Below are 231,892 nucleotides of genomic sequence, written 5' to 3' on the forward strand. Positions count from 1 at the left end.
TATTGTAGAAAAAGAGACACCTGACTTCTTCAAGGCAAGCAAGAGGTCACAGACAAGGGGAAGAAATGGATGGAATATTGACTGTCCCTTGGAGGCAGTGAAGGTGGTGAACATGCGTCATTTGTAGAAATAACATCTGCAGGTAGAGTGTTGATGAGCTCCATGGAGAATGGCTGCTAATGCAGGATAAGCTTCCAAGCTGTCAGGGTGAGGGTTTGGGGGCTGGGGTGGAGAATCTGGCACCCTTCCTGGGAGAGGAGATGAGGGAGAGTCTGAAGGTGGTGACAGGTGGTGCAGGTCTGCAGTAGAGGTGCAAATCAGGCTTGGCAAAGCCACCATGGGGCAATTAAGATAGCATTGGTCTTGTCATGCTGTAACTTGACAACCACGCTATGGAGTAGGGGGAGGGGAGGGAAGCTGTAGAAGAGATGTCCCTTCCAGCAGAGAGTGAAAGCATCCCCTAGGGAGGTGCAGCCTACACCTCCCCTGAAGCAGAAGTTTGCACATTTTGCATTGGATTGAGTTGCAAAAAGGTCCACCTGGGGTTGTCCCCCATGGCTGATGATGCTGTGGAAAACAGAGAGCTCCAGCTCCCACTCGTGAGCCTGAGTACAACTGAGAGAGTCCACCGGTTGTCTGAGCCTGGTACATGGATAGCAATGAGGAAGATGTGGTGTTTGAGGCACCACTCCCAGAGGAGTACAGCAATGTATAGCAGACAGTGAGAATGTGTTCCACCCTGTTTGTTGATATAATACAAGGTGGTCATGTTGTCTGTTGCAACCAATACTGCAATCTGGGAAGAAAGGATATGAGGATGTAGAACACTGCTAGCAGTTTCAGCTTGTTTATGTGGTGGCCCACATCTGTGGCTGACCAGCAGCTGTAAACATGAAGGCCTGCACAGTGGGCACCCCATCCATGGAGACTGGCATTGCTGGTCAGTTGAAGTTGGGCCAAAGGGGTCAGAAGAGACAACATTGTGGGGGTGCCATCACCATTGGAGCTGGAGACTGAGCTTGGGGGTGATGACAAGTGGCTTGTCTTGCGGGTCAGCCAGTGGGCTGAATTGGTTCAGAAACCAAGCCTGAAGTGACCTCATGTGTAACCTGGCATGGAAAATGACTGAGGTGGTGGATGCCATTAGACCAAGTGAGCGCCGGGCTGAAAACACTGTGACAGTTGCTTTGGGGCAGAAGTTCTGTAACAAAGAAGCTAGTTTCTCTTGTCTTTCCAGGGGAGAAAACCCTGAATCGGAAGGCATGGAAGCCCAGGGTGAAGGAAAGGAAACATCTGCGGTCTGGGCAGATACTGACATGAAAGCAGGCATCCTTCAGATCAATGACAGAGTCTCCTCATTGCAGAAGGAGGAGGACTAGTTCTAGAGTGATCATACAGAACTCGGTGGTCAGGATGTAGCTGTTGATGTGATGGAAGTTGAGGATGGGGTGGAGACCCCCTTCCTTCTTCTGAACTGTAAAGTACCAGGAGAAGAAACTGTGGCTGATTTGGAATGGAGGAACTGGTCCTATGGCAGACTTTTGTAGGAGGTCGAGAATCTCTTGGTGGAGGTTATTGGAGCGGGGAGTGGATCCGAAGACTCCCTCAGGAAGGTGAGAATGAAACTCTACGGCATATCTGTGCTGGATGATAAACAGTCCCCACTTGTCTGATGATATTTCTTGCCACTGGGATAGAAATGAGGTGAGAGTAGGAGCAGACTTGGTGGAGACCTCGTTGGGGCAAAGTCAAAAAGGCTGCTCTGACTTTTGATCTGGTCGCTTCATGGTCATCAGCTGACAAAACTTAAGAGCAGTGAGTTTTGGAAGTGTAGGAGACAGCTGTAGATGGAGGTGTACAGGGCTGCCTGTCAATTTGAGGACGACGTGAAGCCTGGTAGGACACGTAGCACTGATAAGGGTAGCGAAATTGGTGCTGTGGTGGCTGGGGGTAGGCCCCAGGACAATTAGCTGCAAATCTATTCTTCTGGAGATAGTCCATGATGTTGGTGGTTTTCTTGTGGAAGAGACACTCCCTGTCAAAAGGAAAGTCTTCATTGTGCACTTGCGCATCCTCGGTCAAGCCAGCTGTGAGGATATAGGTTTTGTAGTACCTGTTTTTCATAGTTCCACAGGTGTTGAAGACCTCACTGTGACAACCAGCCCATTCTTATGGCTTCCAGTGGGAACAAGTCAAGGTTACCATCTCAACAGTGCTAAACACTGAATTCCATCCTATGTAATTGCTTAGCAGCCTGGGAACAGGAGACTGGGCTCTGGAAAGTTAAAAGTTGGACATGGACTTGCAAACAAAGGACTGTATGCTAATTGGATACCATCACAATGCAGAGACTTTGATTTAAGTTATAGAAAGAGGGGCTAGGGGTGTGTGTATGTGTGTGTTGGAGAAGGATGAGGAAGAGGGAGTGACAGGTTTTACAGTCTAATAAGAACATAAGAAGAGCCCTGATGGATCAGGCCAAGCGACCATCTAGTCCAACTTCCTGTATCTCACAGCAGCCCCACCAGATGCCTCTAGGAGCACAAGAGACAACTAGATACCTGTCTCCTGATACCCCTCCCCTGCATCTGGCATTTTGAGGTACTTTCCTTTTAGGCCTGGAGATTATACATACCCACTTTGCCTTGTAACCTGCTGTGATGGACTTTTCCTTCAGGAATCTGTCCAATTCCCTTTTAAAGGTACCTAGGCCAGATGCCATCACAACATCCTGTGGCAAGGAGTTCCACAGACTAACAACATGCTGGGTAAAGATAGGTTTTCTTTTGTCTGTTCTCACTCTCCCAACACTCCATTGCAGTGGACATCCCCTGGTTCTGGTATTGTGTGAGAGGGAAAAGAGCTTCCCTCTATCCACCTGATTCATCCCCTGCATCATTTCATACATCTCAATCATGTTCTCCCCTCAGGTGCCTTTTCTCTAGAGCCCCAAATGCTGTAGCTTTTCTTCATAAGGGAGGTGCCCAATCCCAGTCATCATTTTAGTTGCTCTCTTTTGCAAGAGTTCCACTATGTCTTTTTTTAGGTGCGGTGACCAGAACTATACTCAATACTCCGGGTGCAGGCTTACGAGCTCAGTTGATTGATTAGGAGACTTAGCAATGGTGACTTAGAATAACATGGTAATTAAATAGTAAAATCGTTCTACTCTAGTTAATTTTTTTTATTGTTTTATGGGAAAGATTTAAAGAAGCTTATTTAATCCTTAGAGGCTTGGCATTTAAGTGTAGATTTAGTAACTCTTTTGTACTTTTTATGTTTCATAACTTTTTACTCTTTTTTGAATAACCTTATTTTATATTTTACTCAAGTAAAATATAAAATAAGGAGGAAGAAGAGTTTGAGTGTCTAAAGAAAATGCTTTAGCCACAAGGGCTATATTTTTTGTTCTTTGGATATCCTACCTGGTAAGGCTGGTGTGCAAGGCTTAAAGTACACAGCTAGGAGTATTTTATCCCAAATAAGGGAGGACTTGGAAAGCTAGGGTTAGAAGCTTGCCCATAGTTGCCAAGTCAATCAGCTTCTAGGTCTCACCCAGCCTAGTGTTCAAAGGGTGATGGGATCTGGGAACTAGAGTTGGCACCTTCCCCTAGTGCAATAGCACCTTTAAGGAGGCACATTCCTTCCACCGGATAAGCGAAGCCAGGCATGGCGATGGAGAGCCACAGCTGTGTTGCTAGTTGGCAGGCCACACACTCAGTGGCACGGCGTACCGCTCGCACTGGTTGAGCTGCAACAGCCTGGGCCTCATGGTGGAGCTTGAGGGCTTGGAGATGGCAATCATCTGGTAGTTTATCCAAAAAGGACTGGATCTTGCTGCCTAGGTATCTGGTGTAGGCTCCCATGGTTCCCTAGGAGTTGGCAATCTGAAGGGCAAGCAAGGCTGTGGAGTAAACTCATCTGCCTACAGTACCGAGCTTGCAGCCTTCTTTGTTATTGGGAGTAGTGGGTCAGCATCCTCTGGACCTAGCTTGCACCGCGTCCACAATGATGGAGCTCAGGGGGTGGGTGTTTAGCTAGGAAGTTTACTCTGGCATAGAACATCTTGTAGAACTTATAAGTAGAACCTTATAGAAAGGGTAGCTCTTTCTCAATTGACTCCTTACTTAGCCTATCATAATGCCATTGATCCATTTCAATCTGGATTTCGGGCTGGACATTCAAGTGAGACCGTACTCTCTCAAGCCTTGAATTATACCTTGTTGGCCAAGACTCAACATCATTCATCGGTGTTGGTGCTACTTGATTTGTAAGGAGCATTTGACCATCAAATACTTTTGACAATGTTGGTTTCTTTGGGAAGCTCTGGAAATGCTAGCTCTAGGTTCTCTTCTTACTTGTCAAATTGTTCATTCTCAGTATCACTGGGTACTAAAACCTTTCAACCTTTTCCTCTCACCGATGGTGTCCCAAAAGGTTCCGTGTTGGGCCCAATTCTTTTTTTTCTTCATATACACTTTCCCTGGGTGCCATAATTTCTGAACAGGGCTTTCACTATCACATCTATGTGGATGATACCCAAGTATACCACTCTTACTTAGAGCTTAATAATAAGGCCTGGACTTTTTTGACAGGTTGTTTGTCAAATGTTTCATTGTGGATGTCTTCTCACCACTTGAAATCGATTATGGACAAGACTGAAGTTCTGGTCTTTTACCCAGATCGTCCCGCTTGCCCTTTGACTGTTTCCTCTATTTCTCTCCAGGGCTGCTTGGTGACACCTGTCTCAGAGACTAGGGATCTTGGAGTTTTAGTGGATGATCGGCTGTCGCTTCGTTCATTTGTGAATGTGACAGCCAAGACATGTAATTTCTATTTGGCTAATATTCGCCGTATTCGTCGCTTCCTGACTCCTGAGACTATGAAACTTCTTGTTCATGCCCTGCTGGTTTCATGTCTAGATTATTGTAATAGCCTGTTAGCTGGGCTCTCTTCTTCTGCACTTTGTCCTCTCATCTTGGTGCAGAATAGCTCGGTACAAGTAGTTTTAATCTTGCCATACTACTCCCACATTTCCCAGCACCGCAGGGCATTGCACTGGTTACCCATCGGATCAAGAACATATTATAAGGTACTTGTTCTGACACTTAAGCATTACATTTCTCTTGCCCTAGCTATTTAGCAGAACTTGTGGGGTGGCATATTCCTCGCAGGAGGACTCAATCTGCGGATTCTGATCTCTTACTAGTCCCTCAGACCAAGGTAGCTAATTCCAGACTTAGAACATATTTTCATCTGGCCCCAAAATTATGGAATTCCCTTCCACAATACCTTCACATGGAACTAGAGTTGTACAAATTCAAATGAGACCTAAAAACCTACTTGTTTAACCTGGAACCATAGGGGTTGACCATGGAAATAGGCAATTATTGGAATAGAATTACTGTACTTTAATTATTATATTGTTATAATTATTATAGTTATTTGATTGTTGATATTGTCTTATGGAATGATAATTGTTTATTGTATGTTTTTATCATTGTAATTATATTATAGTTGTATTTTAACTGTTTTTTACTATTGAATGCACTCTGGTACTGTATAGAGTGCAATAATAATAATAATAATAATAATAATAATAATAATAATAATAATAATAATAATAATAATAATAATAATAATAATAATAATAATAATAATAATAATAATAAAATAGTTGTTATTGTCATTGTTATTGTTATTATATTGAAACTCTCAATGCATCAAGAGGTAGAATCGCTGAAGGCTTTCCCCAAAGGTCCTTGGTGACACCAGCAAGGCAAGGCATCAGGGCAAGTTGAGCCGGAGCAAAGGAATCCTTGTCAATTAGCTCATAAATGATGGGGAGCTGGTTTTTGAGCCTGGAGCTCCAGAGACTTGGCAAGGCAGAGGATCAGGTTGGAGTAGAATTGGAGGTCTGGAAAGGGAGACCGGCAGGCAGTTATCTGCTGCATTGGAGCCTGGAGTTGGGAGAAGTGCCAATGACATGTCTCCAGAGGTATCTGAGCTGGAGTTGGGTGAGTTCTCAGTACCCAATGAAGGGGAGAGCAGGACTATGCGGGTTACTTTCATCCACCCCCCCCCAATAATCCACATTCCAGGGGAATGTCTGCAACACAGGTTTAAGGACACATTGCAGATTAGGAGAACTACACAGAAAAAAAGGACAGGATCCCTGTATCTTTAATACCCATGTGGGAAATAAAATTTCAGCAGGTGTAGCTTGTCTTCTAAGCCAGTGGTTCCCAACCCTGGGTGACCCAGGTGTTCTTGAACTGCAATTCCCAGAAGCCTTCACCACCAGCTGTGCAGTCTGAGGTTTCTGGGAGTTGCAGTCCAAGAACACCCGAGTTACCCAAGACTGGAAACCACAGTTCTAAGCTATAGGTGTTGAAAGCTCTCTTCCATACAACTGTTAAAAGTACAAGAGTCTTGTACTTATTTTCCTGGATCTATCTTTACTACAAATATTCCTAGTGCATGGCAGATAGTAGGCATTCAGTTATCACAGCCATGCTTTCCTTGTTCTAAGTTTGTTGACTGTGTGAATGCTGAAAGGAGCTGGTAATCTAGAGGTGCCATCTGCTTTGAAAGAGACAAAGCCAGAACAGCCACTCATAGAGAAACACAGTTTTGCATTTGAGATGGACAAATACTGTCTTCACACCTGAAGCAGCAGAATCACCTGCTGAAAAAGGGCCACTTTGAAGGAGACAAGGTCAGAGCAGATGAAAACTAAAGCCTATTCACAGGAAGAACAATTTATATTTGGTAACATAGTAACATGTATCTGTTAGCACAGTTTGGTTATTACTGCAGTAGAAAGTTTACTTAGAACATGTTTGGAAGTACGTAGTAGATGATTCACTGGTGGCTTGATATTATCAACATTGGCTGCTAAGTGTTCGGGGCTCGCCCAAAATATGTTGTTGTCTGGGAGATGGGACAAAATGACTCCCTTCTGTGTCAGAAGCTGAGCAGACTGACAGCTGAAATACTGTATATTTCAGGGCAGGCAATGGCAGGAGCACACAGCTGAAGGCAGCATACTAGCTGAGGGGACAGACGGCAGACTGTATGGCAGACCTGGGCAAAGTGTGGCCCTCCAGATGTTGCTGAACTGCAAATCCCAACACTTCTCATTACTGGCTATGTGGGCTAGGATTGCTGGGAGTTGAAGTTCAGCAACATCTGGAGGGCCACATTTTGCCCAGGTCTACTGTATGGCATACAACACTCTGCTCTCTAACTCATTACTGCTGCTCTCCATCACCCCACCCAACAGCTCTGCTGTCTGAGGTAACTGTCTCCTTCTGTGTAATGGTAGGGCCAGCCTTGTGTTATAGTTAAAATAAAGATTTTCTTTTTTAAAAAAATCACCCCCATAGAGTATGTTTCTCAGTTGTTGAATATTGATTTCTACCAAAGATTCTTGCCTCTTATGAGGCTGAATTTATTTTCTGCTTTCTCCAAAGAAACAGAGCTGTGTGAACAATCTGACTCAGGAACTGAACCCTAAAATAAAATTCTAGTCATATCATTGATTCAAGTCAATATATCTCTATAAACTTGGATACTGTTCTTGTCTCTCACATCCAAAGGACTACTTTTGTAGCAACCTGTTTTAATGCAGGAAAACCCCAGAACATATTCATTAATATGACGGCCACATGGAAAAGAGGCAGTGCTCTTTTACCTTTGATACTTGTGTGAAAGAGAAAATATGGCTATATGATAAATTAACATGTACAATGAGAGCAAGAAAAGGAATGTTAAAGAGTTTGAGGATATATGGGAAGCATGAATGTTGTATTAACAAAGGGGAAGGGGTGAATACCTTCACAAGAGTCAATGCATTTTTGCAAGGGGAATGGGGCCCCATAAAAGGTAGGAATAGATTATCTCCATTGGTCCTGATGAAGAGGAGCACTATAAGTGTATATGTACATTTTTTGCTGTAGTTGTTTTATTTTTTTGTGTTAGAAGACTCATATGGCTACCTCCCTGGAAACAGCTGCGATGAGAAGGGGAACCCATGCATTTGTGAACAGGCCCTTTAAAAAGTTTTATACGTGCAGGATCTATTAGCTCTGATGCAGAAACAGAAGAATGTACGATTGTTCAATGAAAGAACTACTTTTTAAAAAACTAGAAAGAAAATATTTAGTGTAACCTATGATTGCTGTTGAGTCATGTAGTCCTTTATGAATCACAGTGCATACCTGTACATATTGGGTTCAGCTTTTATGTCATATGATGAAATGTTGAATATAGTTGCAAAATAGCTCTGGGAGTGGTAGCTATTGACGTCACAGATACTAACAGACAGGGAACCTACACTAAACATGCAACAACTGTAGAAACATTTAGATTAGGCATTCTTCAGTCTCGACAGACTATGGTAACATGTTCTGTATGGAGGACTTGGAACAGTGTCTAGTGTAGGTGAAAAGGCCAATTCAAAAGTGACAATTCCTTCCACACTGAAGACAAATACAATCTGTCCCTAGTCCAGCTCCCTGATTTTGCTGGTTTTGGGACTGCCTCTTTGCCTCGGCCTGCTGGACAAGTGTCTCTTCAAAAGGGGAGAGACCATGATGCAATGCCTGCCTCCAGGCTGAACGCTCAGATGACAAGGTTTCCCATCTGTTGAGATCCATTCCTAAGGCCTTCAGATCCCGCTTGCAGATGTCCTTGTATCGCAGCTACGGTCTCCCTCTGGGGCAATTTCCCTGCACTAATTCTCCATACAGGAGATCTTTTGGAATCCGACCATCAGCCATTTTCACAACATGCCCAAGCCAATGTAGACATCGCTGTTTCAGTAATGTATGTACGCTAACAATTCCAGCTCATTCTAGGACCACTCTGTTTGGAACTTTGTCCTGCCAGGTGACACCAAAAATCTGGTGGAGACAACACATATGGAATGTGTTCAGCTTCTTTTCCTGCCATGCACAAAGGGTCCAGGACTCACTGCAGTACAGAAGTGTACTCAGGACACAGGCTCTATAAACCTAAATCTTGGTATAGTGGTGCCCCGCTTGATAATCCATTCCAGCAAAATCGCTGTAAAGCGATATCGTCAAGTGGAAAAAAAATCTGTTGGAATGCATTGAAAACCGGTCAATGCATTCCAACAGGGAAATACCTCATCGTCCAGTGAAGATTGCCCATAGAGAACTGCCAATCAGATGTTCAAAGTCACTGTAATGCGAAGCTTCCCTCCGGAAAGCAGCCATTTTGCGAACGGAAGCCATTTTATAGAGCCGGAAAAATCGTTGTTAAGCGAACAAATGGTTCACAAAGCAAGCTCCTAATCGACGTCAAGCGGATTTCCCCCATTAGAACCATCATTTTGCGATTGCAATAGCGATTGCAGTAATGTCATCGTGAAGCGATTTCGACATCATGCGGGGTAAGCATATAGCGGGACATCACTGTATATGCCGTCAACTTCTTATTAAGCCATACTCTCTTTGTGAGTCTTGAGAACTACAACACTGAGAAGAGTGATGCCACGGTAGTTATTGCACTCACCTCTGTCTCCTTTGTTCTCATGCAATGTGAGGATGTTTGCATCCTTCATGTCCTATGGTACTCCACCTTCCCTCCAGCAAAGACAAAAGATTTCATACCACTCAGTAGTGATGATCTCTTTACAGCACTTCAGCAGGGATGGTATCCTTCCCAGGTGCCCTGCTGGAGGTGAGGGAATCCAAGGCCCCTTTTATTTCTGCTAAAGTTGGTTTGCTGTCCAGCTCTTCCAAGACAGGCAGGCACTCAATGTTATTTAGTGCCTCTTCAGTTACTAAATTCTCTCTGGAATATAGCTCATAGTGCTGCACCCAGTATTCCATCTGCTGTGCTCAGCCCTGGATGATCACACCTGCAGCAGACTTCGAGGGAGCAGATTTCTTCTGTATTAGACCTAAAGCCTGCTTGATACTGTCATACATTCCCTTGATGTTACCTGTGTCCACTGCTATCTGTATCTGAGAGCAGAGCTGAAGTTGTAGCATCTCCTGGCAGCCTGTTGGACTTTGCTACAAGCAAGTTGAAGAGCCTGCAAGTTGTGCTCACTAGGACAGGCTTTGTATGCTGCTAAAGCTGTCCTCTTATCCTCGATGGCTGGCATCAACTCCTCTGAATGGGCTTCAAACCAGTCTGCCTTCTTTTTGGTCTTCTTGGCAAATGTGGACAGGGTAGTGTTATTAACAGTGTTCTTGAAATGTTCCCATCGTTCAGGTGCATTTGCATCAGCCAGGCCTGGAAGGGTTTCCTCAAGCACTTGGGCAAATTCCTCCACTTTTCTTTGATAGCGAGTCTTGCTGATGTCAATACATGTTCTTCCTTCCTTTTTCATGAGATATAATCTCTTTGTTTGCAATTTTGCTCTACTACACACCAGGGAGTAATCAGTATTGCAATCAGCACTCTGATATCTGCATGTGATCGTAATACTAGGAAGTCTAGAACCTCTAGTGAGGATCGAATCGAGCTGATGCCAATGCTTGGATCTTGGATGTCTCCAGGAAACTTTGTGTTGAAGCTTCGTATTAAAGAACGTGTTGCTGACACAGAGACCGTAATAACAGCAAATCTCCAGCAAGTATTGGCCATTTTCGTTCATCTTCCCAATGCCAAAATGGCCTAGATAAGTGGGCCAAGAATTGTGATCAACATCAACTCTAGCGTTAAAGTCTCCAAGAATGAACAGTGGCTCTCTCTCAGGGATTTTTTTGATAGTAGCTGCCAGATCGTCGTAGAATTTATCTTTGACTTTTGTTGTGGACAACAGTGTTGGTGCATATGCACTAATGAGGGTGACCAGTCCCGCTGATGAGTGGAGGTGTAGAGACAGGATTCTTTCACTCCCCACTGTAGATGGAACAATGGATCTCATTGTATTTCTGACGGCAAAGCCAACACCATGTTCCCTGGTCTCATTCAATGGTTTTCCCTGCCAGAAGAATGAAAAGTTTTTTTTTTCTTTGACAGATCCTGAGTCTGGCAATCTTGTCTCATGCAGGGCAACAATGTCCATCTGCAGTCTACTCAGTTCCATGTCAATGACAGCTGTCTTGCACACATCATCTATTTCTTGCAGGTTGTCAGAAAAGCCAGGGGTCATTGTCCGAATATTCCAGGTGCCCAACGTTAGGGCAGAAGGTTTCTTACGATTGTTGCATGGTGCAGGGTTATCAATCTGTTTGTTGGCTTTCACCCTAAACCACACGCACCCCGTGAGGTTAACAAACCATGGCGAGTTAGCACCTTACTGGCTGGGGTTTGCCCAGCTTTAGGCAGGCGGTAGCTACCTAGTGAGGTGCAATGACCTCTCCCACCACCGGAAGCAGCCCATGGCATCATGCTCTACGCCAGTGTTCCCCAACCTTGGGCCTCCAGATGTTCTTGGACTACAACTCCCAGAAGCCTTCACCACCTCCTCTGCTGGCCAGGATTTTTGGGAGTTGACGTTCCAAGAACATCTGGAGGCCCAAGGTTGGGGACCACTGCTCTACGCCAATCAAGCAAAGACTTATAACCAGTAACTGCTACTTCCCGTGTTGTTTCGATGCTGTATGCGAAGCTGGAGTGTCCTCTCCAGAGCACGAAGCCTGGGTAAAATAATATGGAGGATAGGCTGTTACCCAAGCAGCAGATCCTCCCTCTCCACATTGCTAAAATAGTCCAATGGAAAGGCAAGAGCCAATACAACTGGTTCCAGCAACATCGCAGGAATTGCCAGAACAACACGAACTGCCTCTAGGATTCTGGCTCCAGATTTTGCTTCAAGGTTAACTCCTGAAGCCTTTTCCATCAGTGGATATAGCCACAAGGTAGTGGAGGTTTGAAATTAGAGTTTTCCTTCTCCTAGATGGGCTGTCTTCCAAGGCTGATGAGCCCTACCTACCCAGCCTGCTCGCTGATAGTGCAGAGATTAGAACACAGGCCTCCAGCTGCTGGACCTTGTCTTCCAAGGGGACCACCATCTGACACTTAGAGCATTTCTACCCAGGCACCTCATTGGCAAGAAAGCAGTCATGCCACAGGTGTTACAAATGCAACAGATTCTGCACTCTCCACCTCAGCTGATTGGTCAGTGGATTAAAAAAGAGAGGAAGTCTGATCCTACCCCTAAAACCTTCGTGCACCCCAGGTGTATGCAATGCTGTTTGGATTTCCTATTTACCAGATTAGAGTCAAAAATAGAATCAGAGAATTTAAAGCCAAAATCCATGCGGTCAGGGAGGACAAAGATCAGCCTAGAAAAAACCTCACCAAATAAAATATCCTCCCAAACACAGCTCACCTCCTGCCTCAGCTCTTCTTCAGGAAAACATAGGAACATAGTAAATCACTATATAGTGAGACAGGCCATTGGTTTATTTGGCTGAATATTATCTACAGTTATCTTCCCTGAAACTGACCCCCATGGGTGTTCCAATAATACTTGCCTTCAGATTGCTCTCATTTAGAATGGATAAACATATGTTCCAGTTACAACAATGAAGGAATATTTATAGATATCTTAAAAGATTTTACTGGTGCAGCTAGCCATGAAAGTAAGCAGAGGGGAGCTGATCCTTAGTTTACTTTTAAATAATGTCCAGGATTTTCACTATAGCGATGTCAAGACGTAAAAGGATTCAGTTTGCACTGGTCGAAAACACTTTGACCAGTGGTGGCTTTCTGTTTGCATTGGAAATGGAGACTCCCAGATTTTCTCAACATTCTCAAACTATAATTCAGGAGCACTACCTCAGAAAAGTCGTTCTGCTTCCCCAACCCTTACCTGGCTCACTTTTGTGATGTCACAACGGCCCATCCCTTGGTCTCAGGTTTTGGCCTCCAAAATCTCTGGACGCCTGATGCACTATGTATAATTAGTTGACTGGTTGTTGTTTTTTAAAGTGCCCTAATAAAGGTGACCTTCTCCTGTATTTGTATATAAACCCTTTGAGTTTCTTTTGTTTAGTTAGCTAAGGCTATCTGGCTGAAATTTCTCAGTACTTTGAGAGTTAGCGTTTCCTTCTTCCATCCACGTGTTCATATGGCTTCATCCTGTGTATTACCTTTTAAACAGAAAACCAACTGCCTTGCCTGTGAAAAGCCAATTTCAAATAACCTGCTGTGAGCCTGATTTCTAGGTTCAGCTGAAGAGATGACCGAGCCTCGATGTACTAAGGGAGAAACAACAAATGTAAAGTTAGAACTGCCGGTTTTTGAGCTGGCCCCTGCAGCTATGCCTCTAGACAGCAAAGAACGGGTTAAATGTTTTGTGCTGTGCGGTACTGATCCCTTAGTTAACAAACCAGAACCATGAAACGAGAGAAATGTATTTCATATTAAGTATAAGAGCAACGTACTGTACTATTTAAATTTTCAGCCCCGTTGGGCAGGGCTCCGTCCCTCCCTCTCTTTCTCTTTCTCTCGTGTGCGGCGGTGACTCACCTCCCGCAGGATTCCGCCGCGACCGGAACCTAAGGCGATCGCTGCGCCCAGGGAGGCAGAGCAGAGGGAACCTTGGCAGTAACCCAGTCTTTTCCCTTGTATAACTCATCCTTCCTCCAAAGTTATGTAGAAAGTACCATATTTTCATCTTCAAAACAGCCTTGTGCTGTAAATGAGGCTGAGAAATAGGAACTAGCCTAAAGTAACCTATTTAGCTTCACAACTCAGACAGGACCCTCCACAGGTCTACCCTACCAGTTCAAGATTCAAATTCAATCAAACTAGCAAAGTACTACCCTATGTATGTACTCACATTTTATGTTAGTGTTGTTATTGTTTTTCTTTAACAACAACAACAACAAACAAACAATAATAAACAAAGTGCTACCCTACATGTCTTATTGGTCCTCATCCTCAGTCCAGATCTTGGACCGTTCGTGGTAACAGACATAGAAATTTGGAGAATGAAGGCCTTCCAACAGGTTTCCTTTGTGCAAAGGAATGAAGCCTTTTCCGCTCTCTCCCACCCCCACCCCCGCCAGAAGATGCTATCCTGAAGCGTTTCCCTTGCCCTGGCTTGCTTCTCCTTGGAGAGAGCCTTGCCCTCTGCATGAGCTCAGGAGGCCCTGTTCTTTCACGGGGTTATTATATATCCCAAGATAAAGACACGGACAGTCATAGCAAACACGAGGTGTGGTCCTTGATACAATGTAAGGTTCAGCAGCTGAAATATCCGTTTCGGGCGGCTTTGAAAAATTACAGTTCCCAGTAACGCCACTAACTAAAAAGAAAGAAAAGCCGGTGGTTAAAAAGAAGAAACGGGGGGGGGGGGGAGAGAAGAAGGAGTGTTGGAGGGCGTCAAAACAACGGAAGAAGAGGTCGCCCTTTCGCTCTCTTGCCTTTCCGTATGGCTGAATTTAAGACGGGCAATCTTCGCGGGGCAAGGAGCGCCCGTCCTGTTTTTGTAAACTATACCTTTTGTCAGGCGTTGCGAGCCACCATACAAAATAAGTTCGGGGAAAGATAGATTGCGCTTGCGGGGTGGGGGGAAGAACCTGCCGGCTTTTGGAGCGCCCCTCTGCTCCTGGGCGGACGAGCAGGAAGAACCAGCCGTCGCGGGGAAACGCCTCCACTTTATGCACTTTTTCAAAAAGTGGGGAGCGAAAGCTGGGAGCCCCCTCGCGGGGAGGTTGCAGGGAGAGGCAGGCCTGGGAAGAAAGGAGGAGCCGCCGCCCCTCCCTCCCTCCCTCCCGGGGAAAAGGCACGGCGGGTCCACGGCTGGAGGAGGAGGAGGAGGAGGAGGAGGCCGGGCCCGGCCCTCAGGTCTGGGGTGGGGCTTGGAGCCGGAACGGGTTAGCTGGCAGCGGGCGACGGCGCCCCGGCAGCGAGAGCCGAGCTAGGGAGTGGCACTTCGGCAGAAGTTCCCTTCGAGTGCGGGCTGCTTCAACTGGTCTCGTCCTCCCGCGCGCCCAGCTTCCGTCGATCCGCCGCGATGCCCGTCAAGGGAGGCACCAAGTGCATCAAGTACCTGCTCTTCGGCTTCAACTTCGTTTTCTGGGTAAGCCACGGCGGGGAGCGGCCCGCGCCACCCTGAGGCGCTCTGCCCGGCCCGAAAGGGAGCCCTCCTTTCGCCCCGCGAGAGGCGGACTCGCTCGGACCAAAGGGAAACGTTTCCCTCCTTGGCGGTTCTCGTGCACCTTTCACTCCGGGCTGCGTGGCGGCCGGCCTTGAGCCTGCCCAACTCCCCCCCCCCCAACCCTGTGGGCTTGTTTGTGTATTGAAAGCCCCGGCACCTGGACGGAACGAAAGGAAGGGAGGGGGGCCTTGCTCTCCTGCCCCCAGGACGGCCGCCGCCGAGGGCGTCCGCCAGCAAGCCTAGTGGGCTTTCCGGCCACCCCTCGGGGCCACCTTTTTACATTGCGCCGAGGGGGGAGGGGCGGGGGTTCAAGTCAGTCCGTTCTCTCTGCTCCTGCTCAATGACTCTCCCAAGATGTCGAGAGCCCCGAGGGCGAATTGAAGGGGACGCCCTTCCGTGACATCTAAGGCGCGCTCCCTCCCCCTGTTTGGGGTTCTGCTTGTAGGCCCCTTTTCTTCCAGGGCTGGCACCCTAGGCCTGCAAAGGCGCCTGGGTTCGGCGGAGGGATGTCCGAGCTTGGCATGTGTCACCTGGGCGGGCCCGCGGTGGGCAGTTCCCCCTCAGAAAACTGCTCCAGGGCGCGCGGGTGTACCTGACCGAGCCTGCTGGGCGGGCCTCTTTTCCCCTCCCAGGGAGGGAAGGGAAGGGAAGGGAAGGAGGGGCTTGTTTTTGAGAGCTCTTAGGTGCGGGCAGGCGGAACTCCAGCGCGTGGGAGGGCGAACCAGCAGCCAGAGTGTTGAACGTTCTTCCCTTCCCTGTCCTTATGCAACTTCTGAAGCTCAGCTGAATTGTTTCCTCCTTCGCAAAGCCACAGTTTTAACACAGTCCAGCAGATTTCCTCAAGGCTCATTTTTTTGTGCAAAGTAACTACAGTTGGTCCTTAAAGGGATTAGAATGGCCTGCTGATTAGATAGAGGTGGCATTCCCAAATAATCTTTGTCCTGGCCTCTTGCTTTTCGGAAATGAACCCCCAAAGGCACAGTTTTATACTCACCTGAGAAGAAGCCTTATGGAACTGGGGGAGGCTTACTTCTGAGTGTAGGTGAATAGAATTTCTACTAATGTAGCCCTCTGAGGCAGGGGGGTGTAGTGGCTAGAGGACTACCTTAGTACTGTAGACTGGAGTTGCAGCTTCAAATCTCACTTAAGGAAACTATGTGTTCTTGGGCCAGGTCCTTGGTCTTAGCCTAAACTACTAAACCACCTGTGGGATGGAAAGGGTGTCATCTATACATGGAATGGATCAATCAGTATTTACATGATCGCCAAACCAATTCTAATTTTATAGACAAAAGCTAAGTATCCAGGAGTGACCATGGCGCTGATTCAGAATGTATAGTACAGATCATTTCGTTGAAACTCTTCATTGTGAAAAATGTTTACAGTAAAGCGTAAAGCCCAACCCTGTGCCTGGTTTAAAATGCTAGCACTAGCATAATGGCTGAGACCGGGCTACAAGCCAGGAGGTGCTCACTTCGAATCTCCAGTCTTGAATCTTGTGGGGAAATTCCTAGACAAAAGAAAACTCTCTGATTCATTTTCCTCTCTGCAATAAAGGAGATGATAATAATGCCTGGCTGACAGGGTTGCAATGCAGTTTACAGGTAGGCAATATGCGAGAAGTGCTTTGAGCACTTGAAAGCACTTTTACAAAGATTAAACATAATCCAAGATAGCTCATTCCATTGGTGAAGACGCTGGTTTTCATGCTGCTGGTGGGGATTGAATAAGGAAGTCTCTACATGAATGTTAAGTCAGTGCTTTGTTACGGAAGAGCTGTGCAGTGTCCATTTGGGCACCCTGAATTCAGGAAGAGATTGAGGAGTGAAATGGGGAGGGGGGAGGGGGTGTGGTGCCACAGTTGGATCACTTTTAGAAAAGAAGCTCTTTTTCAAGCTATGGTGAAAGTGGGTGGTCACCATTCTCAGCACGTGTGAAGATGTGCTCATGTTGACAACTAGTAAAATTTCCCTGTAAATTACTTTACTTTTGGTAACAAGATGAATACTCAAGGCTTCCTCTCTTCCTGCCTGCCATCCTGTTATGCAGCTTCAAGAATAACCTGCTGGAGCAGGTGTGTATGTGGGAACCACACAAATGTAATTTTTTCTCCCACTTAAGGAATCTTCCTCCAGGTGGAGAAAGGAAAACATAAGAGAGCTGCATGAAATCCATACAAATGTTGAGTGGGACCACACCTATTGAAATATATCATGTCAGCTTAGTTTCCTTTTTTCCTACATATTTGCCTCAAAAGTGTGTGGGTGGTATTTTGATACCTTCTGGACCACCGGGCCTTAGTGCCCTCCATAACTGCTTTGTGCCTCCTTAAGTATTGGCAAACTCTAACAAAAGGAAAACAAATCCAAGAAAATTAACAAATACATGCAATACTATCAAATTTAAAAGGATTACAGAACTGGTCTTTTCACATTGTAAAATTTAGTAAAGAACATGTTTGCCCTGAATGAATGCAATTCTACATTCTTAACTCTGGGGTTTTTGTTTTTCCCTAGTTATTTGGAATAATACAGGGCGAGGCTGGTTGTTACTGCTTCTAAATTATCCAGTGCTGTTTCTCTCTGTGTGTGCACACATACATACACTTGAGAAAAAGGGAGAAATGAAAATGGAGGCTGCTTGTGTTTGGGTGTGTGAATTCTGATGGGAAAATAGAGATCATTTTCAGATAATAATGGCCTCTATGACTTGTTTATATGGATTACTGTCTCTCAGTTCTGATAGTTCTCCTTAGTTTGCTGAACGTGGGTATGAAATGAACACTGTTTAGTAGCTGGCTCAAAGGCAGGGAGGGGGAAAGACTGATGTCCAGCAATAGCAACAAGTGTTGAAGAGAAGAGTCACCTCAGAAGCCTAACTGGTGTGACCTTTATCTTTGTTGAGGGATAGGGCAGGTTTTGGCCTGTACCTGGTTGCTCGTTGCAGCTCTTCCAACTGCTATGGATTGCTATGTGTTGCGTACATTCTGTATCTTGAGTCCTATAGGTTCCTGTCAGTCCTCTGATAAGTCCGTCTTAGAGCAAATGAACATTGCAGGGTACTGCAGCGTGAAGATCCATTCATGAAAGAAGAAAGGCAGGGAAAAAAATCACTGAGTTTATGCTATTATCCACATTTTCTTAATTCGTGGGCAGAATTGGGCGTCCCCAAACATTTTGAGCTAGTGGCAAGGCCTGTCTTACCATGAGGTGAAGCAGTTGCCTCGCTAACAGTGGGGAAAGAGGAGTGGCAAGCTCTGCTCCCCTCCCTCAACACCCTGAGATTTCTACCTTAACTCCTCTTTTCCCGTGCCTTACTCTGTGGTTGTTTCTACTGCTTGGACATTTGCTCACCTCCAGCACTGTGTTACTGTCACCACATGCCTGCTTGCCTGTGTGTACCTCTAGTGCCCCTCTTCCAAAGAAGCACCAGTTTCCACAGAGCAGCTGTGAATGTTTACGGAAGAACTAGTACTTTGTATAAAAAGGTACCAGCAGTAGTCAGCGCTTTTTGGGGGGTGGAGGGGAGGATACTAGAGCGGGAGGCTAGGTAAGAAGCAGCGAGAGGAACAGGAGAGACTGTAGCAGAGAAACACACAGTACACAGCCACACATCCCCACAGCACCTCCTCAGCCACCACATACAAGCAAAACAAACAAAACATCTAAAATCAAAGCATGCACAGATAGATAAACAAACAAAAGCAAAAGAGTTGCACCTTTGCTTCTGGCATTACCCTTTAGCTAAGTGGCTTCCCAGCTTACAAGTTAGGTGTGATTCAAAATAAAACTCAGGGTTACAGAAACGGGCCACTTTTATATTTTCAGAATGTTTCTAGGGCCTTTTCAGAAATAGGCGTTGGAGGCTGCTGTGCTCTTTTTGCAAGCCTCTTACCTATTTAAAATTAATTCTTAAAAATGTGGATGGTTGGGGAGTCAGGATAGCTCCAAAGGAAGGCACATTGATGGCCATGCATGCAATAACAGGGGCTCTGGGCTAAATTCTGTTAAATTCTTAATTTTTTCTTTTAGTAAAAAAGGCTTGTTGGGGAAAAATATGTGAATCATGTATTCAAAACATAAATCTGAGTGTGTTCAGTATAAAGTCCTGCTGTGTATAGGGAATGATTACAGGCGAATCCATGTTCCTAATTCTTAGATAATCTACATAGATTGTCAGTATGTGCTGTTTTTGAAATAATAAAACTGATCACCTGCATCTCATAATAAGCAACTAGGAACGGACCAGTAAGGATTTACACAACCCAGAAGCTTTTGTGCCAGATTTTTGAGACCAGCCCTACCATTTAATTGCTGGTTTGAAACTAACCAGTGTGAATTGCATTCTACCTATTCAATATGTTACTTATTAATTTTATGAAGTCATGTATTTTTACAACAAGGCATTTCGGATGGAGAAAACAGCCGTGGTAAATTTTCCCTTGGCATCACCAGTTGCAAAACGTAAACTGTAGAGCATACTCTTACATATGTTTAACTGAAACTAAATACTCTGCAAGCTTGTCAGAACATCACACATACTCTTGTAAATTCTAAAGATTTAAGGTATTCATTTTAAACAGAATCAACTGCATGTGAAGGCTAGTCCCTTGTAGGGAGGATATACGCCTTCCTGCCTACTTTCTTGTGCCCTGAAGCTTGTCATCGGAAAGTCTTGTCTCTTTGTTCTCACCCACTGCATTGGTGAAGTTCAAATAAATAACAGTTACATTAGGCATAAGTACCTCTTAAGTCCCACTGATTTTGGTGAGTGTTCTAATGACTAAAGCCCTGTCTGGACCAGCATATGAATCGCTATTGGTACAGTTTGGTTTGAACCAAATGATGGCATCCACATGTATTTTTACTTAGATCAATCCATCCTTCTTTAAGAGCTGCTCCACTCTTTTCTGACACAGCACCAGGGCACATATTCTTTTTGGTATGATTCAGCATGAACTTAATTAGATCATTGTGCAGCTTATGTGGATGGTTAGTTCGCATGGTTAGTTCGATGGTTAGTTCCAAGGCAGACCATTCAACATCACAATAATCCAAGTTTATGCACCAACCAGCATTGCTGAGGAGACTGAAATTGAACAATTCTATGAAGATTTACAACACCTTCTAGAACTGACACCAAAGAAAGATGTTCTTCTCATTCTAGGGGACTGGAATGCTAAAGTAGGGAGCCAAGAGATAAAAGGAACAACAGGGAAGTTTGGCCTTGGAGTTCAGAACGAAGCAGGACAAAGGCTAATAGAGTTTTGTCAAGAGAATAAGCTGGTCATCACAAACACTCTTTTCCAACAACACAAGAGGCGACTCTATACATGGAAATCACCAGATGGGCAATATCGAAATCAGATTGATTATATTCTCTGCAGCCAAAGATGGAGAAGCTCTATACAGTCAGCAAAAACAAGACCTGGAGCTGACTGCGGTTCTGATCATCAGCTTCTCATAGCAAAATTCAAGCTTAGACTGAAGAGATTAGGAAAAACCACTGGGCCACTCAGGTATAATCTAAACCAAATCCCTTATGAATACACAGTGGAAGTAAAGAACAGATTTAAGGAACTAGATTTGGTGGACAGAGTGCCTGAAGAACTTTGGATAGAGGCTCGTAACATTGTCCAGGAGGCAGCAACGAAAACCATCCCAAAGAAAAGGAAATGCAAGAAAGCAAAGTGGCTGTCCAACGAAGCCTTAGAAATAGCAGAGAGGAGAAGGGAAGCAAAATGCAAGGGAGATAGGGAAAGTTACAGAAACTTGAATTCAGACTTCCAAAGAATAGCAAGGAGAGACAAGAGGGCCTTCTTAAATGAACAATGCAAAGAAATAGAGGAAGATAACAGAAAAGGAAAGACCAGAGATCTGTTCAGGAAAATTGGACATATTAGAGGAACATTTTGCGCAAAGATGAACATGATAAAAGACAAAAATGGGAGGGACCTAACAGAAGCAGAAGACATCAAGAAGAGGTGGCAAGAATACACAGAGGAATTATATCAGAAAGATTTGGATATCCCGGACAACCCAGACAATGTAGTTGCTGACCTTGAGCCAGACATCCTGGAGAGCGAAGTCAAGTGGGCCTTAGAAAGCCTGGCTAACAACAAGGCCAGTGGAGGTGATGGCATTCCAGTTGAACTATTTAAAATCTTGAAAGATGATGCTGTTAAGGTGCTACATTCAATATGCCAGCAAGTTTGGAAAACTCAACAGTGGCCAGAGGATTGGAAAAGATCAGTCTACATCCCAATCCCAAAGAAAGGCAGTGCCAAAGAATGCTCCAACTACCGTACAATTGCACTCATTTCGCACGCTAGCAAGGTTATGCTCAAAATCCTACAAGGTAGGCTTCAGCAGTATGTGGACCGAGAACTCCCAGAAGTACAAGCTGGATTCCGAAGAGGCAGAGGAACTCGAGACCAAATTGCTAACTTGCGCTGGATTATGGAGAAAGCCAGAGAGTTCCAGAAAAATATCTACTTCTGCTTCATTGACTATGCGAAAGCCTTTGACTGTGTGGACCACAGCAAACTATGGCAAGTTCTTAAAGAAATGGGAGTGCCTGACCACTTTATCTGTCTCCTGAGAAACCTATATGTGGGACAGGAAGCAACAGTTAGAACTGGTCATGGAACAACTGAGTGGTTCAAAATTGGGAAAGGAGTACGGCAAGGCTGTATATTGTCCCCCAGCTTATTTAACTTATATGCAGAATACATCATGCGGAAGGCTGGACTGGAAGAAACCCAAGCCGGAATTAAGATTGCCGGAAGAAATATCAACAACCTCCGATATGCAGATGATACCACTCTGATGGCAGAAAGTGAGGAGGAATTAAAGAACCTTGTAATGAGAGTGAAAGAGGAGAGTGCAAAAAACGGTCTGAAACTCAACATCAAAAAAACTAAGATCATGGCCACTGGTCCCATCACCTCCTGGGAAATAGAAGGGGAAGATATGGAGGCAGTGTCAAATTTTATCTTTCTGGGCTCCATGATCACTGCAGATGGAGACAGCAGCCCTGAAATTAAAAGGCACCTTCTTCTTGGGAGGAAAGCGATGACAAATCTGGACAGCATCTTGAAAAGCAGAGACATCACCTTGCCAACAAAAGTCCGAATAGTCAAAGCTATGGTTTTTCCTGTCGTGATGTATGGAAGTGAGAGCTGGACCATAAAGAAAGCAGACCGCCGAAGAATTGATGCCTTTGAATTGTGGTGCTGGAGGAGGCTCTTGAGAATCCCCTGGACTGCAAGGAGAACAAACCTATCAGTTCTAAAGGAAATCAACCCTGAGTGCTCACTGGAAGGACAGATCATGAAGCTGCGGCTCCAGTACTTTGGCCATCTAATGAGAAGAAAAGACTCCCTGGAAAAGACCCTGATGTTGGGAAAGTGTGATGGCAAGAGGAGAAGGGGACGACCGAGGATGAGATGGCTGGACAGTGTCTGCGAAGCAACCAACATGAACCTGACACAACTCCAGGAGGCAGTAGAAGACAGGAGGGCCTGGCGTGCTCTGGTCCATGGGGTCACGAAGAGTCGGACACGACTAAACGACTAAACACACACACACATAGTTCGCATCATAATAGAGCTGTGGGTGGTGTTAGAGGTGAAAACCCTGTAATGTAATAAATGGTTGTGACATTAAAAGAGAGAATGTAGAAACCCCCCTCCTCTATTTTTCCCTCTTTTATATATATATAAAGAGCAATGCATCCACCTAGCATAGTATTAGAATTACACTCCACTTACTTTATTGAACAAGAAGAAGGAAAGCCCTGCCAGTGTCTGAATGATGGCTGTGAGAAAAGGTAGTGAAGGAGGCAATGTTGACTCCATGGGCTCCACTCCTACAGGAGAGCACATCCCCAGCAGAGCCCCTGCTGAGGCGAAAGGCGGGCTACCTTCCTTCCCTCTCCTCAACCTTCAATGCAGTGTTTTTATTGGTGTCTCCTTACTCATGTGTAAACTGGCTATACCTTCCTCATGAGTAAATTGGTTATCAAAAGATTTGTGTAGACCCTTCTCACATGAGAATAAACATCTCCAGTGTGAATGGAAGGATCCTTCAAGCAAGAGATAAAAGAGATGGCACTGAAGAGAAGAAGCTTTTACATGCGAACCAGATCTCTTCAGATTTCACAAACTGGAGAGGCCCTTACACTCTTCTGGATCAAATCTTCTGGGAGTTGTTATGGAAATGCAGGGCACAGTGCATCCAGAATGAATAACTTCTAAGTCCTGGTTGATTTTACAGATAAAGGTTTAAGCATGTACTTGCCATTGAAATTGTTGTGACTTTTAAATCTGCTTCTGGGTTGTTCTCTTAAAGTGCCTTAGGTAAATACATAATTTAAAGAGTTTCAGGGAGCATCAGTCATTCCTGCAAAGCTGTGTACTATGGAGAGTAGACTGGGATGGATATTGCTTCTATACAGTCAACCCTTGACTTACAAACTTAATCTGTTCTGGAAGTCAGTTCATAAGTTGAAAAGTTTGTAAGTTGAAACCAAATTTCCCATAGGAATGCATTGAAATTTAATTAATGCATTCCTATGGGGAAAAAATTAAAACAAAGTCACTTGCCAGGTACTGGTAAGTGAGCCCAGCTCCTCACAGTGCCTTGGTAGCAGCCATTTTGTGCTCTTCTCTGCACCCGCCCCCCACCTCTCAGCTGATCTGCGCTGGGTCTCATCTCAGAGGCTTCGCTGGGCTTGCTCAGCAGGTAAAAAGGCAGTGCAAAAGCCTCTGAAAGTGACGCTTAGCCACGGGGGGGAGCAGGGGGTAGGGGGGCAGCCCCCCCATGGCAAAGGGCCACTTTCAGAAGCTTCCCCAGGTGCTTTTGCACTGCTGGGGTAGCCTCTGAGACCCAGCTGAGAGGCGGGGAGAGGGGGGAAGCTGAGAAGAGCACAAAATGGCTGCCAGGAAGGCAGGGGAAAAGCTAGAAATACTGTAAAAATGGTGCTTTTCCCCTGCCCCTGGGAGGCTTCTGAAAGTGGTGCTTGCTGTGGGGGCCGAAGGGAGATTCCCTGCCATCCCCCGCATTTTTTTTCTTTTTGTAACTCGAAAAAAGTTCACAAGTCAAGTCAATTTTCCCCTAGTAGAGCAGTTCTTAAGTCGAAATGTTCGTATCTAGAGCTAGGGTTGACTGTACTCATCGTCGTTTAGTCGTTTCCGACTCTTCGTGACCCCCTGGACCAGAGCACGCCAGGCCCTCCTATCTTCCACTGCCTCCTGGAGTTGTGTCAAGTTCATTTTGGTTGCTTCGATGACACTGTCCAGCCATCTCATCCTTGGTCGTCCCCTTCTCCTCTTGCCTTCACACTTTCCTAACATCAAGGTCTTTTCCAGGGAGTCTCCTCTTCTCATGAGATGGCCAAAGTATTAGAGCCTCAGCTTCAGGATCTGTCCTTCCAGTGAGCACTCAGGGTTGATTTCCTTTGGAATGGATAGGTTTGTTCTCCTTGCAGTCCAGGGGACTCTCAAGAGCTTCCTCCAGTACCACAATTCAAAAGCATCAATTCTTCGGCGGTCAGCTTTCTTCATGGTCCAGCTCTCACTTCCATACATCACTACAGGGAAAACCATAGCTTTGACTATGCGGACTTTTGTTTGACTGTACTATTTTCGCATAAATGGAAAGTCTCAACAGTATGAATCCTCCTGTTCTGGAAAAAGTGTTGCTGTAGAAAGAAAGTTCAGAGTGGGTTTTTTCTTCGCCAGGGGTTCAGACTTCTCAGTTAATGTCATCTAGCAAACATAAAGGTCAGCAGTGCCTATGTTGTGGAGCCACTTGGATGACCGGTTTCCTGTACTAAACATTATCCTCCTCCAAAGAAAGAGGAAACTCGTGTATCTCTTTCCTTAGATAGAAATAACTATGAGGCCATTCTCCCTGTCTGGCATCTGTGGTGTGGAAAAAAACTGTAACAAGACTTGCGTGAAAACTTACTAGGGTGATTGTAAAAAGTTTTATAGACTGTTAAAGGGTATCAACAGGCATTTCTATGCATGTTTACTTAGTTGCTCCTGTGTCCCAGCAGGGCTCATTACTTAACTAATTGTGATCAAAGGACTTTTAGGACTTCCAGTCCCGGACATTGCCTAGAATCCTTCAAGAAGACTTCAAGGACTGAGATGGGAGAAACCAGACAGCAAAAAAATATATCTTTCCACTGCCATTGTCTGAGTCATTCCAAGTGCGTCAGCAAGGGAGACAAAAAGAATGCCTCCTCCATCTCCCTGCTCCTTGGGGATTTCCCTAGTGCACCAGGTAGAGGGATTCCCAGTGTGATGCAATGACAAATTAGGACTCTGGAGAACAGGGTTCAAATCTCCACCATGGAAGCATACTGAGGAGTAGAACTGGTAAAACCACTCCTTAAACATCTCACTTACCTTGATAGCCCTGTTGGGGTTGTTATAAATTGGTTCCAACTTAACAGCAAAGAACAAGCACACACATACACCATGGGGAGGGTAGTTCAGTGAGAAGCTTCCCCTATAAATTTTAATGGTTAGCGAGACTACTTGTTCCACATTGCACTGGAGCAGTTCCCAGGAAGCAGTGAAACTGATGGCTCATTCCCTTCTTCCCAGCTGGTGTATGTGGAATAAAGTAAGGGTTAACCATGTGGTCCAAGCCATATAAAATATAAATTCAAAAATAGGCAAATGAAGTAGACAGTGACAATAGAAAGACAGGTGTTTTTTTTTTTGCTTTCTGGTTCTTCTTCTTCTCTGCCTGGAGGATTCTAGTTGACGTCTGGAACTGGAAGTCATGTAATTTCAAAAATTCTATTCCTATTAATCCATGAGAGGACTCCCTGGAAAAGACCTTAATGTTAGGAAGGTGTGACGGCAAGAGGAGAAGGGGATGACCGAGGATGAGATGGCTGGACAGTGTCTGCGAAGCGACCAACATGAACCTGACACAACTCCGGGAGGCAGTGGAAGACAGGAGGGCCTGGCGTGCTCTGGTCCATGGTGTCATGAAGAGTCCGACACGACTAAACGACTAAACGAACGATTAATCCATGTAAAATATTCTAATTTTAAACACATTAAAATGCTGTACCCAGAAGCCTAGAGGAAGAATCATTTTTTAATCTTAAACTTGAAACACAAACTTAAAGATGGATTAGTCTAAGTGTGTTTGATTTTATTAAACTGCCAAAGTGGATTCCTTCCCATAATCATGCTTGTGATCACCATTTTTTTTTCTAAATACTTGGATTTTTTTAAAAGTAAAAGCGGTTGCTGAATTGGCCATGATATCTTTTCAGATTTTTAAATGTGTTTTAATTACATGTTGGAAGCATAATTGAGTAAGACTTTGGACAAGTAACTGATTCCAGTGCTGTTTTCAAAGAGCTAGCTGAGTTAGTCTGTTTCAGCATATTAACAAAAACAATAAAGAAAAACAAAAGTATTATGGCACATTAAAGACTAACATTTATTTCAGAGTGCATTTTCTTGGAATACAATCCAGTTCCTTGTAGATTGTAATCTTGGAAGCCTCGTGTTGAGATAAATCTGCCTAATGAAGATGATGGTAACCTATGAATTCAATCCTGGTTTAAGGAATCCCTCATAGGACTTTCTCAGCATAAAATACTCAGAAGTGGTTTACAAGTCTCTATCTTGTGATGCTCTGGGAAGGTGGCAGGGTGGAGCGACATATGCTTAGGGTGATCTCAGCTGGTCCTCTTCAGAGGCACATGGGGATTCAGACTCCCAGCCACTGAACTATATGTGCACTCTGCTCATGAAATTATTAAAACTTGTCTTAGTGATATACACTGATTGCAAGATTTGGTTTGGAACTCCTGTGCCTTAGAAAACGACATAAAGTGCCACAATGGTTCCATTCTACTGTAGTAATAAAACTTGCTACTTACACTTCATTTGCCAGAAGTAAGGAAGGTAGAGGTGTATAAGACAGAATCTGAATGAAGGGAAGAGTTGTGTCAGACAGAAGGAAACCACTGAAAAGGTACTTACAGACCTCTAGTCTCATATTGTGTGTATATTTGCAGAACTAAATACAAAGTTTGGTATTCAGTGTGCCTATGAACAACCCCTGTTTTTGTCAAGTTCCTCTAACAGCCCAGTTCAGAATGTATTTACTGAAAAGTGAATCTCACTAAATGCAAGTAAAAATTTTGCAGACTTGTCTGTTATAACAGAACTGCAAGCCCTCTAACATCTCTCTGATGAAAAGAGGAACACTTCTGTTAGGAGTCCATCTTGCCATGAACGTTTGGACCTTAAGTTCTTCATACTGGTGCATGGCTGATGAAGTGAATGATCCTGATCCACGAGAACTAGCAGATTAGATGACGATGATGATGTTAGTGTTCTATAAAGTTATTGCCTACATGTGTACTTCCGTTAGAAAAGCACATTGGCTGCACAGTCTAGCTTACATCTTGGTTCAACACCATAGAAGACAGTTTGCTTTGTCCTGGGGTGATTTGGAACTCAGTCTCAAAAATTCTTCACACCTTGCTAGCTGTTGTTGCTCCTCAGTATCCTCTCCTTCATTATTTAATTTCAGTTGCATATATTCTCTTCACCAGATTAGCATTCCTGAAAGGGAAATAGGTGGTGGTAGATAGATCTTTACTAAATATAAAGAACTGAAAAATCTTGCTTTGAGCTACAAGTTCAGTAAAAGGTGCAAAGAGAAATACTACCTGCACTTGCTAGGAATACTTTCACTGACCTCCGTCACTCATCTCCAATTCATTTAGCAGTGTCCAGCTATTTAAAACAAAATTGTGGCAACATATGAGTCCACTTTGGATGAGGGTTCCCCTCCCCCACCCAGTACAGTGGAAAATTTTAGTAAGGCATTCTCTTTGCTTGACTGCAAAGAGCAAGGAAGCAAACAGGAAACCTCACATTCTGTAAGCAAGCAACTTTTGGTTGTTCTGTGTTGATGTTCATGTACAGCTAAAGAAACATTTACTGAATAAAAATCCCCATTATAAAACAGCATATTCCTTATGTGCAGGGCAATAAACTTGATAGCTGTTGAAGGTTTCTTCTCTTTTACCCTTTACTCATAGAATGCATTTTTGCTGCTATGCTCATATAACTTGAATAACTTTCAGATTTTACTGTAATTAACAATGTCCTAATTAATTATTACTGGAGATGGGGATGAAGTGTCAAGTTTGATGACCCATGAGCCAGAACTTGCCCCCCAGTGGCCCGATGAACCACAAATCAATTTATTGGTTTCTTTGAGTAATTTTTTTAGACAGCCCCTGGGGCTATCTAAAAATAAAAAAGCTATGGTCCCCACAGCCTTCCTATGCCATGCGGCATAGGAAGAGGAGGAAAGGGATCAGAGCGATCCCCACAAAGTCTGAGGGGCTGTGAGATGGTTTAGGCCCTGCTCTCCCTCCTCTTCTGTGCCCCCACTGCATAGGAAGAGGAGGGGGAAAGGGATCAAAGCAATTCCCCATCCCCGCTGTCTTTGCAAAGACAGTGGGGATGGGGGAATCACTTCTGTCAGGCTACGCTGGCAGATCCCCCTCCCTCACTCTCTTTGCAAAGGCAGCAGGTCTGGGGAATCCCTTTGATCCCTTTTCCCCTCCTGTTCCTATTCCACGAGGGCATAGGAAAAGGAGAACCAAGCCATCCCCCAGGGGTGGGATTCCCTTCGGGCAGGCTTTAGCAAGCTGCCCGAAGAGAAAATCCCTCTCTGTTTATGCCCCCAAGGAACAGCTTATCTGCAGGGGCATAAGCAGATAGGGGACAAAGGGACAAATACAAAAGGGTTATATTTGTTGCTTAGCATCCGTTGGGGTCTCTGGACCCCAAAAGTGTGAAGCAATGGATATCTGATGAATCAGGGATATTTGTTGAATATCCTGATTTGTTTTTATATTCATCCCCATGTCTAATTTTTACTTTTAGCTGGAAGCTTTCAGCAGTAGTCTTTTCTCATGTCCTTGCCTATAGTCAGAGGATGTGAAGACTGAGGGCTCTGAAGAAGAAAGTGTAGAATTGGAAAGTGCCCAGTGCAGGGCACAAGAACCACATAGGGCTGAAAAGTATATCTACGCAGTTCTTAGGTGCCAGAATCAAAACTAATAGATGTTCAGACACCATAGCATAAGCATAATTCATCTGTAATACATTAATTTATGTACTTTGTGACTGGGCTGGATAACTATATAAAGTTTGCTATCCTTGTGGGACAGAGGGATGATCCAGGTTTTTCTGCTGCTTGAGGCAGGAAGTAATGTGCTGCCATCCTTACAGTTAACTGTGCACTGCCCAGGGTGGAAGTCTTCCACAATCAGAAAAATAAGCAGGTACCTTATGCTAGCCGAATTGGTAAATCTTAGGAATATGGATTTGTCCACATAGTGTAGTATTTGCTAGACACATTAACAGAATGCAGTAAAGTGTGTTATGTATCCTCACTGCACAGTGCTCACACAAAGTTCAAACATCTACTTCTCCTATTCAGGCTGTGATGGAAAGAAACAAAAAACACAAAACACCAGTGCTGCTTATTCCTTGTGGATTTACTACGGTCCAATTAAATCTAGATTGTGATCATGTTAAAAATGTTAATGTATGCTTATTGAGAATCTTGTGTCTAACTTCTTCATAAGCTTGGGGGTAAGGAGGAAAGAAAATTGGCTACTTAGTATAAAGCTCTGAGACAACTCTTGGCAACTTCTTCACATGCAGACCTCTAGCTGCAGCTTTGTGGAGGGTTTAAATTATATCACAAGCGAGGATGTTAATTGAAAAACTGTGTAAGAGGGATGGATGAAAATTTTGCTGTCATGCATAAGTTTAGGGTGCACCTAACATGCCGTTATGTTTATTCCTTCATTCTTGGATGATTTGATTGCCTAAACAGGGCTGTGGCTTTGCACTGTTGTTGAAATTTGCCCCAGAGCAGGAAGTTTCCCAGCACAAACCTAGTCAGTCTCTTTAGGCAATCCTGCTGTCATTAGGAAACTTTTCAGATGTCAAATACAGAAACAGAATTTGGCCTGTGATCCAGGACACAGAAAAGTGTGTAGAGGCGACTTCCTCCATCTTACTGGCTGAAACCTCTCAATTAATATTGTGTCACAGCAAACTCAGACAAATGTCAGCTGCACATATGTCATGAGGGCACTGGCTTCTTAATTTGAGTACTGGCTTCCTCCAGAAATAAAGAAGCTCACTTATCTGTGTGGAAATAAACTCCCATGAGGTCATCCTTCCCTCTTTCGAACATGTGGTATACGTAAAAAAAGCCGTGACTTATGGAAGAGACGGTTGCTCAAGTCTGGGCTTGTATGAGATAATGGTGACAGTGCACAGTTTTCCAAAATCTGGTACTCGTCTGTAGACTGTAAACTCAAATGAAGGGGTCACTTTTCTTGTTTCCCCACATGTCGGCGATGTGGAAAGACGTGGTTGCCACAATGGCTGAAATCCAGTTGCTTAGCATCCTACGTTGACTAGAATGGAATCAGTGGAGTTTTGGTGAGCCAACTCTCTCTGAGTTCTGTTTGATTCAAATGGCCTTACTCTAGTTGTGATTCACTACACTAGGCAACAGTATTTCAGCCAATGGATATTCTTTGCAGTCTTTTGATCCCATCTTGTGGGTTTGCTATGTTTTGAATTGAACGTTATGTATGGATTTCAATAGTAGTAATAATAAATAATTTTTTGAAATGAAAAAAGTCACAGGCAGGGATTATAAAGTAAGATTCATTTTAAACCTATTTTTCACCATCCAAGTAACCTTGTTGGAGCATTAGAACTTGCATGGTGTAGACTGTGAGCAAGGATATGGGAAGAGAGCTACTCTTACCTTCTGCTGTTCTTACCTTGAAGCTGTCATGTCAGGGATTCTGATGGCTGGACATGTTCCTAAGAGACCTACAGAACATTATAGACCTCTCTAAGGAAAAAACAGAAGCTTTTGTTTGTCACAGCTGGCATTTATCCTAGAAAAAAAGGGTTACTTCCAAAATGAAATTAGACAATTGTTTCCAGTCATATCAAAATTCATTTTAGTATCACAGTATAAGTCTTTGCATTGTTGTGATGATTCCAGGCAACATCAGTTTGTCTAAATGTATCAGCTTTATTCATGTATAATGTGTACGTTCCATAAACATAAAAATACATTATTTAAAAAAAAAATAAGACAAATCTGAATGTATTGAAAACACAGACATAAGAAAAACTGTGGACATAAATGCTTGAAAATATATGAAAATGAAACTTAATTTGGAGGCAAATACTTACGTTAGAATCCAGTCCAAACTACATGAACTTAAAAAGTACAACCCTCCCCCCATATGTTTTAATTACATTCTAAAAATGCTAGAGCTTATAGCTTAAAGAGGCACACTGAAAAAACAGGGAATAGATCTCTATAATATCAAAGTTATTAAAAGTATAAATACACAAAAGTAACATACATATTACTTGGCCTTTTAGCATATCTGGATACTCATGAATTTTTTTTCTGAGTTCTCATCCAACCAAGGCAATTTTAATGTATAGTGGAAAATCCATGTTGTCTTCATCTGCTGTTGTTGTTGCTACACAATACTGTTATTTGATGTCACTGTTCTTGATCTTCAGCATGTGCGTGTGTGGTGTGGCATTGTTGCATTGCATTGTGTAGCTTTGTTGTGTGTCTTAGGTAAAGGTAAAAGTTCCCCTTGACATTTAGTCCAGTCGTGTCCACTTCTAGGGCATGGTGCTCATCCCCGTTTCCAAGCCGTAGAGCCAGTGTTCGTCCGAAGACCGTTTCCGTGGTCACGTGGCCAGCGCGACTAGACATGAAACGCCATTATCTTCCCATTTATCTACTCACATTTTTACATGCTTTCGAACTGCTAGGTTGGCAGGAGCTGAGGCAAGCGACAGGAGTTCACTCCGTTGTGTGGATTCGATCTTATGACTGCTGGTCTTCTGACCTTGCAGCACAGAGGCTTCTGTGGTTTAACCCGCATTACCACCACTTCTTGTTGTGTGTCTTATGCCCCAAGTAGACAGAGTCTAGAGGGGCGGAGTAGAAATCTAACAAACAAACAAACAAATAAATAAATAAATCAATAAATTCCTATACGTATATTTTTCTCAGATGTTTATCTTTCTTTTCAGACTGTAAACAACTGAATTTTGCAGGACATGTAAGTCAAAGGGACTAGATCCATAATAAAAAAAATTATAATGGAAATTTATATTGTTTTTGCAACTCCTGTTAATGCATTTCCAGTAAATTAGAATCTGGCAAGCTGCCACCATGACAATAAGTATTATTATTTGACTAATTATTAATTTACAGAGCTTGCAGCTGTTAATGGGTTGAAACTACAGGTGTCTAATAAATAAAGTAGAGCAAGTTACACAATCTGCAAAGACCATATTGTCAAAACATTGCAACATTCTACTTATTAAAATGAACTTTCAACTCTCTTGTATATGGTTATCATTTGTAAACATATTCAACTGTCAGGAACGTTACTGTATTTTGACCTTGCTTCCAGGCTTAGCTGGAGAGCTGGCTGATTGTTTTGCAGTGACTTCTAGTAAATTGGTATTCATACCTAATTTTTAAAGCACAATGTATATTTTCAAGGCTGCTTTTTAACACTATATTCCAAATTACACACCTTGACAAAGTTGTCCACAGTTTCTTCCTTTTTTTCCTTCTACAATTGTTTGGGCCCTGATTTGGGTAGTTTTGTTTTGAAAACAAAGAAGAAAAACCAATTCCAAACTGAAAATAAAAAGCAAACAGAAAAACCAAGCCACTGTGGCTACCTGTCCATCTGTTTGTTAAAGTTATAGAAAGGCTACAGGCTGGCTGGCAGTCAATCTGGGTAGAGTTGGAAAAGCCTGGAGGGTGACAGTAAGATTGGTAGAAGTGGTTACAAGAAGACCTCGGCTGTGCTCTCTGACAATTCTGGGTACCTGTGGGAAAGGCTGGAGATAGTTAGGTGGAGGCTGATGGAAAGAGAGATACAGCAGCCTCTTATGCCTTTTTCCAGGGCTGTAGAGCAACTGGGGACTCCTTGGGGAAATGTATATATGGTGGATAAATATGATATGTGGATGTGTGTGAACATATGGGTAGTTTGTATGTGTGTGTGTGTGTGTGAGAGAGAGAGAGAGAGAGAAGGTGTTTCTGGGTAATTCAGAAGGAGACCATTGGACGAGGGAAATTCTGAATGAAGGAATGTGTGTATGTCTGACTTGTGCACTTTCACTCTAACTTATGGAAGAGTTTGAAGGGATGGGCGATCCTGGGAGAGAAAAGTGTTAAGAAATTGGTTTGTGATTTCAGGTATCACATGCACATACACAATATGTATTCACATTCTAAGATAACCCACTTGCCTTTTTGCCCTTCTGTGAACTGGGTGATAGGCTGTGCCCCCAGTCATGTTTTGAAAGGCAGTTCTCCCCTGGCAGCAATCTTGTGATGGTACCTAGGACATTTTCTCACAACGCCAGTGTGCCCATCTGTTCCAAACATTTGGTGACCCCTGTTTTCCTCCTTCAATTGTAACATTTTCAATGATGTTTAAAAGCATATAAAAGCAGTACGCTTCCCCGCCTTTTTTACATGCCAGTACATATCTTGGATTGTTGTGTATCCAGCTGGAGACTAAGTTTCTTCCACATGCTGAAGGCAAATGATAGAATCTGAAGCAGTAGAGAAGCAAGACAATTCAAAGGCTGCCTTGCTCAAGCTTCACTACCACTGTGTTGTAGGAAGAATGGCCCTGGAGAATCCCATTACTGTATTCCTGAACCAAATATCTGAAAAGGCCAGGTAACCTGCAGCATTTGAAACTTGATTCCAACATTAGCTCCTAAATATGTTGGAACACCATTTTTAGAAAAGTAGGTAACGAGTAAATAAGTAATTGTGTGCTGTCAAGTTGATTCCAACTCATAGCAACCTTTTCCATGTTTTTTCTAAGTATCTTGAGTTAAATACTGCTGCCATTCTTCTTAAATAAAATATTTTGTAGTTCTTTTTTTTTCTTTATTTTTTTCTCAAATAAGAAAAATGTTGGGGAGAGAAAGACATTTCACCACTATATTTTTTGGGTTTCTTTACATGCCTTCATATCTGTAGTCTTTTAACTGTGCATTGTATGTATATGACATCTTGTGATTACCATACAATTACCATTACCTACTGAAGTTTTCAAGCTACTTGCCTTCAAGGATCCATATCCTTATTGATGGATCTGTGGAGGAATTCCAGCACTTGAAATCTCTGCTGAGGTTGAAAATTATGGTGTGCCATTAAACTCACAGAGGACTGAACAAAAGTGACTGGACGCACATAATTTATATACTCAAACACAAAATGCATAATTAACATGTCTGTTTTTTTTCTCTCTCTGTCTCCACAGCTTGCCGGAACAGCTGTTCTCGCAATTGGGCTATGGCTTCGGTTTGATTCACAAACAAAAGATATTTTTGAACAAGATACCAATTCCAAAACATTCTTTATTGGTATGTCATGAAACAGCTGCTCACTTTATATTCTCAGTATGTTTTAGCACTAAAAAAAAAATACAAAATAGAACATTGAACATCCCATGAAACAATGGGTGTACACATGATCCAGAAGGATAAAGTGTTTCATATGAGTTAGAAATCTGACTTTCAGAGCACATACTTAAGCCTAAGATACGCCTGCTTTCTTAGAGTTGGAAGTTAGATACTTTGATACCCAGATATTACAGTTAAGGTAAGGGAACTTTGATGAATGTACGGGCATCAATGTTTTAAAGAGTCTTTCTATTTTAAAACATGGGGTTCAGGGAGTGTGCACCTTATTTTAAAAATAGTCATGTATGCATGCTTTCATTTCAAGCAAGGTGTGTGTTCTCTATGGATCTTATTTTGTCATGAAAATGTTTGAGGGTTTACTTTCAGTACCAATTTGTAGTCAACCCCTGACTTTGAGACTAGCACAGAGTAAGTGAAATCACCCATAGAATAGAGTGTTTAATTGCAGGAATTTGAGGGCAAATGGGATGTATTGTCTAGAATGCTGTTGATGTTCACAAAAGTTTGTATAAGGTGCCACAGCTAAATGCAGCTAATTGACAAGGTCCTGAGGCATTTAGCACAGCAAGTTATGAGGATCTTACGCAAACACCAGAGGGATTTTGCCTGTTGCTATCACTCCTGTTTGTTTGAGGCAGGTAACATTATTCTAGGTCCTAATAACATCACCTACAGTGTCAGAGAATTTTGTTCACTGGCTCACCTCCTTAAGTGATACATGCTGTCCATCTACCAGTAATGTCCTTCTGCATTTTATGCAGACAGACAAACTGGCTAGTATCTAAATGGCAGGTAGAAGAACTGACCTTAATAACCCACAGTCTCTGTTCCACACTTACTTGTCCATACACATTCTTCCCTGCTGCACACTCACTACTCCTGGCAGCAGTCTCCTGCCTTTCTCCCTCCGTGTTGGATTCTGAGAAAGAGGCTTCCCTTTTACAGTGTCAACACAAAAATGTAGTGAACCTTCCCTACTCCTTTCTTGGCAGCTTGGGAGCATAGGGCTGGGAAGACAAGAAGGTTGTATCCAGCACACATGCAGGAGGGGTTTTCCTCTGCTGCTATATGCGTGTGTGCACTTAACGCACACAGACACAGGCACTCACACACACACAGTGTTCAGTTGCAGGAATAGATCATTTTGGCATCCAAGGATGCTTTGTTACTGTTAGTAATCATTCCTGAGCAAAGGAACTCCAAAGGGAGGCATAGTGTGAAACTTACCTTAATAAGTAATTAGTTCTGTCATCTGTAGCCTGAATCCAGATAATGGATTACTACCAATATTGATTGGCTTACTTATGTCACAAGTGTTTGTTATTATCAGTGACACTTCTTTGTGAATGGGCTCTATAATAATTTTACATATATTAAAGTGGTAATACAATTGGCTGTTATACACTCCATGTGTCTCTGACCTCACTTTTTATAATTCCTCCACCCCCTGGACAACTACACCTACAAACTTAGGGCAATGTTTTATGCATCTGATGAAGTGGACTCTAGTTCACTAAAGTTTAAGCTATCATTGTTTAATGCTGTTAAGCTCCTTAAACAGGCCACCTAGGATACCAGAATGAGTGAAAAAGTGCAACTGGCAGTGTGGTGGCTAGCCTGTATGTTGCTTCGTGTTGGTGAAACATGAAGCCTTATGAAATGAAAGTTGTTGTTTTTTTCCATTTTAATTTCAATCCAGGTGTTTACATTCTAATTGGAGCTGGTGCACTCATTATGATTGTTGGTTTCTTGGGGTGTTGTGGAGCGATACAAGAGTCCCAGTGCATGCTTAGTTTGGTAAGTATCAATTCAAATGCTGACTGAGATTTCTACAGTTGGCAGAATGAGGAGGCAAAGCTTTTGCTAGACTTCGTTTCTTAGTGCATGTTTCACTCCATTTTAGAAGATGATCCAGAAAGGGTATTTAGTGAAGTCTGTTTGCCGAATCAGAAAGAATGCCACAGGTGACAACACAATTTAAGTGTTCATGTGTGTGCCATAAATGTGGCTCCCATGTGCAGCAAAATTATTACTTATTTTAGATATTATATCAAATGCATATCTCATCTTTCCACCAAATCGTATTCAATGCTGCTAACCACAAGCAAGTACCAACAAGACAGTGTATAACTGGAAAGTTGTGCTGTCAGGATAAGGTTTAATTAAAAAAAAAGAATAACCCAGCTAAAACCAGACAGAAGCTAATATACAGGCAGGTTTTTTCCCCTGTTCCTTCCTCAAGGAAAGAAGCTGTCCTGAGATTCCGATTGAAGAAGTACAGGTGTTATTGATGAAATTATATGGAATATAATTTCAATACTCTTTACGACTTGGAAGACAGGCTGGTATGAAGAGTGCATTTTCTTAGACTTGTTCATATAAACCACCCATGTCTGTGGTGATCAGGGAGTGGCGTCCTAACTCCTGTCATCATCCCCACCAAGGTAGGAAGAGGAATATCTTTGACTTGCATTGTGATACCAATCTAATCCATACCTCCTGAACACAACCAAAAACACAGTTGTCCCCCAGTCTTCCTATTTCTCCAAATTTTGAAGTGGTTTTCTGCAGTCAAAATAGGTATACAAAAGTACATGGCCTCAAAGAATTGTATATAAAAGTGAAATACTTTTAAAAATTACCCTAGTGTATATATTTTTGTACGCATCACACACGTTTCATTTACAAGATACCTTTCTTCCACTGCCTATAATGGAGATGATAATGATCCATATTGGGAATATGGGATATTAATTTTCATGTGTTTTTTTTACCAAACTTCTCAAACTACGACAGAAATGGTATGTGCTGAACTGGTTTAAAGGCTTGAAGCCAAAACAGACAGATTCCTCCATCCCTGCTCCCAATGCTTGTGGTCTTTCTGCACTTTCCTGTAGATGTTCCATAGGCTCTGCTTTCTAATATCAAGGACAGATCTTGGCTAGGGATGGGGGCATAGCACCGCCACCAGTCCACATCTACAGAATTCAAGTGGGAACATTGCCCATACAGAATTCAGGCTGTATGAAAAGCCATACTTTGTCAGTGTTGTTTTTGTTTGGCAGCTAGTCAAACATAATTTGGTTCCTGGAGGTCAAAATGTTCTTCTAAGCACCTTGTGACCATATCTGAGAAGTTTGAATTCTAGACCTCCTAGTATTCCCACACTGATCACAATATGAGCAAGACACAAGCCCCACACTAGAGTAAGCCTTGTTGGGGGGGGGGAATCTCCCATTGGCACACACAGCCGGTGTTTTCTTCCCCTAAGGATAACCAGTTTTGGGGACAATTTGTTGGGGGTTTCAGAGAGAAGAGATAAATTCAGCAACCTCAGTGAAAATGGGAGCATCATATCTTGGAATCAAGTGCAGCCTCTAATTAAAGTACAATTTAGTTGACAGTAAATTTATCTGATATAATGGAGTGACATGCAACTCAGAATTTATAGACAGATTTAGCACTAATGTCAGTCATGGTATCTTAGTGGCTAGAGAAGAAATATACTGAGTACTTTGTTCGGATGTCAACTTTGTATGTAGTCCTTCCAGGGATTCTTACATGCTGTAAAGTAGGCCAGTATTAGTATTTTTCCAAACTGCAAGGTTGCCTATGCTTGTATTTGGCTATGGTAGGAATTGATCAAGATACACACAATGCATTTGCTAATTTCTAAACTCTGTACTACACCACACTTATTTTCATGACCTCATTGTAGAACAAGAAAATATTTATGTTTGCATCCTCCCCTTGTTTTCAGATGTGTAGAGCAACTGAAATGGAAATACTTTTGGTTTCCCATCAAGGCACTGATAAAGTCCACAATCACTTAGCTTTGACAATGCTGGAACATCAGGTGCTTCCAAACTGTGCAAATTCTCACACAACAACAGGAGAATTGGTTCTGACATGTCGTGTTTTTGATGGGAGATTTCCTTCTGTGTAATATGACATCTCATGTTTTTATAGGCCAGTATCCCGTTCAGTACTAACACACATTGAGCCCCAGCTGCTGAAACTGCTATGGTGATCTGATAAGGTGTCAGTTGCATGTGACCAGCACTTCATTGAATCACTATGGCAACTTCTCCGGCTGAGGCTCCTTGTGAGCATAAATACTGAGTAGGATTCTGGCTATAGTTTTAGAAAATTTTAATTTAAACCTATCCAAGACCTGGACTTGAGTACAGTTGCAAAGGTCTGTGTACATACTTGACGCTAGTGAACAAAATGGAACATTTGCCAGCTCTCTTCAGAAGTGACCATTTTTCTTTCTCTCTCTGCTCCTGTAGTTTTTTATTTTCCTTCTCTTGATTTTTGCCCTTGAAGTAGCTGCTGGCATCTGGGGATTTGCAAACAAGACAAAGGTGAGTTGACCTTTTCTAAATACTGAACATTTCAAAAGCTGCCTTTATCATATGTACCATGCAGAGCTGTGACTTTAGTTTGCCATTGGCCAATGTACTTGTGACAGCATATCCAGTAGGTTTCAGCAGAGCTCCAAGAGAAGCTGTCCACAAAGCAAAATGGATTTTAGGTGTACATCAGTCAGCCAGCCAGTCAGTCAGTTTATTGTTACGGTCCTTAGACCAATCACACAGAAAAAACAAACCTTTACAGGTTTCTGAAATTCCAAATCCTTCATAAATAGATTTAGCATTAAAAGACAGTTTAAAATCCATAGAATTTTCAAAATCTGAACATCACCATACAGAAACTGGCTAGTCAGTATGTGATCTTGGGGTCCATATCAGAAAGAAGAAGCTCAAGTCTATTTTTTTTCTGATCGGCCAGGAATTTGTTTGATCAGCGAGGTGATGTTCTCCTTACCTGCCACCTCATAATGCAGGCCAGTGAATAACATGTGCTCTGTAGTCCCACTCTCCTTAAGGGGCGGGTACAAGGCCTTTCGGTGAAAGGGATATTCATGTACTTCCTTTCAGGTACAGCAGAAGGGAGGGCCCAACCCCTTGCCAAGGTTAAGGCTCTTCTAAACCCTATTATTTCCAGATATATTAAATAATTTGCAAGTTCCACAGAGGTTTTTTTTGTGTGTGTAATCCTTCACCATAATATTTTGTATGCAGGAAAGGTCGGTTTGATGTTCTATATCCTCATTTCTTTGCTTAACTTTTTCTTTTTGCCTGAATTATTCTATAAGATAAGAGTGCCTGAGGGAAAAGGCCAATTTTCAGCAAATAGTTCTGGACAGACTTGACCCAGTGGATTGAAAATTGTCATAGGCTATCAAAGAAAATAGACCTTGCAGGTTTAGTTGTCCCTTTAGCTACATATATATATATATATATGTATTTAAAGGACTTTTACCCCACCTTTCTTATAGGATACCAACCCAGGCTTCAGCTTTTAGGCAACCTGTTTCTCATCTCACCCTGGCATTTGACACTCATCTAGGGACCTGTAAGATAGTTCTTGAAAGTTTAGATTGGACTCCTCCTTATGGTGCAAAATTGGAGGCAAGTGGTCCCAGGAATGAATTTCAGTTAACATCTTGGCCATATAAAGTTTGACAGCTGCCAGAAGAAAGAACCTTCCTTGAGAGCGATGGGATTTTGCTATGCTGTTTGTGGATCTTTCTCCTTGATCTGCCATCTATTCACTATCTTCGAGCCTAGACCCCCAAGCCCGGAGAACTATCTCAAAGTATTAGAAGTTGTAAACTTGCTTCATGCAATGGCCATTAATCGACCCAGCATGAGTCTTTGGTTTGCACCCAAAGGTGACCGTCTCAGTTTTCTGATAGTTGATTGTTCAGTATGAGGAGAGCTTCCAAAGGCCCCCCCTCAACCCATCTATTCCTGCACATCTCAGTCCATTCCTGTGTAGATGCCAGAATACCCATGTCATGTTCTAACCTACAGAGGTCTGTTTTCGGCCTGGCTGAAGTAGCTGACCAGAGGCTACTTGTGCTCTGCTATTAGCTCTTAAGTGTGGTCTTTCAGCTCGTACGTTACCACGTTTATATATATAAACGTGATAACGTACAAGCTGAAAGACCACACTTAAGAGCTAATAGCCATGGTTGCATCTTCTAAGTTAAAACCCTGTCCCCTAGAGAGTTTGGAGAGTGATATCAGCAAGTTGTGGTGGCCATCTTGCAAACTAAGAAGCTGAGCTAACAGGAAATGAGCTTTAACCACAGTTTGGTTCAGGACACATGTTAACTCTTAACATGGTTCATGCAATTCAAGCCATATTTCTACTTTTTTTTTTCTTTGGGGCCAGTCTGTAACCAAGGGGTTTAGGTATTAAGACACAATGATAAATGCAGTTGCATTAGATCTGTAGAGAGTAGACGAACATGTACAGGGCAAGGTAATAAAATTTTCTGAAAGTACTTTGTCAGCTGTGCTACATACAGCTTATGCCAGCTTTTATCTTCCTTTTTCAAAACAAGTGATTAAAAGTATTTCTTTCATCTCATTTCTTTCATAATTGGGGATAATTATTGTCTTGCATTTTATTTAGGTTGCTGAAGAAGTTAAGAATTTTTATGATTCAGTATATAATAAGAGAAATGAGGCTACTGCCAGAGAAACTCTGACAGTCCTTCAGAAAGCAGTAAGTTGGATCTTCTACTTTCATTTTGCGTCTTTATGCTTTGGTGTTTGTAAGAAAGAATGAGAGATTATGCATGCACCATCCTCTTCAGAGAAGTTGACAGACAAAACAGCTTCAGAGATGGTAGAACCAATGGACATAAAGTTGGGAAGTGTTATTTCAAATGTAGAAGATGCAGAAAGCCCAGGAAATAAGTGTCAGCTAGGGAGAGTTGTTTTGGTGGGAAAGGAGGAGGTTCTAAAGCATGGAAGGGGAGTTGAAGGGGCAGTCATGGAGGAATGCTAAATGGCAGAGGAAGTAAGACATGAAGAAACGTGGGTTGAAATCATGAAAGATTTGCAAAGGCAGCAGGGCTGGGGGTGGCTTTATTTATTTATTTTATTTATTTATTTTATTTATATCCCGCCTATTTGATCCCTTCCCTCTCTTCCTCAGCATAGGAAGGCTGTGGGGACTGGGGCTGTTTTTTAAAAAAGATACATACATTTTATTATTACGGCATCGAGCCATACAAAATTGAATACATAACTTCATAGACAAGCATGTACTACAAAGTCATACAAGAAGTAAAACTAAATGATAAAAAGAGGATAAAAAGCTAAAAGGATAAAAGGTAAAACTGCTAAAAGATAAAAGGTAAACCATTGAGGAGAGTGGCATTTTTAAAAAGATAGCCCCACGAACCAACAAAATGACCCGACGAGCCAACAAATTGAATCATGGTTCATTGGGCCACTGGGGGGCAATTTGTGGGTTGTACGAACCAAGGTGTCCCCATCTCTAGTTGAAATCATAAAATAATCCTTGGATGGGGGAAATGTGTCCCCTTGAAGGTATCTAAGGAAGTAGCAGAAAGAGAGTCAAGAAAGAAACGGGTATGAAAACCCCCATATTGCGGAGAGAGCAGAAAGGGAAGCTAGAAAGAAAGAACATGAAAGATTTAATAGAAAAGCCAATTACCAGGAAAATAAGAGATGTCAGATTTCCCTTGGGATCAATCTTGGGATGGCAGGATCTGGAAAGATTCAAGAGGGAAAGTATGGTTTCCCATAAACCCTTATAAGCAGATGGAGGCGACATTTACACCATACATTCCAGATATATTACCTGTTGCTTCTTTGGTTAAATCTCTTGTTAAAGATTTTGAATGTACAAACCAAGAACTCTGGAACTTTGGAGATGAAATCTTGGGTTTGAGTTATCTAAAGGAAAACAAAGAAACGTCTTTTTTTCCATTATATAAATCTGTTGGAGTATAGATGGAGTCTGTGCCTGCTAACATTGAAGTACTGATGGATGGGAAGGAGGGATTGGGTTTGCATTATCATTATCATGAAGTCGGCATGGTTAAACAATATGTTTATATGAAACTCTGCTTCTACGTGGCTTGGCAGGATGTGGATGAGAGAAGAAACTGTGCTGAGTTCTAGAGAATTTATCTGTCCAGAAGACGCCAGTGCTTTCTAAGATTTTGAGCAGGCATACATAACATAACCCATGAGACCACCAGGGTAAAGGCCTTCTGCCTAATACCTTATCCAGGTGTTATTGATTAGGAGCTTCATGGCACAGTGGTTAAATGGCATTGCTGCAGTGAAGCCTATGCTCGTGACTTCAGTTCAGTCCCAATGGGCTTAAGTAGCCAGCTCAGGGTTGACTCGTCCTTCCATCCTTCCAAGGTTGGTAAACTGAGTAGCCAGCTTGGCAGAGGGCAATCTGTAGCTTGCCTAATTAAATTGTAAACTGCCTGAAATAGTGCTTAAAAACTACGGGGTGGTATATAAGCACTTTGTTTTGATTTGGTTTTGATTTTTCAACATGTAATTTTCCTACCCAAGAATATTTTTCTTTTATATCTTAGTTAAACTGCTGTGGCAAAGGTGGAGCCCTAGAGGCGACATTTGAAAAGACCTGTCCTGAACAGGACAGTCTCCAGGATACTATTACATTACCGGTACGTAGAAGTAATCTAGTGTACTAAAAGGATGCATATTTTGGTTTGTAGACACAAGTATACACTGATTTAAAAAGCCTCCTCTTGCTGCCAGTGTTTAAGAAAGGCGTGTGGATTTCTTAAAAGAAAGTTGGTAGTTTTTGTGCATGCAACAGAGTATCTTGAATTTGGAGGAAGTATAAATTCAGGCTTTACATGGCTATATTGGTGAGTGGTATTTCATTAGTGAATGGTATTTCAAAGTATGACTTAACATGCCTTTATAGATCTTTTTGAACCATGACGCCTTGAAAGAACATGAGACACAGTCCATCCAACTCTGATATTTGCAGTAATGTGCTGCTGCTCTGGAGAACTAGTTTTGCCTGCTCTGAAACCTCAGGAAGGGAGGAAGCAAACCTGTTTTTGGCAGAATGTTTGTGACACTTTGACCAGGCAAATTCAAAATGCCCAAAAACTCAGCTGGAAAAGATGATATCAGTCCCATTGTGCAATTTTCCTCTCAATGTCCCCTTTTCCTCTTGTTCCTGAGATTTTTACAACTACAGAAGAATTGGCCATTGACTTGAAATAGACACAGCAAGAGAGAACTGACAGGTCTGCAAAACATACGAACATCCAGGTTGATCAGAAGCTCTTTAGCTCTATACTATTGTTTGCTCAGATCCATCCTTGTTTGTTTTTTATTTGTATGTGTTCTGGATTTTAGTTTCCTCCATGCAAGGAGTTGCAAACTGGAGTGTTTATCAAGCCCCTGGTGGGTTTCCAAACACGGCCAGTGGCCTGCGTTAGACTCAGTGAATCACAGTTTACACAGGCAACATAAAGTCCATTGCAACTGAATTTGCCCTCTTCCACCACCTCTACCTGCACCACCTCCTGCTTCTCCTCTGACAAGAAAAAAAAAGCCTAGACTTTTCCTCATCTCCCTCTTCCTCGCCTCTTGTTATCAAGAGAAATAAATCTACTCAGTGGTCAGTTTTTTCCCTTTGCAGGAGCTAGCACCTTTTGGCTGGCCTTGACAGGCAGACAGAATCAATATTCTCCAGTTCCCTTGCCTTCTCCTAATTTGAGGACTGATATGAGAGAGCACTGAAGTGGTATAAAGACCCTGAGAGAGTGATGAGCACGCATCTTTCTTTCTCCTTGAGCTTGAGTGGGTGCTCAATAGATGAAAAAGCAAGTAATACCCATGTCGTGAGCAGTGGCCATGGACTGCTCTAGGTCAACACGATCAGTGAAATGTATCCCTTGCAGTACTAAAGCTTTAAGCAGAGTCCTATGCAAAACTAGCGAAGATAACAACTTGCTTTTTTTTCCAGCCATGCCATTCAGCCATTGATGATTTCTTCGCCAAAAAGCTGAACGTGATTGGAGGAGTTGGCATTGCTATTGGTATAATTATGGTAGGTTGTTAAAAGTTTGATTTATTTGCTGAACGCTAAATTATTGGAACATGTAAAGCAGCTATCAAAGCCCAACTGTAACAGAGTTAAGTGAGAGACAGTAAGTGATAGCGAATATACTGTGAACCAAAATGAGTGATGTGAACTACCCTCCTAATATCACAAGGGATGGAGAGGTGAAAGTTTTAAAAACCTAAGAAACCTTTTACTGTACATAGTTTTTACATTTGTAGGACCAGTTAATGAAACACTGAAGCTTAATGTATTTTGTTGTTTGAAATGGAATGGAGTACAAGCTGAGTTTATAAAATGACATATGTTAATTCAGAGGTCCCAGCTTGCAGACTATACAGGCTGATGCCCAACTTAAGAATTCTTGAACCCTGTCTCTGGATGTAAACCAGTATAAAATTGTGGACAGTGTCCTTGTCAGGTTAATTGTTCAGCATAAGGGGTTGACTTAAAGTTATTTGCAGTGATACATTCACCAGAGCACTAAAATCTTTCATCTGAGGATGTCTAGTCTTTCTTTCATACTGCTTTCTGGCCCTTAAGGGAATTAAATCCTATTCCTCAAAGAGCTAAACATGTTAGAAGGCTTCAAAGTGAATGGTAATGATGGTGAAATTTTATTGTGTTAGATGCTCAGCTTGTTCCCTCAGCTCTGCAATGTAAATCACATTTCCTTTTTTCCCTTCCCATATAAGGTCAGAAGAAACCAGTTGTGAGAGTATGTGCTGAACCTTTATTGGCTTGAACCAATACAGTTTCAGTCACAGATAAATTCTAAATGAGATTGTCATTTGATCCTTCCATTCCAGAAGCACCATTGGAGAGCTTCTGACACCGACCGCAATAACATTCTGATTTATATTGCCCTTCATGAAGAACTCTCTTAATATTTTCTCGTTTCAGATATTTGGCATGATTTTCAGTATGATCCTTTGCTGTGCTATTCGCAGAAGCCGAGAAATGGTCTAAAGCCTCTGCACTGGACCTCATCCCTCCCATACAAGAATTCTGCGTTTATTAACCTTAGCATTCTGAAAGGCATTTCTGAAGTTATATATATATATTTTTAAATCCTTATTTGGTACTGATGTTCTTAGTTTTTGCTAATTATGTTTATAAAAGCTTAAAAGGAATCTACTATTGAAAAGTTGCTATATTTGTTAAGCTAAAGTCCAACAACTTGTATATAAGGGTTTTTGTCTCTAAATTGATGTCTAGCTTTATTCAGACTTACAAAGGAGATGTAATTTATGTTGGAGAAAATTTGATACTTAATAAAGATTTAAGACCATATAACTAGTTCTTTCTTTTATATTAAAAAAAGCTTTCTTATCAGTGTACTGAGTCTGACACACAAGATTAACAAAGCCAGATGTGTTTCTCTTAAGATAGCTTAAGACAGCTATTGGAGCTTTCCTTGCTTGTAGAAGTAGCCTTAATCCTTTTTCTGCATTAGCATATTGAAGATTGGCAAGGTTAAATCTCTACCCTGAGGTATGACTACAGAAGGTGGAGGCTGAGAAGAACCTCAGTCCTGGGCCCACTGCTCTTCGATATTTTTATTAATGACTTGGATGAGGGAGTGCAGGGAATGTTTGTCAAATTTGCAGATGATACAAAACTGGGCAGAATAACAATACCCTAGAAGACAGAAACAAAATTCAAAATGACCTCGATAGGATGGAGCACTGTTGAAGGCAACAGAATGAAATTCAACAGGGATAAGTGCAAAGTACTACACCTTGGAAAAAGAAACCAATTGCACAGTTACAAGATGGGGGATACCTGGCTCAGCAAAACCATGAGCGAGAAGGGTCTTGGAATTGTCATAGATCATACGCTAAATATGAGCCAACAGTGTGATGTGGCTACAAAAAAAGCAAATGCTATTTTAGGCTACATTAATAGAAGTATAGTTTCCAAATCCTGCGGGTTGCTAGTCCCCTTCTATTCAGCACTGCTTAGGCCTCACCTTGAGTATTGTGTCCATTTCTGGATGCTAACAAATTGGAACAAGTTCAGAGGAGGTCGAGAAGGATAATCAGGGGGCTGAAAACCAAGCCTTATAAGGAAAGGCTGAAAGAACTGGACATGTTGAGCTTTCAGAAAAGAAGGCTGAGAGATGATATGATGGCACTTTTCAAATATTTGAAAGGATGTCATAGAGAGGGACAAACTGCTCTGGATCATCCCGGAGTGCAGGGAATGCAACAATGGGCTCAAGTTAAAGGAAGCCAGATTCCAGTTGAATATCAGGAAAAACTTCCTTAACTTCCTTAGAGCAATACAACAGTGGAACCAGTTACCTCGGGAGTTGGTGAGTGCTCCAACACTGGAGGCATTCAAGAAAAACTTGGATAATCACCTGGTAGAAATGCTTTGATTGTATTCCTGCGTTGAGCAGGGAGTTGGACTTGATGGTCTTCTGGGCCCCTTTCAACTTCACTTTTCTGTGATGGAAGTTGGATACCTTTCCTGAAGATACAGGTCCAACTTTGCCTTTGGGTTAGTTGCTGCCACCAGCCCATTAGAATTCATGTATAAACTTGGAATTATCTTCTCACTGTAAGGCGAAGTGTGGGGGCAATTTTGCCTTTTTTCGAGGGCTGCCCAGAACTTCTGCCTCCCAATTAAAAATGGCTACTAATGGCCTTAAGAGGTTTTTCTGGTAACCCCCTTGTGTAACAAAATATTTCCAGGGTGGAGTTGAGACAGGAGGCATGGGCCTTCAAAATGCAGGGATCCATGGGCATACAACAGCCACTGGACTGGAATATGTTGTCTACCCCTTCTGGAAAGTGTCTCCCAAGCTTTACTCTGCTTCCTCAAGGGGAAACAGATTGGATTTTCCAGCTAGCAAACTCAGCTGTGATTCTAGAATTTGGAATCATGTAGTAGTTGATCTTTAGGGTTATGTACAAAACAACAAAATCCTCCAGGCCTTAAGGAAGTTAAAGAAAGAACATAACATTTGGTAAAATTTTGATGTATACTAGAAGCAATCATACAATGTGAAAACACAAGGAATGACTGACCAGGGCATAATCTAAGACTGTAACTGTTAGAGTTATAGAAAATGAACATGCATGTTTGGGTTGCTCTTTTCTCTTTGACTAAAAAGCTGCAATGAAAATTGAAACAACACTCATTCCACTGCTAATTCTCTTCAGGTCTCTTTCACAATAATTATTTCAGTGTGTTGAAGAAATCCTTTAAAAATAATTTTCTCTGCTGGATTTTTGTCTGTGTCATTGTTTAGTAGAATAGTGCTGGACTGAAAGCTTCAGACCAAGGAAAATCCTGTGGCTTGCTGATCTTTTTAATTATTATTCATTTTTTATTGGGCCAGGGAAGATCATATTTATTTATTTATTTATTTGTTTGTTTACTCACTCACTCACTCACTCACTCATTCCATTTATACCCCGCCTATCTGTTCATCGCGAGCACTCTTGGCGGGAAGGGAATTTGGAACAAGGCACTGGGGTAAATAAAAAACAGAATGTGATAGAGAACAATATATATCATTATTGCTTTCACCTATACGGTGTTCTTACTAAGCTTATTGCACACTAATCCTGCCAATTTTTTCTAAGCCTTTAAGATCTTCAATTACATCTTGTGTCTTCTTATAATATTGACTCATTCATGTTTTCATCTCTCATCCAATTATACAAAGGTTACCATTTTTTTCTAGCCTCAACAATTTCTTTGTCCTTTAATACTTCAGCTAAAATAGTCATCTCTGCTGCTTCAATTTTTTTAAAATTAACTCCTGGATTGTTGGTGTCTCCACATCCCCCCACCCCCAGTATTTGGCACATAAAAGTCTTGCTGCCATAGTTGCATGTATGATCAAGTATCTTTTTTCTTTTTCTATCGAATCTGATATTATATTCAACAAAAACCAGTTCAGGTTCATATGGAATTGTACAAGGTAACTTTTTTTTGTAAGATCTTATGGACTAGTTTCCAAAAACTTTTAACTTTTCTGCAGATACACCATATAGGATAAAACTACCTTCTTTTGATATGCATTTCCAACATTTGTTGGATATGTTCTGATATATTTTTTGACAATTTTTCAGGTGTCATATACCATCTGTAGAACATCTTACATATATTTTCTTTATGATTAACTGATTTTGTTAATATTGTTTTCCCATATTTGTGACCATGACTTCAAGTTAGTATTGTAGCCCACATTTTGGGCTCATTTTATCATACATTCTTCAACTATTTCATCTTGCATTTTTAATTCTTGTATATAATTATACAACTTTTTATCAGTTTTTCCTTTACATTCAGAAGTATCTAACGTCTGTTCCTTACAAACGCCTACTGTTTTATCTCTTGTGTACCTTGAATGTATTTGCGTTTTTGTCCACCAATCAAATATTATACCTCACTCTTCTAATTCTCTCCTTTCACACTTGTCCTCTTTTAACAAATCTTTATATCTCAAGAGTTTCTTCTTTTATTTGTTTGTTTGTTTGTTTGTTTGTTTGTTTGATTTATACCCCGCCTATCTGGGCGACTCGTCCACTCTAGGCGGCTTACAATATAGGATAAAACAATAAAATACAGAAAAGTACATAATCGTACGATAACAATTGTAATAAAATAGAGGGATAATACAAGGGAAAATAAGAAAAGAGATAAGGTATTGACTGGAGGGAAGGCCTGGATGTATAACCATGTTTTTAATTGGGTTTTAAAGATTCCCAGCATAGGGGGGGAGGTTGTTCCATAGGCGAGGAGCCACCACCAAGAAGGCCCAGTTTCATGTTTTCTCCTTCTAGGCCTCTCTCAGCGTCAGGCTCCTCAGCCTCACCTCCTGACTCGCATGGGTGATCCGGGTAGACCTTGGTGGGAGCAGGTGTTCTGCCAGATATCAAGGTCCTAAACCGTTTAGGGCCTTATAAGTAAGCATTAAAACTCTGAAGTCGACACGGAAACGAATGGGCAGCTAATGCAGTGCAACCAGAGTTGGAGAAATGTGTTGGTATTTTCTCACTCCAGTAAGGAGTCTGGCCGCCGCATTCTGCACCACCCGAAGTTTCCACATCAGCCTCAAAGGCAGCCCCACGTAGAGCGCGTTACTGTGGTCTAATCTTGAGATTACGAGTGCATGCACCAAGGTAGTGAGCGCCCCCGTGTCTAGATAGGGCCGCAGCCGGGCAATCCACCAAAGGTGGAAAAAGGCGGTGCGGACTACCGACGCCACCTGTGTTTCCATGGTGAGCGTCGGGTCCAGGTGTACCCCCAGGCTGCGGACCCCACTCTTCGCGGCCAGGGTCACCCCCCCAAATGTGAGTCACCCAAGCCACCAGCCATGGGGCCACCCACCCTCAGAACTTCCGTCTCCAGGTTCAGCCTCAGCCCATTCTCCTGCATCCATTCCAGTACGGCCCCCAGGCAGCACTGAAGGGACAGGACGGCATCACCTGCAGTTGGTGAAAAGGAGATGTACAGCTGGGTGTCATCAGCATATTGATGACACAATGCCCCACATCCCCTGATTACCCCTCCCAGCGGCCTCATATAGATGTTAAACAGCATTGGGGAGATAATCGACCCCTGTGGGACCCCACAATTAAGATTCCATGGGGCCGAGACACTCTCCCCAAGCTGAACTCTCTGGGGACGGTCCCCCAAGAAGGAATGGAGCCAGGCTAACGCCAGGCCACCGATTCCCAACTCAGAGAGCCTCCCCAGGAGGATACCGTGGTCAACGGTATCGAAGGCCACTGAGATGTCGAGGAGGACCAGCAGAGAGATTTTGCCCCTGTCAGCCTCCTCAACAGGTCATCGTACAGGGCGACCGATGCAGTCTCTGTACCGTGGCGTGGCCTGGCGCCCGACTGAAACGGATCCAGGGCATCTGTTTCATCCAAGTAGGCCTTCCTCTCGACCACTTTGCTCATGAAAAAAACATTGGCGATGGGCCTGTAATTGCCAATTTCGTCTGCTGCCAAACTAGGTTTCTTTCTTATGGGCCTAATGAGTGTCTCCCTGAGGGAGGAAAGACCCATTTATTATTATTGTGGCCCATTCTGTTGTTATCGGCCTGGCTGCTTTGATTAGCCAGTGGTGGAGTGCCACTGAGAGGTTACATTTTATTAGGTGATGATCTGACCATGACAAAGGGACCGACACAAGGTCAGTCACCATCAGATCATGCTCGCTCCAATTAGTGGAAAAGACCAGGTCCAACGTGTGGCCACCCACGTGGGTGGGGCTGATGACATGTTGGGACATGTTCAAGGAAGCCATGGTTTCCAGGAACTTTTCCATTAATGTTGGTTCTGAGAATGCTTCCATTGGTGAGACCCATTCACAAACTTTCTGGTAATTTTCTTCCCTGATCTTAGTCCATATCAAGTTCAAAGTTTTCCTTATCAGATGGCTTTTTGTTCCTGAAGTTTGCTTACACCTGGTGAAATGCCCGCAGGGACATCTGGAGCCAGTGTCCCTGTGTGCTCTGTGTCTGATGACATATTATCTTCATTCTCTGTAGCCAGAAACTGAGCAACTCAAGGCCAGCTGGATGAGTAGGGCTTCCACATAGTGTTGTACAATGTTCTCCCACTCTCCCAAAATGAATGGCCGTAAAGGGATACATTCAGCAACACCTCTGTGGTATGGTTCATTACACTGACAACCTTTGACTGACAGATTTGCTACTTCCCAGTGGAGTAAAGGTAAAGGTTCCCCTTGACAATTTTTGTCCAGTCGTGTTCGACTCTAGGGGGTGGTGCTCATCCCCGTTTCCAAGCCATAGAGCCAGCGTTTGTCCGAAGACAATCTTCCGTGGTCACATGGCCAGTGCGACTTAGACACGGAACGCTGTGTCTAGACAAGGGCGCTCACTCCGTCGCGTGGATTCAATCTTACGACTGCTTGGTCTTCTGACCCTGCAGCACAGGCTTCTGCGGTTTAGCCCGCAGCGCCACCACGTCCCTTTTCCCAGTGGAGTACCAGGTAACAATTCAGCATTGTTTACTTTTTTCCATGCAATAAGTGAAGCAGGGAGATGCCCTCCAAGCTGTGTTCTGTTTCTTGACATGATGCTGGAGTGTAAAACAATCTTGAATACTTAGTAGAACAAGTGAAGCAGAAAATAATCTATGAAAATGAAGAGCATCAGTGAAAAGAATTGAATTTGAGGGACTTGGGTTCAAACTACTGTTCATCTTCAGGTCTCACTATGTGATCATGGACTCTTCTGTCAATGTTTATCTAGTGTATGTCATAGGATTTTTCTGACAATGAGGAAAAAGAGCCGTGTATGTTGCTCTTGGCTTCCTTGGAGTAAAGATGGGATCAAAATGTAATATTAACCAGGGCTGTGACTAGGGTGAAGCACTGGGGCTTTGCTGAATTTAGAGAGTGCATTCCTTCCTCCAGTCTTTAAAGATTGGCCAGGCAGGCTGGTATACCACCATAGGAAAAGATATCAGTAGACCAGGCCTCCAGGAGAGACCAGAGGAAAAGTGGCCATTATGCAGAAGCAGCAAAAGCCAGTTCTATCCACCACTCGATAGCCTGGACTCTAGACAAAGAACAGTTTATTAATATATGTGGTGTCATACATTATATATTCTGATTTGTTGTAGTAGTTCTGAGCGTGCTGCAGTTTCCCAAGGTGTTCAATGGTGTAATTATATCCTTTATTATCTTGATATCGTTAATTACAAAGTTAATTCAGGGGTGCATTTTGTTCTGTTTCCCCCACATGTTAAAGTTTATGGTTATGGCTCTGATATTAACACAGGAAAAGGGAGCCATGAATTTCACATCACAGATATTATCCCTTACAAATATTATCCATCCCAATACATCCCTTTGTTAATGTGGAAAGAAGCACAGGTCAGAGATGTCTTCAGCTAACTATTGCTAAAATCTCATGAAACATGGAGTAACATCTGATTTTCAGGGAACATGACATCTCAAATGAAAAAGGTTTCCTTGGTTGCTACCACAGCCATATACGTAGTCCTGGCTTTTGAGGAGCCAACACAAGATTAATTTGCTCCGACTAGTATCTACAAGCATTCTCTCTCAAAAAAAAAATGAAAGCAAATCATGGCCTGCCAGCTTTGCACCCGCCCTCCTGGGCTTGTCTTGTAAAGGAGGCAGTACACAACAATTTAAAAGCCTTGCTCAAAAGCCCAGCCCTCCTTGAGCTGAAAGTGGCCTGTGGCATTCTCAGTGTGGGTGTGGCAGTAAGGGAACTCTCTTCCAACTCTCTTGGCCTTTTGCAGTACAAAATGGAGGGTGATATTTTAGGTAAGCTTCTTGCAAGCCACTATACTCACTAAAGAATAAGAGCCAACACAAAATGGATTGATTTAGCCACAGCCTTTGGTTTTGCAAGAAGTGGGCAGGGCTGTTAATGACAGGACTTTTTCATCAGAAAAAGTCCTGTCATTTTCTACCAGAACAGCTTGGCATGGGTGAATACTCATTGAATCTCGTCAGAGATGAAACACCGCTTTGCTAAATATCTATCTTTAGAATGTGGGTGGTCCTTGTGGGTTATTGTGTGTAATTGCAAGGAACATGCAATAACTTAATGCAGTTCTTTAAAAAAAACCTTTAAGTTCTACATCTAAGAAAGAAGTGAAATGAAGCGAAATGAAATCTCTCTCAAACAGCTCCCAACATAAAGGACCCTGAATAGCTTATTGGAAACTAGAGGCTGTTTGTGTGCTTTGTAACTAGATCTCAAAACAGACAAGAGATTTTTCCAATGTGGGACACAAGCTGACTGCATTCTAGTCTTACTGGAAACAAATCTACAAGGAAGCTATTCATTGGGGGTGAATGTTTCACTTGACTGAGAAGCCTGTTTGATGTTCCAAAGAGCTTTAGAATTGGGACTAAATGCTTGCCTTTTTATGTAGGCTTGTCAGTCATGACATTTATCCCAAACGCCCAGTCGATCAGGCTGCTGCAGAGCTGGGGCTGTGAGACATACTACAAACAACTAGTATCTTTTAAGGCAGGCATTCCGAGGCAAAAAAAAAAAAAAAAATAGCATTGCTGAAGTGTGAAAAGCAAGACAATAATTCTGCAGTTCTAAACATACTGTTTCTGTTTCCGATTGCTCAGGCTCTTTAAGTTAGAACTGCATTCAATCAAGGCTGGTCAGTTCTACATCATAAAAAAAGGAGGATAAATATTTGCACTAAATTTCAGTGTGTATCTGTATTGATGCAAATGGAGAAAGAATAACTATGATTTCAATAGAAACACAATGGATCACCACAGTGGGGAAAAGTGTAAGCAGCTCACGAGTGTATTTGCTCAGTTTGTACTCCAGGTGCAAACTGTTGGTGAGCTCAGTGGTTAAACCGCTGTACTGCAGCCAAAACTGTGCTCACGACCTGGGGTTCAATCCCAGGTAGCCTTCCATCCTTTCAAGGTCGGTAAAATGAGTACCCAGCTCACTGGGGGGGGGGGCGGAATCTGTAGCCTGCATAATTAACTTGGAAACCGCCCAGAGAGTGCTTGAAGCACTATGGGCCAGTATATAAGCAGCTTTGCTTTATTGGAGACTGAATTTGGGCTGTATAGCCTCTTAAACAGAGGACTGTTCTTACAGGCACGCAATAACAAGAGCTCTGCAGATGCTTCCCATGCCAGATATAGCCAGGTTAACACCAGTGTGGAATATGGTTGGGACTAGGAAGCAGAAGGAGTGTCTAACCCGTAGATGCCCCCATTTGGGAAGGGCTAGGCATCCCTTTCATTGCTGTTGTTGTTTTGGGTCTGGGTCCCCTAATTCCAGGTGCATAGATGCTGGCTCAGATTATTCAGTGCAAGGGAAGAGCATTCTGCTCATGCACAGGAACTGCATATTCTGCTTCATGCCTTCAAAGCTGAGCAGCAGATAATTCTGTGCAAATTGGAGCTGGAAAGGCATGATTTGCCATGGTGGTATTCTTGCTAAGGGGAGAGTGCCAGCCCCTGCCCTTTTCCCTGCCTGCCACTCCCCCTCTCTTTACTCTTCTCCCCTTCCAGCTGTTTCTCTTCGAGCAGATTCCACATCTCTGTTGCCAGTGGAACCTTGGCTAAAGGAAAAGCAACGATAGTTATGTGGAGCTGGAAAGGGAAAGTCATAAACAAAGGGAAAGATTAAGCATCCTTCACCTCCCTGGAAGGCACAACCCTCCTGACTCCTGGTGCGAAGAGTCAAAACTGCAGCTGGGCCTGAAAGACACACAGCTGAAGGGCTGTAGTGTTAGTTCCACCTACTCCCAGCCTGAACACGTGCATTCAAAACACACTCCAAACTGTCAGTTTGTTAAATGCTCATGCACAATCTATTTTTACCTAACTATAAAGATAGCATCCTGCATGACTATCAGTTTAATGCTGTTTTTCAAATCGCGTAGTAATTCTTTGATGGTAATGGTTCTGTAGCATGTTGCTGCAACTTTTATTGGGCACAGCCACTGATTCCATAACTTCCATAAAAATTCCTCTCATATCCTTATTAGCCATCTCTGAATATAGATAGTTCAATATTGCCTACTTCTTGTAGCTCCTCCTGTTGCTGAGACTCAAAGTGTATTATGGGGCTGCTATAAGCTGGACACAGTGATCCACTGTCAGGACCCCTCCTGACTTGTTAATAGTTTCTGTTGAGACCGGAAGAAAGCACTGATTCCATTATCAATGTGGTGTTCAGAGGTAATGTTTTCAAAGGTCTACCAAAATGATTACTAACATTCTGCCCATGTGTTTTCATGGAACTAGAAATGGCACCTGTTACAGTGATGCTATACTGAGAACTTTAAAACTCCCCAGTGAAATGAATGCAGCTTCTCCCAGAATCCTGTGCGTTCCTCCATTGGTTTCCCACACAATAAACATGTAGTCCCATTCATTACTGCATGCACAGGAGATTAGGGCAAGCAGAAGAAGTAGGGACACAAACTGTTTGGAAGTCAAAGATATGTGTACATTCTGAATCCGGAGCTGGGCAATGCTTTTTTAGGATGAACTATACAAAATATGCAAGCTCTCACATTTTCCAGAATTCTTCATCAGGTTTGATGTGAGGGGACTACGTGTTAAATGCATAATATGAAACTCATCTAATTACCCATTTAGTTGGCAAATGGCATTTGACTTATCACAACCTTAGCAGAGTTTCCAAAATATGTGAGATATTAAAGGAGTGGTTTCACCAGTGCCACCCCTACCCTTGGTTGGTTTCTGTGCCTGATCAGGGGATTTGGATGCAGATCTCCTGAGTCCTAGTCCACTACACCACACTGGCTCTCAGTCAGCCCTAGTGGAGTTTACTACAGTACTACATTTTTTTCCTCTGTTTTACTTCTTTGGCCTTGGATGTTGGTTATGAAACATTCTGGCACCTAGTGGTTAAATTTTATATAGAGCCCAAACCTGGCAACAGAATGAAGCTGGAGGGAAAATTACATGGGTTCTAGTGGGCCCAGAGACAGAACTAAGTGCAATATCCACAATACTCCATCTTAAAAATTACTGAGCGGAAGTGGGGGGGGGGTGAATGCCCTTGCCTCTTGTTTTTGTGGCAACTGGTCTGACAACTAAAAGAAGCAAAGCCTCAGCCAGACTTTTTTCCCTGCTGTTCTCTTGACAACTTTCTGTTAACAGGCCCGTGAACCTTGATTTGGCGTAGCAATTCACAAGGTCTAGGGCTTGCTGTCATCACGTCAATTCCACAGGAGTTCCTGATCATGGCGTCTGGAGCTGCCTTTTCCACTCTGTTGTGCGTGAGCATCCAAGCCCTTTTCCGTAGTTTCTTTCCTGTTGGCTGGCAATCACACAGATCAGCCCTTTTCTGTTATTAAATCTCCATGTAAATATCTCACTTGCAAGCTGATAAGGAGGGAGTGTTTCTTCTCCTCGTTAAAATAGGGAGTTCCTTTTTTCCCTGAAGGTAGCGCCAAAGTGAACTCTTTGCTCCACAAAATGCTGGTGATGACTGTAAAATAGCAAAAATAATTTTTGTCCACATTAATCTTTACAGCACATTCATGTACGTCGTATGCGTGTTACGTGCAGTCAAGCTGGAACCAAATTCTAGCAATCCTAATATGTTTTTCATGGCTGGTGAGATATTTAAGGAGTGGTTTTACCAGTTCTACCCCCACCCATGAGTTTCCAGGAAAAGAAGGCAAACGTGGGGAAAATAATGAAGGAAGGGAAAGACGCAAATGACCCGACTGGAAGAGACATGTCACGGGGACAGAGGCTGCCCGGATTGCAGGGAAGGCAGAGGACTGCATAAATGGAGGGAGGGAAGTTTGCACAGAAGGATGGGCAGGGAGGCAGCTGCAGGAGTGGGTTGAGGAGGGGGAGAGAAGGATGGCTGGAGGTAACCCTTGCAAAGCAAACTAGCCTCCCCCCCATCTCACTCTCCCTTGTTCTTAGGTAGTGGCGTGGCCAGGTTGGGGCTTCCTCCATTCTGCCTCAAGTCCAGCAGGCACATCAGCAGCAGCAGCAGCAATGAAGGGCTGGGCAGGGGCTGTGTGGGAGCAAGCAGCAGAAGCAGAAGCACAGGAAGCAGCAAGAACAGGCTGCTGGAGCCATGGACATACAGCGGAGCCATCTTGCTTGCTGCCACAGCCTTTCCAGCAGCCCTCAGAATTGTTTGGAAGGAGGGGAAAGGGAGATGGTGGAGAGAAAGAGAGAGAGAGAGAGTAAGGCAAAGCCAAGGGGAGAGGTGATGGGCACCAGCAAAGTCTCCCCCTCTCCCCAACTGACTCCACATCTCTGTGATGCACCTGCAGAGATTTGAAGATGCCCAGTTTGGGAGCCTCTGCTTATTTGGTAATGGTATCCCGTGCTAACCTATATGACTGTCTTTGACTTAACCGTCTTTGACTTAACATAACAATATGCATTTTTTTAAAAATAGCCAATTTTAAATTTATATTAGACCAGCTCTAGTTTCATTACTGTGACACAGTGTTCTAATATTGTGAAAGAGGCAGAAAAAGTTCTCCCTACTCCAGGGGTGGGCAATTAATTTCTGTAGGGGGGGCACATGAAAAATCTGAACTGTGTTCGGGGGCCGAACCAACTTTACTTTAAAATAAAATGAAACATTGTTGTTATGATTGTTTTTATTTTAAACTTGTTAATCTTCACAAATACTAAAAAGGATTTTTGTGGTATGTTAAAGATAAGCAACTGATCAACTTTAGACAAAAAGCTGTAAATGGTTTTGATGTCCAGTGGACTGGACAGGAGCAGCTCGCGGGCCGTATGTGGCCCTCGGGCCGCACTTTGCCCAGGTGTCTGCCCTACTCCCTCCTTTCACAGTACGCACATTTCTATAAACTTCTGCCATCTCCAAACCATAAAGCTAGAAATGCTTGACCCTTTTCTTATAGAGAATGTGTTCTGAATCTCTTGATCAAAGTGGTTGTTCTTTTCTGTGTACAGGTATTTTCCAGTTCTAACTGATGAGGCGAACCCATTAAAGGTGTTCTCTCTCTCAACTCTGAAGAATGTGGGCTTACAGAGAAATGCCTACTAGCAACCAGTGTAGTAGCAAATTCATGCTTTTTGTTAGCAGTGATTGAAGGCAGAGGTTGGGAAAGTTAATTTTCGGATAATGGGTCCTAGAGTCTTCTAACCGAAACGGCAGCCCCAAAAAAGAAATTGTTCCAAGCTCTCATGTAGCATATTAAATGAAGAGCTGTGCACACAAATTTCTGATGCCCCACTTTGTTTACTACTGCTCTTTGCTTACTGAAAAGGAGTGAAAACTGGTGAGGAGGAATCCATACCTCATGCCTCAGTTCATGCAGACTCCTGCCTTTGGGTGTGGCTTTAAACAACTCCTAGGTTGCTAACAAAATCGCCTTTCTCCCACAGTTAGCTCTTGGGGAAATAAATACATCTGCTTATACATACTGTTTATATAAAACCACCTACATTCCTTCTTGGGAGTGCCTGATAGTACTGCAATTTGAACACCAAAGAAACACTGTAAACAGACAAAAGCATTTGCTACCAGTCAAAGGCACTCAAGGGTGTGGTGCTGGACTGGAGGGAGAAGTGGGTAGATTTTTACTGGATGACTAAACTGGCAGGAGTTCAGCAGTCTCCACACAAAGCTTTTTTTTTCTTTGTATGCCATTAAGCAATGACTCATTCCAGCAGAGAGAGCACCTCCAGAGACATTGTGAAGCAATCTCTAGTATTCGCGGGCTAAGGGGTATCCCTCTCCCTGTGGCAAAGTTTCAGTAGAAACGGGAAGTGGAAGGTGCTTGTTACAGAAGGAGAGAAGCGTGTTTAGAAAGAAATTATAAGGAGATGGCAGTTTGGTTTTTGCCCGTTGATGTTCAATGCTTGCCTGTTTCAGATTTTGTCTGAGAGCAAAGAACTATTTTATTTCTACATTCTGCCTGGAGACACACACATACAACCAGAAGGTATGTGAAGGCAGGGTATGGCCTCGCCTCCATGGATCTTTTGATTGCATCAGAGTAAAAGAGCAATCCACCCTCAGAGAGGCCCTTCCTCTACGCTTCTTCATGAGGCAGATTTTTCCAGGTGTGTCCTGTGAATGAAAGAAGGCAAGCACAAAGCATATTTTTCAGCATCAGTAGTTGAACCATAGACTTGATTGGTGGTCATGTTGATAGGTTTTCTGCAGAGTCTGATTAATATCACTTGGTCAGACCTTGCATTATATCCCCCAAAGGCCTGTGCTACATTTTGCTTCAGTATCAGAGCCACTCACATGCTTGGTTGTTATCCAGCCTGTACATCCTAACTGAATGGTACTCTCCCTGGTCAATAATGTGTTGTGCACCTCACTGTCTCTTTCCTTCCCCAAAAATTGTACTCACCTCAAATAAAGGGATAGTTCCAGTATAAGGATCTATACTAGCTATCGAATATAGCTCACTGTGGCAAAGGTTTTACTGAGTGATTTTTTGTTTTTGTTTTGTTTTGGCCTGGTCTTTGTTTTTGTTTTTTTACATTTTTTTTTAAAAAAATCACTTTTTATCATTTTAATCTGAGGGAAATTTGGATCCAGAAAAAGGGAATTGTATGTTTGTCGAGAGACTCCACAGGAACTTTAATGGGAGAACTGAGTAGCTCTGTGCTTGGTCTGAAGTTATCTCAGAATTTTACAGGAGAATATTGCAAAAACAGGAAGGCATCTTTCAAAAGGAGAGGTCTTGTGAAAATAAACCTTTACTGACATCAGAGGAGAAACAGTATGAATTGTGGGAAATATATTCTCCAGTCACTGTCTTTGTTATTGTTAGAATCCCTCCGTTGTTTGTAGGCCACTAGCAACAACGTCCTTCAGTGTGTGGGTGTACTGTGTACACATGGAGATGGTATACGCAAAACTGGAACTTCCTGCTGGTTCAGTCTGGTGCTGGGAAACAGGCATGGTTTTTTCTGTAACTGCAAAGCAATAACAGTATTTACAGCCTAAAGCTTGAGGTGATACCATTTCCCTTTCTAATACCTTTCTCTACAGATTTTAACAGTCCCATGACTGGAAAATTTGTATAACATAATCTTATTTATTATCTATATGGGATAAACTTGCATTTTTTTCCCACAGGTTCCATTGCATTACATTTGTGTTCAAATTCACAAATGCAGACTGCAATGAAGGCCCTATAAAAACTACAGGCCTTGCAAATCTTGCAGGGACAGTCCTCAACAATGTTTTTGGCTAGTTGCTGAGGCAACAGAGGTAGGGCTTAAAGACAAGAAAGCATTACTTCTCTATTCTAATTGCTTGGAAAATGCCACCCTGCTGCAGCAGCATATGAAGAATCCACTTCTTCAGTATAAGCGGCCTAGAGTGGTCTTAACCGACCAGATAGGCGGGATATAAATAAACAAATAAATAAATAAATAAATAAATAAATAAATAAAACCGTAAGCACAATTTCTCTGACTTCCAACCAATTTCCCAGACTGCCCCTGACCAATTCCCATTCACCCGCTTTTCAAGAAAGTGGCAACACTGTGGGCAACTCATTTCATTGGTTTTTCTGTTTCTTTCTGAAAATAAAAAATGGTCAAAAAATAATCAATCCATGTATTTGCAGTGAAGGCATAAAAAGAACTGAATAAAAACTTGGGAAGAGAATAATGAAGTACTGTAGAAAACTCTGAGGGTAGCTTGGTAGCTGTACAAATGTTTCAGCTGATTTTGGTGTAACTGAGGCAAGCAGTTTAGCTGGGCCTACTAATGAAAGTCCTGAGGATGTTGATGAATATGACATAGGTTGATATGTAAATAAAGCACCTTCTGATTTCTTGGTGAATGAGAAAGCTGGATACTACCTGAAAATGGTAAGTATCCTGTGCCTAAGGGAAGAATGTTATCTTTTCAGCATCAGTGGATAAATATTTGTCTTTGGCTAATATATCCAAAATGGATGATCTCTCGGCCTTGGCTTTTGGTGACACCAAGTCTAGAAGATATTTATGCTGAAGGATCCTTTCTGCTTCCTTCACTGTTTCCTTTCAAAATCTGAATTTTGGTTTGGTTTCTTGACTGCTGTGTCTGTTTTGATTGCAGATTGAACTATGGTATATAAAAAATTTACAATTCTGATTTCTTCAGAGATCTAATTATATCTAATAAATTAATACTACTGTATATTAATTGCTGTGTTTACCTTTCATGTAATTCCACTTTCAGCTGATTATGGAAAAACAAAGTCTTAGAGTTACTAAAGGGCATAAAAGTATGGGGGGGGAACCCATCGTTACATTATAGTATTAACTGTTGGAAGAGCTATGAAAGTCACTAGCTGATCAAGAGATCATTCAGTTGCATGTTTCTAAGATAACAATATTTCCATGTTTAGAAATGATATTTTGCAACACTGTTGCTGGGGTGGAGGGACAGCAAAAGTAGGTGAAGGCTTACTGCTTCCACGTGTTTTCTTGATCTTCAGGAGCATATATTTGCCACTATAGGAAAGAGGATGCTGGAATACAGGGGCCCTTTGTCTGACCCCAAAATGTTTCTTGTACTTTCAAATGCAGTTCCCCAGCTAGGTACATCACCTGCCAAAATGTAAGTTAACATGCTCTGCTTTTGCTCCCACTGGGAGCTCTGAAAACTGGCATGTATATACTTCATACTTGGATTAGCACCTGTATCTATGCATTTAAATCAAAGGTTGACAAAGTTTAGTCTTCCAGATGTAATTGGACTGCAATTCCCAACCACCCCAGCTAGCATAAACCATTTTTCCTCCTTCAAGCGGCTGTGATCCTACTGAGATCCAGTATCCAGGGTGTGCCTTGTCTGTCAGCAGCACCCAGTGGTTGTACTTTGCTATAGTCGTCCACGGAGCAAGTGAAAATCTGGAGTGCTCTTCCAGGCAAGCTGGCCATTGAGGAAGATCCTATATGGCATTTCATGTACCATACTGGTAACCTTACACAGACTAACATAACTTTACTAAAATTCCTCATTAGACCTGTTTGAAAATGCAAGAAGCAACACCTATGCCTCACTCATGAGGGCACATATTATGCACTCTATTATTGTTATTTAACCTCTGAGAATTATCTCCCGTGGAGCCCACCTTTCAGGGTAATATAATCCAGTGGGACATCAGAAGGGCTATAATTGGATCATTTTTAAGTCAGACGGAGAACAAGAACTCCTGCATTAACATGTTCCTTTGGCTTCATGCCAAACAGCCATGACCCTGTGATTCATTTGCAACTTTTATTATTCATGCTTTGTTTAAGTCTTTAGTCCAGGAGACATTTATCAGCAGCAACAAGTTGTCTCTGGCTGATAACACTGACTGAGGAAATGCTGTCCTGCCAGTAGATAAGGAATCCTCTGTCATCTTAAGCAGGAAATTCACTCATTGCACTCAGCAAAATGGATTGTCGGTGCCTTTGATTGAAGTGTGTGAATTGAACAATTGGTGTTCAGGCCAAAAATATTGCCAGTGGTAGATTAGGTAACTGCTGGAGCCTGCGATTAGAGATAGGCATGAATTTTGAAATGAATCACCAAAAATTGCTAGTTTATTGATTTGTATTTGTACGAATCAAATGCTCCCAATGAATATGAATCAATTGATTTTTTGTGATTTCTGATTTGTTGATTCATTTGGCTATAAAACGGGGGGGGGGTGAGGCACCTAGAAACACTGACATTGCAGGGAAGCTTCCTCTAAATCCCCTCTACAATTCCTCTAAGTTTGGTGAAGACTGGGTTTCAGATTTCCTAGTTACACAGCCACAAAGAGGGGCCCCCCAGACACCTACAGGCAACAAAAGTATAGAGAACCTTCCCATGATTCTCCTCTACAATTTATCCTGGTTGGTGTAGATTGGGTTTCCCTGCTAAAGGGCACATTCCTGTGAGAACTCAGTTTGTGAGTTTATAACATGGATGTCTGAAACCCAATCTTGATCAAACTTGGAGGGATTATAGAGGAGATGGGGGGGGGCTTATTTGTGATTTTTGATGTCTCTAGGTGTCTGGAGGGGATTTCCTGGTGGTTCCTCCCCATGGGTGTATAACTTGGATGTCCAAAACCCAAATTTGCATGGCTTGTAGAGTAGAGACAGTGGAGGCTTTCCTATGAATGTGGTGTTTCTAGGTGCTGTGGGAGCATTAATACAGGGCTTTAAAGTGAAAACAAATTTAAAAAATTGATCCATCAATTCATCAGGAAAAAAAATCATAAATTAGCAATTCATGATTTGTTGACTTTGACAAATCACAAATTGAAACAAATCACAATTTTCTGATTCACGTCCATCTCTACCTGTGATCCATATTTACAGAGCTTGCTCAACTGACCCATGAATCCAGAAGTGTATGATACCTAAGCCACTCTCACTGATGCTTTTCTGGCACTCTGGATGCTAGCAGAAGGTAGATTACACGTTGCAAAGCTGATCAACTGGGGCACTTGTCCTGCCACAGGGGACAAAAGGCAGAAACTAAGAAACTGAGTGGATTTTCTTCAGAGGGGAATTGCCCTAGACTTCCTTCTGGCCAAGGAGGCTCTTCAGATATATTGAGTGAGGGCTCCAAAATTTGTGCCATGTATCTGAAGATAGGCAAAGGAGACACATGCAAGTTCAATTCAAATTCTTACAGCTATTTAAAATTAACACAGGAGTACTTTTTTCAGTTTTGCTTACCTACTATCATTGTAGGAAGAATGATAAATCTGAATGTGCTAGCTAGGACATTGGAAACTTTTCTGGAAAATATTCCAACTCATGAATGTCGAAACCTACGTCTAGGGGATGAGCAAGCAATTCTATCACATTGCTGCAAGGTAGGTGATAGGTGTGATAGCGCAAACCTGTCCTTTTCAATCTGGTGCCAGGCAGATATTACAGACTAAAACTCTGTTCAGTAGCAGAAAGTGTGACCAGCAGCCATGGACTATCAGTGTTGTAGTTTAAAACATGAGGGGAGCACCTGGGCGGCAAATGCTGGCATAACTCCACTGTACTTTGCACGCAAGGCAGAGGTTACCTGACTTTAAAGGAAGCTGGCCCTTGTATCAGTGCAGGAAGGAAGGTTTCTGGACTTCCCTGCCAACGCATGCTGAACAATAAACCATGCAAAACAGAATGGACTCCCTTTTCTGACAGAATGTAATGCTTTATCACACAGAACCAGAAAGAAGTTACACTCTCGTGTATACTTTGGTAGTAGAAAGATTTACATCATCATTCATGTGTCAGTCTTTGGTAGTATATCTTCATTATCTCCCAACAACCATGTGTTAAACGGCCATTGTTAAGATACCCATCAGTGGCTGTATCTTCAGCATTATTTATTTCCCTGCATTCTCCTTATACCCAAGCACACATAAATATTTGCCAACAGAAGTATCTCCACATGCGTCTGAGGAAGCAGTCTGCAGTCCACAAAAGGTACACCAAATAAAACTTGGGTCCCTTTAAGATGCCACAAGGCTCTTTTTGTTTCCACACAGAATGTAAACTCTTTGCAGTCTGAGAGTAAATATGTCCACCCAGAAATGCACCTCTGCTGTTAAAAGTTTGCAAACAATAGTACAAATTGCCTAGGAACGGTAACTGTGTTTCATTTAAACATTTTGAAGAATGTATCGGAATTTAATGAAAGAATCAAAGGTGACTATGTCCTGTAACACCTTTATAAAATAAATGTGTGACTCATATTTTCTAAATTTATATATTCATTTTCATGCCCATTTAGATCAACAGTCCATACAAAACAGATATGGCAGTTAAAGGCTCTGCCATAAAAAAAAAAAAAGCCTAGGACAAGAAGCAGCCTCACTGGAATATAACTGTTACAACAACTATCCCTCAGGTTTAGAAGTTCCATCACTCTACCCACAGTACAGATTCCCCCTCCTACATGTTGAAATAGTCTGTCCTAAAATGACTACCCAAACATACAAGAATGAAATGAAAAATAATTATTTAAATACGCTGAATGAAATGTTTAGAGTCCAAGCAAACTGTACCGTATAAGCTGTCTTTCAAAAATGATTAATTTTAATCACAAAACCATATAAGAAAAACAAATAAAATTTCAGGCTTTTAAATAGATGTTTATGCAAATAACTCAAAAGTTACACAAAATTAAAAATTACACTGAAAGACACAGTGCACACACCTGTAGAACTCTCACTGGATCCCTCATTTCTTTTTCTTTCCCCACAGTATTTGTGACTAGTTTCAGAGGTTTGGTTCTTGAGGTTTGTAAAAATAATAATCCTGAGCTGGCAACCAGCAGGTGAAAATTTTCACAACATGGAGATGAACATCATTATCCAATCTAAATACAAATGGTAGATCCACACGAAAGTAAACACAGTGGCCAAAATCCTGTTGCACTAGAGCAGACCCAATGAAACAGTGAGAATTTGTTGAGTCAACTCCTGCATAAGTTCCATTTATTCAAAGGGGTTTATTCTATTACTTCCCTCAGAATAGTAAGATACAGTTATAGAGTATGTCCATTTGAATCAATGGAACTTACTGAGGAGTTGACTCAGCAAAGTCCCATTGATTCAATGGGACTACTCTGTGATTTATTACATGAAGCAACAGGATTTGGGCCATTAAATCATTTGTGACATGGTAAATTAACACTTGTGTAAATTCCAGTGAATCAATGGGTCTGCTCTACTTAGAACAAAGGACTAGATAGGATCATTGGTGAAAGGTTCATTTTATGTACAGAAGGAGGACATCCTCAAGAGATGGGTTGTCTTTCCTATTTGCTTCCACAGGCAGAAGTGATCAGCCAACCAGTAGAACTCCCTTAAGAGGAAGGAACCAACCCTGAGTTGAACCACTCTTCATCTCCAGTCACTAGGAAAAGGGAATAATATAAACCATGCAGTACAGTTCAGAAAAAAAAAAAACCAGACATGGTAGGTGCCACTCTGAGAACCTGGTCATAATAACTCAAGGGAGGGATAGGAGTTCCTCCTTCTTCTATATAAAATGAACTTTTCACAATGAGCACCAATGTTCCTTTTTCCTGCAGCAGAGGAGGACATCCTCGAGAGATGGGATTTTCCAAAGCCTGATGTCCTAGGGTGGGACCAAGGAGAGGTTCACCTACCCTCTACAGGTATAAAAAAACATTTGAGTTGGACTTAGGAGAGGTCCTCCACCTACTGAAGGACTTTCCTTCCCAACACCACCTCAGCTGAAGTAAACAGTTCATGCGCCTGGCAAAGGAAGGGTGCACTTTCCAAGCGGACACCTTGTAAACTTCCTTCAGCAGGGAACTGTTATGAAATGTGGTTGATGTGGCCCCAATCCTAGCGGAGTGAGCAGTGATGCCTCAGGTCAGCCTTGAACCAGAAGTCTAATGGCACAAAAGCTATCAGCCACCAAAAGAGAAATGATTTAGAGAATCCTGTTTTCCCATGGTGGATGTTGGAAGGACACAAACAATGCATCGATATGCCTGAAGTGTCTAGATTGTCTCAGCATATGTGTGTGTGTGTGTGTGTGTGTGTGTGTGTGTGTGTGTGTGTGTGTGTGTGTGTGTGTGTGTGTGTGTGTGTGTGTGTGTGTGTGTGTGTGTGTGTGTGTGTGTGTGTGTGTGTGTGTGTGTGTGTGTGTGTGTGTGTGTGTGTGTGTGTGTGTGTGTGTGTGTGTGTGTGTGTGTGTGTGTGTGTGTGTGTGTGTGTGTGTGTGTGTGTCCTCCTCCTTAAATCCATTTATGCTAAATCTTCATGAGGCCTAAAGTGATGGTAGAAAGAAAGGTAGCATCACCTTTTGTTATCTGTGAAAGTTTATTTTTCAGACAAAGGAAGAATTGAGAGGCATGGGATAACTGCCTTTATGAATAGTACATAGTTCTGGCCACACCAATAATGCTCATAGCTCATATACCCTCATGGTTGGTCTTATGGGTGTTCTGCTACTGCCTGATTGGATGATCAGTTCTGCCTGTGATAGCAAGTTGGACAACCCATCTCTTGAGGATGTCCTCCTCTGCCACAGGAACAGATTTAAGTGTATGTCTCTACATTAAGCTGCTGTTAATGGTCAAAAGCGGACACCCCTAGTGACAAAAGGGAAACTGCCCTTTTGCACATCCACAGATTCCTGTCTTTCATTAATTTCAGTGTTGATCATTCACTTCCATATCTTAACATGTACACCAGCCACCTTTACTCAACATTTTGTTAACTTTATCCCATGATTTTGGTAACTATTATTCACTGTCACTCCATCATAAAAAGAATCTGAAAAATAAATCTATGACTGAATTTGGATATAATTGACTTGGACTCAAAATCGCAGCTCAGCAACAGACCCCACTGTGTGATATTGATACAATTACTTGTCTTTGTCATTAACTGTTTGTTTTTATGGGATATAAAACACTTGAGCAACAGACTGCTTAATGGTGAAACTCCACCAGTAAAGGCTTTCAAGAGGCCATAAAATCACCTTTGCAAAAGTATCTAATTTGCAAAAAAATATTCCTTTGAATCTAGATAGGTGGGGTAAAAGCCAAATAAATAAATAATATAAATAAATCTAAACAATGATGTTGAACTACATAATGACACTGAAGTGTATAATCTCTTTTCTCTCTTTGTGATTACATTACAGTGGTGCCTCGCTAGACAATAATCCGTTCCACTGAAATAGCTGTTTAGCGAAAAGCATCTCCCCATTAGAATGCACTGAAACCTGTTTAATGCATTCCAATGGGGAAAGCCGCTTTGCAAACTGCCGATCAGCTGTTTAAATTGCTGTCTTGCAAAGCTTAGGTCCCGAAAACACCTGTTTGGGAGCGCAGAGGGAGCTGTCAAAATCGTCGTCTAGTGAAAATCCGTTTGCGAAGCAGGGACCAAACATTGTCCAGCAAAATTCCCCCATAGGAATCACTGTTTTGCGAATCACTATAGCGATCGCAAAAAGCCAATGTCTAATAAAAAAAACTGTCATGTGGGGTAACTGTCTAGCGAGGCACCACTGTATTCTAGACTGACGCTTTTGCTCCTCAAGACAGAGATAGCTATTACTGCCATGGCCCTGAAATCTACCTGACAATCATGTCTGTGCAGATCTGAAGGAAAATATGCTAAGAGAAAGTCTGCTTTCAAAGCTGTAAAGTAGAGATGCTGCACACAGTCCCAATACAAGAAAGAGTGTTTTTTTTTTTATTTAGGCCCTAAATAAATCACATGTAAGTAACATGGTTACAACCACTATGAGAATCCCGGCTACCTGGTATCTGAGGGCAACAGGACGTATTAAGAACAATATTTTTCTACACAAAAAACAAAAGACTAGATTTTGTTTATTGACTGAAATTTCGCTGCTTCTTTCCTCAGCAGGCAACAATATTAATAAATAAGTAACAGGTAAAAATAATAGAACTAGTCATTGTAACAAGAACACAACGTTATTTTCTCTCTTCTTCAGTCCTTTAGGGCACTTAACTTCAAAGTATAAATCTTTCATCTGTCTATTTCCAGGAAGATATTTAAAAAAATTAAAATGCCATATCTTTTTGTCTTTCTAGAGCTTTTAAATGAGGAGACTGAGTCAGTTCTTGCTATCTTCAGGGAAATCTGAAATGATAAAGATAGGTGAGTGAGGAAAATTTTGCAACTGTATTGTCAGGTATGAGGAACACAGAATCACCAGCATGCAATAAAACTTTCATGGGCCATTAGGGAGCAACATTTTTTTTTCTAGAGCAAAAGTAGTTGTTCTCAATGCCCTCTTTGTGGCATGTACGGCATGTACCTAATGTTTATTGCCAGTGTCACCACCTACAGTTGTTTCCAACTGACCAAAATAATGAAAGGGTGATAATGAATGAGAATTAGTCCTCTAGAACAGTGATTCCAAACCAGGGCCCAGAAGTTGGGTCATAAAACACTGAGGGATGGTATGAGAAGCATACAGTGGTGCAAATGGCAGAGCAAAATGGATCTGGGACCTGGCTACCAAAGGAGGTTTTTGTATATCAGCAAATTTCAGAGCTTCCTCTCTACTATTTTTAATTCATCAGGAAAGTGCGACAGGAGGGAAGGAAAAAAAAATCACTTGCAGCTAGTGTGTGCATCTCTGGCTTGCAATCTCACCCATCTCTTTTAATCTGACAAGTCTGTTTGGCCAGGATGGAGTTAAAAAGCTAAGAATCAGCTAATTGGATCCTAATTAAGATACATGGCAAAATATCCTCCTTTCTGGAGTACAATTGCTCCATTACTTTCTTTAAAGCAAACCTATTTTTTAATCTTTAAAGAAAACCTGTCTTTTGATTCTTCCTGTGATCTTTAGTTGCCCTGCAGCTCTCCCCCCCACCCATGAATCTATACGAGATATCATATTGTGAAACCTTTGCTGGGAAGCCTGTACCACAAATGCTAAATGTTTTAATAAAGTGGCTATTTTTCTCTTTTGAAAGGCTTTTTCTTGAGGATCAATATTTCAGCCCCTGCAGCTTAAATACTTTCCAAATAAAATAATTGGATGGGGCCAACCATTCTCTTTCAAGATACGCGAGATCAGTCTTTTCAATTTATATGAGCTATTTTAAATCTGAAGACATTCAGGGTCACTTGTTTCTGCATGGGGGTGGTTTTAATCATAACTTGAAAACCCTTCATCAAAATTCCCCCAAATTTAGTACAGAGAAAGAACAGACTGCTTACTAAACTTGCCAAATTTGATGCTGATCTAAAGCCCAGTTTAAAAGTTATATATTTTTTTTTTGTTTCGGCTGCCCCCATGTTTAGAATTGCCTTGTAGAATGTTGATTTGCTCTTGTGCAACAATAATATCACTAGTTGGGTTCTTTTTAAGGAGAAAGACAGAACAAAAATATTTTAAATAAATAAATACATTCTTATGCAGTTATAATCCCTGAAAATTTCATCCAGCACAAAATCTAATAGCTGGAATGCTATTAGATGATGCTACTAAAGCCAGCAGCATCAGTAGGAGCATTTAAGTTGCTCCACAGAAAAACTGACTGCACATACATACAAGGGAGCACCTAGGTTTGGATTGAATAATGGCAGTAGCTAGATAATGTAAAATGATAGAGAGTTTTAGAGTCCACTGTTGTGGAGTCACAGAAAAGGATACTGAGTTACCCTCTTGGCCTTTCAGACCTCAAATCGGAATTCAGTGGAACTCTGTCTGCAAATCAAATCACCCCCACTCCCAGAACAACTTTACTGCCACAATGTAGTCTTGCCACTAAAGACAGATTACACATTCCTCTATTAATCTCAAAAAGATTTAGGCCTTTACAACCACACCCTTCAAACTCTTGCACAATCACGACGACTTTTCTGAGTTTTTTATTACAGTGCTAGCAAAACTACAGTTAACGTACACTTCAGAAACTAAAGAAAGTACATACGCTTCACCTTTTCTAATGAGTGGGGAGAAAAATGGCAGAAAGTTGTGTCACAAGATTCACCTATAAAAACTGCACTGAGGAGTAACATTCCACTCCTTCAGAGAAGCTAAGAGGCCACCCTATAGGGGGTAGGTTCTGCCCCCTCCTCCAGCAGCTTGGTACTAGCACTAAGTCTGCAAATTAGGAAGTGGGTAAGGCTGTGTAAGTAATGACCTGGGGGTTCAAATCCCAGGTAGCCGGCTCAAGGTTGACTCAGCTATCCATCCTTCCAAGGTCGGTAAAATGAGTACCCAGCTTGCTGGGGGGGGGGCAATGTGTAGCCTGTATAATTAAAAATTGCAAACCGCCCGGAGAGTGCTTGTAGCGCTATGGGGCGGTATATAAATCCAATAAATAAATAAATAAATAAAATAATGACTGTGATACTGGACAAAGTTCTTTCTAATCATTCCCTCCTGCATTTTTCCCCAGTATCAGTTGTCCCCACCTGTAGCATTTAATATAACTAGTCACTCACCAGCAATATTTTCATCATCTCTGGGGATATTATCAGCACCAGAGGCCCCTTCAAGTGTTGTCATGGGCTCTGGCTGAGACTGGTGATCTGGGCTTGAATCTTGAGCTGCTGTTGCCATTTGTTTTGCACTGAACAGCAGAGCAGATCCTGGCAATGCTGCTTTTGGCAGCTGAAGCAGACAAGAGCTGGGCTGCACACTCTGGCTATGGACATACTGTGGCTGTTCTGCAGAGTAACAGCCTGCTTCTGAGCTGGACAATGGCACCTGTGAGCAAAGCTGAGTGGCAACTGGAGCTCCTTGGACATAAAACTCATTCCAGGGCAGAGCTTGAAATGCAGGGATGTAGCCTAAGTAGAAAGGAGCAGCAAAGGAAAGAGAACAAGGAAAAGAATAAAGACAAGGATGGAAGGAAAAATAAATCACAGTGAAATAGCAAAAAGGGACAGTACAAACAACCATTTTAGTCTCTGAATACAATGTAGCACAAGGCTAAAGAGAATCATAACCTAAAGTCTAAAATAAGATGTTAGCTTTTATCTGTCTTTTCTGGTATCCATATTTGTGTATCATCTTCCTGTTAGATTCCCAAGTTGATTTACAACAGAAATAAAATAAAATAAATTAAAATAGAAATACAAAAAAACCCCAACAGGTAAATAAAAAGCTACAAAATCAAAGCAGCATAAAATAGTCAGCAAAATTAAAACCACGTTTTAAAAGCTTAGGAAGGTAAGGGCTGTACAAGAGGCTGAAACGGCAACAAAGCAGGAGCCATGCAAACTTCTCTGGGAAGAGCATTCCACAGCTTTGGCACTGCAGTAAGAAGACCTTCCTTTCGATAACCATACAGATCACATCAGCTGGCAGTAGCAACAAGTGCATTAACATGGAAAGTTGCATTGCTGTCATGTGTAGTCGGGCTGTTTCTGACTTATAGTGACTTTACTTAAGTTTTCAGAGTATGTGAGATCTTTAAGGAAATGTTTATCATTGCCACCTCCCAATGAGTTACCATATCTGACTAGGTATTTGAACGCAGGCAATTTATCAACTCCTGCTATTATTTATTCATTTAACTTAACTCAATGTATATACTGTCCCATTAGTGTCAAAGCATTATTCCAAGTGTTTATAAGCAATTAAACCCCAAACTCAACAACAGTAGACACTAAAAAAACAATGGAAATAATAGTAGCATAATATAAATATAAAAAAACCAATGGCACCAAACAAATTTTCACAGTAAAGCAGTAAAGGGGAAAGAGCACAGTAAAGAGGCAGGGGGTCGCATTGAAGTATCCCTGAAAGAGTAGTGTTTTCAGCTATCTCTTAATAAGTACAGGGAGGGGGCCAGGTATAGCTCCTCCAGGAACTGATTCCACAGCCTCAGTGCCACAGCAGAGAAGGCCCTACCTCTAGTAGATATTTTTTGGCTCTCTTGGAGTGGCTATCCAGAGGAGCCTGGCCTAAGAAGATCTGGTAGGTTGGGCAGATAACATTGGGGAAAGACGCTCCGACAGGTAATGTGATTCCAAGCCACGAAGGGCTTTATATGTGACTGTCAAGACCTTGAACCTGATTCGGAACACAATGGGCAACCAGTGGAGACTGGCCAAGACTGAAATGATACAATCAAATTTTCTCGCACCAACCACCAGTTTGGCTGCCTCACTCGCTCTTGATAAAGCATGAGAAGATACAAAGGAAAATATGTTGCACCCTGTTTCTTACCATCCTACACACTGTTATGTAGAAGGAAGGTACACAGTCCTTCTATTATACTACATCTAGAGATGTGAAGGGAAAAAGTGGAAAAAATTGGGGGGAAAATATTTTTCTGTGTTTTTTTTCAGAAAAACTGGAAAAAATATGGATTGTGGAATATGTTATTTTACAATGATAAATAATATATCTACAATTAACATGAAGACCTTAATGAAAGACTTCTGAGATTTTATGTATTTACATTCTCTCCAGAGATGTAAAATTTCCAAAAATTTCCTCTTTTTTTCCTAGAAAACAAATGAGAAAAAATGTGTTTTGTTTTGGGGACAGGAATTGGAAATTTTACATCTCTAACTACATCCAACCCTATTGTGATACTGTACTTTGAAATGGCCAGACAATTTGATTATCAGGCTCCTACACATTTCATAAATAAACTGAATTACACGTGCATGCCTTTTGGGAAGATGAACTCAATTCACAGATGTGCAAAGGCTTTCTTTCTCTCTTCCTTCCAGACCAGGGACGATTACCACCAGTACTGGGAGGAATTCAGCCAAAGGGCACTTACCTGAGCTGCTGGCTGCCGGCTGTATTAGGATCTGTCCTCCTATGGGGTTCTGTAGATACCTTTGAGGAGCCTCTCCTGTTCCATATGTCACAAGTCCCCCAGTGCCAGGTAGGGACAAAAAAGCTGTGGTGGATTTATTAGGTGCAGCTGGTGTGAAATGGACACTTGGCAACAGGTTGCCAGTAAGATGGACTGGGAAGTGCTGCAATTGAGACATCTGGTGCTGAGGGTACTGTTTAAATGGGTGTGCCCCAGGCTGAGTTACTGGGGGATAATATGGTGTCTCTAGGTTGGCTGTAGGTTCCAGCTGTTCAGAGTAACTGCACTGCACAGGAGAGTTGACACTGAGGTAAAGGAAGAAACAGTTATTTTGGTAGAAGTGCAATCCACTCACTCTAAGATTGGTACTTACCATGAATATTCCTTCCAATCTGCCTGGAAAAAAAGCATCTTTGTGAGTTTAGGTCCCTCCTACTACCCAGGGAGGTAAGGATCACATAGCCATGAATTTTGGTCTAGCAGCGGTAGACCTCAGCACCTTTTCGAGTTTCACTCCTGGCTAAGCTAATGATAGAAAAAAAACTCAAGAAGTCTAAAGAATCATAGGTAAAAATATGTTTGTAGAAAAAAGAAGGGCATTAGCGAGTGAGATCCTTCCCCCAGCTGGAGTTCAGGCACACTGGATTCACTGCCTCAGTTGCCTCTAGGATTCAGTCCTCTCCTTCACATTTGGCTTACAAAACTGATTTGGCCTTGTGAGACTTCAGGCAGATTCTCATATGACGGCTAACTGGCCTCACAAAACCTCAGCAGGCTGTAAAATGGCTTGCTAAAAGTGTCTGGCCTTTTCCTGTGGCTATTGCCAGCCGAACCCTCCCCTTTTATGGAGTTCCTTAGGCATTCCCAGCAAATAGCCCTTCCAGGGCCAGGAAGGAATTTTTCATATCATTGTGGCATGTTTTTCACTTTCTCTTTGGGTTCCCTGGGTGGCTGTGTTTGTTTGCTTTCATGTTTGGCTGTAGTGTTGCTCTCTTGTTGTTGACGTCTTTGGTCTCAACTAAATCTTCTCTTGTCACAACTGATGTGTATGAAAGAGAGGAGAAAGCAAGGTCTAAAAACTGGCAGGGGAAAAAAATCAGATCCAGATGTGGCAAGGGTGTGGTCCCCTCTGAGGAACACGTGCCCAATTTTTCAGATTGGTGACAGCAGGGAATTCGGTATGAGCCAGTCCCCAAGATGTTCCCAAGAAGCAAGCAGGGGGAATCATCTAGAATTCCACATATGGATCCCGCCCCCAGATTTCCCATCTATGTAGTATGTACTCCCTTATGCAAAGAATTGTGACTGTCCCTTTCATACATATGGGACATATGACTCATCCTTCTCAACATCCTTAGAGTGATCTAGGTTTTCAAAATATTGGGTCAGAGATGGTTTTGATTCCAACCTGTGTTGTTTGTTTAGTAAATTTTTCCTCTGGTGCTTGTGTGCTGCCATTGTACGTATGTATATAAATATACAGTATAGTAACTAGACAACACAGTCAACAAACTATATTACTACTTATTCTAATAAGTGTTTGTCTCCCCTTCAGTTAGATAAACAGATCCTTTCTTAGCAGGAGGGGGGGAGGCCTTGGAAGAGGGAGCTGAGAAGGTGACTGACATCAGCAAATCCAGCCAAGAATTCACCACTGCCAGGACAAAGGAGCAAGGAGGAAATATCAAATGTATATACCTGTAAGCAATAAACTCTTCTGTATTGTCTCTGTAGCTCAGACAGGAAGAATTCCTGGCACACTCCTTATGACATTGGCTAAGAGCACAGTTAAAGAGTTTCAGCCAATTTATGCTGTGACCTTTTTGATGGTAAATATAACAACCTTGTGGCATCTGTACTATGTTCCCCAGCACCTGCAGTGTCTTAGTGTATTCTCTGATGAGTGATTTATTTCTGGGAGTGGGGGGTGCAGGATGAGAGGAATCAAAGAAAGGTTGTCACTTGGGTCACTTGGCTGGCTTTTTGTCTTCTTTTCATTGGTGACTTTTTCAGAACTGGCTTCTTTAATTTATTTTTTCATTATTGCTAAGCAAGCCTGTTAAGCCTCAGAAAGCAAGTCAGTCATATTTTTCTGGCTGAGAATGCAGAAATTCTAAAATGGCTGAGGTCTCCCTCTTACAACCCCATAGCTGTGGAAAAGATGCAAGTTTGGGGTACAGAAAGAAAGAAAAATCCTGAATTTGTAGTGGACTAACAAAGAGCACCTGCCAGCCTTTTCTTCTTCAAAAGAAAGATAATGAATCTCAGGCTGCAGCCTCCACCCTGCAGCCTCCAATTAGGCCTGTCCTCATAGTACTTAGGAAAAGATGAGACCCAGGTAAGGTATTCCCCTCTCATGGATCTGTTGCTCTGGCAGAATTCTAATAAAGGCCAGCACTCTCTTGCCTGAGGAGAGGAGCCTAATGTGCTCCCTCACCTTATTAGGTTGAGAGGCCTCTTCCCTCTTTAGCACCAGGTAAAAAAGAACAAAGTGAGGAGGTAAGTAGGGTGGGGTGGGTGCTAGAGGCAGGCCCCAGGAAAGGAAGAAAATACTTTTTCCAAACAAGGCTTGAAGGAAAAGAACTAGAGAAGAACTTGCCTTTGTTTTAGGTAAAGGTTCCCCTTGACCATTTGTCTAATTGTGTCCGACTCTAGGGGGTGGTACTCATCTCCGTTTCCAACCCATAGAGCTAGTGTTTGTCTGAAGACAATCTTCTGTGGTCACATGGCCAGTGCGACTAGACACGAAATGCCGTTACCTTCCCACCGTGGTGGTATCTATTTATCTACTCGCATTTACATGCTTTCGAACCGCTAGGTTGGTGGGAGCTGGGACAAGCGATGGGAGCTCACTCCGTTGCGTGGATTCAATCTTACGACTACAGGTCTTCTGACCTTGCAGCATAGAGGCTTCTGCGGTTTAATCCGCAGCACCACCACATCCCTTTGTTTTAATTGGCCAAATAAAAAGACCATTCCAAAATAAGGGGCCTATTGAGACACGTATTCAGAATACGGACGTGGTGGCGCTGTGGGCTAAACCGCAGAAGCCTGTGCTGCAGGGTCAGAAGACCAAGCAGTCGTAAGATCGAATCCACATGACAGAGTGAGCACCCGTCGCTTGTCCCAGCTCCCGCCAACCTAGCAGTTCGAAAGCATGCAAATGCAAGTAGATAAATAGGGACCACCTCGGTGAGAAGGTAACAGCGTTCCGTGTCTAAGTCGCACTGGCCATGTGACCACGGAAGATTGTCTTCGGACAAAACGCTGGCTCTATGGCTTGGAAACGGGGATGAGCACCGCTCCCTAGAGTCGAACACGACTGGACAAAAATTGTCAAGGGGAACCTTTACCTTTACCTATTACAGAATACAGACATTATACACATCTGTGCATCTCTAGTCTGCTCTGCCCCAACCACCTGTTCTGGTTCAAGCCCAACAGATATGCATACTTGGGTGACATGTTTTCCTCAATACTAGAGGACAGACCCAAGCTACACATGGGCCAGGTTTTATTGCCATGATTACATGCAAATACTACACAACGGCTGGTGAGCAGGGCAGAAAAATCCTGTGAAGTCCATCTGAGTCACCCCATGACAGAGGCAGCCATTAAAGATGTTACATCTGGGGTACACATAAAGATACATGATTTCGTGGGGATGGGGAGAAAGCTAATACTTTTGGGAATGCAGTTCACCTTTCTTTTTATTTCACAACAAACATTGTTTTTCCTCAAGAAAACACAACTCTTAACAGACTTTGCTCTTCTTTCCAGAGCCTGGACTTTACACATTGACTGAAATCTACTACTAAGCCACAACTAGAATATACCATTGAATCAATGGAATTTACAAAAGAGTTGACTAAATCCCCACTGATTTAATGGGCCTATTCTAGTTGCACAGTAGTCAAGAGTCTCCTCTAGCAACACAATTCTAAAGCATCAATTTTGCGGCGGTCAGCCTTCTTTATGGTCCAGCACTCACTTCCTTACATAGCTACTGGAAAAACCATAGCTTTGACTATGCGGACCATTGTTGGCAAGGTAATGTCTCTGCTTTTTAAGATGCTGTTTAGGTTTGTCATTACTTTCCTCCCAAGAAGCAGGTGTCTTTTAATTTTGTGGCTGCTGTCGCCATCTGCAGTGATCATGGAGCCCAAGAAAGTGAAATCTGTCACTGCCTCCATATCTTCCCCTTCTACTTACCAGGGGTGATGGGGCCAGTGGCCATGATCTTAGTTTTTTTTTTATGTTGAGCTTCAGACCCTTTTTTGTGCTCTCCTCTTTCACCCTCATTAAGAGGTTCTTTAATTCCTCCTCACTTTCTGCCATCAGAGTGGTATCATGTGCATATCTGAGGTTGTTGATATTTCTTCTGGCAATCTTAATTCTTAATGTATTCTGATTAGGCATCCTTCAGTTTCGAGAGACTATGGTATGGAGGACTTTGAACAGCGTCTAGTGTGGCTGAGAAGGCCAATTCGAGAGTGACAATCCCTTTCATACTGAAGAAAATTACAATCTGTACCCGTCTAGCTCCCTGATTTTGCTGTTTTTGTGACTGCCTCTTTGCCTCGGCCTGTTGGACAAGGATCTCTTCAAATTGGGAGAGACCGTGATGCACCGCCTGCCTCCGGGCTGAACACTCAGATGTCAGATATCCTTGCATTGCAGCTGTGATCTCCCTCTGGGGCGATTTCCCTGCACTAATTCTCCATACAGGAGATCCTTTGGAATCCAACCATCAGCCATTCTCACAACATGCCCAAGCCAACGTAGATGTCACTGTTTCAGTAATGTATGCATCCTAAAAATTCCAGCTCGATCTAGGACTACTCTATTTGGAACTTTATCCTGCCAGGTGATATCAAAACTCTGTCGGAGACATTGGATATGGAATGTGTTCAGCTTCCTCTCCTGCTGTGCACAAAGAGACCAGGACTCACTGCAGTACAGGAGTGTGCTCAGGACACAGGCTTTATAGACCTGGATCTTGGTGTATGCCGTCAACTACTTATTGAGCCATACTCTCTTTGTGAGTCTAGAGAACATGGTAGCTGCTTTCCCAATGCGTTTATCCAGCTTGACATCTAGGGAGAGAGTGCCAGAGATCATTCAGCCAAGGTACACAAAGTCATGAACAACCTCCAATTCTTGTGTGGAGATGGTAATAGAGGGAGGTGAGTCCAGGCCCTGGCCCATGACTTGTGTTTTCTTCAGGCTGATTGTTAGTCCAAAGTCTTGGCAGGCCTTGCTAAAACAATTCATGAGTTGTTGGAGGTCTTCAGCAGAGTGGGCAACAATGGCTGCATCATCGGCGAAGAGGAAGTCCCGCATGCATTTCAGTTGGATTGTGGTCTTTGCTCTCAATCTAGAGAGATTAAAGAGCTTTCCATCTAATCTAGTCCAGAGATAGACACCTTCTGTTGTAGTTCCAAAGGTGTGCTTCAGCATGACACCAAAAAAGATTCCAAACAGGGTCGGTGCAAGGAAGGTGGAGTACAACAGGACATGAAGGATGCAAACATCGTCACATTTTACAAGAACAAAGGAGACAGACGTGACTGCAATAACTACCGTGGCATCTCTCTTCTCAGCATTGCAGGGAAGCTGCTTGCCCATGTTGTGCTGAAGAGACTTCAGCTGCTTGCAGAAAGAATCTATCCAGAATCACAGTGTGGATTTCGAGCTAATAGATCCACCACGGACATGGGATTCTCCCTCAGACAGTTGCAGGAGAAATGCAGGGAACAACAACAGCCACTCTTTGTGGCCTTCATAGATCTCACAAAGGCCTTTGACTTGGTTAGCAGGGATGACCTTTTTAAAATACTTCCCAAGATTGGATGTCCACGTCGGATCCTTAACATCATCAGGTCCTTTCATGAGGGAATGAAGGGCACTGTAGATTTTGATGGCTCAACATCAGATCCCTTTGACATACGAAGCGGAAATTGTATTCTGCATATAAGTTAAATAAGCAGAGAGACAATATACAGCCTTGTCGTACTCCTTTCCCAATTTTGAACCAATCAGTTGTTCTTACTGTTGCTTCCGGGCCCACATATAGATTTCTCAGGAGGTAGATAAGGTGGTCAGGCACTCCCATTTCTGTAAGAACTTGCCATACTTTGCTGTGGTCCACAAAGACAAAGACTTTTGCTTTGTCAATGAAGCAGAAGTTCTCGGTCCACATACTGCTGAAGCCTACCTTGGAGGATTTTGAGCATAACCTTGCTAGCGTGTGAAATGAGTGCAACTGTACGGTAACTGGAGCATTCTTTGGCACTGCCCTTCCTTGGGATTAGGATGTAGATTGATCTCTTCCAATCCTCTGGCCACTACTGAGTTTTCCAAACTTGCTGCCATATTGAGTGTAGCACCTTAACAGTATCACCTTTTTAAAGATTTTTTTAGAATAGTTCAACTGGAATGCCATCACCTCCACTGGCCTTGTTAGCCATGCTAACTTGACATCACTCTCCAGGATGCCTGGCTCAAGGTCAGCAACCACACTATCTGGGTTGTCCGGGACATCCAGATCTTTCTGGTATAATTCCTCTGTGTATTCTTGCCACCTCTTCTTGATGTCTTTTGCTTCTGTAAGGTCCCTACCATTTTTGTCCTTCATCATGTCCATCTTTGCATAAAACGTTCCTTTAATATCTCCAGTTTTCTTGAACAGATCTCTGGTTTTTCCCTTTCTATTCTTTTCCTCTATATCTTTGCACTCTTCATTTAAGAGGGCACTCTTGTCTCTCCTTGCTATTCCTTGGAAGTCTGCATTCAATTTTCTGTAACTTTCCTTATCTCCCTTGCATTTTGTTTCCCTTCTCTTCTCTGCTGTTTGTAAGGCCTTGTTGGACAGCCACTTTGCTTTCTTGCATTTCCTTTTCTTTGGGATAGTTTTTGTTGCTGCTTCCTGTACAATGCTACAAGCCTCCATCCATAATTCTTCAGGCACTCTGTCCACCAAATCTAGTTCCTTAAATCTGTTCTTCACTTCCACTGTGTATTCATAATGGATTTGGTTTAGATTATACCTGACTAGCCCAGTGGTTTTTCCTACTTTCTCCAATTTAAGCTTGGGTTTTGCTATAAGAATCTGATGATCAGAGCCACAATCAGCCCCAGGTCTTGTTTTTGCTGACTGTATAGAGCTTTTCCATCTTTGGCTGCAGAGAATATAATCAATCTGATTTGTGTACTGCCCATCTGGTGATTTCCATGTTTAGAGTCGCTTCTTGTGTTGTTGATAAAGAGTGTTTGTGATGACCAGCTTGTTCTCTTGACAAAACTCTATTAGCCTTTGTACTGCCCATCTGGTGATTTCCATGTTTAGAGTCGCTTCTTGTGTTGTTGATAAAGAGTGTTTGTGATGACCAGCTTGTTCTCTTGACAAAACTCTATTAGCCTTTGCCCTGCTTCGTTTTGAACTCCAAGGCCAAACTTCCCTGTTGTTCCTTTTATCTCTTGACTCCCTACTTTAGCATTCCAGTCCCCTAGAATGAGAAGAACATCTTTCTTTGGTGTCGGTTCTAGAAGGTGTTGTAAGCCTTCATAGAATAGGTCAATTTCAGCCTCTTCAGCATTGGTGGTTGGTGCATAAACTTCGATTACTGTGATGTTGAAAGGTCTGCCTTAGATTCATATGGAAATCATTCTATCGTTTTTGAGATTGTATGCCACTACAGCTTTTCCCACTCTTTTGTTGACTGAGGGCTACTCCATTTTTCTACGGGATTCTTGCCCACAATAGTAGATATGGTAATCGTCTGAATTGAATTCACCCATTCCTTTCCATTTTAGTTCACTGACACCCAGGATATCAATGTTTATTCTTGCCATCTCCTGTCTGACCACATCCAGCTTCCCAAGGTTCATAGATCTTACATTCCAGGTTCCTATGCAGTATTTTTCTTTGCAGCATCGGACTTTCCTTTCACTTCCAGGCACATCCGCAACTGAGTGTCCTTTTGGCTTTGGCCAAACCACTTCATTAGCTCTGGAGCTACTTGTAATTGTCCTCCACTCTTCTTCAGTAGCGTGTTGGACATCTTCCAACCTGAGGGGCTCCTCTTCCAGTGTCATATCTTTTAGCCTCTTGTTTCTGTCCATGGATACTGGATTGGCTTGCCAGTTCCTGCTCCAGGTGGCTCACATTTAATCAGAATTCTCCACTACGACCTGTCTGTCTTGGGTGTCCCTGCATGTCATAGCCCATAGCTTCTCTGAATTACTCATCCCCTTTGCCACGACAAGGCAGCAAGTTTTAGCTATATTTCTCATGTGTCCATTCCAAATCCTAGCACAGCTTTAATCTCTACTACCAATGCAATATTTAGCTCTCAGTGTAATACAGAAGACCACTTGCTATTTGTTTGTATACATTGCTTTTGTTATATTTATATTTGCTATATTTCCTTGATGCAAGCTACAACCATTTCTCAGATGGTCTATATCAAAATGGAAAAACTGATGAAATATTGCTCCCCTCCAACTTCCCTCTCATCCCACAAATTTCCAGGTAGAGTTGCTAATTACTACCAGTCTAGTTTTAATCTAATAGTTAGTCTTGTGGTTTCTTTTGAAAGTAATGGATTATACTAATGAATAATATATCAGATAATGATGATAATCTTAACAGTTCCCCTGCTGATGACACCAAATTCATAGGAGTGACTTAATAATCAATAGTGTATGACACTGATTTTGAACATCATGTTCCAAGCTCTCTCTACTAAGTTATCGTATGTGGCTACTTGCTTACCTTTGGCTCTGGATGCTGTAGGTGAAGGTATCACTGGAGCTGCTTTCCTGGCTGGCTGGGCTATATTCACTGCTGGGACTATCCAACATCAATGGAACAATCGGATTGTTTTGGTTTATCGCCACATTGAGAGGCAAACTAGCTCTACGGATGGGTGGAGGACTTGGAATGCCAGGAAATATTTCTTCCTTAAGAGAAGAGAAGGTGCCCTGGGGCACGGGCTTTGTCTGGACAGATTCATATGGGGTTGTCCTGCCAGTAACTGAGGCAACTGTAAAGGGAAAAGAAAGGATGTGTCATACATGAAAGTAAAATAGCAGAGTCAAGAGTAGAAAGTTGGTACAATGGGAATAAAAAAAAATTAGGGATGAAACACTGCAAAAACAAAAGCACACAAAAATCAAACGAAAGCTAACTCTCCCTGTTGTTCTGAAAAACTGGCATGTTAAAAGAAGAAGAGGTGCACTCTCGCCTGCTTTCTAGGACAGTGGCTCCCAAGTTTGTATTTTTCATGCATGCCCCTAAAGTGTACAACTGAAACCTTCGACAAACAGGTAGTCACAAATATCATATAGTAATAATGACATGTGAGCTGTAATGGATAGAGTGGATAGGAAACAAAGGAGACCTGGTTTCAAATCCCTGCTTGGCCATGGAAACTCACTGGGTGCAAGTTGACAGCACATAAGAGCAGAACAATTATACAAGTGTACCATCCATAATTTTCTGGTTTGCCTCTGCATGATTATGAACTGATTTGTTTTTTTCCCCACATTCCGGACATCTACTCAAGCTTATTATTCTTGAAACAAAGTAAGTGTAAGAACTTCCTTCCTGGTTTGTTTATGACAGGTATTATGGACATCTATGAGACAGTATGAGACAAGGAAGAGGTAACAAGCTTTTAGCAAAGAGAATAAGTGATGCTGGGAGGATTCAGAACTGTTTGCGTATTTCTGCAACTGGATCTGTCTGCACTACATCTATCAGCACTGACCTGTCAGATGCTACCTGTAAATTTTATCCCTGAAGGTAAACAGTAAGTATGGACAGTTCACGCATTGCCAGACATGGGAGAGAGGGATGCAGAGTAAATGCACAATTTCTCTTCATTTGCTGAGATCGAAACATCTTTTTCTGGAGTATTTCTACTGTATGGATAGTGTATTCTAGCATTCAAATGCACATCATCATTAGGAAGCTGCTGTTCTCCCTGCCCTCATCAGGGAGATGATAATGAAGACTGTTAAGTAACATGATGCAAAACTTATACATTATTTCATATTTATATCCTACTTTTTTCCTGAACCATACTTAATGCTTAAAGATACAAATATTAAAGCAGCTCAATGGAACTTTCCCTCTTCATTCTGTAATACAGGAGTTTGACCTTTATACTGAGTTTCAGTCTAAGAATTAGCAAGCTACAGTGACCATAAGGCTCATTACAGTTGAACAACTCCATGAGACCTTAAGCATGAGAATTGTCATTAGTCAAATCCATACAATATGCTGAATTGTTATAAACAAGGAGCTATGTGCTGTGAGCTTAAATATACTACTCAGACATTGCCACTAACCACACAACTTCTATCCATGGTTTGTTTATTGTGCTTTCTGGCAATTGGCAGCTTCCCTTTTCTAGTATGTTTCCTTCCCACAAACCAGAGAAAGAAATCAAGTTCCTTCTCTGGTTTGTTGATTAGGAACAAGCCAGAAAAGGGAAGATGTTGGCAGCCAAGAACACACCATGAAAGATGTTGGCTGCCAAACGGTGGAACAAAGCTTTCCTGTTGACAACAGAGTGATTAAACAGTGTGGATCAGCACACTGCTCAGCTATGCTGAGCCAGGGTTCCTGTAGATCCCTGGCTTACCACATCATTTGAACTGGGTCTCTGTGTATATATAGACAGTATATATTTAAAATCATAATACTATATAGTAGGAATACTTAGAACAATACTTAAGAACCTCGGTGTACAAGTAAAGGGGTTAATTTTTTCCTCTTGCTTCAAAGCCTAAACTTATTTATAATCCCAAAACTGCTAAGTGTTGTGGGACAGAACTTCTTATTTTCATGAACGGAATTTTCCTTTCTAGGACCATGAGTTTTCATTAGGATCTCAGGGTACTGGGTGGCTTAAACTAAAATGTTCTGAGACCACAGCAGCTATTTTATGTCTTTGAAACACACAATGCCACAAATGATTCAAATGAGCCTACTCTAACTACAACTCACTGTGCTAAAGTATGTTTTAGTTAGAGTAGACCAATTTGAATAAATGGAACTAATGGAGTAGATGATGTACAAAATTTTGCTGATTTAATAGGCCTACCCTAGTGGTATTTGTCACACTAAGCAACAGGATTTTGGCCAGTAACTTGCAAAATAATACAAAATTAAGTAAGAGATAATACAGACTGCTTAATACAGCAATTCAGATTATTAAGACAACAATACCCCTCTCATTTATATCTGCTTCTCTTCAAAACAAGTATGTGATTTCCAATTGCTGGGTAAGGTCCATGCCACAAAAGAAACTAATTAGGTATCTGAAATTAGTGAACCCTTAAGAAGAAAAGATGGTATGGTTCTTCCAGCACCACCTTGCCTCAATATATATGTAGCAGATGAATAGGTATTTGTTTTACAAATGTACAACTGGAAGACTGCACACCTTTATTTGCATTTCTTATGACTCTGGCACACAGCACTGAAAGACTGGAACGCCTGCTGGGAGAACATTGTAAAAGGATAAAATACACGTTTGCCTTTATCTATGACTTGACCCTTAATCCTGTGCCATTTACTAGTACAATCTACTGGCTTTTGCTGGCATTCCAACAAAAGTAAAATTGAGTTCAAAGATCCAGTCTCAAATTGTGGGTAGAATACTGCTAGTTGCAGCTGAATAACACTACAAAACGTCTCTATTCCAAATGTTGAACTCTGCTGAACTAAATCAATTTTTTCCAACTGACAAATGCCCTGTCAGACCACCAACATCCCCAGAAGCCAAATACTAGGATTCAAGATGAGTTTTGCTTCAACATCTCTTACACCACAGTCTGTAAAACTGTGTAAGTTTTATCTATGTAAGCCGCCCCAAGTAGACATGGTCTAGAGGGGCGGGGTAAAAATCCAATAAATAAATAAATAAATAAATAAATAAATAAATAAATAAATAAATAAATAAATAAATAAATAAATAAATAAATAAATAAACAAACAAACAAACAAACAAACAAACAAACAAACAAACACACAAACAAAAACCTTGCGAGGCTTCCAGTACCAATGAAACTGAAGAACAGGAGGTTCCAGTCGAAAGGAAATTGTTGCAATATGATTTGGGCAGTTTAAGTATGGAAACCAAGCACTTCTGAATTCTTATATAAATTGTGTTATATGAACTGCCTGCTACCTACTACCTCTTGTATATCTACCAGTTTCCAAATGCACATTTTCCCAACTGCACATTTTTCCCAATTACAAGTTAAAAAACAAATACAAAAACGTAAAAAGTAGATTTGAAAAGTACCAGATGAAGAAATGTATTGTTCAATTTTATTATCTGGGCTCAGATTCTATACTTTGCAACCAAGCTAAAGGTATGGCCCACTAATATGGCCAGCCCATGAGGTGTTCAAGAAACCTGTTTTTGCTGACTAGGATTGCCTAAACATGCATATAAAATCCATGGCCAGTGACTAGCTGAAGAACACCAAGTGACAGTGTTTGTCCTGGGCATAAGATACTGTGCAAATTTAGCCTAAAGCAATGGTTCCCAACCTTGGGTATCCAGATGTACTTGCACTACAGCTCCCAGAAATCCTGGTCAACATAGCCAGTGGTGAAGGCTTCTGGGAGTTTTAGTCCATCTGGGAACTCAAGGTTGGGAACCACTAGCCTACAACAACCAAGTTGATGCAAACAAGTGAGTGGGCATGAATGAGCTAATGGAAAGGAGGTAGCATTCATACTAAAATAATCTTTAGTATCTGCTCATCCTGCAAATGTGACAATATACACAGCACCATATGTGCATGTGCCAACATTCATTCACTAAAGCTTTGTGTAGGCTTGAGGAGTTGTGAAAGAGACTGGTATATACCATCCCATAGCACTTCAAGCACTCTTTCGGTGGTTTGCAAGTTAATTATGCAAGCTACACATTAAACCTTCCCCCTAAAGAGCTGGCTACTGATTTTACCTACCTTGGAAGGATAGAAGGCTGAGTCAACCTTGAGCCGGCTACCTGGAATTGAATCCTGGGTCATGAGCACAGTTTTGGCTGCAATGCAGCAGTTTAACCACTGTGCCATGAGGCTCACACAACACAAGAGGAAATGTGCTCCTCTTTGGCTCCAACCACCTGTGGCCAAGGTGGACATATTGGGTCCAATTGTAGAGCTTCTAATGTTGGGAGGCAGCTGAAGTGATTCTCCCATAGATAAAAGGACTGCTTTAAGAAAGACTGTTCCCATTAAACCAATCTTTAGCTTTGTGCTCAGACATGAACCTTTGAAGCTCTCTGATTGTACCCTAAGACAGGAATGTTAATTCTTTTCAGAGGATTCGAGGTTATTCTGAAGCAGAGTACTCTTTCCACTTATTCTAGAGCAGTGATTCTCAACCTTGGGATCCCAACTCCTAGAAATCCTGGGCAGAACAGCTAGTGGCGAAGCCTTCTGAGAATTTTAATCCAATAACATCTGGGGACTGAAGGTTGGAAACTACTGTTCTAAAGGTTTTATTATCCCACTCAGTGACAGCAGGACACCCTCACCTACCCCAACTTCAGGAACAACTGAAGCAGGAAACAGTGGGAAATTGCTGTTGAGTCGTTTAGTCATGTCCGACTCTTCAAGACCCCATGGACTAGAGGATGCCAGGCCCTCCTGTCTTCCACTGCCTCCCGGAGTTGGGTCAAATTCATGTTGGTAGCTTTGATGACACTGTCCAACCATCTCGTCCTCTGTCGTCCTCTTCTCCTCCTGCCTTCACACTTTCCCAACATCAGGGTCTTTTCCAGGGAGTCTTCTCTTCTCATGAGATGGCCAAAGTATTGGAGCCTCAGCTTCAGGATCTGTCCTTCCAGTGAGCACTCAGGGTTGATTTCCTTCAAAATGGATAAGTTTGTTCTCCTTGCAGTCCAGGGGACTCTCAAGAGCCTCCTCTAGCACCACAATTCAAAAGCATCAATTCTTCGGCGGTCAGCCTTCTTTATGGTCCAGCTCTCACTTCCATACATCACTACTGGAAAAACCATAGCTTTGACTATGCGGATCCTTGTCAGCAAGGTGAGGTCTCTGCTTTTTAAGATTCTGTCTAGCATCTTAAAAAGCAGTGGAAACTGCTTTTTAACAACATTAGCAAGACTGGAAAAACCTTCAGATGTAGTCTACTTTAAACATCTTATTCAAGGTAATATCTCAAAAATGCTGAGGAGAATGGAAGGCTAATACTTATCATATTTGCATATATAATTTTTAAGTTTTTTAAAATTTAATTCAGTAGTTGTATTTTGTACAATGAGTTTTTGTTAAATAAAAAGGGGATTTCACTTTTAAAATATTATAATGAAAAGGCCATTGTGCCCTCTAGTGGCCACTATATTTTTTAAACGCAAAAGCAACATTAAAATGAGTTGAGAGGGTCGGGGTATCAGGGTGCTGTGGACCTTCAGAAAGATGGCAAAATTGTCCCCCTTCCAGAGGTCATGTCAGGCTTGGGTTCTGCAAATATGGCCCTGCGGGTGCACCTGACCTGCAGGCCACATATTCCCCACTGCACTACTAAACAAAAGGAGGATTGTCCTGAGGTCCTATATGCTTGAAGAGAATATGCACTGCCCTGAGACTTTAAATCTTCCTTGTTTGAGGAGGCATTATTTCTTGCACTACTTAGTTTAAACCAAAATATTCCTAGGAGACACAATGTTGTAAAACTAGACTCCTGGAATGAGGAAGTAGACATATTGCCCCCTTTGCCACAACAATCTGATTCACAAATGACCCTAAAGATTGCAACAGCTCTGGCTAAGGAGAATGCTGTATCCTGGCTAACCTCTGCTAGGAAGGCTGAGGACCTGATTATTTGGGACAGACCTGTGCAGAGTATGGTGCCGAGAGACCTCTGAGCCAATGCCGCCATCAGGTGGAAGCATAAGGAATTATAGGCAGGAATGTGCTCAGACCCTGAGGAGGAGATTTCTAGGAGCTCATAAATAGATGGAGGGCTAGGAAACTATGACTGGCATCACCCAAAGCTAAAAAAAAAAAAAAGCAGATGATACCTGGTAACTGGAGTAAGCCAGAAGTGCCAGGTGACTGACTGAGGCATAGTCATGGAGTGTTAAGTGTCTTGTTGGTCACCTTGGAGGGCAGCACAGGCTACACGACACAAGATATTCAGCAGTTGACCAAAGTTAGCACTGTTGCTGTTGGGAAGCTCGAGTAGGGGTTCATCAACAGAAATGGGTGAAGACCTCAGAAAAAAAACTCTGTACTGGGTAAAAGAAGGGAAGGATTTGTGGAAGAACCTAGGATCCCAACTTCTAGGCCAAAAAGCAAGGCCAAATGATCTCTGCCTTCCTGGGCCATAGCTAGCTGTCAACCCTTCCTTCTGGATGCCTCCTTCCACCAGAAGAAAAGACAGACAGAAATATCATCCACTACTCCCATTTTTGAAGTACCCAGATTATTCTGAACTGAAAACAGAGATCCCTAATTTGCAGTCACTCCGCACCTTACTTCAACTGCAGTAACAAGAACAGTTGAAGTGTGTCAGAATAATCTTCACCAGCTGGACAATGAATTTTCACAATAAAGCCAAGCGCCCCTTCTTTTTCAGTGATGTTTATCCAGGAATGCTGAAAAACCTCAGGTCCTGTGGAACAGTGGGGCATTTTCCTTATCTATGATTTTTCTTTTTTCCTTAGGAAGCTGGGATCTTTCAAACTGAAAACAATTAGTCCAAAGGCTGGGTCAGGCTGCACTTCCTATTTCTAATATAAGGGCAGAATCTATTGTTGAAAAGTTAACAATCTTAACTTCATACTGCTCAACCCTCATCCCATAGTCATCCTACAGCATGGGAACTGGATCACTTTCTGGTAAACAAGTGGGAGGAGAATTCACACGTCAGCAAAAACTTCCACCTCTCATTGGGGTGGGGGTGGGGTTTAGCACCAAGCAATAAAAAGTAATGTTTGGTGCATATGACAACTGGACATGTGGTCCAGACTTGCATTCTACAGACTACATCCTAAGGCTAAAGGCAGTCTTAGTAGATATAAACGCATTGTGTGCATAGGATTTTGTGAATGTGTGCAAGAAAAACTAGTGCACTGCCCTGCACATGTCTGCTGCAAAATCCTAATAGGGTAAGAATTAGCTGTTCCTTGAAGGAACTGAGCTAAGATCCCATAGACTGCTCACTTATGTGTCTTCTATTCCCCATGAAAATCTAAGGGGCAGCCCTGCCAATGCTCTTACCCAATAGGTCAGGTGTCAGTCACACAACATGTGGGTCACAGGCACCCACACACACCTGCTTCTATGGTACCACCACTGCCTATCTTTTTTTTTTTTTTTTTTTTTTTTGCAACAACAAAAGGAGAAACACCATTCCTGGAAGCTTCTAGGAGCTGAAACTCTCCTTTAAAACAATATGCAGCCCCACACTTCATCAGCAGCTTCATTCTTTCCCACAACGGGATTGTACCGTATAAAGATATCATAGTCTTAATTCTGGTGCTGCATAATGTACAAAACGGCACTGTTCAGGAGAAACAAAGCAATGGGGCTGGGGATAAAGGGCCTTGTTAGCAGCAGGGAACAAGGGAAGGGCCAACCAAACTAAAATCCAATTGAGCCAGTTCTCACCTGATGTGGAGACCAGGGATGCAGGCTGCCCTGTCAATATGCTAGAATAGTTGACAGTTGCTGTGCCCACCATGAGTGTAGCAGGCTGATCATTCATAGGGTCAGACAACTGGGGCACAGTTTGCAGCATTGCCCTGGAAACAAAGTTAAACATGAACAGAGTCAGAAACAAATAGTGCTAAATTTAAATCTTTCTTCCTGCTGCTTCATTTTCAATTCCCTTTCCTGCTGAGGGAATGATACCTGCCATTTCATTACAAAGAGAATACCTGAATGACTCCGGCAAAAACAATACCAAGAAACACTTCCCTTTTTTTCTCATTTTCATATTCTCTAACATCTCAGGGCTGGACTGATGCAGCTGATGCACCCATTTTGTCACTTCCACTTGGAAATGCAAATTTGAGGCAACATTTTGGTAATTATTGAGGGCTACAATGATGGTTCCCTGAAACAGTCTGGTGACTACTGGTGATTTCCAGTGGCCGGAATGTACTCCACCCACTTCAGGAATACATTAAGCATCAGCAAACAGTGAAGATGCCAGTTCTACTCCAAGTCCCATCACTGCAGCATAAGAGCACTATCCATTTAGTTCTCCTAGTTCAAGTTTGGTTGTTCGGCCCTAATTTAAATTATAACATGATAGATGGAGAAAACAGAAATCAGGATATTTCAGGGAACTAGATAGGAAGGCAAGCAACAAAAGTGCAGAATCTCAAGGCCATGGAAAAAGATGAGGAAATGATATAGGAAATACAACCCCATTCATGTAATAGTGTTGGGTGCTAACCAATATACCCTTCCATCAGGGAAACCTGTTTCTGTTTAAGGATTATTTAAAAAAAAACCCAAAGTTATATTTTAAAAAACCACTTTTTAAGAATTTTTTTTTTAAAAAATGGATCTACACATGGATTAAAAAAAATGAAGGCCTTTTCCTGGGGTTGGGAGACATACGGCCTTCCAGATGTTGTTAGACTGCATCTGCTCTTAGCTCTAGCCAAGGCCATCTGTGGTGAGGCATCTCCAGAGTCATCATTCAAAAACATATGAAGGGACAGTGCCCACGTCTGACCTAGCAGAACTCATAATATTAGGCTTCTCAAATTCCGAGAGGATGCATAGCGATATCATTCTTCTTTTCTTTCTCATCCACTTCTTTCTCTATTAAGTGAACACTTTTGCACTTTACTGTGAATTTTTGCAAATTACTAAAATGTCTATTGTATTTTTAAAAAATGATTTGTTACAATCATTTATTACAATCTAGAGGAAATCACATATCCTCTGGAAATTAAATCTTGGAAAGATATTTAGAATATACATCAGACTTCATGCTTTCCAGCACCATTAAAGGGAAACGGTGAAGCGCTTCTGTCTCCTGTGAGTTCAGCAACAGGTAGGCTTTTTAAACTTGATTCTTTAGCTGGAATCTTTCCCCCTCAGACTGCTGAAAATGATAAAGGTAAGAGATAATAGATCATGACGCCTTTAAAAACCAGGCAGGTTTTGTACCATTCCATAACCAGGCAAAACCCGTGCAATAAAAGAAGGCACTGGGATGAAACAGTTAAAGGATAACAATGCCTCTGTTGTACCACCTGCATTTCTTTTTAAGAACTGACCTCCATTTTGTAATTTTAAGATGCAGAAGATTCTTACCCTTGAGAGCTTTGTTGAGGGACTACTGACAAAGTTGATGCTGCAGCTGAACATTTCTTGTTTTCCTTCACTGTCAGTTTTTCTATTTTTCTCCATTTGGCTCTGCGATTCTGGAACCAGACCTAATAAAGTGAATGAGGTGGGGAGTCCTAACATGAAAGGAACACACATACACACAATCTGGAGCCACATACACATAATCATTGTTCGAAAGAGAAGGTATATTAAGAAAAGTATTTTTACTGCCTATGCAAAGACCTCCTCTTGTGTTTGGGGAATCAAAAGGTCACAGATAAAAAAAACACTGCTTCTGTGAATCCTTCCTTTATACCCAAATCATCTGTGGGGCCTGTAGCCTTGAACAGAGGACCATCAGTAAGGTGGGTCATCTCTTTCAGTCACATGCTTCCCACTGCCATAGGGTCAAAAGCAGCTTCAGAAGGGCACTTTGAGTGGGAAATGGCCAAAGATGAAACAGTTAACCAGAGCTCCCACCCTCTCCACTGTAGATTACAGCATCCACAGCTGATTCCACTGTATTAAAAAAAGGGCTGAAGAATATGCATGACTTAGCATCATATATAATTTGAAGTACTGTGTATAATTTGAAACCTGGTAATTGCCTTCAAAAAAAAAAAAAACTACACAAGAGACTGAGAGTTCATGATTGGTGTTCTCTTCCAAATAGTGAAAAGGAGACTGACAGGGGTTGTCAGTTTTGTCACAGAAGCAGTGGTAGGAAAAAAGGTAAATCTTTCCCAAGGATCTGTTTTTGCAATGAAAATCCCCTCCAAATTCCTTTCCCAATCATAGAAGCTAGGTTGAATTTCTGGTAAGTCTCCTATGAAGGAATTTAGAAGTATACTTGCCAGAATTTTCCCAGCAGCATGCAGAAGTGTGATGCCTCGGTAGCTGTCACAGAGTTGACAGTTGCCGTTCTTTTTTTAAAAGAAGTTGGACAACTGTTCCAACTTCACAGTCCTGAGTGATTTTGCCTAGTGTTCATGTTTTTGAAATAGGTGCCTCAGTTGTTGGAGGAGCTTATTGTTTCCTCTTCTTTTAAAAACAGATCTCCTCTAGAACTGCATCTGACCCTAGGGCTTTTCTATTGGAGAGTTGGTGAATGGTCTCTTCCATTTCTCCTAGAGACTAGTATTTGTGTGTGTTTGATTGTCTGTTCAGCCCATTTTGAACATGGCCATGTGAGTTTATTTAAAGTGAGGAAAACTTATTTATTTATTTAATTAAGGTCTCTGGGCCGCTTACAGCATTTAAAATACATTTAAAACTTGAGCAGCATCAGCCTCTCTCTCTTTCTGGTACCTACCATAATCCCATGGCAAGACTGAATAGGGGTCTGCGTGCAATGGATTACCAGGATTTCCTAAGTGCTCATCCTGCTTTTACATGTAGCATAAATACAGAGCAAATATGCACAAATAAATTTAATTAAAACAGCACTGGAGCAACATCTACATATGATTGCAAAAGCTTTTAAAGTGTGCAAATACATCCTGCCAGCCATCTGTATTAAACTAAACTGCCTTCAGTGTGATTAGACCAATAGAAACTATTTTGAATTTGTCAGCAACATAATGTGTAATACTCTTCAGTATATTCCAAACATATGCAGATTTGTACAACGGCAAACAGACCACACCTCCTCACATGAGCAGTCTAATCACATGAACACCCTTAGGGTAAAACCAAAAATTTACATGACTGCATTAACTTCATTTTTATGGGGAAAATATGTCTTTTTTGCTCTTTATAGAAATGTAGCAGCAATCCCACATGTGTTTGAGGTGGCAACAGTACATTGCTCAGACAAGCAGACTGCTTGCCTGAACATATGCATGTGTGTGCACAGCCATATGGCAACACATTGATGAAAGCTGACCACAGCCCCAGTCATTCATACTTTCCACTCTCCTTCCTACTCTAATTTTGGCATACTAATTTTGATTGGCTTAAAACAGAAATCCTGGCCAGCACAGTCAGCAGTGAAGGCTTCTGGAAGTTTTAGTCAAATAACATCTGGGGACCTAACGTTTGGAACAATTCGCTTGAAGTATAGATTCTTGTTACATCTGGAATGCTGGAATACAATTTAATGCCATTTTGTAGTTCAAGGTTCTAAGTAATAAATGGATGCCAAACCATATTTCCTCACTTTGGATACAAACATGAACTGTAATGCAAGCTAAACAGGCTTGATGCTTAAAAGATAGTATGTAAAGAAAAGGGACAAATTGAAGGACCAGGCCATTTGCTTTTAAGCTGGATGATTACGCCCAGCTTGCTAAACTGTGTGTCAACAGGCAGGGCTGATCTATCTGAGCCAGGCCTATCCTTGGTCATCAGCAAGGACTCACCATAACCCGCTGTGGTGTAACACCTACAGTGGCAGCAATTTCCCGGCGTTTCTCATTGTCGGGATAATGGTCTTCCTGGAACATTCTCTCCAGCTCATCTAACTGTTCTAGAAAGGAAGGAACCATTGAATAGCAGGATGCAAAAATGAGAATTGCAAAAGAAAAAAAGAATTGGAAAGAGCAAGAGTGAGAGAACCAAGGCGAAAAAAACAGACTGTTGACTTTTAAAATATAGCAACATTCCTTCAATTTGAAAATACAAATATAGCAAAACCCTGGTATTCCCAACCCATCTATTGTATCCTACTTTGTATCTATGTAATCAGTGTATTTCTGATGTTTGTATAAATGTGTCACAACTCATCACAAGGCTGAAAACATGCCATCAGTACAAGATTATGACAGAACAATTTGTGTGCAAACTGTTCAAGAAGTTGAGACATTTGATCTTCTAATCTTTGCATGTTATAGGATAAGATGCCTTAACGGTATCCTTTGCCTTTTACTCTACTGAGATGAATGATTTGGGCCACTGCCCCATTCCTCTCCTAGCCTGCAGGTTATTTTCAGTTAACCGAACCCTATATTTTAAGAAGACTATCTTGTGGGGTTTTTTTTGTTTTTTGTTTGTTTGTTTGTTTGTTTGTTTGGTGGCATTTTCTCTCCCTCTCAGGTTCCCCAAAGGCTGGACTTGCCAGTGGAACCAGACCAGAATTTTTACAACAGAGTGATGCCTATCAAAGACATATCTAGAATGCAGGTAAAATTTGAAGAAATGTAATGAGATAACGATAGAGAGCTTCACATCCATATTGTTATATAGCTGGTGGGGGGATTTTTCATATCTTATGGAACCCAGTTCCTTCAAAATTAATTTCTAGATACATATATTCAGACATTTAGCAATGAAGTTAAAACAAACACATGAGGGAAACAACAATTTAGCCTTGCCCCCCACCTTTGTCATTGGTCTCTATATGAATCATCTTGTGAGAGTCATTTAAAGGGGAGAGTCTTATTTAAAGGGAATTAATCAGGACATCCAGTTACATATTAAAAAATGTAGAATGAAGTTGTACAATTTGTTTAGCTGCTCCTGCAGTGCCATATATACAGATCACCATGGAGTTATTTTCCTTCCAGTCTGCTGTGGGAAAGGGAGAAGAAGCATTTCTTAAAGAGGCTGGCTAGAAGACAGGCCAGATTCCCATAAGATGAGGCAGAAGAACCATGAATGCCTAGTGCCTATTTTAAAGTAACAGATATACAGTAAATTGTTACACCTCCTACAGGCATCACTAGCATGCAAGCACACATGACAACAACAGTGGTGCAAGCAACTCAACCGGGCAAATTTGAGACTTTTGTAGACTGCAGACACCAAGAGCCACTGTTGTTTTCTTCTTCCTGGCTCCAAGACACAGCAGTCTTTGCAACTCATTGTGTCTGTCAAAAATCCCACTCGCATTCCCACCTCCATAGGCCTTGGCTAGAAGTCTCCCAAACATAGTAGCAGCGTTATAAAAAGAAACTAAAGAAACAGAGCCTGGCAGCCTTTCTGCCCAGCTGAGGCAGAAAGTGGAAAGCTTCCCCATTGTCGAAGGTGCAGATGGAGACTGGGCTCTACAAGTCTCAGCTAGAGATGGGAAGAAACCAAACTAGAAACTGGGAAAAAAAACATACCACTAACCAGCACAATTTTAGTTCATGCAAGCCATTTTGCCGAAACAAAACAAGCGCCTGACTTGTCTCTGCTCAGCACTTCATTTTGCTTCAGGAAACTAGATGCCCTCTGCCCCCTTTCCCACTGCCCCGTCGCCTCCCTACCTGGTCTTGCTGCCGCCTCCTCTTCCTCCTCTGCTTTCACCATCTTCAGAGACAGTGGCCTGACTTCCCTTCCAGGAGCCAGGCCTGCAGTCTCTCTGCATGTGCACACCTATCAGCTGATAGGCAGGTGCCTGTGCAGAGACAGCAGCCCCAACTCCTGGAAGGGAAGCTGCATCACTGTCTCTGAAGATGGCAGAAGAGGAGGTGGCAGGACAATGTAGGGAAGCAACAGGGGCAGTGGAAAGGGACCAGACGGGCGGGTAGCAGAGAGGATGGAAGCATCAGGTCCCCTCCCTCCTAGGCATGCGCCAGAAAAATTAAATGTGAACCAGTTAGTTTTTCTAGGGTTTGCGAGTGGGTCATGATTTGTGTATAGCCACAAACCACCCCGATTCATCATTTTTCTGGTTCATGCCCATCTCTATTCCCAACCAAATGGAATCTCCCCTCTTCATTATGGAATAACACCACAGGGAATAAAAACAGATTTCTGAGAACAATTTCGCAAAAAGAGCACCTCTTTTTCATATAACATTAGGAAATTATAATTGTGCTGAACAAACAAAATATATGTATTTTGTTTCATTGTCTACTGCACAGTAAAATGTTTTTAAAGTACTTCAAAACTGAAATGAATTTGAAAACAATAACTCCACAGAATCTACATGCTATGTTTAAAGGTGCATGGGAAAATAGCATCTGGAAGTGCTCCCAGTTTTGCATTCCCTCCAAAAAAATAACAAGCACCAAAAGAAACATGGCTAACCCTAGGCAGAATGAGACCAGAATCAAGAAACAATAGTGGATTTCTGATTTATTATTGCTTGTTTACTGATTGGAATGGGAGAGTTGTTGGTGAGAATTTCTATCTCAAGTCTCAGGATAACTCAGTGACTTTAGGCACTATGCACCTTGATTTGGATGACTGAAATGCAGCATCTGCCTCTGTTCTGAAACAGCAAATAATTGTTGAAAAGAAGCCTTTTGAAGTCCATATTCAGGCAACAACTTATTAAACCATCCCAAAGGTCACATAAAAGCACACAGAACTCTAATTAATAATAATTACAGTGGTGCCTCACAAGACGAACACCTCATGGGACAAAAAACCTGCAAGACGAATGGTTTTTGTGATAACTGTGGTGCCTCGCAAGACATCTTCTTCTATGGCCGTGCTTCGCAAGACGATTTTTCCCCCCAAGACTGATGCCTCACAAGATGAAAATAATTCATTCGTCTTGCGAGGTTTCCTATAGGAATGCATTGCAATGCATTCCTATGGAAAACCGCTTTTCACAAGATGAAAATTTCACAAGACAGTGCTACTTGTGGAACGAATTACTTTCGTCTTGCGGGGCACCGCTGTATGTGCCAACAAGTCAATCAAGACTTATAGCAACCCTTTTTCAGTGTTTTCTAGGTAGAAAGTACTCAGAAATGGTTTACCATTACTGTACAGTGGTGCCTCGCATTACGAGCGCTCCGTTTTATGACAAAATCGCTTTACGTTGAAGGTTTTGCGATTGCAAAGACGATGTTTCCTATGGGGGAATTTTGCTTTGCGATGATCCGTTCCTGCTTCGGGAACCGATTCTTGCAAAACAATGATTTTAGAACAGCTGATCGGTGGTTTCAAAATCACCACCAGGTAAAAAACATGGCTCCCCGCTCTTTTCTGGGATGGATTCCTCGCTGCATGGGCAGCGAAAATGGCCGTGCTATGGAGGGTCTTCGCTGGACGGTGAGTTTCAAGCCCCTAGGAACGCATTAATCGGGTTTTAATGAGTTTCTATGGGCTTTTTAATTTCGTATTACGACGTTTTCATTCTACAGCGATTTCACTGGAACGAATTAACGTAATGCGAGGCACCACTGTACCTTCTTCTGGGAGCATCCTCGGACTGTGCAGTTTGCCCAAGACAACACAAGCTGGCTCTTCTGGGGTGCACAGTATGGAATTGAACTCCCAGTCTCTGGCTCTGCAACCAGATAACTAACACACTGAGCTACCCAGCCAGCTATGAAGAACTCTAATAAATAAATAAATAATAATAACAACAACTGTATGGCATCAACAGGTTGGCTCTTCTTGCAGGAGCTGAACTCCCAACCTCTGGTTCTACAGTCAGATAATTTAAGCCACTGAACTCTGCAGAACTCTTAATACAATGAGGCAACAAACAATCTTTCTGGTGATGAAACCAAAGAGCCTGCAGTTAATCACAGATATAATATGGGAGGAGATTGTAGACATTGGAATTATATTCTTGGGTTGATGAAACAAAGAAACATTCAAGTATTGATCCTCTATGTTTAAAATATATTCTCCACCTAATATTAAGACATGTCTATATACTTGGGAAAAACACACCGCATAGGTAAAAAACTGAAACAAAGTAGATAGTTTAATATCATTTTAAATTACTCTCATTTTACATTATATTAGACTATAAATCTGAGTTGCCTTTGCACCTCTTTAAAAAATGCTCCTGGCCCTCCTTAAATAACCTTGGGACTCATGTTCTGCTTAAGGGTTTGAAAATATGATGAGAGATCCCAACTCCTTATTTCAGAGAAACACAAATGTCTCTCCTTGTAAGATGGTTGTCCTCTAGCCAGTATGATCATATCCTGCTTTCTCATGACACCCAATAGGTAGGTTCTTTTCTTCTATGGGAAGACACATTCCCATTGGTTTGAAGCCAATGGTGAGTGGGACAAGCCAAAAGTGGGCAGGACAGCTCCCTTTCTTCTTCTCTTTCTCCCACACCTCTTGCTTCTCCCTCTCCTTCTCTCACACTCCTGCTTCCTCCCCACCCAGCTGGCTGTTGGGCAAAGGACATAATTGACTAGAGCCAATTTCTTACAGAGGGCATTTGAAATCACCTGCGGGCCCAAGGGAATGGCAAGCAAAAGTTGCAAACTGCCCACACCTGTTTTAAACATAACTGCAGAACCTTACTGAATATTTCCCAATAGCTAGAAGATATTTTGCATTGATTGTTAGTACAGTGGTGCCTTGCATTACGATGTTAATTCATTCCAGCGAAATCGCTGTAGAACGAAAACATCATAAAGCGATTTTTAAAAGCCCATAGAAACACATTAAAACCCGATTAATGCGTTCCTATGGGCTTGAAACTCACCGTCCAGTGAAGATCCACCATAGCACGGCCATTTTCGCTGCCTGTGCAGCGAGGAATCCATCCCAGAAAACAGCAGGCGGTCATTTTTTTTACTCGGCGGCCATTTTGAAACCGCTGATCAGCTGTTCTAAAATCATCGTTTTACGAGAATCAGTTAGCGAAGCAGGGAACCAATCATCGCAAAGCAAAAAAACCCCATAGAAAACATTGTTTTGCGGTCGCTTTTGCGATCGCAAAAACTTCGTCATTATGCGATTTCGTCGTAAAACGAAGCACTCGTCTTGCGAGGCACGACTGTAGTTCCTAAAAGACAATCATTTGGGGGTTGGGGGAGGGCACTATTTCCTTACTGACATATCTAGAAAAGAATGAGCAGCAGAGTGGAACAAAGATATACATCCTACAGTGACCACCCTAAGAATCTCTTACCATTCAGACACTATAGAGAGCAAATGCACCAGATAGTATGAATCTATTCTTAATAACCTAACCTGGTAGTACTGTTGGTAACATTTCTTAAAAATAGCTCACCAGCACTGTAGAATGTACGTGTCTTTTTCCGGGCAGGTGGAGCAGGTTCCTCTGGAGGTTCTGGAGAACTTTCCTTTTCTTTGGTGCTGTCTGGCTCACTCTTGGAAACCTGGAGTGAAGAAAGCCTGTAGGACTGCAGACCTGTGCAATTAACTGTTGCACACCTGGCTGATCTACGAGTCACATGGCCCAGGCTTAGATTCTGATTCATGCCCTGAATTTGCTCTGGTTGATGCAGGTCTCCAAGAGCAGAAGGAGATGCTTTTAGAGAACCTGTTGCAAGAATGCTCTGATTTTTCATGGCATCTTTATCTGCTTGCCCCTGTGACTTTGGCTGGCCAGTAACGTCTTGGTTCAGTTCAGGATCTGGAGCAGGGGGATCAGTGTTCATATCACTGAAATGGGTAGGTAGGTGCCTACCTATGTTTGTGAAACTGAGCTGATGAGAATCCAAAACTGATGGCTGTGGAGCAAGTAATTCAGGTTGCTTGCCTGTATAACAGTGCACATTCTGCTCTTCTTCCTTTGCAATGTCCTCTCCTTTCTCCAAAGCTTTCTGAGATTCATCTTCTATAATAACAGTATGGTGTATAGACACCATATTATTTCCGATTCCAACTTCACTCACAAGTTTCTCATTGTGAGCAAATTGTTCTGAGCACAACAATGGCCCCCTCAGTCTCTTCCCTTCTTGCTCCTCAAATTCTTCCTTGCTTGCTGCAAAAAGAAAAAAGGGGGCTATTTTTAAATATTTTTTTAAAAAAGGTTTTGCTCAAAAAACGTAGCACTGAAATTACCACTTGTCCTCCCACCTCCTGCCAGGAGTGACAAGCGGATCATGCGCTGTGGAGCCACTGGTAGAATTGCACCATCCGTGTCCACAGTGGATTGGTGAGTGGACTGTCTAGCCCATGTTAACGCCACCTGTGCAGGGACCCCCAGTATAATCTATATATTATAGAATAGTGTAATTTAATCTGTAGTGTAATGTGTGCTCTGCTAAAGACACGTATCAAACATTGCAGTGCGCCATTCAATCCCACTACTGTTCAGATAACTGAACCTTGTATCCTTCAATGATACAACAGCACCGTATACAGAACTCTTGCTGGCACACATGAAGTTTGTTTTTACAGGCTGGTTGTGCCTACGGCCAGTTCTCTACTGATGCATGTTTCATGGAAGCCAACTGGAGAATTTTCTCAAAAGTATTCACTCACCTCCATTTAGGGCCAAACCTGGAGTACTGGAGAACCATTCATGTATGCCTCTTTTCCCCAAACAAAGCAGGAACAGCAGGGGTGATATTAAAACATGTGCCCAGAGATGGGCTGTTCACCTTCCCTCACTCTGCTCTGCTCCCCCCACTCTGGGCAGGTTTCACTAAGCCCAGTTCCAATAGCAAAAAAGGGATACTGATGGAAGAAAAAAAAAACTGCTTAAATCAAAAGACTGCAGTCAAGAATGATAGGGAAAGAGGTGGCACTTGCTTCTTTTTGCACTCCTTTCTGAGTAAATAGAACATGCATTACACACTTACACATGCAATTTTAAAATTTTAGACTGGATTTAGAAAATATATATATATATACTACAGTGCCCTTAAAGAATAACTAAATTAATATTAAATACCTTGAAACTATAATTGGTGAAAGCAAGCTTCACTATGTGATTTAAGAATAAGTTTGACTGCTTCTCAATATGAACATTTACTCTCTGTCTACCAAACCTAATTGTACCATTCCCCCCCCCCCCGGAAGAATAAGCTGCTTTAATCTGCACAGCCATTTCAACCTAACAGCCATAGATTTTTAAATTTAGGGCAGATGGAGCAAGGCAGTGGGAAGAAATACAAAACAGAAAACAAACAAACAAACAAAAAACTCCAGGGCTCAAGTTCCTAAATTCCCACACTTCAATAACTGTCACATCTTGTAAAAGACTGTGACTAGGTAACAACCTTGTGACACTGAGATAAAGATGGGCTAGAAATCAAAGCAAATAAACAAGGTACAGTGTCCAATAGCTCTCTCAAATGCCCTGAGCTTTGTATTTTCTGCAGATCACTGGAAATCAATCTATTGATCAATCAATCTGTAAAATAAATAGAGGTCCCTGTAGTTTTGCTGAAATATCTAGCCAGGCAATAATGAGTTATTTCTGAGGAATGGTTTGAAACAGTGGCTTCAGAATGTACATATCTAATGTTCATGTCAGGCCACGTCCTTCCTGCTGTTCATCAGTAATTGTATCACCATATGTGGCTTATTTCTTTTCCTACAAAACAACCCCCTGGACAATTTTACTTTTAAAAATGAGATAGGACTGCTTAGATACATTCTTCAATCAAAGTTTCTCTGCTCAACCAGGGAAGTTCAGTAGTGGTCGGGTGGCCCCTTATATATCTTCAAAAAGGCTGATATATCTTCTTCATATGGAGAATGATTTTCCTGAAAAGACATATGGCCACCTTTAAAACAGACTCTATGGTTGAAATCCTGTTGCTTAGCAAAGTAATTTGCAATGAGTAGGCCCACTGAATCAGTGAGAACTTCTGTGTAAGTTCCATTGATTGCAATTTGCCTACTCTAACTGCACGTCACTACACTAAAGCAAGCCACAACTAGAATAGGCCTATTTGAAAGGGGCTGACTCACAAAATCCACACTGATTCAATGGGTCTACTCTAGTGTCATTTCCTATGGTATGTTGTTGTTGTTTAGTCGTGTCCAACTCTTCGGGACCCCATGGACCAGAGCATGCCAGGCCCTCCTGTCTTCCACTGCCTCCTGGAATTTGATCAAATTCATGTTGGTATTCAATGACACTATCCAACCATCTCATCCTCTGTCATCCCCTTCTCTTGATATGGTATGCAACAGGATTTTAGCTTATACAGTATTTTAAAGTATTAGTTCTCATAGTGTTTTTTTTTAAAGAAAGCCTGGAAATGCACACACTGTAACCAAGAGATGCAAGGACTGATTGTAAGAATAAATCACAGCGGAGACCAGCCTTTCCTAACCTGCTGCTATAACTACCACCACCTCCAAACATTGTTTCTGAGTGATCTACTTTGTAGTCAACTCCTCCTGGAGGACATGAAGTTGACAAAATGTACTGTAACAGTAGTGATTTTCTGTAGCAGTGTAGTATTATTGTCCAACAAAAATGTTGATTTTAACCCACTTTTTTCTGGCTTCTTTACATCAAGTCACTATGGGAACAGTGGAAGAATAGCTGTTCTGTTAGGTCTACATTGCCATATATCTTTGCTCAAAGGGACAAAAGTATCTTTAAACTCCATGTGTTAGCCTATGATGTTTTCACACATGAAACAGAAAGTGGAAGTACTTCATGCTTTTGGCCTAAACGTGCTTTTGCTCTGGAAAACTAGAAGCAGGAAAATGAAATTATCCTTGGTATCTGCTTTACTTCTCCGTAAAGCAAGGGGCCAGGCTTCTCCTACAGTATTTCATTCCCCTTCTTGCAAATGTGTAGGGGGTGGGAGGGGTGTCCAAGGTCACCTTGAATCATGAAACCCCCTCCCCCTGCTTTAGTGAAAAAACAGCTCTGCATATGACTCTTCCAAAACGGGCCCCAAACGTCTAGACTACAATGGCCATCAGGCTTGACTCCTTTTGTCATGTCAACATCACCTCGAGGCCCACTCAGGTCCCAGCATTTTCATTTCGGACACTTCACTTGGGGAAGCTGAGCAAGCCGGATCCTATGTATGCTTACTTGAAGGCAACTACCCTTGTGCCTGAGATTTTTTTCCTTTTACTCCCGGTGTGCATTGGTACACAACCTTTAATGAAACCAACAGAGATGCTGCAGAGCGGGTCCCACCCCTGGGACCCCTAAAGTGAATTGTTTCTGGAACCGCCCACAAAACCACGGTTTCACATCTTTGCAGGATCACAGGAGTGAATCCGTACTCAGAGATGCACTACCTAGAGCACGTTTAATGAAACGTCCTCAAACGTTAATGACCGCCCTACTAAAACCTAGTAACTTTTATTCCCCTTGTTGGGCTGCGAATGGGCCCAGCGTGCATAATTAAGGAGAGGTGAGGTAGGCTCTGATTTCTTGTGGGGCCATGATTGGGCCATGCCCTGGGGGGTGATATTGGCAATTAAACAAGGCAAATAAAAGTCTCATTAGCCAGCTTTCCGCCCAGGCCGGTTCTCCTACCCGTTCCTTTCGAAGTTTGTAAACACGAGAGAGGCGGCCAGGGAAGACACAACCTGAGGGCTACACCAGCTTTGTGTGTACCCCGGGGCTCCTGCCTCCACCCTGCCCACCCGCCAGCACGTTACCCGCGTCCTGCTGGGGGGCGCCCCGCTCGCGCCTCGAGCTCTGCTCCATCCTCGCCCTCCGCGCGCTGCTCCAGCCTGAGGGCGTGTGGCGGCCCTCGTCGCGTGCGCCGGGGCTGCTTGAGTTCCCGCGGCCAGGCCCGGCGGCGCCTCCTCCTCCTCCTCCTCCTCTTCGAGGTGCCGGCGCCCGCCGAGAGCCTCATCAAGGCCACCTGGCCAGGGAGGGAGAGGTCAGGGACGGGGGTGGGTCGGAGGGAGTGAAGCTACTCCCCCAGCCCTTGGAGATCTCTCCACACACACACACACAGGGAGGTGTGGAGGTACCCATTATGTATTTTGTTCGCCTTGTGTAGGGTACTTTGGGGGTTAGGTGCGGCAGTATTGCTGTCCAGCTGCAGGTACAAGATTGCAGACTAATAAACCTTGCATACTCAGAAAAGAGAAACTATGGTTGCAGCTCATCATTCCCCTCCCGGACGGCTCTCTAGCCTCCTGGAACTGATAGGGAACAAATTTGGTGCGTTAGAAATGAGAACGCCTGTTTGGGAAGGCTTACCTGACAGCGTCGTTTCTTCCTCCACATCGAAATTTACAGGAATAAAATTTTCCTCCAGCCCTCATACGTAAGGTTTTTGTGTGCATACTGTAGAAGGCAGATGCAAGCACTCTCTGTATGAACCTAACCCCAGATCTAAGCCAAAATGGACTGTAAAAAGAGAGGCCTTTCAACAATGAAGGCTACAGCCCCTCTCCTCACTTCCTTGGGCGTTAGTTAAACACGGCATGGCTTATTTCGGAATAGACCCGCACAGGATTGCGTTGTATCTGCATCTCCACCACACTGCATCCCGTCTCCCCAATCACCACTACTGTAATATACATTATACCAGTATGTGCATGTAGGACCATGTGAGAGTCATCCCATCCTCTCTTTGCTAGAGCAGCAAGTGTAAGGGAAATGTTGATGCATTACATTTGCTCAGAAAACCTCGTTCCATTAGACAAAACTGGAAGATGGGTTGGGGTGCTAGAGAGTTATTTATTTATTTAATATGCTGCCTTTCTCCCCATAGGGGGGACCTAAGGCAGCTCACAACAATTAAGATCATGCAATAATAAGTTAAAATTCCATCTAAAACTGTATATTGCAAAACAATTAAACAGTCAGGATTAAAAACGAATTTGAAACGTTTTAAAAATGTGGTAAAATATCTAAATTTCCAAAAATATAGTGTTAGCTAGATACTTATTGCTTAAAAGCTTGGCTGAAAAGAAAGGTCTCTATAAAGTCTCCCTTTATGGAACCCTTCCAACGTTTCATAGACTCTTGCAAAAATTAGCCTTTCTGTCTATCAGAAGCTCTTTCCACACTCTCTCTATACTGTTTATAGAATTGTCCTTTATCAATTCTCTCATGTCACAAATGGCAGCCCTATGAATGAGTGATCTCCAATATGTACTGTCATCAAATGCCCTGTTCAGTACCTGTAAACCCAAGCCTCTGGTTACTTTAGGGTGTCAATCCATCTAATATTTGGTCTTCCTCTTTTCCTGCTGCCTTCAGTCTTCCTCAGAATTATTGTCTTTCAGAGAATCTTGCCTTCTCTTGATGTGCCCAAATTAAGACAGTCTCAGTTCCAACGTTTTTGCCTCCAGAGATAGTTCAGGCTTCATCTACTCTACGACCCAGTTGCTTATCTTTTTCGTAGCCCAGAGTATCCACAAAGCTCTCCTCCAGCACCATATTTTAAAGCTTTCTTCACTGTCCAGGTTTTACACCCTTAGCTATTCATCAGGAATACAATACTGTGGATCAGTGGTTCCCAACTTTGGTTAATGCAGGTGTTCTTGAACAGCAACTCCCCAAAATGCTCACAACCAGCTGTGCTGGCTTGGTTTCTGTGAGTTGCAGTCCAAGAACACCTGGGTTACCCAAAGTTGGGAAGCACTGCTGTGGATGACCATGGCACTGGTCTCCAATGGCACTAATTCCTTCAGTTATTATCTCTGTTTTCCTGCAAGGCAGAAGCCCTTGTCTTGGGAACTGGTCAAAACTTGTTAATTTAATATGATACTTCTTAATTTCATAAGAGCTTCACAAAAATGATACCCACTTACCATCATTAAATCATATATTTCATCTGTTTCTTTAAACTGAACCATGGGCAGTCACGCATCTAGAACTTTTTCGCATTGCCAAGGAGTAAAAACATAGATAAAAAGGCTTACGTGGTATCTATCTGAAACAACAGGATTTTGGCCATTGATTATCATACTGTCTTAAGTCTGTGATGTTGCAATGCTGTCAAAATCAGTGTAAGGCAGTAAGCCTAGTTATTCTGAAGTAAGGTAAAGGTAAAGGTTCCCCTTGACAATTTTTTCCAGTCGTGTCCGACTCTAGGGGGCTGTGCTCATCTCCGTTTCCAACCCATGAACCTAGAGTTTGTCTGCAGACAATCCTCTGTGGTCACATGGCCAGTGTGACTAGACACGGAACACCGTTTACCTTCCCACCAAGGTGGTACCTATATATCTACTTGCATTTTTGCATTTTGCATGCTTTCAAACCGCTAGGTTGGCGGGAGCTGTGACAAGCGATGGGAGTTCACTCCATTGCATGGATTCGATCTTACGACTGCAGGTCTTCTGACCTTGCAGCACAGAGGCTTCAGCGGTTTAACCTGCAGCGCCACCATGTCCAATAAATTTAGTAGGTCTTACCTCTGAGATCGAAGACAGGAGGGTCTGGCGTGCTCTGGTCCATGGGATCACGAAGAGTCGGACACGACTTAATGACTAAACAACAACCACTCCCTCTGAGATCACATGTATATACTGTACACTAAGAAACTAGCAGGAATCCAGCTTGCCACAATGAAACAAAGTTGCACAGGTGTAACTTTGCTAGGTATCATGCATAGAAAATGCAAATTGTGCAGTTTGATTGCACAGTCATTCAGTTCCTATAACAATCAACTATGCAATGCATTTCTGCCTTCCACTATTGTAGCTACCATGGACACACTGTGGGCCCACGTAGTTGTGGAACAGGAGTTCAGCTTATATGCTGTGTGTCACTAATGCAATGGTTCTGATTTGAGGGATGCTGGTCAGTAGCCTCCATTTTTGAGATTTGAGACCAGGCAGCTGGTTGTTATGACACCATAAAGGTGGGCCACAAAGACTTGGCAGGCAAGTAATGTTGGGAGACCATGACTGTTTTCTGGGCCAGCTGATTGTAATATGTGTTAGAGGAATCTTTGTAAATGGCCCGAGAATTTGGCTAAAATCTAGTTAACTAGATAGTATTAGCAACACAGAACCAGGGGAAGATGTTGGACCGTCACCTAGGTGCCAGAATCTGCTCAGCAACTGCAGTTGCCACCATTCCCACCAGGGCTCTCTTCTCATATGCTTCATTTACAGTAGGTATATTGTGGGGAGGTTTCCCAGACAGTGGGGGTGTGCTGGAGCTGGTGGAAATTTCACCTCCAGCTCATGGATGATATTTTTTTTCTTCCCATGCCCTGGGTTACCGTTATCAAGGTGTGTGCAACAAGAAATTCCCTGCATGCAAATGCTGCCTCTCTAGTCTCTGTCTTGCTCCACATGGCATGATGGGCAAAAATGCATACAAGGGACCTATATTTATGCCAACAAAATATACATATGCATTTTTTATTTTTTTTTTATTTTATATTTATTTTTTGCTGTGCCAATGAGCCCTGGCATCAGATGCACATTGATGGAGCTGGCTGCCCAGGCTGGAAAGATGTTTCATTCACAAAAATCAACATTTCTTCTCTTCTGGCACCTCAAATGCTAGATTCCTCTCCAAGCTTGAGATGCTGAACTGCATCCAGCACCCCAAGACTAGCCACACAATGACCACTGTTGTATTACTTATGTGCAGTGATATAAATCAGAGCAAGGAATTGCCATCAGTAAAGGAGCTGCTGCTTGTATTCTTCTTGGTGTAAAAAGTCACATGACTGGCACTTGACAAGTACAAGAAGTGACTTTTTAAACTTGCAGCAATTCACTGCTATGGCTTATACTGTTAATGCATGTAAGGACTAAGGCTCTGGCTTATGTGTTTTTGCTGTGCTGGTGAATGTGATTTGGGATGTGAATGGGACTTCCTGATGGGTGCCCATGAGTGCCCGTTGCATAATGTGAGTTCTAATAATATTTCCACAGTGGTGCCTGTAAATGAATTTGAGTCTCGCTAGTACTCTCAACAGGGCATATGTGCTACATTTGTTCAGCCATTTGAAGCTAGTCTTCTATAATTTTCCTCTGCCCTCCACTTTAGAAGCCATATGCCGTTCCCCCTCTGTATTGCCTTTATTGTTATAGGGAAAATACTTTGTTTTGCTGGCAGGGATAATCCTTCCACCTTCCATTGCCTGGGAAAATTAGAATTTTACATGCCCACTGCTAAAGAAAGAGGAGTAAACAAAACAAAACAAAAACATGCACAACCTCCTAGGGTAGAACCCATACCAAACTCACCACTCTCCCCCCCCCCATGAAAAGACATCTGAATTGTCTAATTATTTCAGAGAAGCACCCTAGTATATCAGCATCCTATGCCCTGATTAAATCCAGGCCTCGTACAAATTTTATAATGAGATAAATTGGAATTTATTCCCCCCCCCCCAAATTGGCCACCTTGTGGCCATTTCAAAATATCACGTGGATTTAGAAATCAACTTTCAGAGACAGAAGGATCTATTTTGGACTACATTGTCTAGGATCTCCCAGCTACCATGCAACTAGGCAAGATTTACTATTGTGCACATGGAACTGAGGGGTGACTCTGATCTTAAATGTTCCTCCTCTAGTTCAAAACAATGTAGAGCTACAATTTATACTTTCAATGGTCCGAAATGTCAGATGTTAGTGTGTGACAGAGAAAGCTAGAGAGTTAATTCTAGAAAAGCCTAAATAGACAGGAGAGAACGAGCCATTCACTATTGGAAAATTGTACAAATGTCTCCTTTGAAGACTTGAAATGTAGATTATGTGGAGTCCCATCCTTCTTTTTCCAGCACAAGGCAAGCTGGAAGGAGGAAATATTGGTACAGAGAGATGCAATCCTTTCCCTATACTTTCTGGTCATTTTTCACATCAAAAATCACTCTCCTTAAGTTATATACTAGACCAGGAACTCTCAACTTTTTACACCCAAACATTCTTAGAAAGTAGCTGGCATAGCTGGTGGTCAAGGCTTCTGGGAGTTGTAGTCCAAGAACATTTAGATCACCAAGTTTAGGGCACTGTACTAGAACAAGGTTTGATACCTATCTGACCCTCTGGATTCATTGTTTTAGCATACAACTCCTATCAGCATTAGCCAGCAAAACCAGTGGTAAGAGATTAAAGGAATTACAGTCAGAAAAAACTTGGACGACCATAGTTCCCCCACTCATATACTAAGGTAAATCTACACAGATGCTGTCTTTTCTCCAGTGGATGAAAAAGCAGCTTGAAGGGAGAAAATCTGAGCTGAAATGCAACCAGAGGTGGAAAGTATGGCAATCTCCTGCATGTACTCTCTCTTTTTTTTCTGGTGGGACTCACAGTTTACATTGGCTTGGTTGAACAAAATTTTTTAAAAAAAAAAAATCATGGAGAAGAAAGAGTGACAGATCTCCAGGTAATGTGTAGTTTAAGGCTCAGTTCTACCAGTCTGAATAACAGAATATAATTAACAAAAGTTCTGAAGAGCCCAATCTATACGGCAAGGATGAAGAACATATTTCTGTTTTGCAAACTCCATCAGTTTTAGCCACCACAGCCCATGCATGGCAAAGGACCACGGGACCAGAAGCACAGTACTGTCTGAAAAGTTATACATTCCCCAACTCTCTTGTAAAGGCTAGAAAATATGTAAATTTCTTGGTATTATCATCTTATTTTACACCTCCAAACAAACCAAGTAGACATTTGACACTTTTATAATGCATGTGCTTAGGACTGGGTTGTAAGTCAATTTAAGTGGTCTGCAGGTCACACCCAAGTGTATCAAAATGTTGAAAATAATAATCATTTAATTAAACTTGGACTTTTTGAAGGCAGGAACCCTGGATTACAATCCTGTGTGGAAGTGGGCAGGCATAAACTCTCTGGATTTCAGAGGTATTCAGTGTGTTTGTGTAGGAGCAAGCCACTAGAGGTAAACCCGAACAAAAATATGCACACTGGGCCAGTCCTGGGCTTTAGGGTTCTGTTTCTCATTCAGTGGTGATTTGAACTGCTGCTGCTGAAGACAATATGGCCCCTGCATGAGATAGAGGGCTTTTCCATCATATTCTACCTTCTTATTTCAAATGGTGATGAGAGAATCTGGAACTTCCCCAATGCAAAGCCTCTTTTCTGAAGACAGGAGCAGGATCTCCAAGTACAGAATCAAATTCCTTCATCAAGTATTTGGTTACCATTTGTCTCGAAGGGCCCAGCTGCCTCACCACCTGCTTCTTCTCTGTTGAGGACACATGTGTTCTAAGGCACTTTGTCACACAAACATAAAAAGAGCTATACTGAAAGTCTCTCCAGTGTATCATTAAACGGTAGTTGGTTGGTCACTTATAAATGATGCCTCCCTAGCAAAAGCACAAAAACACCTCGTTTGTTGCAGTATCACTACCAAGACTTTTTAAGCCCCATTTGCAAACTTCAAAGAAGAAAACCCAGGGTCTACTGTAATCTAAACAGTGGCTCTGTTTAAATAGAGGTGCAATCAGTGTACCTTATTTTTCTTGATATTTTTAGTGGGGGAGATGTCACTTCCCCTTTTTTCCCCCTCTAGCCTTTCCTTGACATGAGGAAATTAACTGCAGGTGGAGCTTTCCTGGATGTAAGGTAAGTGGCAAGGAATTCTTCACTTGCTAAAGGGGGACACTGTTGAAAGTGCCAGGAACAAAATCTCCACTAGAGACTTGGGGTTAATCTTTCTGTTACTAGGTGCAAGGGAAGTTGACACTTCTGTTTTATATATAAAATAATTATGCAAAAATAAGTATTTCAGGTGGAACAGCCAATATCCATGATAAGTATATTTCTCTTTAAAGTCTTCTTTGGTATGCATTCAAAGCACTTTGGCATTCTAATGTTTTAGCCTCCAGTTGCAGAGCAGAAGCTGAAACACAGTCCCCAAGGGAGGAGGAGTCCATACACTTGAACAGAGGAAAAGTCAATAGTAGTTCCCCAGAGGCGCTAACATCCATTACCCAGCTCTCTTGCACTTCTTTCCATCCACCATGCCAGGACTGATGCTTTTTTTTTCTCCTACTACATTTTTTCACTAGTCCTAGTGATGTACAAGATTTTTCCATGAGTTTTTAATTTATTTGGTAAAAAATGTCTTTGACTATGTCCCTCGCCAAGCATTACTCGTTATCCTTGTGAGATAGCTCTCTTCCAGAAGACCAAACATCCAGTTTGGGGCAGGGAGCTGCAACAGAGGGTGCTGCAGTGTTTTTGCTGGGAGAGAGGGTCTTAATTCCTGTGAAAGACCTGTTGTTTGGCATCCTTAACACGCTGCTCCTCTTTCAAATTCATTTGCCGTACTTGCTTGCTGGAGATGAAATCCACGTGATCCGAAGGGAACCACCCTCTCTCTCCATCTGAGAGTCTCACTCCTTCAATCCAGCCTGCAGGGGAAAAAACAAGCATGATGACCCTTTATTAAATGGTGAGCTACCATTTCTTCACATAGCAATGTGTTAAGTCAGACATTTTAGTGATACAGATAGATGTTTTATCACACAGTTGGTTCTGATGTGCAGTGAACATCCTCCATACCACTGACTCAGGGAAGACAACTGAAATTATTATTCCTATTCCTGAAGTAGTTTAGCTATTGCTATGGGCTTTCTGAAGAGGTATTCATGCAGTACATTGGGAGTGTGCTGACAATCTATGAAAACTAGTTCATATGGCCATAGTAATCTTTTGGCATGTGGTCATAACTTCACGTACAGGAAGTATACAAGGACAGCTAGACCCAAGTAAACAGATGAACACATGCTCCCTATAGTTTTGTTCAGCTCTTTTAAAAGGGATAATCTGAATACATGAGGAGGTGGATTGTACTAGCCTTGTCGCTTTCATGTCTGACAGTCTGAAGAGGCTAATCTTCTCTACACTGGACTGCAAACCCTGATTTTTCAGGATCCTCAGTTTTGTGAAGAAAGTCCATGCATAGCTAAGGCTCACCTTTTCAGACTGTTGCTCTTGTGTGAAAAATGGCAATGGAGGTGGACATTTCCTCTCCTCCCAGGTTTACATTGACCCCATTTGGGGAAAAAAGTGAATAGGGAGACTATATAACCAATGATGTGATCTATACACTTCTACAGAATGCCTGGATGCTGTGGAACTGCCATGTGAGCAATGTTGGCTGTCAACTGTTGTGAATCCACTCTGAGTTCAAACCCAGCATGTTACCTGAGCTATCAAATGTTCCAAACCTTATCCCCAGGTTTAGCACCATGGATACTTTGGCAAAAAAGCAGATTAATTCTTGAACTAGAGTCACCAGCTTTTGCTGCATGAGAGATTTTGAGGTGGGGCAGGGAATGTTGTGAGCGAGTTGTGGTGAAAGATGGAAAATCTGACAGAAGAAATTGCGGGCACAACAGGGAGGGTGTGTAAATTAAAAGTGTCAACTAAAGAAGACTCTGAAAAACAGAAGGCAATATCCTCAACACAGCATTTATCTACCAGCACCCTTGAATAGAGTTGTCAGAGGGGTTATCTGTACAGGCTTTTTTGGAACCAGCTGGAGCATGACAAATAGGATTGCCTGGGGTCAGATAGAGGTGTAATATACCATTTGGTGGAATCCTCAGATCCAAATGGCATATCGGCCTTGACCAGCTCTTTAAGACAAGGCAAAGAAAATATTTAAAAAACATTTTTATAAGTGATGGAATGCATTTTCATGGCCCTAACAGAGTTCCTCTGGCCATTTGCCAAGGAGCAGGGGAAGTTTTTCATTTGCTAAGATCCTGAAGTGGCTTTCTTATTAAGCCACCTCATGATATTGCAAATTCCCACAGCAAGAAGCCTTGACAACAAGAAGGCTCACTTTTGATTTGTTTCCAGTGATTACACTGGAACCAAACCAGAGTAATTTTTCTCACACCAAAAAAAGTAGAAGCCCCTGACAGGGGTTCAAAAAGGCACTGAAGGTGGGCTCATTTGCTTCAGCACAAACATAATATGTTTGCCATCTTTAGGAGTGAACCAGCCTGTCCTTGCAGTGAACCCATATAGCAAGCTAAATTCCCTTGTATTTGTGGTCTAGTCCCCGAAATCCAGGTCTCCTTATCTGCATATAGTGCAAGTCAGTTGCATAATGCACAAATCATAGGAGGGGTTAGAGAAAGACTGAGCAACAACTCCCAGCTCATTTGTTTCCCACTCAAATCACTTCTCATCATAATGGTTTTACAGCTGGAACCAGAAGGTTGGAGGTTCTTAGTTTCTTTGCATGCTGTTTTGTACCAGTAGTCATTTTCTGGGGCAGTGAAACAATTTCTGGAAAACATTCAATCACCCTAAATAACATGGAATTTGGCTGAGCACATTTAATTAATTTGTATGTAATGAACAAATTGTTTGTCACAATAATCCATAAGTCTTTGAATGAGAATATTTGATATACTTATTAGTGTGAGAGCAGAATGAGAAGTGGGGAAAACGTGATTCAGTGCCCCCATCCCTAGCCAGGAAAAGGCTCACTGAAAGACCTTGAGCTAGTCCTTATCTCTCTATCCCTCAGTTCACTCACAGGGATGATTAGTGTGTCTTCAGTCTCCTTACTTGGAGATTGAAGACATGCTAAAACACATTGGTGGACAATGCAAAATCCTACACAGAGACACAGTGTGGTGATGGTGACTCACAGGGTGGTTGTGACAATAAAAATTTCCCAAGAGAATGAGACACTGCTCTGTGTTATTGTTGAAAGGGCAAAGCAGGCATTAATTATAGTTGCATGACGGTGCAGCTATGTTATTGTACAGCAAATCAAGTCTATATTCTACAAGGCAATTCTAAAAATGGGGACAGCTCAAACAAAAAAATATATAACTTTGAAACTTAACTTTGGATTAGCACCAAATTTGATGCAGGTGTTGCAGACAGACTGCTCTTGCTCTGTACCAAATTTTGGGAAGTTTGGGCAAAAGATTTTTGAGTTTTAAAGTAAAACTGCCCCCTATTCAGAAATAGGCATGCCTTGTTAAAAAAAAAAACCAAACCAACAACACTTGTTGAAAAACAGACATGATAATTGTTTTTGCATTTGGGTGAGAGGTGATGAAAAAAGGACTCAGCTTCTGGGATTTTCCTTTGCTTGCCCCATATATTCAAGTTTTTAACCACCTTTTGCCATCTTGAGAACAAAAAGATGTCAGGTTTCCTCCCAACATGAGCAAAGCAGTTTGAATGTGGTGACTTTGAAACAAGAGCACAAAGAGAGTGGACTAAACACCCTCAGCACTTCAATAAAAAATCTGTAGACACTCATAGCTGCATTTAAGGACCAATAAAAATCACGATAGAACAATCATGGTATCTCCTACATCATGTGTAATATGAACTAAGAAAAGCAACATATTCCATCCTGAATTTCCCCATGTAATGCAAAAGGATATCTCTTTGCTGGGAAGTCAGACATCATGGCCACCCTGTGGCATTTTCCACCCACAGAAGTCCACTCGTTTCCCACTGCAATGACAATGCTCAGTCTACTCACCGTCACTACTTTGCTTCAGGACCATAATTATATCTGCTTTCTCCACGGCCAGCTCATCATTCTCTCGGGGTTTGTAAGACTTCATGCCCTGAACCTGTGCTGCCTCTGTGGATTGGATGGGAACATATGGATTGTTACTTGCCAGGCACATTAATGTAATTCAGTGAGGTGTGGAGTTCCCTCTCCCCCCCCCCCCCCGCCCACAAAAAAAGCATTCTTCAACATTTTTTCTTTGAACCAAGAAATGTCAATTTCTGTAATTTACCTAGATTAGGTGAGTGTGTGTGCCTGTAATATGTTTATCCTTCTGTTCCATTCCTTGCTCTTGAATTGTGAGACTTCACCAAGCGCTGCCCGCAAAGCTTTTGTGTTGATGTCCACTGCTTTAAGAACTAAAATTTTGTTTCAATGAAAACTGACTATGAGGATGATTAATTTTATGCCCAATATAAACTCTGGCCCTGAAATAACTGAGTGTGCACAGTTCTGCTCCTGCTTTTAGTTCTCCCTTTGTTTTCTTAAAGTTCATCTGAAAATAGCAGCAACTGTGGCTTCCATGCACACAATGAGAAAGAGACATTTTGGGTCAGGTGGACAAGTGGTAAGAGCAAAAGAATCTACTTCGCCTGAGTGATTGACAAGCTGAACTAGTGGTTAGTGGTGAGGTCCTGCTATGGCGGGAGAGGCGTGTCTCTGTGCAAACTTCCATGAAAGGATGTTGAAGGCAGCAAAGTCATAGGCTCTTTTCTCCAAGTGGTAGAAAATCTAGTATCACAGCTGCCCAATCTGCTGTGCTAACCATTGAAGAAACAGAAAGCATGGGAACACACGGGTGCTACTTCTAGTCACAGCAGTTGTTCCCTGTTCTTGTCTTTTCTCACTGGCTGACTTTGAGAGGGAGTAGAGGATCCTTCTTGAAATGCCCTTTAATCAGCTGCAACACTATTTCTAATGCCTTGTGGGATAAAATAAAATAGATAGATAGATAGATAGATAGATAGATAGATAGATAGATAGATAGATAGATAGATAGATAGATAGATAGATAGATAGATAGATAGATAGATAGATAGATAGATAGATAGATAGATAGATAGATAGATAGATAGATAGGAGTAGTGTTCCAACTAAAGATGCATTTGTTTATCTGATGAATTATCTTCTTTTTTTGTAATTTTCTGTGCATTGCCTAAAAACCTATTGGACTGCAATAATTGCTCATTGTTGCCACTTTGGAGAACTACTTCTTATTCCTCTCCTACAAAAGGTTAGACCACTGGTTCTTAAACTTGGGTTACTCAGGAGTTTTGGACTGCAACTCCCAGAAGCCTTCACCACCAACTGTGCTGGCTGGGGTTTCTGGGAGTTGCAGTTCAAAAACATCCGAGTAACAAAGGTTAAGAACCACTGGGTTAGACAATATCAAAGCTGTTGCAACTTTGGACATGACTGCTTTAAACAGTGATGTTGTGTCGTATCCAAACCTGTATCTAAGACTTTTCTAGACTCTTCTTCCTGCACTACTCTTCCCACCTCTTTTACCTTGAGTGACCAGCTGTAACAATCTGTACTTTTTGTTTCTCACTATATGGTCAAGGTTCTCTAGCTTTCTAAATTTTATGTATTTTCTGGTATCATTGCCTTTATTCATTCATCATACCACCTCTTAGTTGGGTAGTAGCCCTACTAATCTAAACATTTCACCATCCCGAGAACTAGTTTCTCTTTTCATCATTTCTGGATTTCAAAACAATAATCAGACAACACAAAACCAACAATAAATCATAAAAATAATTTGGTGTGTAACTGCAGTAGACTTAACACAGTGAGTGTGGTTCTTCAGAAAGGTCAACAGGGATGGAAGTGCCCTGAAGGAGCTGTGATTTTTGTGTTTGATCTTATCATGAGCTGCCCTTGAGGCCCCCTCCTCAAAGAACAACAGGACATAAGTGAAATAAATAAACGGTGCAGTGTATATTTCTTATGGATGAATGTAATATCCTTTTTCATGTGGTTTAGTCTTCTCTTGGGTATCCTGAGTCATCTTACCAGGGTCATCCAAAAAGTCAAGTTCTATTTGCTGAGGGGTAAGAGCAGAAATCCATCGCAGCTTCTCACTCCTAAAAGTTTAAAAATAGATGGGAAAGAACTGAAAAGAGGAATACCCAAGGATGTACTTAACAGATCCTGGTGAAACACAAGATGCGGTGTGCCTTGCCCTGTTTGTTTGTGGCATGATCAGAGTTATGTCATTAGGCTTTACCTGTCCTTAATCATTAACTAAGGAGACAATATCTCTTTCAGACTCTGCTCTCTCACCCCAACCTTCAATATGAAGAAGATAGTACCAGCAAGCTGCAAGTTCTTTGTCCATGTGCTTTGGAGGTCACTGCAAATGTCTTTTTCATTTGATTCATAAACATATACCATCATGGAGCCTTGCATATGAGCTTGAGTGCTACCTGAGATGCAACCTTTCTGTGTCTCCTGCCCTGGACTCTTTAGGTGTTGGCTTCTGGGTATATTGAAGGCACTCGTTTTATTCTGGGGTGACCCTAGTTCATTTCCCAACTGATACACTTGCTACCTCATGGGAATGCTAGTCGGGAGTGTCTTCTGACTCTTATAACCTTGTGACTCTATTATCCCCTAGTTGAAATTTTAGAGCATACTGTATATGCTTGAAGGAAATCTACAGATGTATAGAAAAGTCTGGAATCTGCAGTCTACAGGAATGTAATGAGCAAAACATGACTATCCTCCCCCACAATTACACAAGAAGCACTATAAAACATATTTTGTACAGACAAAGATAGGCAGCAATAGAGAGATGAGAAAACAATAAATGAAGGGAGACTCAGTAAGGGTAAAAAAGGGGAATGTGTATGGGTTAAAGGCTGATGGCCACATTCACAAAGGCTTGTTGCTTTCAGATCAAAATAACTGCAGCAGTCCTGAGGGAAACAATACAGTGGTGCCCCACTTGATGATTATCCCGTTTAATGATGAAATCGCTTGGCGATGAGGTTTTTGCAATCGCTATAGTGATCGCAAAACAATGATTCAATGTGTTTTTTCCATTTTACGACGATCGGTTCCCTGCTTCGGGAACTGGTTTTTTGCATTACGATGATTAAAAACAGCTGGTCGTTGGGGTTTCAAAATGGCCGCTCACTGTTTTCCAGACCTATTTCCGGAAGACAGCAATGCAAAATGGCTTCCCCTATGGAGGATCTTCGCTGGACGAGCAGGTATTTCCCCCATTGGAACACATTGACCGGTTTTCAATGCATTTCAATGGGTTTTTTTTTCACTTGACAATGATTTCACTTAACAGCGATTTGCCTGGAACGCATTATCGTCGTCAAGCGGGGCACCACTGTAATGTCTTTCTTCGAACCGTCCTTCCTATATTTCAAATGTGACATTATAGGTTCTTGTTTCCCTTCATTCCACCACTCAAAAAACTTCAAACTACTTGGATTTCATTTAATTGCATAAAACTATATTTATTTTAATCAATTAAGAGGTTTAAGCATGTTTACTCAGAAGTTTACTCTGTTCAGCAGAGCTTACTCTAAGGAATGTACAAAGAACTGCACATTTCTAATGTAATGAACATGGCTCTCACTATCCTGAAACCACAGGTAATTTTAAATGCTCCATTGCCCTTAAATGAGCTCTCAAAATAAACAAAATGTAAAATGTAAAAGCATCTGTAACTTTCCAACATGCTGAGGAGAAAATCAACTGTGGTGTCTGATAATTGAATATAGGCTGTGATATCATCCCTCCTAGAGCTGGAAGATAAGTTCATATCTGTTTTTGTTTTTGTGAACACATTTCTTCCAAATGTGGTAGAAAATAGAAAATACATATTTATTGCATAAATTATATTTATAGAAAAATGCTGACATCACCAGCAGGATGGTTCTTAGTCATTCAAAGCTTCCTGCTTCTGTCTCATGGCTTTCCTGACTCCTATGTAACCCTTTCTATTGTGTGGAAGCTGTAGGAGCCATAGAGGAAGTCTTTAATTACCAAAAAGAAAAGAAAAATCTTCTTCTGCCAGTAACATTATCCAATGGCAACAGTTTTTGGTAATTAAACTTTCATCTTGAAGCTTTTACTGCTTCCATATGATGAAAGGAGTTATGGAAAAGACATAGGACAAAAGTAAAAAGTTTTTATTTACTGAAAAATTGCCAGTTGCCAGTAATATCATCACCCTTCCACAGGGGTGAGTAATATAGCAGGATTTAAATGCTTGTGAATGAGGGCAGACCATGGGTAAAAATATGACAGCAAATGTATCAAAGGACATATATGGCATTAGATAATAAATATTAAAAATTGGCCAGCCCATCTGAAAGTTCATCTAGAATTCAACTTGCAAACAGTATACCAACTGATCTGGAAGCAAGTTTTATTGAACTCAGGTCAAACCAGATGTTATGGATAATGTGTCTTCTGCTTTTCCTTTGTACAAAAGGATTTCCTCAGATATATGTACATAATCAGATTTGCAAATGAAGCTTGTGTTTGCCCAAGAAATGCCAAAGCATGCTAAATGCAGAATAATTAGGTGAGAATAATTATGTTCTATTACATGGTATCTTTCAGGACTTGGGAGAGCACCTTTTCTAAAAATGTGATGAGTATTTTTTGACTCTTGAGAGCTACTGCTGAGTAGTCATGCCTAGGATTGTATTATTTGTGGTCATCCTTTCCAGGAGACCTGGGAGTTGAAATTCTGTGAGGGAAGGTAAACTAAGGATGGATGAACTAAAAATTCATATTCTCCCACACTTCGATGTGAAATTTTGCATAGACTGTTAAAACTGGCATATATTTGTACCATGGAGCTGCCTAATGTAACAACCACCACCACGAGAAAACATTTTCTTGTTGCTCAAAGTAAATTGCTGTATAAGGTCATTATAAACATCCACGCCACTCTAAAAGTGAGTCTGGAGTACCAGAGGTTAGTCAGAGGCAGAAATATTTAGCTTTTCTTACTGAGTTTCAGTGCGGAAGAGGAACTCTACTTTTTTCCCTTGATGATTCCGCAGCAGGAAGAGGCGGAAAACATTTTTGTTTGTTCCATGCAGCTTCATTTCACACTTCTCTCCACGCACATCTGAAGAGGCAGCGTAATCAAATACAATAAAGCGGCCATTCCTGCAGTACAATGGGAAAAATGGAGTGAGGCAGGCTGAGGATCGCTTTTATTATCAATAAAGAGAGCTACTTGTCTCTGCTTGCTGTCTTGTAAGAGGGAACCCCCCCCCCAAAACAACAACAACAACAACAGCAATCCCCAACAGGTCTATGCTTCTTTCTTGTTGACTTTTGAACATTATACAGTACCCAATTTGTTTTTTCGTCAGTTGGCCAGAATCCTTTTGATGATTTATGCTCGTATAAGGGAAACTGTATAAACTGCTCCATATTAATGTGTTCTTGGGTACATGCTGAACTGTGTGATAGGATACACACCCAGGAGCACAACCCAGCACCATGTCAAGAAGCAACAATGTGCTGCCAAGATGCAATTTCTTTTACGCAAGCATAAATCATCAATAAGATTCCAGCAATTTTGTTGAAAAGCTCTTTGCTCTTGAAGGAGACCTGTCCCCTTCCAACAACACTTACTCTCTGGGCCGAGATAACAGTAAAGAGTCATTAAAGAGATGAAGGTAGATAGACCGGGTGGTAAGTTTCCATTTCAAACCAGGATTATACTCCAATGCTGTAAGTTCACCATGCTTCACCAGCCGACGAGACTGTGAGATGAGTGGGAAAATCTGCATGAGAAAGCATAATGGTTTTAAGTCAGTTGCATTGTTTCTTCATATCTCTACCTAGAATTAGATGAGTATACTGGTGCCTCGACTTACAGAATTAATCCATATTGGAAGTGTGGGCGTACCTTGAATTTTTCGTAAGTCGAAGCACCATTTCCCATAGGAATGCACTGAAAAGCTATTAATCCATCCCGGAAGAAGAAAAATCATCAAAAAAAATATAACTGCTGCTGCTGAGGAAGCCCGGGCTTCCATGCCGCCCCGACCACCACTCTGGGTGCCTGTGCTTTGGAAGCCTATGAAGCTGGCACCAGGCGCAGCGGTTGGGGTGGCTATGGAAGTCCGGGAAGCTGAGTACCAATAAAAATCATGATAGAAAAATAATGGCATCTCCTACATCAAGTGTAGCATGAACTAAGAAAAGCAACAGCTTCCTGGGCTTCCAAAACTGCCGTGACCGCTATGCCAGGTGCCGGTGTCCCGGGCTTCCAAAGCACTGGCACCCAGCGCAGCGGTCGAAGTGGCTTGGGAAGCCTGGGAAGCTGGGCTTCCAAAGCCATCCCCACTGCCCTCTGCCTCCCATCCCCGCTGCCTCTGCCACTGCAGGAGGCAGTGGGGATGGGAGGCAGAGTGCAGCTGGGACGGAAGGTAGAGGACAGTGGGGACACGGCTTTGGAAGCTCAGGAAGCCGGGCTTCCAAAGTCATCCCTGCTGTCCTCTGCCTCCCTTCCCTACGGGGACGGCTTTGGAAGCCAGGCTTCCCAGGCTTCCAAAGCCATCCCCACTGCCCTCTGCCTCCTGTCCCCACTGCCTTGTAGCGGGGACAGGAGGCAGAGGACAGCGGGGGCGGCTCTGAATTTCCCGCCCTTTCCCCCTGCCTTTCATAGGCTGAAGCTCTGGCCGCAAGTAGAAACAAAATTTTGCGGCCGGAGTTTTTCATACCTCAAAATTTTTGCTACTAGGGACATTCGTAAGTCGAGACACCACTGTATATTTTTTGAATTCCATCTTTGATACTGGGGGATGGGGGTGCTAGAAAAAAGGGTGAGAGATTAATGGGGAAAATGCAATGTATTATAATGTTAGATCAGCCCATTAAATATAAACTGGATAAATCCGGAAGACTAGTCCTAAGGATGCATTTAGTCTCATATATATACTGTATAAGCCAGACTTGGTTGTGTTTCATTTTCTAGTGCATTCGCCTTTACTATGGGATAGCTGTTTTCAATGTAATCATGGGGGTTGTGGTTAGAGGTTCACTATTGCTTTTCTAGACACCCTGTTTTCTCCAGGAGATCTCTTGAGTGCTTGTATCAGATATTAGACTTGAGAGACAGAGTGGGAATACTGAACACCCTGCTCCCATCAGTCTTCCTGTCTCAGCTGGCAGACCCGATCTCAGATGAAGTGTTGTAATCTCTTGGGATAAGTTGTTGTGGGAAATATCAATATTCAAACAAAGTCTTAGGTCTTCATGGTGTCAACAGATAATATTGGTTGCTAGTGGGTCTCCTTCATGGATTGCTGCCTTGTTGTGGCGAAGGGGCTTGAGTAACTCAGAGAAGCTATGGGCTATGCCGTGCAGGGACACCCAAGACGGACAGGACATAGTGGAGAGTTCCGACTAAACGCAATCCACCTGGAGTAGGAAATGGCAAGCCACTCCAGTATCTTTGCCAAGAACGCCCCATGATCAGAAACAAAAGGCTAAAAGATATGACGCTGGAAGATGGGCCCCTCAGGTCGGAAGGCATCCAACATGCTACTGAGGAAGAGTGGAGGACAAGTACAAGTAGCTCCAGAGCTAATGAAGTGGTTGGGCCAAAGCCGAAAGGACGCTCAGCTGTGGACGTGCCTGGAAGTGAAAGGAAAATCCAATGCTGCAAAGAAAAATACTGCATAGGAACCTGGAATGTAAGATCTATGAACGTTGGGAAGCTGGAGGTGGTCAAACAGGAGATGGCAAGAATAAACATTGACATCCTGGGCATCAGTGAACTAAAATGGACAGGAATGGGCGAATTCAGCTCAGATGATTATCATATCTACTATTGTGGGCAAGAATCCCGTAGAAGGAATGGAGTAGCCCTCATAGTCAACAAAAGAGTGGGAAAAGCTGTAATGGGATACAATCTCAAAAATGATAGAATGATGTCAATACGAATCCAAGGCAGACCATTCAACATCACAATAATCCAAGTTTATGCACCAACCAGCATTGCTGAGGAGACTGAAATTGAACAATTCTATGAAGATTTACAACACCTTCTAGAACTGACACCAAAGAAAGATGTTCTTCTCATTCTAGGGGACTGGAATGCTAAAGTAGGGAGCCAAGAGATAAAAGGAACAACAGGGAAGTTTGGCCTTGGAGTTCAGAACAAAGCAGGACAAAGGCTAATAGAGTTTTGTCAAGAGAATAAGCTGGTCATCACAAACACTCTTTTCCAACAACACAAGAGGCGACTCTATACATGGAAATCACCAGATGGGCAATATCGAAATCAGATTGATTATATTCTCTGCAGCCAAAGATGGAGAAGCTCTATACAGTCAGCAAAAACAAGACCTGGAGCTGACTGCGGTTCTGATCATCAGCTTCTCATAGCAAAATTCAAGCTTAGACTGAAGAGATTAGGAAAAACCACTGGGCCACTCAGGTATAATCTAAACCAAATCCCTTATGAATACACAGTGGAAGTAAAGAACAGATTTAAGGAACTCAATTTGGTGGACAGAGTGCCTGAAGAACTTTGGATAGAGGCTCGTAACATTGTCCAGGAGGCAGCAACGAAAACCATCCCAAAGAAAAGGAAATGCAAGAAAGCAAAGTGGCTGTCCAACGAGGCCTTAGAAATAGCAGAGAGGAGAAGGGAAGCAAAATGCAAGGGAGATAGGGAAAGTTACTGAAACTTGAATGCAGACTTCCAAAGAATAGCAAGGAGAGACAAGAGGGCCTTCTTAAATGAACAATGCAAAGAAATAGAGGAAGATAACAGAAAAGGAAAGACCAGAGATCTGTTCAGGAAAATTGGACATATTAGAGGAACATTTTGCGCAAAGATGAACATGATAAAAGACAAAAATGGGAGGGACCTAACAGAAGCAGAAGACGTCAAGAAGAGGTGGCAAGAATACACAGAGGAATTATATCAGAAAGATGTGGATATCCCGGACAACCCAGACAATGTAGTTGCTGACCTTGAGCCAGACATCCTGGAGAGCGAAGTCAAGTGGGCCGTAGAAAGCCTGGCTAACAACAAGGCCAGTGGAGGTGATGGCATTCCAGTTGAACTATTTAAAATCTTGAAAGATGATGCTGTTAAGGTGCTACATTCAATATGCCAGCAAGTTTGGAAAACTCAACAGTGGCCAGAGGATTGGAAAAGATCAGTCTACATCCCAATCCCAAAGAAAGGCAGTGCCAAAGAATGCTCCAACTACCGTACAATTGCACTCATTTCACACGCTAGCAAGGTTATGCTCAAAATCCTACAAGGTAGGCTTCAGCAGTATGTGGACCGAGAACTCCCAGAAGTACAAGCTGGATTCCGAAGAGGCAGAGGAACTCGAGACCAAATTGCTAACTTGCGCTGGATTATGGAGAAAGCCAGAGAGTTCCAGAAAAATATCTACTTCTGCTTCATTGACTATGCGAAAGCCTTTGACTGTGTGGACCACAGCAAACTATGGCAAGTTCTTAAAGAAATGGGAGTGCCTGACCACTTTATCTGTCTCCTGAGAAACCTATATGTGGGACAGGAAGCAACAGTTAGAACTGGTCATGGAACAACTGAGTGGTTCAAAATTGGGAAAGGAGTACGGCAAGGCTGTATATTGTCCCCCAGCTTATTTAACTTATATGAAGAATACATCATGCGGAAGGCTGGACTGGAAGAAACCCAAGCCGGAATTAAGATTGCCGGAAGAAATATCAACAACCTCCGATATGCAGATGATACCACTCTGATGGCAGAAAGTGAGGAGGAATTAAAGAACCTTGTAATGAGGGTGAAAGAGGAGAGTGCAAAAAACGGTCTGAAACTCAACATCAAAAAAACTAAGATCATGGCCACTGGTCCCATCACCTCCTGGGAAATAGAAGGGGAAGATATGGAGGCAGTGTCAAATTTTATCTTCCTGGGCTCCATGATCACTGCAGATGGAGACAGCAGCCCTGAAATTAAAAGGCGCCTTCTTCTTGGGAGGAAAGTGATGACAAATCTTGACAGCATCTTGAAAAGCAGAGACATCACCTTGCCAACAAAAGTCCGAATAGTCAAAGCTATGGTTTTTCCTGTCATGATGTATGGAAGTGAGAGCTGGAACATAAAGAAAGCAGACCGCCGAAGAATTGATGCCTTTGAATTGTGGTGCTGGAGGAGGCTCTTGAGAATCCCCTGGACTGCAAGGAGAACAAACCTATCAGTTCTAAAGGAAATCAACCCTGAATGCTCACTTGAAGGACAGATCATGAAGCTGAGGCTCCAGTACTTTGGCCATCTCATGAGAAGAAAAGAGTCCTTGGAAAAAACCTTGATGTTAGGAAGGTGTGATGGCAAGAGGAGAAGGGGACGACCGAGGATGAGATGGCTGGACAGGGTCACCGAAGCGACCAACATGAACCTGACACAACTCCGGGAGGCAGTAGAAGACAGGAGGGCCTGACGTGCTCTGGTCCATGGGGTCACGAAGAGTCGGACACGACTAAACGACTAAACACACACACAGTGGGTCCATGGTCCTCTCTTCACAGCTGGACCACTTCTTGTTATGGTTTAGACTTGTAATGGCCATTCGTCTCTGCAGAAGTAGTGGCCCTGTTAAGTTGGTCCATTCTCAGAGATGCACAGTAGTAGTTGATTTCTGACTAATCTCTGTTACAGCAATTTCTCCTGTGGAAAACCACAGAAATCAGCAGGAATCCCATTTCAAAAACAATGAATCAAAGTGGGTCTTCATTGCTGCATAGTCTCACACTGAGATAAGTTCATATACCACTGAGAGGATAAAATTGCTTATATTGATGTGATAAGACTGGTCTGATGAAGCAGACTTGTCCACAAAAGCTTGCATTGAAATATAGCAGTTAGACTTTAAGGTGGCAGAATGTTTTTGTCTTCTTCATTTATTTATTTATTTAATTTTTTGGCCTGATATTTCCTTATCTATATTTTCTGACCTTGACAGCATGGTTGGAACAGTTTTTATCTGATCTTGGAAAATTACATTTTTATACTTATTTTCTGTTAAGTGTTAAGAAGACAAAAATCATGTCTACCGAAGAACTACACACCTTTAGCATTAACAATGAAGAAACTGAAATAGAGATTTCGAGTACCTTGGTTCAATCATCAATCCAAGTAGAGACTACAGCCAAGAAATAAGAAGACAACTGAGACTAGGAAGGACAGCAATGAAGGAACTTGAAATGATCATCAAATGTAAGGATGTCTCACTGGAGACCAAGACCATCCACACTCTTTTCTTTCCGACCACCATGTATGAGTGTGAAAGCTGCATAGTTAAGAAATTTGACAGGGGGAAAAATGACTTGTTTGAAATGTGGTGCTGGTGGACTGCCAGAAAGACAAACAAGTGGGTCCTAGAACTATCTCTGCAGGCAAAAATATTGAAAGCTGTCTTACTTTAGGCACATAATGAGAAGGCAGGATTATCTGGAAAAGGCAATGCTGGGAAAGGTGGGAGGCGGGAGGAAAAGGTCAAATATGAAATGGACTGACTTTCTAAAGGATATCATAGAATCATATCACAGGATAATGAAGTTGAAAGGAGCCTATAAGGCCATCGAGTCCAACCCCCTGCTCAATGCAGAAATATAAATCAAAGCAGATCTGCCAGGTGGCTGTCTAAATTTCTCTTGAATGCCTCCAGTATTGCAGCAGTCACCAACTCCCCAGATAACTGATTCCACTGCTGTACTGCTCTAGCAGTTAGGATGTTTTTCCTCATATTTAACAAAAATCTGGCTTCCTGTAAATTGAGCCCAGTATTATGTGCCCTGCACTCTGGCTTAATTGAGCACAGACCCTTCCCCTCCTCTGAATGACAGCCTTTCAAGTATTTGAAAAGTGCTATCATATCACCCCTCAGTCTTCTTTTCTCAAGTCTAAACATGCCAAGTTCTTTCAATCTTTCCTCACAGGGCTTGGTTTCCAGCCCCCTGATCACTGTCACCTTCTTCTGAGCTTGTTCCAACTTGTCAGCATCCTTCTTGAAATGCAGGGTTCAGAACGCAACACAATACTCAAGATGAGACCTAACCAGTGCCGAATAGAGAGGAACTAGTACCTCACAGGATTTGGAGAATATACTTCTGTTAATGGAGCCTAAAATAGCACTTGTCTTTTTTTTTTTTTTTTTTTTTTTTTTTTTTGCAGCCACATCACTCTGTTGGTTCATATTCAGTTTGTGCTCTACAATGACTCCAAGATCCTTTTCACTTGTAGTATTGCTGAGCCAGGTATCCCCCCTCCCATCTTGTAACTGTGTGTTTGGTTTCTTTTTCCTAGATGCATTTTTTTGCACTTATTCCTGCTGAATTTCATTCTGTTGTTTTGAATGTTGTTTCTGTCTTCCAGGGTATTAGCTATTCCACCCAATTTTCTGTCATCCACAAATTTGATTAGCATTCCTTGTACCCCCTGATCTATGGCATTAATAAAAAAGTTGAAGAGCACAGGGCCTAGGACTGGTTCCTGGGGTACCCCACTTGTTACCTCCTCCAGGTTGAGAAGGAGCCATTAATCTTTCTGAGTATGATTCCCTCTGAGTATTACCCCATAGCCAACTGAGTATCCACTTGACAGTTGTTCTACCCAGCCCACACCTAGTTAGCTTGCTAATCAGAATATCAAAAGCTTACTATGTTTACAACATTTCCTCTGTATAGCAGGAAGATTAACCAATCAAAAGATGAGATCAGGTTAGTCTGGCAGGATGTGTTCTCGACAAATCTATGTTGGCTTCTAGTTATTATTGCGTGGCTGTTTTATAATCTGTTCCAGAATTTTCCCTAGGATTGATGTCAGGCTGATTGGTCTGTAGTTCCCAGGTTCCTTCTTTTTTGCCCTTTTTGAAGTTAGCGACAATATTAGCTCTCTTCCAACCATCTTCCACCTCACCCGTTTCCCATGATTTCAAGAAAAATAATAGACAGTGGTTCTGAGAGTTCTTCGGCCAGCTCCTTCAATACTGTTGGATGCAGTTCATCCTGCCCTGGAGATTTGAACTTGAGCAAGGTATTGATGTATTCCTTGACTATTTGTTTATCAATCTCCATTTGCAATCTTGTCCCCTCCACCTGTACTTCACAATTGTCTGGAGGATCATAGTTTGTCTTTTGGGGAAAGACTCAACTAAAATAGGAATTGAGCACTTCTGCCTTTTCTTTGTCTTCTGTTTTATTGTAGACTAAAGCCTGCTTTCTTGCAGCTGAGCTGAGGACAGGAAATTTTGGAGATTGCTCATTCATAGGGTTGCCATATGCTGGAGGCGACATGACTAGTTCTCTAACCTGAAAATTAGTCCCCAACTTTGCAGAAATCCCCCTATATCTCAGCTAAAGAGACAGAGCTAAAAAGGCATCCATTCATCCTAACAGAAGAGATTTACATGATACCCTGATGCCTGCATTATACACTTAAGCAGCAATAGCCTAGCCCCACACATACTGTCATCATGACTGGAACCTTACCTACACAATGAGAATGAGCTGAAGCAAAAGGGAAGGGGGCACATATTGACCATGGCAGTTCTTTACAGAATAAGTTGTGGATTTTTTAAAATTGTGTTTTGTGGGGGTGGAGGTTGTGCAAAGGGAAACAGATGCAGGAGACCTGGCTCCCTAAATGAGGTTTTTACCTTGCATTCAAACGCCATATTTTTACTTAAGGAGATCAGCTGCTCAGTGTTCTTCATGCGCTGGACATTTTCATTGCAATCTTTTATGAGCTGCAAAAAGAAAAAAAAAACATGTATTATAGGTGGTAGGAAGGGCTGGAGAATGGGGAAGCTGTCCCTTTCAGAGAGACATGGTATTAGTACCAAGTCCATATCCCATAGAAGCTGTCACAAACATTTGTTCTGAAGAGACTGATAGACTGGGTGTAAATAAACATATTACGTTATTTACTTAGTTTTAAAGATTTGTACACCACCCTTTTTCAAGAATTGCCCCAACAAACTGATCTCATGTGGGTTTTAAAAAGCCAGAGCAAGAGTATTTCTGCTTCTGTTCAAAGGTCATTTTTGAACCCATGTGACTGAGCTGTGGGCAGAATAGAAAAATAATTTTTATTTCCTTTACCTTTTCAAGAGCATCATAAGCCTGAGTGGCCTGAATTTCTTCTTCTGCACCAGGGCGAGTTCTCTTCAATATGTTCTGTAGAATGGAAGAAGAGAGTTTTTAAAATGAAGTGAAATGCCAGTTCAATTTAAAGCATCTATAATTCCAGATGGCACTTTTTTTTAGTAGAATAAAATTTTAGGAAGGAGTAATAGCCCAGTACCTCCATTTCCATCCCCTCAAGAGTATTGCTCTGTTGCTATGAGTACTCTTTTCTACACACTTCTTTTGCTTCTAGGTTGCTAACTGGAAGGCAGGTGGAGAGTAGCACTTTTCAGTGGGAGGTCTAGTTCATGGTCCCTATATGTGTGTTGAAAGATGTGTTACCTGGAAACTCCATTTCCTCTCCTACCTCCCACAATGCAGCAGTTTAGAGCAGAGAACATTAGGGTTAAAATTATTTATTGAAGTTAAATATTAGAAATTAGAAAATAACTGGTTAATGTTTGTGTATACTGCCAAAAACATTTGAATTTTAAAATCAGAATGATAACATGATGTTTTAAACACTAATTCTATGTTCTCTCTGCAGATGACACATGTCTCTCACATTTCATCTCACCAAATCGAAAAAGGCTTTTGCATCCCTTCACAAACTAGATTTATAGTAGATAGTCCAATCTTCCCCTGTAACACTCAGAAGGTAACATAGGCAAGAGTCTGAAGTATTTCTTACAGCTTCTATAAGTTGTAGTCAAGACCATTAAGAGTCCAAGGTTATCAACTATTGCTGTATAAAACATCAGTTATTTATTCCAACCTATACCTCTTCAACATAGCATTATAAAAAGCTTCAGCTGAAAGCATATGGCTGACAAAGCCTTAAGGCTACTGAGGTCATAAGGATCAGAATTCTATAGCATCCAGAGCAGGTCAATGCCACTGCCCCTCAAATGAAAAACAAAACATAAAAATGGACATGCTGGATATAAAAAAACCCCTATGAAACCATTATGAGTGCAAGGGGCACATTTTCATTTGAGCAACCTGTGACATGGTCAACAACACTGGATTAAATGTATAGCAGCTTAGCTGTCTGTGTTTGCCAGTTCAACAGTATGGCCTCAGCAAATCTAATTTCTGAAGCAGTATAGGCCCTTTACCTTTTGAGGAGGAGAAATGTGAACAGATCTCTCTCCTCTATAGAGGGGCATGCAAAACCAATTTTTTTAATTAGCATGTTATTTTGTAAAGCATTACTTTAACACATTAGCATTTAGGAGCCTTTCTTGGTCCAGAAAAGTAATTAATTTAATGTTAAGACATTAAATTTAATGTATTATTTCCAGCCTTTGGAAGCAGACATACAACATTCCTGAGTTTCAGTGGCAAGTACGTGTTTAGTACCATCACTTGTGAATGGCTCGCATACATGTAATACAGAGAGAGAGAGAGAGAGAGAGAGAGAGAGAGAGAGAGAGGGAGGGAGGGAGGGAGGGAGGGAGAGGGAGAGACAGAATCTCATATTAAATCTAGGAAGCCTACTAATATATGGAACCATGAGTCCAAACTTCCTTACCTGGAGAAGGAGTTTAAGTCGAGTAATACGCTGGAATGGGAGGATGAGAAAAGATTTAAGGGACAGGCGCTGGCATATAGGATCACTTTCCAGTTTCTCCAAGACCTGTTGAAAAGCAGGAACATCATTCCTGACAGAGAGAAGAAATGAAACATGTTTCATTACACTTATGTGGCTTTTGTGTTGCACCTGTTTTACAGCAGAAGTAAGGCAACCTGCAGCAATGGGACCCTTCTTGAGCAGGGCGGTGGGGAGAGGTGTAATAAATTCTGCTAAACAATCCCTCTCTGCTGCTTCTTCATGACATGGAATTGACTCTGAGTATTCAAAGACTATGCCAGGAAAGCATTTTAAAGTCTACACTTTGATACAAAAAGTATAAATAAAAGTGCCTTTACTTCTGCAAGTATAAATAAGTGCTTGCAATAAATAAACAAACCAAATGATGGCCAGAACCTTATTACCTTGTTACACTGACAATACGCTGTTGGTATAAATCTTTGCAACAAACAGCTTTAAGTGAAAAAGTCAGCAAAAGCACCAGCTATTGTGTGCTGAGTCACTTGTAGCAATTTGCTGTTGAAATGTACACCAGCTGAGTGTGATTACACATGTAAAAAACTCTGTATTTGAAATGGGTTTCACATGATTGGAACTGATTTACACAATGCACATGAAAGTACAGATTTTTATTTATTTATTTATTTATTTATTTATTTATTTATTTATTTATTTATTTATTTATTTATTTATTTATTTATTTTGCCTAGGAAGTGTGTTTTTCGGTTGGAGAGGTATTTTACTTGGTCGTGAGAGGGTAATTTATTCTGAATCACTTGTGAAATAGATTTATTGTCAGTTGCTTTGGTTTAAAGTGTAAATTATGTCTGCTGAGTTTGCCACACATTGGTGTACTTTCTCGGTTCCCCCTTCTTCTCCACCACCTATGTGGGGGTGTCCCTCCTTTGCAAGCCTAGTCAATGTCTCTGGTCAGTCTCGGCAGCAGCTGTATCTCTCCCTTTCCTTCTCCACCTCCACTGTCTGTCTGTCTGTCTGTCTGTCTGTCCACACACACATATGTGTGTGTGTGTGTGTATATATATAAATGTTTAGAAAAAGTCATGACCAGAAGACAGCCAACAGACCAATTGACCATAGCTGGTGTGTGTTTAATATTTGACAGTCTGCATTAGTGGAGAGTTTACCAAGATTAATGAAATCACAAATCTTCAAGGTATAGCGTAAACTCCTGTAATAAGAGCAGGCCACTGTCGTATTAAGGGTCATTTTAAAGCCACTCATTCTCCTTCATGAACTTCTCAAAGTATTGATGTTTTCTAGAGGCCTTTCACCAGCTGCCCAGAGTGGTCAATTGATCAGATGAGTGGGATATAAATACAATAAATAAATAAATAAATAAATAAATAAATAAATAAATAAATAAATAAATAAATAAATAAATAAATAAATAAATAAATAAATAAATAAATAAATAAATAAAATTGTCTCACTATCAGTGAGATAGTGAGGGAATAACCCAGATTATGATACCCTAACTCTAAAATATTCTCCATAGAGAAGCTTCCTAGAATTGAGTCTGTTTTCTTTTCAGTGCTAATAGGAGGCTTTTTATTTATTCAAGTTTATTAGAACTTGGCTTTATATTATTTTTATTGCCAGTGGCTTATTTGTTCTGTTTTTATATTTATAGAGAGAGTCTGTGCTCTTATTCATTCGATGAAAGCAGATCTCGCTCATGGCTGGCTGAAGAGCAAGTTAAATGTACAAAATAAACAACATACAATATACCTAGCTACTCCACTTGCAGCTCAGGTGAGCAAGCAGTATTTAATAATACTTCTCAGTAAAATTATAAGATCATTAATTTTAAATGGCTGGATAGAAATGCCATGTACAGCTCACAAGATAAAGCCTTTAAGAAGCAAATATTTTATTTCTGTTTGAGCTCTACTAGGCTTGGTAGAACTTGAGAGAAACATTCAGTACTAATAGCACAATCCTTTACGTGTCAAGAATAGAGATGGACATGAACCACAGTTTGGAGTTTTGTGCCGGTTTGTGAGACTGCCACCAAAGATGCCACACATTCTCTTCCTCCCCACCTCCAGACGGCTCCCCCATTCACCAGCCGGCACATGCTGCTCTTTTCAGGCATTCAAGCAGTCCCAGCAGGAGTGAATGTTTCCCTGCTCCATCTCTTTCAGCAGCTGCCCACTCATCGAGGTGCGTGTCCATCTCTAGTTTAGAATACTACTGTGTACATGTAGCATCAGAAATAAGTCCCACCAAAGCCAGTGGAGCTTACTGCTTTGTAAACATATACAGGCTTGCAACATTACTGCATAGTCCTATATGTATCTACTCAGAGGTTAGTGCCACTTATTTCAGTAAAACTTATTCCTTAGCAAGTGAGTATAGGTCTGAAACCTTTTTCTCTGCCTGGAATTTAAAATCCTGGATAGTTTGTATTCTGGTGATGTGATTCAGGGATACATAGTACAGATAATGCATCATTACAGCTGAAATCACATCATAGTTTAAAAGATTTGATTGTTTTTTCATGTCTGAAATATCAGATTTACAAAGGAAAAATATGGTTCTGTCTTGGAGACCAGTCTCAAAACAAAGCACATTGTGGGTGTTAGAAAAATCTTCATGGGAAGACTGCACACTATCAACACTTAAGGAGCAACTTTTTCTAGTGATGTGTAATCTTTAACACATAGTTGTACCTTACCCCTATGATAAAATCCTGGAATCCCTTTAGAAGGCTCAGTACATTTTTGCCCAGTACAATTTGTCTCTGTTTCCCTATTTCCCCTGGAGCGTCTTTATTATTCAGAGGTGCAGTTTTCTATATGGTACGGAAATGTGGGAGCACAATGTTTCATATAGACTGGATTCTGAGGTAAATCATGTGTTGGATACTCCATGTGTAAATGGACCATTCAGTATTGAACTGAAGCAGATATAATTTTGACCTAAGGAACTTATGAAAGAAGAGAGAAGACTGAAATGTCTTCAAGAGCAATCATCTTACATTATACTTCCCCAAAGTGGAGGTATAATGCAGTTCATTTGAGAATGGACTTTCTTCAGCCTACATTTCTCAGTCAGAAAGAAATAAAGAAAAATGGATATCTTCAGGTTTCTTACATTAACCTCCGAAAGATTTGTTCCTGGTAGGTCTGGTTTGTTACATATGGCAAGTAAACCCTGTGGAATTCTGGGGCATGCCTTAAGGCCACATCACACACGTTGAAGGTGAACATGTTCTCCTCAAGTTTTTCTTCCAGGTCAAAGAGGAAACTGCAGAATTCCCAGGTGATCATGAAAGAGAAGCACACAATGGTTACTAAAACTGTTGTTCATTTTTGTTTATGATTAGAACCATATCCCAGTTTTCTTCCAAACATGGCATTCAAGGTGGTTTATAATAAAACTGCATAAAATCTACACAATTAAACCATAAGCAAACATGATCAGTGAAGTTATTGCCACAAGGGAATTTCATGATCCTTTCTGCCTGGTACCCAGTCAGCAAAAGAATCACAGTATTGTAGACCAGAAGTTTCTAAACACTTTTTAGAGGCAACTTTAGGCAGATTATGTATTACCTGTCCAGGTCTTGAGATCTTCTGGGGAGATCTTCAATCCTGCCACTTTTTGAGACAATCTAGCATGGATCTGAGAGTGGACTGACACAGGGGGTGCCTCCTGGAACTCCCTATTAAGGAAGGTTAGGTTGACTCCCTTTTTGTTTTCTTCCCATTGCCTGGCAAGGATCCTTTCTTTCCAAGAAGGCTTTTGGCAAATGACCTCAAACATAGAAGTGGATTTTTAAGCTCAGTATGTGTTGTAGTTTTCTTTTGCTGGTGTGTTTTAAGCTTGTGTTTTAATTTTCCAAATGCTTTTATTCATTTTATGTAGTTGGCATATTCAATTGAAAGATGCCTAAGTCACATTCATGGAAAAAAGTAGAATGTACTTAAAATAACATAATACAAAATACTTTGTTATGGGTGAAAAAATAGAGAAGCTCTCATCTATGGTGAATGGGAATTCTAGATTAGAAGGAGTTACCTTTTAAAAAATCCTTAACAAAAGCAGATCCTAAGCAAATAGATCAGTTGCTCATTGTGGATGAACAATCACTTAAGGCCTGTGGGCCAGGATATTTTAAATGCTATTCTCTCCATGTGTTATCTTACTTGATTTAAGGGCTTACATGTGCCCCTCCTTGTGGGAAACATATGTAATCTCGTTTCCAAACTCACTCATTAAGAATCTGTGTGATTCCAATTGCAAACAGAGTCATTATATTTTACTACTATTAAAGCTAAATTAGATTACATTTAAGGAAGAGGGAGAGGCTTTGTCTGCATCAAAGAACTTAAATTGGGTGAATGCACTATCAGCTATTTGGGGAATTCAACTAACCAAAAAAAAATCCATCTGTGAAGGGCCAGACACCTCATTCTCACCAACTTTTTAATTGCCTTAATGCCCCTCCTCCCCACTGTTTCCCTGGTAATCTGCCATACTTGTTCTCCCTTTCTCCCCCAAAACTGATAGAGAGGCTGTGCTCAAATCTATCTTTCTGGTTAGACTGATGGAAAAGAATTAATCCAACTCACCCTTAAAATACAAATAAATCTGAGAAACAAACAGTGGAATCCTATGCCCAGAAGTCAGCCCAACTAAGCTCACTAGGGCATAAGGATTGCAGCTGAAGTTTAATATTAACTGGATCCTAAAAATAGCATCAATAAAATCACAAGGCTAAAAATACAAAACATCTGTCAATGCCAACTTTTTGAGACACTTCAGCTCTTAGCCTGTTGCTCAGGGACATGACATTCCAATTCCTTCTGCTTTCTGTCTTTTTGCAATAATTCTGCACTTGCCTTCACAGCTTCCCTGCTTGGGACACGGCTGCAAGGGGCTCTGCATCAGAAGACTGAGCACCCACCAAGCACCATAAGGCTGAATTTGGAGGTGACATGGTTATGGATGAGCAGGAAGCACAGAAACCTTACTCATTTTGTTTATGCAGGGTCAAATTTCAGGTAGCTCTGGCTGAGCATCAGTTTTCAACGTGACTTAACGTCAATCCAAGGCAGACTCTGCAATAATTTTTATCGTTTCTGGGCACAATTCAAAGTCCTGGTTTTAATTTATACAGCCCTAAATGTCTTGAGCCCAAGCTATCTCAAAAACCATACCCCCCCCCCTTTATGAGACTGTCTGGGTCTCATAATCATCATCAGGGGAGGCCTTTCTCTTGGTCCCAGCATCCTTACAGGTGCACTCAGTGGGGACACAGGAGAGGGACTTTTCTGTCACTGCTTCCAGACTCTGGAACTCCCTCCCACAGGAGGTCAGGCTGGCCCCATCATTGCTGTCCTTCTGAAAGCAGGCAAAGACCTTTCTCTTTAGGCAGGCCTTCCCTTAGTGACTGACTCTCTAGGATACAATAAACAGAACAGTTTATATTTTGTTGTTTCTAAATCAGTTTTTAGCAATGCTTTTACTTAATTTTTTAAAATATAATGTTATTTGCTTCTTCTTTAACATTTGAATAATGTACTGTTTTTAGTTTTTAATCTTGTGTTTTTAATTATATGTAAGCCACCTTGGACCCTTTTTTTGGAAGAAAGGCAGGTTAAAAGCTAAACAAACAAACAAACAAATAAATAAATAAATAAATAAATAAAATAACCTTACTTTGGAAGTCTCTGAGCCTGTGTATGTGTGTGACCGTTAGACACACAGAAACACAGAGACAATTAAATTCAGCTACTTACATTCCATCCACCTTCCAAAGGTCACTCTTGGAAAATACCAGATAAACATTAAGGAACAATTTTAAAAATGTACAACATTAAAGAATATCAACCTGTTGTATTGGCTTCAAATAATTTATTCTATGATGCCAAACCTTGATAGAAGACGTTGGCTTTTGAAAACAAGAGGGTCAGAACTCACTTAGCACTGACATCACGGACATCCTGAAGGCGTGAAAAAAGCCACTGTCTGTCTTGATTACTCAACACCGCCTGGAGTTCTTGGGAGTGCTGAAAGTGATCCACAGCAATATTTAAACTCCGTAGGTAGGAGGCTTCTGATGCAATCAGTTCAAACTTAGCCTGCCAAGAGCAAGAGAGATATCATGGGGTCAGTGATTTCTGGAGGTCTGGGAGAGGCATATACATATCCTTGGACTTTGGAGGGCTGCACCGGAACTTCATCCCATTTTGTTTTGTTGTTGCTATGCAAAAAAGGGAGGGTACTAAAAATGTATCCTTGCATCATCCAACACCTGCACCTTCTAGTGGCCACATTTTAATTAAACATCAGGGTGCATGGAAGCCCCAGGAAACCATTGTTTTTATCTGCTATGGTTGCAGTCCTATGTGCCCTTATCTTGAAGAAAGGCAAGACTTATTACTGTATAATGCTTGGCCTGAAAATCGTTGCAGAAGAGTTGGTGGTTAGCAGATACCTCTTTAAGATTAACACAATAAAACAGATCCTAGTCTTACAGCCAGTATTTGGCTGGTTATTTCCATTAACACCTTAATTTATGCCTTTCTTGATTCTACAACACCTGAACACATGGACCTTTACTCAGTGTTGAGCCAGGATACTCAAAAACACACACACCTGAACATCTCAGCTTTCCTTTTGGACCTCTGACCCTCTTTCCCTCATTTATCTGGATCATGCAACCTTCAAGTCCTTGTCTTATTGCCTGCTGCTTCTACATACCCTTCCCACAGTTCTTCTGACTTACTGTGTAGAACAGAGCATTACCTCCTGCAGCTTCTGTTCCTCACGGGTCATGCTTAGCAACATTGTGCTCCCTCGGACCATAGGGATGTCCTGCCAGAGAGATGCACTGGAAGAGACTGACAGGCGTTGGAGATAGGAGTCCTGAGAGGGCAACACTTTTCTACGTAATCTTGGGGAGCTTGGGGAAGACCCTGGCTCCACGTCTTCAGATAAGGAATCTCTCTTTTGGTTTTGAATGGCTTTGTTGAGTGCAACATCACTGTACTCCTGGTAGAGTAACCTTGCTGTAGACAAAAAATAATAATAATAATAATAAAAAAATAAAAATCAGGTTATATTTTCTGAATCAACACTCCAGGCCTATAATCCAAACTGTTGTGCTGTGGGTTGTGGAGTCATAAGGCTGTGGGGGAAGGGTAAGTTTTTATGAATTAGGGTCAGGGGGCAAAACCCCATACCACATAAGAAGCTGATATATTTAATTTCCCATTATTTCTAAATTCAGAAAATCACTAAAAATAATTACATTAGTGTGACGTTTACCCCTTGTGGCCTCTGTTTGTCTCCCCAAAACAGAGAACTCACAAAGGCAAACCATAAAAAAAAAAAACAACCCTTTCCACACGCTGCCACCAGTTGATTTCTTTATCTTTCTTTATCAACTTACTTTACTTAGGAAAGACAAAGGTCCATTCATCACTGTCTTTTGAATAAAAGAGGTTTATTGATTACAGAAGTTTTATAATAATACATAAGTATCTTCTTTAGGTTCATCAAGCATCCATAACAATCTTCTATATTATCTTACAGGTTACTATTCACTCCTCAGACTAATCACTCCTCAGATTCCCAAACTAACTCTCTCTCTCTCTCCCTTCAAACTCAGATCCAGACTGTAAACTAACTCCTCCTCTCTGGCTCCACCTTTTAACATCTCTAGTGGCCCCACTTCTCAACCATATCACCATAAAACATGAATAATGTATGAATTATTTAACATAATAAGGGTGAATGCCACAGTTAGATGTCCACACGTTTAAGAAAGGTAACAACAGGTTGGCCATTATGCAGCCACCATTTAATTGTCTACTAGTGGATTTCATGGTGGGGGCGACTTTGCTTATTTTCTGAGCAGCTAGAGGAAAATTCTTCCCTGCATAACTCTGTAAATTAGGGTTTCACACATAACTTTTGAACAATGATAACTGAACATTCTGAGATGAGGAATGAAATATTGAGGCCTAACAGACCCTCTATTTTTGTCAAATGAAATTACTACTTAGATGTAGGAGAGTGTCAAAGAGCGTTGTTTCACAGGTTGACATAGGGTCAAAGGAGATGTAAGGACAACTACATCTGTTGCTCACATGTCGTCTCTATTGACGAAGAAAGATGGGGCTGAGACATACATTTACCATCAAAGAAGACTGATGGGTAAGCAGAATTGAACCTTGTTCCCTGCAATCTTGTTGTTGTGAACACTTTCCTCTCAGCTGAACTCTGATAATGGAAGCCAAATTTGGGAGAAGACATGAATGAAATAATAGAGTATAGGGAAACATGGCAGGACAAAGCTCAGCTCTCCTTACCTGTTTAGCAATTTCAGTGTACAGATCAGGCCTCCACCCTACGCTTTAGGCAGAAAGGGGATGTTGATGCAAATAAACACATGTAATTGTTAATGATACTATATCTTGTTGGTCCACAGGGAAGCAAGCACTTAAATATATTTGGTGATGAGTTACTGTTTAGATAATTCACATTCTCTGCAAAGGGAGGATAAGGTATCATTTACAGAATGTTATTAAATATTCTTCTCAGCCATATTCTGAGTTTACTCCACATCTCTTTGTCCCTTTAGTGATGAAAGAGCAGCCATCGTGTTCTTGAGCAGGAAAATGGCATGGGGCCCCAATTCAAATTGAAAGTGGAGCTGGATCAGGGACTCATGGCTACTTATATTTCAAAATGCAAGTGGCCAGTTTAAGCACACTTGTCTGAAGCTGAAGAATCTGACATGTCATTTAGCCTTTACATAAGGAAAGAATACTACAAAATTAATAATAAACAGAAGATACTCACAGGAATTGATCAGTTTTGAGTGACGCCGCTTGAAGTTTTCCACTGCTGCTGCTGTTTTTATTTCTCTTTCAGGCAAAGAAAATAATGAGGACATTTTACCAAAAATAAGGAAAATCAATAAAACTTCCAAAAGAAATTGTATATCCTGAATGTTGGGCCTCACCAGTAACTGTCATGTTTACAATCCTATACTGACTACTTTTGCTGCAGAGAATGATAGGTTCACTCTAATCACTTATAGATAAATTACAAAAGAAAAAAATAAAATGGGGAAAAACCATGGGGATTAAAACGAGGTTCAATATTTGCCCCAGTGGGCAAGAGGTTAGGACCAGAAATGACCCAAGACGATTCAAGATGTAAGCAATTTGAATGTTTATTCAGATCACAGTGAAAAAGACAGGACTTGGTCCAAGGAATTAATATATGGGGAATCAATGCATTTTTGACACAATGCAAGACAAGAATTAAATATAAATATATAATATACATACATACATCTGCAAAATTAGTCACAGTTAGCCCTTTTAAACACACAGAGAGAGAGAGACAGATAGACACACTCTCTCACACACACATACACACACACACACACACACACACACATTCTCTCACTCTTCCACCAGCTCTTTAGATAGCTGTTCCCAGCTGTCTAGGAGTTCCTGCCTAAAGACTTTGGAAGACGACTTATAGCGACTTATTAAAAGGAGCAGTTTTTCCAAAGACTCCAGCCCTGTTCAACTGGTAGGATATCCCATTTCCTGAACTTAGAGGGGAGCACCTTGCCCCACTCTTTTCTGTCAGGGCTTTCCTCATACAGTGGTTAAAGTCCAGTTGCTTGGCAGAGTAAGTGTCAAGTAGAGTAAGCCCACTAAACCAGTGGAAATTTGGTGGGTCAACTCTTCCATAAGTTCCATTGATTCAATGGCCGTACTCTAGGTGTGGCTTATTAGCAACATTCTAGCGCTTGAAGGGTTTCAGGTGAAGATTAATGATCCAGGAGAGAGTGAAAAAAAATTAAGGAAAAGAAAGTAAAAGAAACCTAGGACCATTTTAGAGTTTATTCTGAGCCAAATATCTAGTCTAGGAAAAATGAGAGGAAAAAATGCTGACTAAGGATATAAAATCTCCCAGAAGTAGTAACCTAGCCCATCATAAAACCACAGCCTCCCTCAAAGTGAAGGCAGAAGAAAGCTCCCAAAGTTATTAAAGCAAAATTTGCAAGAAGTAGAATTATGTGAGCAAAAGATTGCTTCAGCTGTCTGATCATACTGTCTTGCCACTGGAATACTTAAGAACTTCATTATGCCGGGGGATAATTAACCATGACAGAATCCTTCATATGATCTTGATAAATATAGGATCAACTGTATATAAAAGAGGTCTCAGTGATTTGCTCTAACTCATTAAGCCAAAACAAAAATACAACAACAAAACCCTGGATAAAGCATTTAAACTTAGATTTGTTTCAGAAAGTGCAAGAGAGAAGCTGAAGTCCACTGCACTTACAGAACATTAAAGGAACTAGATAGAAAGACATTATAACAAGAGACTTACCCATATTTAACTCGGTCAAAATGTTCAGTTTTGTCTTTTTGTGCAGAAGCTTCCTCCTTTGAAGTAACAAGAGGTGCTATTCCTTCTGAAAACAAAGGAGATAAAAATGCATCCCTTTTTTGGCAAGCAAATTAAATGTCTGCATTCCTTTAATTCGGTTAGAACTTCTCACCCAAGAGGATGGCAAGATAGCTCATTAAAATCAGTAGACTTGCAGCGGAAGGCATACATGCTGCAGGAAGAAGCTGTGGTAGGAGAGCGCAGCTGGGGCAATGCATTTCTGTGCAGGACTCCCTTCTATATTTCATGAGTTCCCATTCATTGGAGACCAAATTTTTGCTCTTGCCACAGTGGTGTCCCCAAATGCAGAAATATGTTCTCCTCTGCCCCCAGAACTGAGCAACAGCCATTCACTCATCAGGAACCAAATAGAAACATCTCAGTTTACTTTGGCTTCTTGCCAAGTCTCACAGTTCATTACAGTCCCAATTTAAATGTTGTTTGAATGCATGGGAGCCTGTGGCTGTTCCCACATCAGTGAAGTAGTGTGCAGAATCTCGGGCTGGCAGGTTCGTATTTCCTGTTCAGACCCAGAATGGTTTCTAGATACACTGTCACAAATATGGCTCAGGACCACATATGCTTCCCTCAGACCACATGGGCAGGGACATTCTGCGTGACTCTCTGTGACCCTGGAACAACCATGGGAGATGCAGTTCCCATATGATTAAAATATTATTCAGATTAGACTTTAGCAGTACCAATGAGAGCCATTGAAAACTCAGCTCGTCCCAATTTGCACATAACACTTCCTGAGCATGCTGAAATGAGACATAACCCAGTAACTATGGTAGAGAGAGAAAAACAGAAAAATGCTGATCGCCATGGGTCTTAGGCTCTGTGCAGAATGGAGGTGAGTATACTACAAGGATATCACATGGATTGACTCCCTAAAAGAAAGCCAAAGGTCTGAGTTTACAATCGTTGAGCACAGCAGCTGAAGACAGGATGTTTTGGAGATTGCTCATTCATAGGGTTGACATACGTCAGAAGTGACTTGACAGCAAATAACAGCCAATTTCATTTATAAAGAAGAAATTATGCTGGAAATACTACTGAGACATAGGATTGGCCCTATTCCCTGTTCCAGTCTACTAAACAATAATGAAGATTGCTCCCATCTCAACAACCTGAGAGAGAGAGAGATTAAAATCAGTTCCCACCACTAAATAAATAAGTACGCAAGAAGACCTTGCTGGATCATATAATCCAGGATGCCCATGTAATCCTGCCCGCTCTTCTTAACAGTGATTTTGGAGGCATCCTGTAGTGTAAGTAGAGCACACAAGCAATAGCTTTCCTTGCTTGCCCTGACTATTTTATGCTTAGAAATATACTGTCTCACGTGGGGATGCAATTTAGCTATCGTGGTGACTTTCAGAGAATGCTGTCACCTGAAATTGATTAATTCTTCTTTACAGATATCTAAGGCAGGGATCATTAGCACATATGAAGCTCAGATAGCTTCAAAACAGATTAGGTGACTTAATGGAACAGAAGTCTTTCCATGGCTGCTGTCAGAATATAGAAATGGAACCCCCATGTTCAGATATGGTATACCCCTATAGCTGATTGCCTTGGACAGGCAGGGAAGGGTAATTACCATTATGCTCTATTTGTGGATGTCTCAAATAGAGCATAATGAGATAGATTCTGGGTCTGAACTGAGGGGGCTTCTCTTATGTTCTTGATATTTCATACTGGCATGTAGAAAGATTTAACTCCATATTTGTAAGTAATTTGTGCTCTCATAATTTCAAGATAATATCATTGGTTTTGCAAATGTAATGTGTTATTAACCTAAAATGTCTTAATGGAGAGTTGTCAGTACTTTTACTGGAGGATGAAAGGTAAAGAGTCATGTGAAAAATAAAGTATAATCTTTTTTAAATTCTATGTTTTGTGTATTAGGACATACCGTGTTTCCCCAAAAATAAGACAGGGTCTTATATTAATTTTTGCTCCAAAAATCGCATAAGGGCTTATTTTCAGGGGATTTTTTTTCATGTACAACAATCTACATTTATTCAAATACAGTCATGCCATCTTCTGGTTGCTGCACAATGGTGGAAGGCGGGGTTTCACTTAAATGGGGCTTATTTTTGGGGTAAGGCTTATATTATGAGCATCCTGAAAAATCATAATAGGGCTTACTTTCAGAATAGGGCTTATTTTCAGGGAAACAGGGTAATAAAAATCATCTGGTCCTTAGCAGGTCTCAAAATTAGATAAATACAACCTCAGATGAACAACACATGATATATTAGACAGTGTCATGACTTATTTTACAAAAATAAAGCCAAAATAGAGAAGCTATGTGTGAAAAAATAAGTACACAGTTACTGCTTCCATAGGAATTATGAAGCTATGTAGCAACCAGGTGCTGCTAACCAAATGCCCCATAGTAATTGATCATCAGCCAGTGTGACCACCTCTATAAAAGCTGATGTTTTAATAGTTTGGTGGTCTGGAGCATTCAGGTGTGTGTTAACACAAAGTCAAGAAGGAAACACATCATCAATTATCACAGAAAAGCCATTGTTGCTGCCCATCAATCTGGAAAGGGTTATAAGGCCTTTTCCATCATTATAACACTGGGGAAGATTATTCACAAGTGGAAAACATTCAAGAGAACAGCCAATCTTCCAAGGAGTGGACATCCAAGCAAATTCACCCCAGCCGCCTAGAGTGGTCCTCACCAACCAGATAGGCGGGGTATAAATAAAATAAAATAAATAAATAAAATAAATGTTCAGACTGTGTAATGCTAAGAGAAATTGCAAAAAAACCCCACAACAGTTATATCTTAGACTCTACAGGTCTCAGTTGGCATGTTAAATGACAGTACAATCAGAAAAAGACTGAAGAAGTATAGTTTGTTTGGAAGGGTTGCCAAGAGAATGATTCTTCTCTCTAAAAAGAACATGGCAGCAGGCTTAGGTTTGAAAGGTTGCATCAGGACAAACCACAAGACTTCTGGAACAATGTCCTTTAGACAGACAAGGCCAAAATGGAGATGTTTGGCTATAATGCATACCACCATATTTGGTGATAACCAAGCACAGCATATCAGCACAAGCACCTCATACCAACTCTCAAGCATGGTGGCAGAAGATCTGGACTTGTTTTGCAGCCACAGGACCTGGTCACCTCGCAGACACTGAGTTGACCATGAACTCCTCTGTATACCAAAGTATCCTAGAGTCAAATGTGAGGCCATCTCTCCAACTGCTAAAGCTTGGCCGAAATTGAGTCATGCAAAAGGACAATGATTCCAAGCACACCAGCAAATCTATAACAGAATGGCTGAAAAAGAAAAGAATCAAGGTGTTGCAATAGCCCAGTCAAAGTCCAGACCTCAACCTGATTGAAATGCTGTGGTGGGACCTTAAGAAAGCTGCGAATAAACAAATGCCTGCAAACCTCAATGAACTGAAGCAACGCCGTAAACAACAGTAGTCCAAAATTCCTCCACAATGATGTGAGAGACTGATAAAGTTGTACAGAAAATGATTACTTCAATTTATTGCTGCTAAAGGTGGTTCTACAAGCTATAGAATCACAAGGTATACTTGGTTTTTCATACATAGCTTCTCCATTTTTGTTTCACTTTTGTAAAATAAATCATGACACAGTGTAATATGTCATGTTCTATTGTTCATCTGAGGTTGTACTTACCTAATATTCAGACCTGCTAAGGAACAGATTATTTTATTACATCCGGATACGTAAACCACAGAATTCAAGGTGTACTTTCTTTTTCACATGGCTTTTCCCTCATCAATCCCATTGTTAAATTTGATTTTCTTGTATTTTTGAGTGGGAATTAGGATTAAAGGCACTCACCTAACAAATTGTCTGATGGTATTGAGGTCTTTCTCACACCCTGTCGATGCCAATCTTTGCTCTTTGTTCGGTGATTGATTCTTCCCTCTTCCTGTTTCTTTGAATTTGATGCCGATTCTTTTGCGTCTGACCCAGCAACATTTGTGTGTGGACAACTTGAGGATTTTTCTAAGGGTAAGTGTTTGGCTGTCCTGTCCTTTCTTGGAATTACAGCAGGAAGTGGCTCCCTGACTGATTTTCCTAAGTTCACCCTGAACCTTCCAGTGTTTCCTACACTCTGTTGTGATACCATAGGTGCTGTCATGTCCTCTGCATCTATTTCTGGGTCTGCTTGCCACCACTGAGGCTCCTGAGAATCAGCATGTTGCCTCTGTGGATGTCTGGTAGTTGGTGGTGATGGGGGACCAAGCTGAAGGAAGTGAATTGGGTTTGTAAAAGCTAGAAGCAAAGGAGTTTCCCTTGAATTTCTGGACTCTATAGTTTCACATCTTTTCTGACTGTCTACCAGGTGATGGGATATGAGATCAAATGAACCTTTCCCATCAGGTGTATCCATAAACTTAGCCATTGATTCAGGAATACCAGACAAACCATCTGCTGGAAATGTGTCATTTCCTAAAGGGATCGAATCTGAGTGTGCACCCAAAAGATCAACCCCATAGTCTCTGTGTGCTTCAGGTGTATTCCAGTCTTTCTGACCTTGGGAAGCACTTGTGCCAACAGAGACTTCTTCCACTCTACTCTCCATGTTGTGAAGCTGGGAAATACTTTTGGATTCATAAACAGGAGGTACTCTCTGAGAGACCAAGTTGGAAATAGGCACACTAGCATGTGCCCAGTTATCACCCTCTATGCAGTTAATAGGCAGATTAGGAGCTGGTGCTCCAACTGAATGTTGGGCAAACTGACTGGCATCAGGAATTAGTGAGCTGCTGGAGCTAGAAGTTAGAGATACAATGGGAACAGCTTCTTTGGCTGCGTACCCTAGGGACAGGGGCTGATCTGAATTGCGCACTGACTCCGGGGACTGGCTGCATTGGTTCAGATCACATACAGAGGCTGTGTGCTGTTCAAAGTGTCCAGCACTGGGACTGGGAGTTGAAGACAATGGGGACTTAATGGGAGCTAGGAACTGACTAGCTTTGCTGGCAGAGGCTAATGGGTCTTCATGCTGGGTAGGATGCCTGGGATGAAGACCAAGGGCTGTTTCTGTATGAGCAGGGGCATTTGCATTTTGTGTATGCACTAATGACTGAACAGGCTGTCTGCAGTCTGATGCAGGTAAGGAAAGCTGACAGAAGTGGGTGGAAGTAGGCTCAAGGGCCAAGGTCTGCTCCGAAATAGGCACTGAGGTCAAAGGCTTTGTGAGCTGAGTCACATCAGTGGCTGTTGCAAAAGAAATGTCAAGAGAAGCAGGACTGACAGTGTTGTGATCGCCTACTGTTCCATTCTGCCCAAAAACTGACAAAGCTGCTGACTCATTATTTGAGGTTTGTTGCTCCATGTGCAGTGTATCTGCTCCTGTGTCTTTTCTAGGAAACACAAAAATTTCCGTTGGCTTTTGGTGCTGATGTGATTCCTCAAAATAATGTACAGTCGTGTCTTTTTCCTGAAATGATACTGGATTCTGTGTAGTCCAAGAGGAAACATAGCTCTCAACAGTATGTTGAGTTGTATCATACAGCCCTTCTCCTAGAGATATATTCTGGAGATTCTCAGAGGCAGAATCCTGAATGTCTTCATGGAAGTCCTCAGTGAAGTTATTTGTTTTGCTGGAATCCTGTACAACCATATCACTATCCACTGCTGAGGCTTCATCATGAGCCATGAGGTCCAGGTGACAAGAGATAGATAAGTTCTCATTTGGTGTCTCTTGTAAGGAATCAGATTTTTTACAGAACACAGCATTGCCTACAATACCATCACTGGCTCCCTTGCTTGAAATTACCTGCTGTGCACTGACTGTTTTTGTGGTCCCCAGTGAGAAGGGAGGAATATTGATTTCAACATCAAAAGGATAATCTTCAGGTTGTGTATCATGCAGGTCCTCAGGACCAGGAGATAGTACCAAATCTCCACAAGAAACTCGCATTCCTTCACCATCAGTGTCCCTGACACTTATCTCACCCCCAGCACTTTCATTTTCAAAAGAACCTTTCCTGTCCTCCTCAGTGGGCTGGTCACCATTGTGGCCACTATGGGAAGTATGGTCTGCTTGATCATACCTGCCAGAGCCTTCCAACGGGCGGGAGTCAGGACAGGCAGGAGGCACTATGCGTAAACCTTCAGTGGGAGTTCTGGCAAATGGCATAGTTGTTGCATGGACACAGGACTCTGGTAATCCGCTTGTTGACTTTGGGCAATGGCTTGATGGGTAGCCCTGCTCCAAAGAGACTGCAAATCCTTCAGTGTTAGCCAAGGAACTGTTTTGGTTTAAATCAGGGGAAGCCACATTTTTTGCCATATTAGACAGCATATCTAGACCTGGTATAACTGGTATGGCAGCCCTCTTTCTCTGTACCTTTTCCCTGGATGCCTTCATTGCTTTCATGTCACACTTTTGACCTTCCTGAGCATCACACTCCAGTTCTGGCTTGTCATTTTCTCCCATTTTGTTTTCCATTCCTTTCCAGTCCAGAATCTTCTCCTTCCCACTCCGTCCATTGTCTCCCAACTCCAGAGTTTCTGTCTCTGCTGATTCTGGCTTCACTTTTTGCAATAGCTCTTTCTGATCTGCTTCTGATTCACTACAATCTATAGGGCTTTCGGCACCATTTGTTTTGATTATTTCCTTTAAGGAAGGAGCCCTATTTTCCCCTTCATCATCCTCTTCTTTGACCAGGAAATGGAGGACAGCACTACTCGAATTTTTCACTCGTTCTTTCATTTTTTCTTCCATGTCTAAATGATTCTCTACTATCTGAGAAGAAATCAGAGACAAAATTCCACCAGGCTTTGTTTGTGTCATATCTGCATGTATTCCTTTATCTTCAGAAGTGCCGGAACATGACTGGGAAGAAGCAGAAGATTCCTCATCCTCTCTTTCTCTCTTTAAGTCTCTTACTCTCTGTTCCTCATTCTTTGTGGAAAAACTGTATCCCGTCTGGCCAGCTCCTTCTGTATGAGGGTGCATCTCAGTGTCCTGCACTGCTTGCATACTTTCTAAAATCCCCTCATTCATTTCCTGCTGTGTGTCTATTTCCAATGAGTGATTTACACCTGATTTGTCTTCAAAAGACTCGGCATTCTGGTGACATTTTGAAATATCATGAGACACTGGTAGACATTCATAGTCTGATTCTTTCTGAGCAGCAACACTTTCCATTACAATGGTTTCCTCACCCTGTACTTCAGAAAATGTGTCATAAGAGTTCGGAGGTTGGGGAAATCCAGCAGTGAGGACTTGGATCTCCACTTGTCCCTCTGCAACCTCATTAGGAGAGCTTGGGACTTGTGCCTGAGTGACGAGAGAAGACTGATGACAGCTTAAGGAAGAAACAGCTGTATCTGCCTCCAGATGGCCATGAAGGGAGGTATCCCTGGCTTCTTGGATACAGAGATTTCTTTCTCCTTCTGAAGGTTCCATCCAGGTGTCTGGATCTCTCTGACTTCTTTCTCGTTCCACAGAAGCCTCTTTTTGCACAGCATTCGAAAGTCTGCCCCATATCTGTTCTTCCACAACAAAGAGAAGTGCCAGGTCTTGAGCAAAAGAGATATCCTCGTCCTTCTCCTGCTCCACCTCTTCTGAAATACTACTCATGGTGATAACCTTTGTACCATCCTGGTGTTTTCTGGCCGGTGTGAAGTCCACAACTTCATTGAATTCATGGGCTTCTGGGGTAAAAGGATCTCCCTCCTTGATTGTTTCAGACTCCATCAATGGTACATTCTGAAAATGAGAAAAACTATTATTATTATTAGGAAAATACTAAGGTGAAAATCATAGCTGAGAAAGCATCACATAAGAATCGTGGAATTCCACAGCATCATGAGCCTGAAAATTTTGGGTTTCATTATTTTAAAAATTGCTCAGCACATGTGAATATCTGCCGAAATCCCAGGAGCCAAACAGTAGGCAGGCAGGACTTGATATGCCCTCCATTATTCCTTGCTTCTTCTACAACTAGTAAATTCAGAACAAATCACATAAAATCATCTAGTGAGAGAAACTGTGCAAATTCAGCCAATTTGCATCACATTTACTTACCCTAAAGAGTCTTGGTTTGGATTACAATTGAAAAAAAAAAATGAAAATTCAGCACCTGAGCAATCAAAGATGGCCTTGAGGACAGGGACTAGTCACTATACTTCTAGGGGAGAGCTGGGCTTTTAAGATCAGGTTAGGGGAGAAATGGCCTGCTTCTACCTGGTAAGATTTCTAGCACTACCCATCCAACTATGGTCACCTGATGCTTTCTGCCCTATTCTATCTATTCCTTCTTTGCAGGAGAAAATATCATATGGACATCCCTGTAAAATTCCATTAATGAGCTAGTGTGATTGCACAATAAAAGTTTTGTCTGGAAGCACCTTGTACAAAATGTTATATTTATGAAGGTTATAGCAATTCGATGTCACTATAATTGTCATGGCTCCATCCTATGGAATCAAGGGATTGTTTTGTTTGGTGAGAGAAATCTGCATTAGAAAGCTCTACTGCCCTCTTCCTAGCTATAGCAGAGAGCGCTAATTCTGTCAGCAAGTGACACGTCATGGAATTTCATAGGAGGGAGCCACAGCAATTAAGGCAGTATCACATAGTGTAACCATGTGGCATAGACACCCCTTTAGTCTCCTGTTTCTCCTAGAAGAGTTCTTTGTATTGTTCAAGTGTCCTGCTTCATTCACTGCATTATATGGCAGCTCCAGCTTTCCATCTGTAACCCTCCCACATTTCCCCACTGCTTCTGCCAACCCTTTTCCTGCCACAGAAAAGGAAGGAAAGGAAGATTAGCTGCACACCGTCTTTTGGTTAGTAGCACAAGGAACCGTCCTGGACCACCCTTTGCCCCAAAGGGCATTTTTGTCTCCTCTTTTCAGACAGCTGAACATCCTCCTCACCTGTAAGTGCCATAGGGGTGTATTTCTCACTTTCAGCTGCTCCATTGACACTGAAATAATTTCAGTAAGATTGTCTCCCATGGACCATATCACCTAAATATACTAATACTATTCTTTGTCAAGTTCAGAGCTAATGTCTGAAACTAACCCACAGTGGGCATGTTCCAAACAGAGGGCACATACCGCTCACTTACAAACAATGGGAAGTATTCCTTTTTTTGCCATTGATGAAGAATGCTGGGAAATGCAGCCTAGTCGGCATGTTTGAAGGACTACATCTTGCTCACTCCTGACTACAGCAGCATTTTAAGCAGCCAGCCTAGGAATACCCTGCCTCATGAGCGGAAAACTTGCAAGAATGGGGAGAGCTAGCTGACACATCCAAAGCACCACCCAAGTAAATGGTCACTGAAGCAGTGGGACTTTGAATAATATGACGAACATGAGAAGCAAACAACAAGTTTGGGCACTGGCTTTGGTTACTGCACAGGGGAAGGGCGGGCACTGCTTAATGAGATTAGAGTTCTGTGGATAGGAAATGTGAGTCTGTTTGATTTAAGGCTACACAATTGTACATTGCTAACTAAATTTAGATCAAAGCCCCATAAACAGTTGTTATTACAACCTTCAAGTATTCTGGGCGTAAATTTACAATGCGCACATTGTAGCCACATGTAAAAACTCACTAGTAGTAATAGGGTGGTGGCTCTAAAACATGAAAGTTTTTCACACAAGGAATAATTTCTAACTCACATCTTTTTGTTAATGCTACAGCTGCCTTTCCCTTTCCTGTCTTCCTTCTTTCTGAACAAGTCACTGAGGTTAAGAGGGTGGAGGAAGAGGAAGAGGCCCATAACGTCCATGAAACCATTGCTCCTTAAGCCTCTTGCAACACAGGCAGCTGCAACAGAATGACTTCGCTGAAAAAGCAAGATAACAGGAATAGTACAGCTACTGAAAAAGCCTGTTTACTCAGTGAGCAACTGCACTAGAAGACTTCAAAAGCTACATCTACCTCCTCACAATTTAGGCAAACTCATCAGCTGTTTGTAGGAACTAGGAATTAGGGGGACGGGTGGCTAGCAGGTTGCTGACCTCATTCTAGCTGAGCAAAATCTCTGTGTGTAAATGCAAGAAGAATTAAATCTAGTCTTCAAAAAGCGTAGCCAGTCACTCTCTCAGAATAAGTAAGAAAAATAAAAACCAAAAAGTTGTGGCAACTTCAAGACATTATAGGTATTTATTTCAGTGGGAACTTCTGTAGATTACAATCTACTTCCCCAGTGGAGGAAATAGATTTTAATCTTCAGTACTCATGATGGAAAGAAATCTGTTTGTCCTTAAGATGCCAATATTCTTTTATTTTTGTTATGCGAGTACAATCTGAAGTTTTAGATTGTTCTAGCCCTTAAGAAGAATGAATAGGTCATTAAAGTGCTCCTGTTGAGTCTCTCCTCCCCCACCGCCCCTCCACTTCCTTTTCAGCTCAAGTCAACCCATTTTCCCAGTTTATTAATAGTTTCTCATTTTGCATTTATTAATTTACAATCCAGTGTTTCCTTCACAATGAAGGCCATCAGTCTCTCTCTCTCACACACACACACACAAAAACAAACACACACGTGCACACACACCCCACACAGAGCAGCAATTTCATTGTATTTAAAAAGGATAACCCCAAATCACAATGGGGATAGTTTAGCTCTCTTCTTGTATTCACCAATTATTCCTCAAGCTTTAAACTAATACAAATACAGTGGGATATGCTTATAATAAATTAAATGAAACTTACTGACACCTAATTAACCTATGCTCCTGTGAGAAACCCCTATGCGGCACTTAAAAAACCAACCTGGGTACACCCCAGCCATTGTCCATTCAACAAATATGCTGCTGGTTGTGATGGTAAACGATTTACCAGGGAATGAAACAGATGATAATGCCTATAATTTATATGGAAACATGTCTTTCCATATAACAGGAGCAAGAGGAATAAACATCTAGTCTTGTTCAAATACCAGGTCATCAGAGCCAACTTTGAGGGAGTGTGCAAAAGGAGAGACAAGAGCCAGTAGTGTCAATCAAGGTGTCAATCAGGATGAAAACAATGCAGCAGCTGTCCTCATGTTACACAAATTGAGCAATTTATGTACCTTTGCACTAAAACTGGGCAATAATCACTATTATTGTCATTTTCTAAAAGTTCCACTGTTTCCATTTGCTCATATATGAATATATTGCTACGTATAAATGTGCACGTATAAAAATTTTCTATAAATATTGTTGTTCATTATAGGCAGTAATTGGTTGTTCTGTGTTAGAAAGAAAATGATGATCTTGCAATAAATATGTTCCCCTCTAAACAATTATTCTTAGTGGATTAACATCTGAAGAGCTCAAGGTAGGCATCAAATGATAAACAGTCAAACAAATTGCTACGATTCTTAGATTAACAGAAAAAGAGATGTCAGGGCTCAGGTCTAGAAGCCTCACGATCAGACCTAAAAAAACTGCCTGCTGATTACATAGTTGGTATGCTTTGTTTCCCTAAGGTAGAAAAAATACAATGTGCTCAGAGGCTTGTGTTTATTCTTTTGTCTTTAATTTAGAAGTATTTTAATATCTGGCATGATTTAGGACACATACTACTGAATTTATGGCACGCATGCATGCATGGTGTATATTATAGTCCTGATTCACATCACCCATTACAGTCACTTTTGGAGAACTGAGAAGTTGGGTATTCCAGTCATGGAGATTCCACTGTGCCATGTCATTTGGCTCATGATCTCTTTGACATACCTGAAACTCTAGGTCAGATGTTATGTTTGAGGTGTATTTTCTACCATCATTTCTCTCCACTCATGCACATTTTTCAGTGTTACAGGCCCATGACATTAAACAGGCAGACAAAGTTATGCTATCTCTCAAATGACTGATAACAAAACTAAAGCGAACTAGGTTGCCAAATACATATTGAAGCAGACTAGTATTAGAATAAAGTCTTGTTGCACCTTTAAGACTAACAACATGAGCCTTCATGGATTTCAGTCTGTTTCTCATACTATAGCTATCCCAAAGTTTTATATTTACAGTGGTGCCTCGCTTAACGAGCGCACCGCATAACGATGAAATCGCATAGCGATCCGTTTTTTCGGATCGCTAATGCGATCGCTTAACGTTTTTTGAATAGGGCTAAATTCGCTTTGCGAAGACCGGTAAGCGTTTCGCTTACCGATCTTCACAAAACGAAGCCTGACGATCAGCTGTTCGGCGGCCAAAATGGCCGCCGGAAGCCCGGAAATGGCCCAAAATGGCCACGCACAGCGTTTTCGCGCCCTCGTTAAGCGAGGCGAGGGCGCAAAAATGGCTGCCGGCCAATATGAAGCTTCGCTGAATGGTGAGTATTTGGCCCATTTGGAACGCATTAAACCAGTGGTTCTTAACCTTTTTGAAAGAAACACCCCCTTGAGCCATTGAGGAAGTTATCATCGCCCCCCTCCCCGCGGTGATGATATCTTATTTATTTATTTATTTATTTATTTATTTATTTATTTATTTATTTATTTATTTATTTATTTATTTAAGACACTTAAATCCAATGACACCTGAAAACAAAATTCAATTCCAAGAAAATGAAATGCCCCCCAAAATTAACATTTAATGATTTAGTTGCAAGCGAACTTTAAGACAGAAAAAGAAATATAAAAAAGCATAAAAACAAACCTCAATGCAGGAACTAAAAATTTTAAGACAAAAACTCTGAAACTAAATTAAGATTGGAGGAAAATATATATTCATGCACATTGTAAAAAGGTTGCAGCCATCTTCACAGGTTTGGCTTGCTCCAGTGCCCCCCTACCGCCCCCCTTCTGCTCCAGCGCCCCCCTGCTGCCCCTTTTCGTTCTACCGCCCCCCTGAAAAATGAAATCGCCCCCTGGGGGGCATTATCGCCCATGTTAAGAACCACTGCATTAAACGATGTTTAATGTGTTCCAATGGGTTTTTTTGATCCGTTCAACGATGCTTCAGCATAGCGAAGGTTAATCCGAAACAGATTAACCTTGCTATGCGAGGCACCACTGTACAGTGTTCTATAATTATCCTCTACTAATAATTTCCCCCTGCTCCAAAGGAGCTATTTTGTGCTCTAAAGACATTGTAACATAGATTGTAACAGAGAATAATGGCTAAGGGACCAATCAGCACAGCCATTGTCCTCAGTCATCTGTATATGCTAAAGCAGTGGTCCCCAACCTTGGGCCCCCAAATGCTCTTGGACTACAACTCCCAGAAGCCTTCACCACCATATCTGCTGGCCAGGATTTCTGGAAGTTGAAGCCCAAGAGGAGGCCGAAAGTTGGGTATCACTGCGCTAAAGCATACCTCAGAATCTTCTGCAAAGAGAGAGTTAAAAGGGACTCTCAAGGAAGCTGGAAAGCTTTCCAAATATGCATACTACTATTCTATGATCATGTTATAAAGTTCTGCAAGAATTCCTATGCATTTCTAAGCTGGTTGCCTTCTCTGCAACTGCTTGCTGATGGGACAGATACCGTCTGTCAACTATGAGGCAGCAAAAAGACAATCCTGCATTTCTCAAAGATATTTAAAGTTTCTTTAGATTTAGGCATCTCTCTGTGGAGCCAGAGGTCATGGCTTCAATCCATCACTGTGCCTCCTAGAAAAAGAGCCAGACTTTGTTGCCCTGGGCAAGGTGCATGGAAGCAGAGCATCGGCGGCAGAAGAAGGGAATGGGAAACAACTTTTGAGTATACAGTACCTAGAAAACCCTGGAAAGGGTTGCCATGTCAGATTCAGCTTGATGGCAAGAAATGACTGACTGACTGAATCTTTATTATGTGCCTCAACTTGTATATTTGTTAATGATCACCCTTATTGCAAAACTTCTTAAGTCTCCAGTGACCTCGTAAAAAGGAATTGAATTGAATTACCCTTTTAGTCGTATCCGACCCTTGGCAATTTCATGAGCCAGCTCTCTCCGTGACTTCCAATCTTGAACAACTTCTTTCAGCTGCTTTACATTTTTGGCTAGTATCTGCTTTAGTTACATCCAACCAAAGTGTTCTTTGGCATCCTCATTGTGTTTACCACTGATGGTAAAAGGAAAGTGAACTGCGGAAGAAGTGGTGGAACCCCTGAAATGTCTCCACTCTGACAACTGAAGTATGTATAATGATACTGTAATGCACTGTCCTAAGCCCATATTTTAAATAAAATAATAAATAATTAAATAAAGAACAGAGACAGAGTTCTAACTCCTGTCCTCTGAAGATACTGTCTACAGAGACTGGCGGAACGTTAGGAAGAAAAACCTCCAGAAAATGGCCAAACAGCCCAAAAAAACCTACAACAGCCATCAGATCCTGGCTGTAATTAATAAATAAATAAATAAATAAATAAATAAATAAATAAATAAAGAAAGAAAGAAAGAAAGAAAGAAAGAAAGAAAGAAAGAAAGAAAGAAAGAAAGAAAGAAAGAAAGAAAGGAAGGAAGGAAGGAAGGAAGGAAGGAAGGAAGGAAGGAAGGAAGAAAGAGTAGCCAAAACTTGCAACTACTACTAATATGTAAATATTGACAGAATCAAGGGAAAGTCACACATGAAAGTAATTTCACATATTCAAAGCCATAAAAAAATGATGATATGGGTACAGGGCAGAGGGTCTAATTAGGTTCTTGTGTGTTCTGTGTCATCAAGTCAGAACTGACTTATAGCAGCCCTAATTGGGCTTCCAAAGTAAGTGAGATATTAAAGGAATGGTTATACCAGTTACACTCTCTCAGTGAGTTTCCATGGCCAAGTGGGGATTCAAACTCTGTTCTCCAGAGTCCTAGTCCAGCATTCTATGCACTACACCGCATTGGGAATCCAGTAAATGAAATAAGGAGACAAAACTGACATAGTTGAATGTTCTCTGGGATTTTTCTTTGTTGTTGATGGTGGCGGCAGCAGTTTTACCATGAACAAGTTAACAGTGGTCCTATGGATATAAGTTTCATCCCTAGTTGTCTTGTGATAATGAATAAATTCCAGTTTGTGTACTCTAAAGATATAGGATTGGCAGGAGCCACCATGTATTTTTTGGAACTTTTCCCTTCCAGGCTTGTAAAAGCAGTTACTTGGTAAGGGGTGGTTACTTAGTAGTTGGCTACCAGCCAACTACAGTCCAGTAGTCGGCTGAAGGGGTAAGGGGATTGGTGGATGCCTCCTTACAGCAAGACAGGGTTCCAGCCTGCCTAAATGAGGCAGTAGTAAGACCACTGCTGAAAGCCCTCATTGATTCTCACCATCCTGGATAGTGACTGGTCGGTCTCCAATGTTGGAGTGGAACATTTCTGGAATGAAATTGGAGCATGCAGTGGTTCCCAACTCCAAGACATTCTGGTATAGATTATCTACATCCACTTCAATCTGGCTTCAGACCTGATCATGGGATTGAGGCGGCTTTGGTAGCCTAGCCTACATCAAGAAATACACAAGGGGCATGCATCTCCCTGGTGGTTTCGCTGAATTCTTGACAGATTTCCATAATGCTAGTGATGGTATATTTCCAAGCCATCTCTCTAGCCTGGGTCTTAGAGACACTCTTTTATAGTGGTTTAATTCCTTCTTGGAAGGCCAGACTTAGAAAGTAGTACTAGAGGAATCCTGTTTGATGCCACAGTCACTGGCCTGTGAACTCTTTCAGGTTCTCTTCTACTCCCATGCTATTCAATGTATACATGGAATCAGTGGCAGGCTTTGTCCAGAATTTGGAGTATGGTGCTATTGACTCTATTTCTCCCTTCCATCCAAATCCAAGGAACAGTTTCAGTTCTATACCAGAGTCTAGGGTCAATAATGGAGTGGAAAGCAAAGCAAGTGAGTTCCATTGGCAGTCAGCAAAGTAATGAAAAAATCATGTATGCAACTCAACAATTCAGGAGTCCCATTGATAATCACTGGCAATATACTTACTATTTGAAAGGAGGCAGAAGAATTGGGGCAGCTGTTTATTCCAAGAATTCATGGTGAAGAGACATTGTATTTTTCAGTAATATCACCAGGGATGGAGAGAGCTATCAAATCCTACAGTGTCTACTACACAGATTTTGCCTTCATTGTGGGGCATGGACACAATTGTAGATGGTTCAGAACTTGTCGCTCCCCTATCTGGTGGACATAGTTCTGTCTGTGTGCTCCACAGACCAATTTTCAACCCTAGACTAGCCTCCTGCCTATAGGTATGGTCGATGATACTACTGTTTAGGGTTGCCAGCTTGGCCAACCCCCTTCCTTGAGATGGAAGAACCAACCCCAGACAGCTGATTGTGGAAAGCAGTTGAGGGGACTCTGTGTAACTCAACGACGAATCTGGTTAAAACCCAGAAAATCTGCAGTTAAGAGTTAGGGCAAAAAGCTTAATTTGTTGGTGGCTGACCAAGTTACAAAATACATTCAGCACCTGCAGTGGTTGCCACCATTCTTGCTAGAGCTTGCATCCTCCATGGCCTTATCCACAATGCATGACAATGGGGGCAGTAGTGGTTTCAGGCCCCAAAGTGCCACGGGGACTTGTTGAAGACCTCAAAGAAGAGTCCTTCCCACCCCCAAACCCTGTGAAACTGTCTCCATTGGCTTATGTGACACAGCAATTCCCTGAGACTCCAGCTGGCTCCTTGAGACCTGACATCCTTAAGTCCATTGTCACCGTTGATGTAAGATTCAAGTGGAAATTTAATTAGCTGTTATACATGATGGACAGGAGGAACTGCCATCTTGCCCTGCACCTGGGCTGTTGCCATCAATCTGTTTAGTCCAGCCTTTTCTAATGTGCCTGGAACTAGTCCTTTCCCAAGCCAACAGGATTCCCTAAGATTACTGAAATATATTATTACTTGCTAATGTGGGAGCTTTCTGAATGCAAAACATGTGGTTGGTGATGGATCCATCACCCCCTTCCTATTTTTCCCTATGATGGGGCTCAGTCCATCCTTGGACTTTTAGGAGTCTACTCTAAACATCAGTAAAGCCATAAATGACACCATATGTATACACAGCATCACTCTTTTTCTTCTGAGCACGTTGATCTTCCACTGCATTTTCTTTTTGCTCAAATTGCTTTATACACATCACCATAGCTACACTTGTGATATGCATGCATGACCAATCAATGATATCTTCCTGTAGACTAAAGAACAGAGAGCTGAAGGTTTGCCTGAGGCTATCTGGTAAAACATATGTGTGTGTGGGGGGGGGAAGAACTTGTATGGTGGATTTTCCGGTTCCTAGCTTAGCTAGTTGAGCCATGCTAGCTACTTGAATACAAGAACTGCTATCCAGAACAGCATTCAGTCTGTAATAACAGGAGGTGTTGGCCTTCCCTTGTGACTTGTTTTGATCATTAAGAAATAGTCAAAGATGTACTGCCCTTGAACATAGAAGCCGCACTATACATCTGTTGCACAGATAGATTTTTCACACGCAACCTGCCCATTATCTTTCACATGCATACTGTATAAAATCATTGAAAAGATCACTTAAAACCTGACATCCTTGTTGAATAACGTAAAAATGCACATTACCTTTCCTGGTAATTTCCTATAGCAATACATCCCGTTCCTTACTCCTTTGTATCCCATTTGCTCTAATCCAAGGATGTGCATAAGCCACACACACATGCACAAGAGAGGCTGAAGAAAGCTTCAGAAGACAGCCCCTTGCCCCCAGGCAAGGCTTTGGTGGCCAGGTCTGCATCGGCAAGACAGTCTTACATCAGGCTCTCTCATTCCCCTGTTGCTCTGCAGAAAAAGGAGGGGGAGAGAGTGCATGGAAGCACACAGAGTTCTCCAGACGGGGCATTGGTAGAAGTCGCCTGTGAGGATCCTGGAGAATAGACCAAGAAATAGCCTGGGAAAATGTTATTAGTCAGCCGGATGTGCAAAAGCCACTGTTGCTGAGCTGTTCTCCCCCAGCTTCCTGCATCACAACAGGAGGACCGGGAAATAAAGCAGCCCAGCGCTGTTTGCTCAAAGCTTTTTGTTGAGCCACTCCTCATTCTGCCACAGCGGAAGCCAGAATATTGGGCAATTCTGAATATCTACTCTAAACACCCCATCTATGACTAAGTTGAAGTAAAAGCATATGCTTTCTTTAAATTGAGTGGTCTTCTCTGTGCGGACAGAGAGACAGACAGACACACACGCACACCCTTGCCCCCTCTGACATCATTATCAAACTCAGGAAATTTCACCACCCTCTTAGCTGCAGTCCATAATCTAGCAGCTGTAGTCGGCCACGGGGGAGGAGTAACAGGAGAAAGAACAATTAGTTCGTAAATAGGAAATGTTCCCTGCCGAATCCAGAGGGGAGCAACCTGGCTTTGGCTTGGAAGTCTGCTCTGCCATCATTGCCTGTTTTCGCTGGAGCTGACGAGCATGCAATGGAACTGCAGGGGGCCAAGTACAAGCTATACAATACTGCGTGGGAGCTCAATGATCCTTCAAGGAGGAACATCTCTAAGCTGCAGTTGCTCACTGTTTGCACAACAACAGAGTTTTGGAAAAGTTCAGGGTCTGTTTGCTGCTTCTTTCTTTTAGGACTGTGATGCCCTTTCTTAGCAAGGCCACTAGTCCTGCTAGCTGAGGGATTCTGACAGTCACAGTCCAAAAAAAAAAAAAGATCTGTATACAAGCTCTGACAACCACCCAACAGCCTTCCAGCAAAATAATTGGCTATGGCATTTCACCAGCCCCAGTCTCAAGCAGCGTAGACACAAGTTCTGCACCTGCAGAAAGGAAGCCCTGTAGTCCAGCCCTTCCCAATTATCTTCCACAATCTCTCCTTCCCTCCACAGTCCTCAGTTAGTCTGGTGTACTTCATCCAGGGCCCATAGAGCGAAAGCCTTGGGACTTCCTGTATGCCAAGGCCTATGGCATCATTTGTCACTCCCCTCAGGTGTCCATCTTCCCTCTCAGTTTATCTGTAATCCTCACAACAGCTGAGGGGAATGTGGGTTTTCCAGGAATTATATATTGATTCAATCTACCTTTTTCGTAATGCAAAACATTTGAAGCTGGTTTGGTTTTGTATGGGAAATTAAGAGCCACTAACATTACAAAAGACCCATTCTTCCTTTGTTAACATGGACCAATCCAGATGCCTATCTTTTTGGACTCTCCTTGCTGTCATGGGGAAACTATGGGGGATGTCATGATAAGAACCTGTACTTCCACCTTTATCACTACATCCCCGGTGTCATAGTTACTGTACTGACACTTATCATGGCAGCTGTTACTGACAGGAGAAAGACCCTCCTACCTCTCACATACAGGTAATAATCTCACATACAAGAAATAATCTTCTCCAGGATACTCCTTGGCATACAACATCCTTTCACTGAGAATTCTGTGCTAGAGACTGGGGAGACAGATGTTGCTGAATGAATACAGCATACATAAGGCACACATTAGGTGATGATGGTATCCCAAAGGAAGCTGCCCAGTGGGGTGGAGTTATTTGAATGTTGCTTGGCTTCCCTTTCCACCTGCACAGTTATTGTAGGAGCATAGACTGAGACAAATGATGTCTGCTGTGGGTTGTTCAGTGGTGTAGTGAAACTAATCCTTGCAGAAGTCCACCATTCCTGGATACCTGATGTTATGTACACTCTAGCTGAGAAAATAGCTGTGCACCTCAGTAGATGCTGATTTATCATTTTCTTATTATAATTTTTTTAATTGGCCCAACAAATACATCAACCCTTTTCATTTCAACAGGAGACAGTTAAGTGTGGTCATTCTTCCACAACAATCAGTGAGGACGCATGCTTAATATTGGCTGAGTCATGTTACTTATTTTAAGAAGTAAAGTTGATTGGCCCAAGGTTCATCATGAGTGCCTGAAACAGGGGACAGTCACTTCTAGACATACGCACATCTGTAGAAGCAGCTCTGGTAGTTTTGCTTGACTTTGCCAGCTGTTGGAAGCAGCAGAGAAAGCCTGTAAAAACTGGTGGACTGAAAAATATGGGAGTTTTTGGTGGTAGTGGAAGATGAGAACCGTGGCAGATTACTTTTTATCATCTGTGCACAACTGGAGTGAGCTATACAAGCCACAATCCAAGCAAAAGGTGTGTCATTAAGCCCATTGATTTTAAATGATATTAACTTGTCATTAGCCTCTGGCTGAGTATTGTAGTTACAACAATATGTTGAAATAGCTTAAGATAGCGGGCATTGTTCCCAACAAATTTAAAAAGAGATGTTACTATGCATAGATCCACAGGATAACACAGACCGTAGATTCACAAGGTCCCAGATTCAATCTGGAGCATTTTCAATGAAATAGATTTCAGGTTACAAGAAGGCTTGAAGAGACCATGACCCACCCACTCTATCAAAGGATAATGATGGGCTAGATGACCCAGTTTTGTAGAAGGGATCTTCATCAGCAAACCAAGTTATAATAATTATCCTTAAGACCAAATGCATGCACCAGCTGAACATCAACGAGGGCCTGCTTAACTCATTGCCTTCTAGCCATTTCCTCAAAAATGGTTTTCCTCCAGTGCTCTGCTAGCAAGTAGGAGCAACAGAAAATACATTACATTATTCTTCCCAACATGAAGAGGAAAGCAGTTTGAAGGAGGGTGGTCTGAAGCAGAAAAATAACAGTGGGGCAAGGGCCTCATCTCCTTTGCTCAATCAAGACTGCATCTTCACGCTGCTTTTTCCTTTTTTACAGAAGGTGAGAAAACACAGCAGGAAGTTTGACCCTAGGTCAAAATGGTATTGCAGTCATTTCACTATTGCAGGTGTATGTGAGATTAGGATTTAAGGTGTAATGGATTCCCTAAAGACCATATATGTGGGACAGGAAGCAACAGTTAGAACTGGATATGGAACAACAGATTGGTTCAAAATTGGGAAAGGAGTACGACAAGGCTGTATATTGTCCCCCGGCTTATTTAACTTATATGCAGAATACATCATGTGAAAGGCAGGACTGGAGGAATCCCAAACCGGAATTAAGATTGCTGGAAGAAATATCAACAACCTCCGATATGCAGATGATACCACTCTGATAGCAGAAAGTGATGAGGAATTAAAGAACCTCTTAATGAGGGTGAAAGAGGAGAGTGCAAAAAATCATCTGAAGCACAACATCAAAAAAAAAAAAAACTAAGATCATGGCCACTGGTCCCATCACCTCCTGGCAAATAGAAGGGGAAGATATGGAGGCAGTGACAGATTTTACCTTCTTGGTCTCCATGATCACTGCAGATGGTGACAGCAGCCAGCTTCTTGGGAGGAAAGCAATGACAAACCTAGATAGCATCTTAAAAAGCAGAGACATCACCTTGTCGATAAAGGTCCGCATAATCAAAGCTATGGTTTTTCCAGTAGTGATGTATGGAAGTGAGAGCTGGACCATAAAGAAGGCTGACCACCGAAGAATTGATGCTTTTGAATTGTGGTGCTGGAGGAGACCCTTGAGAGTCCTCTGGACCGAAAGGAGAACAAACCTATCCATTCTAAAGGAAATCAAGCCTGAGTGCTCACTGGAAGGACAGATCCTGAAGCTGATGCTCCAATACTTTGGCCATCTCATGAGAAGAGAAGACTCCCTGGAAAAGACCCTGATGGTGGGAAAGTGTCAAGGCAAGAGGAGAAGGGGACGAGAGAGGATGAGATGGTTGGACAGTGTCATCCAAGCGACCAACATGAATTTGACCCAACTCTGGGAGGCAGTGGAAGACAGGAGAGCCTGGCGTGCTCTGGTCCATGGGGTCACGAAGAGTTGGATTTGACTTAAAGACTAAACAACAACAAAAGACCAACCAGTATGTTCATAATAAATGTGACGTTTGAATGAGGGACTTCTCTGTCCATAGTTCAGTCTCCATATGTTCTGTGGTACAGCACAAGAGCTTGTTCCGTGTCTGTGCTATTTAATTTTCTCTTTGCATATGGGCTTCTAGTCATGGGAACCAGGGAACTGCCTGTCTGGTTGGAAAAAAAAGATTGTATATTTTGGTTACCACCAGTGCTTGTTTATAGATAAAAACGAAGGTGCTTGCCTGCACCTGCACAGCAGCTGAATCTCATCAGAGACTGTAGAGAAGCAAAGAACATTGTTACTCATAAAATTCATTCATTCATTCTTGCTTAGCTTGCACAACAACTGTGGAAGATATGAAATCCCTATTCCATGATCACTTGTGTATGTTTAAAATATCAGGACAGATCAGTGGCAGTATAGATGGACTACATACAAAGCTATGGCTTAATCTTTCTCCACATGCTATAACAGATGACGACTCAGAATCCAGCATGTCCTGGCTTATGTAACAGATTCAGCTGCAAGGAACCCATCATGCAGGGAAGTGATGGCAATAGCTGCATGTTCCTAAAGGATCTCCCATTCAGTAGCTTAAAATGCTCTGCAGTGATGCTGGCTATGGGGGGCAGGAAGGAATAGGAACTGGTGTATTTTAAATAAAAGTGGTAAGTGATAAAAGTGTGGTGATTAAAAGACAGACATCTGGATTAACACTCAGATATGAGAACCAGACTGCAAACACAAGCAGTCTGGCTGCAATCTGTGCTAAATGGGAATGGAATCAGGCAGTGTTGTGCTCCAAGTGAAGGACTGCTTTCTTTCTCTGAAAGTCTTGTCAGTGCACACTGTGGCTGCATTTTTAGTATAAATCAATGTCACATTTTCAGATCTAGGGTTCCTACAACACACCAGTTGATTAAGTCGATACCTCATTGATATCCCGCCCCCCCCCAGTAAATGTCTTTGTAAACAAGATAGATAGCTCTTTAAACAAATGCAGTGGTAATGTATGATCTTTTGAAAGGACAAAAGATGGAACTGTATGAAACCAAATCTTTATTTAGACACTTAAGTGGTGCTCAATTATATTCAGTTAGAGACCACTCCTATACAGTATATGAATGCTGACCTACAGAGACAGGAATGTGATTGTGGGAGCATGTGCTTTCTAGAAAGGACTGTTGGCTTTTGTTAAATTAAACAAAGGTTGCCAGTTTGAGATGAGTTATTCTTTCAATGCACACATGTGGCCTAAAATGACACAGCTTCTAATCAGGACAGGCATGTGCCCCACCTCCAAATCTGATGTACTTTTCTTATCTCGGTCTACAATCCCTCCGTACTATAAATAGTGCTTATAAAATATGTGTATCATTACCTGTTTTGAAATTCACATCTCCAGTTGCCTCCACAATGCTAGCGTGTGTGCATGTGCGCGCACACACACATTTTAAGATGATCCAAACTTTATACCAAGAATAGAGACATTTTGCAGGCTTTATGGATTATAGAGTTTTAAGCATAGTTGCATACTTTCCCTTTATTTTCTATAGGGTATCTTGCATTTGCTTGATTCCCCAGCACAGCATTGTTTTTGCATTGAATACATATGCACACCTCTTGCATTTATTAAACATACGCAATAGTGAAGAATTATTCTGGCCACCAATGTTCTATCTCATGAGAACCAGTCTCTTATTGATGCCATCTATATCAGCTGGGTGGTTTAGGGTGGCCCTTTTAAGCAAAATCCAGTCAGATTCTTACCCTGTCAAATTCTAACATTATGCATGTTCTTGTCTATAGATCACATTCTCTTACTCTTTTGCTAGTTGGCTTGATAGAATTCCCTCCCACATGCGGCTAGGTTGACCTCTTCCTTACAGTCCTTCTGTAAGGACTGTAAGGAGGTGAAAACTTTCCTTTATAAACTGGCTTTTGATCTGTGAATGCCTTGGCAGGACTGGAGTTTTTAGTAGGAGATGTATCAAAGTTTTTAAATCCGGATTTGAAACTTGTTTTAATTTGTTTCAACTTGTGATGTTCTTAACTTTCTTTAGTTAATCATATTTCAATTTTGATATCTTAATTTATTGTGATTTTAAACATATGTATTTCTTCATCATTGTATGCTGCCTTGAGTCCCTTTACTGGGAGAAAAATAAGATATAAATAAACAAACAAACAAGTTTGCATGAGATTACTATTTCTCTCTCTCTCTCTCTCTCAAAATTAAAGGATATGCTTCAAAACACCTATTCAAAATTAGCCAGGTACTGAGTGATTCTATGAATATAAATCAAAGTAGTCTAGACTATTCAATATAATTGTCACTCAAATCACTGTTCCAACAACAGATGCTGAAGAAGAAAAACCTGAAAGCCTGCATGCAAGAATCCAAGAGAAAAATGATCACACATCAAAAGGGGATGTGCTGATAATTGTAAGTGATTGGAATGCAGAAGTAAGAAAAACCGATGAACCAGATCTCATTGGATCATTTGGCCTAGAGAAGTAGGGGAGCAACTCACAGCCAAAAATCTGTTCATTGCAACTACTGTACATGCTTCAAGCAATCAAAAAAAAAAATGATTGTACATATGAAGCTCACTAGATGGTCAATACAGAACTGAAATAGATTACATGGTTAGACGTGGAAGATGGAGGAGTTCTATTCTAACAGTAAAAAGACTAGGAGCAGGCTGTTGTCTAGAACATGAATTGTTAGTATCAAAAATCAGAGTAAAGGTGAATAACAACAATGTAAGAAAACTGATGGAAAGAACAGATTTGCATTACTGATCTGAATTGACAGTGAACCAGAAAAATTATGGATTAAAATCAGAGGTTAGAGAAATGGTGTCAGAATCTTAAATATATCTTTTCAGCAACTCTTTGTAAAGATAAAGAGAACAACTATCATAATCAATGCAAAGAAACAAAAGAGGATAATAGAAAAGGAAAAACAAGAGATCTCTTCCATAAGATCCCAGAGGTCAAAAGGAAATGCAAAACAAGATTGGGGATACTGAGAGATCAATAGGGGAATGTTTTATCTGATCAGGACAAGATAAACACAAAATGGAAATGATATTGAAGAACTACACCAAAAAATGCAAGAATGACAGATTCCTTCAAAAAATAATATTTCCACGAAGAATCAGCAGTTTTGGAATATGAAGTGAAAGCTGTTCTCAAAGCATTTGGAATAAATAAATGGCAAAGAATAGATGAGATACCAATAGAGCTATGTTAAACTTCACATATTTAATTAATTGAAAACAAGAATATGGCAAGAGGTGGAAAACAAAGAAACAGCACACAAATTATAAGCATTCAATAAATTTTTCAGTCCCTATGAAAGAAGATACCAACGGATGCAGCAACTATAGGATGATTGCAATAATTTCCTATGTAAACAAGCCAATCCTAAAATTTTACAAGGAACACTTTTAACATAAATGGAGCCAGAAATGCTCTATATTCAAGCTGGTCTCACAGAAAGACGAGCACTAGAGATGACATCCCAAAAATACTCTGGCTATTGTACCAAAGTACCAAGAATTTCAGAAAAAGAAATCAGGAGATGAAAACATGTTGGTGTAGCTACGTCTATGGAAGGATGATGATGTCATCAGTAGGAGATAATTTTTGGTAATTTGAAACTTCCTACTTCAGGCCCACAGATTTTCTGTGTAATGCCTTTCATCATATAGAAGCTGTGGGAGCTGCGGGGTGGGAAAAGCAAGTCTTTAATAACCAGAATCACCATCTCTTGATAACATTAGTGGCAGAGGAAACCCCCTTAGCTTCCATTTGATGAAAGAGATTACACAGGAGCAGGAAAAGCTGTGCAACAAAAGTAGGAAAATTTAATTGCCAAAAATCTTCCCCTGTTGATGAAATATTTTTGTCACAGGCACAAATTATGCAACAGGATTTAATCCATTTTGTGCTGTATAGATTAGTTTTTGACCATAGAGTTTTTGACTGTATGGTTTATGAAAATTAATGTTTCATTTAAAATAACACACTTCCATAGGGTTTAGGAAGTGGATAAAGCAGCTATGAAAGAGCTTCAGGATCAAAGGGCTCCGATTATGCAGCCTTTACCCAAAGGGAGCCTTCCCTTCCTTTTTGCTAAGCCCCGCAGCTTCGCAAAAGGCAAGGAAAAGTGGCGGTCAAAGGGAGCCCTTGATCCCTGCTTTTCCCTTCCTTTTGCTAAGCTCCATGGCTTAGCAAAGGGAAGGGAAAAGCAGGGATCAAATTTTCTAATTTGGGGTTAGAAAAAAGGGGGGTGTTGTCTTATACATCGGGTTGTCTTATAACCAGAAAAATACAGTAATAAATATGCAGAACATGTATGGAAAGCTGGATGAGATTCAAATGATGGAGTAGTGAAAACTGATGGAAGAAATTATCAGCAATTTAAAGTGTGCCGATGACACCACATACTAGCAGCAAACAACTACATAAAACACTTGTTGAAAAAGATTAAAGAAGGCAGTGCAAAATCAGGATTACTGCTCAATATTAAGACAAGAATCATGACTACAAAATAATTACATTACTTTAATGCAGGCAACAAACAAGTCAGAACTGTTAAAACCTATCTCCAGTCATCCATCAAACATAGACTACAGTGAAGAAATCAGAAGATGACTATGACTTGGAAGGGCAGCCATGAAGGAGTTGGAAAAGCATCTTTAAGAGCAAGGATGCATTACTGGAGACCAAAGCCAAGATGATCCAGCATTATTGTACACCTGATTAGAACAATGAAGAAAGTCAACATGAAAAAAAAGCTGCCAACATTGGAGGAGACTTGCATTTGGTCATATTACAAGAAGACAAGACTCACTGGAAGAGGCAATAGTGTTAGAAAAAGTCGAAGGCAGAAAGAGAAGACAGAACAGGAGATGGATTGATTCAATGAAAGTAACCATGATCTTTTATCTGCAAAACCAGAGCAGGGCTGTTAATGACAGGGCTTTTTGGAGGTCATTAATTCATAGGGTCATCATAACTATAAAATAACCTGATGGCCCATACAAACATAATTCTAGATGAGCCAGAGGCTCCTGGTTTAGGTTACAGTTGATATATGTTATTGTTAGTTTGCTGTTATTTGAAACAAAATGCTCTAAAACATAAAATGTTCCAGTAGCTGAACATTCCCCCCACTTCTGTTATTTATTGGCGAAATGCAAATTACAAGTAGAAAATTATGTAATCATTGCCAAACTTTACTCTGCCATCTTGTGGTTACTGTGAACAATCACATGCTTGAAAGGAAATTTTAAAGTACCGGTACATGCAAAGCATGGGAGAAATAGTTTTATTTTTAAACTTGTCTGCCAATCTAAAACCTATTGGATATCACACTAAAATATACAAATTGTTGTTGCAGATGGGTAGCAGTGTTAGTCTGTGCAAGCATTACAGGTGAAAACAAAATAAAAGTAAAAGTAAAAAAAGACCAAAAAATGGTGGGACCTTAAAGACTTTTATAATTTTGATTGTGAGTTTTCATGAACAAGTCCACCACAGTTTTGTCTTCTTCTTTTTTTTTACTTTCCCCCCCAATCCAAAATATACAAATTTCACTTTAGACCAAATTCTGATTTCAACTATCCTAACTATATTGTCAGAATTGCTGATCAATCAATCACTCCTTTGTTTGGCTGCCATAACATAGTCAAATACAGGAGGATTTTACTCTGCTTATAAAATGGGTGAATTCAAACTAGTTCTTTACTGGCCATGCAATGCAAAAGCTGATTCAAATCAGTCCAAAAGTGGCTTCCCCCCTCTGCTGCCGCTGTTTCAGGACAGAACAATTTGAATGAACTGTTTCCCATCTTATCAAGTAATCCATTCACATCAAGGAGTGGTATGTGTCTGTGGGTGGCGTTTCAATGACACAGGCAATTGTGGTGTGATGTTCAGGTCTATCCTCCCATTTCTCCCCTTACCCATTTTCGACTTTTTTAAAAAATAAAATAAAATATGAGATTAGCACCTCATCACTAGCCCTGATACACCAGTTTATGGTTACACATCTGGACAAGAAGTATTTTGGAAAAGAAAGAAAAAATTAAATTAAAAAAAGAAACAATTAAGATGAAATAAAGGATGTTCCTGTGGTATGTGGCATTTCTGTATACATTAAAAAATGTATGAAGAAGCTGTAATTTGTTTGTGTAGTCACAGACTCAGTCTGAAAAAGCAACCAGGAAAGTAGAGTATGGAGGGAAACAGTGCAGACAACTAAAAGGTTATCTTAGTTTTAATTTCATTTCAAGTAATCACAAGCTATAATATTATTTTTATAAAGATTCATAGTATCATCATTGTTACATACAGCACTGATGGTACCTGTCTGTCATGGGTTTGGAGGGAAAGTTCCATCGTATGGGGAGTGGAAGGCGGGACATCAGGGGGGAGGTGCTGTACTGTATATATATTTGGAGCTGGTGTGGAGAGTGAAGAGTTGGAGTCTGTGTGTCAGACTGAGTACAACTGTGTGTCAGTTAGTACCTATCTGATAGGTTCAGGTTTCTATCTGGGTAGCCAGAACTGATAGGTTCAGGGTCTGTGCTTTACTTTAAAGTGTTCTGTGTGAACCAATTTGTTGTATGTATAAGATTGGGACTATGCCACGTTACATTATCCTATTTACCTGATCTTTTTATTTACCCTGTTTGTTATTTAAATAAACCTTGTTCTTTTGTTTGTTAAAATCCATTCCTGGTCTGTGTGACTTCTTATAGGGAATGGTTGGTGGCAGCTTAATTAAAGTGTGGCACACTCCAGTAGGTCTGGGGTTGTCACATTGATTGGTGTCCAGCGTGTGGGATACGACTGGTCCAGTAGTCCAGTGGTCCAGCAAAGCCTTGGCAAGTGTGCCCAGAGCAAGGGGGGCCTAGTCAGGGACAATCTGAGGGCGCGTAGGTAATCTTCTAGGCTTACCTCACGGGGAGGTACGCTAGTGGAAGAACGTGCCAACTCAGATTGGGGACTAGATTAGGGAGCTCTGAGGCAACCCGTTTTGGCGGGAAAGAGCTGAGGCAAAGCTGCATGAAGTAACAGTGATCTAGCCTGTCTGCTGAGAGGCCTAGCAGAGGGGGTGGATTCTGCCTGGCAACAGTTGCAAGTTAGTGCTGAAGGAACAGCAGGAATCTATAGAAGGCTGTTCCTGAGGCAAAAGGAAAAAAGTCGTCGCTTTATTTTGAGGCTTGGCTTTTGAAGGCAGCCTGTTCTGGGGGGGGATTATGCCCTTGACTCGAAGCCAAATGGCAGAAATGGGGGAAGTAAGAGACCCACAGGTAGACCAAGGTTCTGAGGAGGAATTTGGCTCAGTGCAGGATGAGAGCACGGGAGAACAGAACCCAGAACTCAGAAAAATGCTCCTAGCCCAACAGCATGAACTGAGGGTGAGGGAGATGGAGCAAAGGGAAAGGGAGAAACAAAGACAATTTGAAATGGAGAGAGAGAAAATTGCTCTGGAAAAAGAAAGGATGGCGTTTGAGTTAAGAAAATTGGAAATGATGAACCGGAACAATAATAACAATAGGGATTCTGAGGTGGGCCAATTGTCTAAAACTGACCTGAAGAAATTCCCTGTGTACAACAAGGGAGATTGCCCTGAGGTGTTCTTTTCCCTCGTGGAAAGTGCGTTTGTGGACTTCTCAGTGAGGGAAACTGAGAAGATGACCATTATGCGATCTTTGATCAGTGGCAGCCTGGCAGAAGTCTATGCAGAGATGCCAGTGGAACTGTTGAAAGACTTCGCTGAGTTTAAAAAACTGGTGTTTGCCAGACATGGGATAAATGCTGAACAGCTGAGGCAAAGATTCAGGTCACTCACAAAGAAACCAGAGCAGACTTTTACCCAAGTGGGGGCCCAACTGGTGAGGTTGCTAGAGAAATGGCTGTCTCAGGAGGGGACAGAGACCTTCCAGCAGCTCAAAGACCTGATAGCGCTGGAACAGTTTTATTCAGTCCTGCATGGGGAACTGAAGTTCCAGGTGAGGGAGAGGAGACCGAAATCGGTGACAGAGGCGGCAGAGATCGCAGATTTTATTTACCAAATAAGAAAGCCCTTAGGTGCTGAGGGGAAATCTGTAGGTAAACCCAAAGAAACCTACAGCAAGTACTCTCAGGGACCAGGGAAAAACCAGCAAGGGGGAGGGGCCCATGTTGAAGGGAAGCCCTCAGACATGAAACCACAAAGACCTCAGATTTTGGAGGGAAAACCAAAACCAGATGAGAAAGACTCAAAATACAGCAGAAAATGTTATTTCTGTCAAGGAAAGGGCCATCTAATCTCAGAGTGTGAGAAATTAAAGCAGCTAAAGGGAAATTTGCCTCATGATTTGAGTGGAACCAAGCCAAAAGCTGTGTTCTGTGTCCAGACAGAGCAAAGCTCCTTGCCACTGAGGGAGCCTGTTGCCATGGCGACTCAATCTGGAACAGTTACATCTGCTGATCAGGCTGGGGGAAATGGTCCTCTTGTGGAGGTCAAGCGCTGCTTACTAGTGAGGACAGATTCGCAGTTGTTTGAGACCGCAGGGGTGGACGTAGGAATACTTGACCATCAGTATAGGGGGCTAAGGGATACTTGTTCCCAGGTGACCCTGTGCCATCCAGATATTATTCCTAGGGAGTATATAATCCCAAATGAGAGCCTGAAGGTGGCAGGGATTGAGGGGCAGGTGATCTCACTGCCGGTAGCTGAGGTACCTGTGAGCTTTCAAGGCTGGAGGGGAGTTTGGCGGCTAGCGATTTCATCGACTCTGCCAGCAGCCGTGCTCGTGGGAAATGACCTGGCTGAACATGTGAAACGGGTGCTAGTGATTACACGCTCACAAGCTACCACGGGGACAGTTCAGGGGGGTACTGAAGGGCCCGAGGCGGAAGCAGATGAGGGTAGTTCCAAAGCTGTGGTAGAAACCTTAACCACAGACAGCAAATTTGGCCAAGAGCAAAAGGCAGACGCCACTCTCCGAAAGTGTTTTGAAAAGGTGACAGACACCCAGTTAACACCTGAAACCCCAGCGAGATTTCACGAGAAAAAGGGAATTTTATATAGAGAGACCCTGATGAATATCTCAAAAGGGGGAGATGGGATCAGAAGTCAGCTAGTGGTACCTGAAAAGTATCGCCCCATGATCTTACAAAGGGGGCACTCTGACATGTTTGCTGCGCACTTAGGGGTGAACAAAACACAGCAGAGAATCACACAAAATTTTTACTGGCCTGAAATAGGGAAGCAGATCAAGGAGTTCTGTAAACAATGTGATGTGTGTCAGAGGCAGGGGAATAACCGTGACAGGACCAAAGCGAAGTTGTGCCCTTTGCCTGTGATTGACATACCGTTCAAATGTATAGGAGTGGATATTGTGGGACCTTTGCCCAAGGCCACAAAGAGGGGGAACCGGTTCATTCTCACCATTGTGGACCATGCCACGAGGTACCCCGAAGCCATTCCCTTGACTAACATTGAAACTAACACAGTGGCAGATGCCTTGGTGGGGTATATGTCCAGGATGGGATTTGCCTCAGAAATAATCACAGATTTGGGCACATCATTTACATCAAAGCTCATGAAACGGTTATGGCAAATCTGTGGAATTAGACACAAGGAAACCACTGCCTATCACCCCGAAAGTAATGGGTTAACGGAGAAGTTCAATGGGACTCTGATGCGCATGATTAGGGCTTACTTGGCAGAGAATCCAAACAATTGGGACCAGAAGCTGCAATCCCTTTTGTTTGCTTATCGATCAGTGCCACAAGCCAGTACCGGGTTCAGTCCGTTTGAACTTTTGTTTGGGAGAAGGGTGAAAGGTCCACTTGATTTAATCAAACAAAATTGGGAGCAGATCACCCAGGATGACCCACAAGATGTTGTGACATATATAGACTCTTTCATAAATTACTTGAGGAGAAACCTAGAGCTAGCAGCAGAAAACCTGCAAGCTCAGAAGGTCAGACAGAAAACCTGGTATGACCAGAAAGGCAGGGAGAGGCACTTTAACCCAGGGGAGGAAGTGCTTTGGCCTAGGCCCTGCAAAGAGAACAAACTGCAGCTGGGTAGCCCAGAAATAAAATACTTGGGTCACATAGTAGGGGGAGGAGTGATCAAACCCCTAGAGGCCAAGATAGAAGCCGTTCGAGATTGGCCCAGACCCAACACCAAGAAAAAAGTCAAATCATTTCTTGGGTTGGTGGGCTACTACAGAAAGTTCATCCCGAGGTTTAGCGAGATAGCGACTCCGCTGACCGATCTGACACGGAAGAAGACTGATGACCGCATCCCGTGGACCAGCGACTGTGAGGAGGCGTTCCAGAGGTTGAAGGAGGCGCTCATCCATTATCCAGTGCTGCGTGCTCCCGACTTCGACCGGGAGTTCATCATCTACACCGATGCGTCTAACAGCGGGGTAGGAGCAGTTCTTTGCCAGGAGGATGAAAATGGTGACCAGCATCCAGTGTCCTACCTGAGTAGGAAACTCCAGAAAGGTGAGAGACATTTGGCAACCGTGGAAAAGGAGTGCCTGGCCATAGTATACGCGATCCAGAAGGCCAAACCTTACATCTGGGGAAGACATTTTGTTCTGTGCACTGACCACTCACCACTGCAGTGGTTAAAGACAATGAAAACCCACAATAGTAAACTTATGAGGTGGGCTTTAAACCTGCAAGATTTTGACTTTGAAGTGAAGGTGGTCAGAGGGTCAATGAACTGTGTTGCTGACGCCTTGTCAAGAAGACCCGAAGAGTGAAGACGGCGAAGAAACATGGACTATGTATATTTTGGTGACCAAAAGTTAAATGTACTTGTTTATTAAACATGCTTGGTTTGTATTAATAAAGGTAACTTAATGTATGGTAAATGTTAATGTTTAAATGCATAAGTGTTATGTTTAACCTAGAGTGTAAGTATGGGATTTTATGATAATGTTTAACTGTTTATATGTTTTGATCCTGGTTGTTTTTTTGGAGAAAAGCACTTTAGCTTTTCCCCTGCAAAACAACTTATAAAGAGGGGAGGTGTTACATACAGCACTGATGGTACCTGTCTGTCATGGGTTTGGAGGGAAAGTTCCATCCTATGGGGAGTGGAAGGCGGGACATCAGGGGGGAGGTGCTGTACTGTATATATATTTGGAGCTGGTGTGGAGAGTGAAGAGTTGGAGTCTGTGTGTCAGACTGAGTACAACTGTGTGTCAGTTAGTACCTACCTGATAGGTTCAGGTTTCTATCTGGGTAGCCAGAACTGATAGGGTCAGGGTCTGTGCTTTACTTTAAAGTGTTCTGTGTGAACCAATTTGTTGTATGTATAAGATTGGGACTATGCCACGTTACATTATCCTATTTACCTGATCTTTTTATTTACCCTGTTTGTTATTTAAATAAACCTTGTTCTTTTGTTTGTTAAAATCCATTCCTGGTCTGTGTGACTTCTTATAGGGAATGGTTGGTGGCAGCTTAATTAAAGTGTGGCACACTCCAGTAGGTCTGGGGTTGTCACAATCATCAATAGAAATACTTACTTTTCCTGTTCAGTAAGTTATAGAAAATACAAAATATGGGCAAATTTATAAGAGTTAGGAAACACTACACTTTATTTATTTAATTTTCTATGATTTACATACTGCTTTTCTCCCAAAACTAGTAGTCCGCAAGCGATGGTGGTCACCTGGTCACTGTTACTCGTATTATGATGAGTTGTATTATGTTTTACTTAGTTATGTGTATTTGCATATATTAGTTTAAATATATCCAAATTAATATAAATTGTACACACTTAATACAAAAAGGAAATCTTATCAGCAATCCTTGTCTGCTAGGTCCCTTTTTTTAGTAATGCAGCAACAGCCACCGTATTCATGGACCATGACTGGGAGGACCATACTGTACTGTAAAAGGAAACTAAAGAGCCGATAGTGCTTCTGTCTCTGGAGCTTTCCTTGCTTGGAGAAATGGAAAGTGTACTGATAGTGCAATTTGTTTGTGACTGTTATTATATATTATTCAGTCAGGACTTATTCTTTTAAACAATGTAAAGTTAGCCTCGCACTTTTGTGAAGAGCCAGGTGGGCTTCACCTTGTGAGATGTAGTGCAAAGTGGCAGTGGCTTCCCTTCAATTGTCTCTGGAGGTCACAGAACTACTGGTTGAGGGACACAAGGAGTTGCTGAGTGCAGGAACTGTTTGGTATCTACAATGCTATTCCTGCTCTTAGATTTAAGCAGAGTTAGATCTTCTCAATGGTGCTGTGCCAATTACAATAGTGCAATCTTACTTTGGATAGTAAAACTGAAGAATGAATTTAAGTTGTGCATATCTGCCATGTAGTAACTTCCTAGTTGTTGTTGTTGTTTAGTCATTTAGTCGTGTCTGACTCTTTGTGACCCCATGGACCAGAGCACGCCAGGCCTTCCTGTCTTTCACTGCCTCCCGGAGTTGGGTCAAATTCATGTATGTAGCTTTGGTGACACAGTCCAGTCATCTTGTCCTCTGTCGTCCCCTTCTCCTCTTGCCTTCACACTTTCCTAACATCAAGGTCTTTTCCAGGAAGTCTTCTCATGAGATGGCCAAAGTATTGGAGCCTCAGCTTCAGGATCTGTCCTTCCAGTGAGCACTCAGGGTCGATTTCCTTCAGAATTGATAGGTTTGTTCTCCTTGCAGTCCAGGGGACTCTCAAGAGCCTCCTCCAGCACCACAATTCAAAAGCATCAATTCTTCAGCGGTCGGCCTTCTTTATGGTCCAGCTCTCACTTCCATACACCGCTACTGGAAAAACCATAGATTTGACTATGTGGACCTTTGTTGGCAAGGTGATGTCTCTGCTTTTTAAGATGCTGTCAAGGTTTATCATCGCTTTCCTCCCAAGAAGCAGGCGTCTTTTAATTCTGTGGGTGCTGTCACCATCTGCAGTGATCCTGGAGTCCAGGAAGGTAAACTCTGTCACTGCCTCCATATCTTCCCCTTCTATTTGCCAGGAGCTGATGGGACCAGTGGACATGATCTTTTTTTTTTTTATGTTGAGCTTCAGACCATTTTTTCCGCTCTCCCCTTTCACTCTCATTAAGAGGTTCTTTAATTCCTCCTCACTTTCTGCCATCAGAGTGGTATCATCTGCATATCTGAGGTTCTTGATATAACTACCTAGAAAGTACATTTAAAAGCATAAAAGACTGAGGAACAACAGGAGAAACTGCACTCTACCCACAGATTACTTCTGATTCTGTAAACAGCGGGGTTGGAACCTGCTGTAAGAGCTGTCCATTGCAAGACAGGTTGCCACAAGACAGTTCCCCACACGCTTCAGTTGGTGAAAGAAAATAAAAGCCCTTCATTCTGAAGAAAATATGTTCTTCACCTTGAAATATCTGGATCTCAGTGAACTTTTCTCTTGGTGCTCAGATAATTTAGCAACAATTGGAACCACTGGTTTAGCAGTTTCCAACAAAGAGAACTCAGAATATTACCTTTTATAAAGTCCACTCTTCCACTTGAAAAAGTCATTTGGGCCTTAAGGTTGTTAAAGGTACTTCAAAATTCTGCAGCAGATGCAATTACTATCATATAACCCATCTTGTGGCTTGGTCTACCAACCTAAAGTAATTGGTATAGTAGGGAAAGGCAGACACTGTGGACTTCCACTCATCACTCTCTCTCAGCATGGCCAGTGATGATATATTATAGAAAATAAAGTTCAAAATATGTGGAGATCTATCTTCTGCTTTACCTCTGCTCTGTAGAACACAGGTTACACCACAGCAACACAGGTGACTTTAGTTCACTTATCCCTTCCAAGATTCACCCCCATCTCAATTCCTATGCTCAGTTGTATGTTGCTGCCATATAGTCCATAGCCCATCAATAAAGTTATCCTAGTGGCAAAAATTTTCAGTACAGACTCCCACTCCCTCCCAAAAATTCACACAACTCCCAATGGTTTCCCCAAAATGATGAGGATTCCACAGGAGCATTGGGACCTTTGGAAGGGATTGGAAATATTTTGATTCTGAAAAATTGTTGTGGCTAATAACTTCATCAGCGTTACACAGCATAACTTAAAGAACAGGATTTCAGCCCTTATTTTCATTTACATGTTGTCCTTTTATCGAAATACCTAAAGATTTAGAGATCCTTAGGGGAGGCTCACTTGTCAGTCGTCTGGCTTGGTGGGGATGTTTGAGGGAGTGTTCTTAGTTGCCATCTCCAGGTTGTGGATAATCTTCAAAAAGGAAATTAGGTGCAGTGTGCATGACAAATTCTTGGTTCCATGCTACGTATAACTGAATCTTAGGAGCCTTCTTTACATCTGTACCTCCTACCTGAGGATTACTTTGGAACAGGAATGTTTGTGCAACTCTTTCCCAACCCCCAAATACACAATTTGTACAATTTGATAGTATTATGCATAACTTGCAAGTTATATTACCTTGATTTAAGAAGTAAATTTAAGTACTGTTTTAAGTACCCTGGAATAAGTGGATCCTGCCAGTGTTCATGGTCAGTGAGTGTAGTGTTACATTCCAGAAGAATTTTCCTCTGTGCCTGCTGCATCTATAATTTAATATGCATAGGTTTCCATGTTCATATAGGCCTCTATGAGTCTTGCTTAGCATGAGCAGAAGCTGTGCTGGCCAAGGTCAGTGATATCAGACACTTATGTCTGAGAATTCAACAAGTTATCAATTTGCCATTTATTGAAGAATCTTAATAGTACTTGAACAGACAGAATGCGCCCAACCTCTGCATAGAGAGCTCCCAGTGGCAGAAGAGGTCTTTGCTTTCCTCTATCCTTGATATATTAAATTTATTAGAAAGGAAGCTGATAAACTTAATATTTTCCAAATCAGGAGTGAATTTAAGACAGGTTAAAGCTGAAAATCATTCACATTTTAAATGAAATTCTGGACCACAGGTTTCAAATGTCCTTGCTTTATGCTGATTTTTTGGGTGCAAAAATTAGCCTGATCCTAGCAAAGAAAATGGACTATAGTAAGAATTGGAGGGTGATATTTTTTTCTACTATGTTTACAGACTTCATCAGATGTGTAAGTAAATAACCTGCCAAAGTTGATTAACATGATCTCTTTCAGTTTAATGTGCTGTGTTAAGGGCAGGGCTATCCATGTTCTCTGGAGCTCTGAAAAGATAAGAAATTGCAGCTGTTATGAGACACACCCTTAAAAGATGCATTATTTAGGTAATATTTATATGGTGTAATATCCTATGCTCTCAACAGAGTCAGAAGAGATCTTGAAAATGTCACTACCTACATAAAGGCCTCTGAGCAACTACAGCTTTTATTTTTGTTTAGTCAGTAGCAGTTACATAATTCAAGCCGTACCTTAGAATTTGGTTGAATGAGCATTGAGATCGTAACCATGCAATAAAATTCGGATGGCCTGGAGCAGCTTTCTTAAGATGAGGAATGTAATATGCAACAACAACAAAAACTTGGCTTCAAGACCATGCACTGCATTGTCCTATGCATTTTCTGTTCAACTGTATGGTATATATATGGATTAAAGTATCTAAGTGTATAACAACACACCCAGAATTTCTCAGTTCAAACGGGTTGTCGATAACAAAGTGCTAAAGTAAATAAAGACCAAGAAATTATAACACGCATAAAATATACAAAGCTAAAATACTTTGTCCATGTGTTGAGAAATGAGAAGTACAAATCATTACTCTTGATCATTTAAGGTACAATACATGGAAAAGAAATAGAGGGGGTGGGGACTTACTGGCTTAAGAATGGGGAAGACGGCTTTGGATATACTGTACCACATTACTGTTTGAAATACTTGCATCCCAAGTTAGAAGAGGCATGATGACATCCAGTCTCCAGTAGGAGAGGAGCAAGAAGCTGTAAATATTTCTCTTCCTAAATCCTCATGGTAATTTGTTGTTCCCCTAGTGCCCCCTGTTTGTTTTCCCTCAAACACAGGTCCACCTTCAGACACGATGTACTCTTTACTCACTGCCACCAGTGGATCTCTATTCACTCTGTACCAAATATGTTTCTTAGACCCAGGCTGCCAAATATAACAGGTTTATTTATTATTTGATTGGTAAATCACAGAAGTAAAGTCATAGATGTTCTTTTATTGTTCAGTCATTAAACTTGGATAGGATTACACGTTTGCTTGTTTGTATTCATTCACATTAACCACTGTAACAATATCTTATGTCTATCTATTTTCTCTTACTTTTATCTCTTATTTATTCTCTAACACACACCAACTTTCCAATCTCTGTCTTAACTCTTCAAAACCTCTTCTCTAACTCCCCTCAGTCTCCAACTGTTCTTTTGACTCCACCCCACTGCCATAAGCTCCTGCCCTAGAGCTCCATATGACGGACAAGAGTGACTTGGACATTCCACCACATACCTCTCCCCTTATAAAGTTTGTTTCATGGGGTAAAACTTACAGTAGTTTACCCTCATGAACAATGTATGAGTCAACATACCAATATTTCAACATCTTTTCCAATGCAGTTCTCTTTGTTCAAAATATGGGGACTTGTCTCCCCTCCCTTCAAAGCTTTTATACCTCTCTTGATTCTGCTCTGAGGACTTACCTGTAAAATGGCCTCCATTAGCCTGATTGTGTCTGCAGTAATCTCTGGGCTCTTTCTTTCGTCCCAGCTTTTACTGCCAAATTTTACCTCAGAGAATTTTGGGCTCTTTATTTCTGATATATAATCAGCAGCTTCACTTGTCTGCTATACAATTTTGGGCTTTTTATCCCTGACCAAATACCTCAGTTCTCCAGGTAGAACTGAATAGAATTGTTCTAGCCCAATAATATTTTTCATATCTTCTAATGATTCTACATTTGCCTGTTCTAGCCACTTCTCCAAGTATCTGATCAGATTTGCTCCCAATTGAGAATATGATTCCTCAGGCTTTTTAGTCAATGCTCTAAATTTCCGTCTGAGGTGCTCAGCATTGATCCCAAACCTCGAGAAAACCAATTTTCTGAATGCCTCATCATCTCTTGTTTGATCCATTGGCATTTAAGAATAAATCTCAGCTAACTCTCCACTTATCTGGGACCTCAGCATAACCATAGGTTCTTCTGCTTTTACATTAAAAACCCAGCATGCATGATCGAAAGCAATAAGAACTGCTTCTGGGCAATCACCCTTTCTAAACTGAGGGAATTTCTTTAAGTCCACTTTTGATAAATTCCCCTCATTATCTGAATTATTATTGTTATTGTTCTGGGCTGTTAATTCTAATTGTTTCATTTGTACTTGATACTCCATCTCTTTTGCTCTCATTTCCAGCTGTCTAGCTTCCGCCCTAGCTTTAATTTCTAATTCCTTCAAGTGAAATTCCTTTTCCAATTTCCACTTTTCCAATTCTAGGGAGGTTAACCCAGTTTCTCTCTTCTTGAGGCATCCTCCTTCTGAGCCTCATCTTGCTCATCTATTTCAAGAGGGCTCTCCTCTTTGTGAGGTAAACTTTGAACATCTACTACCTCCATTGCTAACTTTTTCCCTCGCTTAGAAGGCATGTTTATTTGTCTTTCTTTAGACAAGCTGGCTGATTTTACTGAGGCAGACAGTCAAGCCTCAGTTTAAAAATACGTTTTTTCTTCTCTGCGTTAGAGAGAGAGTTACTTTGTAGCTCTCCACTGGCAGCTACAGAGTGCTACTATATTTCTTCAGCTACCCAGCCTCAGTGTTCCTGGGTCTGATACACAGTTTCTTTCTGCTTCCAGACACCCAGCTTTTTCTCATATATTTTTATTTTATTCAATCCTCAGTTAATTTTAGTCACCTCAGCTATATCTTTGACCTTGGCTTCCACCTTTGTCCCCTCAGCGCTCCTTTCTCAGAGCTTGGGATCTAAAATTAGCCCCTTGGTCTTTCACTCTAAGTGTGAAGTAAACTTTAAACACAGAATAATTCTTCTCAGAGTCTTTTTCCTGTCTTAGTCTTTCCCCAAGGTCTGCGATCAGGAGTCCCTTCCAAGCTATTTACTAAGAGCTCTAGAGTTTCCCACTCCTTCTCCTCAGCCCTCGACTAACAGGTCCCTCAGACTCAGAAATTTTTTTTCTTTGGCTCACTGGAGTTTATTCACTTCGCATCCCATTGCTTTGCCACCACTTTGTCGCATTCCCCCAGTGTCCCCTGTTTGTTTTCCCTCAAACACAGGTCCATCTTTGGACACAATATACTCTTTACTCCCTTTACATGCTTCCACCAGTGGATTTTTATCCACACCATACCAAATATGTTTCTTAGACTTGGGCTGCCAATTATAACAGGTTTATTTATTGTTTGATTGGTAAATCACAGAAGTAAAGTCATAGACGTTCTTTTATTGTTCAATATTAAATTTGAATAGGATTACATGTTTGCTTTTTTGTATTCATTCACATTAAATAAATAAAAAATAAAATAAATAAATAAACAAACAAACAAACAAACAAACAAATAAACCATTGTAATAATATCTTATGTCTATCTATTTCCTACTGCTTTTATCTCTTATCTATTCTCTAACACACACCAACTTTCCAATCTCTGTCTTAACACTTCAAAACTCTTCTCTAACTCTCCTCAGTCTCCAACTGTCCTCCTGACTCCCCCCCTCCTGTCCTGCCATAGGCTCCTGCCCTAGAGCTCCATATGATGGACAGGCATGACTTGGGCATTCTGCCACATAGGAGCAAGAAGCTGTATTTATTTCTCTTCCTAAATCTTCATAGTAATCTTTTTTTTAAGTAGGAGAGGAGCAAGAAGCTGTAGCTATTTCTTTTCCTAAATCCTCATGGTAATCTTTTTTTCACTCTGTTATCATTCCATGTGCTAAGAAAAACACTTAAAAGAAGGGGCTGTATCTCCCAGAAATAAACAAATGATGTGACAAGGTATGAGAAAGGAAACAGAATAGTCTTCTGTTTTTACCTGTGTATGTGGTCTTTTACAAAAGAACTATTTATGCAGCTTGAAAGGCATGCATATTCCTCAATTAGGCCTTGGCACAAAAAAGTTTGTGTTACAATGTTGCTCTGAATCTGTACACAATATTCCATTACTTCCACACACAATAATGCCAGTCTCATGTCCATTTTCTTACTTAATTGATTAAAAAGAAAGATGATGTAACTTTGTCAGGGGGTTGGACTAGATTACCTTCAAGATCCCTTCTAACCAAGATGCCCTTTTGGTATTCACAGTGTTAGATGGGAACTTTAGCTACATAGACTTCAGGGAACTTAGGTTCATTACTCTGAGAGCACCTGTAGATCATTATCTGTGACTCACATCCACCATTCAGTCACAGTACTGAAAGCCACCCAGTTCCAAAACAGCAGTGAAAGTTTAACTGACATTAATGCAGAATACTGCATCGTATACATGGTGTCTAAATAAAGCAAAGCAATGTGTTCTGCTTATACTATACTGCTTCATAGCACTTAAAGCACTCTTTGGATGGTTTACAATTTAATTGTGCAGGCTACCCATTCCCCCTCTCTGACACACACAAGCAAGCTGTGCACTCAATTTCTGACCTCAGAAGGATGCAAGTCCGAGTCAACCTTGAGCTGGCTGCCTAAGCCTATTGGGATCAAATTCAGATCATGAGCAGAGTCTTGGCTTCAGTTTAATCACTGCACCAAGAGGCATGCAGTCTCTTTGCTCTTGCTAGCCTGAAGGGCTAAGCAAATAACACACTTGTTAAGGATGTGATGCTTAGCAGCTGCACATGATGCCACCTGCCTGGAGAGGCTCCAAGTGAAAGCAGACTGTCTCCTTTTTTAGACTGTTTTCAATATGAAGACAGCAACATGAAAAGGCCAGGGCTAAACTCCCCCTGTTTGTGTTTTCAAATTAATCCTTTACTGAATGCCTGAACTGGATTGTGATTAAGAGACAACAAGAAATGATGAACTCCTTGCCTGGGAGTATGAGAAGCAACTGAAATCAGCTCCTAGAGATTGTGAACAATGTTTTCATCTTCCTCAAAAACAGTTCACAAATTACTGAGAAATGCTGATTATCGACCTTTTCAAATTTCAAATTCAAAACATTAGTTTTTAAAGTTGAAGGAATCTCACCAGTCATTTATCACTGATATGTCATTGATTTATGAATTATCTGTACGTGATGTATCCCAGGCATGGGAGACCAAAACTTCAGAGACTCCTGGCATATTGTGAATAATCTGCATTCTAGTGCATGCAGCCTCTTTGCTCTTGCTAGCCTGGGGGACAATGTGCCCTCTATTTTTCAGCCCCTCTAGGCAGGGTTCTGCCTCTTTGTATGGTTTTACCCCTGCATGTGTGTGTGACTCAGCTCTCCCTGTGTGCTGGGTTCTGTCGTGACCAGAACTTCACAAGATCATTGTGCAGAGAAGGAAGAGAGCTGCCCAGAAGGAAAAAAGTTTGCTTAATGTGATGGCGAGACCTGAGATCCTACTTAGTATCTTCCAAATAAGCCAGGATTCATAAACCAAGAGCAAACCTTAGCTGGTGATCCAATCTTATAAAGGAAACAACAAGCCATGATCTCCAGAAGAAGTGATTTATTTAAGTATCTCATGTTTGTGGGAGCAAAAATGTGAACATACCACCTGCTTACAGCTCATTCACAGGCTTACCGTTAGTATCTATCTTGAAGTGATATAATCCAATGGAGAAATCCTGTGAATATTCTACAATAGAATTTACAAATGAAAATGGTAAAATCATAGTCTTTCCATTACTGGTAAGCAGAAATGTCTATAAGGTGGTGTAGCATTCTCTGTTTATTTGATCTATGGTCTATGTTATGTAATATAATGGTTTATGAATATTAATGTTGCAGAGAGGCGGAGCTGAGACAGATGCTATAAGAGGCGGAGCCTGAGTCAATATTTCAGTCACAGTGTGAGCATTAAGGGAGTTTAAATCAGATTGAGTCAGTAGAGTCAGGGTGTGTAATAGAGTGTGTAGTTTGGGAAATTTAGTTGTGATTAACTACTGAAGATATGTATGAATCTCTGTAATCAATAAACCAAAGTTTTATTTAAAACGACCTGAGGTGTGGATCTGAATCTTTCTGAAGTAAATGGTGAGTTAGAGATCACCTGGTGGCAGCAAGTGAAAAGAGTGAGGTTTGTTCACCTTCGTGTGCTCTGGGGCTTGAAGGTCAAGCAAAGGGGCACAAGGGTGTATGTCACAGGTGGGTCTACATTTTTTATTTAATTATGTTCTTTAGGGCATCACAAAATGGTTCAACACATAGATTGTTACTTCCCAAGTGGAAAAGAAAAGTGCTAATGATTATCTCCATTTTCATGCTATTTTGTCTTTCTGTATATATAGTTATGTGAATGCTAACACAGGGATGAATTCTCCAACTGCTCCACCAGAACTGTCCCAAGAGGTATATAGTATGCCATTTTATATAATGAAATTGGCATCATTGAACTGGAAAAGACTGTTCCTCCTCTCTACAGAAAATGCAGGTTCTTGCACTCCTTGCACCTCCCGTTGCTGCCAGACTAGTTTTAAACGGGCTTTGCTGGTTGTAGTCATCCCTTTACTAGTTATTTTTATCATCATAACATAACTAAGCAATGGCCTACATACAGCAGCACATAAATATTTACATGAATAAATTTGTGAAATTTGGCTCTGGGTAAGTTTTCTCAGGCAGATGGCAATCCTATTGCCTCACAATGGGAATGGCAAAATGAAAGAAAAACTAAGGTTGCAGCCATGTGGACACTTAGACAGGAAAAACATGGTGTTGGGTTGATTTCCGGTACCAATGGGGTATAGTTTGCAGTGTTTATCTGGATACTCCTCAGGTTTTATCTTAATTTATTTTACTTACTTTAATTACTTCACATTACCTACTTTATTCCATCGGCTGCCTTGATGTATCCAGGAGCTGGGAGGATTTGTTGTCATTTGTTGTCATTCCTCATAATGTAACTGAGAAACTGCTGGCCATGTCATATCTTGAAGACTAGCAGAAGCTCTGTAACTCCCCAGGCCTGGGCGATAAAGACATTCCTTAAACTTAAAGCTTACAAAAGAGGCTGATACTCTCCCCTGACTTTCCTGCTAGTCATTCAACGGCCTTGAGGACTAGAAGAGTTTGGTTGATATGGAAGTGGAAGAATCTTCAGAGCTGAACTTGACACTTTCTCCTCTGGTGTTGTGTCAGATTAAGGAAACCACTCCAATTACCATCACACCTATTTCTGATATACACAGAAGTAGAGAGATCCAAGTGTTGTACAAGAAGCAGCTTTGGAATAGAGATGTTATTACCTCCATCTCCCCTCTGGAACTTGCCTGAAGATATATCACTAACCAAATGGACAGGAGTGAACTCAGTAACAGGGAAGGCGCAACAATCCAAAATTACAGACTTTCTGATATCCAAAGAGCCCTCCAAATCCAGGGTAATTCCCACATCAGCTCCTGTATCAGAGAATGAGGGTGATCAACACCCAGCAGATGGGGAACATCCCAAACACCATAAATAGATTTACCAGAATGTCTTCTCAAAGACGAGCAAACTCTGGGAGGTGAACCTTTAAACAGCAGCCAGCTCAATAGCACGGTGTAGATGGATTATGGCAATTTAAGGAAATCCGATTTTATTTATTTATTTATTTTATTTATTTATTTATTTATTTATTTGATTTATACCCCGCCCATCTGGTCTAAAAGACCACTCTAGGCGGCTAGAGTGTCTTCCCCCATCATATTATCAGAGAGCCCAGTGAAGGGCCCAGCTGTTGTTAACCTCAAAGTGAGCCCAAGAACACCCTGGTCAGAGCCCTTCATTATAGAAATTAGAAATACTCTCTAAGAAATTAAACAACTTATGTTATGTTGGGCCGTCTGACAAAAACTGAATACCCATCAATGACCCTGGAAGGTCCTGCACAACAGACAAAGGAGGACAACTCCACTTATGACCCGGGGCACACGGATTATTACAATCTATCTCCAGAAACTATAAGTAGAATCACCAGCCTGTCCCTGGAGGAGCTGCTCCTCTGTGTAGGCCCCTCGGCAGAAGCTTGTAAAAGCCCCTTTGCCCCTAAAGCTGCCTCTAAAGCTGGAAGTACTAAAACTGACTCCTTAAAACATGTTTCATCAGTCGACACAGGACCCCTAATAGTTGGAGTTGATGCTTACACAGCAAAGGGACCTTCAGAAGGTGACTAACCTCTCCAAGGCGATTTTACCCATCAAAATAACAGAGGAAAGGAAAACTACGTAAGTGCAAGATGGTAAAGTTCAAATCTGATCATAAACACACAGGCAAGAAAGCCAAGGGCTTGAAGTTCAATCCCCTATTCAAATTATTAGACATTATTATGACCAGCCCAAAGAAGAAGCATGACGTCAATAATCTATGTCTAAATGATAAGCAATCCAAAAGGGATCAGAAACTCAACAGCACAGCACCAGATGGAAAGAACGATACAAGACAACAAGATGGAAACATCAGGCAGCCAAAGTATACAACCCAGGATGACATACACCTAATGTCTGCTGACCCTGTCCCTTCTGGCTAGCTCACCAATGCTCTATTGGTGATGGGTCATGCACACAAACAGAGAACCTGGGACACAGAACTTCAAGAGCATATGAGCCAGTGAGGCAAATACAGTGTGGTTACTAATAATGCCTTTACAGTATCCTCATATCTGACTAGCACAATGACAAAGAAGACCAGAAGAGCCTTCACATTAGCGAGACTTAATGTTTTACTATCTAAGCTCATGGAGGGAAGATTTCAACATATATCTATCTCGGATTGCCTGTGTCCATGTAACAATGGTCATGTGGAAACTGTAAGCCATGTTTTACTGTACTGTCTTTTTTTACAGAGATCTACACACTAACCTATTGAGTCCAATTATTCTCAGATACCCAGGGAGACCTGATGAATTTTACATCAAGCTACTTCCGATCAAGACTCCCTTATTACACGCTCTGCAGCAAAAAGTTTGTGCAGCAGCAATGGCACAGCACTCCCTTATAGTCCCCTGAGGCCACAGGTTGATTGGTTTTAGCATGAGGGTGGTTTATTGTCCAGTGTAGAGAAATTTTGTGGTCCCAACCAAAGGGACTAAATGCTTACAAATGCTTACAAATATGTATGAAGGATTCCCTATACCCCAAAGAGCCTGTCCAAACAAGTTTGCCCTGGATGATCCAATGGTTCAAAGGATGGGTATAAAATTGCTGTAACTCATTCTCCCCATATGCTATAATTTGTACATAACTAATTATCTATTGTACACTCCTTTATTTGTATTTTGTATGAGCCAGTCATACAAGCTGGTCACTTGACCATAATACAAGCTAGTTACTTGACCGTAATGTTTTACGAGCTGGTCACTTGACCGTAATAAATAAATACAAATACATGGAGCTGGGTTATATATATTTTTAACTCTATATAGCCTTACATTTGCCAAAAAAAAAAAAAAAAACCCTATTGTGCAGCTATGCATGTTGCATTTGAAATTGTGCTCATGGTCATTGCTCTTGCACCGAGGCAGGAGTGCTGCCCATGAAGCACATCTGCTGGTGCATTGCACCATGAGTCATGCTAGGGACATGCAACCAATTGCATGTATTTCCTGCCCTTGGCATGTGCAACACATTTCCCTTCTGCTCACCAGCACACAATGCTTGAAAGGAATTGGCCACATCAGAATGTTGTTCCTCAAATGCATTTTGGAGTTGAGGGTGGCTTTGATTTGAAGGAAGACAACTGATGCCTTTTTCATGGCAACTCTGAGGAACAATTAGAGTGTAACTCTCTCACCCCCAAAAAGCATGCTGGAAAGCATTAAATATTTTTTCAGCCTTGTTGGGTTTTTTGCCCGCTCCCTTTTCCTTTCCCCCCAACGTGGCAACAATATTTTTCTGGAGAATTTTAGGTGCACGTATTGCTTTTCTGTGAAATAGTAAGTAAGGGGTTTTGTGCACAGAAGAGCACTCAGTCATGCAGGGTCCCAATGGCCTCTCAGTGACACAACCCAGAAATGGATTTATGCAGGACTACTAAACCATAAGCAGATGCCCTATAGCTTGAATTACAGCCCACTCCTCAAAATCCTCTGCATCGTTCAGGGATTATTTAGAGGAAGATTCATCAGGGAAATGGAGTTCTAAAGTAGAAGAAATGTTTGAAAGCTACACTAGCCCATTGATTTTCCTCCCTGTCAATATCTCCACATCTCTGGTGAATATTACTCCTCTGACACAATCCCCTTTCCCCCTACCTAATACCTTACGTGTTGGACTCCTCTGAAGTTTTGGGTGAGTAATACATGCTCTGCAATGGCACAGATGACCTCCCCACACACACACAATTTCTGGCTCTAAAGTAGAACTATGGTCTTGAGAAAATGGATGGGCCAATTTTCCTCAGCTTGTCTGGGGACTGGTAGGGAGGTCTCATTGGAAGGCCTCTTTGTACATGCACTATCCTTCCCTCCCTATAACTCTGAACATTGCAATGGCAGCACCACGAGTGCCAGGGATCTGGAGATATGTCCAAATAGGAGAAGCTCCATGCTCTTGGCTTTGTACATCCAAGGTCCAGGGCCTGCGGACCTTAAATGTTTGACAATGAGCTGATGAGAGCCAAGCCAGCCCTGTATAACTTGTGACCCACTAAACCCAAGCTAGTGATCTATGCCAATATAACCCAGTTTTGCTGCCTGCCTGCCATGAATGTCAACTTCCTGGCAAGTCAAAGTACAGGTACAAGACTGATGGAATGCATCCAGTTTAGGTGGTAATAGGTTCTACAGATCTGTATGATCTGCTCAACCAGTGATCTGTATCAGCTGCAGTGGCTAATAGAGGAGAAGTGGGGAGAACACAAAAATATATATATTCAAATTATGACCTGTCTTTCAGCCAGAAATGCAGTCAAGGTGACTAAAAATAAAATTTCAAAAAACAATCACAATTAAAACACAGCCATAGCACACAAAGAAGGAGAAATGATAGCAGCCAGCTAGTTAAAACATGTGCAACAGCAATCTCGCTTAAATATTGAAGACTCATCTAGTTAAAAATATCTTTGACTCTCACTGTAAATGGACTCTCTGTACCCTTGATGTTTTCAAATGTCTCATTCATGGCTGCATATGTAGTTGGGAAAGAGATGTATGAGGAACACCAACGCTGCCTTCTACAGTGGTGCCTCGCTTAGCGATTGCCTCGTTTAACGATGTATTCGCTTAGCGATGAGGTTTTAGGAGCGATCTTGTGCTCCGTTTAGCGATGTTTCCAATGGGGAAATTTCGCATAGCGATGTTCGGGACCATGCCTCGCATAGTGATGACAGTTTGGGTCCCCCTGTTTCGCTTAGCGATGTCCGTTTTCGCTATTTTTAAAGTGTCTTAAAATGTTCAAAAACTGTTTAAAATGCTTGGAATCGTTAGTGCACCTTGTAAAACCTTTGCAAACTTAATTTGGCTTTGTTCTGAGTCTTTGTTAAATTTTGGTGAATTTTTTCTCCCCCCCCCCCCGATTGAAATGCATTGAACTGTAGGTGCACTAACGATTCCAAGCATTTAAAACAGTTTTTGAATATTTTAAGACACTTTAAAAATAGCGAAAATGGACCTGTCAAAACCATTGAAATGCACTGAAACCTATTCAATGCATTCCAATGGGGGAACCGTGTTTCACTTAGCGATGTTTCCTATGGCAATTTTTACTTAAGGACGGTAATCCGTTCCCATTGGAACCGATTATCCGGTTTTCAATGCATTCCTATGGGAAATGGTGTTTCGCTTAGCGATGTTTTCCCATAGCAATGTTTTTTGGAACCAATTAACATCGCTAAACGAGGCACCACTGTATATCCAAACCGTGCAGCTCCAACAGATTCAAGGAAGTTTTTACCCCCAGCTTCCATTCCCAGCAAATGTCTCCTGTGCAAAGCACCATGATACCTGGTGGGAACTCTTTTTCAAGTATATACACATCTGACATGGGTGGAAAGGAGATTCAGGAGGGCACTATTTTAGAAGCATATGACACTGAAAACACCCCTGCCCACCCAGGTGCACTTGAGGCAGCCAATGCCAAAATAAGTTCCAGGCTACCAGGGAGGAGCTTGGAGCAGTGAAGGGAAAGGCCTTCTGCAAATGTAAAAATGCCAAAATTATTTGTTGCCTAGGGAAGATGATAAACCTGGAAGACCAGCCATTCTCTCTGGGTGCAACACATGCATCTCTCTCCCTGACATGATACTGGTGGGAAGTGGAAGCCTCAGGCATAGGGCAATAGACAAGGGAAGGACACAAGTGGGCCCTGTTGAATGTGGTCATGGTGGAGGGCAGCCATACAGCTCAGGAGGCTCTGAGGGACTTGCTGCAGCAGTGGTGTCTAGCTACAGAAAGGCAAGGTATGTTTGTCACAGACCATGGGGCAAACATGGTGGCAGGATTCCAGGCTGAGAAGATGAAAGGGGCTGCAGCATATGGCCCACATTCTCAATCTAGTTGTTCAGGGTGCTTTGCAAGGTATAGAAAACACAAGCATACCTGATACACTTGAGTGGGACAGATGATAGCAAGGCATTTTCACCAATGTCTGGGGCAGTGAGCTGTTGCAGGAGAGGCAAGAAAAATTGAGATTGCCACTGTGCCACCTAATCCTGGATGTGGCAACTCAATGGAACCCCACTTTCTACCTGCTTGAAAGAGTGCTGGAATGATTTGGCACTGGAAACTTCTATTGGTTTGGCTGCTTCTTTGGGCAGAGAAGAATGGGACATTATGGGCCAAGTAGTCTACATCCTCCAAAGCATGATGATAACATAGACTCTAAGTGGGAAGACAGATCACCAGGTAATCTCAATGTTCTAGAGGTTGGTTGGCATGATGGAGGGCAAAATGAGGAGACAACAGATAAAGTTAATGGGAATTCCATAGAGGGAGTACAGCATTTTTTATCTAGCTTGAAGTGGTAGCCCTGTACTGCGCGGTGGTTCTCAAACCTGGGTCCTCAGATGTTCTTGGACTGCAATTCCCAGAAGGATTCACCATTTGCTGTGCTGGCCAGGATTTCTGAGAGCTACAGTCCAAGAACATCTGGAGACCAGGTTTGAGAACCACTGAGCTAAAGGACCTGCTCCACCACAAGCTTGCCTCCTTGTGGAAGAAAAAAGGAATACATTCTAACAACCCTCTTGGACCCCTGAATTAGTGGGCAATGGATATTAAGCAGCAGCGGAGGGTGGGGGGTGGGAAGCCAGCCAACTTTTCATCACATCCAGCAGCAGCTAGTGAAGAAGGTCCAGCTAGCACTGAGGGGTCACATAGAGCAGGAAGAAACTAGCCATATCCATAGCACTCAAAAGAGTTGTACTAGCAGTTGTATTTTAGATTCCAAATCTCTCACCCCTGCAACAACTGGGCAAGAGTTTTGGGACACTGTCTTCACAAGCATGCCGGGGGCCTGTCCTCCAGAAACACGATCCCAGAGAAAGAACATGCCGGAGGCAGTAGTAGAGGCAGGAGCCCTGCAAGCCAAAAGAGACTGATCACTTGTCTTATTGGGTTGAGAATGTTGATGCTAGTGCATATACCTGCCATACAGTGATGTTGACAAATGAATACTGATGAGAAGTATGCAAGGATATACTTTTAGATGTTTGGAAGTCTTTTATAGAAGCTTATGTGTAAACATTCTCCATCCCACCTTTTTTTCCCTTTCTAAAATAATTTTAATTATGTTTCTACAGTAGTCCTCTTCTATTTCCTTTGCTGAATTTTACCATATTTTCACTACAGCAGCCGAAGGAGGAGGAAGCCAAAAGGTTTTGCTTAAATACTTGTTTTTGTTAGGCACCTTTTAGGTTACTGCCATGACTTGTAGCCAATATAAACAAACATACCTAGGGTGGAGTTACACATTTTAGAGGCAGTCTATGTTTCCTGTACAGAGCATGCATGTGCCAAGTTATTGCGCTGTCCCCTACAGTGCTTATGTGCCCAACATTATAAGTCACAACATAAGGCAGTATCCTGCTTGGAATAGCTGACAATGGGATGGTGAAGTGAAGAAACTGATGTCTGGAAAGGGGATAGATGCTGCTAAATGTAACAAGGGAAGACCTTGTTTCACAGATGCTGTTTTCAGTAACAGCCCATCTCAGAGTTAACTACAATGCTACCCACACTTATTTGAGAATAAGACCCTTTGAACTCAACAGGGTTTACTTCAGAATAAATGTGCTTGGGATCTGGTTGGTTTGTTCTGGCTTCAAGCCACAGCAATTAAAAAGAACACTTCATGTTATTGCATTATAAATCTCAGTCTTGACAATCAGTTGAATAAAAAGAGCATTAGTATAGAGTGGAATTTGTCACATGAAGTAACAAAGGTATATCCACAAAGAATTTGTGGGATATATCAACCAAAACATTAATTCAGCAAAATGTAATTAGATCAGCCTACATTATCGACAGTTCTTAATCTGGTTTGAGCAACAAAGTGTTTTGTGTTGTCGTAGTGTTTTTAGTCCACCATCCTGCTACTTATGGATGAAACATGGTTACAGTGGGGTCTCTACTTAAGAACTTAATCCGTATTGGAAGGTGGTTCTCAAGTGGAAAAGCTCTTATGTAGAATCTGCATTTCCCATAGGAATGCATTGAAAACCATTTAATCCGTATCTGCTCTTTTCCGTCCATAGAAACTAATGGGAAGCTGCTATTCCGCCTTCTGCCACTAGAGGGGGATATTTTTTCTTTTTTTTTCTTAGGTCAGGGAACAGTGTTAAAAGCACTTCTGACGAAGTTAATTTTGAAGCAATGGACTGAAAACCAATTAATCCGTTCTGGCTGTTTTTTTGTTATGTAGAGGTGCGTTCGTACATTGAAGCATTAGTTCCCATAGGAACTAATGCAAAGCTGGTTAATACGTACTCTACCACTAGGGGGAGAATTTTTTTTAACCTAAGATGACCTAAGGTTAAAAAAAGAGCAGGAAAGGTTTTTTTTCCTGTTCTTATCTAGGATTTCTGTTCTCAAGTAGAAGCAAAATTTAGCAAAAGGAGCTGTTCTTAAGTAGAATTGTTCTTAAGTAGGGACGTTCTTAAGTAGAGACCCCACTGTATCTAGAATTGGATCATCCATTTAGCTTTAGCATGCACGGATGGAGGCCACTGGGCCACAAAACAAGTACAGGAGAGTTGTGTTTCTGTCTGTTTCTGCCACTCTGCTTTGCACACAACTTGAGGCAATTTATCTTTGGACTACTGATTTGGGGAGCAGACAGCATGGGAAAGGTGGAAGGATGACAGCTCTGACTCTATGGGCACCAGGGCCCATGACTCCATCCCTTGACTGCTGTTGTCTATGCTGTCAACTGCTAACACCCATGATACTTAGGTCAGCCATTCTACAATTAGCCAATAATGTTCTGCCCTAACTTCTTTGTAACAACCTTGCAAAACCTTTCTGAAAACTTCTAAAGCAATATATTGCTGTATATCTTTCAATGTACTATATTGATATGATAATGCAATTGTTAAGCCAATATCTTGCTCAATATTTCTGTGCATCAAGCACCAACTGCATGCAGAGCTATCACAGTGATTTGACATGACAGCAGTCACATGAATGGCTGGCGTGATCAGGCCAATACCACTACTATATCATCAGATTGCTGCCACAGCTTCTATTTGGAGTTCCAAATGCATAAATATTAGTCTGTAAGAGACCAGAAGATACTTAGTTAATGGTCTTGCAGCAACAAACATATACGGCTTCCCCTCTAGCTGTTTTTCACTAACTTTAATGCTAAGACACCTATTTCATAGTGGACAAAGAGCATGGTATATCCTGATGCTGTATCTCAGTGCTTGTCTATGAAAGACTTCAGCATGTGACCTTTTTACAGACATTTTACATGATTATTATTATTATTATTATTTTTGAGGGAGAAAATCTGTGTCTTTCTTAAAACAATTAAAACAAAGCAGGGTCATAATGCAGCCTAGCTATTCACTCTGAAGTCCCAACTGATCTGTAGGAGTGTGAAATTTCTCTCTCAGTGAAATTGGTGAGGATGGTAAAGTAACTAACTATGACTTAATAATATCGTAGGTGGTTCCCCCTGAACACACACTTTTGACTTGATGCTTGGGGGTAAACTAAAAAGTTGCATGAAGTTTGTTTGTTTACTGTTTTTCAGGGACCTTGTGTTTAACCCAAAGAAGTCCAAACAGAAGGAGGAGAGACAGGGACTAAATGATCTTTTTTACCTGTGTAAAAGAGCAAACCTAGGGATACTTTCCAGAGTGTACCATCCAACTCCCATATCAACAGAGCAGAAGAGACAGAAATCATTGAAAGAGGGTTAAAGCAACTGGAAATAAGTAAAGAGGCACTAGGGGGTGCGAATTTGGTGGGAAAGGAGGAGGATAGAAAGAAGGAGCAGAGCAGTCTGAAAGAGGAAAAGCGAGAGGGGTGTTGGGCTGAGGAGGAGATTACAGAGCAAAGAGAAGACTTAGTAGATTTGATACAAGAAGATCCCTGGACAGGGGAATGGGTAGAGTTTCGAGTAACCAGAGAATAAGCAGAGAAAGAATGGAAAAGACAAATCTATAGAAAACCACCAAATTGGGGTGAGACAGAGGAAAGGAAAAGGAAGAAAGAATATAAAGCTTGGAGGGAAGAACAAATAAAGAACAGAGGAGTATATGGCGCCAACTGGGAGATCCCATCTGAATGAAGTACCACCTGGAGGAAAAGGGTTAAACAAGCCACTTGCACAAAATATTTATTTATTTATATTAAAATATGTGGCTTGACTCATGCTAACCCTGGTTCACTACTGGAAGTATTATTCCTCATGTCCACATAATGGGATGGACAGTGTGTGCTGCAGTGAATAATTATACCTCTATACCCTTTTAGACAGGGGAGATAGCCACTAAATGTGGCTATAGGTTTTCATGTGCTGTGGTTCAGATAAAACAGAGTCTTTTTATGGTCAAGAATTATGCTGACAGCTACTTTCATATATACTCTGCAGACTGTGCCTAATAAAATCAGATAATAAAAATTTCTTTTTGAAAAATCACAAAATGACAGAGGCAAGATGAGGACTTGTGTTGCTCATCATCACCAATGATGTCATGGATACTGTCTACTAGGTATGCAGCCATAACACTTGCAATGTTACATGCCACACATCATTAACTGTTGCAACTGACATGCTAGCTGGCCTGGGGGGAAAAGTGGATTCTGAATGACAAAGCATTAGTGTGAGTGTTGGGAAAGAATTGTTTCAACAGATGTGCTGTCTTCAAGAAAGCTACTCAATCCTGGAGAAACAGAGAAAAACAACTGTATAATTATTGTTGAGAAAAATACACTTTGGCTCCAGTCCATAATTTGTGGAGCATGTGGGTTGTTACAACTGCTGAGCTTGGGAGATACACATGTCCATATGCATCAACAGATAAAACCCATTAAGTTCATTCTAGTCTGGATGTTCTTTTTAACACAGACACACCCATCAGCTATATGAACAGGTCTCACCAGCTGGATCAGAGTGGCTGCTTTGAAAGACCCTCCAAAATTCTTATCTTGGGAGCAACGCATGTTCGGGCTTGTTCACAACTATCCCTCCCCTTGGCACTGGTCCCTTCAAATGTAACTGGTTAAAGAGTTAGTTACCTCTCAATTCTTCAACAACCAATACTTGGCAGGTATTTGGATCTCTCTTCCTTCCAAGCTGTCAAGCCTTTGGTGCACTCTCTCTCTCTCTCTCTCACGTGATGTCATAGCAACAGTATGAAAACTGACCTGTTTTCTAACTTGGGTTAGAATCCCCTACATACCCTAAAGACCCATTCTGGAAAGACTAGAAATCTTCTCAAGCAAGCTTCTAGGAGCATGGATTAGGGATGTTTCAAATACTAACAAATGTTCTTTTCCCTGACCAAACAAACTGTGTCTTAACATTTTGAGATGCCCTGTTAAGAAATCTGTCAACTGCTATGAGATTTTTCACTCTTGCATGACAGCAAAACCCCAGGTATTGTTCATTAGCATTAGTACCCCTATTAACATCATCATTATCAAATAAAAAAGTTTATCCCAAAAACATAGGGTATTTTTTGCATTTAAACACCGATTTTACATTTTAAAAATCATCTGTGTTCTTTAAAGATCCTTATATTTATTTATTTATTTATTTATTTATTTATTTATTTATTTATTTATTTATTTATTTATTTATTTATTTATTTATCATGAAAAATATACTTTGTGCAAATCACCACATTTTTGTAGAAAAACAAACAGTTCTGCATTTTTTTCCTCCGAGGTAAATTCTAAAATATGAAAAACACAGAAACCTCACATTTTCTTCAGGTAAGGAGAAAAGTTTTATTTTTCTCTTTTTCAACTGTGATCGTGAAATATCAAGGGCTTACATCCCCATTATGGATGAGTGCAAGCAGAAGTCCAAGGAAATCTTTGTTTTCCTGGCATTGCATAAGTACATGACCGTCTTCCAATACCAATGTCTTCGCAACACAAATCTCACTGCCCCCCCCCCCGCATTTTTTCCACCAGGATCACTTGCACTCTCTGCTTCTTGTAAGCCCCCAAAAAATTGCTCTGGAAGGCTGGGGAACCCTCTCTAGTGGGATTGTTGGCATCCATGTACCAGAAGTATGAGGGGAAAGCAGTTGCCATTCAGCAAAAACTAGCTACCAAAACAGACTGTTGGATCTTGGCCAGAAAAGTGGACCAATAAAAAGTTTTTGTTTAAGTTATTTTCCATAATGATATTTTTATAGTGATACTATAAAACAGGGGTGGGGTGGGGTTCTTTTCAGAAGTAGCCTTAAGTTAACTGTATTTGGAAAGGTAAAACAGACAGATACAGGAGAAACACATTTGTCTTAAAGCCTTTCCCATAAGGAAGAGGCAATGCGGTCACCGATGGAGGCAGAGAAGTCAGAAATTCCTACAGGTTTGAGCAAATCCCTCACCTCTTTGTCATCACAGCCATCTCCTCTGCATGCCATAAAAGTCACAGGACATAAGCAAACAAAAAACAGAAGGGAAAAAAGAAAGCTGACCAGAGTTCAAATGCAGTCTATTCCACTTGACCACTGTCCTCAGTTGGCCCTCCAATTAGGGAGGCGATGCTGCAATTACTCATCTCCCAGGGCGATAAGAAGCTGAAGGAGATGCTGTCCAGTGGGTTCAAATCTACCCTTATGGGGAACAAGATAAGTTTCATGCCCCAGGTATCACCAAGAGGCTCACATGAGACTCACTTAGCAGCTATGGAACTCGCTCTTTGAAGAACTATATTGATCTAGATGGAGTTAATAGTTACATTTTCACATCTGGCTACTTCCCTGTACAAATCTTGACTAATTAGAATTTGGGCCCAGGCAATCTAGCTTTGATACAGAAAGATATGTTCCGTGTTTTTTCCACAAAGGAGGTGTGGCTCAGGCCCACCTGTTGCCCGAGGCAGATAGAAAAGCTAAGACATAAACCCGGCACCCCTACAAGGCAGTACTTACAGAGAGACTGTATCCAACAGCAATCTAGGCAGGCCCTGAAATACTATTCCCTGAGTGGGGGGTGGGAAACAAAAGACAAGTCGTGGATTTCACTCTACATTTTAAAATGGTGGAGTCCTTTCTCTTCTTTCTTCCCTTGCTATTGCCTGCCCGACCCATTTACATTCTTGATTAAATCTGACACAGCACAGCTGGAATTTCTGTGCAAGGCCCCACGCGTCTCTTTCAACTCAACCAGGAATGTGACAACGGAGCTCAGTTTTTCTCCTTTTATCACAACTCAGAGGCAAAAATCCCAAAAATCTTACCTGATTGGTGTCACATCCTGGATTGTTGGGTCAGTATTTCCCTGTCAACCTGGCTCTGCTGGTGGCTTTCACTTGTGGCTGTTGTATCCGACTGAAGTTTCTCTGCCTTCCCTGAGGCTGAAGGTGTTTCATCTGTGTCTAACTTTTTCAGGTGAGTATGGGTGAACACACCTACAAGTTGGGAGAGACAGGAAGGGACAGGCTGATTGGTCTCCTTCACATAACACAGAGTCTAGTAAGGAAATAGATTGCTACACCAGGTGGGGAGAGGAGGGAAAAAAGCTGCACACAAAGGAAAACAGAAAGATAAGCACATAGACTAGGGAGAGGACAAGGCAAGTTAGAGAGATTGTTGATTTATGCCTCTCAGTTGGCTGGAAACTGAAACCAACAAATAACTTTCTTTCCTCTGAGTAGTCCACAAATATCTTTTAGTAAATAATTTCTGGATAGTTGTTATTGTTCTTATTAACTGATTCAGTGCTATCCATGTGCCTTCACTTTGGTGACTCTGGGAAGGAAATTATGCTTCTAATATAAATACAGACAGCGAAGGAGGGAAGCCCGCAGATTGTTTATCTGGTATCACAGGATCCATGTCCTGATCCCCTCCTTGTCAGTGGGTGGTTCAGCAGGACTTGTTAGAGAAACCAGGCACTGAGTGTTTCAATGCAGTTCAGCGTGGAATCATTACATCCTTTTGATTCATATTTTACCCAGAGCAGCAGTGGCCTCCGCCCTTTATAACCCCTGCATGTTTTCCAGTGCTAGGTTGCAGGCAGGGAGATCAAGAGAAAATGAACTTCTGGATTTTCTCAGCTAGAGGGATACAGTTTTGTTTATGAATTACAAGATCAAAATGTGTGGGATGAACAAGAAATATATATAGAACATCCAAGAGAATAACGGTATAAGTAAAGCTTATCTGGTAAAGTAAATTTAACACTGGAACCCCTATGTTCCCCACAAATCTCTCATTACTTCCCATTCCTATCTTGACAAAGAAGGCTTCAAGCTCATAGGAGACCTCAAATTTGGACACCTGTTAATTTTCTGGTATTTAATTAATTTCACAGTTAAGACTGCAAATTTAAGCAAATAGAGAAAGACTAGAAAAAATTCATTGAATAAAAATATGTTTAAATTATGTCTTTTTTGGTGCCTTATTTTGTTTGCAAGTGTCCTTTCTTTTAACAATAATTATGGCAGGTGTGAACAGAGGGGAAAGGGGGCAATCCCCTCTGAATCATAATTCCAGAACCTCCAGCTTTTTCAGCTCTTATTAGATATGATGATAAATGACAGCCATAGTTCTTATCATTTGTTTTGTAAACAATTAGCTTGTGCCTATAGTTTTCAGTGGCCAAAATCATGTTGCTTAATATAGTAAATTGCACTAGAGTAGGCCCAGTGAATCAATGAATATTTGTGAGTCAATTCTTCCATACATTCCATTGATACAAATAAGAATACTCTAACTGAAAAGGATAATACATCAGAATTTACTTGATGGCATGTGATTATTACCTGGCTTTATCATAGTAAGTCACAGTGAAATGAGACCAGTTTGAATTAATGGAGCCTATGAGGAGCTGATTCACTAAATTCCCACTGATTTAATGGGCATGTTGTTGTTTAGTTGTTAAGTTGTGTTCGACTCTCCATGACCCCATGAACCAGAGCACGCTAGGCCCTCCTGGAGAAGGAATATTTGTGTTCATTTAAAAATCATTGTTTTGGTCATCTCTTATAGGAATTGATAACTGCCCCATTAAAAAAAAGTCAGAAATCTGGAAGGTTCGTATAACTGCAATTGGGCAAGTTGGTATCACTGTGACCTATCCACTCACAACAAAAGATAGCAGCCTGAACTTTCTAATTGAGTTTTTCTTCCCTTGAAAGTCTAAGAAATGTTAGATTATGTTGTCCATTTATGCAGATTAAATCAATCAATCAATCAATCAAGGATTAAAAAACATTGTTATACCCACAGGAGTTTTTGTTATACCCACAGAGTATTGTTATATCACAGGAGGCAAGGCTGTGAAATACAGTAAGGAACGTATGGAGTGTGTGTATGTATTCCTTGAAGAGAAACCACCTTTAATTTGAGACTGTGACTATGCTGAATTTGTGGTTGTATCTGCTTCCTCTTCCAATTCCTGCATTTGTGGCATTTTCCCTGATAAAGTGATCTGGTGATAATAGAAATACAGAAAGATTTAAGAACTCTCAGTTGGTCTAATACAGGTGTTGCCACAATGTAGATCCTGGGATTTTCTGAGTTGCCCAGACAGCAAAATTTAGGGGTGTGGATAGCAAACTCTGTGGGTAATCTCACCTTCCTATTAATTTACAAACATTCCCAAGGTATATTATGTGGGAAAATAGGAGGGAGAGAGTTGAGTATTTGCAACTGCAAGTGGAAAAACAGTACCCAAGCAGCAGGTCTTCCCACTGGCAAGCAACAGAAGAGTAAGCTTAGTACAGATATGCCTGTTTTGGTGGTTTTGATTCCAGGCTTCCAAATTGACACAAATGGAATGAAGATCAGCTAACATCTGCTAAATTTTGTGTGCAAGTCAATTTTGCCATGTTTTGAGAGGCCTCCAGCACTCTGCACCCCCTTTCTTTTCTTTTCTTTACTTTTTTAAAAGTCTGGCTACCAGAGGGCAAGACAGGTCCCCCCATCCAAGGTTTCTAGAAGATATTTTTTGGAAGAAAAAAGATTGGTGAGCAGGAGTTGTGGGAGCAGATTCAGCCTTCCAAGGCATAGGAATTGAGTGTTTGTAGTTGCTGAACCTCTGGGGATTGCACACTATCGGCCCAGACAGCATTTCCCAGTGACACCAAGTTGAGTGATTTTATTTTACAGGGACTTTTTTCCTAATATATAATCTGAAATTGTCAATGTTATACTAAGGATGCTAATACCAGAAAATGGTCAATCTGTTCTTAAGTGCTATATTCATCTATTTCCTGCTCCTTCTTCTTAGGTTCTTGGTTTTATTTTATGTCTTTTGCAAATATCACAATACCTCTTCTGCTCTTCATTAGTGCTGTCAGATTTTTTAGCTAGGCAGCTTCTGCCACTTCTGGAAAAAATTCCTGCAGGTGTCCATGCATGCACAGGGGCCTCAAAAGCTACAAGTGGCTTCAAATCTCTCTCTCTGGACAACTGCAAGGCCCTGCAGATAATCAGCCACACTCACTCTGGCCCTACTCCCTACCTCCCTGGCTATACCAGATGTGCTTACTAAGCCTACTCCAGGAGAGACCTTATAAGCTCAGTGGCCTTAAATAAGCAAAGCAGTAATAACAATGATGAAAACCAAAATGTTAAAAGCTGCAAACCTGCTACATTGTTGTGAGGCAAAATCACATACTAGTCTCTCCTCTGAGCTGAGGCCACAAACCATTTCCCAAAGGACACAGTGCACTGTCAGCTATTTGGGTATAACCCCACAGTGTCTGTGAAAGAAAGAAAAAAAAAAAACCAAAATATTTGGCAAGCTGCTGGAGCCCACTCATCAGAATTATAACTCTTATATAAGCCACTTCTTTTCATTCTGTATCAAAATCAATTCAGACCATCCTTTCCCCTACCATTCCTCCTGCACTGCCAAGTTTCAAATAATTTGGTTGCACCACTTCTACCTGTGAGTCAGAGAAGCTACTCCTCCCCGATTCCAATTTATTTTCATTGTTACATTTCTATTCTGCTTTTTCTCTAAGGAGCGTGCATGGCTCTTCTCTCCACCTTATCCTCCAAACAGCCTGTGAAGTAGGTTATGTTAAAAGGGCCTGGCCCAAGGCCTTCCAATGAAATGCAGCGTGGGGAGGGGGAAAGGAGGGAGGGAGCCAGTCTGGGCCGAAGGGCTGAGGGCAGAGCTCCAGTAGCTCACGCTGCATGGAAAGTCCGTCCTGATGTCAGCTGGCAAAGAACTTGTGTAACCCTGCTTGGCTGGCTATGGCAGAGAGAGAGAGAGAGAGAACAGGAAGCAAATGTTGCCAGTATGTCATGAGCTCTGTTGTGACTCATAATGATTCAGGCAGGAGAAGTCAGCTAGCCTGGTCTGAACCTTCCTTAAGCCAAAGTATTTAAACTTAAGCTGATTGCATGTGTGCTTCCCATTCTGAAGTCTCTGCACGGGACGTTTGGACTCACAATGCCCTCCGCAGGAGAGTTGCCTTGTACTGCTGTGTTACCAAAAAAAAATAGATGTTGCACACTAGGTGGGCTGTTGCCACTTCGAATCTCAGGACTCTGATTAGAAGGGAAGGCAAAGGCTTGGCTTCTACCAAAGTCCAATAGAACCTGAAGCTCCTAGAGAAAGCTTTTATTGCATAATTATCCTGCCTCAATCATGTTTTTTTTAAACAGGCATGCCACTTTTGTAAACCTCCTGAGTTTTCTCACTGCTTCATACATGTTCCTACTAAAAAAAAAAATCAGTGAAGGAGGAAAACATAAAATAGTTGTACATTGCCTTCTCATAACTGGTTTTGGGAACTCTCTGTATGGAAGCACTGCAACAGTGCATTTGGGGAGACAATCAAATATGGCTAGTCCAAAATGCCAGAGGTGCACTTTATCTTACCTGCCGTGAGCCTGTTTTATTTTGCTTTGTTTTGCACTGCTCAGCAAAAATGTTCAGTGCTCAACTTCCACTGAAATAAAGGAGGTCTCAGAAATATGCAGCTGGATCCTATATGCTTGCATACGATTGTAGCCTTTTGTTTGTTCAGTTGTTTAGTCGTGTCCGACTCTTCGTGACCCCATGGACCAGAGCACGCCAGGCCCTCCTATCTTCCACCACCTCCCGGAGTTGGGTCAAATTCATGTTGGTTGCTTCGATGACACTGTCCAACCATCTCATCCTCAGTCGTCCCCTTCTCCTCTTGCCTTCACACTTTCCCAAGTGTGTAGCCTTAAGCAGATTCTAAACATCCTTGCGGTGAAAAATCCAATGGGCTACCAGTGCAACCCTCTGATTGTCTAGAATGGGGGGGCCCTCCAAACTTTTCACACAGAGGGCCACATAATATATTTGCAATATTTTCGAGGGCCAAAGGAATGCGAGCGTACATCTATGTACTTGCCTGCACACGCACACGCACTCCCACCCACCCACTTGTACGCACACACACACACCTGCCCGCCCACACTCACACCTGCCCACGCACACCCACACACACAGATGGGCAAGATAAAAAAAGGCCAGGCTCCACCGGATGTGGCCTGTCGGCCATACTTTGGAGACCCCTGGTTGAGAGAGATAATATTCCAACTTAGTTCAATAAGACTCAGGACACATCTATACTAGAATAGCTCACAATGTGGATAACCTTTAGTGCTATTTGGTTTGCAGTGTCCATATGTATTTTGACTTAAGAGTGACCCCTTTTTTAGAGCTGTCCTGCTCCTTTTGGGCACAATGATAGGGCTACAGGTTTTTTGGGGCACAATTCAGAACACTCCGAATTAACCCATTCTGTAACCTGTGCAGATAGTCTGCACAAAAACACAGCTGTGAGTAGAGTTTTGTTTGGTGATAATTCTGTGATGTATTTGGTGGGTTGTGACACTGAAAAAGATGACAGAAAACCCCTCCCCCCTATTTTGACCTACTCTATCATTTTAATTTTTAAAATATCTTTTCCTATTGATTCAGTGCTATTCCAGTTAAATGTGACAAGCTCTTGTGCTCATACATGGATGCTGAAGATCTTCTGTTCTAGTTCCACTTTCATCTCCACCATTTCCTTCATGTTGTTATTTAGTCGTTTACTCACTATATATCACTTTTACTGTTCACTTCATACATTTGAGGGACCTATACATATACTGTAAATATTTCCTACATAAGTACCATTTCAGAGTTATAAAAATTAATGCAGCAGTAAACATGATTAACTTTTAAGAGGAGTCATACGGTTCTGTCATTTTTAAAACGCATGTGTGCATCCTGGTTATATCACTCCTAGGGAAGGGTGAAAAACACCTGGATGTAGAGGAAATGTTAATACTGTTGGAGTGAGCAATTCCTCACATGTACCAGTTCTATAAATACACACTACCTGTCCCCTGCCATTATCCAAAGTAAGGGAGATGAAATGACCTCACACTCTTTCATGGTTATAGCCTTAAGAAGCAAGTTTCTCTGATACAGGCTTTGCAGAAATACAACTAGGGGGCAGTTAGCGATGCCACTCCCCACTCCTCTGCCATTCATACATTTTAGAAAACCGTGGGGCTGGATGGAATCGGGTGTTTTTCCAGCCCAAGATAGGCAGAAGACAGATAGGGATCTACTAGCAGTTCTCTAGCAGACTGGATAACGCTATGAGGAGTACCTGCTTATGGAGTTAGGGGTCAGGAGGGTGATTCTCCACCATGCCCCCCCCAGAAGAAAAGCCAGCCTGTGTGACCTATGGCAGTCTACACTAGCATAGAACACCCCCAGAAAAATGCAGTGATACACCACCTCTGAATAATCTATACTGAGGAGACCCTGCAAAAAGGGTGAGCGTAAGTCAGAATCAACTTGACAGCACATAATTATTATTAACCATTCTTTACACCTGTGGTTCCCAACCTTGGGTCCTCAAATGTTCTTGGACTACAACTCCCAGCAATTCTGGCCAGCACAGCTTGTGGTGAAGGCTTCTGGAAGTTTTAGTCCAAGAACATCTGGGGACCCAAGGTTGGAAACTACCGTTGTATTCTGGTTGGTAGATTCTTGAAATCTAGTAAGGAAAGCTGGCATAGATCTTACAAGCTTGATGTTTGCCCATCCTGACCTCAGCTCATGGCAGCCAAATTCTGCAGAAGAGCATATTCATGGGCAAGGTCAAGCACACATACCTTTCAAACACATTCTCACACATCACTTCTCTACAAACAGAGCCCAGCCCTCACAGCTCAGCTGGGGGCGGGAGAATGTGGGGCAGGAAGGAGACACAGGTCAGAATCACTCAACAAAAGGGCTGAATAAGCCCCTCAATGCCATTGTTGATTCTCCCTGGAAGTCTACCTTGCCTTAAAGCTATTCAGCAAATGTGTGTTCAGCAGGTCCATGTTTATCCCCCATGCCCCTAAATAATTCTAACCTTACATGAACCTCTGGACAACAGTCCAGTCCTTTCATTTCTACTAAGTAACTCATTCCAGTCATTTATTGCTGGGAAAAAAACAATTTGAACATGTTGCTGAAATGGAACAATGACTTATCTCAAAATTGTTCATGCCTGTCTTTTTTTGAAATCTAGTTTAAAAACCTCCCTCTGTAAAAGCCTTTCCAATCACAAAGATCTGCTGAGGAGGCCCTCTTCTGTGTCCCACCACTGAGAACAATTCATTATGTGAAGACACAAGGAAGTCTTTTTCTGCCACAGCATGCCAACTGCGGAATGACTTCCCTTTGGAGGCTTCCTTGGCACCAACAATGACATCATATAGGTGCCTCAGCAAGGCGTACTTATTTATTAGCACCTTGGGGATTAAGGATTGCAACCCACACACATTTTAGTGCTATGTTTTTAATGTTTGAATGCTTTAATTTGGTTTTGAATTGTTTGATTTTAAATTGTTCAAAATATCTTGTTTCAAAATTGTTTTATACAAGAAGGTTGTAACCGCCCTGAGATCCTATGATACAAGGCAGACTAGAAATATTTTAAGTAAATAAATAGAACTACCGATTAGGTTATGGTCTTCCGCTTGTCTGTGAGAAGACAGTGACTGTTACTGTGATGGACATGATTCATTTGTGCTACTTTGCACCTTCTCAGCTACAGATGCATATACACCATCTTTTGCCTCCTCAAGCGGCCTGGCCCCCATTGTTCATCATCTAATCTATATCTGCACACCAGTAAGCCAAGGCCTGGATATACCTCCTATATATGTGTATCATCAGCCTTTCCTAATCAGATCCCCATCCCTGAGGTGATGGTGTAGTCACATGCCTGTATGGGAAGCATGCATGGAATTCTTATAGCAAATAAAGGTCAAGATCCAGAAGGGAAGCTCCCTTGACTTCTATCCCAATCCCCTCCCATAAAGGTAGCTGCACAAGTTACACTGAGTTTAGTGCATGCCCATTTTTTAACACTCTAGCTGACATTATGAATAGGTTGAAACTAATTACTAATATATATAACTCCTATAAGAAAACACTAAATTGAATTCCTGAGTAGAGATGGGGGTATTTGTATACGAAGATCTCTGCATAGGTGGAAATAATGAGGGTCCAGCCCCATGGGGGGCCGGACTGTCCACTCATGATTTTGCCACTGCTGCCGACTCCATAAAGGCTTCCTATCGTGCTGTTCTCCACAATGGATTAGCCATTCTCAGACCTAGCAGAGAGGCTTGTCATCCCGCCTCCTGCCAGGACTAGGTAATCAATTGCGGACAACGGTGTGATAGGAAGGTCCAACAAGCTTGCATCAGTGACTATTCCACCTGTGTGGGGATATTCATATACAAATACCCCCATCTCTATTCTTGAGTTTAGCCACATCTGCAGCAATGCTGGGTCCATTTCCAAAATTTTCACACCATAATCCATGGAAAAAATATCTTTTTTTCTTCTCCCCTTTCTCTGTTGGTCAGCTTTCAATTTTTTTGTCCTGGAAATTTAAAAAACAAAACAATAGCATTAAAAAGTTTTACTCCACAGACAATTCATTATTGGTGATAAACATTTAATAACTTGGAATATTAACAACATAATTATTTCACAACATAATTGTTTCACATCCTCTCATTAAAAGTGTGGGCCTTCTGCACAGTGAGACCATAGCACACAATCCATGGTGGTGGTGGTGGGGAAGTTATGGGAGGATAAAGGAGAAAAACATACTCAGCAAGATGAGCGAAGGAAAGAAGCAGCAACTTGGGTATGAAGGGGCAAGTGGTTTTGTCTTTCCAGGAGCTGACCCAAGAGGAAAAAAGCACAGAAGTATGTGGCTTTGAGGCCTACATTGAAGAACCGTTAGAGTGCTGATTTGTGAAGAAAGGCCTGCTCACAAAAGAGGTGGACACATGCAGCAAGAAATGTTTGTAGCTTGAACAAATGTCAATAACAGAAGAGAGGTGGAAAAAGATGGCAGATTTGGAGACAAAGAAAAGGGGTGCAAATGCTTGCCATCTGAAGCCAATGGCAGAAGGTGGGCCAGAGGGAAGTCATCCAGTATATGCATGATCACTGTCTTCCAAACTCACACAGACTTCAAGTACTGGACATGAATATGTACACCTGTCTGTGAAAAATTCACCAAGTTAAACTGAGTAGATAATAAACAGACATCTTAAGTTGTGATAAACTGACAGAATCCAAATTTACACCAAAGGAGAAATATCTTGGCCTGGACTTGGGGAAGCACAGTCAGGGCATTGAATCCAAGCTTTCCCTCCATATTTTCCTTTAGTACAGCAGAGAAGCAAAGCAGCATTTCATTGAGGGAAATTCTAAAGCTATACACCTCCATTTCACATCTCAGACTGTCAGTTGCTTGAAGAGGCGTTGCAGAATATTTCTTTTCTCTCTCTCTCTCTCTCTCTTAAATGTTGTTTAGTAAAGACAGACCTTTTATTCCCAGAACTAATGTTTACATATTTTGACATTTTAAAAAGCAGGAAAATTCCAAAAGAGGGAAAAATGGTTTAAAACAAAAAGTTACAGTTGAAGCCCTGTCCCTAAAGGGAAGAAACCTTAGGTCACACAGATCGACCCTTGTCACCCAAATATGGGCACACAAATCCATTCTCTTTGAACCTCAGCTCTTGTATGCCCCAAATACATACAAGGTAAAGGTTCCCCTTGACATTTAGTCCAGTTGTGTCCGACTCTAGGGCGCAGTGTTCATTCCCTTTTCCAAGCCGCAGAGCCAGCGTTTGTCTGAAGACAGTTTCTGTAGTCACGTGGCCAGCGCGGCTAGACACGGAACGCTGTTACCTTCCCACTGAGGTGGTACCTATTTATCTACTTGCATTTACATGCTTTCGTACTGCTAGGTTGGCAGGTGTGGTGAGCTCAAGTCTGATTCCATGAAAAAAGAAACCTGCTTATTTTGGATTAAGCCCTCTCCCATCAGCTGGACTGATGTGAATGAGACTCCAGCAGATCTGTTGTTTGTTGGCTACTAACACCTGTGCTTTACCTCACCCAGTCCATATCTCTATACAAGGACTGGGGTGACGTGGCGTAGTGCTATATTGATCACTTAGGGTGGAAGGTAAGCTACAAAAGGGCACATCAAAGTTTTAACCCTAAGTATTCGCGAAGGCTTTCAACCCTAACTTTTGTTTTCAACTGACTTTTCCCCCTCCCTGTGTTCAAAGCATGCCCCTTGTTTTCCGCGTGCAGTCACCTTATGACTACAGCCTCCTAGTCATCTCCCAATTCATCTTTTCTGAAACTGCTGGATGAAAATTATTTTTGTCTTGACAAATAATATAGAATTATGGTTACTTTTCTATAGTGATCTGTATTGCTGAATGTGTTATCTTTCTGGAAATAATGGATTGATGGGGAGTCAAGCAAGCAATATAAACACCTTCAACATTGGTTTACCAACTGCACTTCCAAAATACTGCACTTCCAAAAAGAAAGTACTACTGACTGACACTAGTCAACCAAATTAAAGTATCCATAAATCTGGATCATACCAAGTTAAATCTTTTCAGTACTAAGTCATGATCACACATGGCAAATGAGCCTCACAAAGCTCATACTACTTGATATATGTCATATACAGTAATATGTATCGTATGATGTATCTGTTTGAAAGCACTACCTTTTCACGACACTCTTGTGCCTGCTCTATCAATTCAAACGGATTTCAAGCAGCTTGATCTATAGCAATCCACAGGAAATGACCATTTTTCTCTACACTACAAAAATGCACTGGCTAATGCTAATATCTATACATCAGGCTGTCTTAAAAGCTTAAGTACAGAGGCTATAGAAAATCTGATAATCTGTACAGTACTCTCAGCTTTCACTTGCCTATCTGAATAGTGCAGAGGGCTTCATCTCAGGTCCGGGTCCAATGTGTGTTTTTCTCACACACACACAAAAATCCACTACATAAAGGTACATTACAAGAAGGTTGCTATCTGACTCCAACTGCAATCCCACTTACCGAAATAGGAGACAGAGAGCCTGCCTCTCTCCAGGTTTGCAGTGGCTGGAGCATTAGAAAAGTGAGGAAGGGAAAGCTAACCCATGGGCAAAAATTATATTTATGGATGCACCCTTGAGGGACAAGTAATAGGAAGCAAGAGGATAGGCAGTGAAATCAGACTGTAAGCACTCTTCCATACTAATATAATGAAAGGATCAGCCAGACGAGCATTTAACCAAAACCAGATCTAAGCAGCGCAATGCACTTAACGGAATTCTCTGCAACCTCCGTTCCCCTCTATCCTCGACACCGGCGTCTCCCCGAATCCTGCATCCTACGCCCACTTGATTGCCAGGGATTTCCAAGGGGCCGCCCTTCTACACCCCTTTTAAATCCGATTTCTGCTACTGAGTTCACATGCAGAGAAACAGGCTGCAAGGAACGCTTTGGGACCTTCAGTTGTGCGCTGGGCATCAATATCCCAGATTATTTTTGAATGCCTTCCCGGGTAAAGCTACAGCCGGCAGGCTGGGCGTTCCAGAGGCAGAGCCGCCTTGCACTCTCTGTTGCGTCTCTCTGTTGTTCCCGGTTGTCGCTTCCCGTTTGTCCGAGTTTCCACCCTCGTTGATTCACCTCTCCCGTGGCAGCCCAGGAAGTTGCCTGAAGCGCAGGCGCCAGTTCGTAAAAGTCCAGGGGCGAGGAGGGTGAGATCCACGAGGGATACAAGAGCTTCGGATGCGGACAGAGTGACCTGGGCAGCGAAACCAACGGGAGAAAGCGGGGCTCAAGAAATGAGGACAGGGGATGCTGGATAGAAAGCCAGCCCCCTTCTTCCGGTCCGCCAACCGCTTATCTCTCTCCCACACACACAAAAATGCCTCCGACTCTATGGTTGTAACTCTTTACAGCCCGGCTACCTTTGGGAGGGGTTGGATTCAGGGCGAAGAAAGGAAGACGGACGAGCCAGGATTTTTTTTTTAAAGGGATCAAACGTAGAGCAAAGACAACGGATGGACAGGCACATTTCTCGAGAAGGACGTTTTATGCTGAAATGAATGAGACATGCTTACTTATTCTCATGTAGATTTGCACCGCCTTGAAATATTAAGGACTGAAGTGTAGATGTGAGGCTGAAACATGACTAACTGGGCTGAAATATTCCAAAAGGGTTCTAATTCAATTCAATTCAATTCAATTCAATTCAATTCTATTCTATTCTATTCTATTCTATTCTATTCTTTCTTTCTTTCTTTCTTTCTTTCTTTCTTTCTTTCTTTCTTTCTTTCTTTCTTTCTTTCTTTCTTTCTTTCTTTCTTTCTTTCTTTCTTTCTTTCTTTCTTTCAAATCAATTTAAAACGAAGTGATGGACAAGTGTTTAGATTCAAGACAGGTATCTGTAATAAAAATATGATCTTTAAACATTTCACTGCGAATATGCCCCTTTGGCTATAGTAGGATGCAACTGTGTAGACTCGCCTAAAATTGGATTGCCAGTCTGTTGTAGTAAAGACAAGACTAAGGGGCATCTGTAAAAGTAGGACTAGGTAAAAGCTGCAATGGAAAGGGGACTTCTTTACAAAAATGCATGCCAAAAGCTGTGGGATGCGCTGGACAAACATCCAAACAGTATTTTAGAGCTCAAACCTAATGAATGTTGCTCTTTCATTAACTCTTTACAGTATTACCCAATAATCTGCAGTCATGAAGCACAGTGGTCCAGAACTGCGGCAACTTCCAGGTTCACAACACGTGGGTGTGGCTAAGTGAGACAGATGCAGCAAGTCACAAATCATTTGCAGAAACAAAATTCCAGTGCCCATTCCGGGTTTGGGGGAAAAAAACAGCCTGGAACAGCAACGTTCAAGTAGGCTGGCCCATCCATGTTCACCAAACCCATCCAGCTAGAGGGGGACTGACAGAGCAAGCCACAAAATGTCCTTGGGATCCACATTGCTGTATTGCAAAAAGAAGAAGAAAAGTCAAGTCCAGGATGGTGCCTTCTGAGTAGACCAGTCCAACCAAATTCATCAGACGTGTACTTGTTTGGACAAAATGTTTTTGAGTTATGATTTCTTTTAAAAAGTAAAACTCTGCTCGCCTTGTGCAGACACCAGCAACCTTCTGTGTCTGCAAATTTAAAACAGATCAAATCCATTGAAAAGACATCATCATCATTGTCATCATGCTTACCAACTGATTTATATATTTGTTTTACTGGCTGCAGTCCTGTTGCTCAACCTGTGCAACTCAAACTTGCTTATCTTGGCACAGAATAATCCCAGCCACTTTTTTATTTGGAAGGAATCCTGGCATCCTAATACTAACTTTGAAAATAGCCATTTCAAAGGGAGGCTACTTCTTATAAATGCCAGCATTCTAAATATAAATATAAACAAGCTCGAGAGGCAAGGGAAATCTGAACTTTTGATCCTGCCAGTCAGGACCAAATTAAATGATTATCATGGGGGAAACTTTGTGACTCCTTCCTAGCCTAACAGACACTAAAAAGAGTTTATATTTCTGGTGTAAAATATTTAAAAATATATTTTTTAAAACGGAGAATTCAGAAGCTTACTCGTCTGAACTGTGAAATTACTAATTTTTGGTTTGTGGCTGATGGTAGTCTGCCTTGACATTAGCAGAGCTTGGATTCCTAATCTTCCCATCTTGTCCCTATACCATTGTTGGGTAATTAAGGAAAAACTTCTAAAGATGGTTTGTGTCATGAAGTCACTTCTCATGTGTGACTATATATGTTACTGACTGCCAATTTCCATTGTTACTCTGCTCAGACCTTGCAAACCAAGAGCATCTCGTATGTATTAGGCTGTTCTCACTTCCTGCTGCCCCTCCCCTTCCTAGCAATATTATCTCTTCCAGTAACATTACACAGATCTGAATAAGAAAAAAGGAGGTTAAATGAAGGAATCATTTCCTATTCAGAAAAAAGCAGAAAAGTCAAAGAGAAGGTAGGTGCCCATGAGTGTAAAGTACAGGGATTCCAACTGAAACTAAACACCAGGGGGAATGTAAAATAAGAAGATTTCAGTGGGAACAGCAAGATGATCCTCTATTCCTCCAACCTCATCATGCTGGCTCTAATATCTCAACTGGAAAATGCCCAAATGAACCTTGTTCTCTTCTTACCTTGACAGCTGACCTTGCTAAACAGTGGGAAATGCAGGACAGGTACAGTATAAGAAGAAATAGTAGTTGAATGGGTGTTCTTTATCCTGCCGTTCATTCTCCTCTATCCCAGGAAATTTAATTCCATGAACTCTACAGTATTTAGCAGCTCTTTTGACAGTCTGCACAAAAAAGAAAGGTATACCAGTGGAGTTGATTATCAAATTACCGCACTTTGAAAAATAATTATAATCTGATTGGTTGGTTAGCTGATTGACTGAGAAAAGCAAAATAATCACTTGCACAGTTGTAATCCATCTCAGCTACTAATCATACGTTTCTCTTTTGAATAACCAAAGAAATAAAATGACCTATATGTTTTACTTCTGTTTCTTAAAGATCTGACAGGACTGATGTGGCTAGCAATAAAGCAATTAAAATGTTGGGAGAAAATCTGGTTCCAGAGCTGCACACATTTTTTTTTACTCATAGTTCCTGGCTAACTAAGTCACATTTGCAACCATCAGCATGCAAAGCCAATGCCTATCACTCAGATTATCTTCCCCTTTAATTATGTCTCCTGGAAACAGAAACCAGCCAATGAGACATGGCAGGGAGTTCAAGAGAAAGGAGTCAAAATGCCAAAGTTCCATGTGCCAAAGTTCAGAGGATTCAAAAGATACTCCAGGAGTCATTTGGGTTCAAAATCAGAGAGGATTCTCAAGCCACAGCAACTTAGGTGAAAGTAAGAAGTTAGGAGTTATTGTGAAGAGAAAGGAAGCTATATCTTAAAAGTATGAGGAACTTAATGATATGGAAGGGTCTAATTAGTTATTCTGTGAAAAGAAGACCCCATTACAACCTTACATACTAGCAGATTCTAGTTTAGGGAGAGATAATTTTTCACTAATCAAGTAAAATCATATGAATACATAATAATATATTTTTCTGCCCTCCCTCCTTTCCCACACCCCACCCAGCATTTTATCTAGAACTAGGACAGTAAAGCAGAACTATGGGGGAGAGGACTCAAAATGCTGATTTTTTTAATGCTAATAAAAAGTGTTTAGTCCCTATATCTAATCAAGGAAGGGGGAGCTCCCGCCCTCTCTCTTACTCACATACAAATGAGCTGATATCTAAGCAGAGATCCTTTATATGCTCGCTTCAAGCGAAAGTACCGTAGGTGAAGGAATGGGGCTAGCAGTAAGTCAAATAAGTGGACAGGCTTGCAGATGTTAAGGATCTTTAGATCAAATTGATGTGGTTATGGGACTGATTGGATGACTTCCAAAGATATACTGTTTGGATGCTCCAAAACTCAGAAGCTTCTCTAAGCTATGCCTGGAATGGAATCAAAAAGGTTGGTATTTCAGAATGTACACCAGAATGCCCCCACTTCAAATTAGAATAATAGAATCATGAAGTTGGAAGGGACCTATAAGGCCATCAAGTCCAGCCCTTTGCTCAGTGCAGGAATGGCAGAAAGGGTGAGGCTAGCATTTTTCCCTTCTCATGTGCTTACTTGTACCTTATATTTAATTGAATTAGGCTCTGTCAAGTCATTTCTGATTTATAGGAAGCATTTCCCGGATTTTCTAGGTACATTGTGCTCAGAGAGGTTTACCAGTCCTTCCTTCTGGTGACACTCTGCCCAAGGCTCCATAGGTTGCCTGCTATCCCAGGAGGCATATTGGGGAATTGTATTCCCAGCCCCCAATTCTGCAAACCACTGAGATTTGTAAGCCCTGAATAATTCTTCATTTGTCGATGAGCTCATTTCAAAGTGTTGGGTCCCTTCTGTGCCATTGTCTCCATATGCTTAGTGCAGCTGTGATTCAAAGAAGCACCTACTTTCCTGAAATAAAGAGCTAAAAATTGATTATGGAGGGTCTGTATCAGCATGGACCATCCTTTGGCAGACAACCGGTTCCAACCCTCCAGCATAGTCTAAGACTTGCACTGACATCTCCCCTCCAAGCAGTAGTGTGTTGGTTCCCTTCTTCCAAGCAACATGGAATCATGATTTGTCTTCCCAGAAAACCCTCCATCACAAGAGGGCATTATGGAATGTTGTCACTGTCTTTATTCATTCATTCATTCATTCATTCCATTCATTCTCTTTTTAGGCCACCTTTCTCCCCATGAAAGGACTCAAGATGGCTCACCATGTTAAAACAGGTAGAATTAAAAACACAATAAATTATACATTAAATAGGAATGTTCCACAAGTGGGATGTGGTAAGCCTATTAGGACCTGCCATTATAGAACAAGGAAAAATATATGAACCACTTTGCTCAAATTGTCCTCTAACCTGGATCTATGTGTTGCTTCTGGCCCTGGAGGGAGAGTTAAAACTTCATGGCTAAAGGTTCAGTACTTCTTCTTCCTTTTTCAAGCATCTTATTGCTAAATACAATGACATCTAAAGACCTTTAACAATAGGATATTTTGGAAGTCTCAAATTCATAGGATCACCATGAATCAGAAATGACTTGACTGTACATAACAATGATGTCAACTCAATGTCAGGAATCAGAAGATCCCACAAATTATTCAAAGATTATCAGAGAAGCTATAATGGGTACAATGATGTGCTGGGTCAAAATCTATCCTCCACGGATCTTCTTCTCCTGTGAAGGAATGTTGTGTTTTTCTGCTGCATTCTCAGAATGTTATAGCGTGTCTTTCAGAATTTATGTTGGTGGCACGGGACAGGATTGGACAGGACTGTTACTACATTCAATGAAAATTCTACCAACCTTTGGTCCTCCTTTGAGGAAAATGCAAACCAAAAATGTCAAAAAATATCTATCATTATATATCAAAACAAAATTAGACGACTATAGTGGGGAAAGTGCAAAATAAATTTTCAGCTCAGCACAAATATGAAGTTGATCACAGGGTGTTTCTAGGGCCTGTATGTCATGAATTTGAGGCATGTGACATACTTCCTCATGCCATCTTCTCTTATTTAACATCTGCACAAGTTAAAAGGATTTGAGTACCATTCATGACATGCAAAGGTATCATCAAGGATAAGCAAAGGAAAGAATTGTCTGACCAACAAAATGTCAAGAACAGATGGCAAAAATATGCAGCAAAACTGTATGCCACCAAGAAAGAGGGGCAACATCAAATAAGGAGAAGGAACTAGAACCAGAACTAGCTATTCTTGATAAAGAGGTAATGTGAGCAGTGAACTAACTGCCAAATAACAAAACTCCAGGGATCTATAACATCCGTTAGAATTGCTGAAGCCTGTACAACAGCAATTATTAGAATCTTGTGCCAGAAAAATTGGGAAACCAATGCATGGCCACAAAACTGAGAAGTATCAGTGTTTATTCCATTACCAAAAAATGCGGGGATTCAAAGGATTGATCTAATAACCTCATGTTTGTTCTAATCTCTTACACTAGTAAGATCTTAATGAAAATTATACAACACCTGGAACCAATCATTGAAAGGGAACTGCCAGATGTCCAAGCTGGTTTCTTTCGGGGTCATGGCACCCATGATCACATTGCAAATGTTAGATGAATAATGGAAAAATGTTAGGAACATTTTTTTTTAAAAAAAAACCCTACATATGCTTCATCAATTATAGAAAAGCTTTCGACTGTGCTGACCATGACAAACTATGGCAAGCCTTAGAAGACATTGGGGCACCACTACATTTGGTGAAGTTGGTGAAAACGCTTCTATGAAAATCAGGAAGCCATGGACACACTTGACTGGTTTAAGATTGAGAAAGGTGTGTGGCAAAGTTACATGGTTTCACCTTTCATATTCAACTTGTGTGCTGAAGTGATCCTCAGAAAGCAGGAGTTAGAAGAAGAAAAAATTGGGGTAAAGTTGGTGGAAGAAACCTTTGGTATGCAGATGACAGAGCCCTCTTCTCAGAAACCTAGAAAGCTCTGACATACCTGATTATGAAACTGAAGAAAGTGAGAAGTTTGGCCTCTTTTTAAATATTAAAAAGACCAAATTCATGACAACTGAAAAGAATCGAAACATCAGAATAATAATTGGTGGGGAGGAGGTTGAATGTGTGGAAGAATTCATCTTTCTAGGTTCACTGGTCAATTAAAATGACAATTGCAGCCAAGAAATAAAACGTTGAACCATGCTAGGTCGCAGAGCAATAATGGATATGAACCAAACATAGAAAAATAAGGCTTGTGCATTTCATGGACTGTAAAGATAATAAAGAAGTGCTGATGTTCATAAAACCGGACATGTCGCTAGTAAGCAAAATAACAAAACTTAGTTGTTTCAGCCATGTCATGCGATCAGCATCATTGGAGAAAGACGTTATGCTCAGAATAGTCAGTGGTAAAAGACGAGGACACCAGAGAAGGCATTGGTTGGATGTAATCAAAGTGGACACAGGCCAAAATATACAGCAGCTGAAAGAAGCTGTACAAGATCGGAAATCATGGAGGGAGCTGGCTCATAAAATCACCAAAAATCAGATATAACTGAATTGATAATTTGATTAGATAATATAGGGGTGCAGTTATGTAATTTTGCTTCCATTTTGCCTTATACTGTATCACAAAATGCTAGTTGAAATATATTAAATATGAATCATTTTTAATTAATAAATTATATTGTAGTATTATATTTAAAATGTTAAAGTCTCATATTTAAAGTACATTCAGTTATATTCAGTAATATTTCAATCATATATTTACTGTATATTAGTGTTCTGTCATTAAAGCTATTATTAAATCAGTCAAGCTAATGTTAAATTAATACACTGTATCAGTCTCATCTGTGTGCATTTTCTAGCACTGACATCTTGTGGTTCATCTTGGTACTCCACCTCAAACTGACACAGGCCCTGTGCCTCAGGAACCTTAGCTGATCACCATTTCCTTATACTGTAATACAGCGCTACATGAAGACTGCTAAAGTTCTGAGATTTTTCAGTTCTTCTACCTAACCAACCCATGCTAGAAGACTACCATTTTTAAAAATATCCTCACCTTCAACTGATTTGAGTATAACAAAGGACCGCCTTCCCCATACAAACTTTGGTTGGACTACAATTAAACCATTTTAAAAATTAAACTCTAGGTGTACAAAAAGGCTTTGTTATCAAGATCACAGCTCATAAAGAAAGGGGATTTGGCTATAAACCCTTCAGTTTTATTTGTTTATTTTTAGTCATGCATCTATTTCGTTTCTGCATTCCGCCCCGCCCCCTGCCCCCCAGGTTTCTGAGGGAAGAAATTGAACTGGTACTATTTGTGACTAGGGATAGATGGTGGTAAAGGTTCCCCTTGACATTTAGTCCAGTCGTGTCCGACTCTAGAGTGCGGTGCTCATCCCCGTCTCCAAGCCATAGAGCCAGCGTTTGTCCGTAGACAGTTTCCGTGGTCATGTGGCCAGTGCGACTAGACACAGCATACCATTATCAACTGCTAGGTTGGCAGGAGCTGGGACAAGCGACGGGATAGATGGTAGTTTCACCTTATTTTTTCACCAAACTTTTCAACGGGCACAAAATGTGAATTCAAGAGAAAGTGAAATTGGTGGATTTGCCTGTCCCTGTTTGTGACAGGGACAAAATGATACATTTTGCTGCCTGAGATGAAAGAAAGGATGTCCCTCCCTACTCTGAGATGGGAGGAAGAAGAAATGTGAGGTTGAAAGAAGAGATATGTTCTCTTGGTGAGGGAATTGGAAGCATAAAAATAAATCCACTGTGAGTGAGGTAATACAAATTAATCTACTGTTAAATAGTTACAACCACATACCAAAATGTATGTCTTATAATACAGCCACAGAACCTTTTATAGCTTTCTTTCAGATTTTATATATAAAATCTGAAGGAAAGCTATAAAAGTTTCTGTGACTGTATTATAAGACATACGTTTTGGTATGTGGTTGTACTTATTTAACTGTGTGTGTGAGTGAGTGAGTGAGTGAGTGAGTGTGTGTATGTGTGTGTGTAACACATACAATCCATTCAAAATAACATAATAGAAATTATAATACAATCATAATAAACTTCTTATTAATAGATTCTTATACATTCATCTGTGTATGTACAGTATTAGCATCCTCCCTTTATTTACCTCGGACTGTTGCATGGCACATTATCCAGCTTTTATATCTGGCTTACACCACTTCAGCTGACCAGCACAGTCCAGCCAATTGCTCACGTTACTCTATTTTTTGATTCAGTATCAGAGAGCAACAAGGGGAGCCATAGCTACATAACATTATCTTGTTTTATTTCTCCCCTGTATAGTCTAACCTAGAAGTTCTTAAACTTTTCTTTACCATGGAGCCCCTTTAAATGTATGTTGTTGTCACGTGTGATAGAACCCACACCTATTTTGTTCAGCAGCAACAGAGGAAATGTGATTGGCTGGAAGGACAACCAATCCGGAGGTGCCAACAGGTGGTATATAAACCAAGGGAGGTTTTGAGAGTTGACCGGAGAGAGTTTACAAGGAGGAGTTAAATTGTATCAAAAAAAGGAGGCTAGTTTCAAATTGCACAATGTAACATAATTTATTTTGTACCAGAGGGAGCTGGTTCTGGCCTAGAAAAGTTGAAACATATTATAAATCTAACTTCAAACTAAAGAATGTGCGTTTTAAATGTTGTTCTAATTAAATAAAGAACTTCTATCTTTTAATTTAAAACCGCTTCGCTTACTGATTTGGACTTAAGGCAAGCCTAAGTAAAATAAAGGTCAGTTTAAAATGATTAGCCAGGTTGGGCTGGTGACATATTTGGTGGCAGCATTGTGTGATCTGACAAATCCTGCTCTCTCTTCTACAAAGTAAATTATGTTACATCCCAAACCACCGAGACTAAACTCAAGATTTAAAACTCTAAAGTGCATCAAATATTTATTTAAAGTATCTCGTGAAGAAGGGAGAAATAAATTAATCTGTTAACACACACACTTCTATTAAAATATTTTATTGGAATGATTCCAGACAAATTTAAAATTATAATAATTTTATCACATTGACACTGACTCTCTCTTCCCACTACTTCTGCGCAGTAACAAGAAATGTCACATGCTTCCTCTCAGCCACTCACCATCATTCACTTGCATGTTCGCACTGTGTGCAGAAATATCGAACAGTTATTTGCTATCGAACAGTTATTTTCATAACCAATTTTTCCTTTTGTTTGTTTTTAATAGAGGAGCTAGGTTAGAAAAGCCAAGTTTGCCCAAACAAGCAAAGGAAAATAGGATTTTGTTCTATGTTTCCTTTTTGCTTTCATTCATTATTTAACTGCAAAATATCATAACAATTCTTCAAGCCTTTGTGGGCCCCCTGTGAGGATATTATGGCTCCCTGAGGGGTCTGCAGACCATAGGTTAAGAAGCGAGGGTCTAAACCAATTGGTCCACTTTTTCACTCAGCGTGACCATCCATATTCTATTCAGGTATCTTTGCAAAGAGAAATCTTGAGCGTATTTCCAGCACCAAGCAATCTCATTTTGTGTGCTCCTATTAAGAATCATCACCAATTCTTTATTTGAAAAATTTCCATTTCCTCCAGTAAATAATGAGAACAATAATAAAGTTTCATTTGGGATTATTTTATGATTTGTTATTATTTTAAACAATCAGTTACTTCATCCTAGAATGCAGACAAACTATCTAAATGTGCTCTAATGCTCCTTTCTATCCACACTTCTTCCAGCACAATTCCGGTGTCTCTCTATTGATTCTGTGTATTTCTGTACGACATAAGTACCACCTATGAACTACTTTTAACATATTTTCTTTAGATGTTGCTGATACCAATTTGTACGGTTAAGTGGTCCAAATTTTTGTCCAAATGTTTTTTGGTATGTTGATATTTAAATTTGTTTCCCAAACCTTCTTAAGTCCCGTAGTGGTACCATATTCATTGTCAACAATCTTTTGAAAATTAATAAAATTAATCCTTTTTTCTTTTTGTTATTGCTTTCTATATAGTGATTTTCCAACTCTGTTTGTGGTCTCTTAGGGCCTGACCTCTTACACAGTTGAGTTGAAAAATTTCTTATCTGAATTAATTGTAACCAGTTAGCTACTACTGTGTAGTTTTTTCTTGTAACTGTCTGGTTTTAATTGGTTTTCCTTATACAAATAAATCTCTAATTCTATGCATTCTTATTTCCCCCCAGTGCTTAAACTGTAAATATTTATCCTGAGATTTAAAATGGGGGTGTTTTAGACAAGGGCATACAGGGGATATTGGGTTGGTAAGCAGTTTTCATATACCTATGGCATTGATTCTATGTTAAAAGGGTTTTGTAATTGAATCATTTTTCTCGTCAGTCTGGTTGTATATAAGTATAAATTTGATTTGATTTCCCTTCTGCTTCCATTTTAACCTACTTAGAGGTTTTCTTTTCTTTTATAAACTTAACAACTTGAGCTATTTGAAAGTCTTCATAGTATTTTAATAAATGCAATGTGGTTAATTCTTCTTTTGCACATAGTCAATATATTATAGTATTTATAACTCCTAGCATTTCCTGCAAAGTTTTTTCTTTTTAACCATGATTTTATCTGACATGGCTAGGCCCTTGGATTTAGTTAGTCAAGTTAAAAACAAAATGTATTTTTCCTTTAACAATGTTATCCCCCATGGCCTGGAAATCTTTCAGTGCTATGTACATTTTGAAAGCTGCGCTATCTCCAAAATGATAAGTTATAAAAACAAAGCAGGTAATACACCAAAAGCTAACTGAGGCAGACCCATGTTAGAATAAATGGGTCAGTCTGTCTCTCTTACGACAGCTCTGCTTCTATCCACCTCTTAAGTATGTTGCTTAATTTAAACTTGAAATAATTTGTTTGAGGATATCTCATTTTGAGATAGATAGATAGAGAGAGAGAGAGAGAGAACACACCAGTTTCTACCGGATTCCTCACCCCTTTCTCTACCAAACAATCAGTTTCTAAAGGATTCTCCTCCCTTACTTATGCCTATGTTTTGATGTTGGTGGAGGATTTCTTTGAATTCGTAAATAAAATAAGTGAGCAGCTTTCTAAATATATATGTCCACAAGGTTTAAACCATTAGGAGGATATTTGAAGGTGACTATTAAGATCAAGCTTTGTGCCCATCAGCTGCATCTCAACGATGGTGTACGACTGATCTATTTATCAGTCTCACCTATGTTGTAGGATCTAGACATGATTTATGTGACTTGTTAGCATTTAGAACTAAGAAAAGCTAAGTATCAGCCAGTGCCCCCCCCTTTTTTTTTTTGAAAGTCTGCTACAGACAGGGTGTGATTTTAAGCTTGACTGTTCTGGTGAGTCTATTCTGAGAACAGAAACAAACATTACAGATAGGAGTTGTCCGTCCACAAAGCATGTTAATAGAGAACTGTGACTGAGGCAATCTTTTGCACTTTTAAAAAATCTGATCACACATTAAGACAAAAGTAAATCTCTTTCTCTTTACAACATTATCCCTTCGGGCAACACAAATCTTTCAGTGCTACAGTGCAACAGACATCACACATACTGTACAAACAAAGCCATGCTACTTGAGCCTTTATGATTATATTAGGAAGCTTTCTTCTTCAATTAATGATTACAATTTTGGCCTGAGATAAAGGTAGAAAGTTCTTATCCTACTATCATTGTCTATGTAGACAAGTATTTAACATGTTAACGGCAATAGACCAGAACCAACAGTAGCAAAAGAAAATATATCTTCTTAAAATTAAGGAGAAATTTGGAAGAATAATTTAAATATAACTATTTATAAATCAATTATATAAAACCCCAAATATAAAATTAGGCATATGGCAACACTAAAAATATTGAATAACAAAGGTCTCTTACAACACCATGATCCATGGTGAAAATGCTGTAGTACACAGCTGTTTGAAACATTGCAGAGAAACCTGTTACTGCAGGTGGAGCTCATTTGAGCAGCCCAGTTATATGAACAACTGTAGAAAGAATTGTGATCTTCTTGAACCCACAAGTGAAGACTGACACCCTGCCTTTGCAATAAATAGGTAAGGATTTATTTAGATCTGCAGCATGTTCACATCTTATGGATCTCTGTGCTCCATATTCATATGTTTGGACTCTTTCTTCTCTTCCTAACCCAGAGTTGCTTTTCCTATTTTGGGGCTTTGCTCTGTTACTTCCCTACACCCATAGAATCAGCCTATAGAATCATAGAATAGTCGTAGGGTTGGAAGGGACTTTGGAGGTCTTCTAGTCCAACCCTCTGCCCAGGGAAGGAGACCTCATACCATCCCGGACAGGTGGCCGTCCAATCTTTTCTTGAAAACCTCCAGTGATGTGGCACCTACAACATTGGGAGGCAAGCTGTTCCACTGCTTAATGGCTCTCACCATCAGGAAATTCCTCCTTATTTCCAGATAGGATATCCCTCTGATGAGTTTCCCCTCCAAACTAAGCAGTGCATCTTAAAGAGATATCAGCAGGGCTGCATCAAAGAACAGGTGGAGTGAAGCATAAATTTTATATGGAACATGATTCCCTTGATTGGCTTCTGCTGGAAAGGAAGAGAGGAACAGCCATGTATATAAAAACCTATAAGAGTGGTAAAGGCCATGTCCATGTGAGGAGTTTGGAGAAACTGGGTTGGTAAGCAGCTCTTTTCCCCTAAGACTGGGAAAATGTAGGGTTCTGAGGACCAACACTGGAGTTTCTGTGCCTTAAAATTTCCTCTTTCTTTCTCCTCCCCCCACCCCCAGTTAAGAGCAATTCCTATGCTTTCACTGTGTGTTTGAGTAATTGTTACATCCTGCTCAGTCCTATTTTTAAAAAAGCAGTTGCAGTGTAGCCTAATTCAGGGTTCTATGGGTACAGTATGTGAATCTTTCCCAAGAAACCGGTATTATTTGCAGAATTGTGGTTTGATTTATTTCCTTGCTGTTTTGCAGGAGACCTTCCTCTTTTCAAGTGAAACTTTGGAATACCCCATGTGCACACAAAACAAGGAAACTGGCTTGACTTGACCTGTTACTGGCACTGTTACTAGGACCTGTCTTTGAAATGTCTTATCAGTTACCTTGTTCTGTGAAAAAGTACAAAATTACAGTTTCAGACCTTGCGATAGGTGACCGTGGTGATAATTCTAGCTTTTCTAAGTTGTGAGTTATGATTGTATTTAATATTTTGTCCTCTACTTATAAACTATATGACTTTCACTATATAACGTAAAATAGACACATACATCTCCTTCACAGATTGCTGCCTTGTCATGGCAAAGGGATTGAGTAATTCAGAGAAGCTATGGGCTATGCCGTGCAGGGACACCCAAGACGGACAGGTCATAGTGGAGAGTTCTGACTAAACGCGATCCACCTAGAGCAGGAACTGGCAAGCCACTTCAGTATCTTTGCCAAGAAAACCCCATGAACAGAAACAAAAGGCTAAAAGATATGACACTGAAAGATGAGCCCCTCAGGTCGGAAGACGTCCAACATGTTACTAAGGAAGAGCGGAGGACAAATATAAGTAGCTCCAGAACTAATAAAGTGGTTGGGCCAAAGCTGAAAGGACACTCAGCTGGGGACGTGCCAGGAAGTGAAAAGAAAGTCTGATGCTGCAAATAAAAATACTGCATAGGAACCAGGAATGTAAGATCTATGAACTTTGGGAAGCTGGATGTGGTCAAACAGGAGATGGCAAGAATAAACCTTGATATCCTGGGCGTCAATGAACTAAAATGGACAGGAATGGGTGAATTCATTTCAGTTGATTATCATATTTACTATTGTGGGCAAGAATCCCATAGAAGAATTGGAGTAGCCCTGACAGTCAACAAAAGAGTGGGAAAAGCTGTACTGGGATACAATCTCAAAAATGATAGAATGATTTCATTATGAATCCAAGGCAGACCTTTCAACATCACAGTAATCCACGTTTATGCACCAACCACCCATACTGAAGAGGCTGAAATTGACCATTTCTCTGAAGACTTACAACACCTTCTAGAACTGACACCAAAGAAAGATATTCTTCTCATTATAGGGGATTGGAATGCTAAAGTAGGGAGTCAAGAAATAAAGGGAACAACAGGTAAGTTTGCCCTTGGAGTTCAAAATGAAACAGAGTAAAGGCTAATAGAATTTTGTCAAGAGAACAAGCTGGTCATCACAGACACTCTTTTCCAACAACACAACCCTACACATGGACATCACCAGATGGGCAATACTGAAATCAGATTGATTATGTTCTCTGCAGCCAAAGATGGAGAAGCTCTATACAGTCAACAGGAACAAGACCTGGAGCTGATTGTGGCTCTGATCATCAGCTTCTCATAGCAAAATTCAAGCTTAAACTGAAGCAGGAAAAACCACTGGGCTAATCAGGTATAATCTAAACACAATCTCTTATGAATACACAGTGGAAGTGAAGAACAGATTTAAGGAACTAGATTTGGTAGAAAGAGAGCCTGAAGAACTATGGGTGGAGGCTCGTAACATTGTACAGGAGGCAACAACAAAAACCATCCCAAAGAAAAGGAAATGCAGGAAAACGAAGTGGCTGTCCAATGAGGCCTTACAAATAGCAGAGAAGAGAAGGGAAACAAAAATGCAAGGGAGACAGGGAAAGTTACAGAAAATTGAATGCAGACTTCCAAAGAATAGCAAGGAGAGACAAGAGGGCCTTCTTAAATGAACAGTGCAAAGATATAGCGGAAAATAATAGAAAAGGAAAAACAGAGATCTATTGAAGAAAATTGGAGATATTAAAGGAACATTTTGTGCAAAGATGGATAAAGGACAAAAATGGGAGGGACCTCATAGAAGGAGAAGACATAAGGAAGAGGTGGCAAGAATACACAGAGGAATTATACCAGAAAGATCTGGATGTCCTGGACAACCCAGATAGTGTGGTTGCTGACCTTGAGCCAGACATCCTGGAGATGAAGTCAAGTGGGCCTTAGAAAGCATGGCTAACAACACGGCCAGTGGAGGTGATGGCATTCCAGTGGAACTATTTAAAATCTTAAAAGATGATGCTGTTAAGGTGCTACACTCAATATGCCAGCAAGTTTGGAAAACTCAACAGTGGCCAGAGGGTTGAAAAAAATTGGTCTACATCCCAATCCCAAAGAAGGGCAGTGCCAAAGAATGCTCCAACTACCGTACAATTGCACTTATTTCACACACTAGCAAGGTTATGCTCAAAATCCTCCAAGGTAGGCTTCAGCAGTGTATGGACCAAGAATTCCAAGAAGCACAAGTTGGATTTTGAAGGGGCAGAGAAACTAGAGACCAAATTACTAACATGTGCTGGATTATGAAGAAAGCCAGAGAGTTCCAGAAAAACATCTGCTTCTGCTTCTTTGACAGCGCAAAGCCTTTGACTGTGTGGACCACAGCAAACTATGGCAAGTTCTTAAAGAAATGGCAGTGCCTGACCACCTTATATATCTCCTGAGAAACCGGTACGTGGGACAGGAAGCAACAGTTAGAACTGTATATGGAACAACTGATTGGTTCAAATTTGGGAAAGGAGTACAACAAGGCTGTATATTATCTCCCTGCTTATTTAACTTATATGCAGAATACATCATGTGAAAGGCAGGACTGGATGAATCCCAAACTGGAATTAAGATTGCGGGAAGAAACATCAACAACCTTAGATATGCAGATGATACTACTCTGATGCCAGAAAGTGAAGAGGAATTAAAGGACCTCTTAATAAGGGTGAAAGAGGAGAGCGCAAAAAATGGTCTGAAGCTCAACATCAAAAAAATAAGATCATGGCCAGTGGTCCCATCACCTCCTGGCAAATAGAAGGGGAAGATAAGGAGGCAGTGATAGATTTTACCTTCTTGGGTTCCATGATCGCTTCAGATGGTGACAGCAGCCATGAAATTAAAAGACACCTGCTTCTTGGGAGGAGAATGATGACAAATCTTGACAGCATCTTAAAAAGCAGAGACATCACATTGCCGACAAAAGTCTGAATAGTCAAAGCTATGAATTTTCTAGTAGTTTTATATAAAAGTGAGAGCTGGACCATAAAGAAAGCTGACCACTGAAGAACTGATGCTTTTGAATTGTGGTGCTCGAGGAGACTCTTGAGAGTTCCCTGGACTGCAAAGAGAACAAACCTATCCATTCTGAAGGAAATCAACCCTGAGTGCTCACTGGAAGGACAGATCCTGAAGCTGAGCTCCAATACTTTGGCCATCTCATAAGAAGAGAAGACTCCCTGGAAAATTCCCTGATGTTGGGAAAGACTGAAGGCAAGAGGAGAAGGGGACGACACAGGATGAGATGGCTGGACAGTGTCATCGAAGCTACCAACATGAATTTGACCCAAATCCAGGAGGCAGTGGAAGATAGGAGGGCCTGGCATGCTCTAATCCATGGGGTCATGGTGAGTTGGACACAACTTAAGGACTAAACAACAACAAAAAGACACATACACATCCCTCTAAACTGGTGAGAAAGCAGTTGAAATGCCTGAAAGAGCTTGCTGTATTGGATTCTTGACTTCCTGGTAGGGCTGTGGTGCATCCAGCAATAGTGGTGTGAGCATTTACATCAGGGATCAGGAAATATGGTATTCAATATGTTTTTGGACTTCAGTTCCCATGATGCTTCTCCACATTTTGTTATACTGGTTAGAGTTGTGAGTTTTAGTCCAAGAACATCTGTAACGACAGATTCCTACCCCTGATTTATATTATGCCTGATATATAGGTGCTAAAAATCTAAAATGGCCATGTAATATAAGATGATTTGCCCATGAGGCAGTTGAGTTAATAACAGCTAATTCTTTTCTTCTCCAAGGAATAGGGTTAAATAGAACACAGGATCCAAGTGTTCAGGCGAGAGAATATGTATGCTTTAGAAATTGTCAAGAAAAGTTTTATAGAGGATGCAGAAGGTGAAGGAATCCTCAGAAGATCCTAAAAAATTGAATTTGTAGGTTTGCAGCACTATATGAAGCATTGGGGTTCAGCTGTAGAGATTTAGGCAACTCAGAAAAAGCATTTATTTGGTTGGGCTGCAAAGTAGCTTGAAGACTTTTAACAATTTGGTACTGCTTACATTCATCTCAACAGATGATACCAACACTTGTATATCATGGTCTTAAACACAATCACTCAGCAGAAATACAGTACTGTTCCTTTATTTTAAAAAATCCTTGCATATAACTGCAGGAAATGCTGCTTGTTCCTTACTCTGCATCTAAGAATAATAAATATCTGTATAGTGATATAATATACACATGTTGTTATGTTTGAGGATTGCAGAGTTTCCTTGTGTGTGATGATGCTTTGCTGGAGGGTATAGGAAAACAAGCATTTGGTTTTGACTCTTGACACAAAATTAGATGATTTTCCAGAACCTACTCCATGTGGCTGACTTGGTCTCTACCTTCCCTGCCCTGTAAAGATTGTGACTGATAATTAAATGTCCTTGACAGATTTGACAAAGCAGTACAGTGTAAAAGAACAGTTTGGGCAATACCTTTATTACCTGTATTAAATATTGAAGGCAGGATCTCTCGTTTAAAAGAAATTACAAAATGCAACCCTGTAAAATCAGCTTAAAATAGTAGGTTAGCATACGAAGTAAGACACAGCCAGATTAAGGGTATTACTCAGTGGCTGGTGGAAGATGCTGTTCTCAATTTGGGGCTGTCCTTCTTGGGGGGGGTGGCAAATCTCTCTGTTTTGGTTGGCTATTCAGAACACGTTCCGCAAAACAGAATTGTTTGGTCCTTACACATAGTCTGAAAACAGATTTACTAGACCACTCAAATCTCTCAGACTGGCAAATGTTCAAATCCCGCAGAACTCACTATCAGGCTGGGCATTATAGAGCTGAGTTTGTGGTGCAGAAGAAACAAAATTGTCTATTGAAATTGAGAAGGCCATGAAATCTACTTATTTCAAGCTGATTTTAACAAGATGACAGATTCCATTTTGGAACTTATTTTTTAAAAAAGGCTGCCCTTGATATCTGGCCATGATGATTTGGGGAATGTTTCTGTTTCTTATGTACCCCGCCACACCCAGGTTCTGTAATGGCCAGCCTGATCCGAAGTCCAACACCTGTTTGTGAGATTCCAGTGGTCATCTACCCTTGTTTTTGGACTGAGTGCAACGGCTGCATAGCATTTTGTGTTTGTGTGTGAATAAGCCATTTCACTTTTCTGTTTGCTCAGGCATGTCTACCTGCAACAGCTCTTCTTTATATTTATTTCTGTTTCTTTCTGTTAGTGAGCTCTGCTTGCTCTACCTGTTTGAAAGCTGCCTCTGTGGATGGGCCCAACCAAGTACTGGTTAGGACAGGAATGTATTCTCTCCCCCAACCTCCCCTAAGCATATGGAACTCACAATAGGAATCTTTCTTTTTCTTTTACTCCAGTGACTTCAAGCATTGCCAGGGGGGAATCAAGAACAGTGTTGAAGAAAAATGTAATGTGGACGTTCCTGAACACAGGATACATTTTGAAAACAATCCATTAATGTTTATAGGAATTGGAAGCAGAAGCAGAAGCACAACAGTAAAATTGCCAGCCAAGCAAACAGGTCCAAAATATTAAAAGTTTTCATTAATCACCCAAAGGTCCAAGCAAGAATGAAGTCCTGTAAGTGTGCTGAATGTGGGAAAAGCTTTAAAGAAAAAAATGCCTTTGTGAAACACCTGAAGATCCATTCGGGAGAGAGACCGTACATATGCTTGATCTGTGGGAAAAACTTCACTAAGAAGTCAAGCCTTGTAATTCATCAGCGAATCCATAGCAGATCAAAACCTTTTGCCTGTAATGACTGTGGGAAAACATTTGGTCAAAAATCAAACCTCCTGATCCACAATAAAACCCACATATTGAAGAAAGTTAATAACAGCAAAAGCCTAACTTGTGTCTCTAAGCACCCAGGCCGTAGTGAAAGGCAAAGAGCAGAGAAATCATACAGGTGTCCAGAGTGCAAGAAGACGTTTGTCCTACACAAAAATTTAATTAAGCACCAGAAAATCCATGCCAGAGTGATGCCACAAAGTCCTGAAATGGGTATAAATAGATCTTTGACTTTAAAGAAGGAACGCTGTTCACGTGTGTTGGTGTTGTATAGGCAGGGAAGAGATGGTAATGGGTTAAAATGGTGCCTCTCCCCAGATTTCTAACTTTTGTTTGTTTGCTTTTTTAATGGTCATATACTAAATATATAAAACCTCTATGTGGTTTTGGTTGCTTTCAGTGACATGTCAGATTAAAAATCTCAGTCAGATGTTTATGGAATAGCCGAGTCTTTAATGAGGACTTCACCAAAAGGAATTCGTAAATGGAGAGAGAGGTTGTGGGGATTGTGAACAGAAATCCCCACAAGGCCTCCTTCCTCTCCACAAGAGGTTTTCTGGCCTTTTGTTTGTCTTTATAGACAAAATATGGTTGTACGCTGCCTATGTTGAGTGTTACAGGGAAAGTGATTTCAGATACTGCTGTTTAACATTGCGTTTGAAGAAGTGTACAAATAATAGAACTCCTTTCATTTCAATGATGCAGAAAGTGGATTGTGTTAAGGTGCTGCCACACATTTTCTCAGGAGCTGATGTGAACTAGTTGCCGTCATGTGTTCATTCTGAGGATTTTTGAAGCTTGACTTTGTACTCTTTCCCTTCCATGCCTCCAGTAGGTCTGCCTGTTCAACAGAAAACAGAGGATTGTTCTGGGCTAATCCTCCAGGAATGTAAGTGTGGGGGAAATCTTACAGGCTTGGAGGGCAGTGAGGTTATTCATAGGAAATAATAATTTTCTCTTTCAAAACAGTGAGAAAGATGAGAGAGAATGTGGACATGCTTCTCCTCAACCAGCAGAGTCAGCTCCATGTTCTGCAAGAGATTCAGAAGCAGCTTGGCATCCTTATTCCTGGCAATGACCTCATAAACTCAAATGTATATAGCCTGGGCCGTTTGCTAGCTCAGCAAGCTGCAGCAATGGGATCCACATCTTTTCCTCTCCTCCTCCACCCAAGTAACCTCCTTCCAGAAAGTGCACGGCCTTTCTCCTCTCGTGCTTCATCTTAATCTGAAATTCCTTTGACATAGTATTTAGCTGCCTTGTACCTATATAGGGACCTTCTACACACTTTCTGAAACATGCACCATATGTACTGATTTCTTCTTATGTGATGGGCTAGAATCCTGTTTGGCAAAGTGGAAGGACTCTGTAAGCGGAGAGCTCCTCATTCTGCTCCTTGCAACCTCCATCTTGCATTTTGACAAGCTAGATATTGCCCCAGTGAAGGGAGTGGGACTTTCCCAATGCACAGGAGGATAGTGCAAGACCCTCTCGCACAACCTCGTAGACAATAAACTGTGCAAGCCAAGAGAGATTGCTGGCTCAGAACAACAAAAAGATTTTGGCTATGAATTTGGGCATGTAATGCTACAGCCCAACCCAATTACTTTTTAAAAAATAACAAGAAGTGAGATTAATTCCATTGATTTTAAATTACGGTTTTGAAATACATTTACACTATCATGTGGGTCAGTTTGAATGTCACAGGATTATTCAGTTTGATTTAGACTTGGCTTCCTGGAGCCACTTCTTATACCTCTCTGTTTATGATTAAATCACTTAGATTATGGATCTTTCTAAATTTGGAATCAATCTGTACAGTGTATTAATACAGGACCAGATTTTATTTCTTTTAATGCATGTTTAGGTTGGTGATTGTTAAATCAACAAATTTCCTTCCTGAGTAGCACAGAAAATAGAAACGATGAGCAAGATGTAAGGCAATGTAATTAAAAGGGATGTTTACAACTAGAGATGAGGGTATTTGTATTCATATATGAAGATGAATACCCCCATCTCTATAACACCATGGAAGAAGTCTGTATGTGTTATCCACTGGTTCAGATAAATGTGTATCTGTAACCCTGATTTAATTTTAACTTTACTTGTATCAGTCACAGAGCACTAAATAAATGTGGTATTGAATCTTTAATAATTTTGTTCACTGAAGTACTTTGTTGAATTCTCTTGAGAACTGTCACACCAAAGCAAAGCACATCCAAAAACATCACACACTGACATATTGGTCTTATTCTCTTGACAGTAGAAACCATATTGGGGCATAATAGTATGTAATAGATACCCAGTGCAATACAGTGGATAGAGTGACTGGCTAGGACTCAGGAGCCCTGGGTTCAAGTCCCCACTCAGCCAAAGAGGGTGTGGAACTGGTAAAACTACTCTTTAAATACCTCACTTTCCTTGAAAGCCTTGTTAGCGTTGCTATAACTCAGTTCCAACTTGACGGCACAAAAAACCCAACCACAAATATATGCTTGTTAGAAACTAATATCCTGTTTGTGAACCAAGTATTGTTTAGGTCCCCTGCACTTTCAGTTAGGTTAGTGACTGACTTCAGATGAGAGAGAGGATAAGACAAAGACATTACTAAAATGAGATGTTTATAATGGTGAAGGAGACTACAACTCTACCAACATAAAGCTATATGCACAAAGATAGCAAATGGGACAAATGATGCAGCAGTCTAAGAAACATAACTGTAGCTGCTGACACAGAAGGAGATATTTATACCTGTTCTACAGTGACAATGTGCCTTTTAAACTCTTCCTAAAGTACTATCTGTGCTTCTGTGCCATCCTAGCTATACCTTATTGGATTTGCTTCCTTGCCTTCTTCCAGTCCTTTTCTGTAACATTTTCCACTATTTTGGTCCCACCTTTTTGCCCTCGTCTTCATAGAATGATGCAGTTGGAAGGGACCTATAAGGCCATTAAGTCTTAACTTCCTTCTCAGTGAAGGAATCTGAATAAAAGTATATCTAATAGATGTTTGCCCAATTTCCTCTTGAACACCTCCAGCATTGCAATACTTCCTGCCTCCTGCACTGGTTTCACAGTTTGGAATTTTTTCCCCTTTATATGTCCTGCACTCTGGAATGATTGAGAACAGATCCCATCCCTCCTCTGGATGACAGCCATTCAAATATTTGAAGAGTGCTCTCCTGTCTCGGATCCTCTGAGCTTCTGTTAGCAGATATAAGGTGATATCATGCCAAGAAATCTGGG

The 231,892-nt window shown here is 41.5% G+C and overlaps 4 protein-coding genes and 1 long non-coding RNA gene across 17 annotated transcripts; 2 read left to right on the forward strand and 3 right to left on the reverse strand.

Moving 5' to 3' along the window:
• Nucleotides 1-14,801: 14,801 nt before the first annotated feature.
• Nucleotides 14,802-45,944, forward strand: CD9 (CD9 molecule). The gene is made up of 8 exons (XM_020785787.3): nucleotides 14,802-15,016; nucleotides 34,532-34,634; nucleotides 36,394-36,491; nucleotides 38,987-39,061; nucleotides 41,184-41,276; nucleotides 43,138-43,230; nucleotides 44,553-44,636; nucleotides 45,552-45,944. The coding sequence occupies exons 1-8, from the start codon at nucleotides 14,951-14,953 to the stop codon at nucleotides 45,615-45,617; spliced, it is 678 nt and encodes a 225-aa protein (XP_020641446.2). The 5' UTR covers nucleotides 14,802-14,950; the 3' UTR covers nucleotides 45,618-45,944.
• Nucleotides 45,945-68,306: 22,362 nt separating this feature from the next.
• Nucleotides 68,307-104,644, reverse strand: NOBOX (NOBOX oogenesis homeobox). Of its 5 annotated transcripts, none has more exons than XM_078394140.1 (9): nucleotides 104,492-104,644; nucleotides 99,617-100,333; nucleotides 94,113-94,219; nucleotides 91,738-91,859; nucleotides 90,073-90,206; nucleotides 82,181-82,451; nucleotides 73,366-73,709; nucleotides 71,069-71,416; nucleotides 68,307-68,743 (listed from the first exon to the last, which is right to left on the reverse strand). In XM_078394140.1, the coding sequence occupies exons 2-9, from the start codon at nucleotides 100,215-100,217 to the stop codon at nucleotides 68,718-68,720; spliced, it is 1,953 nt and encodes a 650-aa protein (XP_078250266.1). In that variant the 5' UTR covers nucleotides 100,218-100,333; nucleotides 104,492-104,644; the 3' UTR covers nucleotides 68,307-68,717. The 5 variants fall into 5 exon arrangements, with proteins under 5 accessions (XP_078250266.1, XP_078250264.1, XP_078250263.1 ...); XM_078394138.1 differs by lacking the exon at nucleotides 104,492-104,644 and adding an exon at nucleotides 103,939-104,153 and having other exon boundaries at nucleotides 91,738-91,847; nucleotides 99,617-100,329; XM_078394137.1 differs by lacking the exon at nucleotides 104,492-104,644 and adding an exon at nucleotides 103,939-104,153 and having other exon boundaries at nucleotides 99,617-100,329.
• A 6,337-nt stretch (nucleotides 104,645-110,981) lies between these two features.
• ARHGEF5 (Rho guanine nucleotide exchange factor 5) lies at nucleotides 110,982-201,331 on the reverse strand. 7 transcript variants are annotated; one of them, XM_078394136.1, is made up of 16 exons: nucleotides 200,934-201,331; nucleotides 197,580-197,750; nucleotides 144,765-148,653; nucleotides 140,859-140,943; nucleotides 139,302-139,366; nucleotides 137,241-137,503; nucleotides 136,413-136,573; nucleotides 133,581-133,733; nucleotides 130,404-130,533; nucleotides 128,846-128,920; nucleotides 128,401-128,490; nucleotides 120,362-120,513; nucleotides 119,726-119,887; nucleotides 116,756-116,826; nucleotides 114,707-114,811; nucleotides 110,982-111,593 (listed from the first exon to the last, which is right to left on the reverse strand). In XM_078394136.1, the coding sequence occupies exons 3-16, from the start codon at nucleotides 148,639-148,641 to the stop codon at nucleotides 111,439-111,441; spliced, it is 5,544 nt and encodes a 1,847-aa protein (XP_078250262.1). In that variant the 5' UTR covers nucleotides 148,642-148,653; nucleotides 197,580-197,750; nucleotides 200,934-201,331; the 3' UTR covers nucleotides 110,982-111,438. The 7 variants fall into 7 exon arrangements, with proteins under 7 accessions (XP_078250262.1, XP_072857029.2, XP_072857031.2 ...); XM_073000928.2 differs by lacking the exon at nucleotides 200,934-201,331 and having other exon boundaries at nucleotides 197,580-200,800; XM_073000930.2 differs by lacking the exons at nucleotides 197,580-197,750; nucleotides 200,934-201,331 and adding an exon at nucleotides 197,272-197,517.
• Nucleotides 201,332-203,338: 2,007 nt separating this feature from the next.
• LOC140707453 (uncharacterized) lies at nucleotides 203,339-209,588 on the reverse strand. The gene is made up of 2 exons (XR_012087538.2): nucleotides 208,734-209,588; nucleotides 203,339-206,216 (listed from the first exon to the last, which is right to left on the reverse strand). It is a non-coding gene; the product is annotated as an uncharacterized LOC140707453 (long non-coding RNA).
• Nucleotides 209,589-210,438: 850 nt separating this feature from the next.
• LOC110074966 (uncharacterized) lies at nucleotides 210,439-230,802 on the forward strand. Of its 3 annotated transcripts, none has more exons than XM_020785757.3 (4): nucleotides 210,439-221,854; nucleotides 228,215-228,860; nucleotides 229,480-229,536; nucleotides 229,617-230,802. In XM_020785757.3, the coding sequence occupies exons 2-4, from the start codon at nucleotides 228,428-228,430 to the stop codon at nucleotides 229,871-229,873; spliced, it is 747 nt and encodes a 248-aa protein (XP_020641416.3). In that variant the 5' UTR covers nucleotides 210,439-221,854; nucleotides 228,215-228,427; the 3' UTR covers nucleotides 229,874-230,802. The 3 variants fall into 3 exon arrangements, with proteins under 3 accessions (XP_020641416.3, XP_020641415.3, XP_020641418.3); XM_020785756.3 differs by lacking the exon at nucleotides 210,439-221,854 and adding an exon at nucleotides 222,347-222,455; XM_020785759.3 differs by lacking the exon at nucleotides 210,439-221,854 and adding an exon at nucleotides 222,347-222,451.
• The last annotated feature ends 1,090 nt before the right edge of the window (nucleotides 230,803-231,892 follow it).

The sequence above is a fragment of the Pogona vitticeps genome, chromosome 5 (assembly GCF_051106095.1).
Source record: "Pogona vitticeps strain Pit_001003342236 chromosome 5, PviZW2.1, whole genome shotgun sequence".
NCBI classification, from domain to species: Eukaryota; Metazoa; Chordata; class Lepidosauria; order Squamata; family Agamidae; genus Pogona; species Pogona vitticeps.

Bases quoted from the DNA above. Each gene is read 5' to 3' on its own strand.
- LOC110074966 (XM_020785757.3), top strand. From the start codon at position 228,428: ATGAAGTCCTGTAAGTGTGCTGAATGTGGGAAAAGCTTTAAAGAAAAA. The intron at 228,861-229,479 runs GTATAAATAGAT...CCATGCCTCCAG, and splicing joins GCCACAAAGTCCTGAAATGG to TAGGTCTGCCTGTTCAACAG. The intron at 229,537-229,616 runs GTAAGTGTGGGG...CTTTCAAAACAG, and splicing joins TGGGCTAATCCTCCAGGAAT to TGAGAAAGATGAGAGAGAAT.
- CD9 (XM_020785787.3), top strand. From the start codon at position 14,951: ATGCCCGTCAAGGGAGGCACCAAGTGCATCAAGTACCTGCTCTTCGGC. The intron at 41,277-43,137 runs GTAAGTTGGATC...TTTATATCTTAG, and splicing joins TGACAGTCCTTCAGAAAGCA to TTAAACTGCTGTGGCAAAGG. The intron at 44,637-45,551 runs GTAGGTTGTTAA...TTCTCGTTTCAG, and splicing joins TTGCTATTGGTATAATTATG to ATATTTGGCATGATTTTCAG.
- ARHGEF5 (XM_073000926.2), bottom strand. From the start codon at position 158,508: ATGTGTGTGTGGCTTATGCACATCCTTGGATTAGAGCAAATGGGATAC. The intron at 139,367-140,858 runs GTAAGTCTCTTG...TTTGCCTGAAAG, and splicing joins TTTGACCGAGTTAAATATGG to AGAAATAAAAACAGCAGCAG. The intron at 119,888-120,361 runs GTAAGTGTTGTT...ATTGTACTGCAG, and splicing joins CTGTTATCTCGGCCCAGAGA to GAATGGCCGCTTTATTGTAT.
- NOBOX (XM_078394137.1), bottom strand. From the start codon at position 104,138: ATGAGGCTCTCGGCGGGCGCCGGCACCTCGAAGAGGAGGAGGAGGAGG. The intron at 91,860-94,112 runs GTGAGTCCTTGC...TCACTTTATTAG, and splicing joins TTACACCACAGCGGGTTATG to GTCTGGTTCCAGAATCGCAG. The intron at 68,744-71,068 runs GTGAGTGACTAG...TTATCATTTCAG, and splicing joins AGATGATGAAAATATTGCTG to ATTTCCCTGAAGATAGCAAG.